At 37.8% G+C, this 288,358-nt stretch overlaps 3 protein-coding genes across 9 annotated transcripts; 1 reads left to right on the plus strand and 2 right to left on the minus strand.

Annotated features, from left to right (window-relative positions):
- Positions 1–936: 936 nt before the first annotated feature.
- dpydb (dihydropyrimidine dehydrogenase b) lies at positions 937–133,726 on the minus strand. Its single transcript, XM_058764469.1, has 23 exons — positions 133,414–133,726; positions 123,210–123,320; positions 118,413–118,495; positions 108,495–108,582; positions 108,126–108,287; positions 106,012–106,208; positions 104,768–104,849; positions 103,079–103,166; positions 92,439–92,546; positions 91,930–92,099; positions 83,003–83,213; positions 77,965–78,149; positions 72,015–72,230; positions 59,024–59,188; positions 55,483–55,551; positions 46,101–46,184; positions 38,979–39,099; positions 34,318–34,437; positions 22,121–22,263; positions 12,881–13,060; positions 2,913–3,071; positions 1,872–2,012; positions 937–1,467 (listed from the first exon to the last, which is right to left on the minus strand). Exons 1-23 carry the CDS (start codon positions 133,450–133,452, stop codon positions 1,303–1,305), a joined length of 3,087 nt encoding a protein of 1,028 aa, XP_058620452.1. The 5' UTR covers positions 133,453–133,726; the 3' UTR covers positions 937–1,302.
- A 61,394-nt stretch (positions 133,727–195,120) lies between these two features.
- plppr5a (phospholipid phosphatase related 5a) lies at positions 195,121–241,359 on the minus strand. Of its 4 annotated transcripts, none has more exons than XM_058761741.1 (6): positions 240,909–241,359; positions 234,122–234,254; positions 232,135–232,385; positions 229,166–229,342; positions 204,161–204,295; positions 195,121–197,273 (listed from the first exon to the last, which is right to left on the minus strand). In XM_058761741.1, the coding sequence occupies exons 1-6, from the start codon at positions 241,110–241,112 to the stop codon at positions 197,244–197,246; spliced, it is 930 nt and encodes a 309-aa protein (XP_058617724.1). In that variant the 5' UTR covers positions 241,113–241,359; the 3' UTR covers positions 195,121–197,243. The 4 variants fall into 4 exon arrangements, 3 of the variants coding, with proteins under 3 accessions (XP_058617724.1, XP_058617729.1, XP_058617740.1); XR_009268591.1 differs by lacking the exon at positions 195,121–197,273 and adding an exon at positions 219,822–219,978 and having other exon boundaries at positions 204,198–204,295; XM_058761746.1 differs by lacking the exon at positions 204,161–204,295.
- A 5,512-nt stretch (positions 241,360–246,871) lies between these two features.
- plppr4a (phospholipid phosphatase related 4a) lies at positions 246,872–262,863 on the plus strand. 4 transcript variants are annotated; one of them, XM_058761709.1, is made up of 7 exons: positions 246,872–247,289; positions 252,810–252,995; positions 255,833–255,962; positions 256,223–256,418; positions 258,370–258,427; positions 258,561–258,734; positions 259,841–262,863. In XM_058761709.1, the coding sequence occupies exons 1-7, from the start codon at positions 247,212–247,214 to the stop codon at positions 261,347–261,349; spliced, it is 2,331 nt and encodes a 776-aa protein (XP_058617692.1). In that variant the 5' UTR covers positions 246,872–247,211; the 3' UTR covers positions 261,350–262,863. The 4 variants fall into 4 exon arrangements, with proteins under 4 accessions (XP_058617692.1, XP_058617715.1, XP_058617701.1 ...); XM_058761732.1 differs by lacking the exons at positions 246,872–247,289; positions 252,810–252,995 and having other exon boundaries at positions 255,858–255,954; positions 258,536–258,734; XM_058761718.1 differs by lacking the exons at positions 246,872–247,289; positions 252,810–252,995 and having other exon boundaries at positions 255,859–255,962; positions 258,536–258,734.
- The last annotated feature ends 25,495 nt before the right edge of the window (positions 262,864–288,358 follow it).

The following is a 288,358-nucleotide window of genomic DNA, read 5'->3' on the forward strand; positions in this document are numbered from 1 at the left end:
ATATAAGAATAATAATATTAAAAAAAGAATAATTAAAATTTAAGAGTAGTGCAAACAATTTTAAACTTTACAATCTTTGAAAAGTATCTGTAAATGCAGTTCTGGCAGCTAATAATGAGCGTGCTTAAGGGACTTCAGTAAATTTGCTGAACCTTCTCATCGTGCCTGGCATGGTTGCTAATTTTTCAAAGGCAAACATTTTTACAAAGCAAGTTAAGTCGTGGCCAAATTAATGGAGCTCCAGTACAAACATTAGATTTATGGCGGCCTGGTTTTCTTTCTAATCCCTTGTTATTGTGCGGTTATAATAAATGATGAAATAACTCTGACATGTCTGGCTGCTGTTTTTCAAAAGCAGTGTTTTCCTGCATTTCAAACGCGGAACCACTCAGAGAACGAGCGGTCTGCATCTCGGAGATGAAAACGCTAGCATTTTAATTAACTCCGGCTACTGTCTTGTCCACCGCTCCCAATCGGATGTTTGTTCGCAGATGTAACAATTATAGGAAGATCACATTAACACAACAGAGACTCAGCATAGACCTCTCAGACTCATGTTTGTATCAGATCCAATGAATGCTTTGTTTTGCAAAACAAATCAATTGGGACATTAGAGGAAGCGTTCTAAACATCATTAGAACGATTTGTTCTGTCTGTGTCTAAACATAAAGCTGCTCTTCAAGAAGCCTAAACAGTCTGCGAGTGAAACTGTTCGAACTCACAACAAGTCTAGTGATATTTTTTTCAAATTAATTATGACTCGTACTTTTTAAAAACCATGTTTTTGGAACTAATTTGCTTATCATTAGAAATCTTATGGTTTAATTACTAACAAACAATAAACAATTCAAATCTGCCTTATAAATAATTATGCTTATTATTAATCACACTTACCAGTCACATAATTCATTTTCCAGAGTTTCAAAATAATACTGTGAAAATGAGACTTCAATACCGTCAGTTGCTTTATTATTGTATTTATTGCTATTCATTTTTACCAGAGAAAAAACAGCACTTCACCATCTTTCTCAATCAATCCTTCCTCTCACTTTTGATAGTGAAAGGGACAAAAAAATAACATTGCACTGTGTTGTTTTGAAATAATGCAACTCTTTTGTGCCAGCACAATTATTCTAGCATAACTGGCTTGGGAATATAAGGCAATTATTTCTGCTGGCTAATTATTCATTTTCATAATAAAGGTAATTTTTCACACAGCAATTAGAAGTGGAATCGATGCTTTGAATGAGACGTGGCTCCTTGGTTTTCTTTCTCTCCGGTCAGGTGGAGCGACGGTGCGCTTTAGCAAACGGGATTAACAGGCAGGCCCCTCTTGGGCACGTACGGCGTTGTCCTGGTAACCATTTTGATGCAGTCGATGATGGGGCACACGCTCAGGCAGAGAGTGCAGCCGGTGCAGCTGTCCGTGATTACAGGAAGATGGGTCTCAGGGTCAAACTTAATAGCCTGCAAAAGAAGAGGAAGGGGAGGGAAAAAAAGCCATTACATTAGAGCAATTATCGACTCTCCATAGGAGGATTTCCCCACTCCTGGGAGAGCTTTTCATAGACGCAAAAAAGCAACAACAATGACAGCAGCTAGCACAACAGTGTCCTTCTCTAAGGTAAATGGCTGGCCTCCTTCGTCGCCCACCAGCCTTATTCATTTCAGACTCTGCGTTTGTCTCTTTATGTTTTCAATATGCAAGGCCAATGGTGGTGAATGAACTCTACAATCGGGTGACCCCCAAAGACAACATGTAATCTGAAAACATTCACTACCTTCCGCATTTTAGCAAACGAAATCCACTAGTAATTGCTTTTCCGTAAGTAACACCGTGTCGTGTAATAATCTAACGTGTGCATCTGTACCTGGTAGCCCGAGTCGTTGCAGGTCATGAAGCATTTGCCACAGTTGATACACATCTCTGGATCGACGAGGGCCTGCACTTGTTCCGTGTTGTCCAGCTCCTGGTAGGCGCCAATATGCTTCAGCGCTCTGGCAATCACATCCTTTGCAGAGAGGAGAGGCAGGGATTAAACGGCAAGAAAAACAGCCGTGGCGTCTCAAAGAAACAGTTTGAAAGGCAGCGTTCCGTTCTTAAGTTAGCTTAATTAAATCAGCACTGGAAGGAGCGGATCGGTTTTGATGTCTGACTGGTAGTTTGTGATCTCCATTTCCTCCTAGAGATCCCTCACAGCATAATCACCTCGAGGAATAAAGCCTTTTAATGTTATGAGCAGGAAAACTACAAGACAGCCTCACAGATTACACGAGGACAAGCTGTTGAGGACGTGTTGGTGAATTTCTAGTATGTTTGTGTAATGTATGTATTACACACTGTCAAACTAACGAGATGATTTATTACTAAAAAAGGAATGTGATTTTAAAAAAGAACAATCAATTATATGCCACCAGTCCTGTACGTACATGAATTTTGTTGAATATGACATTTCTCACAAAAACGTGGTGTAAGATTCTGAAAAACAGTGGGATACCATCCAGCAGCTATCTGTGTGTACCTAAAATAACGTGTACTTATAATAATAACAACTTAATAAATAAGCTAATATTAATAGTTAATATATGTACACTACCATTCAAAACTTTTGGTCCGGTAAGATGTTTTTGAAGGAAACTATCTTTTGCTCACTACAGGTTTTTTTTTTTTTACAGTACAAATAGTAATATTATATTATTTCAACTTGTTAGAGTTTACTGTTTTATTATATATATATATATATATATATATATATAGAGAGAGAGAGAGAGAGAGAGAGAGATTAATCAGCATATTGTGTAATTAATTTGAATAAAATCTCTAACTGACTGACAGCCCTAATAACACTTGAAAACAAAATGTAATGCCTTCAATAATAAAAGGTGATATAACACTTCAAGATATTACTTACTTTCACATTAGGGATGGGTTCTTTGGGGATGTTTTTTTGGGGAACTCTAGAATCACTGGTGTCTGTGATCACATTGGCGCTAGCATCTTTAAGGATCTTCTTGTACCTCGCCAGGGCTTCAGACTTCGTCTTTAAGTACGGTCCAAAGCCAGGCAGACTCTTTTGGAGAGAAGGATTGCAGATATAACAAGTTAAATTTATTCAAACAAAGTCTTAAAATATTTGCCAGATCAGTGGTTAATGTACTTTCAGGTAGTTTGAAACATCATTAAACTTTGATTTATTCATTTCTAAATTTGTCTAAGAATGTACACAAATCTGTTCTGTTTGACATTGTATAATATGTGTTAATGACTTTTTAATGAAAGCTATTTAAAAACTATACCAAGACACGATTGAGAAAGCATGTCAGGTATGGACGTCATGTGAATTCATATCCATATTAAATCAATCTTTTTACACCATTCTAATGGAAAGTGTGCTAAAACATCCTTGCTATCACTTCCCACATCCATTTAGAACAAAAGTGGTTGTAGTGCTGTCTTCGCCTCAGAGTCTCGCACACATGCCTGACCCTCCAGAGCAGCAGGGCTAAAGAGGCGATTCGTATTCACAGTCACACTCTCATACCGACGCACCGAGCCTGAGAGGTGGCCATAAAAGAGCCTTGAGGCTTCGCTCTCCAAAGGCCATTCGACAGGAAACGTCGGCTCCACTGACGAGAAATCAAGTTTGCCACAAAATTAGCCATCCTTTTAATGGAGCCATAAAGAGAATCTGCAATGAATTGTTAGGAAATCGTATAATACTACCGGTAATTGCAAGGATTAGCTGGTCAAACTAATGGTTTGACACTAAAATGGTAATGAATGGTAATTTGAGGGAAATGGACTTGATGGGCACCACTTCCAATAACTGATATTTTCAGTTTTCTAAATGCTCTTTCATGAAGAAGACTTTTTTGGAGTTTTTTTTTTTTTTTGCAGGATAATTATCATATTTATAATTTGAAACGATCGAGCAAACACTGAATTTTCGTAATGACGGTTTCGTACTGCATCTCTCTTTGTGACCTGTCTCCAAAAGAACGCTTCGGTTATTCAAGCATTTTAACAACACCCTATTCCACCTTTCCCGCAACAAGTATTCCTTACAACGCCCGCCGCAAATCCATTCGTCCCAACGATAGGACATTTAAATTGGTCTAGCGTTTTCCCAGTCACACAATCTCCTCAAAGCTGTCATCCACAACCGCCTGTAACCCTTCATTTCCACCATGGCCAGATGGAAGTGTCTCCGTTGCAAAGCAAAAAGAATGAAAACACGACAGGAAAGGACTCAGTTATTAGCCGCCCGTGTCAAACTTCTCACAAGTCTTTTTTTGAAAAGTAACAGCCCAACAGAGATCGGAGGCCTTTGGTAAAGCAGGATGTATCAGAGGAATCAGAGAAACAAATCTACGGTGGCGGTGTTGACTGCAGGACTAATGGCTAGCTTAGGGGGGGCGCATCCTCCATGTATTTATTTCCCTGTAGAGCTAACACTGGTGGCCCTGTTCTAATCCTGCATAAAAGCATTACTTTCTCAGGCACAGGCTGACAGTCTAATGAATCAAGCGCTCCAGCCCTGCAGCAGACAGTCTGAGGAACCCATCGGAGGCTGGGGAGATAAACGCACACACACTGCGGACTACACACACGGACCCGTTCTTGTGCACACAAAAACACACAGGCTAGACAGAGATATGTCATTAACAGTGCATCAGTCAAAATAAACACAGAGACGACTGGCTTGCTTGTGAAACCTTGATTACATGGCAACTTTGAACACTACTTTATTTCTAATGTGCTGACAGCTTACTATTGAAATCAACAGCCTAAGGGTGTGCTGTAAAATATAAATTATATATATTATTTTAGTTTTTTGTTTCATCTTCTGACAGTGACAGTCAGGAGCAGACAGGAAATTATGGGTGGGGAGTGGGTCACAAACACAAGCTGAATATGAACTTGAATGAACGTCACAGCTTAACACCTAACACTAACCACTAGGTCACATCTGAAAAATGTGCATCAAAAGCACAATATATCAGTACCAAATCGGTTATCGACAGATATAACTGATCAGCCGATATTGGATATTTAATTGGGTGTGCATAGCTGCTATTTTACTTTAGATTCATTCTTTAAATCTTTTTTTTTTAATTCATCTTAAAAAAAACTAATAGTTTAAAGGGGTCATGACATGAGAAATAACATTTTCTTTGAGCTTTTGACACGACTTTTGTTAAAAGATGAAACCACTGACTGTATTGGATCTGATAGCAGCTGCATCACAAACCATAACTAAACAATTTCATAATGCTTTGTCTGCAAATAGGGGTGTGCGATATGACGATTTTTGATCGCGGACGATAAAAATGTCTCCACGATCTGCTTTTGAAGAAATATTGTAGTATCGTGTTACAGCGCACATTCTGTCAGTTGCAGTTCTGGCGCCGCCGTCTCTATATGCTGTACAACGCCACATACATTCACATCAGTGTTAACTCAGCGGTAGACGGGACACTGCACTTATTCACAATCACAAAAGTAGATTATTTGCGTGTGTTTTAAAGCCTTGATGGTGTTCTGTCGTGCTACCCTGTCAGATTTTGCTACGTCCCATTAAAACAGTAGGTAGTACAATTGACAATGAAAAATGCTACCTGTCAAATTATGATTTATTAATGTCTACACCTACCACAACCCTAAACCTACCCTTACAGTAATGCAAATACAGTAATTATATGTGTTATATTCGTGGTTGTGGCTAGAAGGGATACACAGCTACCGGAAACCAACAATAAATAATTTTTTCTACCTATTAGATTGTGTTTTATTAATACACCCTACCCCAACTCTAAACCTACCCATACAGTAATGCAGATACATTAAATATTGTTGTTCAGCATGAGAAAAAAGACGCAATATTGATGTGCGCCCAGTAAGCCCTTGTAGGAAAATCTGACGGGTAGGATAAAATGTCAGGACACCGGTTTAACGTTTCATTCACACTCTCGTCTGATCTGCGCTTTTTCTGAGCCCGTACATCCGAAGCGCACGTGCTAAAAAGCCTGTTATACAGTGCCTGTTTACTGAAGTTATCTTTTGCGCTAATATTGTCAAAACACACAAGGTTTACATATAGACTCAGTTGGTTATGTCTAAAATGAAAGTAAACAGTTGAGAGAAAAACGGATGTGTGTCTGTATATTAGATGTGTGCAGGTCTTAAAGGGACAGTACTAAACATGCTGCCGACTGTAATTAAAGATAGTTCACCCTAAAATTACATTTCTGTCATTATTTACTCACTCACATGTTGTCCCAAACCTGTATTAATTTCTTTCTTGTGCTGAACACAAAATAAGATATTTTGAAGAATGTGGGTAACCAAACAGTTGTAGGTCCACACTGAATTTGATAGAAGGAAAAAAATACCATGGAAGTCACTGTGGACCAGCAACTGTTTGATTTTCCAAATTTTTTTGAGTGAGTAAATGATGGTATAAAAATAAAACACTATGCCAGAATTGACAGACAGATGACAGAATTGTTATTATTTAATGTTAAAACAACAAAACGCAAAGAGAAAAAATAATAATACAGTTGCTTTAATGGGAATCAATCTATAAAGTGTTTTATTTTTGTATTTGTTCATTCAATTTCTTGAATGCTCCTGCTAAATACACCTATTGTACCTGAAAATAAAACACTGTTTGTTTTATTTGTATATTAGGTGTATTTGTAATGTGTGTCTTTGTTCTTATTTTAATAACAAAGATAAAATAATGACAAAGATTTTTATCTTTGCCCACTTTGGCCTAAATATCCACCATTCTTTTTATTTTTTATTTTGTTAGCTTGAAAGGCTTTGTCTTTATAATAGGGAAATTATTTAGGCAGCCTTTTTCTTGTCACCTGACCTGAATACAGTGCGCTGATTCGCTAAAATGGACTTATCGGCTTCTGTTCAAAAACAACAAGGGCGCTTATCGGCTTTTGCAGTAAAACAGGTCAGGTTTTGCAGGTCAGACAAAATAGTAAAACCAACATGACAAAGAATCGTGATAAAATCGTGAAATTGTGAAATTGTGATATTTCTAAGAAAACCATGATATGATATTTTTGCCATTTCGCCCACCCCTATCTGCAAATTATGTTTTATACATGCAATAGCAAGGAGGTGTTGACGTTCTCCTGAAATGATGTTAGCAAATCATAACAGTGGCCGTTTACTGACAAGCCTTAAAGGAGCCGCCCTTTAAAGACTTCAGACAGAACCCTTTAGTAACACTCTTAAATGTAAAATTTAATCTTCTAAAAATGAAAATCCATTTTTAATTATAATGCTGTAAATTTGAATTTAAAATGATTGATTTTAGTTAGTATTTTTTTACTTTTAATTGCAAATAAAATATTGAAGAATTTCATATCAGATATTTATAGGTCATTTACAGGCCATAACATTAAAATTATTGGTGACACTCATGTAGTTCAATTTAGGTATGGGTAGGATTAAGGGCTTAAAATATGGTCATGCAGAACATTAATATGTGCTTTATAAGTGCTAATAAATAGCCAATATGTAATATGCATGCTAATAAGCAACTAGTTAATAGTGAGTATTGGTTCTTAAAATAAAGTGCTACCAAATTATTAATTAATATTCAATAACCATCAAATAACAATTTGCTGGGTTTCAACATATATTTGTTTAAACAACTAACGAGAGCTAAACAGATGATTTTATCATGAACACCAAATTCCCACTGTCTTCCACTCAGTCTGTTCAGAAAGATTGGAAAATATGAAGAGTTTATTTGCAAAAACCGATAAACGGCACTTAAAAAAAAAAAAAAGAGCGGATTGCCGTGCATTATTCTCTACATACAGCTCGATCTGAACCCTAAACCAATTTTGTCAAAAAAGCCGGTATTGTCCACTTTCAAGGCATCGCAAGTTCGCGTTTTACTGCAGAAGCCGATAAGCGCCCTTGTTGTTTTTGAACAGAAGCCGATAAGTCCATTTTAGCGAATCAGCGCACTGTATCCAGGTCAGGTGACAAGGCTGCCTTCATTTTGAAAAGACATGCTAGCTGAGAGGAGTTTCGTCAAAGCTGACTAAAATTGATCGAGGATGGATAATTTTGATGAACTTGATGAACCTGTGATATCTTCTTCAGGGCGTAAAGGAAAATAAAAGCTGAAACGTTTTCATGGAACCTTGCAAAAGCAGCGCGTTACAATGGTGAGGGAAAAGCTCCATGTATTGCGTGTAATCACATCCATACAGTTTATGATCACAACAACAACAACGTTTGTCAGGCATCTAGATTGTCATCTGAGGAGATTACAAACATTAATCGAGTGTTTTTTTAAAACTCTAAAACATGAAATGTGGAGTTATTTGCTTTCGCCAAAAAACGACTGTTGGAGTTATCTGCTTTTGCTATAAAACAAACTTTTAATATGTAAAAAAACAAATGTAAACATTTGTAAATGACCTGTATTTGTTTAAGTTATTATTACTTAATCAAAAAAACCCAACTGCAGTTTGATTGATATTACCCGGAATGCGCAATAAAAAAACAACAACAACAACAAAAAAAAACGTGATTTCTGAAAATAAATGGAAATGCAGTTATCGATTTTTGCAAATGAACTCGTCATATGTAGCCTGGCGGTTAATGTAGCCAATTAATAATGGTTGGTTATTGGCAAAATTTTTGTTTACATTGTAAATCCATGAGTTTAACGTGAATTGCCACACATACTTCCAAAGAGTATTTCTGTGAGTGATTTTCATTTGGTTTTACAAGCTGAATTGAAATAATTTTTTGTGCTAATCAACATGCAACAGATGTTGTCCATTCAGCTTTGAACACAAATACTCAGTTTCCGTTTTCTTGTTTGCCTAAAAACATGAGCTAATCTGCTGTTCCAAAACTGCACAGTAACTTCCAGCAGGACAAACATCTATTTTAATACTCATCCCACACAGACACAAGTGCCATGAAACAGAACCAGAACCACTCGATCACGCCTCACTGGCTTACACATCCTTCTCAAATCTCACCAAAACCCCACACAAAGCAACTGACCACCATTTTGCCTCCGGCAGTCTAGTGAGTAAGTGCCGGGTACTTAAATGGCAACTGGCGGAAATCCCTGAAGCCTATTATAACTTCATGTCTTCCAGATACACAAACTGCAGTCTGCACGACTCGCAGCAACCCCATTCAGCCCTATTAGATGAGCTCTTCCTTTCTCTTTCTCTGTTTTCTGTTTAGCGACGAGCCACGGCGTATCTGCTTTATGCTAATTCGCTCTAAGATCATTCAAAGGATTCAAAGAAGAGTCTACAAAGCAATACACTTAACAATGGAAAAGAAAAATATAATGATGGGAGTTTTCACAAAGAATGTTTTTTTTTTTACAAAGAAACACTGAAAGAAAAAGAAAATGCCATTTGCTTTGGACGTCTGCTAAACAGACAGGTTGAATACTTGCGTATAAAAGCGAGCACGCTAAATAACAGTTATACAAATGTGTTGGTGGAAAAGGAATCTTTTCCTTTTTCTTTCTTTCTATTGAAAAGGCTTTTTTTTTGCGCGTCCACTCCACGAGGAGTGCTGTTTTAATGAGAGAAGCTACACGCACTGCCAAATCTCATGTCCCGGGCAACCAGAAAGCCTCTGCTAATTAGATGCAGAGCTTTCCAAAACACAGGGCTTGTCAGTTCTCCCATCTCCCCTCTGGATTGTAAATCAAGAGTGCAGTGGAGGAAGGAGCGCACATTATGTCAGTGTGGGCTGAGTGATTTAAATTATACGAGAATTAGAATGGAAGCCCGGCCTCCTATGTTCTGTAGCATTGCGCCGATCGCCGAGGGACTCGACAAGAGAAGCGTTAATCTTTATCTTTACCTTGTAATGGCCACTAATCGCAATTTAAGAGCTGAACAGACCTCACTTGACAAACGTTGCATTCTATGGAAAGCAGTTGCAGAGGGACATCAGTTGAAACATTATTGTTGTCTTGATGTGACTGAAAGTGAGGAACTGGTTGGGTCCGAATGGTGGCGTCATCAGATGATTTCATTACCTGAAGGAGCTGCCCTCAGTGTCTCCTTGTCATGCTTAACCATACAAAGCCTACTGTCTCATATTTTATACGGCCTCTAAATTATCAACATGATCAAAACTTTGCTGAAAAACCTGTTGTACACAATTGTCGTCTGATTTATAGTTTGTAGTTGTTTAGAAAGTAAAATATATTTTAGTATAAATATAAAAATGTCCTTTTATATCAGATATAAAAACTTATGAAAACCTTTTTTTTTTTTTTTTACTTTTTTATATATATATATTTTGCCCGAAGTTTCAGTTAAAAAGTTCTATTTCAAAAACAGATTTTTCTGAACATGATTTCGTATGTTACAACAACATAATGGGTAAAAAGCTCTTATAAATTCCCCAACTATTTTTTAAACACCAAATACAGTAGCTTATAAACAGTGAAAGTTAATTAGTTAAAGTTTGGCTTATTTTTTCCAGTAGCATATTTTCAATTTACAGGATCCTCTTATGTAATGGCACTAAATAATACAGAATAAAATAACAAAACATTAATCCCCCAAGCTCATGTTAATGTAAGGAGCTCAGTGCTGGTATCATGGTGGGCATTGATCTCTGCACTTTAATTGGCTCCAGGCAATGAATTTGCTCTTGTTTGCCAGAGAAAGAAATACTGTATTAGCCAAGACCACACATCTCTTTTTGTGTCTCCTCTCATCAGGGTGCAAAGATAATGGAAACCTTTTGCCAGTGTCCTCACTCCATTTCTGAACAGCAGCAAACATTCAGATAACAGTGCGAGTGCATGTGTGTGTGTGCGCGTGCTGGGACCTGCTTTGCATGCTGCTTTTTTTTTTTGTGAGCTGCTTAAGGACTACAGAGTTCCTTGAAATTCAACATGCAGTAACTCTCTAAAGCTCCTCCTTGAAAACTTGGACTTGTGTGACCAGCCTGATTTGGACCATAAAAGGCACAGAAGGCATTACAATGACTGTATATCACAACACACACACACACACACACACACACACACAAACACACCCCAACTGATTAATCTGAAATAAGTAGACTATTCCTATTAGGGTCCTTCGACTTTTACGAAGTCTTGATTTGTTCTATGGGGTGTACTAGAATAGGTCTCCATGCTTGATTGTTAAAAAAACTATATTTACATTATTGTTGCACCTCTCTTTCCCAGTCTGTCTCAAATGCCCTGTTTACCTCCTGTTTCAATGAAACCCCTCCTTTTGAAACAAGAAATGTGCTCTGATTGGTTAGCTGGACCACTGTGTTGTGATAGGCGAATCACTTTCAGCATGTTCCGGAAATGTTACGCCCTCACCGTAACTGTAAGTTTCATCTGCTCAGCTGTAAATATTTTGCCATGTACCAATTCAAGCACAAATTCAGACTGAGAATGTTTATGAACATGAGGATCATGCTGAACCTTTGCAAGCACAAACAAAGGGGTTTTGGAACCGGGGTGGAAGAAACAGCATCTCTTGGTGACATAGTGGCAACATGCTACTAAAGGAGCTCTTCTTCATCTTCTCTAGCACAGCTCAACCAGGCCTCTCCCCCTTTTTTTCTGTATTCTGTGGGCCAGAATTATTTAAATAAACGACATTTAGACTTCCCAATATCCAGAAGAAGCGAGCTGTAGTAACATCTACTTTGAGCTTTGTAACCTTGCAGATCATTTTATGCTAAAGTTACAAAAAGTGAAAAGCATAAAAGGACCCCTTACAGTCTATCTTGTGAAATTACAAAATTTATCATCCTCATCTTCAAGGACGTTTAGAAACTTTTACTAGACAAGAAAAAAATAATGATTTAGAAAATGTGTTTTGCAGTGTATTTGCATATATTGACAAAAATATGATCTTCCAATGTTTTGTAATAAAAGCAAATGAAAGTGTCTAAACACCCTCCTCCCACTCCTAGTTTTGCTTGTTTCTGGACAGGGCTCTACAGACACCCTGTTGGCATGAAAGAAAGAGAGAGAGAGAGAGAGAGAGAGAGATTTCACCCTCATGTTTTTCAAAATCATGTTGTAGTCGAGGAATAGCACTTATCAGTTCACAGTGTTTTTCCCCCTCCATCACTTTTAACGGAAGCACAAAGCTGTTTATGGAGAGAGAAACATTTGCATATGTTTGTGTGCTTTCGTTTTTATGCTGCGTGAATATGGTGTAGTGATGGGGAAAATATCTCTTTGTGCAACTGTGAAATTTCAATAGAGGGTTGAGTTTGGCTGCGACCAAGAGAGAGACAAACATAATCACAATTCGAATAATTTAGTGATATTAAAAATAAATATATGGTAATTCCAGTCGAAAAACACGCCAGCTTTGATTATCTAACATTTCAGCACCCTCACATTTTGTGCTTTCTGCGTGTAATGCAATTCACAACTAAAACCCAAAATGGAAAAGAAGAAGAAGAATAATAATAAGAAAAAACTCTCTTCGTTGATATCGATCACAGAAGAATTTGTGCAAAACAAGATGTGTTTCACATCACATTTTTACAGCACAGCGTAGCTGAGAGCCACCATTGGTCAAATGGTCACGGGGTCACTAACCGGTCTGAAGAAGCCTGGGGCTTCTTTCACGCCAAGCAGAGGAAAGTAAATTACTCTTACACCTTTTAGCATCAACCTCGCGGCTATGTTACTAACACCCACAACCTTAAACATCCCTCATGACTCAATAAAGCATTATCTCCACACCAGGTGGATTTTGCCTCTTTAATTGCAACACAAATCACCAAAGGTTAACCAGAAAAAACACCACAGAGAGTTTCATTTTTTAAAACGAGCCTGAAGCGACTAGCCACAGAGATGCTCACCTTTCCGACGAGCTCCTCCACGCGGGGGACAGGTTTGCCCTTCTGGTGGCGTATGGTGGGAGGAGACTGGCCGTCCCAATCGTGCAGCTCCTCTATGCTTTTCAGATACAGCAGCGCCTTCAGGCCTAAACAGTAGTCCTCAATCACTGTGAAGTCCTGGTTCTGCACAGCACTGCACACCTGTTAAATATGCACAGACAGACAGACCTCAGGGCCCAGACTTTGTGAAAGACCAGTGATTACACTATCCACATCATCTTTTTAGTGCGTGTGGGTCTTCTTAAAAGCAGAGTGTATTCAGTAGCTCAATGCAGCATAATAGAAAGAAAGCTGATTGTGTGCTTGCAGAGCAATAGAACTGAGTTTCATTTCATTGAAGTTGTTGATTACTGATACTCTTCCTCTCTGCTGAAGCTCTGAAATCTCATTTGCCTTCAGATTCAAAAAATGGCCAAAACTTTGAGCTACACACTGCCAGAAACAGCTTAAACTCTTTAGTTCATTCTACTGTTTAAGAATAATAGCATCTATTCAGTTGTCTCTCCTTATTAGTTCACTGTTTCCGAACATTGAATTAATAATATTGACGTTCACTACTGTTCAAAAGTTTGGGTCAGTATGATTATTTTGAAAGAACTTTTATTTAGCAAGATTGCGCAAACAATTTCTATTTCAAATACATTCTGGTCAATCCTGAACAAAAATGTACCACAGTTTGGATAAAAATATTCAGCAGCACAACTGTTGTCAACAATGATAATAAGAAATGTTTCTTGAACACCAAATCTGCATATTAGGATGCTTTCTGAAGGATCATGTGACACTGAATACTGGAGTAATGGCTGCTGAAAATTCAGCTTTGGCATCATAAATTATATGTTATTATACAATAACAATGTCAATGTTGTTACTTGTATTCTAAACAAGTAAATGTAACCTTGGTGAGCATAAGAGACTTTCAAAAACATTACATTTCACCAACACCAATTTTTAAAACTGTAGTATATATCTCCCTGACATCAGTTTAGAATGAGTCAATTTTGCAACTTATAGATTCAACAAACGGTCTTTTTTGGACTTGGGAGGAAGTTTTGAAAGTCACAGTGTTTTCATCGTACATTTTTTCTCTCAAAAGATCAAGCAAGATTTATTCCTCATGGTATGACCCCTTCAATAATGAGATGAAGTCTGCCAGACAATCTCAAGTTTAACAGACACAGAGACTATCCTAGATTCATCTTCTCCACCATAGAGAGGCCATTTAACCCCTCACCTCAAATATCATCTAACCGTTTCCCAATGGAAAAGTGCAGTTTGCAGTATTCTTCACTGATAAAATCCTCCACCATCAGACAAACCATAGCTGGCACTTCTCCTTTTGGAGTGGTTTCTAGCTATAGAAAGTAATATGTCCATTTTCCTAGTCATCAGCCTTAATAAACTCACCCAGGTCATATCACTTATGAATTCTTTAAAATACTTTTTTTGACCCATTACATGCTAACTTGCTCAAAACAGTTTTAAACTCCTAATTACTGGACATCCTGAACATTGTTAATCAGTTCCTCTAGCAAGTAATTTACCACATAGTTTAAAGACAGCAATTGTTAGGCCTCTGGTGAAGCAAAGTGATCCTGATTCTACTCCAATCTTCCATTTCAAAATAATTGAAAACATAATATTCTTACAGCTCAATAACTGTCTCAACATTAATAATCCTAATGAGATATTCCAGTCTGGCCTTACCATAGCCCTAAAATTGCTCTTTTAACAGATCTGCAAGTTAATTAGGTAATCTGTCAATCCCAGATCTGTCTGATCTCAGTGCTGTCTTTAAAACTGTTGATCGTAAGATTGTACTTGACTGACCGACCTATTAGTCTCAGTTCTAGATTAGTTTAGATCTTGCTTAAGTGACAATAAATACTATGCTGCATTGGGTGCACACAACACCAGACAACTTGTGGTATTTCCCATGGCTCAGTTACAATTCCTTTATTATTTAAACATTATGTGCATCTATTAGCTGGTGTAATGAATCAATATCCATCATCAGTATGTAAATGAACTTTTTTTTTTTTTTAATTTGCACCAGATGCCCACAAACCAATTAGCAGACTTCTGGACTACATCTAAAGATTGCAACTAGAGACTCTTTAAAAGTAAATACTGTTTTTAGTGTGCCTTATATAAATTCATTGTCTCTGAATGTTCAAAAAAAGTAGGAATCGTGATTGACAAATATGTAATTTTTCAAAAACTATACTTACAATATTTTTAAAACAGCATATTATCACTTTCACAACATCTCTAAGCCATGTGAATTATTTTCCCTACTGACAGTTAGAATCTCATTCACGCCTTTGTCACATCAAGACTTCACTATTGCAGTAGTGATTTGGCTGCCCTGCTAAGAGCTGTCTAACAAATCTTGTGCATGGATTAATTTTATTGAATTAATTTCATAATAAACAGTGGAATATTCCATGAAGAATATTGTCCATCACTCCACATCACTCCAGCATGTAAATCTATCTGTAGTTAATTTCAAGATATTTTAATTTTGACTTTACCGGTAAGCTCCAAAACTGGAATATAAAACCTGACATGCAGTTACATGCAGTTTCAAGTTGACATTACTCTTGGTGTTTGCAATTTATTTCCTTATATTTCTATCTACACATTCTATTTTCTTCTAGTTTCTTTCATTAGTACATGAATGTGTTTTCTCTTTTTAAATGTCTCTTATGCATTTATTTGTATCAAAAATACAGTAAAAACATATATTGCGAAATGTTATTACAATTCAGATGAAGTGTTTTCTTTTTTCATATATTTTAAAATGTAATTTCTTTGTGTGTTGGCAAAGTTGAATTTTTGTCAGGCATTACTTTACGTCTTCAGTGTCACATGATCCTTCAAAAATCACTAAAGTCAGCATGAAGGGGAAGTTGCGGTAGTCTTTTCTTCCCTATTGTGGTGTATATCCGAGTGAAACGGCTTCTGGAATAAGAAAAAAAAATGTAGGGAGAGATTTCAACCTTCGCCGAGAGTTTGATTGACAAGCTTTCTGACCAATCATAATGCTGAATCCGCCATTTTGTCTGACAAACAAACCAAACAGCATTAACATCAGTGGACTATGGTATATTGACATATTTTTGCGGTTGAGGCATCGTAACTCTGATTTTCATTTTGTGCTATATAGAGTAGTAAAGAGGAACAGATGATAGATTTACATGCTTCTTTAACTGAGGCAATTGAGTTCTTTCGCCACACATCATCACGCAGTGAAAAATACATCACGGAGCAAATAAGACACTGACGAAATGCCGTCAGGCAAAACAGAGCAGGTTACTTTTGGCATAAAACAGTCTTAGCTTTCAAATTTCGTAATTTTTAAAAAATAAATTCAACCAATAATACCATTTTGTGGCTCTTTAATGTGACAGATCACTGTAGCGCCTCAATTCTAGCGGTTTAAATGTGAATGGATCACTTTCTGCTAGTTATAGAATAAAATAAACATGAATGAACATCAAATTGTATGTTGTCTCAGTTACGGAAAGATGTCAATACACCATTTTCAAGTTCGACTGTACTGATGTTAACTCTACTATATGGTGTTGGACAAAATGGTGGATTTGGCATTATGATTGGTCAGATCGCCTGTCAATCAAACTCCCAGTAAAAGGTGCTAAAATGCCTGGCCATTGGACAGTCAGTATATCCAACCCATTTTCCGAGTCTTATGTCATGAAGAGAAGAGATGTTGTTGAGAGGGGAAGGGAATGTTAATGTTCTTGATTTAAAGATTACCCGTGCAAATGAATACAAAAAAAAAAAAAAAAAATGTGCATGGATACATAATTTATAATAAATACTGCAACACTGTAAAAAAAAAAATAGAATTGTCATTTTTTATTTCATGATGACTTTAGAATATGTTGATTTGGTGCTCAGTAAATATTTGCTATTAATATCAATGTTATAAACAGTTGTGCTCCTTAATATTTTTGTGGAAATCTTATGCAGTTTTTTTAGGATTCTTTGATGAATAGAGAACAGCATTCATGTGAAATAGAAATCTTTTTGACAGTGTCTTTAATGTCACTTTACTGTTCATCAATTTAATGCCTTCTTGCTCAATAAAGGTAATCATTTCTTTAAAAAAAAATCAATCTTACTGACCTACGACTGTAGGTGAACCAAAAACAACTGATAACAGCTCTCAGTGATATGTGTCGGGTCCCCGCTATATTAGCAGCAACATTCACAAATGTTCACAGAACATGCGAGAACCCTGTGTGCCTGTAGCCTTCTATATTTCTGTTTTATCACGTGATAGAAAGTCTAAGGCCTTCTCAAGCCATACGGCTGACCCATCTAATCTGCGGCCTATAATGCGTCAATCTAAGTTTACTGTAGAGACAAAATGTAATTCCATCAAGTTAGCATTTTTAAACATTCGCTCACTAAAAAATTAATCATTTCTGATCAATGGTTTAATAACCACAAACAACCTGGATTGTATGTTTCTAAACGAAACATGGCTTGAAGACAGCTGCAGTGCAACAGTCCTAAATGAAACAGCCCCTCCTAACTTTAATTTTATAAGTGTCTGCAGGACTGTTAGGAGAGGTGGAGGTGTAGCTGCTCTATTTAAAGATGTGTATCAATGCAAGCAAGTGTCATTTGGTCAGTATTTGTCTTTTGAATACCTAGGTATTGTGCTGAAAGGTGCTCCACGCATTCTGTTTATCATTATTTACAGGCCTCCAAAACACTCTCCAGCCTTTGTTGAAGAGTTCACAGAACTGTTATCAATGATTTCCTCAGAGTTTGATTGTTTTACTATTGCAGGGGATTTTAATATTCACATAGATAATGCAGAAATTAAAACTGGAAAAGAAATTATAACTGTTTTAAACACTTTTAACCTGATCCAGCATGTGCATGGACCCACATGGACACACTCTAGATTTACTCATCAGTAGAGGTCTAAACATTTCATCCACTGTTATTAAGGATGTAGCACTATCTGATCACTTCTGTATTTTCTTTGATATATTGATCTTTGTTACCACAGAATCTAGATCTGTCTCTGTCAGAAAGAGATGCATTAACGAGAACACTAGTGCGCTATTTATGAACGCTATATCTTTAACACCAAGCATTTCTGCAGACTCTGATCTTCTCCTGGATTCATTTAACTCAAAAGTTAAGAATGTTATTGATGATATTGCTCCGGCAAGGGTCTGCAAGAAGAATGGCAGACAAAAATCACCATGGAGAAAATCAACAGCAGTTCAGAGTAAAAGACAATGCAGAAAAGCTGAACGGATGTGGCGGAAGACAAAACTTGAAATTCACTATAGCATCTATAAAGACAGCCTTCACGCTTTCAATGTAGAACTAGCCACAGCTAGACAGACATTCTTCTCAAACCTTATAAACAGTAACTTAAAGAACTCTCGCATTCTTTTTGCTACTGTGGAGAGACTGACAAACCCCCCAAGTCAAATTCCCAGTGAAATGCTCTCCGACAGCAAATGCAATGAGATTGCTTCCTTCTTTTCTGAGAAGATCAATAATATCAGAAAGGAGATTGGCATATCTAGTTTTGCAGAGGTCACACAGATTCGACCGCAATTTCAAAAAGAAGTGACTATGTCTGTTTTTGAAGCAATTGATAGCAAAATTTTGAAAGAAATAGTACAGCACCTTACATCGTCAACATGCCATCTTGACACACTTCCCACATCTTTTTTCAAAAGTGTGCTTAACTGTTTAGAAGCAGATGTCTTAGAAGTGGTGAACGCCTCACTTCTTTCTGGGACTTTTCCAAACTCCCTGAAAACTGCAGTTGTTAAGCCCCTAAAGCGCAATCTTGATAACACAATGTTGAACAACTATAGACCAATATCAAATCTTCCTTTCAAGGTAAGATTATTTAAAAGGTAGCTTTTAATCAGCTGAACAACTACTTAAACTCAAATGGATACCTGGACAATTTTCAATCTGGTTTCCGAGCACATCATAGCACAGAGACCGCGCTTATTAAGATAATAAATGATATTCGCTTCAACTCTGATTCTGGCAAAATATCAGTGCTGGTACTACTAGATCTTAGTGCTGCGTTTGACACTGTTGATCATAACATACTTCTAGAGAGACTGGAAAACTGGGTCGGGCTTTCTGGGATGGTACTCAAATGGTCCAGGTCATACTTAGAAGGGAGAGGTTATTATGTGAGTATAGGAGAGCATAAGTCTAAGTGGACGTCCATGACATGCAGAGTCCCACAAGGCTCAATTCTTGCACCACTCTTGTTTAGCCTGTATATGCTCCCACTAAGTCAAATAATGAGAAATAACCAAATTGCCTATCACAGCTATGCTGATGATACCCAGATTTACCTAGCCTTATCTCCAAATGACTATAGCCCCATTGACTCCCTCTGCCAATGCACTGATGAAATAAACTGTTGGATGTGACAGAACGTTCTTCAGTTAAACAAGGAGAAAACTGAAGTCATTGCATTTGGAAACAAAGATGAAGTTCTCAAGGTGAATGCATACCTTGACTCTAGGGTTCAATCAACTAAAAACCAAGTCAAAAATCTTGGGGTGTTTCTGGAGACAGACCTTAGTTTTAGTAGTCATGTCAAAGCAGTAACTAAATCAGCATACTATCATCTCAAAAACATTGCAAGAATTAGATGTTTTGTTTCCAGTCAAGACTTGGAGAAGCTTGTTCATGCCTTTATCACCAGCAGGGTGGATTATTGTAATGTCTCCTCACCGGCATTCCAAAGAAGACCATTAGACAGCTGCAGCTCATCCAGAACGCTGCTGCCAGGATTCTGACTAGAACCAGAAAATCTGAGCATATCACACCAGTCCTCAGGTCCTTACACTGGCTTCCAGTGACATTTGACATTTAGGATTTATTTTAAAGTACTTTTACTCGTTTATAAATCTCTCAATGGTCTAGGACCTAAATACATTGGAGATATGCTCACTGAATATAAACCTAACAGACCACTAAGATCATTAGGATTGAGTCAGTTAGAAATACCAAGGGTCTACACAAAACAAGGGGAGTCCACTTTTAGCTATCATGCCGCCCGCAGTTGGAACCAGATTCCAGAAGAGATCAGATGTGCTGAAACATTAGCCACATTTAAATCCAGACTCAAAACTGTGCATTTGTTGAATGAGCACTGTGCTACGTCCGAACTGATTGCACCATGTATAATCATTTTCTATTCTTAAATGTTTTAAATTTTTTAAATCAATTTTTAAATTCACTTTGTTTTTATTGTCGTGATTATTATTATTTTTAATGACTATTTCACTTCCTTTTATGTAAAGCACTTTGAATTACCACTGTGTATGAAATGTGCTATATAAATAAACTTGCCTTGCCTTGCCTTGGCTAAACTTTGAACAGCAGTGTACATATCCAATTGCGTTTAAAGGGGCGTTTAAAAGGGCCTTGAATATGCTGTTTTTAGGCAACTGTCACATGTTTGACCTAGTTTCTTTAGTTCCCCTATTGGTTAATTAGATCCTCACCTGTTTCTGTTTCCCCCTTGATTACGTTTATTACTTAAAGCCTGTGTTCTCTCATCATTCTTCGTTTGCTATTGAGTTAACCATATGTGTTTTACTGCTCTTTCTTCTGGATTTCTGCTGTGGATTATTAATAAGACTTTCGTTTATTATATTCATTGTCGTGCGCCTCTTTAGGTGACACGTAACGTAACAGCAACATGCCTTTTGATATTTTCATCTTTTATTCATTTGCTTTTTTTATTGTATATGATAAAAAACAGAAAAGTGGCGTATAGAGCATCTCTGTTTTCAGTTGTCATTAGGCAGGTAAACCTTAGAATTACCCTGGAAAACACATGCTGAAGTGCACCTCAAATTACTATATTAAACACATGTCTGTACATTACTTCCTAATCTGGATTTTGGTGAATTTTTGATAGGTTTAACAGTTTTAGAGTACCGATTAAGTAAGAACAATGCCATAACAATTCTCTATAAATGGAATTGCTGCAATGCTTAGCAGGTCTTTATAGACAATTTTCTCAATTATTTTATTGTAGGTGTTTTATTTAAGTATTTTTTGAAAGTGTATTGTAATATATTAACACAGTGATGGTGATAATCAAAACCACAGCATTAACCTGACAACACAAGTGCAAATGAAGTGGCAACCTGCATGAATTATTCATGACTTGGTCCCTACTGTGAACATGCCATCTATGTGACATATTTATCTGGGGGGGTTATTAATTTGAATTATTATTAAAAGTTACAAATGCCATTTTATGTTAAAAAGGATAAAAATAAGACTTTTAAAATCGGAAACTTAAAATGCAGTATGTTCAGCAAGTGAGATGATAAAATTCCATTTGATCGTCATGAGTACCGTAGAGGAATATATGTGAACCAAGCTTCATATTAAACACTGTTTGCAGAAGTGTTCGATAAATAACACTCTTATTTACTTTCTATCACATGTGTTGTTTGTCTTGAGTCTGTGAGAAGTTAACATTGTTCGACAGAGCAACTCATTGTTCTAATCTAATTCAAGCAGGAGATGGAGCTACGATGTGTTCCTGTAACCCACTGGTAACACTGATTCAACTGTAGTGTAGTGAGGAGTTGGCTAGTTTACAATTTCTCCTATTACTACAAGCCAGCACTCTGCTATTACATGTGGGTGTGATTAAAATGTTTTAATTCCAGTCTTTCCCCCCCAGAACTCCCAGGCACTTGTGAAACGTTATTTCTGCACATAATGAGAGTGTTTTGATTTATTTATTTAAAAAGAGATTTCGGAGGCTGTGGCATCATGTTGAGATAATGGGTTTATTTGCACTAACAACTTGTTCAGAGCCATGTTGTAAATTGCAATTTGCTCTGAGATTGTTGTTGCTCCTCGGCTGTAGCAGTTCTGTGTGAGTGTAGCCGTTAGTAGACTCCTTATTAAGGATTAATTAGAACAGAATACTTAATATATATGTTTAAACCCAGACTTTAAGCTTGCTTATTGTATAAAAACAAAACTAATATATTTTTTCCCCAAGCTGTGGTCCTACAAATGGGGACGTTATTAGGCTGAGGGGCGATACAAATGTGATTAAAGGTCTAGACTGGTAAACAAAAGGTTGTCTGTTCAAATCCAACACTGGTGAAGTTGGTCATGAATGTAAGTGGTTACCTGCAGAACAGATGCTCCAGCATGGAGGAACTGTAATCCAGACTCTGCCGAGTCAATACCACCGGTAGCCAAGATCGGGAAGCCAGGAAGAGCTTTCGCTATAGCTGACACCGCACGCAGAGCTATGGGGCGGATTGCATTACCTATCCAAATACAGGAGGAAAAACATTATTAAATGTAAAGCAATAATTATATAAAATCAGTGATCCAACTTGTTATCAGAGAGCATACTTTATATATAGACTACTATTCAAATATTTGGGGTCATTAAGAAATTAATACTTTTATTCGGCAGGGATACATTAAATTGTTTAAAAGGGACAGTGAAGACATTTCTATCATGACAACTCTCAGAGGGTTTAGCATGACAATATACATGACAATATTAATGTGCTTGGTCTTGGTCTTGGCGGAATAGACCTGCTACGCTGCTGCTGCTGCATCAGAACAAGTACCGAGACTTGCCAATACATCCATAACCTGCTGCTGTGAGCATGTAAGAAACACTGCTGCAGCAGATATAACATCTATGAAATAACCCCCATTTATAGCATACATGAATCACCCTGTAGCAGTTCTATACAGGTGGAGCTGGGGAAGGTGGAGGGTTTCTGAAGCGCGCTGCAACTGCTACAGCAAGCACTAGCCATGTATTTGAATGTTGAGCAACAACGCTTATTGGTTACTGATACAGAAGAATCAAATATCAATGGTCATTATGTCAGACTGAGTTAGACCTATTGGACTGCACCATCGAGAGTTTCATGACTGAACTTGGCATGTATAACTTCTCGAAAGATTTTATTTCAAATGCTGTTTTTTTTTCTCTATTCTTCAATTAATCCTAAAAATATTTCCACATAACTATTAGAGCTGGTCAATACTGATCATGATAAAAGATGCTTCTTAAGCACCAAAATGAAAGCATTTTATGACATCATAAGCATACTAGTAATGCAAAAGCTGTTCAGAAGATAAACTCATAAGACACCTGTTTTTTTTGTTGTCAAATTCTAATTGTCTTTGTGACCCAAGAAGGGAGCTCTTTGAAAAAATAAATCAAAATTGCAAACTATTATTTTATTACTGAAAAGTATCAATAAATTATAATAGAGTACTGTACTGTTTGGTTGGCAAAATGCTAATGTCAGCATCTTCTGAGACCAATAGAGCGCTACAGTGATGTATTTTTGTATTTCAACCTAAAAGTTAGCATCACCCTGCTTCCCTCTGCAAAAAGACAAGATTTTTCCATTCTTGCACGTTTTGTTTATTAAGATAATATTCACAAATTACCACAAATTTCATGAATTGTAAATCCTAAATACAATCGTCAAAAAAAAAAAAAAAAAAAAAACTATGACTATGAACAAACTACACCACAACTTTAACATCACCACTTCTGACAACTGTTTTGATCTTTATTTAATATGTAAAAGTTGGTAAGTTTTAGTTAAAATAGTTTGCATAAGCGCAAAGTGTAAAGGCAACAAGGCTGTAAAAGTAGATTAGTAAGTATACCTAAAGAGATATGTGTCAGTCCTCTGTCGTGTGTGTCATGTGTTCCCGCCTCTTGTTTCCTTATTTGGTCATGTTCCTGTCCTTGTTAAGTGTGATTATTAGTTAAGTCTTGTCCAGCCGTGTTTTAGTAATTATCTGTGATTGTCATGTGTATTTAGTTCCTGCCTGTTTAGTTAGTTTTTGTTTGGTCTACTCGTTATTCCCCAGTGTTCCTGTCTGTCAACCTTGCCTTGTCTTGCCCTGTCCTTTTGTCATCATTAAAGACTATTATTTTGAAGTATCTCCTCGTCTGCATGTTCCTCGTTCCTCCCTGCTGTGTGCACCGTGACAGAAGACCAGACCTAATACAGTAAGCGGCACCCCCTCACCACGTTTTGTTTTGTTCGTTTTTTGGAAAGTTTTTATTTTTTTGGTTTGTCTGTCTGTCCCACGGCATGGAACTCGCCGCTCGTCATCCCGCCGTAGCCAACAGCAAGTGGGCGTGGGAGTTTGACGGGATCGCCGAGAGTCCGTTGGCCGCGAGCCCCTCCGGTCTGCCGCCGTCCGCGGCTCTCTTCAGCCCGCCATTTGCGGGAGCATCGTCACCGCTGTCACCGCTGTCCGCTCTCTTCAGCCCGCTGTTCGCGGGGAAAGTCTGCCGCCGTCCACGGCTCTCTCTAGCCCGCTGTTCGCGGGGATTTCAGCGCCGTCGTCCGCCGGCTGTGGCTCTCTCTAGCCCGCCAGCCGCCACTCACCCTAGCCCGCCTGGAGTGCAAGCCCGCCGGCCACCACTGACTCCAGTCCAGTAAGGGTCCCAGTGGATCAAGCCCACACGTCGCGGCCAGGAGTGCCGTTTTTTCAGCAGTTTTAATCAACCTGTCTTGTCTTGTCCGCGGAGACTCGTCTGGGGCAGAAGTGGAGGTGGTTGCTGAGGGACCTTGTGAGGGCCCCTGACTCCTTGTCATGCCCAGAAGAAGCCTCAGCTTCCAAGCCTAGCCCAGGAGGGCTTCCTGTTCCTGTAGGCTGTCCTGTCTGTGTGTTTGTGCTGTCCTGTCCTGTGTTTAGCCCCAGTGGGCCGTCCAGTCCTGTCTGTTAAGCTCCGGAGGGCTCCTGATACCCCCTAGATTCCCCAAGGAAATTTTGTAGTAGAGCTCTGGGCGGGCCGAAGAATGTGGCCATGGCCACGAAGACCATCTGGCATGGCCGCCTGAGCTCCCAGCTCCGCCATGGCCGCCACAATATGGTGATGGTGAAAAAATATGAGATGGAAGTAAAAATTATATTTCAATGCTTTTGCTATCACTCACAAAACCTTGCACAAGTCTTGCAAAAGTATCATGTTGCCCTGAGGAATTTTGCGTTCGTTCGCAAAATATTTGTGTTCTCTTGCAAAACCGTTGCGAAAGTTTCTATGGGCAACAAAAAAAGTTTTTCTGTGGGGCTCTGTAGATTATTTAATAGTTTACCCGTTTGATGTCCCAGACAATCAGTCTCATTTAGCCAAACACACTTTTCAAAACACCTGAAAGCTTAAAAAATCTTGTGTGAGGAATTACGGATTCATTTTTGTTGTAAAATTAAAACGCAACAATATCATGAGCTTGTGTTAACCCCAGAACTTATTTCAGGCATTTAACCAAAAACACTATTGACTTCGGAATGATGAAATTGGTACTGCAAAAAAGTGCAGTGCAGTGCTCTGTTTGAGTCTCCAGAGTGGAGTGCTGGTTGTGGGGCAGAGCTATGTAGAGTGTTTCATAACAGTCACTTACAATGTTCCATATCGGTTAGGATGCAGCCTTATAAGCAATCAACGGACAATGAGGCAGCTCACAGGGTTTGGGATCAGAGCGACTGTGTCTACAGGTGTTTGGGTTCACCTATGAAGCAGTACAACCCTCCCAATGCCTTTCTCTCTTCATCTCTCAGGAAGGCAAGATTCCCTAATGAAAGCCGAGTGGCTTTCTGATCAGCCAGACAGATGGAAGTGTTTATCACATTACATTTAACCTCATTTTCCCAGCAGGTTCCCATTCATTGATCACAGCCGTACGTTTGTCCACATTCATTTCGCCGGCGTGGCTCAGAACTCCACTTCCACCGTTTGATGGCTCGAAACAGCTTCTTTTTTAGCCCCACTCTGGCGTGCTAAACGATCTTCATCACCCACACTATTCTCAAATTGGGGAGATAAATTCAATCACGGCACATATTTTTTTGCATCCCCATGCTGCATGGTTAATTATGTACATATGGGCGCTTCCCTAAGCCTCTGGCATTTCCTACCGCCATCACTTTTTTCTGCTCTTCCACCTGTTGGCTGAATGGATGGCACGTCAGGTAGAATTTGTCATCTCTGCTCTGTTCTGACAACCTAATATCATAAGACATCACTCGGCTCGCAATGAAAGCCATTTGGGTGTGATTTAGAGATGGGGGTTCAGCTCAGTACAGTTTAAGTCGAGAGGCTAGAGCTCTGAACACATCATTCTTAAATGTCTGAGCGAGTCAAATACGTACCGAGGTAATAATGTTCCAGTAAGACATCTGCTACAACTCATCCGGCAATGGGCTATTGTACTGTGAGTGATGTCACAATTGCATTAATATGGACACGACTTGTGCAACAAAGGTTGAGAGCCATCAAAGCACTTGTCAGCCAATGGCAGCCGACACAGATAATGTTGTCAGGCAGCACACTTCCACTCAAGAAAGGCTTCAGTCCTGTGATATTGTTGTGATGTTATTGTGGCACTGGTTCTGTCCTTCTCTGCGCTTTGTTCTTGTTTTTCACGCCGGCCGCGCTGACAGCTCCTGTTGCTCTGACAACCCCAACATGTCCTTGTCAAACAGGGTCGCTCACGCCTGTTTGTCACCAGTACCTGTGGTGAAGTCGTCGGCACAAGTTCACTGCATGTCAACAGCAGCACAGCCAGGCAAATGCTAAACTTAGCTCGGACGATCTAATATCGTCTCTTGAGCAGGGATTTTAAGTACTTGAGTAACTGTACTACATTGGTACTTCACTCAAACAACACTGAAACAGAATACCTGTAGTTTTATTTAATTAGATTCTTAATGAAAAATGTAATTTAGTGCACTGTGTACCAGAGGTCTTCACGGTCCACCTGGATCCGAAAACCCGTGACCCGAGCGGGTTAGGGTCCAAAACTTCTACGAGTGCCTCGGACATGGGTCGGGTTCGGTATTAGCAGCCTTGGGTCTCGTGTGATTAAAATAAATGTGCTTTTACCAAATGGACCCGAATTCTTTTAAACTTTCCCGGAATGCGTAGCGTTCATTTTTGAGAAACACACGTAGAAATGGAACATACTTTTGTAACCTCAGAAATCCATCTTATAGATATGAGATCTATCAGGAAATCCACTTACTTCATTACGCTGCGTGTCAATGCAACGCTTTTCTTTTTTGTGTGCAGAAGCCCTTCACCGGAGATGAGGTAAATAACATTGCAGATAAAACTAGCAAATCCATGATTTATAAACCTATCGATTTAATTTTTATAAAACGATCACATTTATATTTAAAATCCACTGGTTACAATTGAAAGCCAAATTCAGAAATAGCATGCATCCATCAGGCAGGCAAAAATATAAAGTAATAGGCTAATAAGTAAATAAACTGAATGAAAGTAATGGAGCAGCAGCCAAATCAGTCAGCAGGACCCCGGATTTTTTCCGGACTGATGCGGGGCTGCAGGCTGTACACACGTCAATGACGTTTACGTTCGGGTTCGAAAATAAATGCGGTCGGGTCGGGTCAGGTCGGACTCAGGTCTAATTTCATCGGGTTTGTCTCGGGTCGGGTTTATCTTTAAAAAGAATAAATAAATAAAAAATTATGCTGCAAATTAAAAACGCAAATTAAATAACTAGTAACATCCTGATGAAGAGATGTCTCTTCTTTAACAGCAACACTTGACAGTCACTGGTAATTTTATAAACTATATTAATGTGTTACACTATACAATATAATATCAAGTGACTTATAGATAAAATGTAGATTTTACTCTATTTTCTAAATACATGTTGTTTATGTGCTTTTTTTGTGTAATTTTGTAACAATTATTTTTGGTTATTGTTTATTACAACTTGTGTCATATCTTAATCTTCCAGTGAAACAAAAGACTTGGTGGGTATGCCAGACTTCTAAGATCATTGTCCAGTCTTTCTACAAACAGGGTTTATGAAAATGGTTAGAAATGTTTTGTTTATTTTATTTTTTATCTCCACCCCACCCCAACAAACGGTTAGCAAAAACATAGACTGTTATCCTGAGAATGTCAAACTAGTTGTGATTTCCAATGAAAAACAATATATACTGTATGTATGTATATATATATATATATATATATATATATATATATATATATATAAGATTATTTTAATTTAGACTAAATTAAGCTACCACTCCATTGTGGCTAGTTTGGAATTTGAAACTAAATGACATTTACAGACAAAATTAGCTACTTTTTATTCTAGGTTAGCTTTTTTCCATAATATTTATTTAAATAAAAAAAAATAAAAATAAAAAAACATAAGAAGAGAACATGCTTAAATGTTTCACATTAAATGGGAAAAATCCACTTACAATTTTAATAAAGTACCCATACATACTAACTTCATATAATTTTTCAGCACTTTTTACGCACTTGCTATAATGAGTGCCACTGTGAAAGCACAAAAACCTACAGTTACTGAGTTACTTTTCCTAGTCCTTTTCATTTTCCCTTTTTTTCTGTAGGCTGCTTGTGTTCAGCGGTATTACACTTGTGCTTTACAGACAGCACAGTCTGTGCTTCGAACAGAGACGGTCCTGGACTCACTAGCACTCTGTATCTTTCATCAATACCTCATTACTCTAAGCAGGTCCTATCACAGCATCCAACATGAGCAAGCACAGCTCCGGACGAGCGCCATCCTCAGTCTGGTCCCGTGCTGAGGTGATTGACAGCTCAGTGAGGCCATCGGTGGCATCTGTTAGCGCGAGGCGTCCGCTCCCGATGCCAGACTCTCTGATTAATAATTCCAAACACAGCGCGAGACGGAGCGTGGGGTCTCTGCATCCTCTACGATTTCTATCTTCACCCGAATATGTTGTGCCTCAAAAAGACCCAGCCAGATAACAAAAGCAAATAAGAGACGGGAATGACGGTGCAGCTCTCTGTTAATTACGCCTGCCGATGCTGCCAGGGTGTCTAGGGAACATGGTTTTCCATGCACAATGAAAGAGATGCAATAATATATCTGTGACAGCAGACTAGCCGGTCGGCATGACCAATCATTAAAACACACATCAAATGAGGAGCACGCTGCCAGCTAAATGAAATCACAGTGGGAGGCCCAACCAGGGGAAAAATAAAGTGACCATATGATCTAGACTAGAGGTCAGCAATTACCGGACCGCGGCCTGGATCCGTACCCCGTATTGGCTCCATCCGGACTGCAAATCATTTCTCATAAATTAATATAATCGTAAACATAGCAATGTTTTTCTCTACACACAATGATTTTCAGTCATCATTACATGGCAAAGATGACACAGAAGCTGCACCTGAAGCAATATACTCAGATGATATAATAGCAAATGTATATATGCAAAAATTAAAATGGCAGAAAAAAATCGTAATAATAAATCAAAAACTGCACTCTGTGAAACTATACAAATATATTACTGTTTTTTTTCACATAGTGTGTCAAACCATCAAGAAAGGGATAGTGTGCCCAAAAATGTCATCCATTACTGACCCTCATGTTGTTCTAAATCATAAGACTTTCGTTCATCTTCAGAACACAAATTAAGATTTTAATTAAACCTGAGAGATTTCTGTCACTCTATTGAAAACCTATTGCAGAAAAACTTTGATATGTCAAAAAGTTTATAAAAGTGGTCATAAATAGAGTGGTCTTCTGAAGAGACACACTTGCTTTGTGATGAACATATTTAATTTTGGTTTTTACTCACATATATACTTTGATCAGCACACACACATAGAGCTCATCAAATATGGTAAACAGAAGCTCAAATGTGCTTGCTTGACACACAAGAACCAATGAGGCTTGTTCTTACATGTCAGCTTTGTATGGTTGATCTGCTTGAAAGTTGCTTGAAAGTGTAATGGAATTTTAATGGAGGGCCAGAAATCTCTCAGGTTTAATTAAAAATATCTTCATTTGTGTCTCGTAGATGAACAAAAGTCTCGGGTTTGGAACAACAAGATATATAAATATTTCTAGCTGAATGATCTCTTTAATATGCAATATATATATATTATATTTATATTTTAATATGCTATGTATATTTTAGATTAATATTTTATATACCTTATAAAACCATCATATCCTCCTCGTCTTGACCCAGTGTCACATTATTATGTTTGTATACTAACAAAAATGCTTTGTGGTCACGCCACATTATAATCAAACCACACCATAAATTTGAAGCAGACAAAACTCTAAACACCACTAGAGATGGAGTTTGTGTTAAGAGTACATATACAGACGACACAACAGAGCACTGAAGCACCCAACACATACAGACTATATTTACCCAGTTATTTAATTAAATTTCAGCCTTCTGCATTGCTGTAACATCACAAGAGAGACTATCATAATACTGACTAATTGTAAAGTGTTAACTTTCTTATTCAACCTGCAGAACACTAGAACTTTCGTGGACCACAGCTTGAGAAGCTCTGCTATACTGTACAGCTTGTAATGCAGCAGTCTTGAGAGACTATCGAGGGTTTATGACCTCTAAATTTTACAAGGTATTGTTAATGCCAACCAGAGAATTTACAATGAATTCTAGGCGATACTATAGACCATTTTTGGTCTTTCATCCCAATCCCCTAAAAATCAGTGATTAGCTTTCAAATATGTTCAGCTCACTCACACTCCACTGCCCTATTGCTCATCCACACCCCTCTGTTACAGTGGAATCACAAAATATAATGCTTTTTTGTAAATGCAATCCTACATAACCTGATATTCAGCTGAAGTTAGTGCCCCTATTATGGATTTAAAGAAAAAATACCTTTCATACAGTGTATAACACAGCTCTAAATGAATGAAAACATCCTGCAAAGTTTTAAATCTGAAAGTGCACCGTTTCATGTTGATGTCATATTGCCCACCCACTTGTTGGTCTTTTCGCGTTGGTCTGAATGAAAATGCAAATTCATTCTTTGCCACTAGGTGACGCCTTTGGAGCGGTAAAAATAGCATTTTCTCTGGTAACGCTGTACACAAAGCAGCACTGTGCTCACAAATGCTGCTTTATCAGGCATTACAGGCATGATGAAATGAAAATGAGACCAATCGGACCAATCACCGCAGATTAGCGTCACGCAAAAAGTGAATTGTTGAGCAAATCGTTTGGGTGTTATTGAGCAAGTAAGGTAAAAATAAATGCATATTATAAGACAATGAAAGTGTTTTTTGACCTTGCATGCATGTCAACCTGTTGTTGGGGACTCCCAAAACCAAAATATGAACCTTTCATTACCCATAATAGGGGCACTTTAATATGATTTGATTTCCCAGCTATCCAAACTAGTGATATTGGTAAGAGTGATATTACATTTCTGAAACCGATAGCCGATTATTAAGAATGACATGTAAACTATACATGGAACCCTCTCATTTTATTCATGACTATAAATTTAAAGGTTAAAATTAGCAACTGAGACCAAACTATTATATTTAACTGCTATTTATTTTCAGATTTAATAATCACACTGGAATAAAAACTGAAATGTTCATATACAACTTGGACAAAAGAGCTTTCCTTAAAGTTTGTCTTCATGACAGACTTATTCAAACATGCATATATAATTAACAGTAAATAAGCTCCTCTCTAGTGTTTTTATAACTAACTAACCAACCAAGCAACCAACCGTGAACACTTGATAAATTTCCTGAGGTAAAAAAAAAAAAACTAAAAAACTCTGTTATTGAAACAATTGAGTGGTTATATGATACATTTCAGTAAGTTCTGTATACTGTATATACAGAACTTGCCTTCGGATGTTTAGTCATATTTATTTTATTTTGCACTATAGCTTGTATTAAAAAGGAAGGGATGACTTGTGTTGCTGCTTGAACTGAGGTGGCTAAAGCAATCTGTGTGGCCTCATTTAAAAGTATCAATTTTGTGAGGAAGTGGACATTATTTGTGAGCGGAGACTTTGTTTTTTATCAGAAGTAACAAAGCACAAAGCAATTATTGGATAGGAGGTACACTACAAAAATGTTTGGTAAAGGGAAAAATTGTGGACTTGGAAACCTTTGCTTGAACTACGGGTGACTCACAGGGTCAAACAGAACCAGCGCTAACTGCTCTATTTTTGTGCAGTGAGATTGAGATTAATGCATTATTGCATTAATTCAACAGCCCTGAATTCTACACAAGGGACGTTTTCTTCACACACAAGTTGCAGTTTCTTCACACATGTTTTTCTGCCTCCTTTTGATTGACAGAATATAATCGGCCCTAGTCACTGACTGTTTTTAAACAACTGGCCGATGGCTGATTTCATTTATTGGATGATACATCAGTGCATCCCTAACTTGACCTAGGGTGGGTTTCCCAAAAGCATCGTTAGCTTGGTTGTTAGTTCCATTGAACTCTATTGGTAACGACAGAAATTGCGACCATAGTTGCTTTTGGGAAATGCGCCCCTGTTTAATTTATTATTTGGACCTTTGAATGGACGGAAACCTCTTCAATCTTACATCAATTGAAAATCCCTGATCTAGACTATTGAATAAATCTGATCACAGAAATGGGGACAGGTAATAAAACAGCACTAAACAACTTTTTATTAATCAACTAATGAGTTGAATTATTCATATTAATGAATTAGTCTAAAAGTTTAAAATACCCTCTCTATCCCTATACTAAACATTAGTGGCTAATGCAAGAATGTAGTACAAAAACTGTGATTAAAAAGTTTTGAGGAAAAGAAAAAAACATCACAGAAAAGATTGATTTCCTCCACACTCAGAGTTTATGCCACTTGCCACATAAATCAAAGCACCTTAAACCTGGCCACTGCTGCTGAGTTAAACATTAAATTACTGAATACATTAGAGAATCAAGCCAGCTCCACCGAGAGCTCAGGGCGGCACACATTTATGTGCCCCTGGATGCTCTGCACATGGTTTTATGCTCTGGATATGGGCTTCTGAAACAAAAAGTCTGAAGAGAGCTACTGTACTGGGAGCAGATAAAATATGTGGGGCCGCACGGGCCCTTTAGGGCCCCGCTGATCAATAGGTTGGTCTCGGGCAGAGTCTTAGACCATTGCTGCAAGGCTGGGTCCCATGGGAGAGCTGCACGGTGAGGCCCATAAGACTTTAAAAGTGAAAAATATGACAGCCAGTCAGTTTTGCTTGCATAAAATAGAGCCTCAATAGTATGAGTATTAATTTTTAATGCAGGCCGTGTTTCTGACCCTGTCCTTGCCTCTGCAGACATTGTGGCAGCTCAGCTGAAGGTAGAAGGGAGAGGTGTGCTGAGGTGAAGCTTTAACACACTCAACTGTACACAGCTGAAACTATAAAGCACATACATAAACCGTTTGCTGTTTAAAAGCTGTTTAATATGTGTGACCACAAAGATTATTTTTATTAGTGGTAAGCACACAGACACATATTGACATTTTCTTTCCGAACACTAATGAAAGCAATTTGTAAAATGCGTACATTGTAATTGTATAACCTGGGAGTTTCAAATGTGTGTGACAATACACACATTTTCAGTAATATATATTACACTATTACAAACGCTTTTTCTTAATTAGTATATATCTTGTTTACAATGAAAATAATTTGATAAATTTACTTGATTTGAAGATATTAAAACATGTTTTGAGAGAATATATCTTCAATTAAGTTTGTTTTTCTTACTACTTTAGCATTTTTTTTCTTGTTTTTATGCTTAAAGCAAGGGGAAAAAATACCATTAATATATGAAAAATAATTGTAGTAATTATGATGTGATGAATCTAAGTGAATTTATGGATGGATTTTGGATGGATTTATGGATTTTTATGGATATAAAAAATAAATAAAATAAATAATAAACACACACACACACACACACACACATACATTTTATGTTTTGAAGTAAGACAATAATTTGAATCTTGAATTTAAGTTCATTTAAATAATAAAACAATGCTATAAATTTTATTTACATTTTGTATTTTATTTATTTTTTGCTTGAAGCATATTTATTTCTTGCATTAAGTCTCATTTATTAAAAAAATCTAAATTTTGTTGGATTTATGCTTAAAACAAGAAAAAAAATTACCAGTAATATATGAAAAACAATCTTATTAATTAAAATAATAATTAATGTCTTAATATATAATTATTTTTCTTAAGTATCTTGTTTTAAGGATACCTGATTTTTATTGGATAAAAATCTAAAAATACTGATTGGCAAAGTGATTTTTGCAGTGTTCTTCAAGCTGGATTTATGTATTTTCACTATAAGCCTCCCAAACTGAAGCTCCATTTCTAGAGAGCAGAGAGCATGCCCAGTACTTTCACACCTGATCTAGTCCATCTGTCTGTGCAGGCAGGACCTGACCAGAGCAAGCCCAGACATCTCAGCAGCCAGTGCACCAGCCAACACCACACACACTCCACACACACTCCCTCTCTTACCAGAAATGCCGCCGTATGTAGTTCTGGCGCCTCTGCCAATCCCAGGCCAGGGTGTAGCGTCGGCTTTGAGAGCCATCAGTCCAGATACAGTGTTGGTGGCTGTGACTCCATCTGCCCCGCCTACAAACAACCACAGAGGTTCTTAAAAGCCTGAACCAGCCACACACTGTTCATGAAAGTACACTTCCATAATGTACTTAAAGTGCTCTATTTTGTGCTCTAATTTTGTACTTAATATACTAAAAATGATATTTTAGTACTTCTTAAGATAAACTTAAGATCATCTAAGTGTACTCAACTGTGCTATTTTGAGACACCATGCATATGAACTAAAATGCACTTTTAACATACTATCTTTGTATTTAGTACACTTGAGTGTACTAGTGAATGAAAAATGGGTTCAAGTGTACTACAAGTGGTAACTAAATACATTTTTTAAATACAAAGATAGTATGTTAAAAGCGCATTTTAGTTCATATTCATGGTGTCTCAAAATAGCACAGTTGAGTACACTTAGATGACCTTAAGTTTATCTTAAGAAGTACTAAAATATAATTTTTAGTATATTAAGTACAAAATTAGTGCGCGAAAATAGAGCACTTTAAGTACATTATGGAAGTGCACTTGTTTCTCACCTCCGAACATATACAGTAAATACAGTGCTACTGTTAATCCTGCCAAAAAGATCATACCTTTACCAGGTCCTTATTTATAAAATGCATGAAAAATTACATTTTGATTCTAATTTGTATAGAAGTGATCCTATGTTAAGCAGGAACAAGTCAAGATTTATAAAAGTACAAAGTGACTTGAAAATGTTCTTACGCCAAGTGACAAGCACTGGTATCTATCATGCTAATTTCATTTTTAAATCATGTTTATTTATGCATGTGTGAAGGAAATGACTAAATGAATAACTGTTCACCTGCACGAGAATACTTCAGATGTGCTATTTAAAATGTAGTTTTGATCAATGTATGTGCATGTAAAGTATGTGTCAGAATATATACTTTTTATTTACATATTTTTTTTTTTATATCTGTCTCTGTCAATGAGGGTACAGATATAAAATATGTATTTGTAATGTAATGTAATGTAAGACATCAAACGCAAATTTGGATCCAGGAGGAGGCTTGTAACAAAATAACATAAATCAATACTCAGCAAATCTTGTATTTAAAAAAGGTTACTGGCTTATATTGTGCAATTTATCCTTCACCTTCTTGACTTCTATTGTGAAGAACATGAATGAGAATGAATGATGGGGTTAAATGACTTAAAGTGCAGTGTAATAAATGGCATGAATGAGCAGAAGAGAAAGTCAGGAAAAATTTGCATGAAGAATATGCTGATTACCACGTAGGTGCATATACAATAGTTGTACATTGAAATGGCTTAAAAAAACATCTCTTCCATCTATTCCTACACTTGACCCTCTTACACAAGCACTCTCTGTTCTATTTCTATTTTATCTACTTGTTTTCTTTTTATTTATTAAAAAAACTTGACCATCTAACACTTGCACTCTCTATTCTATTTCCATTCTATGCATTCTCTATTCTTTTCTATTCTTTCAACTTGTTTTCTTTTTATTTATTAAAACGGGAAAAAACTATGTGTACTGTGTTACACTAACCAAGACCTGTAATAGCACTTATATATCATTGCTCTTTTGTTGGTTTTGATTGCTTCTATTGTCCTCATTTGTAAGTTGCTTACATCTGCTAAATGACTAAATGTAATTTAAATGTACATCAAAAATATAAACAATAGAATCTTACTGAAAATGAAGTTATCCAGCAAGGATGCATTAAATTGATCAAAAGTAACAGTAAAAAAAAAGGTTTAAAAGATTTCTATTTCAAATAAATGCTGTTATTTTCTAGCACTGGAATAAATTACATTGAAAAAAACAACAACATATTTATATCTCTCTCTATATATCTCTACAAGTATTTTTCATATAGAGATATATAGAAGGACTTTTCAAGCATTACTTTTTTGGTTTTCAAGGACTGAAATCAGAGATCTCCCTTATCAAACAATATTATTATTATCTTTCAAATTCTAATAAACTAATAAAACACATTGGTACAAATAAAGTGCAGCACAAAAGCATACAATGACTGTGAAAACTTTTACATTTTAAAGGATACTATGGCAAAGTTATCGCTTCCTTATTCAAACAGTTTTTATTTTTTTGAAAATATGATTGACCTGAAGAATGAAAGCTACGTGTATCATACACTTGGAAAATTATGAGCTATATCACCGCTTACAGACACTAGGGGTGTGACAATACGCTTAGCTCACAAGATGAGACAAAATACAGATACTTGGTTCACTAGAACGAGACAATATTTTAAAGGGGTGGTTTACTGCTTTTTTTCTTTGCTTGATTGTGTTTATGGGGTGCAATATAACATGTCTTCGTGTTTCGTTTGTTAAAAAACGCCTTATTTTTCATATATTTCACCTTTATTGTAAGCCGCTTTCTCCTCTGTCATTTGAACGACCGGTTGACTTCCTGATTCTATGAAACCACTCCCTCAGAAACAGGCGATGGGCTCAGATTGGTCAGTTGGGCCGGTGTGTTGTGATTGTCTAAACTGCGTGCTGCACATTGTCCGGAAACTTCACGCCCATTCCCTTCACGGGCGACCGCTGCATGTGCTCCGGTCAAATGTAAATAATGCTGTCAATATTGCCGTATCAGTTTGAGCCAGAATCAGACCCAGAAAGCGGTAATTAAGAGAGTCAAGCAGAACTTCCGCAAGCACGGCTCTTACAAAACGTTTCTGAATGGAAGTTTGCTGTTGTGATTACATATCAATTTTTGAAGTTTGTACACGTTTGTCTTATACACACAAAATAGCATTGAACTAACTGGCAACTATAACCAAACAGCGTTGGCTTGTGTTTACGTTCTTGATCAAATCGAAAAATTACGTCATAAAGTATACATGGAAAATACATTTACAAAATTAGTACATAATTACAAATTCGGGTCCAAAATGTTTGTACGTGTTTGTCATAGACACACGAAATAGCATTTAACTAACTGGCTACTAAAGCCAGCGTTGGCATTTGTTTACGTCCTTGATAAAACTAAAACATTACATCTAAAATTATACATGCAAATACATTTAAAATTATGAAATCTTACTTACAGGTTGTGGCCCAACAACTGTTGCCTCTGGTTTTAAAGTTGTAACTGCTCCATGTTTTAGTAATAGTTTCTGTGTGAATCCGGCATTGAACTCGTGTAGATTCTGGAAGCTGTCTTCCGTAAAATGCGCAGCACAGAGAGCTAAATTAGGATTGTAATTGTCAGGAACATGATCAAACATAAATTTTAACCATTGTTGACGAACTACAGCATCTGTAGGAAGCCCAAACACAGAAGACCTGACAGCTGGGTGAAAATATCACCGTTTCGACGGCATGGCTACAACTCTCCACTATAACTCTTCCTCTTCGACAAAGCCGCAGAACATGGCCTTGCCCCCTCTTTTGCATGTTCCGGAGGGAGGGGTTGATGCAAATTTATGGGTTTTTTACGTATGCAACCCGGGAAGTATCTCGTTGTAGTCCCATATGAGTCGTTTTTGTAGGCATTAAACTTCCTGATTTTTAAAAGACGATATCTCCGCTTACGTTGAACTTTCAGCGCAGCAACTTTGCAGATACTGTTCATGCGCCAACAGCAACATTACACACTATTTAAAATGAAAAAAGTGAAATCGCAGTAAACCACCCCTTTACATCTATTTTTAAAATATTTTTATATATGGTATGTCTTTTAATCACACTGTCACGCGTGTTCCCGTTGTGTTCCTGTCATGTCCTTATTTGGTAGTTCCTGTTCTTATTAGTTAATTTGTGTCAGCTGTGTTTAGTTATCTTGTTTAGTTTGATTATTATTATTTAAGCCCTATCTGACCCTTATTCTGAGTTCCGGTATTGAATGTCTTCCCTGTCTGTGTACTGTTACCCTGTTGGATATAAAGACTCTCGTTTTGTGAATTCCTGCCTTATCCTTGCGCTACCGTGACACACACAAAGCAAAACAATGCAGTAGTATTTTGTAACTAATCTAGGGCTGTAACTGATTGTTATTTTGGCAATCTACTGATTATTTTGACAATTGAGTAATCTGATATTTTTTTAGTAATACAAATAGACCTAAGTCTAAAAGTCAAGAGATTGTTTTATCGAAAAAAATTACTAAACACTAATTTCATATATACTGCCTTTTAAAAATTAAAGTACTTGTCAAGTACCTTCTCAGAAATATGGCTTTTCCAGGACTTAAATTTCAAAAAGTCAAATTCAAGCACTTTAAGCACCTTGTATGAACCCTGATAGATAAATATATAGTATGTATACAGAAAAAATATGTATTCTTTTGGATTGTAAAATATTTCACAATATTACTTTTTTCCTGTATTTTTGATTAAATAAATGCAGCCTTGGTGAACATATGAGATTTTTTCAAATATATAAATAAAACAATCTTAAAGACCCCAAACTTTTATACATGCACTCCTGTTTTAGAAGACCTCCACATCATTTTTAAAATCCACATATCACCTACAAATGCACTAAAAACCACTAAAAACTACTGTCATATGTTTGTTTGTAGGTGAGGCTGCTCATACCCTCATATGAGGCTTTGGCGATGTCAACGATGTTGGTGACGTTGGGTGTGAGCTTGGCAAAGAAGGGGATGGTGGTGGCCTTTCTGACCCAGCGGCAAATGTTCCTCACGAGCTCGGGGTCCTAGAATGATGGGGGATGTAAGTCAAGACTTATTACATGCTTCTGTGGATCACAAAAAGAAACTACTATTTAAGACTTGTTCTGACATTCGTTTTGGACATCCAGGAACTTCTAGCTGTTAATTCAGGTTCTCAGAGGCCAAGCCGAAAATGACAAAGCGAGAAAACTGGGACATTTGAGGTGCATTTCTCATTCATTCACATTCATCTGCTGGTCCATTTTAAAACAGCAAGGCTGCCCTAAATATTCACCAAACACTGGCCACAGAGGCAATGTTCAAAATGTGTTTTCTCTCAATCTCTCTTCTTTTTTCCTCACTCACATAGAGTCTCTCTCTTTCTACCGCCCACACACACACACACACACACACCAAGGACTCCAAATGGTTTAGCGATCCCCTCATGAACTCTCTCAGATGTGGCCAGGGAGGAAAACGCTGTTGTGTCTGAACATGTCGTCTGAAACACATCGCTGCCTTCATGTTGCTTTTTCACTTCTGCGGCTGCCTTTTCCTGCTCCCTTTCCCCAGCCTTCTCTTACTGCTGCTCTGCATTCTGCCTCTCATCTCCCTCTCATTCAGTAAGCAACAACAACAAAAAATCTATATTGCGTGTGCAGATTTCTGATAGGAATGCAGTCATTTTATATATGTGTTCTTCAATGTTTAAATTATAACAAGGCTTCAAGGGACTCAATGCTCAAAGATCTGCTTTCCAGACTGGGGCTAGTTGTCTCACGAGGAGAAGTACTATATCTCAGTAACGAGAAGGTTTTGATCCAATTGATTCAAATATTACCCTTTACTATTTTTTACTATATTTTTTTCATAACAGAAGAGAAAATTGCATTGCTAAGAACTTCATTTGGACAACTTTAAAGGTGATTTTTCTCAATATTTAGATTTTTTTGCACCCTCAGATTCCAGATTTTCAAATAGTTGTATCTCAGTCAAATATTGTCCGATCCTAACAAACCATACATCAATTGAAAGCTTATTTATTCATGATGTATAAATCTCAATTTTGAAAAATTGACACTTCAGACTGGTTTTGTTGTCCAGGGTCACATATACACTACCATTCAAAAGTTTGGTGTCAGTAAGATTTTTGTATGTTTTTATTTCGTACTTTCGTAAACTTGACTGTATTTATTTGGTAAAAATACAGTAGAAAAACAGTTGTGAAATATTTTTACAATGTAAAATAACTGTTTTCTATTTGAATATATATTAAAATGTCATTTATTCCTATAATGGCAAAGCTGAATTTTCAGCAGCCTCTACAATGTCAGAAATAATTATAATATGATTTGATCTGATCAATTGATATGATCAATTTAACTTATCCTTGCTGAATACAACTTAAATAAATAAATAAAATTACAGACACCAAAGTTTTGGTTGATAATTAATATATTTAATGTTTCTTCAATATCACAATTTAAATAAAAGGATAACTATGGTAAACAGGATCTGTTTTTACTCCACGCTATACTACACATATCTGTCACAGATATACAGCACTGCAACTGGCTATTGTCATTGTAGTTATTTTTACTGTTTGAAATATTTCTTTTAGATCAATATCAATCTGACATTATGGAGGTGATGACCTGTTGTAAAAAACATTTATATGACACTTCGAGGGATGGTTGGGTTGCCACCAACTCAGCCTGATTGTAGCGATAACTAGAGGGGTTATGGCTGAAAAAAAGGAGTCTTGACCTCCTCTAAACTCCTTGTAATTCGAACAATGTGAGAGCAACAAGTCAGATCTGCCTAAAACATCCTGCATTTTAATCACAAGATAGACAAAAATAAAACATTGAATCGGATACAGCTCGAGTCCCTCAGAACATTTAAACGAAGGAAAAGAACCCATCTCGTGCAACATCTGGAGCAGAATAAAGTGTTTTATAGTGAAGCCGTATCTCCTCCTCTGTTGGTACTGTGGTTCTGGAGAGCAACGTGATGGCAGCCCTCCAAATCACTGGCATTCATAATGAATGAGATTTGAATGGCGCGCATCTTGAGAGTAGCGCAAACTGTCATAACTCAGAGATACGGCTGAGATGTGCCAAATGGAAATGTGATGCGCCTCTGTCGTACCAGGCTCCAGGCTCCTCAGACATCTGTTGGAAATGCGATGCTTCGGGGCATTTCTGTTTTCCTCTGAATATGAGCGTGTTTGTTCATAGCATGTGTGGGCCCATAAAACATCTCTTTTTTTATGTTTTTTCTTTCCTTTTTTCGACGGAAAAGTGTCAGAGTGAGTGAAAGGAAAGGGATGAGCACAAAGCAGCAAACAAAGAGATAGAAATGAGGCGCTTTTGAGGAAAAGCCCTATTGTCTAACTTGTTGTAGCCCATCACGTTTGATTGAAACGCAGCCTCTGTGCCACGCTCCGTAATCGCTGCGCGAGAAACTTTATTGTGGATCTTACCCTCAAGCTATTGTTTCTGTCTTGAGATTTTGCCGCCTGAACACAGGAAACCGGTGGACGCTGACACGACACGAGAAACACCAATGCGTTTCAAGGTGGAGATCTTCAGTCTGAAAGAGTTTCTTTTGTGCTGAGGAACATGAGGGGATGATATGTGGTGCATTGGAGGAAAATAGCCACCAGTATGGGCCGTGGGAGGGATGTGGGCAGCGAACATTTATAACAAGGCTGGCAAACCACACACACATGCATGCACACACACACTAAATCTTGTCAGAGGGGTAGCAACCAGAATGTTCTACGGTCTACAGAGAGAAGCTAGAAAAACCCAAAAGACAGAGGGAAAACTATGCAAGCTGTCGGTGGAGATGGGACCCGGGCGCCCCGAGGAATGAAATGCTTAAGCGAGGAGAAAAAAACGCCAACTTTAGGCTCGCAGAAGAGATTGAGAGCACATTAAGATTTCCAGGAGCATAATGGAGGCTGTCCAGCAGATGTCTGCGAGCGAAAGTGTGTGTGTGCGTGTCCATCTGTGCGTAGGTCACTGGTGGCAAGGCTAAAACATAGTGGCTAACAGCAGGGAGCGTGGTCAAGGGAAGGTAGAAAAGCATTAGCAGAGCGCTAGGGCCAGAGGCAGGTGCCTGGCCCTGAAACAGATGCTGCTTGTAAGAACTTAATGTCCTCACAGAGGGGAGCTCAGCAGCGCTGGGAAGGCCTATGACAGCTTATTAAAGGCCTCTGGCTGACAAGTGTTTGTAAGCTTGGCTTTCAAGGCTCTGAGCTCAGGGCTCGTGCTTCGCCGGTGCTTTGAATGCAGGAAGAGAGGCACCTCTGGCAAGACGTGTCTGAAACCCTTTCCCTCGAAATCCGGGAAGAACAGGTCCCGGCGAGGCTTGGGACACTTATGAGACGCATCAATCTCATGTAGAGGGCATTGAGTCCGAGTATGAGATCGCTCACTGAGCACACATACTCTGGTCAGACTCTGAAACAAGGGCCGATACACATGAAGGCGCAGTGGAAGATCAATGAATATGTTACACTTCTAAGGTGGTAATATATGAAGCTGAGGACTCGAACACATCTGAAACACAACACAGGCGGTGTAAAGTAAGGCACGGGTTCAGTATCTCATCCACCGCAGACAATATCACACATAAGGAGGATCTATAAATATAAATCAAGCTGGGAGGGAAAGTACTTTGTCCTGCAGATTGTGGGATGTCTGTTTTCAGGACCACGGACAGCAGCTGCTTCAGCTCCGGATGCTGTGGTGATTTTCATATCACTGATTCAAAACGGGCTGCAGAACTGAAAAAGTAGATGTATGTGTATCAAAGAATTATTTCGGATTAATAAAAAATGTCCTGGCCCTTTCTTTCCTTTTCCTTTTTGTTCTTTCCAGCTCCAACTATTATATCACTGCAATGAGTGAGAAAAGTTATGTCGCTGACAAAATAATTATATTTTGCAGTATTGATTTTGTTTTTCTTGTGTTGCTAGTAGTAATGCAAAATTATCAAAAATCCAAAAAAGCAAATTTGTAAAAATTATTTGTCATCATCAAATATAAGCTACTTACATCTTATGAAGTCAACACAGTTATGCTGGAAATATGGAGAGAGAGAGAGAGAGAGAGAGAGATAGAGAGAGAGAGAGAGAGATAGAGAGATAGAGAGATAGATAGATAGATAGATAGATAGATAGATAGATAGATAGATAGATAGATAGATAGATAGATAGATAGATAGATAGATAGATAGATAGATAGATAGATAGAGTGAGAGAGAGTCTTGACTTCATAGCAGGTAAATTATTGAAAAGGACCTTCATGTTGCCAGGTTTAATTTTTCTTAAAAATTTGAAGGTGTTGACAAAAAGCAGGTATAATATACAATATATGTTATTACAGTTTTTAGAATTAAACTTTTCCTTGTGCCAGGATATAGTATTTATATTATGAGGTAGAATAATGTAATGTAATGTAATATCTATATGAAGTATTAAGTTATATATTATATTATATTATATTATATTATATTATATTATATTATATTATATTATATTATATTATATTATATTATATTATATTATATTATTATAAAAATATGTCTGTCAACAGTTGTTTTAGAGGGTGTGCTTTTTAATGTAATATCATAATTTTAAAAATAAAATAAAAAGGTCAAATATGGTACATCTGTATTAAAAATGTTCTAGTGATCATCTCTGATTAATTAGAGTGCAAACGTTACTATTTTAAAACTAATAGCAGGAAAATTTGAGCATGTTTTGCCCTGTGTATGAAAAATCTGTGATAAACACATCACAGCCACAGTAACTCAAAGCTGTAGCATAAACATCTGCCATTAATCATAAACAGACTCTAGTACAGAACAAAATGTAGTTCAGATAAAAAGAGAAATCCAGCTACGCTTGAACCGAAACAATGCCTCGCTTAAGATTCCTGAAGTTCTCTCGCATTGGTGCTCAGAGAAAGAAACTGTTTAACATTAGCATATTTACATCTCTGCGAGTTGATTTCTGTCTTTGTAAAATGTAAATGAGTTTCCCCTCCGACAGCGCTGTGTCCAGATAGAGCTGCATTAGCCCAGTGTGCCGTACGCTCCAGGGTTCAAAGAGAGGGCCACGCTCCCTGATTAAATACCCAACAGTATGGGGCTGCAATCATACATTTTTGTACCGGTGCACAATTTCCTTCTTATTCTCATACAATCAACGAGACCTCCCCCTGTTCCCTACAGTATAAGGGGAGAGACAGAAACATACAGATGGGGAGAGCGGAGGGGGTGATCCAGACTGAAAGACGGGGAAAAATAAATAGGAAGCAACGACAGACAGAGACAGACAGACGGAGAAAGCCAGCCATAGAGAGAGCACAAGAGAGCGTGTAGCAAACAGTGTGATTAAATGATATTGCCTTGCGTTAGTTCACACAGAGGTTAGCTGCCAGGAGGCAGCAGGCTGTGATTAGCTTCATATGTGTGTGTGTGTGTGTGTGAGAGAGAGAGAGAGAGAGGTAGCACAGGGCTCGTTTAGAGCCTCTGCAGGAGCACAATGGCTTTGTGTCCTGTTTGAGGGGGGAAACAGCTCCCGCTTCCCTCACAACCATAACAGAGCTGAAGGGAGATGGAAAGGAATAGGGTACCATTAGATGCCTCCTGACCTGCTCTGTCCATTTAGTCTGCATTTGAATGTCTTGTGAGGCTTATAGGATCTCCCGGCAGAAAAAAAAAACACAGCTTGGGAGCGGAGATGTGGTGGGGCAGGTGATGTGCAGGTGACCCGAGTCTGAGTCTAACTGTAAGGGATAGTTCACCCAAAAATGAAAATTCTGTCATAATTTACTCACCCTCAAGTAGTTCCAAACCTGTGTGAATTTCTTTGTTCTGCCAAACACAAAGGAAGATATTTTGAAGAAAGTTTGTAACCAGGCTGTTTTGGGGCACCATTGACTTCCATAGTATAAAAAAAATACTATGGAAGTCAATGGTGCCCCAGAACTGCTATGTTTCAGAATATCTTCCTTCGTGTTCAACAGAACAAAGAAATTCATACAGGTTTGGAACTACTTGAGGGTGAGTAAATGATGACAGAATTTTCATTTTTGGGTAAACTATCCCTTTAATGTCATTTCCAGATTCACCTTCTGTCCCATATTCTGGAATATGACTTTCTTGCTTACTTGGAATACAAAAAGTGAAATTCTGGGGACTATGCTGCTCTTTGTTGTCTATATAGTTATGATGAAGTGTAAACTAAACTCATGTAATCTGGCCATGTGTTTCCTTTGTTTCATTTGTTTTCATTGGTTTGTCTTGTCAGGTGTTTCTCAGTTCTGTCTTGCCATTGGTTCATTATCTTGAGCATGTTCAGAAATATCTATATATAGGCCTCATGTTTCTATAGGCTTAGCTTTGTTATTGTAACCTTCTGTTGGTGAATATTGTTAAGCCTCTTTATAGTCAAAATCTAGCGCTCCACTTTGTCATGTTTTAGTTTTGTTTGTTTTGTATTTTGTTCAATAAACTGCACATGGGTTCTCAACTCGACTCTCTATCAGTGGACTTAACGTTACAGAAATATCACAATGGTAATATTTCTTATTTTATTTCTTTATTTAATAATAACAATGACAACATCAGCAACAACAATTAAAATTGTCCCATATTGTGCAAGCCCTAATATCAACTTTCAGCCCTGAGTTTTTTAAAAGGTAAAAAGAGGGGTTCATTCACAAACAGGACATTACTACATTTCTCATGAACGCTCCAAGGAGATCTAGGACAGGCGTCAAGTTAGAGAATAATGACTTGAATTTCTGTCTGTTTCACACTTTTATGGTCTTTACTGAAGCTTAAAAGCTTTGGTCCCTGTTCAGGATAATTGCATGGAAGAAGCATGGAAAACAGCATTTTCTCATTTTGTGTTTTGCAGAGGAAAGAAAATCACATGGGTTTGAAACAACACAAGGGTCTGCAAGTTATGACTTTTGAAATCAGGAGTGAGTTTTTCAGCAGTGCTTTTTAAATGTTGTCTCACCTGTCCACAGGCCAATCCCATACCTCTCTCTCCCATGCCATGAGGACAGGACAGGTTCAGCTCCAGAGCATCAGCTTTAGAGTCCTGTTAAGCAAAATAATGAGGTAAAACACCATCAGCATATTGTCACTTGTGTAATTAAATATGTGCAAGAATAGTTGCAGTGCAAAATTACATTTACAGACAAACAAATCCAAAGCAGAAATATCGGTAACACAATACAGAGTAATTACCTAATTAAGTACTTAGTAGTAGCTATTGTACTTACATGAAACTATGCTATGGAACAGCATGTAATTACAGTTTGTAATTATGTAGATGTAATAGGCAGCTACTGTTACACATATGTAACAAGCCGAGTCTGTTACACAGCTACTTGTACACTTAGGTACAATCTTGATACACTTTATTTTAAGTAGCGTATGCCTGTGTAATATTCTGTAATTTTAATGTAATTAGAAAGGTATTACATGTATTTAAGCCGTGTACTGGTGGGTTAAATCAAACTAAGGTGCAGCTGGATAAGGTGTACAGTATAGATACACATGAAGTACATGTTACATGACTATGTAACATGGAGTCTGTTACATATGTGTAACAGTAGCTGCCTATTACATGTACATAATTACAAACTGTAAGTACAGGTTGCTCCATAACTTAGTTACATGGTAAGTATTTTTTTTCCATGTAAGTACAACGGATACTACTAAGTACTTAACTAGGTAATTACTCTGTATTATGGACACCTCAAAATAAAGTGTTACCGAAATATCTCATACAAAAGACACATGGTCACTTCATGCATTTTTGTCATGACCATGACAAGACCAGGTGTAAACGCCCTACAAGATGCATTTGAGACTGATAATGCTCCGATCACTCAAACAAGCTCAGGAGGTGGTTTGAGATGCATGCAAGACGAGATTCAGCCAAATATGTAAGCATCATGCAATCGTGCAATCACAAAACTCAAACAATAATTGCCATATTAGGTGAAGAAAGCTCTTATTATAGTTATATATTTCCAAGTTTAAACGTAATATGCACATCCAATCAAATAGCAATTCAGTTGTGTGTCATAAATGATTTTTCATTTAACATTTATAAAATATATCTCTATAAAAAAACAACAACAACAAAAAAAAACATTTGTCATTAAAATCAAGACGTAAAAAAGTATTTGTTTACAAATTCCACTTGGTTTGATATTTTGCGCTGCAATAAATAGATCTTTAATATATTAAGATGTTCAAATAGTTTTTGGGGCCAGTGTATGTAAAACAGCCTCCCAGAAACTGCACAAAGAAAAAAAGTCAAATCTGTAACAAAGAAAAAAACACCCTGAGCACTTCCCAGCATTCAAAAAGCATAAAATGGTGTTCTTAAAATAGACCCAGAAGAACTCTTTGACATGTCAAAGCTGCCACAGAGTCGTCTTATAAAAAAGGGAAGCAGAAAAAAGGCAGCCCAGGTGGATGGGGAGCGGGTGAGTGAGCGAGGGTGCTGGAAGTGGGAAAGCATTCAACAGGCAATTATGCTCTGGCGGCCGTTCTGAACCGCACTGAAATGGGGAGAGCCAGAACGATTTCTCTGCTACACACCCTACAAACCTGCTGCTTCAGACACACAGCCATGGCTTTCCTAAAGCCTGACAGCCATTAGAGAGGAGAGAAAAAAAGAAAGAGAGGGAGAGAGAGATAGTAAGTAAGAGAGCGAGAGAGAGAGAGAGTGATTTGGCTGGGTGTGAGAGACACAAAATGACAGACAAGGCAGGCAGGAGACAGAACTGTGCAAATCTACTCCAAGGTGTGCTGGTATAAGGTGCACAATACTTTATATGGCCAAAAATATGAGGACATCTGCTTTGTGAACATTTCATTCCACAAATGATGGAGAATAATATGAGGTTGGTCCGTACTGCAATAACACACTCTTCTGGGAAGCGTTTCCAGTAAATGATGGAATTTGTCAGTGGCTGTTTCCTTCCTGCATCCACATGACCATTACTGGGGTCAGAACTGATGTTGGGCGATAAGAATTTTGAATGAAGAAAAAAAAAAAAGTGTTTTATACATTTAATCTGCAGCCATTCAATTTAACACTTTATTTTACAGTCTGTTACACGTTACATGTACTTACTATAATAATAACAGTACATTATGCATAATTGCATGCAATAACCTTTAACCAAACCTTAATTAAATAATATTACTCATTACTTAATTATATAATTACACTGCATCAAGTACACAAAATCATTTTTATTGTAAAATTACATAATTTTACATTTTATATGTAAGGAATAATTATGATCCTGGACCACAAAACCAGTCATAAGGGTCAGTTTTTTTTAAAATTGAGATTTATACAAAATCTGAAAGCTGATAAATAAGCTTTCCATTGATGTATAGTTTGTTATAGGACAAACCATACATCAATATTTGATCGGACAATATTTGGTTGAGATACAACAACAACAAAAAAAAAAATCACAATATTGAGTAAAATCGCCTTTAAAGTTGTCCAAATGTAGTTCTTAGCAATGCATATTACTGATCAAAAATGAAGTTTTGATATATTTACAGTACGAAATTTACAAAATATCAATGGGACATGATCTTTACTTAATATCCTAATGATATTTGACATAAAAGAAAAATCTATAATTTTGACCCATACAATGTATTGTTGGCTGTTTCTGCAAATATACCCCAGCGACTTAAGACACTTAAAACAATTGATGACGGGCCATTGAATTATTGGAAAATAATGCACACCGGAGGTGGTGTTGCGGCCACAATGCGAACCAGAGTGTGTGTTGTTTTCTAATAATTCAATGGAGTGGAATCAATTATTCCGCTTCTACTACGGTTACCACACCTCAATATATTGTTATTGTTTGTTTGTATTTCAAGAAACTCGTTTCTTAAGTTTTTGCCCTTAAAACACTTCTGTGAGTAGGATTAATTTATTGATTATTTATCTCATCCCAAGCCTCCGTTGCTAATTCTAAAACATAATTTTAGACTAAGTAACGGAGACTTGAGTTATTGATAGTATGATAGTCATGTAGTTATTAATGCAGTTAATGAGAGAGATAGAGAAAGAGAAAATAAGCATGTATGAATTTCGTTATTACCTTGTTAGTGAGAAATGAAACATGGAAATAATTTGTTGTTTTTAACCTATTGTTTACTAGATATTTTGCTTGATCAATGTATTTGTGGGTTTTGGTTCCTCTACTGTTTTAGGCTGTAAGGGCCTTTGAAACAACTGAAATCATTTGGACAGTGTAATACAGTCAAGACCTGCCTGGAATTACTTAAGCCATGCGTTTTCCTGAAAATAATTGCACACCTTAGAACATTCGTCAACCAATCAGATCAAACGTATTTTTCTGTCTTTCTTTTTTGTTAATGTTTATGAAAGTTGGCACACCAAGGCTACATTTATTTTTTTCAAAAATATAGTAAAAACAATAATGTTATGAATTAATATTTTTTACAATTTTAAGTGTCATTTATTCCTGTAATGGCAAAGCTAATTTCTAATTTCTTCTTCTTATTTTTTTTTTTCAGTATTTTTTGATGAACAGAATTTATTTGAAATTCTTTCAAAATTAATTGGAATTTTTTAAAACAACAACAAAAAATAAAACTGCTTTGTGACCCCAAACTTTTAAATGTGTGCGTGTATATATATACAGTATACAAACCACACTCACACACACACACACACACACACACATATATATATATATATATATATATATATATATATATATATATATATATATATATATATATATATATGTATTAGTGCTGTCAATCGATTAAAAAATTAATCGCGTTAATCACAGTCATGGACTGTGATTAATCATGATTAATCACAAATTTAAAATACAAGGATTTACCTGTAAATGTGTTGAAAAAGAAATGTATGACAAACTAGTTTAAGGAAACAGAACCTTTCACACTTTCGCCAAGTATGAGACATAATCCTTATTATTCTTTTATCATTATTCTTTTGTTTTTATTCAGCCATTATCAGCCTTTATACTGGCAATAAAACGTTTACCAAGCCACATCGCTTCAATCCCAGTATACATTTACCCAACTATTATCAAAAGTATTTCTAAATAAATACAACAAAACATTTATTGCAACCGTACGTGAAGTATTATGACAAAATGCATTATAAAGAAGAATTGGACCTGTTCTGCAGCTGCATTAGAGCTAACTAACATTAGATGCTAACATTAGCATCATGCTACATAAGACAATTTATGAGATTAATAGTACACTTTTACTCAGAACTCACTTCAAACCACCACTGAGTGTTTGTAATAACTTCCTTTTACGATCACATGTGGAATTTGGTCGTTTACTGTTGTTAAAATATGCTATTTATAGCCTTTTATATCACTGCACAAATTAGCATTTCAGATGCACACATTCATTTAAAGAAAATCACATACAGACCATATCTATCGTAATTGTGTGTTTATTATCTTATATAATCTATAGTGGCTGTTGTCATGTTTATTTCTGCTGTGTAAAAGCCTTAACGTATGCTCTGGCTGAAACTCATTCCAAGTATAATACACATTAGTAAAAGGATCTATTTTTATTTTTATTTGTCTATATACACTTTGGGCGGCCGCGGTACATTAAAAAAGTAGCCCAAAAAACCGCAACCCACGGCTCAGTAATTTTTTCCCGCGACTGTATTTTCAAAATAGCCCACTTGCCGCTACCCTGGCAACACTGATTCGCTGTACCAAAGTCTCTTTAAGACAGGTTTAATACCTTTAAGGGGATTCTATAGTCTTTGGCTGTACCCTCATCACACAATGATAGATGACCTTCCGGCTGCGATGTCTGGAAGAAGTTGCGTTAATCCGCGTTAAAAAAATTTACGCATTAAAAGTTTTTGATTAATCGCATGCGTTAACGCATTAACGTTGACCCTAATATATATACAATGTGTGTGTGTGTGTGTATGTCAATGTGTTATAACTTCCCTAAAGGGAAAAACTAACATGACTGTGAAAATAACAGCCCTACACTATTCTTATTCCACCTCCATCAAACTTTACAGCTGGCAATATGCATGCGTGGAAGGTTGGGAATGTGGGTAGCCCTCTCTGTCAGATTCAGATTCTCACGTCAGTCCGAGATCCGTTTGTCAGACTGCCAGATGGTGAAGAGTGAGTGATTAATCAGAGAATGTATTTCCACCGCTCCTGAGCCTGATAGTGACGAGCTCTTCGCCACTCCAGCTGATGCTTGTCGTTGCTCAGTGGTGATCTTAGATTTGTATGCAGCTGCATGGCCACTGAAACCAAATTTATAAAGCCCCTGATGAACCGTTCTTGTGTTTCCAGAGGCTGGTGGACTCAACAAGGAGAGTCGCAACCAAGGACAGATGATATTTACACACAATGCACCTTAACATTCAGCCCCTTTCTGCGTTTTCCACGGAAATATTTTGACAGAACTGAAGTAATTTTATTTGTGAATCCTAACAATGGCAAAACGAAAACAAGAGCATCACCTGTGTGTCATAAGAAAGAGCTTTCATGTACCTCATACATCAGAAAACTTCAAAGCTGATGACCTCTTATCCAGAAATAGTAAAAAGTGCATCACATCAAAGCTCCCCACTTGAACAGGAAACAAAAGCCAACTGTTGCGCTTGTCGAGACGAAGATAAGTACTTGCATGTATAGTAGATTTCCATTTGTAAGCCTAGATGATTTCGGTCTTCACATATGGCCCAGGCTTTGAGCTGTGACTTACCTGCAGGACTCCGAAAAATGATGTTTGTGTGTTTGAGTGAGACAGAGTGAGTGGAGGATGTCTGGATACGCTCCATTAGACAGCCAGAGGCCTCAACACAAACACTGATCAGACCTGACACTAACTTTGACAAGAACTAACCACTCCAGTGTGATCAAAGCCACGCTGCCCGGCACAATCCAGCTCATAGCTACATCAAGGCAACTTTGATAGACAATTCTGTTGGGCCCTTTAACACTCTGCACTTCTTTAATGAATGAATTAATGATCGGCATTAAGAAATTTCTCGGACCCTTCTCTCAGCTAAAGCAAGAATATGCGAGGCTTCCTCGCCACAGAAAGGCTGCTCTCATATCTTCTGTGTCTTTGTAAGATTCATAAAAGCAAAGCATGTTTTGAAAAGTGAGCATGACGCATCAAAATTCTGATTCAAATGCCTAAAAGCTTGAGTCCAGTGAAAATCAGAGTAAAATGCCCTGGTATTAAGATCAGTTTCAAGTGGTTACAAGCGGTCAGTGCTGATGGTCAAATTATTTAAAACTCAGAGTAATACACTGATGTAGAAAGTGACATACAATATAAAAAAAAAAAAAAAAAAAATATGGGGTTGGTAAGATTTTTAATGTTTTTGTAAAAAAGACTCCCACCAAGACTGCATTTTTTTTTTTTGTAAAAGTAGTAATATTATGAAAATTATATTAAATCTCAAAATAACCATTTCATATTTTAATCTTTTTTTTTTTTTTTTACATTTTAAATGTCATCTATTCCTATGATCCAAAACTGAGTTTTCAGCAGTGTCACATGATCTTAAGAAATCATTCAAATATCCTGATTTTCTGCTCAAAACATGTTTTGTTATTAATCATGTTGAAAACCGTTATGCTGCTTAATATTTTTGTATATATATATTTTTTCCCCCAAGATTCTTTGATGAATAGAAAGTTCAAAGAACAGCATTTATTTGAAATTGAATATTTTTAACAGTGTAAATCTTTACTGCTACTTTTGATCACTGTAATGCATCCTCGATAAATAAAATGTTTAATTTCTTTCCAAAAAAATAAATAAAAAAATCTGAATGACTCATCATTTTGAATGGTAATGTATATGGTCATAAAATCAGAAACGCTACATTCATACAGAGCAGTGTTTCAGACTGATTCAAGCCATAGACTATTCATTCAAAGATCTGATTCACAGGTTTATTCATTTGTTTCACTATACTGTTTGCACTGAACAGTATGTTTCTGACTCACTAAAAAGAATCAGTTCATAAGAGACATTCATTTTGGGAATCAAATTCAAATACTGATCACACTGAATGCTCTTGATTCGTTAAAAAGAATCGATTCATAAGTACTTTAAAAAGAAAGACGTTTTGTATCATTATTTTATGGAACACTGTATTATTATTACATCATTATACATTATTCAATAGACAGCCCTTAATATCAGATGTAAACAGGGCCGTAGTGTGGGTTGTTTTGTAATGTGTATTATATCACAGGCATGTTGAGGAGGAAGAACGATTTTAGAGTAGAATGACTTGACATGATTGTACATGAAACTTCCCACTAAACTCCCTCACAAACATGTCTTCCTCATTGGTCTTGAAGCTTACTGTCACTCCAGCCTCCTCGCTGCACGAGCCAAATCTTCTCCTGGGTTTTCTCAATGTAAACGCACATGTGTGTGGGTTCGCTGTGCGCATTTGTGTGTGTGAGTGTGAGGGCGTCGAGGAGATAAACTGGAAGGTACGAGAGCGTACGACACCTCAATTAGAGCACCAGCAGCAGTAAGTGTTAGTGATGGCAGGGTCCTGTCCACATTTACATACTGTACGTCCTGTCTAAATCAGCAACGGTTGTTTACATACAGAACTAAACAGCTCCAGCGGGAATTATAACACCTCAGAGAACACACACACACACACATACACACTTACGTCGAATGCAATAACGTCAGTCTGCAGAAACCCTCAAGTATACATTAAATAAGCAGCTCGCCTGCATTTGTGAATTTTAGGAAGAGGTGCTTCAGTCTCGTTAGAACAGAATTTGTCAAAAACTGATTGGGGGTTTAGAGGCATGGTTGACTCAAAAATAAAAACTGTAATTTACTCATCCTATTTGAAACCTGTATGCTTTCTCTTCATCCGTCTTCTATTTATTTAGGACAAAAAGTATTATAAAGTATAATAAAAGTAGTTCATACTAGTGGTTTTAAACTGGGGGTGCAGACTGCAGGTCTAATCAGTTAAAGGTGAAGAAAAACATACATATTACATATGTTCTATTCTGTTCTATTTTATTCTCATTCCAAATTTTTATTAAATTTTTGGAAGAAATTAATGATTTTATTGAGCAAGGATGCATTAAGTTGATCAAAAATGGGCAATAAAACAGTGTATCACAGTTTCCACAAAAATAGTAAGCAACTGTTTTTAACATAATGATTTCTAAAGAATTAAGTGACAATGAAGAGTGAAAATTCAACATTAAAAATTGTACTGTCCCAATTTTTAACTGGTATATTATATACAAATTTCTGTCATGAAACTCTAGATGGCACAGATTGATAGGTTCTAACTCAATCTGATATAATCACATCATTATTCACATCTTCAGAAACCCTCCTCCTTCCCCAGCTCCACCTGTAGAGAGCTGCTACAGGGTAATTTCATATATGATATACACAATGGTTATTTCATGTTATATCTGCAGCAGCAGTATTTCCTGCATGTTTACAGCAGCATGTCTCTGGATGTATTGGCAATAGAAAGTAGCTGTACTTGCTCTGCCGCAGCAGTGTAGCAGATCTATTCCGCCAAGACCAAACACATTAACATTGCCATGTTTACTACCACAAACTCTCCCAAGAGATGACATGACAGAAATTATATTATGGTCAATTTGCACAGCCACAGTGGCAAGTACATTCTTCAACATTTTTCCTTTTGTGTTCCACAGAAGCAAGAAACACCAATATGAAGTGGGTAATTGATGATAATTTGGCTGAATTATCAAGCCTTTGTTTGGCCATTTGACAAAGAAAAGCACACTTAGCTTGTCAGGGTCAGTGTGATTATGATAGAGGAAGAGGGTTTGTTCCGGCTATGGCAAACATACATTTTATAAAGTTTTACAACTTCTCATTCACAGTTTGTGAGCACAGTTGGCTTCTGTCACCCGAAAGGCTGAAATCCAATGATACAGTATCTAATGCAAATTTAATGTAAAAGCCTCTTTCCACAGAACCAATGAGGCTTTACACTATGAATATGGATGTGACTGTGTTTGTCACTGTGTTGAGAATGCATGTGATAAACAAATGCTTTCGTTGTGTGATATGCCAAGGGGAAAAAAAATCCTTCACATTAAAAGACTTTCAAACATGTAAATGAAATGGATATCTTGAAGAACAAGATCTTCAGAACATTAACTAATTTCATGGATTCATGTTTCATTTACTTTTCATGTTTCCAATAAGCCTGATTAATCTCTGAAGTTGGGAGATGTGTAAGGAACAAACAGAGCAAACTTGCCAAACACAAACACACACAAGGAATGGCAGCTTACCTCAGCCATCTTTGCCAGCACAGTCCAGTCAGCTTGGATGTACCCGCACATAATACTGGCAATGATAATCTAGACAAAGAAGAAAAGAGTCTGAGGAACAGAAACAAACCTTAGGGGGAATGAAAATGACTGATGAAGTGCGATTTCACCTGATGCGCTTGCACTAAACCCGCCACTTTTTCCAATCCACATTTATTTATTTCATTTTTTAACAGCCCGGCTTCCAGCAAAAGCTATTACCCCACCTTAAACTGTGCTGCTTTATAATTCAGTGCATTTGTAGACGCCCAGTGGCATGTACGTATTATTAAAACAATAAAAACATCACGCTGACGGCATTATTCAGCTCCTCTGTGGCAAGGCAGGATTTAGCTGTATTACTCTCACTGTATGCGGAGACAATGTAATCGCACCATAAAGCGGAGAGATATACGCCACGTGTCTTCTCCTCGCTGGGTGCTTTTAAGGGAAACAAATCGGCACGGAGGGCGCTGGGAGAAACGCTTGGCGGCCAAAGCGTGTGTTGAAGTTTATGAGTCCATCCATCCTGGATCTCGCCGGGACCTGGGGGACCTGTAGCGCCTCTAACCCCACCTGCTCTCACCCGCTCACCCCTGGGAGCTCCACTCAACCACATACTGAAAGCGGCATTCAATGTTTTATTGGTGTCAGGAGAATAACTGAGAACTGGGTCTCTGTTTATACATGTATATCTGTAATATACTGTAAGAGCAAGTCAACTCTTTTTGCTGATAAAACGTGAAGCATGAATGGATTTTTCCTTTGAAACCTTTACAAACGCATTATCATACCGTCAGATTACACAAATGCCTGGCTAGAAAAGTGCTGATGTTAAATTGGTGTCAGGTGGACAACTGAGGGCCGGATCTCGGTCTATACATGCCTATCTGTTATATACTGTAACATAAAGTCAGTTCTTTTTGCTATCCAGCATTTACAAACTCGAGTTTGAGATGAATGTGAATGTGCATGCATGGCATTGCTCTACCCTTTTTTAATCAGACAGAAAAAAGGGAGTGAGAGAGCCAGGCTGCGTCTCTAAGAAGCAGGAATCACCCTGTTATCGCTTTAATAATGCTGTGCTGAGGTAACTGAGCCCATCCGCCAACACTAGCAACACTGGCCCTCTAGGGACCCCCATTGCTGTGGAAACTGTCAATCATGTGGTGATATGAGGAAATTAAAAAAAGAATTGGGGGCGGGGTCGCAGCTTCTTCTTCTATGCGCCACGTTTATTCTTCAGTCGCAGACTTGTTCCTAACCTCTAGTGAGCCTCGCAGAGAGTGTGTTTGTGGGGCTGAAATGTGTGAGCCGGTATAATTTGACATTATTGCGGTGGTTTTGTTATTCATTACGCTTCTCTGAGTATTCATTTCATCCAGCGGCGTGTGCCCATCACCCCTGACCACGAACCAGTCACACGCTGTGATGAGCTCTGACGAACACACACTTCAACGCTCCCTAGAGTGTGGCCCGTGCGGGTCACGACATGCTGACGAGGAGCATTGGGGGAAAATGGAAATTGTAGATAGTAAATGGATATAATGGGCGTGTTGAATAGCTGAAACCTGCACAAATTCGATGAGCATTATCAATGAGAGTCTTACTGAACTATTCTGTGTGTAGATTATGTTTATCTCACTGGATATATGACAGATGCTCTGTTACAAAACTGAGTGTGCTGCCTACAGAGGAAAGTTTTTAAGGGAGCATAGTTAAATGTAGGCATTTTAATTATGATTCCTCATGAGATGCCTTTTTTTGCCTCTAATATATTCTCTTTGGAGAAGGCAATTCTGGGATGCACTGCAGAGAGAAGGGAAAAACACAAATCCAAGATGATGGACGAGGTGAAATGAGAGAAGTGTTGACCATAAATAAACTTATTTCATTCACAAAGTAGTTCAGTATAAATAAAAACTGATTCATTTACTCACACCGTAAAAAGAATGCTTCATGCAGCTATTTCTAAATTAACTGGTTTGACAAAAGTCACACAGATTTAATATGACTGAATCAAATTCACTGGCTTACACCAACAAAAATCATTTTTGGGGTTAGATGAAGTAGAATTAACTCCTTAAAGGGATAGTTCACCCAAAAATGAAAATTCTGTCATTAATTACTCACCCTCAAGTAGTTCCAAACCCATAAGACCTTCGTTCATCTTCAAAACACAAATCTGAGAGCTTTCTGACCCTTTATAGACAGCAATGTAGTAGCTTCATAACATTACGGTTGAACCATTGATGTCACATGGACTATTTTAACGATGTCCTTACTACCTTTCTGGGCCTTGAACGTGTCAGTTGCATTGCTGTCTATGCAGGGTCAGTAATATCTCGGATTTAAAACAAATAAATCTTAATTTGTGTTCCAAAGATGAACAAAGGTCTTACGGTTCGGAGCGACATGAGGGTAATTACTGATAGAATTTTCATTTTTGGGTGAACTATCCCTTTAAGGTAAAAGCTATGTTGTGCAATATTTGTGAGTGTTAGGTACTGTAATTTTTACCAGAGTAAACATGTTGTTAGCTTAGCAACATGCTAATGTCAAATAGTGCGTTCATACCTTGTCATAATTTTCAGATTAATCTTGCATTAACATTACCAAAAGCCAACTATAGGAATTATTAAACAGAAACATTTTACTGCTGAAGCTGCCAACATTTTGATTGTTACTGCATGATTGTAACGTTACCGACCTATTGAATTCTACTGAAATAAATCAGTCACATAGATATTGTTTTGTTTTTGTTTTTTACTTTATTCAAATGTTATCTTAACAGCATGCTAACTTCAAACTCTAACTTAAAAAAAAAGCCAATTTGTGTGGCATGCAGAGTTACTACCTAGGGCATTATGACATTCAATTTAGGTTTGGATGTAGCCTAAGAATATAGCTGCCTATGTGGACATCAAGGTAAATGCCAGTCTGAAAAAAATAAACCCAGAGACACATCTGTGTGAAGGAGGGATTCAAGGGGTTAGTGTGAAAAGTGACGTTGTGCTTCATAATTACACCCTGTAATTCAAAATTAATCTCACCCTTGAGTGAAGCAGGCAGACAACAAAAGTTGAGGAAGTTATTTTGTGCTCAAACGGGCTGTCTCATTGCAAATGATTAGAGAGAAAAGAGATGGCTGATTGCGATGAAAAGAACACTACAAAAAGCTATTGTCATCTGCCTGCAGAGCGACTGAGAGGAGGGAGGAGAAGAGAATGAAGGCCTTGGAAAATCTTCTATTAGTGAGATTCTATTACACAATTACTCGTGAAGCAGTTAACATGCACAGAGCAAAAGCGACTCAAATTACTGAGGGACAGAAAACGAGGGAAAAAGATGGCACCTCTATTATGGAGAATTATGGCTGTTGATAAAACACTGACAGGCTCCCCAGCCACAAAAAGTGAGAAACAAAGTAATGAATCACATTATGAGAAAACTTCTGTAGGAATAAGAGTAAAAGAGAGGGAGAGATAGAGATGAGATAAAGACTAGCTGAAAGTGAACTCACATTTTTGGGGAAGTCGGCTTTGAGTTCGGCCACGCTCTTGCACCAGTAGGCGGCTGTTTTTTCACTAATGAGCTCGATGTTGAGGAACGAGCCCTGGCCAGGGCCGAAAATGTGACCTGAGGTAGTCCCACGCACGATTCGCGGTGACACATTGGTCACCAAATCCTGCAGGAGAGAGAAACTTTGTCACTGTTCGCTAAACTGCAATTAGCACTGAGAGAGCACACAAACCACATTCACTAGGCTGAAAGTGATCAAACTTGGAGCCTGAATGCATTTTTCCTTTGGAACCTTTACACACACATCTGTACTTTCTTTATCAAAATGTCAGATTCCACAAATGCTTGCTATATATTCATGATATAAGCATCAATCAAGCACATTTCAGCCTTTTTTCACAATTAAGAGAAAACTATGATAAATGAATTGATAAGAGCATGGCCCATTAGTAAGAGCAATTAGGATTCATTTGCATGTGTTAATTTGGAGCCACACAATTTTAAACAATTAAGATAACCAGAGCTGACACGTGCACCATTTTATATGGGGGCACCAGAGGCAAGATAACACATGACCAAACAAAACTTAATTTTTTTTTACATTAGGGTCAGATGTGATAGACAAGTACAGGCATTTTCAAACATTTCAGTCCTCGGGACCCTCAAATATGTATTTTATATATATATATATATTTATTTTTTTTATATACTGTAGCATCTTTAAGGTTGCTTTTCAAGGTACTTTACAAAAACAGAAAAATATAAGGCAAGTGTAAATAGTGATAGATGCTATTTACACTAAGTGCAAATAGCGATGGATTCTATTTACACCAAGTGAAAATAGCAGTATTTTTTAACAATACGCTATTTGCACTAAGAGCAAGTATATAAAAATAAATGCCTTTCTGATGCGATATGAGATTTGAAAAGGGAGAAAAAAAAGTTAGGTAAAAAGGAAGGCTCGAACTCGGGTCGATCGCATCAAAAAGCATCTACGCCACTGAAACAGATGCTGAATGAATGTCTTTTTTTTAGTGTTGACTATCCCAATTACACGTTGGTGGGCGGAGTTAGTGTAAATAGCCTTTGCCAACAATGCGGGCTATTTGCACTTAGTGTAAATAGACACTCTGAAAATATAAAGGCAGCTATATAATGTCATGTATAAAGACCCACTGTGTTAGAAATATTAAACATGATATAAACATCTCCTAAATTAAAGAATTGACTTCAATCTTGTACTAGATAATTATTTTATATACAGTATATATATATATATATATATATATATATATATATATATATATATATAAAATTACAAAAAATCGTAATGTTATAAACTAAAGATGTCGTTACAATTTGTAATTTCATGACTTCTAATAGCAGAATGTATAAGTATTAATATGAAATTTGGTAAATGTTTTTAAATTATTCTGTTAATCATATTTAATTAATATCTCAAGTTAACTTTGACAGCCCTAGACAATATATTATGTAATTTATTTTTCTCTGTAAATATTCTGTGGACCCCTGTGACTGATTGATTGTAAATTGATTTCTGTTACGATTTATACAAACATATTTTTCTGCCTCCAAAACAGTAAAACATCTGTAGCCATGTGAGCTTCTGAAAATAACTACAGCACAATCTGTTACCATACCTACTGCAAGTTTCCTTTTGAAACATAGGAAGAGAAAATCATCTTTATTACAATGAAACACATGTGATTTCTAGTGAAACTGGAGCATCTTCCGATCACAAACGCCTACGTGAAACGCCTCCAAACGTGACAAATTTTGTTGCCTGTGGTTTGTAGCTTCTGTTTCAACACAACATCTGCCTTCAAAACTAATACCTCAAGTGTCTCCACAGGAATGATATACATTGCTTAAGTTAGAAACTAAGCGTAGCTGCATTGCTGATAAAAGAGACGTGTGGACAAATTGTTTGGAGGACGTTTGAAATGTATAGAGGTAATAAGAGAGTAGAAAACGCTGCGATTACCAAGTACATATACTCGCATTACCCACATCACCACCTACATTTACACTTTCAGTGTGAGTACCCTCTTTAAGGTAATGCGTGTGAAGGATATCCAGTGGTAAGTAAATAATCTCTGGTTCTCTGAGCCCATTAGCATGCGTTAACCTGTCAAACATTAGCCTGGGTTGAATTCACACACTTCTTTTGTCAGAGATGAGGTCAGTGGTTAGCTGTGGCCGCGTGTGTGGCGTTCGACAAACTGAGGGGGTTATCAGACCGGCACAGCCCAGTAATCCCCCCTTTTAAGCCAGCACCTCTCCCAAAAGGAACACACATGATAAGAGAGTGATCAAATGTCGAGCCATGCGCCACACTCAAGCCTCCGAGGAAGCCCTCGGATAGGCCAGCCTGGAGGCATATTCAGGGTAATTACAGACGCCGCGGTTACGTCGTCCCGATGAGCTGCCAACCCCCGCTTCCTCTTTCTCGTTCTCCTCAGAGAAAATCTCTAGTTAAATATTAGTCTGCCTGCCATTTAAACAGTCCAGCTATTTTTTAAACTGACACAGGAAAGCATTCGGCCACAATTATCTCTACGGCTATAGCCATCATTATGTTGACACTCCTGTGAGGGAGGGTGCAGAATCCATTCCCGCTGCTTTTATTTTTGCTGTGTCCTTGCGTTTGAGCTCAGGTCCGCCGCAGATCAAGGGACGAGTGACCGTGACTGGAGATTGCAAAACAATTACACCTTACACAACCGCTGGCTGCTGGTTTATGTAAGCAAATTCTTGGAAGTACAAGTTGGAGACTGCGGTTGTTGACTGCAGATTAGATGTATAGCTAAAGCAACCTGATTTACCTCAGGATGTGGCGTGGTAAACAGCTAAATGGCCTTGATGGTAATGACGTGCGTAACTGCTTTTCCATCTGCTTGTACAGCTTATGTTTTCAAACCTTAATAGCAATGAATGGACAAAATAAAGCTTTAAATTGAATGTTTATCTATGTTATTTACTTTTTTGTGGTTATTCGGAGCAGGCTTTTATAAATCGATCTGTTCATGTTGCATGGATGTTCCGGAAAGTCTAAAAAATGACCTTTACTTTCAAGTCCTTTTTTTTAATTGAAAAAGTCAATACGTCTAGTATACTGGCTGTGGCCTTAAATCACCATCTTTCAAAACTTTCCGCAGTCATGGCCACTTTACTAATTGATATATTCACATTTTACAGAGTGGTTCCTCTCTGCTTTTCACTGAGTTCAGCTGTCTGGGCTTTCGGTTCTGTAAAGTGAAGGGGATTTGAGTTTGTTTAGTAAGGATAAATGTACCTTTGTAACGTCACATCAACAAATACTATATAGATCGAGCTTTCTGAGGAGCTTTTTCAATAGCTGAAAAACGTACATGGCCACACTCATACTGATATATACTGATATATAATCAGATACTCATCTTAAGTGCAGTCATGTTGTGCATATAGGTTTCTTACAACAACCGTTACATTGTTTTTGATTCATGTACTACCAGAAAAATTGCACACAAATGTGAATTGCTTTGTGAAAGTAGTACAGTATCTGAATATCACAGATGGTGTGTCACAAATCGCTAATGAAAAGATATACACTCAATACACGTTTCAGAGCAGATTTCAATGGTATAACTGAGTGTCATTAATGCAGGAAGTCATTGAACAGCACTAAGGACACAATGATGAGAACGTACAACAACAAGGAAAGATCTCAGTCATTAAAAGGCTTTAAGAAAAAGATGAATGAAAGATGTAAAAAAAAACATTTAGCAGAGAAAAACAGTGTAAAGATGTTTTGTATACTCTTATTAAAGTAGCTATTGACTTCAGGACATCTAAATATTTGTGCTATTACCCATATTAGAGGAATACTTCACCGAAAAATGAGATTCACTGTTTTTGGAAACTCAGAAATGTCTCTTTCTTTCAGGAAAAACACATTTGGAGTTATTTAGCTGAATGTCCAAGCTGCTTTGTTCCATACAACAACAGTAAGGAATTTATTTATATTAATTATGTATTTTAATATTATTCAAAATATTATGCATTATTACCGTATTGACCCGAATATAAGACGACCCTGATTATAAGACGACCCCACTTTTACCAGATGTACCTTTTGGAAAAAGGCTTTTTGAAAACCAAATCTTGTTTGTTTTTTTTTTTCTCTCTGTAAAACACATTTTTTCTTAAATTATTTTTCCTATTTTTAAATTTTTGTTTTGAAAGTATGGTAAATACTGGTAAAATGTACCAACAATGACACACGAATAAAATGATGAAAAATATTTGATATACTATAAAAATAACAGGTAGCCCATCTGAATTATATAACATTTAGGCTATCCATCTCATAGTACCCTACCAAAATTTTATTAACAGTAGAAGTGAAATCTTATTGCAGTCTTCAAATCTGGGTACTGTCTTATGTTTTAAAATCACTTACAGAGGAAGTTGGGCCCATCGGGCTAACATGTCAGTCACGACTCGTGCCGCTGTAAGCTTTTCTTTTTCTCCTTGTTTTCACTCGCGATCTTTACAGCACACATTACATTACATATTTCATGGCACACTCGTTTTACGTGTATTTAGCACCACCTATTGTTGTGGGTGTATTATTGACATGTCAAGTCTAGACCCTGAATATAAGACGACCGCGTTTTTTCAGATGCATTTCCAAGAAAAAAACATTGTCTTATATTCGGGTCAATACGGTATACTTTTTCACTCAAATACATTTACTTGTACGGAGCCCCGCACATGACATGCAGGAAAAAAATTGTAGGCTATATCATGTGCACGATTTACTATTTCGTTCCCTCAATTTATAAATTGTGCACACGATTTACAAATTCGTTCCCTCGATTTACTAAATCGTGCACACGATTTATAAATCGAGGGAACGAATTCGTAAATCGTGCACACGATTTAGCAAATCAAGGGAACGAATTAGCAAATCGAGCACATGATTTAACAAATCGAGAGAACAAAATAGTAATCATGTGCACCTTTTAGTAAATCGTGCACACAATTTTTTATTATTTTTTTCTTGCATGTCATGTGCAGGGCTCCGTATACTTGTCATAAAAATGTCAAGTTAATCAATAATTAAAATGGGCAAGCTCACTGTCAGCCTCATTGTTTAGCTCTGAATGGAGACTACAGCTGTCAAGGAAGGGTTTAAGGTAAAATTCTCATCTTTTTCCTCATATAAAATTATCATTCAAAACTTTTGTGTTACACAGAAGAAAGAAACGCACACAAGTTAGAAATGACATTAGTGTGAGTAAGCGGTGACAGAACTTTCACTTCATTCCTTTAAGCAATAAAGTAAAAAACCTTTTTGTATATTTTACAATTAAACATGGATTTAAAACTTTCTTTTTTATGTCTCTTTGGAAAAAAAATGCGGTGCTTATTTTCATCTGTTAATAAGTCAGGGCTTCGAGCGCTGTAGAGAAAAATGAACTCTCTTAACTCCGAGGCCTTATAAAGGTGAGTGAACGTGATTTACATCTCATAAAAATATCTTTGCAACAAAGTAAGGAATGAAAAGTTAGGCTTAAAACTCCCACTCTTCACGTAGACTGATTAAAAAGTCACTACAAAGCTTTCTCTTCTGTCATGAAACTCAAGCTTCCCACACACGACACCTGCATTTAACAAACATAAAATTAACTGCTACATGCTATCATGTCCACGCAGGTTTCACTCTTGCACCAAACTGTTTCTCGCACGCACCTCTGCCATCTCAGTGTGAATCTTTTACTTTCCATGCTATATATTCTTTAATGAGGACCTTGACACTGTTACACCCATTCAGCGCCGCCGAACGCTGTTCCAGCATCTGATAGACATGATATAGGCTGAAGGATTGGCTATCATACAGCATGCCTGGGGCGATAGTGAATTAAGAAGCACACTCAAGGACACTACAGCAGTATGTACAGGAGGATAGTGCTTATTGATATACATGTACTGCATTAACGAATGAAAAAAAGCCCTCTAGATACCTTCTCCCTTTTGTTTTATATCATGTCATTTTTTTTCTTCATGTACAAATATCACAGTCTAGTGTGAAGGATTTTTGCCTTTTGCCTCTAGATAGTGACAATCAAAGAAAAGACAGGAAAACAGGGAAAAAAATGAAACAAGCTCAGTTTGTGAGCTTAAAACATGTAGGAGCATTTGCACATCTCCAAATGGAGTTGTTTTGTTGATGTTTAATTTGCTAATTTGGTCCCACTTTATATTAGGTGGCCTTAACTACTATGTATTTACATTTGAATTAATCATTTGGTACAATGGCACTTTGGCACTTATTGTGTACATACATGTTTTTACATTGTACTTATATTTTTAAAAATACCTATATGTAATTAATTTCTGTAATTACATTTATAATTACACTGTTGACCCATCCCTTACACCTTAACCCACCCTTAAACCTACCCATACCACCAAACCTGTCCCTAACATTACCCGTATCCCACCTTAATAGCAGCAATAGTGTTTTGCAATACAGTATGAACACAATAAGTACATTGTACTTATTTTTGATGTAAGTGCATAGTAGTTAAGGCCACCTAATATAAAATGTGACCGCTAATTTAATATACACTAGCAGTGAAAAGGTTGGAATAATTAACATTTTTGTTATGTTTTTGAAAGAAGTCTCTTATGCTCACCAAAGCTGCATTTTCATGAAAAATACAATAAAAACTTCAGTGTCACTTGATCCATCAGAAGTCATTAAAAAATGCTGATTTGCTTATCAGTTATTATTGGTGCTCAATTATCAGTAATGGTGTTATGCTGCTGTATATATATATTTGCAATATATATATATATTTTTTTCAGGAATCTTTGATGAATAGAAGGTTCAAAATGTTGAATAAAGTATTAATATCCTATTTTTTTTTTTTATCTTACTTAAAACACACTTTTGAATGGCAGTGTATCATGGCCTAGAAACAGCAACATCATGTGTTCAGTTCCCATGTACTGTATGAAATTAAATAATAAAACCTTTAAATTTTAAACATTTCCATCATCCAGTTATGAAAATGCCACTTAGTTAAATGTAGAGCGTCACCAATATTTATAATCCCTATACAAAGAAACCCTTATAGCTCAGTGGCAGCGACTTACAATCCATTGAATACAGTGTATGTTAATAACAGTACAGAGTCACAAAACATGCCAAGACATTTGAATAATTCATTGCAATCATTCATATTCATGCAAACATCTACGAATGTAAAGCCATCTAAATTCACCTCTGGGAACAGACTCTTTATCTAGCTCTCTCTCTAGAGTTGTGTACTCAAGGTGCCTGAATCAGTGCGGGAAAGTTCCGCCCACACCATGTCTCCCTGCAGAGATACGTGCACATAACAAATTGGCATTAATTGCGGGACGGCAGCCGTCTGTCCCCAGCCACCATTGATTTCCTGCCTGCTCCGGCTGGCCCATATGGGCATGAGGGACTGAGTAGGCTGCCTGTTTTTTAAGGGCCTTAGCAGAGAAGAAGTGGAAGAGAGAGCACAGATGTCCTACCTAACTGTGTAACAATACCTGGTGCTCCTGTTGGGGTTATAGCCTGTCAAGAATGTTTTCTATGGATTGGCGATACAGACATACTGTAGCTCTAACTATACTACTAACTAAATCAAAACAGGTTTGTATGTTCCAGGGAAAACTAGTCTTAATCCTGCAGCATACAATTCTAGAGAAATGTATGCTTTCAGTTTGGTTGCAGCAGTGCCATAAAGAAATGTTTCATTGACTCTGGTGTGGAAAAGAAAAAACTTGACAAATTTGATCTAAGCACACAGCTGAACCCTACTAAACACCTTTGAGATAAATTGGAACAGCGTTCCAGGCACCGTCACCCCATCATGCAATGTCAGTACCTGACCTCAATAATGGCCATATGTCAGACAAGTGTATGTCATAATGGCTATGTTCACACAGCAACAGACCATGGTTGTCAGTCCTCGTTGGAGTGCTAAATATGGTTATGCTCGCACGACGTTTGGCTATGAAAGAGACTGATAACGGCATTCTATAACCAAACTGACGGTCTTTAAAATATTGCCTGAATTTTGAGATTAAGTTATATATTTATTGTATAAATGGAACTGCAGTGGACAACTAGGTGCTGGTGATGTTATTGACATATAAGTACGGCATGAGTTGTGGGTTGTTCTTTGCTGTCAGTCACTAATGTTAGGGCTGTCAAATACTCTCAGGTTATGAAAATGCCAGAAAATAGACATATTGTGTGGTTGCCCTGCTGAAAAAAAAAGTTTAAAATAATCTTAAAATGCAGGTCCTCAATGGTCTCCTGGCCTGACTAGACTGGTATGCTTTGTTGGGTTTAGTGTTCCATGATTCAGGAGAAATTATGGAAACTATAAAGTATTAAACAAAGTGTGAATTGTGATTAGTCCTTCTGATTTTATCAGTCGGCATCTTTAATATTTACTCACTGTGGTTACAGTTGAGTTACTTGAGATTGAAACCTGTTATTAAATGCAGTTTTCAATCCTAAATACTGACTACGAACATAGCATTTGAGAGTGGAACTTGTTAATAAATAAGATTGTCAATTCAGAACACTGTGTGAACACAGCTCTTGAAAGTGAAACCTGTTAGTTAGTAAATATGGTTTTCAAACCCAAACACCGACTGTGTGAATGCAGCTTTTGAGAGTGAAACCTGTTATTAAATAATATTTTCAATTCTAAACACTGTGTGAATGCAGCTTTTGAGAGTGAAACCTGTTATTAAATAATATTTTCAATTCTAAACACTGTGTGAATGCAGCTTTTGAAAGCGAAACCTTTAATCCCAAATACTGACTCTGGATACAGCATTTTAGAGTGAAGCCTGTTAATAAATATGGTTTTCAATCCCAAATACTGACTGGGAACACAGCATTTTAGATTGAAACCTGTTAATAAAAAAATTTGTCAATCCAAAAACTGTGAACACAGTTTTTGGGAGTAAAGGCCATTGCACACTGAGTCCAAAATTTTCCCGTGCGTTTTTCTGTTTTTTCGTATTCCTCATCCTTTCCTATCAAAATGCATGCTACAGATGCAAAAACACAGAAAATCGAACCTGATCCAAATTCTTTTATGATGGACGAACGTTTTGGAGGCAGTGTGTAAACGTGATTGACACAATATGAGGTCGTATTTATTTTTTAACGTGCGAAAATTTCAGACTCAGTGTGCAATGACCTTAAAGCCTATTAATAAATACGGTTGTCAATCCCAAACACTGACTGTGTGAACGCAGTTTTTGAGAGTTGTCCATCAATGAATGAACACATTCAATTTTTTGAGTCAAGCATGTTGATAAATGCGGTTGTCAGTCTCAAATACTGCTTGTTTGAATATACTGTAGTCACTGAATTACATGTTTTATGAAACCTTACGTGTCAATATCTGCCAAGTAGATTAGATCAATGATTCAAATAGCTTTGAGAGTGGACTAGAAAGAACACAATGTGCTCACACCCACCATTATAAACGCTAACTTAATTGGACAAAGCACTGTACAATTACAGGCTAATTAGGAGATGTGGATCTCATCTGCTCTTCCATTGCAGTCTTATACTGCAGATATTAAGTCTCGTAGCCTGAAGTGGTGTGTTTTAAAGCTTAGGTGTGATAAGCTCCTGTCTGAGCTATGACAATGATTGAATGTGTTTTAAACAGCAGGGGATGGGCTTATTTCTCATGCAGGAAGCGAGCAAGTTCTGTCTCTGCACTGCACTCCGATCCATAACCAACCGGCTAAATCAGTAGAGGGGAAAGTGGGTATAGCTGCGGAGCTTTGTCAGGAGCGGCCCAGACAATGTTATGATGAATGTGTCAGCGAGAGGGAGATGTATTTTTCCGCACCCGAAAATCTGGCTCACCTCCTTTCTCGCTAACTTTAAAATTCATCATGACTCTGCAGGGGCATAATGAACTCCATCAAAAATCAGCCGGCATTAACATCATCTCCAACCAGCTGATCCGTCGGCTCAGGATACCGCTCGTGTGAGCTCAAGAACACGAGTAATAGGCAATCAACCTCGCATAAAAGAACAATAGCAGCCATCATTCATTCTCATGTACAATTAGCGCAGCGCTGACTGAGTGATGGCCCCTTAGCCCTCTGGCGCTCTGACATGCCACTTCCTGGCTGCCTGCCTGCGACGGCACCACGGAGGAAAAGCTCACACAGAGATGACTTAAAAGGCTAATTGGGCCTGGAGGTTCTGATTCATCTGAAATCTCAGCACCCATCAGCTCTACAAGTTGCCGTTTGATGGCTAAGATCTGACCACATGACCTTTTCATGTGGATCTGAGGACCAATGGACTCTTAGATCATCAGAGACGAGGAATAACAGAGAAGTGCCACTAACTGTCATGCAAAACCGTTCCCGGGGCCCGTTCCAAGCCATTGTGGTGCCAATTCCCGAGGGACTCGCATCTTGAGACAGAAGGGAAAAATAAAACATTTACATATGCAGTGCATCTCATTAATTATAATTAATGAAAGTGCCGCCTGCTTGCTGGGTGCCCCTGTTAGCACTAGGTAAATTAGTTATTCGGCGCACATATACATAGGCGGTTATTTTCATATCCAGCGTGACAATCGCAGGGCTTTCCGAACGCTATTGATGCAGTGCGGCCTCGACAGACGACGCATCTTAGCAGAGCTCAGGAGAACAGGATATTAAAAAGAAGTCCCCTATGTTCTAATGACAGCACTGTGCGGAGACACAGAGAACATGTTGGCACTGAGGGGTTTTCTTTATCCTGTCTGCGAGAGAGAATGAAAGGGACAGAGTGTTTCAGTGCAGTCTTTCTAGCACGTGGAGAGCAATATGAGTTCTTTGTACCGAAATATGGCTTCATCTCGCCGCTGCAGCATAAGATTCGAAGAATTATTAGCTGGGGTTGTTGTTGACTTTGGTCATGAACTGTCTTTGTTTTTTATTTTCTCCGAGGTCCACTTATAATGTTATCAAGATTTTTAACATCAAAAGAAATCCAAATTTAGAAGTAACAGACTATGTTATGTTCTGTTTTTAACCTTCCTCATCTGAACGCTCTGTTTGAATAGGCGTGGCGGATTGTAGACTCAGAAGTAAACGCCCACTTCTATGATTGGCTAATAGTTGTGTATGTTTGACAGCCTACATCCTTCCTAGATGGACACTGCTATGTTTTAGGTTAAAAACGCATAAATACTCAGTAAATATCAAACGATTTATAATAACAGACAAAGCAATAGTGACCACGTAATGGAAACAGTTACTCACACTTGTGTGGTGCGACATTGGATCCAATATAGTCGGCACAGCATCATCTTTTCATTTCAATCTTTCTGAAAATCCTGCGTTGAATTGTACCTTGTTTGTAAACAATTCCACAGTAAAAATTAAGTGAATAAAGTGGTCTGGCATTCATTAAAAATAAAGTTAATCAAATAAAGTTCTGCATAGACCTGCATTTGCCTCTCTTGTTATTTACATTACATGCACGAATCGGTAGGCGGGACTAAACAGGCAACGATGTAGAAGCAGGCGTTGATCTTCTTCTGCGGAGGTGGTGTTTAGCCACACTATTACGTCATAAAGTGGCACATTCCACATCCTGTCGTTTTGGCAGATTTACTTCAATATGATTAGTTTTTAGACTAACAAGAAACTTATATAAAGTTTTTCATAGCACAATGACCTATTATATGTCAAAAGATCAAGGGAATTATGATTTCTCAGTTCATGACCGCTTTAAAACAGACTAGAAAGAGTTTCAGTTTTAGAGTGGAGGGGCAAAAATGGGGGTTTAGGTGGTTGGTACATTTGATATACCAGCCAATAGTGGGTGAATTTTGAACCATATCAAATTATTTAGTACTCTGCCTATGCTTTTATTTCTATTTGATTGTTTAGTCTTGAGGAAAAAGTAAACAGATTGTCAATACAACAGCAAAGACACAGAATGCAAATGGTGGACACAACAGGATGAGATATTAATTGAGTAATATCTTTACTGCATTCAACCCAGACTAATAATTTTTTTTAAATCATTCAGTTTTTTCTCCTTTTTTCAGACTTGATAAAACTATTTAGGCTCCTCCTATGAAACTGCAATCTTTGAAAATGTTCGCTCTTTTATTCTTCCACTACTTTTTTTCTTTGAAGTCCCTTAAACACTGTTATTTACTTTCTTAAATTCTTTGTGAAATTGACGCTCTGATCGAAGAGCTGCGCAGACGCCTCTTGCCGTTGTCATGTCGACGTCTGATACGACTCAAACCCTGCGCTCTGCCTCTCTTCTCCTTTCTTTTTTTAATTCTATTTCCATTTCTAGCTCCACTAATCAAGGACTGCCAGTAAGCCCAGAACAAACAGATGTTACCGATTAATTTTCCCATCACTTGAATTAGAAAGTAAATTAAAACAAAAAAGATTTTCTGCTGGAGTTCAATAAACAACTCATGCCTGTTTTTTTTTTTTTTGTTTTTTTGTTTTTTTACCTCCTGTCAAGAACAAATGTTACAGTGCTAACAAGGCAGATGCATGGCTGCCTAATAGGAGGGTTGTTGGTTTTGATTTTTTTTTTTTTTAAGAAAGCCACCAGAATGTGGCTCATTATGGCTGGTGTTAGTGTGTGCATATGTGTGTATGAGTGTGTGTCTGTGAGCTGTTTCACAAGCTGGAAAGGCTTGCATTATTGTTAGCAGAGCCCAGTGCTGGTGCTTTCATATGCTTATGACCTTTCGGGGATTTTTGCCAAGGTTTCAGTTTCTGTGATGTTGTACGAAAGACTTTGCTCTTCTGATACTTTGCAATGCAGTGTGTTCTTCCCACACAAACACACCACCAAATCCAAGCACGAGTGCATGTAGAGCCTATGGCGTACTGCATGTTGATTTTTTTTTTTCTGTGTTCTGTAAATATACCTTGTCAAGGCCAAAGGTCTTGGTGAGGGCAAAGCCCCAGCCCTGCTCGAAGGCTCTGCGGATCATAGCTGCGCTGGTTGTGGGTGGAGCGCTGGCCAGCCCAAACGGGTTAGGAAACTTAATCCCGCACATCTCCACGCTGATGTCCACTGTATCGATGGTGCAGTGGAACAAGGGCAGTTTGGGAGTGGTGCTTACTGTGTTACCATGAAGGGACTGCAGAGAAAACACACACGTATAAACCATTACTTCTTGTGCCTGCATTGCCACCACAAATAAAAAAAAATAAATACACCCAAACAAAAAAATACATCTCAAAGGAAATAATAATGCTGAATTGTTTTCCTATTGAAATGTTGTTGTTTTTTTAGCAGATAAGTGTTTAAAGGAATGGTCTAGGTTGAACCTAAATTACAACTATATTTGATTGTAAATATTTATATTACATACTACTGTACATATACTGCAATGAATGAAAAACAGACAGTTACTTTAGCTCAAAAATGTTCATTAAAGAATGATTATTATTATTATTATTATATATGTTTATGATGTGTTATTTATTTTATATAATTATAAATAATAATAATTTATATACACATTATATACACTCACAGGCCACATTGATGGATACACCTGTTCAACTGCTCATTAACGCAAATATCTAATCAGCCAATCACAAGGCATCAACTCAGTGCATGTAGACATGGTCAAGACGATCTGCTGAAGTTCAAACTCAGCATCAGAATGGTTTAAGAAAGAAGTTAAGTGACTTTGAACATGGCATGGTTGTTGGTGCCAGACAGGCTGGTTTGAGTATTTCAGAAACTGATGATCTACTGGGATTTTCATGCACAACCATCTCTAGGGTTTACAGATAATAGGCCAGAAAAGAGAAAATATACAGTGAGTGGCAGTTCTGTGGACAAAATGCCTTGTTGATGCCAGAAGTCAGAGGAGAATGGGCAGACTGGTTTGAGCTGATAGAAAGGCAACAGCAACTCAAATAACCTCTTGTTAAAAATGAGGTATGCAAAGGAGAACTCCTGTCAGCTAACAACAGCGAAACCATGCCTACAATCGCACAGGCTCACCAAACTGAACAACAGAAGATTGGAAAACGGTAGCCTGGTCTGATGACTCTTGATTTCTGTTGCAACATTCAGATGATGTAGTCAGAATATAACGTAAACAACATGAAGGCATGGATCCAGCCTGCCTTGTATCAATAGTTCAAGCTGGTGGTGTAACCAGTGGCGGTTTTAGGCATGGGCGAACCGGGCAGCCGCCCGGGGTGGCATTTTTCCATGACACATGGCGGGCGGCACAAGCCCTTGAAAAAAATAAAAATAAAAAATCATCTGCGCCGCTAAGCCGTTTTCTATTCATATAACTGTGTGGGGATTTGCAAATTGGCGCCCCTGCTTGCTGAGAAGGTGCCGTGCACAGAAGCTGTGTGACATTTTGAGTTTACTCTCTTCATTTGCGCCTGAAATTCGCTTCACAACAGACGCAAATTCGCATCAAGGAGGGGCTTCTGCCAGGCGGCTCCTCTCATTACACTACACTGGTCCAATTTTTACTATACTATTGTGAGTGTATTTGCAATAGGATACAATTAGAATGAATGTACAAATGTTTGCCATAAGTAGCCTATTCTAGTCTTAACATAGAAATATTATTTTTATGTAACAAATAGGCTATAAATTATGATTTACTATGTTGTGCACAAAGTAACACACCAAGCAAGATCCTTTTTATTCCTGTTTCTATAAAAGTACGAAGATGTATCATACAGCTCTGGGTATCCACATACAGCGACGATGATTTTGATCCACTTAGTGGGCTAAAGTCACACCTTTACTTTCTTCCAAATAACGCACATTTCATTCATAATATTAAAACACAGGCCTATAATTTGCATGTTTTTGTTTTTTCTGAATTGTGTGAAATGGCTAATAAAAATAGGTAGTACAAAACTATTATGTGGAGGTGAATTGGTTTAGTCTTGACTTCTGGTCGTGAGTGACAGTGTTGGGGAATGGGAAATCTGTTGATTGTCGAGTGCCAAATAAACAGCGATGGAGAGAAAAAGGTCAAAGCCTGATTGTGAAACATTCTGATTGTACATATTTTTGCCACTTTTATGTATATAGAGTATATTTATTTAAGTTCTGATAACTTATACTGTTTTGTGCAGAATTGTGTTTTTCAAATGTTCTGTTGAATGATTTGTGCAATTGAGAAATATAAGCTTGTCTTACACTTATATTGTTATAGTAAAACATGGCTGTTTGTGCAAAATTTTGTGTTTTTTTTTTTTTTTCTTGGATGGGTGGGCGGCGCTCAGAGGGGGTCTTGCCCGGAGAGTAATTCAATGTAGAACCGCCACTGGGTGTAACGGTGTGGGGAATATTTTCTTGGCACACTTTGGGCCCCTTAGTACCAACTGAGCATCGTTTAAACACCACAGCCTGAGTATTGTTGCCGACCATGTCCATTCCTTTATGGCCGTAGTGGCTACTTCCAGCAGGATAACATGCCATGTCACAAATCATGGCTCAAATCACCTCAAGCTGGTTTCTTGAACATGACAATGAGTTCACTATACTCAAATAGACTCCACACTCACCAGATCCCAATCCAATAGGGCAAATTTGGAATATGAGAGATTTGCATCGTGGAAGTACAGCTGACAAATCTGCAACAACTGTATGATGCTATCATGTCAATATGGACCAAAATCTCTGAGGAATGTTTCCAGCACCTTGTTGAATCTATGATATGAAATATTAAGGCAGGTCTAAAGGCAAAAGAGAGCCAAACCCAATACTAGCAATGTGCACCTAATAAAGTGGCGGTGAGTGTGTAATATTTTATATAATAAAGCTCTTTAATGAACATACATGTATACATGCACATACAATTATAAAAAAATATGATTTATTGATTTCACTTTATTTTGATGATCCCTTTGACACATTCTATTGACTATAAGTAATGTTGCACCTACATTTCTACTAACTCTCATTAGAGTGTTAGCTTTAGAATTGGAGGGAATTTTCTTTTGGATGACAATATGTTTTGAGGTATATGGTCCAGATGACAGCACACAAATGAGAGCCATATATGGCTTGGCTATGGCACACCATGGAATGTGTTAACTTATGGTTAACATTTGGCTTTTATTTGGAAAAAACACATATAAACTGCTATAGTCATGCGTGGCAGGTTAGTGGCAGTCCACATCTCAGCCCATTCAACAATGCTATTGGTTGCTTTTTCTCTTCCCTTATTCCTATTGGTGGATTACTGAAATTTTGAAAATGTTATTCCCCACTCTGCATCCTCTTTCAACCGCCGTTAAAAAAGAAGATGATGAAAAAGCTCCCTATTTACAACAACAGCCTTTGCCCAGACACATATTATTCAGGTAAGTGCAGTTTTGGTGTTTAAAATGTTTTCTAGGGGTGTAATGGTACACTTATTCGTACAGAAAAATTGTACCGAAAAAACACAGTGTAATTTTAACCACTGCACGTGCGGAACTTAATTTGTTTCATTTCATATCCGTGAATTAATCCTCACTATACATTATTACTAGGCTATACATTACATCCTGTACTCGCAAGGTTTGTGTTTTGTTCTTTTCGATAAGAAACAAAGTCTCATCTTTAAAATTATGTCTATTTTATCAGGAAATTAAATCCATAAATGCCGTTTTGACGTTTTAACAGACCGCTGCCAGCAGAAGCACAGAGAGCGCGATCATCCTTTCCCTTTAATTCTCTTTTCTACTAGTTACAACCGGTTATAACGCGAAATAAACACGCTCATGTCACTTAATCTCAATCAGTTTTGCAACCGCGGAAAAATGGCAATAAAACAGCAATACCTCAGGCAAGTCATTCAGTGTCCACAGCTTGTTGCTACAAAATTGCAATATGCAAACGTGCAAATTATCCGTTTGCATACTTTTTTAAAATGTATTTATTTTTTGTAGTGTTGGTCATTGTATCTAAAATATTTGAATTTAATAGATTGGGATCTGTTGTTAATTGCAGCCTTTAACATTTTAGTAATGTGCTCTAATAGGGCTCCCTATTGTATATTACCTGAGATAGATTTTTTATTCTTAAGAAAATTGTAATTATAATTGAATTTATTTAAAGGCAGTGACACAAATTGTTCAGTAAACCACCTTTTATTAAAAATTTTTTTTTAAATAATAAAATAACAATTGTATGTTTTCTCCCCTGCTGTACCAAAAATGTTTGAAACTGTGACTTCTAAATTGAGGTACCATTACACCCCTAATGTTTTCATTAAAATTATGTATATTATTATTATGTCTAAAAATAGCCTGTTATTAAAGTAGCAAAAAGAAAAAAAAAAAAAAATTAAATTTAAATTTAAAAAGGGACTTCACAGCAGCACTCATGTCTTGGGTGGTAGAAAAGAATGTGTGCAGTGCTGATTTACAGTCATTTATGTGCTTGTCTTCAAATAATATCTAATGTATGATACTAATTATGAATTACTAATGTTCTTTTTTCTCTTCTTTTTCCTGACAGACTGTGAGTGAGAAAGACTGGCGAGACTTACTAAAGGTATAAATTTTTGCACATTTATTTACTCATTTGACGTTTACAAAATAGCACACTTCCATTATGTTATGTTCTGTATCGTAATTCTGTTATTAAAATACTATAAACATTTTTAAAAATGAGTGTGAATCCATTTTTGTGTTTAAGATTTACTGTGTAATGGGTATTTAAAAACATAGGTGTGGTGTAAATATGGTTGAATAATGGCTTTTGGTGTATCAGCTACATGTGGGCCACATAAGGATATAAGAATACCATATAAGGTCCATATATCAGCCAAGTCTGATTTTACTATTTGGCACACTCTGGGTTGGGTTATGGCACTGTTTTGTTTCAGTTCTGGCTAAAAAGATGTGGACCAGTTTTGGGCCGGCGAACACAAACTAATCTGGGCCACACTTTAGCTGTTGATATGGGCCAGATCCGGGCCAAAGGAAATTAGCTGATTGCTTGCTGCACGTTTCGCTGCAGTTTCAAAGAGAACGTTGGAGTTTTACTGTCTCTAGTGTTCATTTCTTTTGGAAACTGCAGTGGTATGTACTTATTGGTATGTATTTCGTGTCTCGCTAAAAAGTGCACCCATATACGTTTATGCCATGAGACCAGGTAGACCAGGTGTTACACATGACCCTGAAAGAAAATCCTACTCAAGCTACACTGAGTCAAAGTGTTAAAATTTGCAATTCATTTTAATTTTTACACACTAGACATAAAATAAACTTAGCAAAATAATAATTTTGTACATCCAAAAAAAAAAAACATTCACACCAGAAAAACCCAATAACAAAAATTTAAACAGAACACTCTTAACAAAATGTGATCTTATCTTCCAATCATTTACGTGATCTTGAACCGCTGAACCCATTAGCAAATATTTGTACAGCTCTTTCTCTGTAGTCCAAAATTACAGAATGGTTTTGGGGGGAAATGGATTTGCCGAACAAACACTTCAGCGTGACTTCCTCTGGCCACAGTTACATTAGCGATTAACCTCTGCATGAACCTTCTCTTTATGCTGCCGCTTAGGTCTGTGTGCGAAATCACAGAAAATAGTCTTCTGCTAGGAAAACCAAGGAAGAAACTTCTACTGTTTGAGTCTCGAAGCCAAAAAGCACTCAAGATGTCACCCTGAGAAAAAAAAGTCCCGGTGGAATAATGCCCTCGCTATAAAAACTGCGAGCGTAAAACTTTGAGTGCTACACTAATGCTGAAAATTGCTGGCACTGACACATAATGTGAAGCAGGCTCTCAGAGCTACACAACTGTGGCCAAACACTAAGTATGTTGTGTAAGACGTCCAAATGCAGAATGAGATGGATTGGCTTATTGAGTGGAGAGCCCACCTGGATGTACTTGTGGATGTGCCAGGAAGCTTGTTTGCCATCGTTGACAGACTCCACGGTGGTGTTGGCCAAGCCGGCAATGTCTCCGCCGGCAAACACCCAGGGTTCACTGGTCTGCATGGTTTCGCTGTTCACCTCAGGTGTCCCCCATCCGTTCAGCTTTACTGGTTCCAGGGCCTTCTTCACTGTTCCAGCACATAATATTAAAGAGATTGGACTGGTTAGAGTGTATCAAAGCTAGACTATAACAAAAAACAACTTTTTGTACAACTATGTCAGGGCACCCTAGGCATCAAAAAAAGATGCAAGTGTACCTGAATTATACTTGCAATATTTTCACTTTAGCACAATCAAATATACTTCAGTATATCTTTAGTTGGACTTCAGCACTACTTCCGCACAATTAAAGTGCATTAAAGGGTTGTTTGGGTCACCCCAAAATGAACATTTTGTCATTAATCACTTACCCCCATGTCGTTCCAAACCCGTAAAAGCTTCGTTCGTCTTCGGAACACAATTTAAGATGTTTTGGATGAAAACCAGGAGGTTTGTGAGTGTCCCATTGACTGCCAAACAATTAACACTGTCAAGGCACAGAAAAGTATAAAAAACATCGTCAGAATAGTCCATCTGCCATCAGTTGTTCAATCTGAATCGCAAAGAAAACAAAACAACGATTTTATTCAACTATTCGTCTCCTCTGGTTCAGCGTAGCACCATTGAAGACACAGAAGAGCGTACGCTGCTTGCATCCAGTGGATATTCTCCAAAATGGTGCTACGCTGAACCAGAGGAGACGAATTGTTGAATAAAACACGTTGTTTTGTTTTCTTTGCACAGAAAAAGTGTTCTCGTCGCTTCATTAAATTCAGATTGAACCACTGATGGCAGATGGACTATTCTGATGATGCTTTTTATACTTTTCTGGGCCTCGACAGTGTTATTTACTTGGCAGTCAATGGGACAGTCACAAACCTACCGGTTTTCATCCAAAATATCTGAAATAGTGTTCCGAAGACGAACAAAGCTTTTAGGGGTTTGGAACGACATGGGGGTAATTGATTAATGACAATTTTAATTTTGGGGTGAAGTATCCCTTTAAGTACAAAATTAGTTGTTCCAATTTAGCACCATTTTAGTAAACTAAAAGTACAATTGCAGGGTATTTTTATCAAGTGCATAAATATAATATACATAAAATGTATTTGTAATATACTTAGCTTGAAATAAATGTATTTCAAATACATTTATTTTTCACTAGGGTGATTTCAAGATAACATATCAAGATAATTCAAAATAATATAATAAATAATTGTTTTTTTTTTTTTTTATCATCAAATCTGAAGGCTACCGACTCCACAGCCAGCGTTTTTGTATAAAGGTAGTTTTAAAGAAACTGAATGATTTCAAGTGACCTTTAGACAAGCAAATATTTAATCTTTACAATCTTATTTCCTAGAACTGGAGAGAGGGAAAAAATACATTTATAGACATCTATAAATACATTCGCTCCATGTATTCATTCACAAACTACCAAACCACTTGCACAGTATTGTGGGATATCATAGGCAGCTCTGTGCTGCCTTCAAAAGTCAAGCAGATGACGGCACTTTAGTAGACAGGATGTTGCACAAACATTGAAATCAGACTTGTCTTGATGCTTTCCAGCCTACACAGACTGAATTTTTTCAGCTTTCAGACACATCCAAGGACTTGATGTATGTAGTTATTTCCCTTAACGGTCACACAGGTGTCCTAGCAGAGTAACCATTCACTGTGAACATGTTCCACTAAGTTATGGTCGACAATCCAACAAACATTTTTTATTTATTGTTAAATGCCTTGCAAGGAAAATATGGCTGTTGTCTTTCAAATAAATACCACTTGTTTTTGTTATCAAATGCAATGGCATTCGTACAGCTTCTTTTGTTCATTGACGTAAATTCTCATTCTATTGAGACTTTGATTGGACAAAAATCTGTAAATAAGAAATCAACATTTTGTTCCATTTTCCCACATAATAATTCTATAATAGCACTTACATGTCCTCAAATCTGAATTTGTTTACACTGCAAGGCTTAATGCACAGATCTGATCTTTTGGCCATATGACATTTTTTGTATCACCTTTTACATTACACTTAAGACATGACTCGAATCCGATATCTGACTTTACTGTTATACTGAGTTTATAAATCCATACTAGAATAATTCCACTGTGACAAAACTTAGATTTTGATTTTATAGGATCTTTAAGTCCAAATACTTTTTGGTGCCACTGAGGACACATAACCGTTCACTTAGTGACTGCTGGATATTGTTTAAGCTGAAAAATGAAGACATGTCTTTGATGGTGGAAGAAATGACAGTCCCTCTGGATTCCTGCCTGAGACAAGCAGAGGAATTTGTAACCCTGACGGCCCTGTTGATGCTTTTGCTGTGGCTGTTATTGTTGAGTATATTTTCCCTTTCCTTTTTTTTGAGACCAATCCCCTGGTCCCTCCGTCAGCTCTCCTCGCCTGACGCTCCAGTGATCATGAAGACTGCCGGCCTCATCACTTTCAGCAAAAAAAAAAAAACACATCCTCACACCCTCCTGTTTGTTTCCCTCCTTCCTCCACCTCTCTCTCTGTCTGTCTCATGCACACACGCGCGAGCTGTGGAGTGTGACAAATCTAAGGGACTCCTGAGATCTTCCCCTTAAATGAAATGGCCTCCTCTCAGAATCCAGTAGCAGTCTCCAGAGTAACTTCTCATACAACTGCTCATTGCCAAGCTCCATTAGAAGATGGAATGCACACTGCTGTGTGAAATACAAGCAGGAAGACACTGGCATGAAGAAAAGGAACAGCTTACAGGAGACAATGCCACTTTGGATAGATGAAAGTGAGAATGTAGAATGCATCACTGAAAATGTAAATATATGAATTCATTTATTGTTATGATGCTGAAAGAGTGATGTGAAAACATCACACTGCTTCAGAAAATGACAGTTTTGTTATTATTATTTACTTACTTCATATCAAATCTAAATCTGTATACTATTTTTCATCATTTTAATACTTCGACCTTTTATATTAGTTTATATTATATTAGTTAGGCAACAGTTAAATTGATTTAAACTTACATTCTCCATCAATTTTTTTATTTATTTATTTTTTTTTTTTAATATATATTTCAGTTCACTTAAAAATATTTTTTAATAGTTTTAGTTTTGGTTAAAGACAAAAACACTGGTCTTGATTCTTTAAAATTGCACCTTTTTTTTTTTTGGTGGACTACTTATTTAACTGTCTCAAAACTTCATTGCTTTGAGGCCTAGGGGCCTGAATACAGACAACTTCATGCTTCATGGGGTTCAGCAAAGGGTCCCCACAGTGGTAAAAGTAGCCAGTCAGCTGCTCATCCCGCTGGCCAGTGGTGATATAATCACGGACCAGCCTGCCCACCCAAGATTGCAGGGGGAGAATTTCTCACTATCTCAGCTTTTCTCTTCTCTAACGCTGCAACAAAACCCTCTTCTGTCGGCTCTGCCGGCCATTGGAGTGGATAAGTAATTCATATCTTGGGCAAGGTGCGGGGAGTGAGTGGCATTTATAAGCTTGCTATCTCTGAGCTTCAAGCCGATGATGAAACGACTCTCTGCTCAGAGACATTACAGTATTTAGGATGGATGACAGGTCCACTAGAGAGCAACAACACTGGGACAACAAAACGCTAAGTAAAGAAAAAAAACATCACGAGGAGGTGAAAAATAGCTGGGTGAATGTGTGTCGACAAAAAAACACAAAGAAATGCAGCAAGGTACAAAAGTCTGAGGCCACATCTGGGATTTAAAATCTAATTTAAACCTGGAAATAAAAATATAAAACAATTTAGGATCTAAAAATATAAAACAAATGAACATTAAATATTTAATACTGTAACTCTCTGGTCATTGAAGCAAATCGTACGAACCAAATACTAAGACATAAAAACCAAATACTGAGACATTTTCAAACTGTTAGAGTTAAATTTAGTTTACATTCAAGTTACATTCTTCATAAAATATTTTAATTTAATTTAATTTTAATATTTATTTCAATTCACTTAAAAAAGCTGTTTTTAATAGTTTTAGGTTTGGTTAACTACAAAAACACTGGTCTTGAGTCTTTAAAATTTCACTTTTTTTTTTTTTTTTTTTTTTTTACCGGATCAGAACGTTTAAATAAATTTAACTGACGAAAAACATTTAAAATGACGAAAAACAGTATAGAGATTTAGATTTTATATGAAGTGAGTAAATAATAACAAAACTGTCATTTTGGTATTTGGTTTGTATGATTTGAGGATATGGTTCAGGTTTTAAGTGTTTAATAGCCTTTTTTTATATAAATTATATAATAAATATATAAATACGAAAATATCTAAAATGCAATAAAAATTTACTATGATAAAGATTAAACAAAAAAGACCTTGGTTAATATATATAGTGAAGGAGCACAGAATATGTGATCCAGACATAATATGTGAATGTGTGGTTGATGTTTTAGGCTAGTCTGTTGAAATAAGGTTTTATTTGTGATGGTGGATTGATAAAGGATTCCCATAATGAAACAAGGCTCTCGTTTTGAGAGTCTTATCATCTCCTGCCTCTCCCTCAGAGTGATGGTTATCACGCCGTGGCTACTAAAATCTGCTAAGGAAAGATAAGTGGGGTGGTGCTGAATGCTTATTGACGAGAGAACAGTCTGGATTCTGTAATGGCTCGCTGGGGAAATCTTTCACATGGACCACAGGTATGCCAACATGCGCTCCTTTAAACTACATTAGAACCAGTTTTTAACTGGCCCAGTGTGCAACACAAAACAGTACGTACTGGAATCATTCATTTGGGTACCTTCAGGAAACACATACAGTTAGAGCATGATGAGAAATGTAATTCTCACTACATACAACATATGCAGCTTCAAAAAGGAGTAAAAAATTTATAAAAATAAACCCATATAAGCTCATTAATATAGCTACAGCTAGTGTCCTTTCTGAGTCACCAGGCTCACCTTCTGGATCGTTCAACATGGAGCCAAAGGCACTGATGATGAAGTCTGCTTTCAGGTGGACAATTTGCTCCTCATCAACAATCCAGGTCCCATCATTCTGCTGCTCTGTGCGGCAAAAACGCAGGCCTACGACACGTCCATCTTTCTTGATTACTTCACGAGGGGACAGGAAGGGCAGGAACTCACACTTTTCCTCTTTGGCCACCTCCATCTTAAAAACAGAAATCAAAGGAGAAGCATGTGATCCTAATTGGTAACATTGGAATGACTGAAAACAAAGTTAACCTATTGCATTCATCTTTAGAAGGTGGTCATGACACTAAAATTGAAGTATTGGCTATACTTCAAAAACTTCACAGACACCTGAACATCTTCCTGAGCCTGCTCACAGACAGCATCAGCCATACCATTTATTTGCAGACCCAAATCTTCCCAGTGAAAATCTCCTAAAAGTTTCTACAAAGCCAAGTTTCAAATCCCAGAAAGCATTTTTGTATATTCTACTCTTTACTTAACCCTCCAGCTTATCCTACTCATTCCACTGTATCTCCTGATAACTTTTCCAGTGCATTGCTTCTTCCCCCTTAAGAATCTCCAATAAAATACTCCTGTATAAACAATTGACCAGGTTCACAAGCACAAGAGTCCAAAAACCCTTCCACATGCACTTCTGACCTCCTCTTCAACCCTTTTTTAGAATCTTAGATTCTTTTTCATCACCTCCACCATCACCTGACCTTCCTAACTTCATGTCCTCTTCACATCGGTTTGTAGTCATGAACATCTGACAGGTTATAGGAATCTTTACTGCCCTCTCTCAACAGTGAAGAGCAGTAGTTCTCAACTGGAAGATAGTGACCCCAAATGACAAGTCTGTTCTGATACGGGACGGGTTAAAATAAAATTTTATGTCCATTGTGAAGCAAGACAATTGTAGAACCACACAGAATTTGGTGTGTTCAACTGTATCCCAGACTACACCTGCAAGAACAATTTTATTAATGAAAATTGGTTTTGAAATGGCACACTCCTCAAAAACAGCCCTAATAACAGCGATTGAATTGACCTATCGGTAAGCCCCTCCCCTCAGACGCAGACTAGCCAATGGCAGTCGAGTATCAGTTGCACGGGGAGCGGAACTCAGACATCTTTAGGTTTCAGCGCCATAGAGAAGCATTGTAAGATCCGAAGCTCGCATCAGTTTTATGGGGTTTATGCTTAAAAAATGGAAAACGATGTGCCTGGTGTACTTGTAACACTGATTCCAGGTATCCTGAGAGGATGATCAATAGAATTTATTTTATTACATTTGTAGTATCAGAACGAGTCAGACAAATTTAAGATTCGATCAGAACATCTAAACATGAGGAGCCGAAATTCCAGAGAGGCCCCAAGAAAACAAGACAACATCATAAATCAGATTCCGAGCTCCAACCTCTAAAGGAAGCCTAACCAACAAGCCTCTTCCAGAACAGCTTGCAACATTAAGACAAAAGAACACTTATTGATAAGTCCAACACAGGAAGGAGATCGTCAAATTTGGGGCAAATAATCAAGATTAATGGTCAAAGAGATGGCCATCACATGTGTTCCACAAGAGAAATCACAAGCTTCTTTAGATTGACTTTTCCCCCACACATAGAAGACAAAGAACCAGACTGAAATAAGAACATGTCTTTTGGTCTCCACAGAACTACACAGAGACTTTATTTTTCATATGCACATAAAATCATCCTAAAAGGACATTTCTATGCATATTATTATCTATGTAACCCACACATTAGACTATAATGTTTTAAGCACATATTATGCATATATTTTTTAATAACTATTGAATGACTTTAAGGTTTATTCGTGTTTGGTATGTATGAGTTTGACAATTCTAGCTTGAAACGTTTCTTCCAATTGATTCTTTGTCAAATGTATCATATTCTTGTTATAGAAATCACATCCAAAAGTATACTTTGCAAGAGTGTGTAAAATTCGGACCATGTGACTGATAACATGCTGATTTATGATGGAAGGAACAACCCTAGCTAAGATAATAGCCTATCTAATTGGTCAAGACACCAGATGGGATGTGTCCAGAAGCCGAGTTTAAAAACTCAGGACACCATCAAATCCTCCCTTCTCGTCTCTCTTCTCTTCTTTTTGCCACCGTGTTTTGATGCTGCTTTTAGCGCTCCTAGAGCATGCTCTGGCCTACAGGCCAGTTGCTACTTAACACCACGATGAAAAGGAAAACCACCTAGTCTCGTTATATCCTTTCTTTCTTTTCTTTTAGTTTCTTTTCCGATGCGAGTTTCGTGTTCTCAGTTTAAGTTTTGCCGCCACGCCTTGTCTGCGAGTTCAACTCGGGCCTGTGACCGCCTCAAAACTTCAACCAGACCAACTCCGCATCCTCAGCCAACGCCCAAGACATCACTTCAACGACTACTGAACTTCCAGCCAATCGGCCACTTGGGAAACCCCTTTTCCTGCAACGACGATGACGACAAAAGGGAATCCCTTAACATAGGGGCAACGCAACGCAAGTAACCTCCAGATTCTAACTGAGCTGGTGCATTTAATATATATTTTAGCCTCATTGAGAAACTCAATGCGAGGGTTAAATAAGTGATTGATGGTTGTTCAGGTCTATGCAATAACCCATATTGCTGTAAACTTGGGATACCACATTTTCATTCTCTTAAACTCATCCTGTCCTCACTTTCTCTCTTTCTGCAACGTGTGAATGTGTGAATGTGTGTGTTCATGTGTTAGATTAGTTTATGTCTTAGGCAGGGGCGGTTTTAACGAATAAGCGAGGTAAGCGGCCGCTTAGGGCCCCGTGGAATCAGGGGGCCCCATCTGATATTGGCAAAACATATCTGCAGCGTTGAGCAGTGTAGCTGTTCTTTAGAACAGCATCAGGTTGATAAATTACTTGTTGTGACGGTACAAATAAACTATAAACTAGAGCGAGCAAGCAAAATAAGGGTTATAAACACTTGGAATATGGAATGAGTTGAAAGGGATAGTTTTATGTTTGTAAAAAGATTGAAAATTTATTAAATAGACAAGTGCACGCATTTTTCTTTTCTTTTTTTATTTATTTATTTTTTGATAATGTCTTCCTTTTGTGATCCGAAAAAAACAAAAAAATAAGGTAGCCTAATTTGGCTTTAGAACAACAGCAAGTTGACTAATTACTGGTTGTGAAGGGATAAATAAACTAAAAACAAGAGCGAGCGAGCAAAATAGGGGTTAAGCATAAAAGGACACATAGTTATTGTATGGGGGCCCCATACCTGGAATTTGCTTAGGGCCTCCAAATCGCTAAGTCCGCCCCTGGTCTTGGGTTTATATAAATAAAGTCTTATTTATATTGAAAAGAGAAGTATCTTGTGTTTTGTGCTTACAAGTTAATGTCTTAATCTGCCGATCTTGTTACTGTGCTTATTAATAGTGTTTTCACTATATTTTGGAATTTAATATCCAGTGCAGAGTTGATGTTATAAGACTCGTTCAGTGAATCGCCGGCCGACTCAGTGATCAGCCGCAAAACAGTGATTCTGTTCAAATTCCCTATAAAATCATAAATTATTCCCTTTGAGCTAAATTAAACTATTTACATATTAAACCCTACACATTTCCTGAATCCAAACAAAACAGAGCAAAATGTCCCTAAGTATTCACCCCAATACAAATGAAGACTGTTAATGAACGTTAATGTTATCTTGTGCTTTAGCAAGGTATCTCCGGCTAAAACTATCTAACGTTAAAGTTAGTGAGTCCATGCTAATGTACAAACCTAAATAGCGGACTGTTCTCGCGTCTTGTACAGTGTAGGTCAAAAATACATAAACGAAGGTCTACATTTCAGTGCCTCTCCATATTAAACTGGTTAAATGTACATTAATTTAATCGTACCCTGCAATACATGAACAGTGTTGATCCTGCATGTTGTCATCCGCGATCGTGATGACCGACCGTAATATGGGACTTCTCCCGCTTGCATTGTGATCTGTAAACCCTCGCTTCAAGTTACCCACCGTATTTATTTTTAAATATTTTATAAATCCCTCCATGGAATATTTAATTCCCAGTTGGTTGCCTTCTGTCTCCAAAATTGTGCAAAAACATCGTGGGACAAGGTTTTCACACTGCAGCTGTCATTGTAAGACAGTGAGCAACTCCGTTTGTTTGTCCGAGGGAGAAACAGTAACTAAGGGGGGTGGGGCTTACCGATAGGTCAGTTACAGGGTCTGCACTTTTTTTATCGTACCTTCAGAAACGAACCCACTAGATATTAGGGGTGTGCAATACTGCAAATTTTAGCATCGATCCGATATTGAGTAAATACAGGGCCAGTATCGCTGATACTGATACTGATACCGATACCGATACCGATACTTGTCGTTTAAAAAAAACATTTAAATGACCAACTACACTTTCAAAAATTAACAATAACTAAAGTTGATATGACTAATATTACATTCACCTTAAAGCTACGTGGATATTCTTTGCCTTTCTAAAAGGACTTTGCAGGCAGAGGAGCCCAGAACATGAAAGCAATGCACAGTTTCATGTTATTTTCCTCCCATAAAAAATAACGTGGTTTAATAAATTAAGAATGTAATATTAAAAGACAAAACTCAGTATACACCTTATTGATGTTGCAAGCAGATGTTCCCAGAATATGAAAGTAACACTCAAAGTTTTCACATTATGCATTTTCCTCCCATAGAAAACCATTATAAAGAAAAGTTTAATGTAAGTGGCTTATTGAATGAAGACAGTGATATGAAAAAGAACTATTAAACCATAACTCGTTTATTATTGAAATTATTTTTGTAGGTTTTGTACGTACTGTATTTTCAGTTTGTTTTGTACATACTGTAATATTTGTTTGTTATTATTGCAATAAAAACAGTGATATGAAAAGGCCAAATTCAGCATAGTTTATAAAAAATATACTGTATACTATGTATGTACAGGTAGGCTAAGCAGATGAACCCAGAACATGAATGCAACATGCTGAATTTAATTTCCTCTCATTGATAATCAAAATAAAAACATTTCATATGGTGTAATGGAGGAAGACAGTGATAAAGACCACATAAATAAAGTATATAAAGACTAAATTCGGTATATTAAGACATGTTAAGCATTTTACTCCCATAGAAAACCATTATAATTAAAACATTTAAAGTGACTTAATGCATTGAGAAAGTAATATTAAAAGGCCAAACTCAGTATACACCTTACAGTGATACTGCATACAAAGGACAAATTCGGTATACAGTTATATACAATATGCACTATGTGAAGGATTTCCTTCCTCCCCTTTTCATTTCTTTTGTAGCTCGGAGTTCTACCGTTCCATCTCTCACTGTAGCCAAAAGTATCCGCTGAGTCACGTGATGGCATGACAATAAAATACAGCATAGCAGGGGAGGAGCAGCAATGTTTGCATATGAGATGTGAAAAGATATACACCCACAGACACGTCTACACTTTGTTAAAAGTATTACACAATGTATTAAGTGTATAGGAGAGAAACTTTTAAGGGATACTCCAACCCAAAATGAAAAGTTTGTCATTAATCACTTACCCCCATGTCGTTAAAGCTTTGTTCATCTTCGGAACACAAATTAAGTATGACTGTCCCATTGACTGCCATGTAAATTACACCGTCAAGGTCCAGAATAGTATGAAAAACATCGTCAGAATACTTCATCTGCCATCAGTGGTTCAACCGTAACGTTATGAAGCGACGAGAATACTTTTTGTACGGAAATAAAACAAAAATAACGACTTTATTCAACAATTCGGCACCGTAGTGTCATTTCGGAGAGTATCGCTGCATGCAAAATGGAGTTGATTCAAGATGGAGTATTCTGAAGATGTTGTTCATACTTTTCTGGACCTTGACAGTGTAATTTACTTGGCAGTCAATGGGACAGTCACAAGCCTCCTGGTTTTCATCTAAAATATCTTAAATTGTGTTCCGAAGACGAACAAGGCTTTTACTGGTTTGGAACGACATGGGGGTAAGTGATTAATGACAAAATTTTCATTTTGGGGTGGAGTATCCCTTTAACCTAAAGTATCGATCTTATCAGGCTAGTATCGATCCGATACCAATACCAACGTTGGTATCGATACTATCGATATTAGGATCGATCCACCCACCCCTACTAGATCTAATGGGAAGGACCCACTTCATCTCCAAACCCACCGGAGTTCCACAGGGTTCAGTACCCATACCAGTTCTGTTCTTCCTTTATACCTCTTATGGCTTCGTCTATCCTCATTGAGCTGGTAATCAGTTAATTCTCACTTTCCCACCCTCTGACAACCATGTTTCTCACAAATCACCTCATGTCTGGCTAGCATTTCTACCTAGATGAACAGCTGTCTTCTGAAGCTAAATTTATCAAAAAAACAAGCTTCTGTGCATCCCATCTAAAATCCACCCTTGCCAAGACCTTGTCATTTCAATAAACAACTCCACCATCTCACCCACACAGAAAGCCAAGAACCCTGATGCCGCACTGGACAACAACCTGTCATTTGCACCACATAAACTAACCACAGTCAAGACACACAGATTGCAACTGCTGAATATCCAGCGTCAGCCCTTTCCTTACCAGGGAACAGTGCTGTAGGTTTTATTCGTACATTGGCTGCACATCAACCCCTATCATCTAAACCTCCACCCCCATTCTGCAATTTACTCCATTGCACACTGACATTTGAAATTGCAAATAAAGTTTCAAATATATTATATTATTTAAAAAAGAAACCAAACAGTGTCTTGTTTATTTGCACTAGGTTTTATTGTATGCATATATCAGCTTTATTTGTACTAGCAAGCACTTGTTTGTATTTGTACACAAATAATTTCTTTTCCCAGCTAATGTGCTAAACTGTATGTTTACCATCTGTTGATCACAATGGTTTCATGCGACAAGCTAAAGAGCTTTTTGTAAGTCGTTCTGGATAAAAGAGTCTGCTGAATTCCTTAAACGTACATGAACTGAGAGTAGAAATAAAACTAACACCTTTCATAAAAAATCTCTCCATTATGAAGAGGCTTAATTTACGGCCATGGTACTTTAGTACACCCCTGTCTGAATGTTCACAGAGCAAAGGCAGAGCTAATAGTTGCTGTAGTTACACATTTCTAAGTTTAACTTTCTTGTCACTGTTGCCATGGCAGCATTGCAACAGTTGTCATTGAGAAAAGAATATGTCTTAATTACTTTGTTAAAAGCTCCACAGAAAAATAAATCTTATTATATAAAGCTCAACATGGTCACCTTTACAGAAACTTCTCTCACTTTTTTCCCTGCAAAACTCTTTTTCAACTGCTTTTACTCCAAGGTTTTTTTTCTTTTTTCAAGTCTTTTTATGTTTAATAGCTATTGTGTTGGACAACAGCTAAATTAGGCACTAGGTAAAGTATAGACATATAAATTGTATACAGTATAAACTAGAGAGGAAAAGTACACATACAGTACTGTGAAGGTTACTAAACATTCCCCTCAAAAAACTGTATTTTTCTATCACCATTTAACTACATTACTAGTTTTTCTAAATTTACATAATACTTTATATGTGTAATACATAAAATTGTCTCATATGTCTCAAAATACGTCTCATAAACAATACTGTATGTTCAGTTCTATGTATTAAAGTATAACCATTGTATATAATGTTTATTTGTGTGTAACTGAAAAAAATATTAAATATTGTATAGGAAATAGAAGCATTATTAATCGTTTAAAAAAACCCATGAGCCTTCTTTTTTTTAACCTTAGTGTTTCACATGTTTTTTTTTTTTTGTTTGTTTTTTTTTTTTTTTATCTCAGATGTCCAATTGACAGAGAAAGGTCCACTTTTAACTCCAGCTCACTCATCTCTAGATCTTACACTAGATTTCAGATCAGTTATCATAGATATTTTACTCAGAATCTTTTTACTGTCAGCTTACTCCATTAAGTAAGGCCATTCAGTTTTTCTCAGCTGACTTTTATTGCTTTTATTCCGACTGTCTGTTATGTAATCTACGGCTAGCTGTGTTAACTTTGATAAGGTTCCATTTGAAACGATTAATATTTCATGTAACTATTCCACATTACAGACAGAATTTTGCAAAATATCAGTAATAACTGAGACAATGGCTTTCGAAACTAGGCTATGCTCTCAATTGAGCAGGTTCTAGAGGAAAGGTGGATAATTAATATAACTTTTTTTTTGTACATTCTCTTGAATACATTATGTTCATTTGAGAATAATTTTCATTATTTTAGGGTTTTATGCAACAGTCTGCCAGGTGCCAGACAAGATCATTTTAAAGGTGAACTGTTTTATTTCTGTGCAACTGAGCAAATAATAATAATAGTAATAATAATAATAACAACAATAATACACTTTCAAAGACTGCAAACAAACAGGAAGCTCGGCCACAACACTGTGGTTAAGTCAATTTTGTTACTGCTGACCCACTCTGACCAAAAAAAATAAAAAAAATAAAAACACATACAAAACAAATATTACATACTGTATTTCACCTATAAAGAGATTTTAAAAAAGAAGAAAAAAAAGATTGGAATTGTCTTCATTTATGCAAAATAAATTAAGAGATACTCAAGACAGCATATTTCTTTGAGTAAAAGAGCTTGTAGAGGTAAATCATAATCTGTCTATCTACTTGTAATTTGAGTGAGCAGTAGAGATGGAGTGAGAGAGTTTGCCAGAATTCTAACAAACAAACAAATAAATAAATAAAAAATTATAATAACATGTCAAAATTAACACAAAATGTAATTTAATAAGACAAAAAGAGAAAATGTCTTAAGGACATGGGGTAAACAGCTGTTCTTTCAATAGGAATTTATCACTGGCTGCAGGTGCTGCTGAACTGATTTTTTTTTTACCTCTTCTGGAACAGCGCGAATATTGGTGAAGCCCTTTCTAAAGACCACAAAGACTCGTCGGGCTCCACAGCGGAGAGCAGAGGTGGCGCAGTCAAAGGCTGTGTCTCCTGCGCCTAGGACGATCACATTCCCATGCAGCTTTGGCAGCTGCGAACGGCAATTACACATGCCTGCAAAAGACATGTGCCACAGAAAAAAAACACAACAAATAACACAAATTGTAAGTAATATTCAGTGCATTGAGATTTAACCAGAATCAAATATCATTAACAGAAACTATTAACAGTTTGACCACTGAATGCCTGAGAACTATTGAGGAGAGTTTTTTTTTTTTTTCCCAGTCAGTGTAATATTGTTACAAGAGAACACAACAGGAAATAAGTAAAGTAAAATGACTGTGAAATGATAGCAGCTGGTATCCAAAGGTATACTGTAAAATTCACCCAATTCTTTTTTTTTTTACATCGCACCATGTTGAAAGGAATATAAACTGGAATCTCTTTCAGTACCTATTTTACTGGCCTTTGCAACCAAGGGTAGGAAATCCTTTGATGTGTAGAGTCCCTGTTCTGTGGTCAAGCCCTCAAAGATCTTGTCCCTGTTGGCTTGTGGAAGACCTGTTTAGCATGAAAAAATAATAATTAAGAATGTATATTGTGTGTGTTAGGATGAATACAAATGGAGAAAATGTGTGACCAGGTGCATTAAACAACATTGGAAACACTGCGTCCTTTCATATTGTAATGCAAGTGGATTCAGAATGCAACTTCAGAAAACAAACAAAAAGACGATATGAAGACATTTATTTCAATGAAAAAATATAAAATGTTAAGTGTCACACAGAAAATTATGAGAATGTCAATTTACTTTTTTTTTTCATTGTAAATTATATGCCTGGTTCTTTTTACTTCCAACACTGTATATTCAACATTATTTTAATATAAAATTACATGAAATGTCCTGTTATATCAATAAAAGTTTTTCTCTGTATATAGTAAGGGAACATAGTGTTGACCAATTAACAAGTTTTTAAGGTAGCAATATTTTTTTTTACAGTGATTAAGCATAGATAATGGTCTAAATTGCCTATTCTAAACATGTCTCAATTTCATTTCTGTTCATCATTTGCTTCAAATTTAATTTATTATCAGCCCACCTTCATGCCACTTTTAACTTGAAAATTAGTTCAAGTATAATGAGTTAACAGAACAACAACAACAAAAAATGCATGGTGATCACTTGCTGTCAAGCTCAGTGGCAAGTTAGCACACCAAATAATAAATAAACTATAATTTAATTAATTATATGAATTCATCCATCTATTCATGTATAGTATCCAACTATATTATAATGTATTATACTAGATTACACATTATTTTCTTGTTACAGTGTAATTATACCTTTAAGTACTGAGTAATATTAATTAACTACATGTACTTACTATATGGTTAGGGTTAAGATTAGGGTTTGGCTTAGGGTTACTTGCTTGTAATTATGCATAATTTATTGTTATTGTAAGTACATGTAACGTGTAATGACAACACCTTAAAATTAAGTGTTATATTATATTATATTATACATGCTAAACAAAAACAGAACCACAAATTCACCAAGTGAATTGCAACTGTTACTTGTGCACCCTCAAAATAAAATGAGGTGCATGACGCCCCTGAACACTTATATTCACAGAGCATCTGGCATATTGGGCAAACGAGCCATGTTACAACCTCAGCAAAGTCATGATTTGTGAAGCTGATATCAACATTATGAGTACAAACATTAACTGTAACTACAGAGCATAAACACACTTCAGCAATTGAATATAAATCAATGATCTAGTAGAGTTTGTTTGGAATTATGTCCTCCGCAGACATGTTACGTATAATAATGAACTAGAGCAATGGCAGGCGGCTTCCTTAAGAAGTATGTCGATAAGACAAAGGGCAAACAGAAATGGATCTAAGGGATACTTAACCCCCTGTCACTTCAAATCTGTCTATTACGGCTGGCACGCACCCCAAGGATGTACTGCATGATGGAGGCTATCAATCTCTATCTCATTATGCCCATCATCACTGTTTGAGCGATGAACATGAAGGCCTCGTGTGTGATGGGAGGGAAAAGCCATTGTGTGCCTCGAAGCAACAGACGAAAACTTTGTATGCCGAAGTAACAAAGAACAGATTAACAAGTACGACATGCAGAAGGTAACTGGAAGTTCACAGATGCTCCAGGTACAAACAAAATATTTCCTGTACTTCTTTCCCATCATTATAGGCTATTTAAAGTCTGTTCTGAACAGTGTAGGCGCTCCATACAAGGCAACATAAGGATAACGGTTAAATTCACAAAGTTGTGCAGCTGAGAGATGTCTAAAAATGTAATTTTGCCTTGAACCGGCTAAGAGCAGTTGCTTCGTAGCACCATTTGACAATTCTCAGATCAAATCCATGCACAAATTAAATACTACTCTTTTCCCGTATGCCTATAATGCATTAAGCAACTGCAAGAGCTGAAGAAAAATACTGTGATTCACAGACTGGTAATGGTTTTATAGGAAAGGTAAGTAGAGAAATAGATGTGGTTTTAGAAATGAAATCTTACGAGGAACCCTGAAGGTGTTTTGAAGGAGTTCCTCTTCTATCTATTTAAAAACAGTTTTTAAAAAGCCCATATTTGGGACTTAAAAATAGCAACTACTATAATGTTCTCCAGCATGATTTGAGATGATCAAATAACAAGAACATATGACAGTCTATACAATCTATACACACTGTATGTGGTCATTTGATTACCCAAGTAAAAAAGTATATTTAAAATACATTTATTTCATACGAAGTGTCGCTATATTGCTCAAGACTTAATGATATAAAAATTTGAATTTAATAACTTTATTTGGAGTACTACTTGTGCACAATGAATATTTTTTATTATTAAGCCTAAAATGTGTTTTAATGTCACTATTGATGAGGATTGTTTGATTTTTGAATAATATTGGTCTTTAAATCGAGATATTTAAAGTGTACCTTGTCACATCTCACAGGGGGCACGGGAACCAGGAACGAGGAGACGAGGAATAGCAACACAGGAGTTTTAATATACAGACAGGAACACAGATCACAGGCAGGGTTGACGACAGGATGACTTTCAAAGACCGACAAACACTAACTGAAAGGACTGGGGTTTATAAAGACAAGACAATCAATGAACTAAGGAGACACACCTGGAATCAAATTAACCAATCAAGGGGAGACAGAAACTAGGTCACAGGGCACACATGGGGAGCAAAACACACACAAGACAGTCCAGGGACGTGACATTACTCCCTCCCGGAAGGTGCGCCCTCGCACCGTGGAACAACAGAGGGGGGAAACGGTGGGAACCATGGCGGAGGCTCAGGAGGAGGACGGACCACCGGGAGGAGGTCGGCAGACAGAGACCAGGGAGGCAACGAAGGAGGGAGGAGCCAGGAAGAGACAGGAGGGACCCGAGCAGGAGGAGCCTGGCCGGACCCAGGCCACAGCCATGATGATGGCCCACGGTGGAGCCGACGGAGGGAGGAGCCATGGAGGAGGAATGGCCTCCGACTCCAGGGGGCCGACCATCGGCGGCGGAGCAGGTGGTGGAGGAGCCCGAGGCGGAGACGGAGAGCCGACGAGCCAGGGGAATGCCGAGGATCCGGGGGGCCAAGGTGGAGCAGAGTGCTCTGGCGACCGAGGCGGGCGGAGCTCGGAGATCCGCGGGCGGAGCCGGAGCGACTGAGGACCAAGGTGGAGCTGGCGGGAGGAAGGAGCCCAACTGAGCCGGTGGGACGGAGCGAGGAGGTGCAGCCGGAGGAGCGGAGTCCTGAGGCGATGGCGGGTCGACGCCCGACCAAGGCGGAGCCGGAGGGACGAGGGAGCCTGGTGGAGCTGGAGGATCGACGGGTGACGGTGGAGGCGAGGGAGCTAGGAGCCGAGGTGGAGCCGCTGGGTCAACGGGCCGAGGCAGAGTCCGGGCCGAGGAGGTTGGAGGTGGAGGTGAGGGATACTCCAGCCCCGGCGACGCTGGAGGATGGCAGTCCTGTGGTGCTCGCACCACATTGATGGTGGGCTGAGGGCGAGCAGAGGGGCTGCCAGACGACAGCGGTGGAGGAGGCAGGAGCGGGTGGGAGGGTGGGCATTTGCGAGGGGCCGGCACTGGCGGGCACTGCGAGGGGCCGGCACTGGGGGCGCTCTTGAAGAGCGGACACTTGGGGCGCCTGGCAGCGCTGGAGACAGGAGGCGCCTTGCAGCTGGAGACAGGGAGGCGCTTGCAGCGCTGGAGACAGGGAGGCGCCTTGCAGCTGGAGACAGGGAGGCGCCTTCCTGGCGCAGGCACTGGTGGGCACTGCGAGGGGCCGGCGCTGGGGGCGCTCTTGAAGCGCTGGACACTTGGGGCGCTCTGGCAGCGGAGACAGGGAGTCGCTTTGCAGCGCTGGAGACAGGGAGGCGCTTGCAGCTGGAGACAGGGAGGCGCTCTTGCAGCTGGAGACAGGGAGGCGCCTTGCAGCTGGAGACAGGGAGGCGCTTGCAGCGCTGGAGACAGGGAGGCGCTGCAGCGCTGGAGACAGGGAGGCGCTCTTGCAGCGCTGGAGACAGGGAGGCGCTTGCAGCGCTGGAGACAGGGAGGCGCTGCAGCTGGAGACAGGGAGGCGCTTGCAGCTGGAGACAGGGAGGCGCTGCAGCTGGAGACAGGGAGGCGCTTGCAGCGCTGGAGACAGGGAGGCGCCTTCTTGGTGTAGGCACTGGGGGCGCTGGAAGCGCTGTGCTGGACGGGACCAGCGGAGATTCTTGGGAGCGCCTTCTTGGCGCAGGCACTGGGGGCGCTGGAAGCGCTGTGCTGGACGGAACCAGCGGAGACTCTTGGGAGCGCCGTGGCGCAGGCACTGGGAGCGCTGAAGCGCTGTGCTGGACGGAACCAGCGGAGACTTCTTGGGAGCGCCTTCTGGCGCAGGCACTGGGGGCGCTTGAAGCGCTGTGCTGGACGGAACCAGCGGAGACTCTTGGGAGCGCCTTCTTGGCGCAGGCACTGGGGGCGCCGGAGCGCTGTGCTGGACGGAACCAGCGGAGACTTTGGGAGCGCCTTCTGGCGCAGGCACTGGGGGCGCTGAAGCGCTGTGCTGGACGGAACCAGCGGAGACTTCTTGGGAGCGCCGTGGCGCAGGCACTGGGGGCGCTGAAGCGCTGTGCTGGACGGAACCAGCGGAGACTCTTGGGAGCGCCTTCTGGCGCAGGCACTGGGGGCGCTCTGAAGCGCTGTGCTGGACGGAACCAGCGGAGACTTTGGGAGCGCCTTCTGGCGCAGGCACTGGGGGCGCTCTGAAGCGCTGTGCTGGACGGAACCAGCGGAGACTCTTGGGAGCGCCTTCTTGGCGCAGGCACTGGGGGCGCCGAGCGCTGTGCTGGACGGAACCAGCGGAGACTCTTGGGAGCGCCTTCTTAGCGCAGGCACTGGGGGCGCCGAGCGCTGTGCTGGACGGAACCAGCGGAGACTCTTGGGAGCGCCTTCTTGGCGCAGGCACTGGGGGCGCTCGAGCGCTGTGCTGGACGGAACCAGCGGAGACTCTAGAGGGCTCTTGCGAGGGCAGGCACTGGCGGGCTCTTGCGAGGGCAGGCACTGGCGGGCTCTTGCGAGGGCAGGCACTGGCGGGCTCTTGCGAGGGCAGGCACTGGCGGGCTCTTCGCGAGGGGCAGGCACTGGCGGCTCTTGCGAGGGCAGGCACTGGCGGGCTCTTGCGAGGGGCAGGCACTGGCGGGCTCTTGCGAGGGCCGGCTCTGGTGGGCTTGCCATACTCTCTGCCGGCGGGCTTGCCATACTCTCTGCCGGCGGGCTTGCCATACTCTCTGCCGGCGGGCTTGCCATACTCTCTGCCGGCGGGCTTGCCATACTCTCTGCCGGCGGGCTTGCCATACTCTCTGCCGGCGGGCTTGCCATACTCTCTGCCGGCGGGTTTTCCTGGACCGCGAACGGCGGCTGGTGAAGGGAAACGTTGACCTCCAGATCCGTTTCCCAGTCCAGTAAATCCTCCTCCATGTCCAGCAGCCCCAGATAGATGATCAGCTCATCCTCAGCCGTGATGCAGGGGCGGAGCTCCACTCCGCCACACCGCCCACGGTTGGCTCCTCGCGATGGGCACCGTCGCCGCTCGCACCTGATCTGACGTGTTGGGCTCAACTTCCGGGGCGATCTTCCGCTCAGTCGCTCGGCTTCGCGCTGGCTCGCAGATCGCAGCGGGCAATGGCTCTCCGTCATCGGTGGGCTCGGGCTGATGCTCCGTACCGCTGGGAGTTGGTGGGCTGGGCTCTGGGTCTGGAGTGGATCTGGCGAGATCATCCTCGGGAGAGACGGTGAGGGGTGATCCGTTTCTCACCAGAATCCACTCCACGGCGGCGAAATCCTCTCGAGGACCATCCTCGGACGACAGCGCTCTGCACGCGGTGTTCAGACTTGCGTTGTAGAATGAGCAGAGCGTGCCGTCCGGGTAGCTGGTGTCATTAGCTATCATCAGGAATAGTCTGGTGTGGTCCTCGAGAGATCGTTCCCCCTGCTCCAGCAGGAGGAGGAGGAATTCGGGCCGAACATAGGGATCCATAGATGCACAACGGAAAGAAAAAACACTGGGTAAAACGAGAAAACAAAACGGAGGGAAAAATACGGAGGTTACTTTGTTACGGTCGGTCTTTCTGTCACATCTCACAGGGGGCACGGGAACCAGGAACGAGGAGACGAGGAATAGCAACACAGGAGTTTTAATATACAGACAGGAACACAGATCACAGGCAGGGTTGACGTACAGGATGACTTTCAAAGACCGACAAACACTAACTGAAAGGACTGGGGTTTATAAAGACAAGACAATCAATGAACTAAGGAGACACACCTGGAATCAAATTAACCAATCAAGGGGAGACAGAAACTAGGTCACAGGGCACACATGGGGAGCAAAACACACACAAGACAGTCCAGGGACGTGACATACCTGAAGTATACTTGCAATAGTTCTACATTAGCACAATCAAATATACTTCAGTATATCTTTAGTTGGACTTCTGCACAATTAAAGTGCATTAAGTAAAAAATTACTTGTTGCAATTTAGCAGACTTTAAGTATACCAGTTTAGTATACTAAAAGTAAAACTGCAGGGTATTTTTATTAAATACATAAATATGTAAATATGTAAAAGTACACTGTAAAAAGTGATAAGTTGACTTAACTTGAAAAAAATGAGGAAACCCGTTGCCTTAAAGTTAGTAATTAAATTATAATTTAAAAAAAAAAGTTAAATGAACTTGACAATTCACTTAACTTATATATTTTTTTTAATTATTATTTACTTAATAACTTTAAGGCAACAGGTTTCCTCAATTTTTTTAAGTTAAGTCAACTTATCACTTTTTACATTGTATACTTTGCTTGAAATAAATGTATTTCAAATACATTTTAGTATATTTGTTTTTCACTATGGTAGTAACCATGAAATAGTGCAGAATCTAAAATATTGCATTTTTTTATTTACATAGCTTTCCTTTTTTAAATATTTAAATTAAACATTTCTGGTATTCTAAATTTAATTTAAACCTGAAAACTAAACAAAGTGTTAGGATTCTGACAATTCTAAAACAAAAGTAGGGTCTCAGAACCCTGTATATATGGTAGACATTTTACAGGAGCTGTTTTTGTCCTGTTTTACCCTGAGGCGAGTGTTACAAACATTAGGATTTTGTATTAGGGTCAAGACATTTGTTTCCAGATTTTATACTTGAGTAATAAGGAAACACTTTGTTTTCTGTTCTGTGTCCTATTGTGATCTTCTAGGCTAACTATTTACAGCATGACCAATGGGGAAAAATAAAAGAAGATGAGTTTTTAAGTAATGATTTAGATTAATTTTGGTTTGTACTGTTCCTGGATCAGCACCACAGTGAGGACATAAATTGAAGGTTCAGTGACTAACAGCAACACCAAGAAGTAATATACTACAATAAAAAGTAACCAGCTCAATTTTTTGGAGTTCTGCTATAAATGTAAAGCTCAACATATTGATATCCAATATACCATCTGCTGTTCAACTTTAGTTGAAAAGTAGTTTTTGGACTGCTTTCTTTAACAGCTTAAATGCCATATGCAGTAAAACGACGCAACAGTTAAAAAAAAAAATACTGTTTTATCCTTCCCTGACAGTGATTGCCTTCAATCCCGAGTTTTCCCGCAGGAGTCCCCTAAGGCACTCCGGGAAGTCCATGGAGAATATACCTAAAAAAAATATAGCATTTAAAATGTAAATGACATTTCTAACTATGAATTTATTTCTAGCTGTCAAACTAATGATTTGTAAGCATTACATAATGCAGTAAAATGTTAAAGTTTTTAATTAAAGTTAATATAAAGTGACGCTGAGAAAAATATTATATTTATTAGGCAACTCCTGGCATTTCATAAGCTTTTGTAGGAAACTCAACTAATGCGACATTATGATATACACGCTGACCTCAGTAAGACCTCCTCAGAGTCATATTCATTAGAACTGAACATCTAGACCAATCTGCCTACCCATATGGTGTAGTTTAGAAGCTGCATTCATCTTTTTCAATGCTTCAGATAAACCCACATGACTGCTGCTAACCTTAAAGCATTCTGGGCTTAATTGCCTCCATTGTGAACGATTTTGTGGTGGGTGTACACAAAAAACAATATTTTCAAGGCAATGGTCCAAAAATGTATATTTTGATGATAGCCATTACTGAGCCAGGGAACGTACGACATGGCAATCACATGATAAAATGACAAAAAAGGGTGTGCGTGGAACACGCCGGTTATTTTTACAGGCCGAAAAGAAACATCCTTATCGGTGTTTTTCAACCATTTCTCTCTCTCAAAGGCAAAGGTACACATTTGCATGTCAATCACTGTAGAGGCTGACATTGGAGACAACATGAGAGAAGTGGTGAAAAAATATCACAGAGGCGCAAATGTAATCATTTCCTTTATGATTCCCAGCTTATTGCCGTTGCTTTATGAGAAAAAGAAATCCCAGAGCACTTCTGAGACTCGCCCGTCTCAATAACAATGAAGCTTAGCTACCAAAAAGTAGTGCTATTCAAACATAATAAATGATATGTATTCCTTTTAATTATAAGGAGAAGAAAGAAGCACAAAGTACACAGTCACCCTCGAGGAATGTTTGAACTTCTCAAATCAAATCAATACACCAATGCACTCAATATTTCCTTACTTTAATAAAAATAGAAGGCAAAATGACTCAACGGACACATTTCTTTCTGCGCAAAGAAACCACGAATGCCAAGCATTAAAGGATTAGTTGAAAAAGTTGAAAGTCTGTCATCATTTACTCGACCTCATGTCCATATAAACCTATATGACTTTTTTTGGTCACACTTTATTTTAAAGTCCAATTCTCACCATTAACAAATGATTAAGTATGACTTTTTGCATCAATATACTCCTAATCTGCTGCTTATTAATAGTTAGTAAGGTAGTTGTTAAGTTTAGGTATTGGGTAGGATTAGGGATGTAGAATATGGTCATGCAGAATTTGTGCTTTGTAAGTACTAATAAACAATTCATGGTAACACTTTACAATAAGGTTCATTAGTTAAACATTAGTTAATGTATTAACTAACATGAACTAACCATGAGCAATACATTTGTTACTGTATTTACCAATCTTCACTAACGTTAGTTAATAAAAATACAGATGTTCATTGTTAGTTCATGTTAGCTCACAGTGCATTAACTAATGTTAACAAGATTTTAATAATGTATTAGTAAATGTTGAAATTAACATTAACAAAGATTAATAAACGCTGTATAAGTGCAGTTTATTATTAGTTAATGTTAACTAATGTAGTTAACTAATGAACCTTATTGTAAAGTGTTACCATTCATATTCATTCATATGTTAATAATAGGCATGTTAATAAGCAACTAGTTAATAGTGAGAACTGGTCTCTATACTGTGGAACACAAAAAGAGATATTTTGAATAATCTACTGGTCGATCTTTTTCGAATTAGAATGAATAAAGATTGGAGTTTTCATGCTTAAAAAATGCCCATAAAAAGCACCATGAAAATGGTGCACACAACTCAAGCACCAAAAATTAAGTCATTATTTATTGATGACCTTCCTCTCCGGTGAGCTGTTAACAGCTGCGACTTTGTGGTTTGTGAACTGAATCAATTGATTAATTGAAAAGATCTGACTCAAAAGAACAATTCCTTACGAATCAGACTTCGCTGCTTCTCGCAAGAATTTTAAAGAGAGATAAAGATGATTTCAAAAAATTCAACTTTGTTCTGTTCCTCACACAAATACAGCTTCAAATGGAGATGTATTATGAAGACCTTTTATGATATTGTGGGGGTAGCAGTAGATTGTAAGAAAGGGATGTGGATTAAATGATTAAACGAAATGAGATCTGTCGTTTAAATGGAATATCGAGTTATGACATAAATAAATTAATTAATTAAATTAAAGACACTTGGATGAATCGTTCACAGTAGTAGCATGCATTAAGAAAATAGATGGGGTGAATTTCAATTTAATTTCAAACATTTTACTTATGTGTTCAATTGATGCAAAAAAATTTTGTGACAAAACATAACAGAACTCTCATTTATTGGTAACTCTGAACCACTTTTCTCATTTATTGGTGATCTCTTAAAAGGTTAAACATGGACATCATGTCTGGATGGAATAATGAATGTGCCATTTAACAAAAAGCGCAGATATGTGTGTGAGTGTGTGTGTTCAAAAAGGAATGACAGATTGAAGGACACAGAATAGATGGGGTGATGGAGAGCGAGGCAGAATACAAGACATGCAGGAAGACAGAAAAAAATAGACAATGAAACAGGGAGCATTACACAGACAGGCCAGTTAGATATCAAGGGAAACGAGGACAGGGGTTATGTGTTTCCCTTGAGAGTAAAAAAAGAGTTTTAACTTCACAGAGTGACCTCCAATGGAGGAGAACACTGATTCTTTTAATGCAGGGACTAATTAGTTTATAGGCACAGGATGTCAGCAAGCACGTGACAGTTTTATTCAAATAAAGAAAAAAAGTCATGCACAAAATAGGTAAAAGAACCTCTAGAGAGGGACTAACCAATGCCAACAAAGACCACTTGGAAGCCCTCTTCCTTCAGTGAGGTCAGAGTCATCCCATTCTGCCCCAGTCCCTTCTCAAGAACGACCTGTCGAGAAAAAAAACAAAAAAACATCCACACTGCATCTGTCTCAGCTACCTCCATCTGTCTGTATTATTCCCATAAAGAGGATGTTAGCGTCAATTATTTTATGCTGCTGTGAATTCCAGGACATAATTACATCAATCATCCCGCAACCTTTGTGACGGCAGTATACAGACGAGTATAGTTATGATACATTTGTGCAAACAGAGTGATTCTATGGTCACATGTGCCGCTATGTGTTGGGGTACAAATGACAAATAGACCTGTGGTTCACAAGCGGTGGGTCACAGGTCTATTCTTAAAGGGTCGCAGGCCACAGGGGAAAATAACGCCAAATGCAAATAATAAAGCGCAGCTAACAATATAAATCAGTTTGTACAATATTGTGCAGCAATTGATCTTTCACCTGGTAGAAGCCAGTTATATTAAGCAGATGCCAGATAGCTTACATGACATTAATCAAAAAACTAACCTATGCAAGGTAAAGGAAAAGGAACGGACTGATACTGAAATTTTGAAATTATGATACTCATACGTTGATCATTTCATGTGCCAATATTCAAAAATAAAAATTAAAAATACTAAAGAAATAAAAATAAAATTTGTTGTTTTGAATGCTACATTTCTGCATCACAACATTATAATGTACAGTATGAAATATTTATATTTATTTTGAGAGTTTTTTTATGATTTTGAAAGAAGTTTGCTATGCTCACCAAGGCTACATTTATTTGATCAATAATGCAGCATAAACAGTATCAGTAATAGCAAAATTTTAAATTAATGCTTTCTATTGAAATATATTTTAAAACGTAATTTATTTCTGTGATGGCAAAGCTGAATTTTCAGCAAGTCCACAGTGTCACGTGATTATTCAGAAATCATTCTGATTTGGTGCTTTAAATAAATATTTCTAATTATTATCAATGTTTAAAACAGTTATCCTACTTAATACTTTCGTGGAAATAACTGTGTAACATTTGTATCATGATTCAAGATCAACAGAACAATATATCTGAAATAGAAATATTTTTTTAACATTATTCATTACTTTTAATCAATACCTTGTATGTAGTTCTGTTTAAGTCTGTTTAGGACCAAGAAAAAAAATATTTTTGGAGGGGGAAAAAAAGAGAGAAAAAAATAATAATTATTTAAGCAAGTGTGTTTGTTCACAGAATATGGTGGAATCCTCATCAGCACACATTTTCTCAATTAAAATAATTGCTGAAAATGAATGAAGTGTTGATGTAAAGGTCAGATCATGGGAGACGGTGTACCCCTTACTTAACCTTAACCAACCTCCATCGAGTTTGAGAAACCCTTTCCCTCACCCCTTCTGTCTCTCTCCAGCTCTCTCAAGACTAAAATCAAATTAATCATGGTCAGGTGATCTGGATGAGGACTATCGATTGCCATTTCTCACCATCACAGCTCTCAGGCAATGGACAGATGGATGTCTTTGCCACTTGCCTCACTAATGTGGCTTTTAATTGTGTTTTGTTAGCTTGCTTTTTTCCCTGCATGGTTATTAATGTCAGTGACATTTGGCTGTTGATGATTTGGAAGGATCTGACATCCCCCCATCTCTCTTTCAGTGGTACCTTTACGCCAAGATCCTTCATCAGATCAATCTCAAACTGTACCACCTCATAGGGCAAACGGAACTGAGGAATTTCAGCAGTGCTGCAAACAAAGACAGGGAGACACACAAACACAACTTTTAATATTTGCAATTGTTTCTTTGTGCCATTATATTGATTAGTCATGATAAGGATGCCCTGATTTATCAGTCTGCTGAGCTCTGTTCAACTTTGTCTCTCTAGCTCATGCTTGTGCCACTTCTCATTGAAAATGAATGACGTCCAGTTGCTTTGACGCTGTACAAATTGATGTCCGCATGAACAACCCCATGAAGCACGTGAAAGATATAGTGCATTTGACAAGATCGGCGACATCTCATTCTCCATCGGGCGTGAGTAAAATAATAATAATGGGAATTACAAGATGGTGTATAATTCAGACTTCTTCAGTAAATAACTTTCTGGGCAAACGGCACCTGTTCAAATCGCACATGTGATTTCTCTGCACTCAAGCACAGGTTCTGCTCATTAATGGTCCAGGAGGAACATATAACAGAGAAACTAATATTACCAACACAAAACCAAATAAATAAATAAATACATAAGCAAGCAAGCAGTTTTCTGACATACACTTCTGTTTCAAAATTTTGGATTCGGTATGTTTTTAAATACATTTGCATTTATTTGATCAAGAATACAGTAAAACAGTAATATTGTGAACTATTATTACAATGCGTCATGTTTGCATGCATCATTGTAACTATTATTACAATGTTTTAATGCATCATTGCTGAATAAATGTATGAAATTCTGACCCCAAACTTTCAACAGTATTATAAATATCTAATATTCAGAAACAAAATTAATAAAATGTCATTGAACGATAATAACAAATAAATAAATGAGTAATATACTAAACTGTCACATTTAACTAACTTTGTGTTATATTTAAAATCAGTTTGGCTATTCTTAATATACTATTAATTATATAAATAATATTCTAATAACATACTAGTTATCCTAACAAAATGTTTGATAATATTGATAATAAAATAAGTCTACTTATTTTAGTGCTTATTTATTTGATTGACAATTAACCAACCTACAGTATTTTTGTCAATAAAAACTAGACAGCGAAGTCTTCTGACAAGATGATAATGTTTTTCTGGATAACAACATGACTACAGTCTTCCACCAGCATGGTCTTTTCAGGCTTACGTTAAGAGGACCACTGCAGAAAGAGATTCAAAAATCATTTACTTTACCTGAGGCCACCGATGTATTTCTGTTTCTCAAAGATGGTGATGTTATCGTAGCCTAGCCGAGCCAGGAAGGAGGCGCAGCTGATGCTTGCAGGGCCGCAGCCAATGAGAGCGATCCTTGTGTGGAAGCTCTCCGGCATTTGGTGTTCTGGGGGAAGCTCTGGATTCCTGATCTGAGGGATGCCCATCTTACTGAACACCTGAGGAGAGCAAACTTCCCCTTTATGCTGGCTGCATAATTCACATTTGCACATAAATCCTATTTCCCTGGCACTGTAACCTCTGGAATATTTATAAGGAATCAGTGTGCAAATTACAGTTCAAAGTTGACCTCCCTTGAGCTTTTTACAGTAAAGGCACAGATCCGCCGAGGCCTAATGAAACAACATTATGCTGTGATTGCCCTATTCTCTTTCCTCTCTTATTTAACTCCAGAAAGCCTTTCAGGCCCCGTTTGCATCATCTCAACTGACTGTTTACCAGAAGCCGCCCTAGGCATATAATGTGATTTACTGTATGTGATGTACTGTACAGTTCCTGCTTTACACTAATGCAGGCACTGGTCTGTGTATGTCGGCGAGCTCATACTGAGGAGAGGAGGGGAGGCGAGCGGACTGCTGATGGCCCTGTCTAGGGCTTATCTAATCAACAGGATGATAAACAACCCTGGCCTTTCACATTTGAGAAGAGAGGAGCTGTCATCTCTGTGGTGAGAGGTGACGGGGGGAAGCAGCTGACGGGATGGTATGGCTGGCCTTCTCTTGCAGGACTCTCTGGACCTCTCAGGATGCTTTTTTTTTTCAAAGAGGGGGGATGTGAAAATGGAGAGATTCGCTTAGGTCAGGTGAAGAGAAGATAAGACAGGGGTGAAGACGGGACAGCTAGACATTTGACAGATGGACACACTAGTTTCAGAAATAAGGCAGAGCAGGCTATTGTAAAGCTGGGTCATCCTACAGAAAGGCTGCCATATGTGAAAAAAAAAACGCCAGCGATAACCATGTTGTAATATAGACATTTTTAGTACACATAGTTAGACATAATGTATTTTTTAACAAGAAAAGTGTCACTAGGTTATGCATTAATCCTCTCAGTCATATTTCTAAAATAATAAATTATTCCATAACTTATAAATAAAATATACACCAGTAACAATTCAGTTAAGTTTGGGGTCAGTAAGGTTTTAGCACATTAATATCAGCTCAGAAAGATTTCTGAAGGGTCATGTGATACCATACACTCGAGAAATGTCTGCTGAAAATACTGGCCAGAAATAACTTGCATTTTAAAATATAATAACAGAGAAAACAGGGTTTTTTTTTTTAATTATTGTAATAGTATTTCAAAATATTACTGTTTTTACAGTATTTTTAATCAAATAAATGCAGTTTTGGTGAGCACAGGGGACTTCTTTCAAAAACATTAACAAATCTTATGGACCCCAAACTTTTGAATGGTAGTGTATAAATATTTATACAGTATTTGTCTGATTTAATGTTAAAAATAAGAATTTGAAATCTCAATCACAGCCAGACAACAATAAGCAATAAGTATTTACCAACAAATAAGCCAATAAGCTAAATAAATAGGACAGTGCGAAGTAGTAGGCTACTAGGTAGGCAACATGAAAAATTTTAAAAAATGAAAAAATAACACAATTCTAAGGTCCTTTTCTTTTACTTTTTCTCAAAAAGATTAAAAACTAAAGAAAAAATCAAGAGTGCAAAGGCTAACTTTTTCTCTCCCTCCCTGAGCTTGTTCTTGATTTACAGCTCATTCCATCAGAGAAAAAGACTTTCCCACTGAGTTTTCTCAGAGGAACTAAAAAGAGCCTGGTGATTGTTATAGGGATGTGAGTGAGGAACTGAACGTACAAGACCTGGTACAAGACAGCAAAAAGTACAAGAGAGCAGAAAGAACAGAGGAGAGCACCATCAGTAGACAACTGATGGAATAATTACATTAAAGTACAAAAATAAGACTTGGAATTCAAATATACAATACTTTTTTTACATAAATGTTCAGCTTCAAGTTTATTTGAATCGTCACCACACCAGACCTTTGACTTAAGGCTGAAAAATCTGCAATTTTAGCCACTGCATTGAAGAGCACCATACCTCAGTAGCAAACTGCTGCAGCCCACCAATATTGATGGGGCCTTCCTCAGAGGCATAGAGGTTACAACCCCCCACACACAGATCAGAGGTGGGACACACCATGCCACAGGTCAAACCCAGAGGGTTATCAGACAGGATTGCCTTGGCAGCACCATAGTAGTTCTAGAAAACACAATATAAACTTGGACTCAAGCAGAGATTTGGAGATTTTACCTGACCGAATAAAGCCACGTATAAGTGCTTGTGCTTAACTAACTGAGAAATATAATACACAAAGGATTATGAGATTATCACTTAAGCCAACATCAATAAACTGTGTTCGGTGTAGCTGCTGAGCGAGCGAGTTTCAAGCATTGTAGTAGGTGTTACCTTGTTGGAAATACTGGTGATGAAAGACTTGATATCCAAATTGGTGGGGCAGCTTTTCTGGCAAGGAGCATCTGCACATTTCAGGCATCTATGAAAAATTATTTTAATTTTGAAACCTCACAATTATATGTAAAACCAGTATACATGAAAGAAAATTTTATTCCATTGCTTTAAAGGAATAGTCCACCCAAAAATTTACATTTACTGAAAATTTACTCACCCTCAAACCATATAAACGAGTTTGTTTCTTTATCGAAACAGATTTGGGGAAATTTAGCATTACATCACTTGCTCACTAATGGATGCAGTGAATGGGTGCCGTCAGAATAAGAGTTCAAACTGCTGATAAACATCACAATAACCCACACAAATCCAGTCCATCAGTTAATGTCTTGTGAAGTGAAAAGCTATGTGTTTTTAAGAAATAAATCCATTATTAAAGACTTTTAACTTTAAAACCTCACTTCTGTCCAAAATACCAATCCATAATACGTAATAACACTTCCTCCAGTGAAAAAGTCCAACCCCTGTTGTCCTCTCACATCAAAATCCCCCATTTTGGATGGTTTTCACTTATAAATGGTGCTTGATCTGTGCATATGTCCCACCTGATTCAGATGAGACAACTTTTTTTACTGAAGAGAGCAATAGAGGAATAGTTTAAATTTAAAAACATCTTAATGATTAATTGTTTATTACAAACATGCAGCTTTTTGCTTCACAAGACATTAATAGATCCACTGGAGTCATGTGGATTATTGTGATGTTTTTATCAGCTGTTTGGACTCTCATTCTGATGGCACCCATTCACTGCAGAGGATTCATTGGTGAGCAAGTGATGTAATGCTAAATTTCTCCAAATCTGTTCAGATGAAGAAACAAACTGATCTACATCTGGAATGTCCTAAGGGTGTCAGATTTAAATTTTTGGATGAACTATTCCTTTAAAGCAAAACCCACACATTTATATACCAAAGAAAAGTAAAGCATACAATATCTTAAGTCAAATATAGTACTGGCACTGCTGATGGTGTGCAGCAGTAGATAATGGTTTGCCCTTTGTACGGTTGGAAAAAGGAGAGCTGAGAACAAATGGCTGAGCGATGCTTGTTTTATCCTAGACATGTCTCTGAGCACTGACTGTGGTGAAGACTGATACCTCTTATAAATACTGCTGACTTCATAATGACCAGGGAACTCCATATTGGTAGACAACAACATGCCTGCTTTAAATTATACATGGGATAATTTGGCTCCAGCCAATTAAATATTCATGGAGGAACAAAATGCATGCGGCACATTCCATCGAAGAGAGCGAACAGAACAGCTTTGGATATAGGTAAGAACCCTGTGACCGTGACATTCCAGGTGAAATCTAAAGCGAAAATATCATGCGTTTGACACATGCAATAGTGCTGCAATAATCATAGGTCACTTTTCTGATTCTTGGACAGTGTCACATACAGTACATCTTCAAAAATGGTTTGGCTCATGATGACCTGCCACTTTTTCTGAGCGTTCAATATCTGACTGACCAGGAGCAAATGCATTTAAGTAAATGTCAACGGAAATGACTGCATTCATTTAAGAGTTTGGGGAGGCTGAATGAGTCTACAAAAAAAAGCTCACAACAAAATCCTGGCTTAAAACTGCAACTAATAAAACAAGCAGAGGTGGGAATCAGTATGGTTCCAGTACCTTAATGATTTCATTAACGATTCTTTTAGAACTTGTAAGGAATAAATATTTGCAAAAAGAAATTCACATTTCATCACCAAATGATGGGTTATGTTTTTAAATGTGGTAACATTTATTAAATTTTAATATATGATTTGATTTTTCTTTTTTTTTTTAAATACTGTACTACATATTGTCATATGAACAACCAGTCAGTAACTACACTGATTCAAGTATCACTTTTCTGTATGTATTAGATTCACTAAAAAAAATCAGCTCAGAGTAATTTGTTCAAATCGGATTCACTAAAAAGAACTGGCTCATAAGAGTCATTTGTTTTGTTAGTCAGACAAAACTGGCTGCACTGTAGGTTTTTTATTTATTAAAAAATGTGGTTCAAAAGAATAAATTTTTCAGGAAGCAGACTACACTGGTTGCACTGTTTGTTTTTTATTCATTAAAAATAATTGGTTCTTAAGAGTATTTTGTTCAGGAATCAGACTACACTGTCTGTGCTGTATGTTTTTGGATTCATTAAAATATGTTTCATAAGAGTCGTTTGTTCAGGAATCAGACTTTACTGGTTGCACTGTATTTCTGATTCTCTAAAAAGAATCGATTCATAAGTATCATTTATTTGTGAGTCAGACTATACAGGGCTGCGCTGTAGGTTTTTATTTATTAAAAATAACTGGTTCATAAGAATCAAACAACACTGTCTGTGATGTGTGTTTTTGATTAATTGATAATAATTTTTTCATAAGATTATTTTGGAATGAGACTGCACTGGTTGTGCTTTGTGTTGTTGATTCTCTAAAAAGAGCCACCTCATAAGAGCCATTTGTTCTGTAATCTGACTACAATGTTGCATCTGTTTCACGCTGTTCAGTAGTGGTGTTGCAACACCGCAATTCTATCTTGTAAATATGTGGCAAGCGTATTTAGAAGATAGAAAAGCACATTTCCAAAGTCTCCCGTCTCACAAAACGTCCAGTGACAATTTTATTTGTAGCATGGGACACTGAAGACAAACATATAATGCTCAAAAAGTCAATGCTACACTGCTTGAGAAATGATAAGTTCAAGCCTTAAATGTAATTCAGTCAAATTAATATGCATTTGAAGTTTCAAGGGCAGAATAATTGCAGTGTGGTCATTAAGGGAGTCAGCTTGCGCTGTGGGCTGCGGCTGAGAGCTCTGATAGATGCTGCACGTTGTTGCTACTGGGATTTTTACATTATTTAAGAATGGAGGCCGTGGGGATTCTCAATGATATCACTTATGACATTATCTCACAACATTTATGCCTTAAAATATTTGCTTATGCCTAACAATGGCACAATTCAGTTTGTTTTCGGCGGATGTAAAGTGACTCATTTACGCATGTACAGTATGTACCTCCTTAGCATTGCACAGTGCAGCGCTGGAGGCAGCGTTCACATTTTGAATTGGAAATTGGGCATTTTTCTCTTGTATGAACGCAGAAGAAGCGCTAAGCTCTGACCCCTGCACTCTTAGATTCAGCACCTTGTTTCATTATTTATTTGCGTGTTACCTGGTCTTTGCACCTGCTGGTAAATGAGCCACAATGGGAGGTCAGACTAAACATGACCTCTGCGATAAGCATTCTGCTCCAGCACTGTGTCAGTGGTAATACTTCATGTCGCTATAGTGTCAAAGCGTTGTACGCTCATTTCATCTGACAGAGGTCGTATCTGACTGATGTTGAGGAAGTATATGTTCTAGTCATCCGCGCATGTGGAGTGCAGTGTGGTCGGGAATCTTTCGCTGTTAATGATCCTCAACTGAGAATCCCATCAATAATCCTAATGAACCTGATTAAGTAGCGTTGTCTGCACTTAGCACAGCTGGAAGGAATATACAAGATACATATAGTGAAAAGGGACTGTATTTATTTCATTTATCTCTGACTGAGCTATCCTATATTACAGTCTTCAGAAATGTCCAGTTTCATCCTTTTTAGGGTTAAAAAATAAACCCACTGAACAGAGGGTAATTAGACAGAGCACACTATATATAGTTTTTACTTCACAGTTTCTACTTATGGCATTAGATTTATGCACTTAATAAGATGATTAACATTATTATCGACTGTATTCAGTTAAATTTTTATACCAATTTAGTGTTTGAGGGGAACAAGAGTGCCTGTGGTTTATGTGTTTATGTGAATGACTAAATGTACATTTGAGTAGTATGACCATAGTTCATTACAGTACTTCATTTATCAGGGTCAAAATATATAAAGCTGTACTCTCCTTTTTAATTCATAGAAAAATTCAATGCTTTATTGATCACTGAAGTACAAACGGCCTGGTTTTCATTTCAGAAATCCAGTCACTGCCTTGGTCTGTATAGCTGCATACAGACATAGGCTTTCTTTCAACCCCATAAGCCTCACATAAGCCTGACCTACACCACTCGTCCCTCTTATTACAGAAACAGAGGTTAAAACAGATCCTGTGAAACTGTCTTCCTGTGACACTTCAGTTTACATTCTCTTTTACTTGCACAGTCATCCTTCACAAGGATGCCTGCAGGATTTGCCTGGGGGATGCTAAGAACCTGACCAACTGAGGAGCATATGCATGCATAAAATTCATGGGGGGAAAACAATAATTGTAAAACATTTTATTTGGATGGATAGGGCTTGGGAACAGGGTTACTCTTGTTAAATAAAACTAAAACTATTCAATATTTAAATATTATATAGTTATTCAATATTTAAATATTAAGATGAAAATATTATATATAAATACAAAATAATGTTATAAAAATAAATTGCATTTAAATAGTAATATTAAAAAACTAATAAAAAGAGACAAAAACACATACAATTACTAAAATTAAACCAAAAAATTAAAACTGAAAAGTATAAAAATAAAAGCAATGTGTGTGTGTGTGTGTGTGTGTGTGCAATGTTTTTTTTTAGCAGTAATATTATTAATATATATTGTATTATATACAGTCATGGCCAAAAATATCGGCATCCTTGGTAAATATGAACAAAGAAGGCTATGAAAATTAATCTGCATTGTTAATCCTTTTTATCTTTTATTTAAAAAATTTACAAAAATCTAACCTTTCATTGGATAATAAGAATTTAAAATGGGGGGAAATATCATTTGAATGTGGTAGTTGCGTTGCTGTCTATGCAGGGTCAGAAAGCTCTCAGATTTCACCAAAATTATCTTAATTTGTGTTCTGAAGATGAACGAAGCTCTAACAGGTTTGGAACGACATTAGGGTGAGTAATTAATGACACAATTTTAATTTTTGGGTGAACTATCCCTTTAAAAATTTCTATCTCTAGTCACAAAAGTTTCACTGCACTTGTACTGAGAGTCTGAAAGGTGAGTTTGGCTTTATATGATACATTCCCGCATAAAAGCGAGGGTCTCAAAGCTGACAGCTGCCTTTAGTGCCTATTGTCAAACCAATTTCACAGATGTCAGATGATGGAAGTCAAGTAACATGTTGCGTTGTTAAAATGATGAGCTCTAATGAGGAGTAACTCCTCTTATTATTCTCTGCTCCACCACACCCCTGACAGAAGCCCTCTTTTTCTTTCCCTGCATTTTCTTTGACACAGGAGCCACAGTACATAAAGGTGGATTGATCATTAAAACCGTCCTCTCATCCCAGCTGTCCCGGCACCTAGTCTGAAAGGAGGCGCCTTTGATTCGGAGCCAGGCTTAATTGGTCGTATCTAAAATGCTTTAAGTAATTAAGATGATAGAGCCGGTCTGTGAGAGGACACTTTTCTCCTGTCCTCACGCAGAGGTCTGGCACCTCTCTAGGGTCCTCATTATGACTCGGTCCCCACAAGTTACATGTCCTCACAAGTGAGGATTTTGACGGGTATCTCTCCAAGTTGACCTCCCACACATACATGATAAATTCATCATCTCTACAGAAGAGCATTTGGGATTAAGTTGGTAGTTGTGGGAGGCAGGAGGTGATTTGACAGTGTTCGCTAATGCCCACGTTGGTTTTGAAATGAGCTAACATTGCATCGTGTTTTGTTGCACTGAGTAATGCGCGTACTGCGTGTTATTGCACCAGAACAAGCGTGCTAGAGGGATCCAAAAGAGAATACGATGAAAATCTGGGTTGTAAAATCTCATTTAAACCATAGAATTTACAAAGGATTAAAAAAATTTACAAACATTCCATTTAATTTAGATCAATTAGAAATATTTCAGATTCTAAACTATTTCCAGGTCACTATTCGAGTAAATTTGTGACACTGATCATGTACAGATGGTCGGATGTTCTTCCAGGATGCTCTTTGGATCATTCTCAAATCATGCTGGAGAACATGATCATCAGGTTTTAAACAAATTTGGGGACTCGTTCTGGCAAAAAGGGGGTGCAACAACTTGCTGAAAATGGGACATTTTTAATCATTTTTAATTTTCCAATTCAACTTTTCAGAAATTGTTATGCTAATTATGTCATTTTACACAATTTTCACTCGTGTTCTCAGACCACACTGTATTTCATTTGTAAACTTTGATAGGATCAGTGGTGCGTGCAACTCTGCCATTAGCATGCACTTATTGGTGTTACTGTTGCTATTGTTGTTGTTATTATTATCATTATTATGCAATTTGAGGTGATCTATTGATTCACAATTAATTTTACAAATAAAATGAGAAAGACAGATGTCTGAGAGAGAGAGAATCTGGTTGTCAGTGTATTTTGCTGAAAAGCTACACAAGCAATGTTATTTTAGCAGTAATATTAATATATATTGTATTATATATATATATATATATATATATATATCAGAAAAGATGCATTAAATTGATAAACAGTGACATTAAAGATTACTAATGTTTCTTGATCAGCAAATCAGCATTTCTGAGCGACTTCTGAATGATCATGTGACACATGTCCTGGAGTAATTAATGGCTGTTGAAAATTCAGCTTTGTGTTCAAATGAATAACTGACATTTTAAGATATTAAAATAGACTACAGTTATTTTAGATTGTAATAATATTTCACAATATTACGGTGTTTTTGATCAAATAAATGCAGTCTTGGTGAGCATAAGAGACTTCATTCCAAAAAAAAAAAAACTTAACTTTACTTTTGAATGCTCAATTTCAGTAAATTTTATAAATATCACTGACAAAATGTATAATGTGTATCTTCAACTACATGTAGTCATACTGTATGAACAAAAGTGCATGTATTGACTGGTTACGTCTCACAGTTGTACACTATGTGAACTTGATTCTCTAAAAAAGAACTTACTCATTAGAGTGGTTCATTCAGTAGGTGGACTACACTAGCTCTGCTGGACGTTTCTGATTCATGCGAGGCATATTTAAAAAAAGATCTCAGTTCCCAACCCTACTGATGGGACCCCTAAAATGGGATTTGGATGGGCCAGTGTAGGATGTACCACAAGCAGTTCAAACTGATGATTATTTTATAAGTGAGAACAAAATAAATATAACAAAGTTCCACCTCCCTCTATTAACTGAAGATGTCAGAAGCATGTCAGGAACTAGCTTTTTGAACTAGAATTTTAATAGAAATGTCAAAGTAGGTCTTACATAAACAATTCAATATGACGACTAAACTGCCTTACCTCATAATCATCAAGAAAATACTTCCAGATGAAACATCACAATTTTCCTTAGTCATTATCTGATTTATTCTGAAATCAAAGTGGATTCATGCTGTGAGTGCTAGAAGTGCTTGTGATTTTACTGACATGAAGATAAGCTATCAAAATACAGTTATTTGAGCTATAAGGCAGCATCTTTGATAAGAGTTTTGAGGTATGAAAGTAGTATTTTAGTAACTTTGTGAACCAATCTGTGGTCTTTAATGAGGAGTCAACTTTCTGGCTGTTTCGTGACACTGGGAATCCAGACCTGGGGCTTCCTCTGCGCCCAACAAACAGGCCAAATAAGCCAGCTGCCTCCTGTGATGAGCACCAGAACAGCGCGCCGCTCGGACTTTCATGTTCAGCATTATTAGCAGTTATAAAACCTAAATCTTTCATCAAATCTGCCGACCGGCACTGCAGGGGAGTCTCGTTTAGAGAAGGATTAAAATCAAACCTCTGCAGGACAAAAGTGTGCATTAATGTCTCCAATATCTCTCTAGCGCTCTTTCTTCTCTCAACTCTTGGTTTTCACTGCTGTTTTGTTTTTTATTCATGATCAGCAGATGCAATGCTGTGCTCATGCATATTCGATGCCGTGCAGAATTAAGACATATTATTCAAATGAACTCAATATGTGGTGCTATTTCAGTATACATTTGAATAGATCATTATGTTTAGGAGACAGATGTCCAAAAAGCAGATCAGATGTGATCAGAACAGATACAGGGTATACGATCTGACTGTTGTGTCGTCAATGATAGTATCCTTTGGCTGACTGACAATACGCTACCATACAAATAATCAACGTATAAGTGTTGCTTCAACAGGCTTGCGTTTTACAACTAACCAAACTGTGGCATTGTTAGTGCTGGGAAATATTGTTCAAAAGATTTTTTTGTAACACTTTACAATAAGGTCACATTAGATAACATTAGTTATTGCATTAACATTACCTATCAATGAGCAATACATTTGTTACAGTATTTATTAATCTTTGTTAGCATTCATTAACTGTTCATTGTTAGTTATTGTTAACTCACTTCCATTAAATAATCTTAGCATTTACAACAATTTTAACTAACGTGACCTTATTGTAAAGTGTTACCGAATTATTATTTTTTTCTTCAACAAGGATGAATTTAACTGAAGAAGTGACGTAAAGACTTTTAAATTGTTACAAAAGATTTATATTTCAATTCAATTATATTTCAATTAAAACCTTGAAAATCAATGTATCATGGTTTCCTCAAAAGTATTAAGCAGCACAAACTGATAATAATAAGAAATGTTTCTTGAGCAGCAAATCAGAATATTAGAAGAATTTCTGAAGTATCATGTGACTGAAGTAATGGCTGCTACAAATTCAGCTTTTCAAAACAGTTATTTTAATAGTAATATTATTTACAAAATTATAGTTTATATTGCATTTTTGATCAAATATGGTGAGCATAAGTGACTTATGATATTGATGATATTTAATCATTTTCATCGATATGCACCAACATAACAATAAACAGCAATGTTTAATAAAACGTTTTTTGATTGATGGCATAAATAGTTAAATAAATTTTGAATTGATGCAAGACAAGAAATGATTACGAAAGTAATCTAATGGGACTGCCAAATAAACAGCAAACTAAAATCATTTTCATGCTGAATTTTATATGGTTAGCATAACCATCACAATTACATTGTGAATATTCATCATATCACTCAGACCTAGGCTGTATGCAGAAAATAAAATTATATCTATCCCTTTATATATTACCTTTAATATCAGCCATAATTTATAAAATATGTACTTAAAGTGAGCCACTGAGAATTATCGCAAACTATACCATCATGAAATCTAATTTACAAGAGGAGGAGATCACATTACACAGTAATTAACTGGCACAGAATGAAACCCAAAGGCCAAAATGCAGACTATATACAACTTAATCATCGCATTTTAGTCAGAAAAAGCCCCTAAGATGTCTATTATAAAACAATGGATGAATAGTTCACTCTAGATAAACAGATCTCTATAGTGCAAAAATGTTGCTACACAACACCAATATATATATATATATATAAAGCTATTCGTGGGAAACAGGCCTAATAGCAAACAGTGTCATTTATATGAAAATCAACAAATTTTAGTTAGGAGCCTGTTCAGCTTATTTGCAAAGCGCAAATCTTTATTTATCACTAACATTGTTTTTTAAGACTGCACACTGAAATCTACACCAGAACACCAGCGGTCCTCATGATCAAGTATTCTGATGTTGTCTTGGGATCCCCAAAAGCATTTTCAACTAACAAATTAAACATTTACATTTTTCACTGTGCACTCAGCCTTAGCATCTCCTGCAGGGTTGAAGAGTCAAGGCAAAGCCCAGAGGGAGGCTTCCTTCCAACAAATTAATCCCTGAGAAAAGCAGAGCCAAGTGCTGCCTGTACACCCCTCTATTCCCTCAATAATGAAGAATGACTTACGCCGCTACTCGTCCTCACCTCGCTAAACGGCACACACATGCACACGCGTTCCTTCGGCTGCCCACCCGAAACTCCTCTTTGCGTTGACTGTGACTGTTGCCATGGAGACAGTGCTTACCTCAGCGCTTCCCGAAGTGCCCCACGCTCGCTCAAAGTCGTGTGCTTGATGTCATCGAAGTTGTTCTCCAAATTCACACAAGACTGTGGGAGGGAGACACACAGAGACAATGGTGGGACAAAACGGCACATTTACTCAATTTTTCAGGGTGGACTTTAACAAAAATAACTGCATTTAAATTAGTGTGTTTGTTGAAGAATGCATTTTATGAATGATCTGTGAATAAATAGGCTGCTTTATTTCTGAATATATATCAAAATTATGTATGATTGTTTTACTCTTTCTTTATGTTACTATAAATTTAAACATGTAATATATATATATATATATATATATATATATATATATATATATATATATATATATATATTAGGAATTTTCATTATTACAACACCTGTATGTCTTTGCTTTATTCTGTGGAAGACAAAAGAAGATATTTTGAAGAATGTTGGTAACTAAACAGTTTTGGTGACCATTGGGGAAAAAAAATCTCAAAATATATTCTACTGTATGTTCCACATAGAATAAAAAAATAAATAAATAATAAAAAAAAAACATTGTCATACAGTTTTGGAACTTGGAATGATATGAGGACGAGTAAATTATTAAAGAATTTTAATCTATGGTTTCAAGTTTTATTGTTGCTGTTGTTGTTGTTGTTATATATATGTATATGTATATATATATATATATATATATATATTAGTGTTGTCAATTGTTTAAAAAAATGACTAATTAATCACATGTTTTTCTGCAATTAATCAATTCCATATTAATATTATATATCTATATTGGTATAATTTCATATTGAATCGCCAAATTAATTTCGAAACAACATAAAGAAGGTATATTTTATATATGTGCACTGTAAAAAAAAAAAAAAAAGTTGAGCCAACTTAAAATTTTAAGGCAACCAGCTTCAGCAGATTTTTAAGTTTTCTCAACTTTATGCAACAAAAATTTGAGAATCTCCCACAAAGTTGCTGAAGCTGGGTAAGTTGGCTCAACTTTTTCTTTTTCTTTTTTACAAATTGTTTTTATTAATTTTTTTTTTACAGTGTGTTTAATGGCATCTTTTTTACTAAGTTGCCTGTTATTAATGAAGGCCAGTATCATTGATACAAATACTGTTACTGCTGTCTCTATTAAATGCATTTCCCCCTCAGTTTCAGACATTAATTATAGCCATTTAACATTACAGTATAATTAAAAGCCATTATTTTTAACAATTAATAGGCTTTGAAAAATATAGTAATATATATACAATATAACAACTTTGTAGAAACATGTTTTGTGAAACATGTGTCTTTCTATTTTGTGCCAGATGAAATATGCATTATGACCCTGAAAATTCTCCCATGTAATATGCTGAATTAAAACTGCTTATATTGTTTTACGATCACTCCAACCTTTTGTCTTTTTTTGTTGGGTTTAATCTGTAAACCATGAATTTATGGTATATTTATAGAACCTATTTAGTCTGTAAATAAAACCGCTGTTGAGAAAAACAGCAATCCTTAACCTACAAATAAAACCAAACATCCTCTAAATGGTTCTAAATTGTGAGGAACACAAGGAATATTCTGTAGGCTGTAGATTTGAATATGACCACACTGAAGGATTATGCCGTGGAGTAGACTGTTCAGAGATTATCCTGCTTTTAAAGATTTACGAGTTTCTACTTTAAAATGGAAGGATTAATTGGTGCCATTTAACACTGTAACATGACACGGCTGACATTATCAGAGAGGCATTAAAGAGGATTCCCCAGCCCCTCCCTTTATAGCAGGCAAAGTTCAAGCCGCTTAAGCTGTTTTCTTTATTCCATAAACTAATATAGTTTCAGAAGCCACTGTGACAACTGACTTAAGCTATTTAATGAAATTCAAAGGGATGAGCAGCCAGGAAATTCCCCCGCACATACAGTATATACGGCTTAGGTGCCAAGAAAATAAAATCACAACATGATTGAGATTGAGGCTAACTCGATTTCACACACTGAGTTAATTTATGGCATGAGACAGAGTTACTACATTTTATTATAACACAGATGGGTGGTGAATAAGAAACCAATCCAGCGAGCCATCTGATATTTTATGAACCTCCACTGGATTCTGTACTTCAGCTGGCAACATTGTGTTTCAGAAACCTCTGCCAAGATACAGATTCAGAAGAGACAAATCCAGAATAGAGTCTGTTTTACAATGCACATCTTCCATTTTTTTTTTTTTTTTTTTTAAGTAGTGCCTCGGTATTATTATGGTATTATTGATATACCACACAAAAGATTTCAAAGAATATCATATGATAATCTCACCAAGTTCAAACGTCTGACTATAATCTTGTTTTGATAGTAGAATCTGTGAGCGGGATGGACTTGAATGATTTTGCCTGGAGTGAGAAGCGTTTTTTTTTTTGGAAAGTTGGAGCATGTTTTTGCTCTCTCCGCGATCAATCTGACACCGCTCTATCGTGAGCAGAACACATGTTAACAGCCCATAATACAACTGCATGTCAGCAATACAGATGGGTGGATCAATCTTGAAGTACTTTTGATACTGATGCTGTATTGAGATGAACGATCCTCACATAAATCTATCAATCTTAAGAGTTTAAGTAGTGATTTAATCATTAAAGTTTATGTGCATCACAAGTTTTGAAAAGGAAAAAGTAATTGCTTTAGCAGATAGAAGTCATTTCTCTTTCTTCTTATCTGAACACAAGTATAAACGCTGAAAGTTTAATGCAGTACAAATAAATTAGAAATATAATAAATGATGACTAATAAAAATACATTACCATTCAAAAGTTTGGGATAAGATTTATTTATTTATTTTATATTATTTTTTAATACTTTTGTTAAAGAAGGGCACATTAAATTGATCAAAAATGATAGTAAAGACATTTATAATGTGACAAAACATCTATATTTGAAATACATGCTGTTCAAAACATACAAAAAATATTAGAATAGCAAGTTATATTTTTGGGCCTTTTTATGCCTTTATTTTGACAGGGCAGTTGAGTGCAGACAGGAAAGCATTGGGTGAAGAGAGGGGAGTGGGACCAGCAAAGGACCTTGGGCGAACTTGGGTGAATGGTAGTATAAAAACATAAAAGATAAGTCCGATTTAAGGGAAGGCCTATTAAATTTTAAAAATGCTGGCTTTCAAATATAATGCTCAATGGCTATAATTACTTACAATTAATTATCTATATTTATTTAGAAACTGCAAACATTTGTTTATTTTTTTATTTAGTAGAGGTATGAGTAGTTACCGGTAACAATTGATGATATTTAACTTTATAGAGCTTGGTATTGAATTAAAAAATAATATGTTCTGTTTGGTTTGGTTAGTGTTCCTTGATCCTGTGTTCAGTTTGATCACATTTCCTAATGCGTGATCATATGTTCCAGTAGCAACCAATTGTGTCCACTTGTTCCAGATTTATAGTGTTCTTAATATATCTAAATAATAATAATAATACACTGAGTGTTTGTAATGGAGTCAAATCGCAGTGTGTTTCTCCAGTCAAGAAGTGGGCAATGGAAAACCCAGAGTGGGGTTGGAGCAGAGCCATTACAGAATGCTTAATTGCTTCAATCACACATTTTTATGTAGATAATTTTATATGTAACTTTTCTTATATCATATAAAGCTCCATGTGTTATTTTGTGTTGTGATTTGAAATGCAAAAATACTTGACCTTGCTCAACCCTGTGTCACAGTAGACTAATCTCACAGCTTCTGTGTGGTATTTAAACTCATCTGTGGTAAAATGAAACATAATTACATTTCCAATTACACTGAGGCATTGTTGGGACTGGGATAACCATTGACATTTTCTCTTGAAATTATGTGTAGCATTTTCCCCTGCAAAGGATTAGTCTAATCCAACATCTTGGGGGCTTTATTATTATTAATTAGACAAAATGCTTAGTGCTGGGAATTGGTAGTATAATTTAACAGCTAATTAATATGCAAGCTCTGGAAACAAGATTTGGTATTTCATCAACACAGTCGCCACATGGTGAAAAAGCATTTAAAATGAACATTTGAATATGCTTATGAGCCTTGACTCATAGGGCTCACAGGATATGATAATAATTGAGAGGAAATTTGGAATATTTAATCCACTTGGGGGATTGGGGGCATCTGCTTATGATGCATTTTCATAATGTCTCCTTTAGGCTTTTGCTGCAGTTTTCTGATGAGTGCTAAAGAATTACTCACTGACAAATTGTAAGCAAAAGGGCAGAAGGAGTCAAAATTTGAATCTCTACAATAATTGGACAAACTAGGCGGCTGGAACTAATTATAGAATTATAATCTTCGGCCCTATTACTGCTCATCAGAGTAATATGATCACAGCCATCGCCGACATAATCATTGAATCACCACACCATAAACTACATCACAGAGTACTCATTATCATCGGTAAACTGGGACGAAGTTTGCTCTCAGAAGAGGATACGAGGGATACAGCTTCCAGGAGATTCAGAGAACCAGCTCTAACATCTTTACGGCTCGCTGTTGTTCTTCTTCAACCTCTAATTTTCGTCATGCTGAGAAGTATGTTGTGACCATAAAACATTGTAACAAACGGCAGCATGTAAACATTCCACAAACAAGGAAAGACATGTAAGTTCGGAATGTCGTGACAAGGGCTTTTCTTCCCATTGGCTGTTTCTTTAATATTTAATGTAAAACTCAAAGGCAGCAGTATATGCGAGAGCTTTGGAAAAGTGAGTTATTTCAAGCAGCCTGTGAGAAGAACTCGTCTTTGTTTACTCACATCACAGCTCCTCTCTGGGTTTCTCTTCCAGTGCTTCTTCTCATTCTTCTTAGAGGCTGTGGAATGGAGATTTGCGTGGGTCTTCACCCTTGGGTTCAAGGCAAGGATACTCTGAAGAACAATTACACATAATCAAGATTGTTAAAAGTTCAAAGGTTCAATCAATGCAAGATCATTACTGAATGAATAATGTGTGTTTTTTAATCAATGCAGAACAAATAAAGTAAACAACAACAACAAAAAAGATGTATTGTATAACTGTTGTAATGGATCTACACAATTTACATAAGCTATTATGATACATTGTTAAATGCTGTTCAAATTTATGCATGTAACAAAATTAGATCCTTATGTTCAAGTAATAGTAATGATTTAAGTAACCCAGTAGGCCTACTTGATAAATTTACACCATAATAACCAAGTTACTATGTTCTATTGTTTATTCACATAGGGGAATATTGCCCTCTTCGGGAATATGTGCATTTACTTTTAAATTGAAAGATATTTAGATATAAGTTTTGCATGTAAGGAAAATAAATAGAAACATTTGCTCATTTAGTTATATTATTCTAAGACAGAATGTTAAATTATTCAATGAAGTCCCCTGACTAAACTTCAACAGAATGTATGAAATGATCATTTTTATTCCTTATTTTATATATATATATATATTCTGAAAGCGTAATGTTCATCATATAATACAGCGGTGGCTAAAATTATTAGAACACTAGGATTTTCAGCAGCTAAAACAAAATGGTTTTAAGTCAGTTATCTGTAGTGTGTCAGTAGGAAATATCAGTTTACATTTCCAAACATTTATTTGGCCATTAATTGTTATAATCCAGTGAGATTTTTGTTTGCAGGTAGGTCTCTTGAAGCATCTTGGAGACGTTGCCACAGTTCTTCTGGATTTAGTCTCGGTTTGTTCTGTTTCTTCATGTCATTCTGGATGATGATAAGATCAGATCTCTGTATGGAGCACTGGCTGTTGTCAGACTCCTTGTGCAAACAAAAATCTCAATGGATTATTTTAATGGTAAAATGAATGTTTCGAAATGTAAACTGATATTTTCCAGAGACACAAAATTAGATCAATTAACTTCAAAACTGTTTCAACTGATTAATCTCACATATGTTGATATTCAGATTTTAAAAAAGGACAAATTAAAATAATGTAAAATAATAATGTAAATAATAATGTCAAAAGTTTTGAGATGTGATTTTGTGCCATCTAAGACCAAAAGAAAAATCTAAGGTGGGGGCTTAGTTACCCCTTCTTACTCTGTGTTACCCTAAATAATGTAGTATTTTTTTATATTGTACTGACAAATAGAGTGCATGGAATGATATATAGGGCATACCATGAAAAAAAAAAAAAAAACATTTTAATGTGGCATACCTATATTTAATATCTATCTATCTATACATTCATACAAACATATAGCCAACATTGGGGCATTACACATTGTATCTTGTGAGTTCTGTATAAAAATAGTCATATTAAAATATGTTTCCCTAGTATCACTTCTGAAAAAAAAACAAAAAATGCCTGCAAGCAATGCCCTTCTACTCTCAGTCAACTGACAGTAATACAAAAGTGACTAAATGCATTACTTTTCTATAAAATGTAAAATCACAATATTGCAATACATTACATGAAGTACCCAATACTGAATAACATGACTAGTTCTACAACACAAATGAAGAAAAAGCAAAGATAATCATGCATTTGTGTTCCACAAACATGAAAGCATTTTAAAACATTGATATGAACTACAAAGCACACTCAAGACAAGGTCCTTCAAAGCCGTCTGTGACAACACTGATTAGAACGCCAGTGCAGTGGGGCCAATAAAGAGGGGTCCGACTGAAACAGTAAAGTGTGAAATGAGAGTCATGATGGGGACCATCATCATTTGATTCAGGAGCAACCTTCATTTCAAATACGCATGGCACCTTCACGCCTGCCAGTCAAATCACCCCACCACAGTCGAGGAGCTGAAGGCAGGCACTAGTGTGGGACCTTTTAATGGCAAACACAATTAACAGGCAGTTTACTGAGGGAGAAGAGAACAAGTGAGGGAGAAGCAACCATTACGATCACACTAATACCAATTTCATGCTCTTCGTAGTGTAAAAGAATACCATGTCCACAGTCATTTCACTGTGCTGAAACACTATCTGACAAAGGCCAGAACAGGAGGCCAGGAGAAAATTGAAATAAGCCACTTTGGCATTCTAGCCCATAAGCCAGGTGTCAGTAAAACCTTCGCCTAAAAAGGACATTGACGGAAATTCCTGACATGATATTTGAATGCTGTGGTGACTCTTGTGTGTTATCTGTGTGAATATTTGTCCAATTAATACGGTTTACAATCAGTCATGCACTGTTTCCTAAACAAATTTCAGTGTTGTGTTTTGCCATTTTATGCTACAAAACTTCCAGAAGAAATATGTTTGACAACAAATATAGTGAGATGGAGGAAACAGTCCTTACAGGCTTTCAATTTACTCTTAGAAGCATGGTGGGATAAATTATTGATAGCACTATTAATGTGTTGCACGTGTAAATCATTCTTAGTTTTGTTGGGGGTATAGTGCACTGAGCTGGAAAGGTAGGTCTTGCATGAAACTGTCATATTTTTATCTTTTATTATAATTTTATTCTACTAGGGATGAGCGAATGCATGCAAGTACTCAGAAGTGACAGCACTGACCGCTCATTAAAGAATTCTCGACATAATTGTTGTTAAATCTCATAACATTTAATAAAGAGTAACAACTGCAGTAACGAAACCGTCAGCTGGCCATTATCCAAAAAAAACCCCACTACAACAGGACGCCAATGCTGGATGCTGATAGACTGACAGCATTGCTTATTACATGGATACTCGCTGAATAAATATGGACATGAAACACTGACTTAAGTTGACATTCTTTTGTAACCTTAACAGAAGGTGACAAATGCAAAAAGTCCAGTCTATTATCAATAATGCAGAAATTTGGAGCTCACATTTCCGTTACAGATTTGAGCAAAACTTTTGCGATATTTTATAAATGTCGATAAAAAACTATTGCAAAATGACGGCATTTCCATTAACCGATGTTATGCGACTAAAACGTAAATTTTTTTCTCTCGCAATTAGTCATGGCGACGGATGTTTGTAGGTTTACGTATATCACAGCCACCGCACTAGCCATTATTTTTAATTCAAAGGAGACAAGGAGATGTGTATCTTTAGAGAAGCAACGTGGAAAACCACTTCTGGGATGCTTTTGAAATGATATGTGCAGATGTGTGCAGTGTAAAAAAGGAGTTATCCAAGCATTAAAGTTCTGAAAGTCGTGGCCTAATGGTTAGAAAGTTGGAAGGTTGCCGGTTTGAGTCTCGGTACTGGCAGGAATTGTAGGTGGGGGGGAGTGAATGTACAGTGCTCTCTCCGCCCTCAATACCATGACTGAGTTGCCCTTGAGCAAGGCACCGAACCCCCAACTGCCACAGCAAAAATGGCTGCCCACTGCTCCAGGTGTGTGTGCACTTAGGGTGGGATAAATGCAGAGCACTAATTCTGAGAATGGGTTACCATACTTGGCCACATGTCACATCACTTTCACACTTAATGGCACTTGTACTTGAGAGCGGCCCTGTATGAGGTGTTTCTTGGAGGTTTAAGCAGCTGTCTGTTGGCAAATTCTGAAGTCCTCTGATAACTAAAAAAAGTGAGACGTCACCAGTTGCTTTTCTATGTGATTTTGTGCATACTATCAAGCGTCAGAGCTGAGGCATGAAAGTAGCATTTCAGTTTTAGCCAGATTTTGTTGTTTATTTGCATGACGGCAAATATTTAGGGAATATCTGACTGTTGAATAATGCGAATCAGTTTCACTTTAAAAAGAATAACACAAAATTTCCATCATATAGCCTTTCAGCAAATAGTCTGTGGCATTTACTTTGGCTATTTTAGCACAACTTAAACTAGATGGAATTTACTATTCTGAATAGTGTTGTTTAAAGGAAATCTCAAAGAAATGAAAAAAAAACATTAGGTTTGCAGAGTATTTTTTCCTTGCTGGGACTGCTGATAACCGAGTCAGTCAAGCTACTGTTTATTTGCTATAATAGGCTCAGTCTGAGATGCAGAAGTAATAATGAGCAACGTAAGCCATGTTTGACCAGTTGCAGATGAACAGATTTGGAAATCTATGAACGGCAACCTCAAAGTGGCGCACAGTCCACATAGAGCCGAAAAAGGAAAAACAAACAAGCATTAACAATAAAAAAGAACACTTAATCAAGGCCAGTACAAAAACATGCCCAGTATGTTTAGAGTGACTTAATGATTTTAGAGTGAAGGCTGTTTCTTGTAAGCAATGAAAAACATTGTGCACCTTTGCCAATTAGATCAATATTGTGTAAGGGGAACCACATCCATAAGAAGAAAAGATCTATAAGAAGAGATCAATATCTCTTCTAAAGTCCCTCTGTGATGGTTAAACAAGCTCTAGATGGAAATCATAGTCTATTTCATGTCAAATAGGCTTTTAGTGGAACAAAGATGGAAATGAAAGTGTGGGCCCATTTTTATGACCAAACAGAGGGTCGCTCTTCGTAGTTATTGCTTTTTGTGTATTCACTTCTAAAGGTTGTAAGGTAATTGGTGAGGTATTATGGGTTTCTTTTACTAGATATTTACAGTAAGCCTTCATGAGATTGAACTCTGTTCACAAGAGGGTACATCGCTTTGTTGCTTGAAATAAAACCTGTTTTAAAATGTCAGCAAGGTTCGAGTTTCTTCCGGGAGGAAGGTTTCTCCTCTCAAAACACCACAGCCTCGAGATGAAAATAAAGCTGTGGAATTCAACAGAATGAAATCAAAACAGAATCGCACACTGAAGAGCAAGTGTATATATTACATTAAAACATGCCAGGCTTTGGCAAGAAAGAGAAGGCATTTTAAGCAGCATGTGATGTGCTGTGTTTCATTTCCGCAGGGAGAGCTCTGGAGACTGGCTTTATCACTCTCTGCTGGTCATAGTGATCCACTGAGACAACAAATCAATACTGGCTTTTCTCCTGCCAAAGTAAGCAAAATCTGCTCCCTATCCAGAACAGTGAATATGATCAAATGATAGCAAATGATGTTGTCTGATGTCAGTCATATGGATTCTGCAAGCCTTTCATATGGTGTAATATATATACAGTCCCACTGAAATTCGCTTGAAATAAGTCCATTTTTGAATTTGCTTCCATTTTTAGCTTCCATATAGATTTTTTCAATGTTTTCAAAAGAAGCATCGTATGCTCACCAAGGTAGCATTTATTTGATAAAAAAAAAAAACACAGTAAAAACAATAATATTATGAAATTTTATTACAATTTAAAATACCTAATTTCTATTTGAATATATTTTAAAATGTTTTTTTAAATGTAAAAATGTATTTATTTTCCTCTAGAATAAATAGAAAGTTTAAAAGCATTTATATGTGATACAAGTCTTCTGTAACATTATGAATGTTTTTACCGTCACGTTCAACATTGTTACTGAATAAAATATTTGTTTTTATTGAAGTATAATTTATATTTCATGATCCAAAGCGCATCTTGATCTTCAGTGGAAGAACATCTGCCCGACTGTACAAAGATTCACATGATAAATGACACAAGTAGAATTCAATATATCTTATTTATTTTATTCTTTCTTATTTTATTATCTTCTTTTATTTATTTCTTGTTTTACATTTTTGTCTAAAACCTTATGTTTAAGCAAAGTTTTAAAATAGATTTTGAACCCCAATGTGAACTTTTAAACGGGTAATTTATAAAAGACAGCACCAGAACGTAAAGTCCACACTAAAAGCAAGCTTTTGTCTCTGTCTGAATGAGTTCAGGTGTGTTCTCTGCTATAATTAATACTAATGAAACATCATCCAGATGCAGAAAAAGGGCAACTTCATAACTAAAAGCATTTATGCAATGATCTCAATGTAGGCAACTTGACCCCTTTCCAAAGCACACTTCATCTTTCATAACTCAGCCCCCTCCCTCCCTAAGGCGGAATAGTTAAACACAATCTACAGAGATTCTTGCCTAGTCTTTTTGCCTGAAATCAATACAGGAATTGATCTTCCATAGCTGAAATGAAGCCACAGCGCTCCAGCAGCCCAGCAATGTTCAGCACAAGCCCAGAATATCATTTAGTCCTGTAACATAATTATAGAGAGAAATAGAGATCATTTGGCATCAACATCATCTTGCTCAGCTAAAGGTCTCCTGAAGCTTCTCTTCAGGTTTCAGAGTGAAATGGAGCTGATTCACACAGAAAAGCACTTCCGATCTTCCGATTACTGGGCATCTGTAAGAGGTCTACTATGCTTTTGACTTTATGTGAAAATGTATTAAACATTCCTGAAAAGAAATATTGAAATATAGAAATATTTTTTCATTAAAGCTATACTGAAGAATGTTTTTGTGTGGTCCAAGACAGCACTAGACCCCAACTGACTAGTGTATTGACAAAAAAAAAAATGTAAATATAAAAAAATCAAAATATCTTCTTTAATGTTCCACAAAAGAAAGAAAGACATAACGATTCGATCGTTAGATTGGTCTAATTTGAATCCAAAAAGTAAGAAAACCACTTTGTCATGTGCTAGTTTGTCAGACTATTTCTCAAGACATGCGGTCTTAACATGTTGGATGTTTAAACAACTAAACCCTGTGTTCTGTCCAGATTTATATATATTAATGTTTATTATTTCAAACTAAGGAAGGGATAACAGGGCAGACCAAGTTCAAAATCCTGTGTTCCAGATGAGAGGCCTGTCATGTCGTTCAAAGGTTCTGAATGGGGTGTTTGTGAACAGATTTCGTAATACCCCTCACTTGTGCCTGGGTTAATCATTGACTTAGGGTCATGAACTGGTTGAGTGGATGACAGTATGATAACCCAAGCTGAAGGGTTGCTGGCTCATCAATGTCCATTCAAATACATTTTGTTACACAACAAGATTTTTTTAAAAGTTCAATTTAATGCTAAAAAATGTTTTGTTTTGTTAAATTCTGGCATTTTTAGATCTAAAAATTTTTTTGCAAGATTTCATAGGGTAGTAATATATATAGTGCCACCTATGCTTCTATCTATCTATCTATCTATCTATCTATCTATCTATCTATCTATCTATCTATCTATCTATCTATCTATCTATCTATCTATCTATGTATCATCTATCCATCTTTTAGTTCTAATCTCATTTAATTCATTCATTTAAATTTGATATTATTTTAATATCAAAGATATTATAATTATTAATTTATGGGAAATATTAATTTAATGAATAATACAAGCCTATACACATTTAATATACAGTTCTTAGACCACAATTCAATTCAACAATTCAACAATTGCCATTTTCCAGATCAAATCTGAATACAGAATATCTATATATCTATCTATATTACTGGTGAAAATTTTGGAATGATTACAATTTTTTATGTTTTTGTTTTTGAAAGAAGTATCTTATGCTCACCAAGCATGTTATTCCCAATTATCTGATCCAAAATACAGTAAAAATATCAATATTTCACTATATTTCAATATTTCAATAACTTTCATTTTGAAAGAACTGTACATTTTTATATATATTAAAATGTAATTTATTCCTGTGATGGCAAATTAATTTTCAGCAGTCATTACTCCAGTCTTCAGTGTCACATGATCCTTCAGAAATCATTCTAATCTGAAAAATATCTGTCTTAGTTCATTTACATCATAAAATGATTAAAATTGTTAGTCACTTTATTTTAAGATCCAATTCTCGCTATTAACAAACCATTAACTTTTTGCCTCAATAAACTCTTAATTTGCTGCTTATTAATAGATAGTAAGGTAGTTGTTAAGTTTAGGATTGGAGGTGTAGAATATGGTCATGCAGAATATGTGCTTTATAAGCACTAATAAACAGTCAATATGTTAATAACAGGTATGTTAATAGTTAATAGTGAGAATTGGTCTCTATGCTAAAGTCTTACCAAATTGTATTGTTTTGTTAGTTTCTGGTATCTTTAGATCTAAAAAAATGGATATTAGCCAAGTATTTATCTGTTTACTAATCAGCCTTAGTAAACACACTAAATGCAGTTGTTCAAAAAGAAAAAAGCTCCTCCTTCCCAACCAATCTGTTTTAAACAAGTACACACTTTTGCTCACTGACGGAGAGCGGTGTATCTACCTTGTGCAATCACTATGTAACCATTTATGTAAGCACTTACATCAGTAGCATATGTCATAAGGCCAATGTCTTGGTAAGCACCGCATGTATTTGCAGACCATTACTGGATTATAAATATTCCCAAGTTTCCTCCTGAACGAAAAAAGCACTTCTTTTTTACGGCATGGATAAAAGCTCCAGCAGGTACAGCATCTGACTTTGACATCCATGATATGGATGTCTGTCAGCTAATGGGGCTTTCATAACATTCATATTGCAATTTTGGCTTTTAAGTTGACAATTTTCTATCACGGTACTTGACTCGCTATCAGGAAGTGGTCATTGTTGGGGTTCGGGGCCTTCCATAAAAAGCCGTAGCCCTTTGTGTAAGCGGCCACATTAATCTGGTTTTTAACGAACACTGATGGCCATCCCGGAGGATTTTTTAATGAATCCGTGAGCACACACAAAGGCACACGTTTAGCGCTCTCGGAAAAGCAGGATATTAAAATGAGACGTCTGACAGCACTGCCAAAATGAATGGCCAATTTAATTGCCCCACGGACAGCCATTATTATGACATTTAGTGAGGTATTTTCAGTGGCAGACAGGAGTCGTTTAGAGCACGTTTTAAGTGCACTCTGCACGCCAAGGTCACGTTGCCATAGTCATAACACTCATGAATAGAAATGCTAATGAGAGTTGTCAGTAACAGTTATATTTTCTCTATGAAAGTCAATGCCCATATCTGCTCAACTTAAAAGAGAAAGCTTTATCTCACCTGAGCAGAGATGTCATCCAGCGTGTGCTGTGCATACCAAGACGTCATAAAGAAGACTGTTTTTTCTTAGGCTCGCCGTTAACAGATAGGATTCATGTAAATCTGATGTGCCAATGCTAGATCAAACATGGCAAATGCTACGGACAGCAGGAACTAATACTGGAAATATAGAGACACTGAAGTTGAGAACGGGCCTGAATTGAAGCACCGTTTCAAAAGGAACAAAATTACAACATTTGATTATGCCTTCTTATGTTTTGATTAGGTTAATTGATTTTAATTCAGGGACATGAAGTCTTTAAAGAAAACATTTAATGCCTCTGTTTTTCTAGACTAATTTAACCACTAAATTAGCAACCTGCTTGCTTAAGTGCACTTGATAGAAACAAAACACGATTTAAAAGTAATGTTTACTGCTTTGAAATCTAAAAAGGAAAAAAAAAGTAGGCCATCAATCATGCACTGCTCACAAATCAATGGGCCTGTTGTCCCCAAAGTGCATTGCACATCAGAAGAAATTGTGGAACATATGTGACTGTACACTTGTTTATCTGGAGGAAATGATCCTTAAATTGGTACTGTACATTTTCATTAAGCTGCTAATTATGGCTTCATCAGTGTTGAACAGCTACTGAGAGCTCAACTACTGAAGGAGTCCCTGTCCAAGGTCCTGAAATCTCTTCCTAGCAGCACACAAGGCCATGTTAAAAACGTACTCATTTTACCTTTTATTCATCTCCACCCTTTAAAACATTTAGAGGGATTTAACTGTCATTTGAGTGTAAATATTAAAGACTGGAGAAAAAAATGGACCAACACTTAATTCATAATTAATATTATTATATTATTAATATAATCATAATTCATAATAATATCATCATAAATATCTTAATGTTGTGCAATAAACAAATAAAATTAGGTTGAAATCAAATACAGCCTACTGAACAAACATAATATTAAAGTTTAGATTTTTGTTTTATTAAAACCAAGCATTATTTTCATTTATCAGACTATTTTTCTTCTTTCTATGTGTCTGTGTTATGCACAACAGAGCAACTTTCGAAGTTTAGTCTCGCTGTCTCCCACACAAATCACCTTACCTGACTTTAAAACATGGACACGTGCCCAAAAATAGTCTAGCAACAGATGAGTGTGTAAAAACGTCTTACCGAACGAAATATACAAAGCTCAGACACACTATGCATGTCGCTTTACCTCGATATCCGGCAATTCTTTGCTCAGCATTGTAGCCATTATGTCCGATCTGCAGTATTGTGATCCGATCTCTCCTCCGTTATAGAGACGCGAGAGCGCTAGACTCCAGCAGATCTAAGCACGCGCTCTAAAAACACGCGACTAGTCCATTATGTCACTGATCACAACTCACCTCAGCAGCAGCTGTAAACTTTGTATTGACACAGACATGAAAAAGTGCTATTCTTAAACCACCTGTGCTCACATATCTATTGTCTCTTTTCACCCCATTCATTTTTTAAATTGGCACGAATGGGCAAAATGTTAGTAGTTCTGGGTGAAATGGTAGATTCCGACAACAGACAAAGTTTAGAGGTTCAAAGTTTACATGGAGGGTAAGGCTATGCTGCACGTGCACGTGTTGATTGTATAACCCCCGTTTTCAATATTTAATTAAATATATACATTATCTAATTGTATAAATCCTATATCTATCTATATATCTATCTATACAGTTTATGTATAATAATTAATCAATTTACATGATTAATTTACATATTTTAATATTTCCATTTATACATATGTGAACCTGGACCACCAAACCAGTCATAGGGGTCAATATTTTGAAACTGAAAGCTGAATAAAAAAAGCTTTCCATTGATGTATGGTTTGTAAGGATAGGACAATATTTGTCTGAGATACAACTGTTTGAAAAATCTGGAATCTGAGGGTGCAAAAATTTTGAAATATTGAGAAAATCGCCTTTAATGTTGTCCAAATAAAGTTCTTAGCAATGCATAATCAAAAATTAAGTTATGATATATTTACGGTAGGAAATTTACAAAATATCATGGAACATGATCTTAACTTAATATCCTAAAGATATTTGACATAAAAGAAAAATAGATCATTTTGGCCCATACAACGTCTTGTTGGCTATTGCTACAAATATACCTGTGCTACTTATGACTGGTTTAGTGGTCCAGGGTCACATATATATGTCATTAATCTCATGAATTCATATGATTTTTATATTACAGTTTGAAATTAATTGTTTATGTAATCATAAAGCTTATATATAAATATACAGTTCAGTGTCGATATAATTTTTTAAAAAACTGTACATGATACACACTCATCTATTTAATACATACTATTAAATAGATGAGTGTGTATCATGTACAGTTTTTTTTTTTAAATTACCAATACTGACATTTTTCAGATCTAATCTGAATATTGTTGTCATAATTGGTAAATTCATATAATTTCATATAATTGACTTGGGTCAAATCACGTATTTCAAAATACCTTATGGTGCCATAACTCTCAAAAGATGAAAAACTCTTGGCTTCAGATTGGAATGTAGGGTTAAATGTTTTGAGCCAGTCTGGCAGTGAGGGGAATGGCTTATCAAAACTATGTCTCTGGCTCCTCCCCCTCTTTCTTTCCTCTGTAAACCTGAGGTTCAAAGTCTGATGACTCCAAGTTAACATGTCTCTGAGCTGTGGTATTATGCAATATTCAGCACACTGAAAAATAAAGGTTCCAGAAGGGGGATTTTCACAGCAATGCCATAAAAGAAACATTTTGGGTTCTCCAAATAATACCTTGGAACATGTTAATAATCTAAAGAACATTTTCCCACTATAAAGAATTTTTTGCCCAAAGTTCCGTAAATATTAAAAGCTATTCATGGGACGATAGATGTCAATAAAGAACCTTTGTTTTTATGAGTGAGGTTTAATGTTATATATTGTTATAAACTAATTACGTTATTATTGTTATAGAGTTTAGCTTTAACAGCCATAGAAATTCAAATATGGAGATGCTGGTAATCAAAAATTAAATTAAAACGTTGGTGGGATTTATCTAAGATCCACCTCATGTTAAAATAATTATCTCACACATTTTCTTTTTTTCATTTAAATCAGTGCAAACTTGAGCTGAAGATGTGTCTAAACAATGTCAGAGTACATAAATCATCACACAAAGCCATTTACATAGTTCTACTTTATTATAAAAACAAATATTTCCAACAGATATGTTTTTCATCGTAATATTGTGCTGTAGTACATGAGACGGAATGAAAGAATGAGCATACAGCGCATCTTATCAGACTTGTAATTCCATATAGCCTTAAGACAAGAAGCTTTGTTTTGCTGCTTTTATGTAGACACCTCTGCCATCGCATGCAGAAATAGGTCACTTCACCTACCATTCACAAGTGTTTATTCCTCCTGCCTGCTTGCATCTCTCGTCTTTGCAGTCAGAGCGGGTTTCTCTCCAACCCAACACAGCAGGCCAAACGTGAGCAGGGCTTGATGTTCAAACACCTGCCGACTGCTGAGGAGCTTTATTTTTCAAATCTGCAACTCTGGAGCTGAGCTGAGCTTCTCAGTGGTGTGTGTGTGTGTGTGTGTGTGTGTGTGCGTGCGTGCCTCTGGGTCTATGTATGTGTGTGCATGTGCGTTGCGTGTTTGCACCTCAAGTGTTTTTTTGCAGTCTACTTAGCCTTCAATGCAATGTTGTGCTTTATGGCAAGATAATTATTTTTGTCACTCATTATAGTCATTCAACACAGTGTTAGTTGTTTCCACAAGACAATTATTTTTGCCACTTATTATAATCACAGTAATGCAGAGTTTAGTGCACTTTGAATGCGGTACACATCTTTCATTTAAATATTTAGATGTTATAATACAAATAACAACACAGAGATAATCACAAAAACAACGTCCCAAACAGTATATTCTATTTGCTCTCCCTTAGATTCATATTCGCCCTATATTTTTCAAATCTAATATTTATGTTCGGGACAGCAGCCTCCTCATGCTGAGAGCTGATAAGCCCGAGGCAACTTACTGATCAGAGGGATTGTGGATCCTCTAGAATCAGCAGGGGTCAGAATATCATTATAATCAAGCAGCTGTAGTAGTACAGACCCCAGTGTTCTGGACCAGAATCCAGCACAGCATTGTCATCACGCATACAGACTCTGGCAACAGATGACACACTTGGCTCCCGTGAATTTTTCCTCTCCTCCGTGTTGGCCAATTCGGTGAATCAGCGTTTGATTGATTCTCGTCACCAAGCGTTTGTGTGCTGAAAGAGAAATGATCTCAGTCCTCGGGCAGTAACAAACCTGACATCAGATAAGTGTCCTTTCATTTTCAAAGCGAAGGAAGGCGGCTTGATTAGTCGTTTGTGAACGGAGCTGCTGTCTGTACACTGGGATATTTGACTGCCCTGTTGTAAAACAAAACAGCCATCTATATATTGAAAGGCCTTTAAACAGTTTTGAAGAGGTTGCATGTAGGCATGTAGATCATCAGAAATTCAATACTGAACAAAAAGTACTTTGATATGGGTTGTTTAAAAACTGATACAGATACTGATGTTTAGTCAGTAACGTGACAAATGATAAAACCAAACAAAAGCAAAACAAAAATAAACAAACAAAAACATGAAATCACACATTTTGTGTCAAATAATTGCGTTTAAAATATGTAATATATATTATATATTTAAAATAAGTATTCTAATTATTTTGCTAACATTAAATTGCATTGCATCTATTTTATTATATCATGTATATAATATATTCAATAAATTGCACAATTATTTTTAATTATATAGGCTACACTACCATTCAAAAGCTTGGGGTCAAAAGGCAAAAGGCTTGTTTTTTTTTTTTTTTCTTTAATTCAGCAAAGATGCATTAAACTGATCAAAAAAGACGGTAAAGACATTTATACTGTTGATTGCTATTTTAAATCTATTTTAAATGTTCTTATTCATCCAAGAATTATTAAAAATGTGTCACAGTTTCCACAAAAATCGTAAGCAGCACAACTGTTTCCAACATTAATAATCATATAAATATAGCAAATCAGCATATGAGAATAATTTCTGAAGGATCATGTGACACGGAAGACTGGAATAATGGCTGCTGAAACTTGCAACTTGCACTCACTATTAAAAACATTTAACAATATTTTTTTATATTTTTTTTACTGTATTTTTGATCAAATAAATGCAAGAGGCTTATGCTTAAAAAAATAAAAATAAAAAATGACCCAACCCCAAACTTCTGAATGTTAGTGTATATAAAATTTAAATGATTTACTTCATTTATTTTACAAAATTCACTAAAACACAAAATGTAAATTCGTTGTCTATTGCATGGATTTAGGAAGTGTTACATGACAAAAATAACAGCCAAGCAGACATAATTTTACAGATGCTCTCAAAATGGCCAAATAGCAACCAATTAATCTGGCAGTTATTACAACATTTAAGCCTTTTTTTTTTTCTTTTTTTTTTACTTTTTGTGGGTTCAAAAATACCTGTGATTTCTTCGGCATCAATAGGTCTCTTTCATTTGCAGTCTCACATACCTTTTACACAAGCACATTGCTTTATCATCAGAGTGGAGCTATCCTTAGTGACTGAGCTCTGTGCGTGTGTGTGTGTGAATATGGAACGTGGTTCAACACATCTCTGGTTTTAACTAACCTGCACACTTTCATGCATGCTTTGATCCAGTAGGCAACGGTTCAAAAGGGAATGACAAACAGCGTTGTGTGGCAGTCAGAGAGAGAGAAACACACCAAACGGTTTCCTGCGTTTAACAGGCTACCTCCTGTGACAGTGTCAGTGACAGGGAAGAGAGAAAACAGACCTTGGTTCACTTTCCCTTTTTTCCCTTTTCCTTTCGTTTTTTTCTTGTTGGGCTTCTCAGAAAACCTCTGTAAATAATGTTTGTGACACAAAACATTTGATGTCTCTGAAAAGAGTAACACAAGGAAATGTCCTATTTGCAGCATGCATGGAAAATTACAGCTCTTTCATCAGTTTTCAGCCTGGACTTTTTTGCCATGACTTTCAGTGTAAGTGCTTTTCTTTCGTTCGTTCTCTTCAACTGCAGACTCAACAGTTTCCGCATTCTTTACGGAGAAATTAGAGAATTCCTATTCATTTTTATTCACGTTCTTTGTTCTACATTTATGTCTTCCATGGATTAGGACAAAGCATTAACAAATGTCAAGCTTTGAATGTTTTTCTTCTCTGCCAACCACAGTAGGTCTTAGCATTCTGGATTGAAAATGCCTGCCGTCTGGCAACACTGCCTGTGTAGAACTTGGCAGACATCCAGAACAAAAAGAATATTGGAAACCATAACTATTTCTGATATGATGAAACAACAGAGAAATATACTGCAATATTGTTCCAGGAGGAACCACACAGCTTCCCAGTCATTCCAATTAATTGATACAGTAATTCATATAAATGACAGGTCTGTGAAAATTCAGATCGAATGAAACGTCGAGGTTCAAAATGCATGACATTTTATATTAACTTCCTATTCTCTGTTGTTGGTGGAGCATTAAACATTAACACTCTTTCATTTTCCCTTCAGTGATCCACAGAGGTCTGAATCTAGCAGTACATCTTTGGTGAAGACATGAAAAAGAACGTTGTTCGAAAACACAGAGGCCTAAGAAGAGAGCCAGTCGGTCACCTCACACTTCACCACACAGAAATCACCGAAACTGAGCACAGAAATCCCAACAAAGATACCGTAATATACAAAATGACAACTCAACATCTAATGAAATGTAGGGATTTTATGAAACAACTTTTTAAATAAGGATTTCTCTCTTGTTTTCCATTAAAAATTCATTACTGTTCAAAAGTTTGGCGTCGTAAAGATTTTTGAATGTTTTTGAAAGAAATCCGATATGCTCGTCGAGTTACATTTATTTGATCATAAATACATTAACAACATTAAGACTGTGAAATATTTTTATAACTTAAAATATTTTCTATTTTAACATTTAAACATGTCATTTATTCCAGTGATGGTAAAGCTGAATTTTCAGCAGCCTGTCACATAATCTTTCAGAAATCATTCTATCAATATCTATATTTTTTTGTGGAAACCATAACACTTTTTTTTTTTTTCAGGATTCTTTGATGAATGGAAAGTTAAGTTGAATAAAGAAAAACATTTATATGAAATATAAACCATTTGTAACATTATGAATGCCATTACTTTCACTTTTGATTAATTTGATGCATCCTTGCTGAACAAAAGTATTAATTAAATAAAATTTTTAGGTAGTAGTGTAAATAAGCATCCTTAAAACAAGATCTTACATAATTTTGCTTCTCAAGTAAATTGAAGTTTTCAGAGAATATATATTAAATGAATTATTTTTCATTCCCCATTGGCAATCTTTCTTTAAGAATAAATCTAACAAAATATAAACCTAAATATGTTTAAAAAAAGAAAGCAAATCAAGATATATATTCTCTGAAAACAAGTCTTACACAGTTTCCACTTATCTTGTTTTAATAATGTTTAGATATTTTTATTGGAAAACTACAGAGAGAGAGTGAGAGAAAACATGATTCTTTGCAGCATATGAAATTGGCACCCAAAAAGGAGACCTGCTGAAAGCAAATAACAACCTTTTTCTTAACTTGAGAGTTTTCAAACACACTATTTTTAACCAGTCGTATCTCTTTAAACATCAGAGGTTAGAAGCTACTATTTGTTGTCATCTCTGCTTTGCTCCATCTGACACTGATGGAAGACTGCAGAGAAAAGCGTGTTGAATGATAACAGAGCAGGTTCAGGCTCACTAACCATCAGCCATAAGGCAGATCCAGGCCGTGTCTGTTTGTCATCGGATGCGTCCAGACTCAGCTCTGTTTGGCTGAGCTCTGAAACGCTTCTCACCATCACCTTATTTCTCCCAAACAAGCAGAGCCTAAACTTCAGGCCTGGGCTCAGTTCTGTCAGAAAGCATCGGGATTAAAGGCGCCGCAGCCAGCCGGGCTAGCAGAGGATTAGAGGCGACTTGAAGGGATGGTTTGCAAAGCGCAGACGAGAGGCGGTCAACTACACCTCTGATTCTGCTCAGGGCTGTTTTGACTGCCAGTCAAGGATTTGGGGGCACTGAGAAAAAGCGAGGTGTTGGACAGCTTTGCCGGCAGCTCTACCTGGATTGGAAGGATCGGGTTGTGGCTGACCTTTGGGTTACTTTAACAAGAAAAGCGTCAGCCCTTGCAGTCCTCTCCACTTCATCCCTGTACTCACTGGAGGTCTCGCAGGTTTCCATCAGCAAGTGCTGGAGGAACAGCTTAAGTACATGTGACAAGAAGCAGCACGGTTTGTTCCATTATAAAGGATATAACGGAAAAATTAATTAACTGCTGTGACGCACCTTTGTGTAACATACGGTGCTGCTTAATGGTTAAAGGTTATGTGCTAGTAATTGAAAAGTTGTGAGCTTAAATTTCAGTGCTGGGCAAGCTAGCTATGTAAACAATTAATTTACAGAAAAAAAGCCACTGATATTGTTTGCAACAGGGATGCCAAAACTTTTTTTGTGAACCCATTTTGACCTAAAATGTTTACTTGATGTGTCCCTGAGTTTTAAGGTTATATTTCAATCATTTGCATTTCCACTTGTTCTCTATATTTGGTTCCCAGCTAACAGGGAACGTCCTCAGAACTTCTGGCAAGGTTCTCTCAAAGTTATGAATAAACATTCTTCCAGTAACATTAATAGAATGTTCATTCAGAGTTGTCTGGTCTTTAATAATTTCCTCAAAATGTTAGCACAAAAATATAATTTTTACATCGTTTATGGAACTTTTTTTTTCTGACACGTTTTAGTTGGACATTCATATATTCAAACCATTTTTAAATGTTTCTACTTGTTTTAGAAACATTTAAAAAACTTTCAGAGAACATTCATAAATAACGTTTTCATAACTTGGGCATGTTAGCCAACATTAGAACTTATTTTTGTTAGCTGCGTTAACGGTCACAGGGCCGTGCAGGTAAACAAATGTTATTTATTCTAACAGATTTTATTTTTAAAATCATATTTTAAACATGCATTTTTATGATTTAATTATTAGATTTTCATCAACTCACAAACTCCTAGGGGTTCGCCAGAGAACCAAAAAACCCTAGTTTTGAGAAAGGTAGTTACACTACATTTTCCTTTCTACATTTAAGCTATTCTAAATTTTTTATAAAGATGAATATTAAAAATGCTCAGCTGTAATTGGACTAACTCCACTGAACATCAACACCGAATGATTACTACTGAATGACTGTTTACAAAGTATGCCAAGAAACATCAGAAACATCAACAATAAAACAACAAACAACACAACACACATGGAAATGCTGTGGTACTTTTGTAACGTTTTTGGGTGCTGTTGATAATTTTGATAATATTTTGTTTTTAAAAGCTTATTATTTGACTAAGTAACAAACCGTTGCAACGTAACTAATTACTAAACTAAACCGCTGATTCAGTGTGTTTAGATTGAATTCAGATTGAATCGTGAACTGATTTAGATGATTCTGCTAACACGCTTGGCTAATTCATTTAAATGAATTGACTCAAAAGACTGATTCATTCACAGATGTTGAATGGTCACAGTTGAATGGTCACCTTTTTTTTTTTAGAACGTTTGTACTACTACTCAAGTCAAATTTAAAACAAGTACTTTTACAAGACTTATTTAATAGGGTATCTGTACTTGAACTCAAGTATACATTTATGTACTTTGTACCAATAAGGAAAGAAAATACACAATACAGCCAGACAAGCTAAATGGTTTAAAAACTAGCGATGCTACCACCTTACTACTGAGAAATGTAATTCAACTCAAAGCTTTGCTATTTGTACTTTTCCATTTGTTCATTTAGCAGACACTTTCATCCAACCGTGACTGTCCATATCCTGCAACACTTAGACACCATGAAAAATCACCATTGCACCTTTGAGGAAAGCACTTAACCCCTGCATGCTCCAGTGGGATTGTCATAGCACTAAGCATACTGTACATCGCAGTGGATAGAAACATCAGCTAAATGACTAATTAGCTAAATTGGCTAACTAATTCAAACCACGCAGCCTCCAAGCACAACCAGCAGCCCTAACCTGTTATATAGCACAGAGAAAAAAAAAATGATGAAGATGAGCAATTGGCAAGCAGACAGTAAATATCTGTTAAACAACTCTGGGCAGAATTGAGATAGAGGCCAAAACAGAGGGCAGGAGGCATTGCTGACCCAACGCATGCCAGATGGCTGTAGCAGCACAGACTCTCTCGGCAGGGTTCTGGCCAATCCTGTGAGAGTTAGATGTATCATGAAAACTGATCTACGCACAAGCCAAGCCGTAGCGTTCTGTTCGACAGCAATCTGCAAAACTTTCTTCATTGGCAGTCAGAGTGATAAAGCACAAGTGAGAAAAGAGCAAGGCGTGCGCATCTGGACCCACAACAGCTGGCTGGGGCCCATCCCGAAACGTTGTGATAGCAACACGCATGCTCTTGTGAGTTTAAGGGCGATGGATCGACTGCACGCTTAGCTCTTGAAGCGAGCTTGAAGTGTGAAAGTTGATTAGCAGCGAATACAACAGTCGCTCATCTTGCTGACAGAAACAGAGTTTGTCCTCCTTGAGAGGATTTAGGCAAGCTTTTATTTGATCTCGGAGTCAGCCGCAGCTCAACGAGCCATTTGTTTAACAGAGAGACGCACTGCTATGTGTGTCAATGTGTCAGCTCTAAGCACACAAAACTGGCAACTGTTGATCTGGAATTCCCGTTGGTGTCAATCTTACCGAGGATGAAACAAAGCTGGCTGAGTGAACTGCCTCTCTGAGTCGGTTTTATTTCGCACTTTGACTTATCAGGCACCGAATGCTTAAAATCTACCTCTGAAAGAGCTGTTGATTCTTTCCGATGCCTCGATTGCGATACGCCCTGACAAGACATGGTTAAACCTGCTGCGACGACAGGACACGTGGCTATTTAATTAGCAAATAAGTGCATGAACAACCAAAGAGCAAATGTTAAGTTGTATTAAAAAAACAACAACATTTGAGTCGATCTTGCGTCAGTTAAGCGAGGACCTGACAGATTGCTTCTCATGGAGAGCCCACGCTACATGCGAAATGCGTAGTGCTCGGTAAAAGAGCTGCAGCGGCGCAGATAATTGATTTGCTTATTTTGTTTTGTGCCGATAGGCCTCCATTTATTCCGCAGTGAAATTGTCGAAGGCAATTGGAGGGCAGATGGCATGCATACCGATCACCTCCGCGTGCTCTTAAACTCACAAAGCAAGCGTCCTACCCTGAACTGCACATATATCAATGCAGATGAAAATGCCCTGCTGGACTAATTATCACAGAATAATTAAAGATATGACCTGCATGGAGAGGGAAGAGAAGGGCTGTGGGAGGAGGGGGGTCTTGTCTGAAGGTGGTCCTGATGATGGAGTAAACAAAGGCTCTGTGTGCAGCCCCCAGGAGATGATTATGTATCAAAAGGTCAGAGCTTATACGAGAGAGAAGAGGGAGGGGGAAGGGAGAGCGAGCGAGGCCGAGACTGAGAGATAGAGATGGGCCAAACACAATTTTGTGGCCCTTTCAGAGTATTCAAATGTTTTAAGTGCAGCCACTTGACCATGAGGCCTGCGACGGCCTCGCTGAGAGCTTTCAGTCGCCACAAAGCATTCGTTGCGCTAATAGCCTTGAGCAAACAATCACAAGACCCCAGCTTCTCCATCTTCAACTTCAGATACTTTTGCCTCTTTTTGCCCTTTAACTAGAACTACGACTGGCCTCTGATACGTAGCTAAAAGCCGAGGGTCTCTTGAAAAGAGCTTTGGGGGCGGCACCGCCCAAGTTTTAAGATATCCAATGTCTCTGCCTCCGTAAGGGATAAAAACACAGAGCGCCCGCTCACACGCACACATGAACAGCATTCTCATATCATATGGGTGAGCTGATAGCGCAGCTTCGAGCTCAGCCAAGTATGCAGAGTCTTTGGAGTGTGTGCTAATGTCTGTTTAGTCTAGATCACGTTTGCCTACACAGAATTCTGGGTAGCAGTTGGCATACAAGAATCTGTCAGCTTATTTCTGACAACTGCTTTAAAGCAAACCAGCACTTGCCAGCACAAGTATCAAGTGGGCAATGCTTCTTGTAAAAATACAGAACAGTTGTAAGACGCATTTTGATCAAAGAGTTGCATTTTAACAGGTTTTTTTTCTTCCCCCATAGCACAATCTCTTCTCCCTAAAATGCTGGTGAAATGGAGCGCTTGATCCAGGTTTTGCACTAAGGGTGTGTGTCACAAACACCCAAAAATAGATTAGTTTTAAAATGTCATTATAGTGAGACATAGGGTACCTGCCTGTTGTTGATAGCAGCCCAAGAGGGGAATGCATCATGATAAACGTCTTAAAGCTGAATAAAGTTCAAATGGATTTGAAATGCTTCCCTGCTACACAATAGTTAAACACCTCCACTAATGTGGCTGTCTGCACAAGAGAGAGAGAAAGAGCGTGCCAAATGAAGTCGTTATTTAGTAAACTAGTGAAATTTCCATGGGTTATTTAGTGTTTTTCTTTTCTTTTTTTTTTTTTGTTCCAAAGCTGAAATTAGCTCCGTGGGTGGGAGAGGTAATCATAAAGAGGAAAACACCTGCACAGATACAGGTGTATGAAAGCTATTAACACAGAGAGAGGAAACAGGGGGAAGGCAGAGTAAACTCACTCAAGTCATGACAAATTCATAACAATGTTCCGGACTTTTTTATAGAGAGTTTATTTAGGGCTTCAAATTGTCATTGGATACAACATTTGCCATGACTTAATGATAAAGGCACATTCAGTGTCGAGTAAAATCATTCAATAAATGCTAATTTTGAGTGAAATACAATTACAGTGAAAAAAAACATTGAATGTGCATCAGTAACAAAGAATGACATTACAATAAATTAATGACAGTAATAAATGAAAGAATAATATAATATAATATGCATTGATATAACCTTGTGATATGTATAATATCAGCATTATATCACTAGATTGCATAATAATATAAGTAATACGCTTTGTGTCTGGTGATGGGGATTTTCATGAGCATTTTTAATAAGCCTCTAGTTATTTTCACAAGCTCTGTGGCTAATGTGACTAAAACAGAGTAGCAGCCAATTTGCATTTTGCCTCTATGTCTTCCAGGCCTTTTTTTTAAAAAGCAGAGAATGAAAGAAGTAAGCTAAGCATTTACAATTTCTTAACAGTTCTGTATAACAATTAAATTGTAACCCACACAAACATCATTTATAAATAATAAAAAAATAAGTGTTTTGTTTCGTTTCGTTTTTTCATCTAAAATTGCCAGTCCTTCAGTTTTATCTTAAGTTTATAAAAACAAGGCATTAAAAATTGACTTCAGGTTAATCTTAAATGCATTCATTTATATGAAAATTGTTTGGTTAAATATTATACAAGCAACATACTCTTAAGATAAGAGCTGAGAGAAAGATATGACTGCTTTAAAAACACTGACCATCTTTATACGCCACAGGCCTCATTGGCTTTCACCAGCACAAGCTAACTCAGACATTTGAGCGCATCATTAAAAAGTAATTAGTGGTTTGGAAAAGAACATTATGTGAACGTGTGTCTTTATCTAGGAGAAAGATAGTATTCTATCAGTTTTTGTCCTGAGAAACTGTGCTACAATCAGAAGGAAACAGCTGATGCTGTGAGCCCAGTAGATACGTTCATGTAATCTATTATGCTGCTTCTGCTTAGTTGCGTTTCGTAATTAGACTTGAAGCCCCTCCCCTTTCATAGCAAAGCCTCTTAGATTCCGTGGACATTTTGCCTCCCATCGCTGTCAGCTGAATGGTGAAAACTGTACGCCTAATGCCATCTCAAAATCAATCTGTGTGAACACCCCATGCAGTCCGGGCTCCCGCTGGTACTCAGGACTAACAATAAAGAGCAGTAAATGCATTCCTATCAGCCAGGCAAGCAGGCATGTGTACACTAAAACACTCCCCGAAGAGAGCAAAAATAACGCCGTTCCCCATGAACCGCCCCTCGCACGCACACTCAGATGAAAAAAAAAAAAAAAAGTTGTGTGAAATGCAAAATGCCGCTCGTTGGATAGCGGTACATAAAGCGGCGCTTTGCCAATGTAGGCGGAGACAATCCAATGAGAGCAAGAGCTGTCTGTCTCCTGTTGCAGAAATCAAACAAACCACAGTGAAAATCTAGTTGCTACATAAATGGCCACAGTGCAAAGCCAGAGGGTTTTTGGGACCAGTGGAGGTTATCTCCCCGAAGACAGTCGACAATGACTCTCCTCAACTACGCGTATTCTTAAGCAATAACAACGAGAGCCGTATTATCCACCCAAGAATACCCGTCACCGAAGAGAGCCTTAGAAAAAGGGGGCTTCGCCTGACTTTCAGCCATCCACAGTGGCATAGGCCAAAGCAGAGTTTTCTCTCTAGGGGAATTGATTGAAGATGCCCTTTACCACAAGGCAAGGCCCCCGTCAAAGGTTGCATCTGCAGACAGAAATGAACACACTTTGCATTTGTAGCAGGAGAGCGAGGATATTGCATGTAAAACGCTTCCCTTCCTGGGTTTAACTAGTTATGTGGAGAGACAGATGGTGAGGGGGATCATCTTACCTGGTGCTCACGGACTTCACGTCCTGTCCTCGGTCCAGCCCGGCCTCTGGGGGCGGAAGCACTCGCAAACATCCAGGCCAGATCTGGGAATAATGTAAAGGAGGAAGGAATTAAACAAAAGCGTGGCTTGACATTCTCTTCGCCATAGGTTTAACGTCGCTATTGCACAGCACATTAACAGTAAAACACTGTCACCTTCAAAGACTCACATGCTCATCACACACATTCAGGGAGGGAGAAAGAGAGAACACGAGAGAGAGAGAGAGAGAGAGAGAGAGAGAGAGAGATGAGGAGTCATACAGAAAATCCATTAGCAGCGGGAAGCAAATTACAGATCGTTTGGGGGAAAAAAGGGAATGCAATGATGGCTGTCAGAAACGGGGAACAATGACTGTTATTATGGCTCTCATTTTCTGAGGGGTGCAGCAGCTCCCAAATGGAAGTGGAAAAAGATGGACATCAGAACATGTATTTTTCCAGCCTTGTGGAATTCATTCATACACACTTTCTGACTCACATGGAACCACAAATTAGCATGAACATATATATACAAAAAAAAAAAAGAAAAAAAAAAGAAAATCTAAAGATTCTCTGTGCTGGGAGGATGTAAATGTGTGAAATGTGTTTACAACAGCTTTCTTGAAACATTTCTCACATGCCATTGGAAAAAAAAAAAAAAGCATTTAAATGCAAATATTAAGAGACTGGGTACTGAACAGTGGTGATTCACCATTACAGTGGAAAGCCAACACAACACACTCAAAAACATGGCGTAAACATGGACCGTGGCTATCTAACACACTCGAAACACTCAGACACACCCATCCACTGATGCTTTCAACATTTTAGTCAGAATTCACACACCAAACAAGACATGTAGTAGAGAAACATCACACTGGAGACACTGTAACAGCAGCACAACCCCTGGTTCAGCACAACGGGCTTGTCAAAAAACAAACTCCCTTCTTATCTTGTTTGGACAGCCCTTTCGAAGCTAAAAGACCACCCTCCCGTGCCCCCCAAAGCATGCATACAGCCAGGTTCCCATGGTACAACATCTTCCTCTGGCCAATAGCAAAAATACATGATCTTCTGCTTCATCTCCAGAAGCTTTTCCTGCAGCAGGTGCACAAGTGTGACTGTCCCAATCCTTTTGTGACTTTTCCCTCCATTTTGGGGCTTTTGAGAACAACAAAACAACGAGACATGACGAGAGGTGGACAAAGAGAGGACAAACGAAAGAAAAGAGAAGACAAAACGTGGACAGAAGGGACAAAAAAGCTTTTTTTTTTCTCGTGACGCTCCTCTTCATTCCACTCACACATCATTACAGAGGCTCACTGACACAGGGCTCCTGCTGCCTGCCAGTGATTGCCATTTAATTGAAGGAGCAGGAATCCCATGAATATGTTAATACGGCAAACACAGTTGACAAATCCAGCAGAAAAATATCCACCGCCCCGATAGTAGCGCGATTACACAAATCTGCAGCACAGTGACAATCAGCTCACACAATACCCAAGGCAACAAATCTTTCTTTCCCCCACGATATTGTGACGAGTCACAAAAGGAACAAAAGGCAAAGTAGTGGCAGAAAAAAACAGGCACAAATCCTTACTCCACTGAAGCAGGCTTACCCTAGAGATCTCTACAGAGCGGCACCCGCTGAGCACAAAGCCGCCCATTCGTCCGCTGCCTTGAGCCGGCAGTGACGGGGAAGGCTGAGGATGCCGTGCCTCCGTTCCTTCAGGTTGTTGTGCCGCCGATCCGTCTCTGCTGTAAGACCATGTGCCCAAACGTGCAGGATCTCCTCCCGAACAAGCTCGTCACCTCGCCGGAGAACAGGAGAGACATCTGCCAGTTGTTGCGCACGGCAAACTAAGTCACAGGAGGATGAGAGGAGCGAGGGAGTTACAGAGAGAGAGAGTGGGAGGGAGAGAAAGCAGGAGTGCGAGAGAGAGACAGACTGAGAGTGAGTATGTGGCTGTAAGGATAAGATACTGAGAAAGAGAGAGGAGAGAGAGGGAGGGAGGAACACCTAAAATACCCAACCACAGGGCTCAGTGAGGAAAGATCCGTCTATCTTTCGATCTAAGGAGGGATGGACATGGAGAAAGAGAAGCCGAGAGAGAGAGAAAGAGAGAGAGTCTAATTAGATTTGAGCTCCAACACAGTAAGCAAATGCAGTGAGCCATGAATCTCAGGCATCTAATGGTGGATTAATTGAGGGAGATCTGATGTGCGCTCCTCTCGGTCTAGTCTTCATGACATCTTATTGGACTGTGGCTCAGTCCTCTGGGACCGCCGCTACAACAGTTCAGGAAGCATCATTTCCACCAATACCGGCACTGCCATCTGTATGCATGACTTCACCGCTTCTCACAAGCCCTTCAGTTCACTGTGAGAATCATTCGCTGTTGAGACATGAAGCAAAAATGAAAAAGATGTCATATTAAACATACTTATAGATATTTGTGTGTATATCCTGCTGCTGTGTCAATCTGTTACTTGTATATGAGCATTTTAAGAAACTAGAACACCTTGCAAATACTTAAAAAATTGCAATGTCTGTTTTTTATAAACTAAAATTGTGGAATGAACATAAGAGGATATTAAATCCAAAAAGGTACCATATGAATCAGAGTCGAATCAGAGTAGTGTCTAAAACCACTTTAATAAAGGGCCCATCAGCATATATGCCAGTAAATGTTATTAAATATTGTTTGCTTCAATATTTGCCTCAAGTAAAACACATTCACAGAATGAACAAATTTCCACTGTAATATTTGGAAAAGGCTTCATGACATTATCTATTGTGTATTACTGGAAAATTAAATCATAGCATCAGAGAAAAATGCTAGCAGATTTCTTAAATACAGATATATCACTTCATTGAAAGAACACATTTCAGATATGACAATTTATTTGATAAATAATGAAGCACATCCTGCTTTTATCTTAGACAAAGGCACCGAAGTGATTGACCACACTTTGCAACTACATACTGCCCTCTGTTGGTTTGTCCAGCTGTAGTTCACATATTTTAGAGCCACTCCTTTAGATTGATAATACCAGTCTTCATTACTGTTATGCTCAGAGAATATGTGGTTTCTTTGGCTACCTGACAGACAAGCCATGATGAAATCTGTTGATTTAGACAATAATATACTGACTTTCGGCTATGCTTAATATAATGGGAAAGCATAGCCTTTTTTCAAATTCATTTTTAAATGTATTATATTTATTAATTATATATTATTACTTAAGTATTTTATATTTGAATTCTCTAACTTTAATTAAATTTTCTGTATAAATACATTTACTAAAGTATGCATTTGAACCAGAGTTATTTTCACAAAGATTCAGCTTTCAGACTCTAACATACATCAACATACGTCAGATTCATGGTTCCCCACCAACCATGCATTACAACATACTGCTGGTGTGTTTTACACTTCTGTATTGTACCTCTGAGTAAAGACATCAGCTAGTACAGTGAACAATACACCTCGACTTTCAATAATCATTCTTTTTCAAGTAGGCTAATCGGTGGCAAGCTGAATTAAGGGATAAGTATCTGTCAAGGAAGCATAAAGCTGCTCACTCACAACCTTTACTATCTTACAACATTATGCATCCAGCCATGAATCTCCACTGAATGTGTTGCAAGTCAGGTGTTTTGCAAACAGGCCTCTCCAGAGTGGTTTTGGTCATGGTGAGTGTTTCTGCATTTATCCTGTTATTCACTCGCTATGTTTAAGGAAACATAAATCTTTTGAATCAATAGTGCAATTCAATGCTGAATGTTTATTCTTCGCCAGGCTCCAGCTCCTTTCAGAGGTTTGATTTGGTGTGTTATCTTTAAGTGTGAATATACATCAATTTCTATTTTTAAAAACAAGTTTTTCCAACTTCAGCGTTTATTGTGCTACAAGAGAAATGGATTGCCTGGAAATCGTACCTGTATTCACAGTTACAGCACTCTCCTCCAATAGTGCAGTTTAGCACATCCTAGACTAAAAGTAGACAACTGATAAAATTTAAATGGTGTCAGCAGTTTAATAATATGCAGTACAGTATAAAGGGTCCCCAAGACGGTTGAACCTGCCAGTGGCCCGAGATGCAAACACACACCCACGCAGCAGCGGATCATGGGATTGGCCCATCCTGTCAAGATTACAAGCAATCAGAGGGGAGCGGCTCGCTTTCACTCTGCCCCTCCCCCTCGCCAATATGCTAATTGGCTACTCTCTCATGCAAATTATTTGCAAGTTATGAGTGCTGCGAGTGGCATCTGCTGAGACCGGTCTGCTTCAAGCATGTGCTTAAGTTTTTCTGGATTGATATAGGCTACTGTAGTTAACTAGTACTGAATACTTATTTTTGAAGCAAAAAGATACCCATTATCAGCATCAAAATGCACGCAAAAACACATTCTAAACATTTGTATTATATCTGATCCAGTAATGCTGAACTGAGTGGCTTTTCGCCAAATAGGACCCAATAATCTTGCAAATCTCTCATCTCCATATTGCGTCTAGCAGGCCCCTGCCAGAGTCTGACAGTGGCATTCAGCATGCATGATAGCACAACAGTACATCTCCACATCATTCAGAAGTCAACAGTCTTACAGGCCATTTGAATTGCAGCAGACAAGGCCAACTCCAGCCGAATCCCTGCCTGACAGGGGGACTGTGCATGAAATCATGCAAAACATATGAGCTCTTGATTGGACGTCCACTCCAGCGTGAGATACACACACGATGGGGTGTGTATTTTTTTACGTGTGTGTATGAGCGTGCGTGTCTGCGTGTGTGTTGGACCGTGGCTGACGGGTTGTTGACACATTCTCATTACACTGGGATCATGTTGCTTTTGGCCCCGAGTGGCTGGCTGCGGTTCCTCTATCTCACACATACTCACTATATTCTATTATCAACAACTCATGGAGTGTTTGATTACGACAATGTCATTTAAAAAAGCCTTTCTTTTACCAATCTCGAAAATGATTATCCTTTAAACCAGTCCAGTGTATTGTTTACATTTATAAATTGGACAGTGCCAATAGGATAATGGATTAGCCTATATTACTTGGAAGAATAATTTTCATTTATTTACAAGAATTTGTATTATTATTATTAGTAGTAGTAGTAATAAATGTAACACTTCATTGAACATCTAAGTTTAACATATTGCTATTGCAGCCTTTTTATAGGTACTAGCATTACAACGTATTACTTATACAGTGAATACAAGCATTGCAGCATTTTTGCCTGAACGAGACCATTGCAATAAAACAACCTAAGAAAAAGGAATCTATTCCATGTTAATCATATTTTTCATAACCTGTCATGGCATTGCGTGAAAATCATGTTCAGAGGATTTTATTTATGAGTTGAACACATATGAATGGCATCACAAGTCGTAATTATGAATTGGGAAACTGGATTTTCTTTGAGTCAAGAATGTGCAAGTTGGGGGCGTGTCAGTGAGAAAACATAGCGGACGCAATGGATGCATCATCTGTATTTGCAGTAAATTTGTTTTAAGTTAAACAATTATTATTTTTAATTTACAACAAAACTAGCTTGCATGTATAAAATGTTATGATAGAAATGATTACGATTATAAATATGAACTTCCAAGCATGAATATTTAACAACAAACATGGATGAGGAGACTGATTGTGAAGTTTGTGAAGAAACAGATATTACTACAAATCTCTCAAGTTTCACCAAGAAAAACAACATTGCGTCGGTTACTTTGTGTGTCTGTGTGTGTAGTCGCGCAATTAATGCAGCTCCTGCTCACACTGAACCAAACATGGATGAACAGAAGCTGATGCAGACGATTGAGTGCATTTTATCTAACAAATACCTTAATAAGAAATCCGTGAAAAGCATAGGCCTACCATCTGAAGCAACGCGGAAGTCATGAAAATATAAGGTAAGTAGTTTTTTGTGCTCAGATGCGCTGCGCGTGCGAGTTTAAGAGAGCACATTTTCGAAAAAATAATATAAATCATATTCAAATAATAAATATATAAATGTTTTTTATTCTTTGTTCATCATCATTTTAAACGTAATACTTCACATTTTTGACAGATTTCTATAGGTAATTGAAGTTTGAAGACTAAACAATAAAAACTGGATACATTACGTAGGCTATTCAACAACAACAACAACAAAAAGGCCTTCCGAAGCGTCTTAATATGACTTCATAAAGATCGATTTGAAAAGAAGAAGCGTTCTAGATGACTCTTGGTGAGTTCTAATTTGAGGTTCAGCGGATAATGTAACTGTTCTCCTCGCGGGAATACTGACACGTTTCTCTGTTGTAACTCTGTGGTACTTTACCTGCTGACCGGCACGAGTTTGCACCCAGCTTCACGTGCAGACCCCCTGTGGTATAAAAGCATGTGAATCCGGTTGCCCCCCTGCCGGGCTGTGGTGAGCTGTGGGTGTGCAGGGAGGTCGTGTAGAGTCGTAAATGACCGGTGTGGTGGGGGGTGTGACACAGTGATTGACAAAAGAAGAGCGGGGTGGTTATTCTCTCTAATCAAATGAATTTGAATGGTTTATAGCAACCCCACCCGACCCTGCCCTTCATTAGTAATGGTTGTTAATCACTGTTAACACCTGCTATAAACCATATTTATGAGTATTGAAATCAAATACATATTCAAAGTAATGAAGAAAATAAATTACCAAAGAGTTCAAACTACATTACATGATATTCAATGAACTGAATGATTCTTGTGTTGTTGTCTTGATTTAAACACTTTAAACTCATGATGCAAATCCAGCAAGATGTGATGCAGCATCCAAAGACTTAAGTGCATGTTTGCATAAACCAGCACTTGAAAATATAGTAGACCGAATACAAAAACAAATAAATCTTCCATGGACTGGACTACTGTTGTGGACTAGGCCAGTGATAGGCCTAATGAAATAAACAATATATTGACCTCTAAAGGCACTTATAATGTTAGTGATCTTTTATTTATTTATTTTATTTTATTTTTTTAACAAATATCGATAGATGTGCAAGCACTATTTAAACTCCACTTCTGACCCTGTGGAGGACTGTGCATTTGTGCATTGGGCACCCAACAGCTGAACAAAGCTTTATAAACCGTGTTACAGGGATTTCAACAAAATACATTTATAAAGCTTTACAGAACAAAATGAACAAGACCATGTGAATATTTAACATTGATCATTTGCACCCACTGGAATATTAGGCTACTGGGAAATTCAGCAGAAACCACTAAGAATAGATACACAAAATAATTTGCATTTACAACTGAACCTTATTGTAAAATATGTTACCAATTAAATTTGTAATGGTAGTTATGTGTTATTGAAAATTATTTAGGCAAAGGTATATGAAAAGTGCCTTGCTTATCACTACAATCTCATTTTATAGGAATAGCTCACACAAAAATGAAATTTGCTGAAAACTGGCCCTCAGGCCATTCAAGATGTAGATGAGTTTGTTTGTTTATCAGAACAGATTTGCAGAAATTTAGCTAATGGATTCTCTGCAGTGAATGGGTGCCATCAGAATGAGAGTTCAAACAGCTGATAAAAGCATTACAATAATCCACAACTAATCCACATGACTCCAGTCCATCAGTTAATGTAATGCAAAGCTGCATGTTTGTAATAAACAATTCCATCAAGACGTGAGGCTGAGTCAATTTTCAGCAAATTTTCATTTTCAACTATTGCTTTATAAGACCACTCTTTACCCATCGAAAAATCACTGTAATTTGTGATCTCTTGGGACTGATTACTTTATTTATCAGTGTAATTGCAATGTAAATTCAGTTTACAATGTAATATTTTACCACATAGATGCATATAATAATACTGTCAATATGTCAGAGCTGTATATCGCTTGACTTTGATGAAAGAGCTGAACCCAAACACTTCTGCCCCTGTCTCCAGCTCCCTGCCATCATACGTCTGCCCCTGCCACCCACTGGCATTTAGAGAAAGCTCCAAAAGACCCGAATCAAATAATGCTTTATGGACATGGTGTCCTGCAAATGTTACATAACCCTCCATTACGTGCAGATTTCCCATGAGATTGACTGGCCAATCGACCCCAGTAGGATGTGGGGAGGGGTTGGGTGGACAGGAATACCGATAAGTTAAGAAAAAGCTCATTTAGACCTGAATAGAAATTATTGACCTGGAAGCAGCTGCTGGTTGCTTGCTGATTTGTTGCCGGTTCTGGCAAGAGCAATTACTGCTGTGGTCTGGTCACTTGGAGCCAGTGATAAAAGTTTATGACTGAGTTCACTGGCAATGTGAAGATGCTGAAGATCCTTTACGTTCCTCTGCATGGAATGATTCCACACAAAGCAGATACAATAGGATCCAAAAGTCAAAGACCTTCTCTTTTAGTTTTTTTACGTTTTTAATATAATCAGCATAATAATTTGAGTGAAAAGTTTTAGTGTTTTGCCATTCTGAAACCCTGAGAAATTACAGGATTTCAATTTTTGGAAAATACATATCTTACATATCTTATTTAGTTTCCATTTTAATTTAAATAAAGTATGCTTTTCTACATACAATACCTGGTGCATTGTGTAATTACTTTGACTTCTGCTTTCAATCAAATATTAAATCAATAATTCCTTTCTGCTTTACTTGTTGACAAACAATATTTTTAAAACACACAATAGAAACAGCAGGGGCTTTGCGAAAAATGCCAAACTAGGCTTTTAATGCATACGATCTTGTTTGTGTGTTTTCTATTGCAAAGCTACAGGCTAAGAGTATAGCTGTCTATAAGCATGAGTCAAGCTAATGAAGTATTGTAACTTGATGTGACAATCATTTGGTATCAGTCATTGGTTTAGTTTGCAATTTAGTTCTTCAAAATTTACAGATTTACAGAGGTATTTCTCTCTCTCTGTATTCTCAAGCAGAGGGATAATATCTGAAATAAAGCTGTTTTTATCATTTAATACCTCTCACCAATGGTTATCTCAAGAATGACAGTAGCATTCCTGGATGTTTCAGTTCTTTACACAGTAATGAATGCCACTTTGAGACACTTCCCCTCACACCTCCCTACAGGTTCGCCAGCTAAGCTTCATGCTGATTATCTTGTCGGATCCTGTTCCCGTGCTAGCCGGCTTGATGACAGCGCAGTCAGACTAACCTGCAAAGCTGCCCGACGACAGTACACACATGACGAATGGCGTGCAGGGGAGCTGCTCGCTATTAATTAAGTCAAATGGTCGAATGTCAAAGCAGCAAAGGTCAGCGCTAATCTCTGCGACCTGTCTCTGCTGCTCCGTGCCAAAGACTGTCTCACGGCTGAACGTATCGACAGATACCTATTGCTTTATCTTTTGATTATGAGTCACCCTTTATTCTAACCCCACCGAATTGATTGTTTACAAGGCGGAATCTCCAGGGGAAGAGGAAAGAGCAGAGAATAAAAATGAGCTTTGTTAAGTATAGCTGTTCAGAACACCGTCTACTTGTGATGTAATCCAGGGTAATGTCTACCTCAAAGTGCCCCAAAGTTTCCCTTTTTGTGACACGGTTTTGTCACATTTTCATCATCATCTTTCTCCCTTTTAATTATTCATTTTTTTGTGCTTCAGAACTCATTCTTAAAGTGTTAGTTCACCTAAAAATCACAAATCTGCTATCATTTACTCACCCTCATGTCCTTTCAAATGCGTTTGATTCTTCATTCTTCCGAGGATCACAAAATGTGCCTTTTCGAGGAATATCATGGCCACTTTTTTCGATATAATGAAAGTGAACCTCTACTGGGGCTGTCAAACTTTAAACTTAAAAAAAAAGAGATAAAAGTATCATAAAACTCATACTCTATATTCCAGGCTCTTTGAAGCAACATGTAGTACAATAAAAACAGTATACGGTTAGGATTTGGTTTAGGGTAAGTTGCTTGTAATTATTCATAATTTACTGTTATGTAACAAGGACACTGTAGAAATAAAGTCATACAATAGCGTTAATTTAAAGGGGTCATCTGTTGCAAAATTCACTTTACAAGTTGTTTGAACATAAATGTGTGTTGGAAGTGTGTGTACACATCCATCCTATTATGATAAAAATTTTAAATCCCTATTTTAAAATCATCTTTCTCAAATCAGGCTGTTCTGAGATTCCTGTCAGAATGACGTAGTTCTGTACAGGGCGCTCCTATGATAGTTGATTGACAAGACCGTCTTACCTTAGACCCGCCCTGAGTGAGCTGAGAGAGCTGTCCACCATTGTGTCGACTCCGGTGCAGGGGAATAATAATAATAATTTGTTACATTTATATAGCGCTTTTCTGGGTACTCAAAGTGCTTTGGGGGAATCTCCTCAACCACCACCAATATGCAGCATCCACCTGGATGATGCGACGGCAGCCATATTGTGCCAGAACGCCCACCACACACCAGCTTATTGGTGGAGAGGAGACAGTGATGCAGCCAATCAGTGTATGGGGATGATTAGGAGACCATGATGGTCAGAGGCCAATGGGCAAATTTGGCCACGGTAACACCCTACTCTTTTTCGAAGGACATCCTGGGATTTTTAATGACCACAGAGAGTCAGGACCTCGGTTTAACGTCTCATCCGAAGGACGGTGCTTTTTACAGTATAGTGTCCCCATCATTATACTGGGTTGTTAGGACCCACACAGACCACAGTGTGAGTACCCCCTGCTGGCCTCACTAACACCTCTTCCAGCAGCAACCTAGTTTTCCCAAGAGGTCTCCCATCCAGGTACTGACCAGGCTCAACCCTGCTTAGCTTATCGTTATCCTCCTTAGCTTTCCTTGGCACGTCCATTAAAGAAGTAGCATTGTCCGCTTCATGAATGAATCATTGGACTGGTGCTCAATTGACTCAATGATTCGTTAGCAGCAGTTAACAGCTCAATGGAGGGGAAGATTATCAGGGAACAACTTGAATTCAAGACTGTTAGTCAAACAAAAGCTAAAGTAATGCTTCAGAACATGTGGAATTTAGAACATGAGTTGTAAGGACAGTATATGAACATTGAGAGAATATTCATTATGGGTGAACGATCCCTTTAAATTAGGAAACTATAATAAGATAACATTTTAATCAGACCTGTATTTGTACATAATGTGAGTGGTCAGTGAGCATGGCATTATGGTAAAGATATGGAGAATGTTGCCTTCAGGTGGGAGCAGTTAGACAGCATATAGCTTATAATGAGGAATTTTCCCCTGCTGCTCATAGATCTGCTGGGTCGATCATTAGCCGTCTCCATGCTCACTGATTTGTGTTTTAATGGCTCTGTCTGACTGTCCCAGGGAAGTCCAATAGCTATTTATAGAGCGAGAAACAAAGTGGTAGCCAACGAAGGCTTTTCGGGGTAAATTTTAACCAGTAAACTTTCATACTTTCATGGCATCCAAACGTTTTGAAAGGCACTGAAAATATGTGATTTAAAATCCCATTTAAACCTGTAAATAAACAGAAAATCTAGTATTTTGAAAAACATTATGATGTCTAATGTTGTTTTTATTATATGTTATAGTATTATATTAATAATAACAAGTGAATTGATATATAATGTATTTTACAATAATAATAATAATTCAGATTCTGCACTATTTATAGGTCACCAAGAGGTATGTTTCTAGCCTTTCATCAGTACTGGGGCATCAAAAAAATGTGATGTTCCCATATTTTGATACTATTTTTGATAATCTTATGAATGTAGATATAAATAATTTTACCTGTAGTACAGAGTCATTGACAAACTGTGCTGTGCACGCAATAAAGAGCTGCTTCATTGCTGAAATGATACAAGGAAAGTCAAGTTTTTTTTCCAACAATGGATGCCATTACAATTTTGGTGTGAGAAACTGCTGCAAATGATTCAGTGTGCTTGAGTGAACTGTCCGAATTAATCAAGTTGAATCTAAACCTTTTGACCGATTGAATCAACAGAGTGCTTCTTTGACAAATATGGCATCACTTATTCTAAAACAGCAAACAGAAAACACATGATTTCTGAAATATTAGAGAAAATGATATTCGTGTTGGTACAGTATATGGTAATCCAATCAGACGATGAATTATCAGTAATATGATTTATCAGCAGTATTTCACTAGGTCTCATCTAGCAGATCATGCTGGCAAAAGAGGGAGAAACCAAATAATAAGATTTTATTTTATTTTTTAAAATCAATTAAACTTTACCTTGATATTATGATTTGTAATAAAATGTGCTAAATTAGAGGCACATTCACCAATGATCAATGATCAGGTCCAATCTCAGACTTTTTTTGGTCCCCACTGTACAGTATGAGCAATATTTTCTCAATGCATTTAGTCTCTCCAGAAAACGATCACAGGCTAACAAGCAAACTATGACAAGCGTGAGTAATCAGGCAAGAGCAGAAAACAAACATACTGCATATTGTTTACCGAGTCCAATCTAGCCTGCAAATCTCACCGCATGAATCAGTTTTCATTTCGGGAAAAGTTTTCAGTGACTAATTTGTTTCTTGTGAGAGTTGTGTGTGGGTAGTCTGAAGCCTGGTAATATATTCCATGACAAGACTTTGCAGCGATCTGCATGCCCTTCAGCATCTCCCTTACAAAAATGCTTTACATGCGAGACACATGCTGCTCATTGCATTCTTTCCCTATATGCTCATGAAATATATATAATACCAAAAAATAGTTGTAACCTCGCCCAGTCATGGCATCCTGCGTGAATAATTAATGCTTGTATTCCGACACATTTGAATCATTAAACACATGCAACACTGAACGTAGCACTCTCATTAATATCCAGTCAGCCCCGCTGTCCACAGGGTTTCGGCAAACTGCGCCTTTCTTTCGCAAGCTAAGCCCTGTGATTCGTTTTAAAGACGCGTCCATCCAAGTAAAACCATTTTGATCAGAGCAAATGGAGTCAGTTAAGCGAGTGGGCCTGTTTTTAAAGCCCATGGCTCTCGTCTTGCTCCACGCAGCAGGTCACCCTGCTCTGTGGCCGGGCGGCAGATGACTTGTCAAGACGGTTTTATGTATTTTTATACACACACATATATATTGGTTTCTACCCATAGACTGCGAAGCATCGGACTCTCCTGGCAGCTCCTCTAGCTGTTTAGAATCATTAATGTTCTCCAAATACCCCAGCGCTCCAGCAGCCCCTGCCGAGCATGGTGGACTGGAACGCATCGCCTGCAGGGAGCAAGATAAAACCGGCAGAGGGAGAGAAAGAGAGAGAGTTTGAAAGAGAATCAAAGTCCAGCATCAAAAAGTCAGCTTTCCCTTATGAAGCTGTAAAAAAAAGAGAGGGTGAGGGAGAGAGAAAGAGACCAAGATGGGAAAAAGAGTGTTGGGAGAAAAAACGTGGAGCTTGCTAGATATGGCTCCAGCTGTCAAGGAAGTCATATAGCTCTCTGTAATGGAAATTTCTGATAGGTCCAATGACGAGCAGAGAGTACATACCGTTTTTCTTCTTCTTTTTTTTTTTTTTTTAAAACTCTCCTCACAGATGGACCTCCAAATGTTTCGGGGGAGGCTCTCTCTCTTTCTCTCTGCACTCTCTCTCTCTCTTGCATGGCAGCATGGGTATATTTGGAAACTCAACAAACACAAGGATGAGAAACAGTCGCCACCGCTCCCTGTTGTGAGGTGCTGGAAAGGCAAATGAATAAAAGGATCGTTAGCCTAATGATTGACACGAGGGGCCAGAAAAGACAAGCTTCCTGACCAGGTGCACCCTGCATTTGACTTTAGAACCAATCGATGGTGTCAGATTAATCTACAGTTCTTAAAACCACAGTGGTGCAGCGGATTCTGTGTTTTAAGAGAAGAGGTCTCGTGGGGTCTTTCAAATAGGCGTGATGAAGATCGGAGAATGATTGCGGAGATAACTTCTTTGTGCAAATGAGGAGCAGTTATTGGAAAATCTTTCCACTGATAGTTTTCTGCCAGGGAGCCAGTGATGAGTGGGCAGTTTCATGTGTGCGGGTGTGAGAATATAAAGTCTGCTCTGTTGCATCGCTCTGAAATATCTCGGCAGTATAAGCAAGCGTGCAGCTTAAGTCCAACAATCACTGACCTATGACCTTTTTATGACCTTTGTTACATTTATGTTTGTAGAAAGAAAGAAAGAAAGAAAATATAATGAAAAAGTATATAAGCATAGACAAAAATATGTTGGCCATGGGTTTTAAAGGGATAGTGGATTCCAAATCTTCTATACTTATCTTGCTGGATCTGTCCGCTGATTTTGAAGCAGTTAACCACCAGATCCTCCTGTCAACCCTATTGGCAAAGGGCATCTCAGGAACTGCACTCCAGTGGTTTGAGTCTTACCTCTCAGATAGGTCCTTCAAGGTATCTTAGAGAGGTGAGGTGTCTAAGTCACAACATTTAACTACTGGGGTGCCTCAGGGCTCAGTTATTGAACCACTTCTCTTCTCTGTCTACATGGCATCACTAGGTTCTGTCATTCAGAAATATGGCTTTTGATATCACTGCTATGCCGATTACCCTCAACTCTACCTCTCATTCCATCCTGATGATCCAATGATAGCTGCTTGCATCTCAGCTTGTCTAACAGACATTTCTTGCTGGATGAAGGACCATCACCTTCAACTCAACCTTGCCAAGACAGAACTGTTTGTGGTTCCATCAAACCCATTGTTTCAACACAATTTCACCATCCAGTTAGACACATCAACCATAACTTCTTCAAAACCTGCCAGAAACCTTGGAGTTGTGATTGATGATCAGCTGACTTTCTCAGACCACATTGCTAAAACTACCCGATCGTGCAGATTTGCTTTATTCAACATCAAGAAGATCAGGCCCTTTCTTTCGGAACATGCTTCACAACTCCTTGTTCAAGCTCTTGTTCTGTCCGGACTATTGCAATGCTCTCTTGCCAGGTTTTCCAGCCTTTTCTATCAAATCCTTACAATTAATTCAGAATGTGGCTGCAAGATTAATATTTTAATGAGCCGAAAAGAACGCACATCACACCTCTTGTTTATCAATTTGCACTGGCTACCTATAGCTTCTCGCATAAAATTCAAGGCAATGTTTGCCAACAAAACCACAACTGGCTCTGCACCCCTTTACCTAAATTCATTACTTCAGACTTATGTGCCCTCTAGAAGTTTGCGTTCTGCAAGTGAATGGCGCATTATTGTGCCATCCCAAAGAGGCACAAAATCACTTTCACTGACTTTTACATTAAATGTTCCCTCCTGGTGGAATGACCTGCCCAACTCAATCCAGTCAGCTGAGTCCTTAGCCATCTTCAATAATCGGTTAAAAACACATCTCTTCCATCATTATTTTACACTCTGACTTTAGCACTCTCTATTCTAATTCTAAAAATAAAAAAATAAAAACTTGACCCTTTCAACACTCTATTCATTTACTGTTTGTTTTCTTTAAAAAACAAAACAAAAAAAACAATAGCTTCTCTATTCTTTTTGTATTCTATCTATTTGTTTTCTTTTAATTTATTATACAATTAACACAAAAATAAGGCCTCTAACACTAGCTTGCTCTATTCTTTTTCTATTCTATCTGTTTTCTTTTTATTTATTATATAATTAAAAAACAAAAACTTGCTACGTGTACTTCGTTAGGCTAACTGGGCCTTTTCATAGCACTTGCATATCATTGCTCTTTTGTTGATTTTGATTTCTTCCATTGTTCTCATTTGTAAGTCGCTTTGGACAAAAGCGTCTGCTAAATGACAATGTAAATGTAAATGTAAGTATTTCCCGTAGCTTCATAACATTACGGTTGAACCACTGATGTCACATGGACTATTTTAATGATGTTCTTACCAGTTATGTATTCCCACAAATCTATTATTTGAGAAATTCAGACATAAATTTAAATGTAGATGAGTAGTAGTAAATAAATCCAGTTTTTAAAAAAGTGATTCTTAATCTTAAACTGCCCAGTTTGATGAATGAATTATGAATGTATTAGGCATTTATATGATTTTTTCATTTATATGAGTGATTTTTCACTTTGGATTGATTTTCAGTTAAAACTTCCATTTACAAAATTAAATATACAATTTATTTATTAAAGTTATTTATTAATATATAATACATAATATTTATGCATAACTAATAACACTGCACTGCAATGTCCTAAATATAAATGTAAATAAAAATTTCAACGGCAGCTTGCATTTTTACACTGCCTGATGAGCCTTTTACACTGCCCTTTGGGGCCGACACAACTAGATGAGGGCCCAAAATCCAATTTCACGTACCTGCTTACATGTCCTCTGATCACATGACATTCATCTAGGCAATCTCTGATCTGCAGGAGATAAGAGAAAGTGACATTGAGAGGGGCACTATATTCAGATTAGTGGTTAATCAATATGGGTTTTTCAGATGCTGATTCTTAAGTGTCTACTGTACATTAAATCTGAATATTTGGTTACATACTTGATTTTAAAGATCACAGTTTTATTGTTTAGCGTGCCCCTGCAGTATGGAGTAATACATTAAACATGAGAGGGGTTTGGAAAGATTGGAACCGTCTTCCATAAAGTGGAATTGCTAAAGAGGTTCAAATTCCAGCAGAGGCAATGGGGTGGAAGAGCTGAACTGCTGAGAGGGCCAAGAGGAGCGAGCGAGCCAAAGGCCCGTTTGAGGCACTTTCCCCACTCGTGCCTCATAAATAATGCAGTGGCGCTCATCTCATTTCCATGCTCGCAGTCACGAGCGGAGTGCTAATAGCTTAACTAATTGCTCTAAACAGGGGCGGTGGTTAATTGGGATGGGGGACTGCATTAGAGGAGCGGCTTTAATGAGTGACGCCACGCACCCAGCAGCCTCTGATCCACACCGACCTAAGCACTGCTAGACGGCCCTCGCACTTTTTAATCTGCTGACCCGAGACCCCATCGAAACTTCACAACCCTTCCACCAAACCCTTTCTGGGCACCAAATCAATTCACAAAGACAAATCAGTAACACCTCCTTCCTTGGCGTCAACATGAAGAGTTCTTGTCGGGTAAGAGATCACAGAGTCCCAACGCCGCAGATCGGGTGTAAAAACCAGGTCGTGATCAGTGTCGGAGCAGCTGGAGATAACAGGCCTTGATTGAGAAAGAGATGGAGCCTTGTGAAGTGTGTAATTCAAGGAAGCACATCAGCCATGCTGTTCCCCACCCATGGAAAGAGTCTTTGTCAAACACCCGGTGAAACCTGTTCCCTTCCGACTCCGACTGCATGCATTTCATACACAGATGCAGGACAAATAAAAAGCACAGGTTGTTTCGTTTCAACTGGGGATTAAATATTTATCCGGCGTATTTTATTAACAGGCCGAGGCGCTCAGGCGAAGCAGGCGCCACAGCTGTTCTGTCACATTTCTAAATAGCTGTGGGTTGTTTGTTGTATTGTGTGCGTTTTATTTATTTATTAATATTTGTTTGTTCTCATGTACCCATGAGAAGACAATGGAATTCCACATCAAAATAAAGAGAGAGCGAGTAAGAACTCCTGACTACATTCAGGTGACTCATCCATGCCGCTGCTGACTGACTAAAGTGTGTTTCCCTGCACATTTCTGAACATTGTCACATCTCCAGCTGACATATTAGCTGTTCGTATTCCCTTTGCACTGTTTTGCTGTCCCAGACTTTGTTTTCTTAAAGACTTTTGATGCTTTTTATCTCTTTTTTTTTGGTTTTGCAACAGCAAACGAAGTATAAAACAAGTGCTCTTCGAAGAAATGTGTGTGCTGTAGGATTAATGTGGGTTTTTGTAGCAGCGAGCAGTTTTTTGTGGTTGTTTTGTTTTTGTGCCCAAACATAGGCCTGTTATACCAGACCAAACTAGTACAAGTTTGAAAAGTAAGCAAAAAAAAAGGAATCTTCCAAGCTGCACTCATTAATTTGTGTATTCCTGTAGTAATCAAATTAATGCTACAATAGCCTCACAAAGTCTGATTAATGACTAAATAATTTACTGAAATAGGAAACTGACATGAAGCTAATATTCAACGAGTTACACTGATAATGCTAAATCACTTGACATTTAAGGTAAAACATAAGGTATATCAGGCCACAAATGGTTTATGCAAAATATTATCGGCAAAAGTTTGGATATCACCATAAATTCTTATCATTTAGGGCTGGGCAATATGTTCATTTATATCATGGAAATAGCACCCAATATGAATCTATCACTTTTCTTTTGCAGCGTATTGTGATACAAATACGCACAAAATGCAAAATGAAAAGTCTTTTAACATAATTTTCTCGAAAGCAGTCACTTATGGCTGAAATAAGCTGTAAAATAATCAGTAATTGCTTACCTTTAATCATGAAATAAAATTACTCATATCGTAAAACACGATTTTGGTCATATTTCCCATCTCTACTTTGCAATGATAAGGGACGACACAAAATAAGAAAATATTTTATTGAATATATATATATATATATATATATACTGTATATATATATATATACATACAGTCATGGCCAAAAATATCTGCACCCTTGGCAAATATGATCAAAGGCGGCTGTGAAAATTAGTCTGCATTGTTAATCCTTTTGATCTTTTATTTAAACAACAAAATTAAGGTTTTGGAGTGGCCAAATCAAAGTCTGGACTTAAATCCAATTGAAATGCTGTGGCATGACCTTAAACAGTCGACTCATGCTCGAAAACCCTCCAATGTGGCTGAATTAAAACAATTCTGCAAAGAAGAGTGGGCCAAAATTCCTCCACAGCGATGTGAAAGACTCATTGCCAGTTATCGCAAACGCTTGATTGCAGTTGTTGCTGCAAAGGGTGGCACAACCAGTTATTAGGTTTAGGGGTCAAGCACTTTTTCACACAGGGCCATGTGGGTTTGGATTTCGTTTTCCCTTCATAATAAAAAACTTCATTTAAAAACTGCATGTTGTGTTTACTTGTGTTATCTTTGATTAATATTTAAATTTGTTTGACGATCTGAAACATTAAAGTGTGACAAACATGTAAAAAAAATTAAAAATCAGGAAGGGGGCCAACACTTTTTCACACCACTGTACATCACCACATGATGTTTGGGAGGGTTTCAAGAAAAATTCTCCTTGCTCATCCAAAAACAAACTCCAGCATATTCAGTTATCAGACACGACTGGAACTTCAAATGGGACTGGCTTCTATGGTCAGATGAAACTAAAAAATTAGCTTTTTAGCAGCAAACACTCAAGATGGGTTTGGTGAACACATGGATAAAAAGTACCCCATGTGTACAATGAAATATACTGCTGTATTTTTTATGTTGTGGGCCTATATTTCTGCTGGAGGTCCTGGACATCTTGTTTAGACACATGGCATCATGGATTCTATCAAATACCAACAGATAAAAAAATCAATAAGTGACTGACTCTGTTAGAAATCTTATAATGGGCCATGTTTGGATCTTCCAACCGCACAATAATCTAAACACAAACCTCAAAAACAACACAAAAATGGGTCACTGAGTACAAAACCAAGCTTCTGCTTGCCATTCCAGTCCTCTGACCTGAACCCTATAGAAAATGAGTGGGGTGAACTGAAGAGAAGAAGCACCAACATGGAGCTGGGAATCTAAAGGGACTGGAGTGATTCTGGATGAAGGAATGGTCTCTGATCTCTTGTCAGGTGTTCTCTAACCTCATCATCGTTTATCGTTCTACAAGAGGTGCATTGAGAGGAGACTGTATTATACCACTTAGACGGAGTAAGTTTAGTCAATCCGCATTTTCTGTTAATGCTGCACAAGAATGGAACACTATTCCGACAACCATAAGAAATCTAGATACATATAAGGTATTCAGGCTTCAATTAAAGAAATGGTTAATTAGTACTCAGTTATGTAAACATTAGAATTATATATTGGTGGCTGTCCTTTTTATTTTGGATTGTGTTATGTATTTGTTTTAATTATTAAATTCCATTGATTGTTCTTATTAATATATTGTTTTATGGATTGTGCTATGTAATTGTTAAATGTTAAATTGTCAACTATTATGTATTCTAATCACATCTTTTTTGGGTGACTTGTAACATCTGTCCAGGGACTACAGATGAAAAATAGCCTTTGGCTCATTCTGGTACATTTACAGAAATGTTTTATTAATGTACAATGTCCCTGTTAACTAAACTAAATAAATAAAAATCAGGCATTATAGGAGAAAATTTAGAGCTGTTAAACTGGCAAATGGAGGTTTCAAAAAGTATTGAATAAAAGGGTGCCGTTAATTGTGGCCAATGTGTATTAGAGAAAAACATTTATTTCATAATGATATTTCCCCCCATTTTAAATTCTTATTATCCAGTGAAAGGTTAGATTTTTGTGATTTTTTTAAAATAAAAGATGGATTAACAATGCAGATTAATTTTCACAGCCTTCTTTGATCATATTTACCAAGAGTGCCTATATTTTTGGCCATCCCTGTATGTGTATATATATATACACACACACACACACACACACACACACAACAGCTCTTCCTGGTTCTTGAATCTGATTGGCTGAGAGGAGTGCGATATTATAGTGATAACAGAGCTCCCACCATTTCACCGTTTGTATCACTCCGCTTCCAGTATTTCCCACAGCGAGTGTCATGGCAGAAACCCAAATCCACTAAAATTTTATAAATTATACTGTTTTTGTGTCACAAAATGTAGTTTTAAGAGATTTTTAGATGAGAATGTAGTTGTTTAGACTTCAAATATGCAGTTTGTTAATAAAGATAACGTCAGTGCTGTATATCAGAGCACTGCCTTTGTACTTTTGACTGAATTTTTATGATGCAACTTTTATGATGGCTGTTGTTGTTTATTAAATATTTGGTCCCACTTTACATTGTGGCCCTAATACCTGTGTACTTACATAGTATCTAGATGTGTACGTAGTATGTAACCACAGTGTAAGTACACATTGATACATAGTATCTACAGCTGTAATATTTCTGTAACTACACACATGTAACAACCCTCAGAATGGTATGTGCAAGTACAAATGTGTAACAGGACGTTGGTAACAACACTTTTTATTCACTTCACTAAGTACTCGTGTAACAGGAATTATATAACTACATTTTGTAACAACAGTATGTTTAAGAGTAATTGGAACAATTTGATCCAGTGGGTGGAGGTGGGTAGGTTTAGGGGTGGAAATGGGATTCAGGGAGTGGAAACGGGTAGGTTTAGGAATATGTAAAGTGGGAGGAGTTGGATCTCGAGTTGGTAGAGTTGGTGCACCACTGTAATACCAGTGTACTTACATGGTAACTCCTCAGCAACTGTCCACTTAATATAAAGTGTAACATTCTGGACACCAACCACAATTTATACGTAAAGCCTAACTTACTGGTCGCTGCTGTGTAACATCAGAGTAATTACATGGTAAATCCATAGGAATTGTTTACTTAATATAAAGTGTAACACTTTCTTTACCAAAAAGTGCTGTTAGTCCTGTTACACATTTGTACTTTCATTACCAAAAAGTGTTGTTACCAATGTCCTGTTACACATGGACAATGTCCATGTACTTACACATACCATTCACTGGGTTGTTACATATGTGTAGTTACACAAACATTAGAGCTGTAGATACTATGTACTAATGTGTACTTACACTGTGGTTACATACCACGTACACATCTAGTTACTATGTAAGTACACAAGTATTAGGGCCACTTAATATAATGTGGGACCAAATATTTTACTCTTTTAAATATTTACGTAATACAGTGAACTTTTAATATAGTAATACAATAAGCTTTCAATGAAGCAACTCAACGTTCCTTCATTACTAGTTCTAAAGTGACGTTTTTTAATTTGTAACGGAGGCTTGGGCTCAGCTGTTAAACTGTCAAACCGAGATTTGAATCCATGGCTGAAAGAAGTAGTTCTGCACAAAAAAAAAGAGTTTTTAAAGACACTTCATTGTTGTTTCTTACTGTAAGTATTTACACACTCGTACCGTCAAACTGTTGTATAAATGCAATATCACACTCGTAGCCGTGAGATATGGCTGTATATCGGCACGCTGTGATTACCAACACTTTTTTGCCATTGAGATGATTGGAAAAAAAATGTCTCAGTTCATCCCTACATTATTACTGTATGTTTAAAAAATAAGAAAGAAAAAGAAAATTATTATTATTGTACCTTAATGCATTAATGTAAAAAATGAGGATTAAAGCTGATATTGTCCAAAACCCAACTTTGAAACTTACATCATTTCCAAACTTTTCATCTTTTGTTGACCAGTTTTTATAATTAACTGGTTTTGAGTAATGAGTATTTTGTTGTACATGTAAACACACACAGTGACTTTCAGGAATCTATTTACAAAAAAAAAAAAAATTCAGCATCCAATTAACAAAAAAACAAAAATGTTAAAATATCAGAACATGCACCAAAAACAATTTATTTTACCCATCTTGTTATCGCTCGTGGTATAACATTTACCATCGCAAGTGTGATAAACCACTGTGGGCTGAACTTACATAATTATGTGTAACTATCATCAAATTACATCACGACATGATGTAGCATAAACTGTAAGGTGGTTCTAGAAAGAGACATAGCAGCTTTTTAGCATTACAAACAAGCTGATCTAAGCAGAGGAACATAGACTGTAAAAAATTATGACTGGTGTGCTTGTAGCCAACCATTATTTTGGCTTTCACATCCTGCCCGTCTTTGTTAGCATCGTTCCCTTGTGTATGCTAATTGCAGGCCGAGTTTAAATCAATACCTTTGAGGGAAGGAGGCGATGAAATCCATCCAAACTGCCGTGTGCTCACAAAGGCCTCATTAAAGAGTGGAGCTACCATGATGCCTCCCACTCAACACCCCCGCCAGCCTCCCATCCCTTCTCACTCACCGATATTTGTGTTCGGGTCCCATGCGGTGCGTGCTTTTAGAGCGCTGTAGTTCCTGTCATCCATACATTTGGACTTGAGCTGGGATTCCGTATGTTTCACAGGCAGAAAACATTTCTCTTGCCTGCCAATAATAAAAGCAACCTGGAAACAAAGTGCATGAGAGCAGATGAGAGAAGAGATGGATGAAAAGGGAGGAGTGGGTGTTGGATCTGGTGAGGGGTCAGAAAATAATGGGAGAGTTTGTAAGGGTGAACTGCAGACTTGCCACAGACCAATTATTGAAATACTCTCTCCTTTCCTCCTTTGCAGATCTGCTACACACACACAGACACACACACACACACACAATCATGCATGGTTCCTTGCATTAACTGTAAAAGAAAGAGGGTGTGCTAATTAACTTTCTTTTAGGACAGAGAGGGAAAAGGTGGAAAAGAACACGACAGAATTGGTTAAAAAGTGAAAATCAAAAGTGATTTAAACTTTAGGGGCAACTTTATTAAAATCACACTATTTTTGCACTTGGTATTTCAGTCCGTCTTGTTCACTAACCGCCATTCAGTTCAACCAGGTGCTAAATGGACAATGGCTGAGTAATGCTTATAAGCTGAAGTAAGAATAACAAAGTGCAGTAAACGGTAAAACTATTTGCACAACAAACTGTTCATGATTCCGATAATAAATGAAACTATAATAAATATCAGTTTGCAAAATCATGCAGCATAACGGATTGATTTTGTACAGCTAAAATAACTAGAAGAATTGCACAAGTTGAAAAAAAGACACATCCAATCCTACATTAAAAATAAGTTTGAATCATAACATGCAGGCTGTATTCAGCACTGCATTTGTGCTCTTGTATAATTTGTATATATGACAATTAACGTCATTTTAAAATAAATGCCTCATAATGGTTATCTGCAAATACAACTGAACATTTCTAGACTTGTTTTGTTTTTTTCCAGTTAGCTTGCAAGCTAACCTGTTAGCTTACTAGCTTTCATACCACTAGCTGATTCACCTGCTTACCCTGTGCTAACTGATTAACCTGCTAGCTTAGTATAAATGCTACGAAAAGTTTAATTTGCATATATTATATGCAAAGTTACATTACTAAATGTATTGTTACATTACTATTTAATGGTTTATTGTTCATTTTTTGTATTTTTTTTTTTTTTTTTGTGGGTACTTCCAAGTTGTTTCTGACCTGAATGTGTGACTTGAATTACAACAACGAATGCACTATTTAAAAGCACAAGTTTCCCAGGTGCACTTGAAGGCTGCAAAGGTGCAAAATCTTTTTTTTTATTTATCTTTTTATAAATAGAGGAGAGGCTTCCAGCATGCTATCATTTAATAAATCAACAGCCTGTTGGATAATCTTCAACATCTTTGCCATTACATATTTATTTTAGATAGATTTTTTTTTACAGTTTATAGTGAAATCTGTTTTATAAGAGAAGCCACAGACAATTTACTGACAGGATTCAGTTTACAACACTTCTCATTCATTTCCATGGTATCCGCAAACAGTGATTGATTGTCGTACAACTCTTGACAGCAGTTTGATGACGCCAAGGCTGTGATGTGATTGGTTATCAAGGCACACATGATCCAAGTTGATATTATAATTTTTCTCCAATGGTCTCACAGAGGGTGGTATCTCCCCATATTAAGACTGCCATCTCTTCAACCCGCTTCAACCACACGCCCTAAAAACCGCCCTACAAAGTGTCAGCCAACCTGATGGCAGGAACCACAAACCTATACAATGACTGACAGGCAGACAATGTTTCTGACAAACTAAAAAAATAACATGTGCAACTTTTTTTTTTCTCTTTACAGAGCCTAGGGCTGCCACAGAGACAGGTGTGATTTCTCAGGACACCTATTTCAGTGATATCTGTCAGGTAGTTGGGACTTTATGCATTGTGTTTCCAAAAAAAAATAAGCCGCTCGCAGCAACTTTAAGAGTGTTGGATTGTATGGTGACACTGTGTGCAACATATAAGCTTGATAGATTTCTTACTTCACTTTTGTTTGTGCTGGTGTTTTATCGGAATAACACATTAACCTAAACTTTCTTAGTAAAACTTCCATTACAGATGTGTTTATTCTGGTTCCTTTCAAAACAAATCACCTAACAGCACTAACCCAATCAAGACATTTTTAGGATCTGGAGGATTTGAAAGCATCACACCACATATTCAACACCAATTAATTAATCCTACACACCTTTCAAAAGAGGCCACACTGTTTTCATTGTTCTGCCAGGAGAAAATCAGAACTTTTTTGATTCTGCTGTCAGAGCTAATTTGATGCAAGTATTATCGGTATGTAAAACACCCACTCTCTTCAACTGGAGCTAATTTATTTGTAAGGTAAATCTATACCAGGATAATAACTCATTATTGCGATGACACCTCTATATGAGAATAGAATTGACCACCATTCAATATATCCCTTAATTAAACGGCAAACTAAAAGAGCTTAATTAGCGCCGAAAAGAATTTCCAACGACTCAGGGAAAAACACATACAGTAATTACTTGAGGCATTAGTTGTTTTAGCGAAATCTCTGTGTGTGCTATTAATGGAAGACTGCTTTAGATACTATGGGCCCAGATCCTGAGGGACTTGTAAATGAATATTAGAAACTCGAAATCTGCTTTTCTCCCACTTAATATGCCCTTGATAGATGTAAGCGCTCACCGCATAGCCTATCTTTCGATCTAGATTGGATCAGCTAGCATGAACGCACATGGCCGGCATAAATGGCAAGTAGCCGTGCGCAATCGAAGGCCTGGGCTCTTTAACCCGTGAGGTGCTACCGCCAAAGACGGCCTGTAATTTAGACCTGGCAAATCAAAGTGCCAGGGAACTCGATCAATTTCAAATTGTACATTGGAGTCATTTAGTGCGCTGGCAGCGGCACTGCAGCCACTGTAACGCGGCTCTGGCCAGGTTGCTATAGTAACGGCAGGCAGAGGAGAGGCGGCCTGGCCGGTGTGTGTTGGAGCGAATGTGACTCCCGTGAACTGTCTGATAGCATGCAGGAGACACGCGCGCACAGAGGATTAGGAGAATGTGTTCACAGGAAATGAACTGAGAGATCTGGGCGAGAGAGAAAAGAGACAGAGATGGCTGGTGGAGGGAGGTGGGAGGACGGAGACAAGGAGAAGAGGATTCTGGGAGAGAACACCCCCTCCCCGATTCATTGTGACAATCATCTTTTCATCTTTTGTGCCTTATGTTTAGTATTGATCTCTGGAGCACACGACATGTGTAGGCTCTGTCGATTTCATCAGCAGCTACGTTAAGTATGTTGAATAACTTAAAAAAGCAGTTTGTATATATACAATGACTTATTTGTGCCTCTTATTTTAATTACTTTTTACATTTTTTAATGAAGTCCAAAATGTCAGAGTGATACAATTGTTTTGATATCATGATAAAAAAGCCCAATTGATATGATAAAAATCTTTAAAGGAAAACTTGTGCTATATTAGAATTCTGGATATGATTATGTTCTGGGTCCAATTGACCTATCGGTAAGCCCCTCCCCTCGAACGCAGACTAGCCAATGGCAGTCAAGTATCAGTTGCAAGGGGAGCAGAACTCGGGACATTTTTAGGTTTCAGCGCCATAGAGAAACATTGGAAGATCAGAAGCTTGCATCGGTTTTATGGGGTTTATGCTTCAAAAATGGAAAAACGATGTGCCTGGGGTACTTGTAACACTGATTCCAGGTATCCTGAGAGGATGGGCAATATAATTTATTGTATTACATTTCCTGAATACAATCAAAACAGAGCAAAATGTCCCTAAGTATTCACCCCAATACAAATGAAGACAAAAACGTTCAATTTCTGGTTGTCATACACTCATTAAGTTACAATTTTCATCTGCTCAAGCAGAACGTTAATGTTATCTTGTGCTTTATCAAGGTATCTCTGGCTAAAACTATCTAACGTTAAAATTAGTGAGTCCATACTAATGTACAAACCTAAATAGTACTGTTCTCGCGTCTTATACAGTGTAGGCCAAACGACGGTCTACATTTCAGTGCCTCTCCATATTAAACTGGTTAAATGTACATTAATTTAATCATTCCCTGCGATACATGAACAGTGTTGATCCTGCAGGTCGGTCATCCGTGATGACCGACTGTAATATGGGACTTCTCCCGCTTGCATTGTGATCTGTAAACCCTGGCTTCGAGTTACCCATTGTATTTATTTTTAAATATTTTATAAATCCCTCCATGGAATATTTAATTCCCATTTGGTGGCCTTCTGTGTCCAAAATTGTGCAAAAACATTGTGGGACAAGAGTTTCACACTGTAGCTGTCATTGTAAGACAGTGAGCAACTCCATTTGTTTGTCTGAGGGAGCAACAGTAACTAAGGGGGGCGGGGCTGGATCTTAATTGGTTTCAATACAAAAAAAATAAAGTAAACATGAGAACATGATTCTTAAAACTGTATTAAAATGTGAATATTATAAACAGTATTTAAATTTTTTTTTTTTAAATGTATATTTTATATTATTTTAATTTTTGCGTGTGTTCTCAACAAGTAAAGCATGGTGCTAACAATACAAAAATCATGCACTGTAGAAAAAAAAGAAAGAAAAAGGATTTTTCAAAGTTTTAAATAAAACAAAGATTATCGGATTGGTTATTGGTTTGATTCCCAGCAAAAAAACATATGCATGAACTTGTATGCCTTCAAACCTCAGAAAAAGCATCTGCCAATTTCATGATAGTTGAGAAACTAACATAACATACACATAACATAAAATGTGTTTTATACTTGATTTTTTATTAGATTTTTCTGTTTCTTTATCGTGAACACGCATTATTCAGAGGATACTCACTACTGCAGCACATTTAGTGGCTAGTTAAACCAGATTGAGGCGGCCAGTGAATAAAAGCAGTTTTTTATTTGGTCTGAAACACTGTTTAGTTAAATCGCCTCAAAGTGTTTGCTCATTGCATCTATGTACAGCCAAGGCCTACACATTAGCACTAGCACTCCATCAAAAACCCAGTCAGCAAAAGCCTGTTGGTGATTTCTAGACCACAGGACCTAATAGGGCATAATGCACCCATTCACCTCAGTGTGGTTCGGCCAGAAATGCTCCGAACAGAGACTGTCTGCACTGGCCACGCTAATGAAGCAAATGGACGGAAATGCCATGTGAAAGGAACTGATGTATGGAGGCTGTTGTTGAGGGGGAGGTTAGTGTTGATCTGATTAGAGACTGGCAGTGATGAAGCAGGGCCGAGTACGGAGCCCTGACTCACTCCAGGGACGGGACAGTGCCACCAGGCTCAATTGGGATCAGGATGCATGGTTCTTCTTCTCGCTATTGGCATCTGCTAGGTGGTGTCCCAGGAAACATTCATCTTAATATTTTCTCTCCTGAGCATTTGTAACATCTTGTCCCTGAATCGTCCAGCAAGACGACTTCCATCCATTGTAAACGCATTAAGCCCCCTCAGGGTTTGACTTCTTTCCTCCGCACCAACAATTTATGTCGAGATAACGTTTTGGATCAATGTGATGAGAGGTCATGACAGAAACGTGAATTTATTTATGTCACAGCCTTCGTTCGTGCTCGCGTCCGTGCATTCATCAGGGTTAATGCATATTTATGCATACAAGCCGTCGGTCGCAAACAGATAATGGTTAAATTAATCAAAGCAAAAATCTATTGAAAGTGCGTTAAGAGTTATGGCTGGCTTCTGATGACCTTTCTAGTGCTCTTTTTCATACAGAACTGTAATCTACTCAGTTTAAGATGTGACCTTTGAAGACGTTCACTAGGATTACCCTTTATAAATGCATATGAACAGAAGGTTACACGCTGGATCGCTGTGTAACAGTAGAATAGAGGAATCTCAGGGCATCAAAAAAAAGAAAATCAGGAGCAGGCGGTCTGCACGGTCTAAACAAAAGAATGACCTTCTGAGTGGATCTTTCCCTTTGGCCAATTACAGATTAACAAAAGGTTATTCAAAATACAGGAATGAGTTATGAGATTCAAGTGATATAGAAAAATACAAATCAGGGTGATGTTCCTCTCACTCACGCACAGCCAGACATTTTTGTTTGTCAAGAAACTGTTATCAGTTACAAATGTGGTTATTAATATTATCATTATTTGTGAGCAGCACATCTTATTACTGAGATTACATGGCTGCCCACTTCATGTAGAATAAAAATGTTTTAAAACTGCTATTTTGTTCCTTTTTTATTGTCTATCTATCTGTCTATCTATGGAGATACACACTGTTAATACTCAACAGATATTCAGGCATATGTTCTAAATATGTTGTAAGGTTACATGACTCTATTTCAGCTTCCCCACATGATTACTGTACAATGCAGCAGGCAACAGTGACATCTGCTGGTGTCACACTCATATTCCATACAATCATAACAATAAGAATGCAGGCCTACTGTACACAAAAACATATACATAAATATTATTTACATGTATGTAAATAACATTGTATATACAATGTATAACAATGTTGTGATCAGAAAAGTTTCAGTAGATTTCACTTTTGGAGTTCAGGTTGTCATTTTGAACTTCCTCAGTTATAATTATATTGATGATATTGATGGGATATTGATGAATGCCATTCAAATAATTTCTTTACACTGTGAATTTTGGGAAACACATCATTGAGTCCACATAATTGAGCTCATTTTTCTCTGTGTTACTACCTAATTAGCAGCGCAGTCATAAAAACGGGCACATTTCAGTCTATTTAAAAGAGCTGCTTTCGGATCAAAGAGAGTTACAGACTGCTAGGACATTTAAAAAGCAGCCATCTGACGAATGCCTTTCCAATTTCAGCCTCATTACAGTCAGTCATTGGTAAAATGGGTTTCTTAAAAACCGTTGCTCCCTTTCTAAGAAATTTGGGAACTCGTGCCCCCTCTCTAGCTATTAATGTGTGCTGCCTCATTTTCAATTTGAGATTCAAATAATTATCAAGTCAACTAAACTTTATTCAGCTTGAACTTGCAGCATGAAGCAAGTCTTTACAAAATGGGCATTCATTTTCTGGTATAATAGTATAATGGATGAGAATTGTAATATTCGCACTGTTCACAGTTCATATAGTAGTTCGTATTCAGTAGCAATTTGACATTTTTTCACATCACTGATGAGTCTATAGTCTCTAGCTAACATTGACTCATGGGTGATGGTGTCACATCTATAATGCATTAGACTGTGTTTGAGATTGTAAAGGCCGGATAAGGACATTTCCTTGACTAGAGACATTAACCCTAGACTTGACTCTGTGTCTTGGTGGTAGCTAATAGTTTATTTATTAAGAGGACTAATAACTGAAAGACTACAGGTTCGAGTTCACCCGCTCTGCATTGTGGGCTAGAATGAGACACTTAATATCAGCTTACTCCTGGACGGTTTTTCTAAGTGTAAAGTCATTTAAAAAAAGAGGACATCCATTAGCTGACTACTACTGACATCAACTAATACATTAAGGGTATCGAGTTGATAAATGATATATGATAAGATTACTGTGGTGGTATCACATGGGTTTTAAGAATTAAATGAAGGGTTACCTTTAACCCTCTGATGCATTAATTAATTATTCAAACACAAAGGGGTATATTTTAAATATATATTTTAATAATACATTAAATTTGCTTCAAAACAAGAAAATAATCATTCCCGACCTGTTGTACCCCCAAAATAATGTATTTTAGGTGAAATATACATCTGTAGACATACTGGGCATCCGGTATTTAAAAATAATAAATAAATAAAAAACTTTTGCTTTAAAAACTGTATAATTTTATTTTGAATAGTCTTATAAATCACAGTGAATGGAAATTTTGAAATGCCCTATGAACAAATACTGTATGTCTAACATATATTTAGAGAGAGAGAGAGAGAGACTATATAATATATTTTAATACAATATAGGTGCTTCATCAGTCATGTTGAATTTGTGTTCTGCTATTGTTTTCATTTATACTATCATTGTTACTATGATTTTACATTAATTTTTTTACATGCCAATGTAGATTTGAAACATTCAGTTTCATCTGTGTTATAATAAATAACTGAAGATGGTGCTAGTGTTTGAAAAAGCATAAAATATCAAAAGATGCTTATTAGGGAGCAAAAACAAACTTTCCTGTAAAACAGAGACAGAGAGAGAGAGAGAGAGAGAGAGAGAGAGAGAGAGGGAGGGAGCTGACTTGTTGTGTTCTCACATCATCTGATTTAATAACAGGAAGTAACTGTAACTCAAACTGTTTTCCTCTGTTCTTTATGCTAATTTGAAGCCTGTTTAATTCTCTCTTTTTTTTTTCTCCAGCAAAATGCTGTTTTATATCTTCATAAATATACATTAAGGGCAAACCGTTATAACTGCAAAGAGATAAATGTATTAGATTAATAATAAACATCTTGTGCATGCCCTTATTTTCCCTCAGTGTTTTGATTTTGCAGATATGCACATAGACATTTTAATTAGATGGGAAGTTCTTGGAATAGACTCTTTTTTTTTTCTCTACATTTAATATTGTAATACGATTTTTATCCAACAGATGGAGGCATATGCACAGATTAAGTAAAAAATAAAGCGATTCTATAGATGACTTCTATAGATGTCTCCTCTAAAGTGTTAGATCATATAGAATTAATCCTGATTATATCACAAAGAAAATGTACGGTCTTATCAATAAAATTAAAAATTCTAAATGGTAACTTTAAAGCATAATATTTCCCTTATCTCGATTTCCTTCTATTTATGCTGAAGATTAATTTCAGAGCAGCCATAATGATTTGCACAAAAGTTCCAAATATTTATTTATTTTATTTATTTATTTATTTATTTTTTTTATGAGCACAGCAGGGCAATTAAGCCTTCCTAATTGCTTGAATTTACTCACATTCTTATCAAAATTCAGCTTCTCTAAATGCATGTAATTAGGCATTTAGGGAGGTGTCACTGTTAAACTGTGCTTCTGACAGCAGACTCACTGACTGTGGATGATGAGTTGACCAGAGTCTCAATTGGAAAGAAAAGCATAACAGTGTCTAATCAATCAGTATGCCCAGCCAGTCAACCATAAGGTCCCGCCCACTCGTCCTCAGCGCTAGCCAATGGGTGACAAAAACTCACTTTACAGACCTGAAATCCAGCAAATCAGCTGCAAGGTCCCGCATTTCCCTCCTGGGGCCAGGTTGACGTCATCATCTCAGCTGTGTTCAGTGGAGTGATGAACTTCAGCCTGAGGAATCAACAGAGCACAGCAGACATACTCATACTTACAGTTTAGTATTCTTACACATACGTCCAGACATAACCATAATCAAATACATGACTAAGGTAGATTTTAACCAGAAATGATGGATATTTTTCATTTAAATAATATATTAATTATTTTAATTATTTTAATCAAATGTGGCCTAGACTTTAAGATACACAAATTGACTTTCAAATATACACTGTATGTTCCTGAGAAATATTCATTAGAGTAATGTGTGACAAGTTGCCCCAGTCTCTCCGTAATCACATATCTTGTGCCATGAGTAAATCCAATTAACACAGCACTATATTATCTATGGATATCAATGGATGAAATGGCTTGTAATTGATCATCTCCACATCCTGAATGGTCTCATAGCCGTTTTATGCTTATGGCAAAGAGCCCTGTGAGCTGAAGCAAATCAAATGGCTAAATCAAGTTGTAAAAAAGCCCTTTGAGTCATCGATCATATACCAGCACAAGATGTATTTTTAGCTGTGCTTCAGTCAGATTTGGTATTTAAAGGCAGGGATGTGCTTCTTTCAAGAGTTCTCTCCACCTTTGTTTCCAGAGTTGACGTACAAGTGGCTGCATCAACAGATGAGTCCCAAAGCACTGGAGAGAATCTGATGTGAAGATTTGGAAAAACAACACAAGAGCACTTCATTACACATAGCCTGACAACAAAGATGGTGCTTCCTGGAGCCGCATCTCAAAGCACTTTAGATATCTCCTCAACAAAGGTCTTTGCAAAGCTCTTTAATCAACAGATAATTGATTTGTGGAGAGATGGGCTGAGATCCAAAACACTTGGTTTACTGAAATTATTTAGTAAAATCATTTTTATTTTTTTTCTCAACAGCACAAAAATGTAGCTATTTTGATAAATGACAGGGGTCACAAAAATCTACAATCAGAAATATGGAAATGTAACAAATGCACAGATACTTGAATTGATTAATGAGGTATGTATAATATGCAAATAATACATAACCTGTGTGGCCACAAGAGAAATCTCACCAACTCATCCAAAAGCATTTATTGCTGGGTTAAGTTTCCTTTAATAAGCTGACATTTAGTCCTATAATTCCATCATATATTTTCTTCGCTTTACATTCTGTGGTGCTCTGACCTTGCATTTCAGATAAAACCAACAATGTTGCCAAATTTAGCATAACTGTCCTTGTCTGGATTCAGGAGTATTAACACAGTTCAATATGTGTGTCCCAGCAGCCTCACCGACAGCTGTGTGAATTACTGCTAATGTTAGGTAATTAGCACTGATCTGGGGTCTTGCACAGAGTAACTGCACAGTGCATGAGAGAGAGAGAGAGAGAGAGACTTAAATTCTGTGCTCTATCTTTTAGAGTATGTTCAGTGCTAATTGAGCCACACTCAAGTGGTTGACTGCACTTGGTTGGTCCTGAATTTCTCTTAGGATTGATCTATTGATCTATCAATCATTCAATCTATTTATCTATATATTTGGATATAATGGCTCAAACTCTTTTGGTGGGGTTTAAGAACTTTAGAACTGACCTTGTGACTCTAATATTGCTACGTTTCTAAATAACTGTTTTGCGTTTGAATATACAACCCGAATTCCGGGAAATGTTGGGACTTTTTTTTTTTTTTTTTTTGAATAAAATAAAAAACTAAGAGACTTTCAAATCACATGAGCCAATATTTTATTCACAATAGAACATAGACAACATAACAAATGTTTAAACAGAGACATTTTACACTTTCATCCACTGAATGAGCTCATTTCAAATTTGAAATTTGAAAGTCATAGCAGCACAACACCAATCATTTAATGTAACTACAATAAAATCATTTATTTAAGACACTGAAATATTTAAATATTTAAATGTGTTTTTTTAAATGCTTTGCATTGTGCAAAATTATCACAAATTATTACAGATGCTTTGTTTTCTATTGGTATGTCTCCTCGTTTACAGTTGGAGCAATGATGTGAGCATGAGTTCCATCAGTGACTCCAACAACTCCAGGAAAGCCCACAATCCGTCAGTTCAATCAAACAGTCAGTTGTTTTATTTGTGGTAATAATGCAATGAAACATGCCAAATTGCGTGGTCATAATCTTTGGCCATGCTGTCATACAAAGAAATGATGAACACATGCAAAACCAAGAGGTCCAATGAAATGTAAATAACTTATGTTGTAGTCAGTGTGCCAATGTTGCCAATTTAGTGATTTGTCACTAGATTTAGTGACTTCCTCATCCCTTTAGATACTTTTTTCAAAAGCCTAGCAACAAAATCAATTTGTTGGACAAACCTTACATTCCAAGACTCTCCCATGATGTCATAAAGGCGAGTTCACTGATCTATATGAATATAAATATAGATTAGTGAACTCACCTTTATGAAGTCATCTAGCAACATTAAGTGACCAGTTTTAGCTACTTTAAAAGCAGTTGGCAACGCTGGTAAGTGTTTTTTTTGTAATTTTTTTTTTTGTATTTTAATGGTTTAAGTGAAATGTGGGGTCATAAAAAATTAAAAAACATCGACACATCACTTTTGACCACTGTTGTGTTTGGTGGGATTAGTGCCACAATATGTAAGACCCTGCTTACAGTGTTATCACTGGTGCACTGCTGCATTTTTCCAGTTTTCCAGCCAAAAATATTTAATTACTACTTTCATTTCTGCAGTTAGAGCATTGACTTGTTGAGTGGAAGAGGTTATTAAATTTCTTACTTTGTCAGTTACAAAAAAAAAGAAAAAAAAAGACTTTTTGATCTTGACTATCAAGTTTGTATCATTTCATCAACTCCATATTATCATATAAGTCCAATATGTCATATTTTCGCTGGAAAGTGTTTGTCTCCTCCTCTTTGCTGCCATCTTGTTATTCTTAACTAGGTTAGGAGACCTCTTCAGCTCTCTTAAATTATTTTGGAACTGAGAGCTAGTCTTAACACTTAGGAACCTTTATGAATCACTCTTATTCTTAAATCTATGAATCAGAGTAAAATTACGTAATTCTTAGAATTTTGACAAAATTTTACTCTGAGTGGCTTTATATATATGGCCCCAGGCCTGTAACATAAAAGGGATGTCTTAGAGAGGCAGAGTCTCTCAGAAGTAAAGATGGGCAGAGGCTCTCCAATCTGTGAAAGAGTGTGTAAAAAGATTGTGTTAAAAACAACGTTCCTCAATGTCAAATTGCAAATCTCATCATCTACAGTGCATAACATCATCAAAAGTTTCAGAGAAACTGGAGAAATCTCTGTGCGTAAGGGACAAGGCCGAAGACCTTTGTTGGATGCCCGTGGACAACACTGCATCACTTAGCGGCATGATTCTGTCATTGACATTACTAAATGGGCCCAGGAATACTTCCAGAAACCACTGTCGGTAAACACAATCCACCGTGCCATCTGCAGATGCCAACTAAAGCTCTATCATGCAAAAAGGAAGCCATATGTGAACATGGTCCAGAAGCTCCATCGTGTCCTGTGGTCCAAGGCTCATTTAAAATTAACTGTTTCAAAGTGGAAAAGTGTTCTATGGTCAGACGAGTCCAAATTTGGCATTCTTGTTGGAAATCACGAACGCCGTGTCCTCCGGGCTAAAGAGGAGGGAGAGCTTCCAGCATGTTGTCAGCATTCAGTTCAAAAGCCAGTATCTCTGATGGTATGGGGGTGCATAAGTGCATACGGTATGGGCAGCTTGCATGTTTTGGAAGACACTATGAATGCTGAAAGGTATATAAAGGTTTTAGAGCAACATATCCTCCCCTCCAGACGACAGCAGGACAATGCAAAACCACATACTGCAACTATTATAACAACATGGCTTCATAGTAGAAGAGTCCGGGTGCTCAATTGGCCTGCCTGCAGTCCAGATCTTTCACATATAGAGAACATTTGGCGCATCATTAAACGAAAAATACGTCAAAGACGACGACAAAACTCTTTAGCAGCTGGAAACCTATAACAAGCAAGAATGGGACCAAATTCAAACACCAAAACTTCAGAAACTCCTAACCTCGATGCCCGTCTTCAAACTGTTTTGAAAAGAAGAGGAGATGCTACACCATGGTAAACATGCCCCCGTCCCAACTATTTTGAGACCTGTAGCAGGCATCAAATTTGAAATGAGCTCATTTTGTGCATAAAATTGTAAAATTTCTCAGTTTAAACATTTGTTATGTTATCTATGTTCTATTGTGAATAAAATATTGGCTCATGTGATTTGAAAGTCTTAGTTTTCATTTTATTCAAATTTAAAAAATTTCCCAACATTTCCTGAATTCGAGTTGTACTTTGCAATGTAATTTATTCCTCTTCATGACGTACAGTATGTCTTTGAAAGTTATACATAGTGAATATAATAAGAGAGATGAGTGAAAGGTGTGATAGATCAGACTTTAAGCCATGTTTTACACTTTGGTAAAGAGTGTAGAAAAAGAGTCCGTTAAAGCAACATCAGGAGCCATATGTTGTTTTTACACAAATACACTGCCTGGCCAAAAAAAAAAAAAAGCTGCCATCTGAATTAATATAGCAAATACTTAAGATTTTGTGACTGAATCTTCATTATTGCAGTGATTAATAAGGCATATTGATGCAGTATGTAGCTTATTATCTCTAAAACAACCATGATGATGTCCAGATTCATCAAGCTCAAATTGTAAAAGATTGTCCACTACTGAGTCCAGACCTTAACGCCAGTGAAAGTCTTTGGGACGTGCTGAAATTGATTTTATACTGCCGGTCCAAAAAAAAAAAAAGGTGTACACTCTAATATTTTGTTGGAGCGTCCTTTAGATTTGATAACATTGTGCTTTCGTTGCTACATTGTTTCAACAGTGTCTTACAACATCACAGCATTTATTTCCATCAAGAGTCGCATTAAGTTTGGGCTGAGATCTTGGATTGATAATGGGAGCGTTGAACCACTTGCTACTGCCAGTGCATCACAACATGCTGTTGTAAGCATGTAAGAAATACTGCTGCTGCACATATAACATATATGAAATAATAACCCCCATATATAACACATGAAATCACCCTGCAACAGATCTATACAGGTGGAGCTGGGGAAGGTGAAGGGTTTTTGAAGAACACTGCAACTGTTACAGCAAGCACTAGCCAAGTATTTGAATGTTGAGCAGCAAGCTCATTGGCTGCTGATACAAATAGAACCAATCAGTTGCACCATGTGATAATGATGTCATTAGGTCAGATTGAGTTAGACATATCGGACTGGACCATCTAGAGTTTCATGCCAGAACTTTGGATTAATTACTGCAATAACAATCCAGTCCTAGACTTAAGTATTTGCTTAATTCAAAGTCTTTTTTATTTATTTTTTTGGCAAGGCGGGGGATCATAGGTGTGTGTGAATATGTTCAAACTAACACAGAAAGCCAAGGTCCCATGCGTATGATTCTTATCAGGACTTTAATTAAGAAATATTAATATTATGTTTTCATTATTGCTTTTCACCTTCTGCTCTTCTCACATTTTAATATTTGCTTATTTGTTACATTGGCCTGAAAGGCTTCAAGATCTAAGATAATGATTAATTTTATTCTCTGCGATAGATATATATTGACATATTTTCATCAGTTTACTTCATACTTTGCTGTCATCTAATGTTATTGCCATGGTGATACCATGGTGATGTGGCAAAAATAAAGAACTTCCTTTGCAATTAACGGTAATGAAGTATTAGAAGTCTTTACAGCCCTGAGAGAACTTATAAACCTTTGTTAAACGTTAATAACTTAATAACATTGTTTCTATCGCAGCCTTCTCTATCGGATTGTTCACTAGTGTTACAACAGTCATGGGTACAAAAAAATCCTACCACTTCAACACAGCAGACCATCTCAGATGTAGATCATTAAAGGTTAGATAAAGACAGAATCCATTGCGCTGTGGCTGCCATCTGGATGAGACCCCTCTGATGGAGCTAGCAGTTCTTTTTGTGTCCTCTTTTACAGAGGCTGCCCAGACCACAGACGAGTGCCACCATATAATGCCACAACCAAATGCAGGCCCTGGGTGCTGGCACTCAGCAAACAGATGCTCAGATGGATCATAGTGCTCATACAAAAATACTTCAGTTTGATAACTATGGATAAAATCTCTGGAGTGACCTTATAATTAACAAAACATTATCATACATTAATTTGGATGCTAATATAGTCATTTTTATAGTTAGTAGTCTAGGTTTTTTTTTTTTTCCTGGAATTTTCAGTGTGAACACATTACACAATTTATTTATACAACAAAATGGCACAGAATAGTGCATAATATGCGAAGGGACACACCTACTAGTTCCATTACTGAATGAATCTATTTTTTTTTTAACAAATCGATTGAGTAAATGATTCAATGACTCAATCATAAAGAGTCACTGTGTCCGAAATCACCCCCTGGCCTATACCCTTATGTAGTGGACTTTTTAAGGAGACAGCCATTTATAGTGGTGTCCGAAACCACAAACATTATCAAGTGAACTCATTCAATCCCATAATGCACCTCAACAATGAGTGTATAACGATGTACATTGAATGGCTAGCAGCTACAAAAGACACATCATGCCACATGAATTCCTGCCTCTCACCAGTAGATGCCACTTCTGGCGCACTCAGTGCCCGTATTTGCTCACTCATTATCATTCACTCATTCAGTGGATTAAATCAATGGAATAACAGGGAATAGTGAACAAGGTGCGATTTTGGATACAGCCAGTCTGTCTGGAGCATGCCAACATGAAGTACTGCAACAGTCACTGTGCTGTTGGGCTTTATATCACTATTGGAACGTAGCTTGATCAATCAAATTCAAGAACTGAAACGATAATATTTTAGTAAATATGTGACCCTGGACCACAAAACCAGTCATAAGGGTCATTTTTAGAAAATGTTATGATTGGACAATATTTGGCCGAGATACATCTATTTGATAATCTGGAATCTGAGGGTGAGAAAATCGCCTTTAAAGTTGTCCAAATTAAGTTCCTAGCAATGCATATTACATATTAAAATTACGTTTTGATATATTTACAGTAGGAAATTTACAAAATATCTTCATGGAACATGATCTTTACTTAATGTCCTAATGATTTTTGGCATAAAAGAAAAATCAATAATTTTGACCCATACAGTTTATTTTTGGCTATTGCTACAAATATACCCCAGCGACTTAAGACTGGTTTTGTGGTCCAGGGTCACATATATAAATAGATACAGACTATAAATTGAACATTATCTTGTCATACAAGAGTGTGTGTGTAGGTCTGACCTGATGATAATGAAGAGAACTCTCCTCTCAGCTGGATTGAGAATGCTGTTAAGTATCTAAAAATGGAGAGGGCTCAGCGTCAGGTTGGTTATAATCGCATGTGATAGGTGTCGTGTCCTGAGGGCTACACTTCATTGTTCATGTGAGCTCAGACAGAGGCGGTTCACATCAGATAAATATGTTTTTCTTCCCAGCACTGAAGATGCTAAAACACTGTGGCATCGAACATCATCCTTAAACCCAGAAGAATTCCTTTTGCCGCTGATGAAATTCAATCTAAAAAGCTTTTATAGGCAGACCAGAGGTCTGTTGACATTGAAATGTCAATATTTCACGGTCATGTCAAGATTAATAAGGGGGAACTACTGTTATCACACACAGAATGATTAGTCCATCTGTTGAATTACTCAAATATGTATTTTATAGTACATAGATAATGTCATAAACGTGACATGCAGTTATGATTAAAATCCCTCATTCTTAAAGTCTCGCCATAAAACTACAGCATAAAGGGCACATCATGGAAATTCAATAAAGCAGAACAATTACAACATTAAATAGTTGTTCACCTATTTCTGACAAGACTTTGCAAAGAATTGTTTCTTTAGTTCTACAAAGAAAGTCTAATACTTTGTCTTAAACGGCTAGAAGTATTGGACAAAATCTAAAATACACTAAATGTCTGGATTCAAGCCCTCGTTCATCAAATAATCCTCCATGTGCAGCACCACATTCTAGATATTTACCTGAAATTTCATCTTCTTGTAGCTCTTTTCACGAGTGTCACTGGCTTGTATGGCTCTACTCCCTATGCATCCAAATGGTTCACATCAGCACAAACTTACAAACATTTACTATTATCACTTTCAGTTCTTTCGCCTATTGTATCACTTTATTATTGTTTTTGCCACTTTGGTGAACACAAGGACAAACTTCCTTTAACTTTTTATTATTATAATACGCTATATAACAGTTATATAAAAGTCTCATATGTGCAAAAATGAAATCTAATGATGAAACAACTCACTCTGGAGCTGCAGGAAATGACATCATGACAACTGACTCACTGATGATGTGCTGCACGATCCCAAACCCTTCACTAGCAAAAAAAAATTTAAAAAATGACTGACTGAGGAAGCATTTACACAATACCATTTTCAACTGAGAACTGAATTTTTTTTTATGTGTGTTGACCATTCGTTTTCATTTGGGGGGCTTGAAAATGCAAACTTTAAAAATGTGAATTTGTGGAAAAAGCTGGCATCATGCACATGTGTATTATGTGTGCAGTCTAAGTGACATCGCCAACTACTGGCTTGGCATGCATAATACAGTAATTTTTTACTTTTTTTTTTTTGGATCTGACATACCCTGACTAGTTGGACTGGCAGACCTTAACCCTTTGAATTCATCGTTATCCTGTTATTTGTCACTAATCATGTATTAATTCACTAATCCACTCTTAAACCCATGACTCATTAACTTCACAAATACTAAGCACAGCTGATTAAAGAGACGCATTACAGACTGTAAATGTGTTGTTAACCAGAGGTGTGTGCTGGACAGTCCCATTCAGATCCTCAGAACGATAGCTGGACGTCGATCCACACAGCTGACCCTCAGTTCCCTCGCTGATAAGAGAGCAGAGGCAGGTGTGATATCAGCCTGTTGCTCAGCCTGTCAGAGTAAATCAGCAGCTGCTGTGATGCAGACAGAGAGACACAGGACTGAGTGGCACCTCCAACAGCGGCTCAGCACCTTGCAATGACAAAGAGAAATGAGTCAAGGAGAGCCACTTGTGCTTTCCACACAAGGCATTCCCTTAAGAAAAGACCTGGATGCTGGTGACGCCACTAGATAAACCAAGACCTGCATGACTAATCACCTTGACCAGAGGAACTGTGAATCAGTATGATTCAATAGCAAGGTTACGCAAACGAACTGAATAAATAAGCTTTCCATTGATATATAGATATGATTGGACAATATTTGGCCGAGATACAACTATTTGAAAATCTGGAATTTGAGGGTGCAAAGAAATCAAAATACTGAGAAAATCGCCTTTAAAGTTGTCCAAATTAAGTTCTTAGTAATGCATATTACCAATCAAAAAATGAGTTTTGATATATTTACAGTAGGACATTTACAAAATATCTTCATGGAACATGATCTTTACTTAATGTTCTAATGATTTTTGTCATAAAAGAAAAATCAATAATTTTGGCCCATACAATGTATTTTTGGCTATTGCTACAAATATACCCCAGCAGCACAAATGCAACTTTTAAACATCTGTCTGTCAAAAGCTTAAACAAGATAGACGTTAAGGCTGGGATGAGAGTGCAGTGCAACTCTTTATGCATGTACTTCCTTGGTTATATATGGATGACATAAAGAGTTTCTCAAAGTCTGATTATCAGCTGAATTCACTTAAAATATGAACTTTTTTTAGTGCATATACCCTACTGGATAGTGGTAATTGTTTTTGTTGTTGTTTTCTTTTTTCCTATTTAATCATTTTAAGATGTTGAGAGTACAAAAATTAAAGGAAAAATTATTCAGCTGTATTGTTTTGCACTAGTGTTGTTTATATACTACTATAGTATTATTATTATAAATTATTTTATATTTTTAGTTTTTATATAAATTTACGTTTCATTATTTAGCTTTATTTTTTATTCAGTTTCACTTCTAGTCATCACTTGAACTTACACTTTCTAATTTTTTTTTAGGTTTCCTAATATTTATATTTTATTTCAGCTTAATTTCAATTAATAGAAATGATTTGTTATAGTTTTAATTAACAATAACAACAATTTTACACTAACCCGAAAACATATTTTGAGAAATACAAAGCCTACTACAGTAACTGTGCATTTCAAAGTAACAGCATATATTGAATTTGCTTACTTGAATTTAATGCATAATTTACTAATATTATTAACAAACAAGTCTGAAAACTGATTTGGAAAAGTAAAAATTAATATCAGAATTTCTTAATATTTGGTTTGCCTCTCTTTTACTTTAATGACCACAGCAATCAATCTGCATAAATTGCACAAATGTATATAAAACCTGATTCTTAAGTTCTCAGCCTGATTTAAGAATGATCCAATGAGCATCATGTGCTTCGGTGGAAAAATAATATCTGATCATCTGTACAAAAAGTCACATGGTCAGTGTCAGAAATGTACTTGATTCGAGATCCATTACATAACATTTCTTCATCTTACATTTAAATGCTAAAACTTACATTTAGATGAATAGATTTTTATAAATTAGATTTTTGATGCATTTATTTAAGTCTGTGATTCACTTTTTTAATAACCCAGGGGACAAATTATATCCTCTGTACTAAACTTGCCCCAAACTATCTAGATGAGCAGAGGTGAATAAAAACAACATTACACTCTTTTATGTCTCTGTGCAAGTGGCCAGTGTATATGGAGAGAGTAATGCATGTTAGTGTAAGCCCTGGGAGCTCTCTGCTCTCTCAGCTCTCTGTTTTATCTCTGCAGTGGAAACTCTCATTGTAAGAGAGGATGCATTTGGGGCACTGAGATGCTCGCCTGATTCAATGAGACAGAGAGGGAGGCAGCCCATCTTCTGACCATTCTTCTCTCTCTCTCTCTCTCTCTCTCTCTCTCTCTTTACTTCAACACTCTGAAAGCCCCCAGCTCTGTGGCATACAGTCTAAGAAACACACTCAGCCTGCTTACTGAGGGAGAAAATTCACATTAAATATTTTTCCTTTTACATATCAGACCCTTTACTTGTGTAAAACACTACTATTTTAAAACTGCCAAGATCTCCCAAAATCCAGTGAATTTAAGAGGACTGGCACCATGATCATTCCCAACAGAACATACCAGAATCATAGTACAGTTTAAACTGAAGCCGAAAACTCTGCTACAGAACAACATTAAAAGCATTTTAAATTCAAACTCGAGACATTAGAGACTCATAAGATATAAGGATGACCTCACTATCCCAAAGCAGGTAAAATGAGCTCTCATTACAAGATAAGCAAACATACGCATTTAGCGAACATAATGTCAATTGCACCCTGTTTGCATCATATTTCATTCAAAGAATTACAGTAGAAGCTCCTCGGGATTTGACTAAATACTTGTTAGAGATAAATGTTAGAAATATTATTCAATGTTTTGGATATTACATGTTGTGTAGAAATATATTATGTACTTGGTTAGCTGATGCTGATATTAGACAAATCATATGTTTATTTCAGTTCTTCAGACACAGCCTCTAATATTTGGATTTAATTATTAATGATAATAAATAATAAAATGCTTGCAGCACATCAACTTCGGTATATTCAAGCATTGCCTGTTGCAATCTCTCTCTGGTCTAAAAATGTCTTCAATAAATGAATGTACATTATTTGTTGGCTAGTAGTTTAGTTTAATACAATACCTCCCTTGTTCATAGTTTGTTTGTTTTTTTCTTCGTTCTGATTTTTACTTGTATAGGTGATAAGTTCACTGTATGATATCCTAAGGAATTTGGCCAGGAGAAAAAGAAAAAACAACTTTTAACTTGGTTTGTTTTTGTTTGTTTGTTTGTTTCTATTTTATTCTACCCTAACCTATGCACTGGCACTGCTTTTAAAATGAGATACAATACAAGAGGAGCCAGCTCTAAATTTATACCAAATGCGATAACACTGGTCATTTGTAAAACCAAACGTTGTGCTGTTTTCAGGTCCTCAGCCTTATTAAAAAAATAAAATAAAATAAATAAATAAATGTAATGGGTCTTGATTTATGTCAAATCAAGTGCAGCCTCCGGCAACACAGAGTTTGTGTCTCAGCAAAGGAAAACATCCAATTATTGCACTTCAATGAAAGTGTACATACTGTACACATGGCTGCTGAAGCATCAGTGGTGTGAGACCTTAGTGCACAGCTGTCACTGGCAGATGTGTGTTTGTTCTTCACCCCACTCTGCAGTGTGTTTGTGCCATACATATTTCTGGATCAATATTCCTCCCTAATCCTGACCTTCACCCCTAAAATAAATCATGTTGCTGAAACCTCAAACCCCAGATCTATGACTTCCATATTGGTCAGAGTAGCAAAAAGTAACAGGAAAAGTGCACATTTAAGCCCATTTAAACTCAACATAAAAACCCTTTTCCTTTAAGATCCCATAATAAAAAAAAAAATAATAATAATGGTAGTGTTCTAGTTTGTCAGTAGCAGTGAAGATGGGTGTAAGTGTTTATCACGCAGCACATGCTCCTAACTCATTACTCACAGATGAGAACTTCACACACAGAATATGAGATACATACACCTGTGTAGTTCTCTGCTATGTGGTCTGCAAATTAATGGAGAACAGTCGAGCATGAAAGAGACGCTGCGGCTGACTGACACATCAACAACCTTTCTCAAGGTCAGAATGCGAGCTACTTATGAAGAGATCAGAACAAACACGTTGTTTTTCTGCAAAACTGATCTGAGATCAGCTCCACACCTCATCGCAAGGTCATTAACTGACCTAGCAGGTGATTCAGTGCAATGAGTCCTGGTAATAAAATCATGTGAAATGTGAAAGTGACACTGCTGAATATTCCTCATATATTCTACCCTCAGATGCAGAACAGTCAAGGCCACATTAATTTATTAAATATGTAAAAATGAACTGTCGATTAGTTTTGGCCTGAGTTTAAAATAATTATTTTTATTAATGCCAGGGGAGTACAAAGTAAGTTGAAGTTTGAGTACAGTGTCAAACTTTTACTCAATTAAAAGTCTAATATGTAAAGTAGCTTCCACATTTAATTGTACCAAACTTTAAAAAAAAGCACAACTAGAGCATGGCACTAGCAACGCCAAGGTCATGGGAAGAAAGGTTTTTTAGTTGATTTCTACAAAAGGTTTGCCAAACATCTGGCACCTCTACTGTTAGATATGTACAGTATAATGGTTCTTTAGTAAATGGTTCTCTTCCCTTAACTCTGAATCAGGTCTCGATTTCACTCATATCTCAAGCGTGATAAGAAGCCAGATGAATGTGGCAGTTGAAGGCCCATAAGTCACAATTCAAATGTAAAATTATTAGCTAAGGTGTTGGCTTGCCATCTGGATCCCTGTCTTCTTACAATAATCTCTGAAGATCACACCGATTTCATTAGAGGGCAATAATTATCATCAAATATTCGACGACTTTTAAACATTATCTTTTCCCTATCCACCTCTTTAACCAATGAAATAGTCATTTCATTAGATGCAGAAATGTCTGGAATCATTTATTCACTATATTAAAATTGGGTTTGACCCCCTTTTTTATGTTATGGATACGCCTTCTATACACTGCTCCAGTTGCAGTGTGAGAACAAACTTTTTGTGTTCTTAATATTTCCCCTTTACAAGAGGCACTCGTCGAGGTTGTTCTATTTCTCCACTCTTGTTTGCTTTAGCAATAGAACCTCTTTATAGCTTTGAAAAATGTCCTGCTCTTTTCAGGTATTGTTAGGGAAGGGATAGAAAATTGTATCTCTCTTTATGCCAATGACCTTTTGCTCTATATTTGGAACCCTGCCGTCTCAGATCTTTTGCATGTGCGTAACACCTTTGGATCCTTTTCTGGATATAAGCTTAATATTATAAAAGCGTATGCTTAAATTCCAGCTGAGATGCTGCCATCATTTATCCTCCGAAAAAATGTCATTTCTTGGGAGTAAGTGTTTCACATTCCTTTGATCTATTATATCAGTATAATCTTTTTTAATTGCTCACTCATGTTAAATTAGATTTGCAATGTTGGGATAAGTTACCTCTTACTCTATTTGGTAGAATTCAGGAAATTAAAATAATTTTTTTTTTTTGTTCCTTTTTCAGACCCTCCCAGTGTTTTCACCTAAGTGCTTTTTTAAACTGTTGGATGGGGCTATTTCTGCTTATATATGGCAGGGCAGACCTGCTAGGTTAAGCAAGGCATTTATTCAAAGATAGGGGTCTTGGTCTGCCCAACTTTTTGATTTATTACAGGACAGCAAATATTAGCAAAATTCACAGCTGGTATAACTCTCCCATATAGACTGGTGTAAGTCAGAAGCACAGACCAGCTCTTCATCTTCACTTTCTGCCTTTGTGTGTGCTCCTTTGTCCACTCACCCCTCAAAGTACAATACAAACCCAGTTTCTTCTCACAGAATTTGGAGGCAATTTAGACACAATTCTGAACTTGCTGCTGCTTCTCTTTTTGGCCCTATTTGCAATAATCGTTTATTTCTGTCTTCAACCCTATGTTCTATGGAAAAACAGGGGCCTCTTATATTTTTCAGATTTATTAATTGACAGAGTTTTTCAAAAATGTTCTTATCTTGTGGAGAAATTCAGTATTGCACAGTCTAACTAAACATGAAAACTATCCTATGTAAAGATACTGCAATAAGTTTCTTCAAATATATCTCAATATCTCATACACTGTGTTCTGCATTCCTTTATCTGGACAATGACTCATGCCCTTGCCATGCCCTTCCTTTGAATTAAATTCATTTTATGAGAAGCCTGAATGAAATCTTCAGAAATGAAATCAAGATAGATTCCCCATGGGTACAGAGTTCTTGAAATGTCATTCGAAACATCTAATGCATTTTTAATTTACATTTTGTCCATGGGAGACTTGCACTGTAAATGGGGCAGAGGGGAGGTGGTGGGCATATGCACTTGGGCTCACCCACCACATTAATGGAGGAGATGAAAGCAAGAAGTCCAGGAGGACCCCTGAACTCCAGCATCCTTATGTTTGGACCAGCCGCTCTGTGTCTGATACATGACCAGAGAACTGATAAAGCCCGAACAAACACAGCATACAACTCAGAGAACAACATGTTCCTGCATTTCTTATCACACGTGATGCGAATGTTTGTTATTGTCAGGAAGACAGATACAGACTGAGAGCTGTTAGCATTAACATTTTGAGTGATGTAAAGAACAACACATTCCTATAATTGTTACATAAGGCCAGCCTGACTGAAATGGATGATAAAGACACTAAAACATTGGAAGATATCAAAAAACTTAAGAAGCTACTCTTGAAACAGCATCTAATTATCAAGATCTGGAAACATCCCAATATTTGATCTCACAGTTCTTTTGCTGCATGCTAATATATAGGCCTATATTATAAGACTGCCATCACGGAAAACATTTCATTTCAATGAAAAACTACTTTTTCACTCTAAATGCGGTTGCAAATGACTTCTGAAGAAGTCTACTAATTTGCTCAGCCAAGCATACCTGTCTTCCGGCGATCATGGTTTCCGGTGTGCCTTTCCGCTCATTTCCGCCTAAACTGGTGAACTGTGTTGCAGTAAATCCAGTTGTTTCTATGTTTCTAAGGAATAATCACTCAAAAGTGTTGATGCAGCCTCTGCATGCCATTATGTTCTTTAAAGTGTTGCAGGTAATTTAGGTAATTATTTTTATTCATTAGGCATTGCCATATAAAAAATTATATATATATATATATATATATATATGTCAAAAGTAAAAAAAAAAAATTAACAAATGCATATATAAGATATATACTGAAAATTGTTTTTTACACAATATAAATCTGAGAAAATGTATCTTCAAACTAAATATTAAGGAATTATTATTTTTAAATCACAGAATTTTATACAGTCATCATACATAAAAGATACAGAGCGACAGCGACTCTGAGGGTAAATATTTTATTACTGTTTGACATCTTGGACTCAGGGAAGATCTGCTTTCCTTTCCAGTTCAGTCACTGAGGTCATTGCCAGATCATCAACACAAGCCGTCTCTCATACAATATGGTTTTACAAACATTTCAGGCTTTTTCACAATCAAAATTTCTTTCACAACTTTTGGGTTTTGGGCATCAAATCCATTTGTAAACCAAATATGATGGATATAGCCTATATACCAACTTTTTTAAAGCCTTTTGAAAAAAATCTCTTGGAAAAAAAAAAAAAAATTCTTACAGTTGAGTTTGGTTACCTCTTTGCTTTTATGACTGGAACATAATCCCAAATGTATATGCTTATCACATTCAAATGTGCATTTGTTTCCAATTCTTTTGGGAGGAAATCACACAACTGTCACTAGAAATAACCCTGAATTAAAGTCAATGTGCAGGTAATGCAGTAGCTCTTTTTGAATAATTGTACCTTCACAATCACAAAGCAGCTTTACAAAGAGTTCTTTACTCAGTGTAAAACCCTCAGTGAGCCAGCCAAAAACTCTCTAAAAAGGTATATTCACAAGCTTTCCTTGATGAAAGAATCAACTAATGGGACAAACAGTGGACATAAAAGGGTTCAAGATGTCCAGTAGTACTACATGAGTGAGATGAATTGGATAAATGATTTACATCATTAGGAGACACTTAATGTATTCAAGCATGAATTTGAAAATCAAATCTCATCACTAGTCAGTGAGAGATCAAACATATACTCAAGTATGGTGTAAAAAATCACTCTGCAGAATGTAAATTCAACCAAACACTGCAGACCTTTGATACTATGAGGTCTATGATACAATAAAAACACATATGATTGTGAAATCGCAAATGTATCCAAATGCAAATATTGTATTGCCATATATCTGTGTGAACTCACTGAGATGCATTGTTTTCCATTCAATGAAGGTCCATGCGCTCTTTCTTTCCATCTCCATATCTCTCGGTTTTTTACAGGTACGGGTATTATTCCAGCTCTGCCAAGAAAACAAACGGCCTTCTCTAAGCCACTAGAGACTGCGTTCTCACAGAGGTGACATCAAAGGCAGACTCACAAATAAGCACAAACATACACACACACACTGACCACATTAAAGCACACAAAGTGATCCTTCATAAACACCCTACAGCCTCTTTGGGCAAAAGCTTGAGCATCTAATCTTTTGTGAGTCCTGTAATCAATTGCCAGTCACAATTAAATTCATCAACTCTGCCCAAGGTGCTCTCTGCCATAATGACATCAAAATCAATCATTATTTCTGCTTATCACCTCATGTTCACATCAGCCCACTTTAAAGACCCTGTGAAATCAAAATTAAAGTTTTTTAATTAAAGTCCATCGTTCCTATATGTTCCTAGAAAACTGAGCAAAAATATTTTGCTCCCCAATTGTAAGTCGCTTTGGATAAAAGTGTCTGCAAAATGACTAAATGTAAATATTGATGACTCATCCTGTACTACACTGAGTATTGACCAATCAGATGCTCTCTAGAATGAGAATGTCCCTCCCCCAATATCGTCTCTACTAGAAAGTAGCAAATCATAATTCATGACTGTACAATAACTAAACCCTATTGGCCATTTAAACATGCTTAGAAATACACAGCATAACATCTGATGCAACACTGGAACAGTTTGCTGTTCTGAAAAGAAAAACAGGCAGAAAGATAAAAGAAGAACCTGATTTCTATGAGGATCAACAACAATAATTCTTGTCAGTCAGAAACCTCTTCAAAATTCAACAATGGACTCACAGTTGTAAATAGTACATCAGGATATGTACATTTCAATGGACATCATGTTGCAATTGTACATTCACACAATACCCTGTATATTCAACCACAAAAAAAAATTATAACAGTAATATGTTTGTATAAAAATAGGGATGCGACCCTAACTTTTTTCCAAAAAAAAAAAAAAAAAAACTTAAAAGGGGGACAACAAGGTATAGAGGATTTTTTTCCACACACTTGAAAATAGAAGTGTAAAAATAGCACATATCGACGTTGCACTCAAAGTAAGAAGTCGCACTGGAGAGCAGCAACATTATCCACAGCATTCTGGCTAGTAGGCTTTTCACTGTCATGTGATCTCAGCATAGGTGATGGGATTCTGAAAATCAAACAAAAAATAGAGTTTAACATCTAGGTCAATTACATAACACTCATTTGTTGTCTGAATCTGTTCAAAACATTAAAATGCAATTCATATATATATACGATCATTTGAATATGAGGTGTAGAATATGACATGCTGACCATGTTTTTGATGTCTGAATTAAAATATTTCTCACTAGTCCAGGTGATATGTGCAAAATTTGAGGTGATATGTTCACTTTTTCATAAAAGCATGAAACTTGGTACAATTGTACAGGTTAGGGCCCTGAACATTTTCAGAAATGGAGCCATTGCAAAAACACCTCGTGGTTGCCATGGAGACCATTTTACTTTCCGCCATAACCAAATTATATATTTTGTGTCATATCTCCTGAACCAAACATGATAACACAAATAAGGTAATGTCTACCCCTATGTTTTGATGGTCAAGGATGATTACAATGATACCATATACATGTTCAGGTGAAGAGTTAATGGTGAAATCAACGATGTGAGAAGGAAATAACAGTATCTCAGCATCACAGTATCACAGCATTTACAAAAGTCCATATTATGGCTATCAATTTTTTCTTTCTTTGATAATTAACTAATATTTTATTCAATAGTACAATAAAAGATTGTTTTAATTAATTAATTATTAATTTTTTACATTTATATAGCGCTTTACATGGAAGTGGGAATCTCCTCAACCACCACCAATGTGCAGCATCCACCTGGATGATGTGACAGCAGCCATATTGTGCCAGAACGCCCACCACACACCAGCTTAACTAATATTTTATTTAATAGTGCAATAAAATATTGTTTTAAAGAATACAATCATATAAAAAATAAAAAAAATCATCATCTCATATAAGTGTATTTTTCCTTACCTCTCAGACAGAGTAGGGTAGGCGGTGGTATGTTTCCAATACATTCTTGTTGTCTCTCAACAAAACTCTAACATCACACACAGATGGCAACACAATCTTGCTAAACTGCGTCCTATCTGCACCTCTTCGGCTGCAACTCTGTCATTTTTTGTGGGTCTCTGGAATTGTCAGTCAGCTTTCAACAAACTTCATTCTGGCCATTGCTTCTCAGTCTACTCTTAGTATCTTGGGCTTGACTGAGACCTGGATTCATCCAGAAGACTCTGCAACCCCTGCTGTTCTCTCTAACAACTTCCCTTTCTTTCACACCCCCCATCAGGTTGGAAGGGTACTGGTCTTCTCATTTCTAATAATTGGAAATACTCAACCCACTCTTCCCTATGCAAAAAAAAGTAATAACATTTTGAGTTTCCATAATGCTATTATGGTAACAGCTCCTGTTAAACTCCATATTGTAATGATTTATCGCCTTCCTGGTCAACTGGGCACCTTTATATAGGAGCTGGATGGGCTGCTGTCCTCATTCTCTGTGGATGGCAGTCCACTTGTAGTCTTCGGTGACTTCGAAATCCGTCTGGAAAAACCTTACACTGCATCTCTGGATGTAAATACAGCAACTGACACTTTATGATCCACTTTTACTTCTTGTTAAGACAATATCTTTCTAGACTGGCCAGTGCATACTACTCCTTTTAACCTAAAAAGTTGTCCCATGCCCCATCTTTACTGTATTTTTGCTGAGCAGTCTTTTGGGTGGCTCACCAATGTACTAGATTTCTCTAATACTAAAAGTTAAGTAGGTTTGACCAACAATAGGTTTGACTTGAAACTTTTTGTGGGGAGAAGAATTTATTGAAAATGGTAGTATAGCAGTTCTTCAATAGCGATGTTAGCATGTCTTCTTTCAAATAATCTTAACCCTTGTATGAATCCTAGCTTTTCCCATAACAAACATACAGAGTTGCTCACTGTCTTTCAATGACAGCTGCAGTGCAAAAACCTTGTCAACCTGAGGACAAAAGGGCTAGAAACAATAATGTTAGGACCTTCCCACTGGAGATCCTGCAATGTTCTTGAGGAATGCTGTTCCATTGTTATTCTAATGGCATGGACCATTTGGTTCACACCTTTATAGACACAGTTACATTATTTATTTCACAGAATGACCAACTGAACTTTAACCAATCAGGTTTCAGTAAAGGCCATTCAAATAAGACTGCTTTTCTGTTGGTCACTGTAGCCCTGCAGATAGCGAAAGCTGATTCCAAATCATCATCAGTTCTTATTCTGCTGGATCTATCTGCCACTTTTGAAACTGTGAATCATCAGATTATCCTGTCTACCTTCACAGGATCTGCACTCCACTGGTTTGAATCTTATCTCACAGGTAGGTGTTTCAGGGTTTCCTAGGGAGGAGAGGTATCCAAAGGACATCAACTGGCCACAGGGTTTCCTCAGGGATCAGTTCTTGGACCCCTCATCTTCTCCATTTACACTACATCACTGGGACCCATCATACAGGCACATGGTTTCTTCTACCATTGCTATGCTGATGGAACACAGCTCTATCATTCATTTCAACCAGACAACCCAATAGTAGCTGCACAGACCTCAGGCTGCCTAACAAACATCTCGGCATGGATGAAAGAACATCACCTGCAGCTCAACCCGGCATAGACTGAGTTTCTCATTTTCCCTGCCACTCCCAGGTTCAATCAAAAATTATTCTTTGGGGGCCAGCTGACCTTCAAGGACCATATTGTAAAGACAGCTCGATCATGCAAGTTTGCATTGCACTACATAAGGAGGATCAAGCCCTTCCAAATAGAGCATGCTGCACAACTTCTTGCCCAGGCCCTTGTAATTTTTAGGCTGGACTATTGCAGTGCTATTCTAGCTGGACTTCCATCATGCGCAATCAAACCTCGACAAATGTTTCAGAATGCAGCAGCACGACCGGTCTTCCATGAGCCCAAAAGGGCCTACTTCACACCTCTCTTTATCTCCCTGCACTGGCTACCGGTTGCGGATTGCATCAAGTTCAAGACATTGATGTTTGGGTAGAGAACAGCCACAGGCTCAGCATCCTCCTACTTCCTCCTCACTCTTACAAATCTACATCCCCTCCAGAAGTCTGAGATCTATAAGTAAGAGATGCCTTGTGGTAACATCATAGAGAGGCATTTTCGTTCACCTTTCCTGGCTGGTGAAATTATCTTACCACAATCGCAGTAATTAACAGAACACCCAACACGTTATCTGACAGCAACACTAATTTAATCTCATACCGACCCATTTGACAAAAACTGGGATCCGAACCACATCTGCATTAAATCTCCTACATGTGGAAGACAAAACTAGTTTATTAAAATTTTTATTCAAATTGTGAATAGATTAAATACAGAAAGCAAGCAAAGAGTGCTCCCTTAAATATAATCACTACAGCTGTCAATCAGTGGCAGAGCAATTGGCTACACTGCTCAGCGTATACTGGACCGAGACAAAATAGTCTTGGTTACTGGACCCGCAACCCGCCCGTGCTTGTCACCATCTGGCCCGCACTCGCACCGCACCCTACACATAAATTTTATTCCACTCGTTACATCATATATTAGCGGTTCACCCGCGTGTACCTGCCAGCGTTCAGGACTCTGGCTTCCCCCTTGTGGACAATATAATAGACAACTCTGGCCCCAGAGAGTGATTGTAAATTAAGTTTACATGAAATATGTTTGAAATTTCATTCTGCATCTTCTGAAATTTAATTGTAATCCTTATGATACAGTCACTGAATTAACCATTAACTGTTCACCTGATTGTGTTGATGTCTGCGTGTGATGTTAGAGCATTGTATTGTATATTATATTGGAAACACACTACCGCCTACCTGACTCTGAGGTAAGGAAAAATACACTTACCTGAGATGATTTTTTTAATATCTCTGAAATATATGATAGTATTCTTGAAAACAATCTTTATTGAATAAAATATTAGTTAATTATCAAAGAAAGAAAAAAATAATAGCCATAATATGGACTTTTGTAAATGCTGTGATGCTCAGATACTGTGATTTTCTTCTCACATTGCTAATTTCACCATTAACTCTTCACCTGAACAGTTTATGTTGTTTTATATCAGGTATCATTGTATTCCTTGACCATCATAACATATGGGTAGACATCACCTTTTCGGTGTTATCGTGTTTGGTTCAGGAGATATGACACAAAATACATAATTTGGTTATGGCGGAAAGTAAAATGGTCGCCATGGCAACCACAAGGTGTTTTTGCGATGGCTCCATTTCTGAAAATGTTTAGGGCCACGAACTATAAAAGTGTACCAAGTTTCATGCTTTTATGAAAAAGTGAACATTATTTTAACATGTCACCTGGACTACACTCTTAGGTCAGAAATGTCAGGGTGATACAACAGTCCTAATATCATAATTAAGAAAAAAGAAGTTAATTGTTAAACTTGAGTCCTGCGGATTACTTGTGGATTATTTTATTATTACTTGTGTTTTTATCAGCTGTTTGGACTCTTGTTCTGACGGCACCCATTCACTGCAGAGAATCCATTGGTGAGCAAGTGATGTAATGCTAAATGTCTCCAAATCTGTTCTGATGAGGAAACAAACTCATCTGCACCTTGGATGACCTAAGGGTGAGTAAATTTCAATTTTGGAGTGAACTATTCCTTAAGAAATGCATGTATACTTAATTTTATTTTAAACAATTCTTGAAAATGGTATAAAAATCAAAACCATATGAAACCTGACTAAAAAAGACAATTTGATACTTGCTCTAAAAATTTATTTTTAAAGATTTTTGGTGTTTGAGACTCGAGGAGTGTTAAAGTCACTTGAACGCGAGTTGCTTTTCTACCTTCATTTCATTGCAATGTTAAAGACCTGGCGCACACTTAAAGCTGTGGGAATAAGTAATATCTACCTTAAAGATTAATGACATAGCCTTGAAATAACCAAGGTGTTATGTGTGAGTGCTAGCCATGCATTGCAGGTGCATATGTCTTGGGCTTACACGTAATCTTGATGAACTGCCTCACAGAGCCCCTGGGCTCACCCTTATATGAATCCAAAATGAATCTTGGGAAGTCATATTGAACTATTAATCAAAGATAGGCGGGACTCCTACTGATTGTGGTGCATAATGGAGTTCAAAGGCGACAATATCTGCTACCAAACTGTGGGTTCATGACCTCAAGGGGACCAACTACCTGTTGAATATTGTATGGCAGCCCTGCTGAACAATGCTGTTGAATACTGAAACAATCAGCAGTGTACATCTGATCTGTGGACAGCGAGGTACAAACATTAGTCAGTGGATGATATTGAGGATGGATGGTGACATGGAAAACATGGGATTTAAAATCATATTCATGTAAATTTGAAAATAAACAACAACAATAAAAGGTGTGCATGTATAATCCAATGTTTTATCTCAAAAGCAGCATGTACTGTAGAAGTGATATATTCAGCTGGATGTGCCTATTTTTTCCGAGACCGGAGATAAACCCACTGACTAACTCTGATCTCTTGTGACACAGATACAAGAAATTCTGGCCCGAGGCAAAGCAACCGAATGAACATACTGAAAAGAAATAATGGGATTTACTAGAGAAGAACATTTAACATTCAGAACATAATATTCAGTGTCCAAAGGCTGTTCAATGTGATGGCTGTCATCAAAAGTATTTTATTATTCTATAAAAGAAACTGAACTGAGGTTGAGTTTAGTACTTAAAAAAGAAGCTAAAAGGAAAGGACTGTTTATCAAACATTAAAGATTTCATATAAGCCCCATTACCAAATCGTGTAATACCGTTTAAGGTTTTAAATTCATAGCCATACAGTAAGAGTTAAAATTTTAATGCTGCACACTAAAAACTGCCACAGGCAAAGTCATAAGATGACCCACATAAAGATGACATGTTGTTCTGCAAATTTTTAAAGTGCGGATGAATGATCTTGTACAAGACATATGTAAGAAGCTCATCTATACTACAGTTAAGGCCCTTCACACCAAGGATGTAACTATGATAAAGTTCTAATAATCATTTTAATTTTATGAAAATAGCAAAGTCCACACCACAACTAAAATGATAATGACACAGAGGAACAATATTGCTAGAATCACTTTCAGAAAGACTTTCAGAATTATTTTTCCAGCTGATGAACAAAAAAAAATGGCAGAATCCATCACCTTTAAAGAACTTGCAAACTGCAGCACATGCTTAAATAATAAACTGAATTTTATTATCCATTGTTGTGGATGTTAGCCTATTATAGTTATCATTACGGTATTTTTTTACAGTTATTGTTGTTGGTGTGAACAGATCTTAATATTTAAATGTATGTTCACACCAAGACAAATATTCAGTACAAAAATCCAGTGTGTTAAAGATTTTAATTCTAATCTCTATTCCATTGTGCTGTGGAGAAAACTGGCCAACCAATCAGATTAATGCTTTTGGTCACATGCCCAGAGTCTCTGCTGTTACATAAAACTATGACTTGGTGGCATTCACGGATGGACTATTTTGCTAAGTGACAGGGGATATCAGAGAAAGAATCCAGAAGCGGCTGTCTTGTGTCGTTATACTCTTGTATTTGGTGTTGTTTGATAAACACCTTAGCGAATACAAATCTGAACTGCTGATTGAAAACATCACTTGCTAAAAGTGGACCGAATTTATGCACCAAACATTCATTATTGGTGTAAACAGGCCTTAATACATTGCAAAAAAAATTAAAAATAAAAAAACTTTGAAAGTTGTCTAGATAAATAAGTAACATTTAATTAAACAAGAACAAGAATTAGGAAGTAGAACGACTGAAAAAGTATTTTTCTTGTAAAACTCTAATAACCTTTATTTACATCTTTTAAAAATCTTTTACGGTGTACAGTTAATAATGTAATTTTTGATAGAAACTGGTCGCAAGGTGTTTTAGTGAACATTCTAGTGTACATGAATGCTTGTGGTTGAATACCTGGGACACTATGTATTTCTCCATAGTGTGCTCCATCCTGGGCTGAGTGATCATGGGACCACTGGACACACTCTCCTCCGGCGGTATCTCACTCAGTAAGGGCTTCCCTTTGAAATTTTTCACCACACACACCACCTAACCCAAGAGCGCCCGTAGGGAAAACAAAAGGAAAGAGGGAAGTTTTACACCTCTGAAAGGCTTTTTGTATCATACACACATGTATGGCTTCTCAGGCTGTAAATGATGATTTATGTAAGTCTTGAAAGGGCAAAGATGCTCGCATGACTTGTTGCCCAAAGTAAAAAGGCTCTGTGCTCTTTTGGGAAGAGGAAACATGCGAGTTTATGTCCTGGAGGAGATTCATCCATTATTGGACCAAAATGAATACTTTCAATGAGACACTACAGGCAACGCTCTGCCTCTGCAAGACTGCAGCATAACGCAAGGGAGGGTTTCAGCAGAGGACATCTCAGGGCGTTCTCCACTCATGGAGCCCTAAGTTGAACTAAACAGATGGAGAAATTAATTTTCTGCACTATGTGTGCTGCCCTTACTATTTTATAACCGTATGCAGCAGAGCTCAACAATAAAGATGATGCTGGGCCAGTCTGAGAGGTTCTGTCGCTCGTGTCAGAGTGCTGCATTGTCATTGTGTTTTGTTTGTTGATTATCTGTGTTTTTTGTGTCAGTTGTAGTATCAGTTGAAAATTATATAAAATAGCTTTGTACCACATGCACTGTTTTCCAGAAAAAGTGATTAGGAATTTATAGCTGTCATGCAGCTAAATTGTAGCTTTTGTCAAGAAAGCGTATACTGTTTAATGAAATAATCAATTACGCAACAACTCTTACGGCAGAACATCGAAACGTGGTAGAGAGAAGTTTTATAAGCGAGTCATTGAATCATTCACTAAAGCAATTTATTCAAAACACTGATTAATTCAGGAACAAAGTAACCGGGTTGCATCCAAAATCCCATACTGCCCTACTTTATGTGATACAAAAAACAGTATGTGAGCCAAGTAGTATGTCCGAATTGACAGCATTCACAAAACAGTAGGCAGTAGTAAGTACTCAGATGACTTACTACTTCCAGCAAGACTCTTAAGTGCACATCCGATGTACACTTTACCATCCCATGAGGCCACTGAAGAGGATTTGTGAATGACGGTAAAGTGACGGAGCTGACTCTCGTAGGTCACATGACAATGACAACATGGTGAATGTAATATTATACTATACTACTTTCTTTTTAACGGTCACCAAGTAATTGCTTACTCAAATAAATGACCTACTCATAGACTATGTGATTTCTGACATAGCCACTATCTTTCAGAGTCATTGAATCATTTATTTGAATTTGAACACTGATTCATTAAAGGGTTAGTTCACCCAAAAATTTAAATTACCCCTTGATTTACTTACCCTCAAGCCATCCTAGGAGTATATGACTTTCTGCCTCACATGCCTCCGGAGGGTGAATAAAGGCCTCTTGTAGCGAATCAATACATTTTTGTAAGAAAAATATCCATATTTAAAACCTTATAAACAGAAAACTCTTGCGTTAACTGTCATATGCACGTTCACAATAGAACACTGTTCGGGCAGATGACGTAGGACGTCGGTGTAGTGTTAGCTCCAGTGAGAATATATGTCTCGGTTACATACGTAACCCTCATTCCTTGATGGAGGGAACGGAGATGTTATGTCGTGACGACATTAGGGGATTCACTTGGGAGCCCCAATCACCTCTGACTTTAAGAGAAAACGCAATGAATATTGGCTAGTGAATTTTGCATACCTGAGCCACTCCCGTGCATACGGGTATAAATAGGCGACAGGTGCAGCCACTCATCAGGTTCTCCACTGAGGAGCTGAGAACATGTCCCTGGCAACCAGCGATGGTCCAAGATTGTGGCATGGGGACATAACTAAGTGGTGCCCGCAAAATAACATAGGCTTTATAGACAATTGGAATAATTTTTGGGGCAGACCTGTACTTGACTAACTGGGGCCCAGGTCAGGAAGCAGACAGACTGGCTAAACCGACCGTCTGCTAGTCTCCTCACGTCACAGAAGTCAGTTAATTCTCAGCACATAGAGACTCCTTCACCTAGATATCACACTATAGAGACTGTGTCTGTTCCCCGTACTAGAAAATACAGAAAATAGCCAAACCAAAGTAATAGTAACAATTTAATTGATGTTCAACAAATAAAAAACAGATACAGTATAATACAGATAAACATATGATAAAGCTTGGCTTTTTGAATATTAGATCCCTTTCTACAAAAGCACTTTTTGTAAACGATATGTTCACTGACCATAAACTAGATGTGCTTTGTTTGACAGAAACCTGGCTAAAACCAGATGATTACATTACTTTAAACGAGTCTACACCCCAAGATTACTGTTACAAATATGAACCGCGTCCAAAGGGTAAAGGGGGAGGTGTTGCTACAATTTATAGCAATATTTTCAGTATTTCTCAGAGTTTGATGTTTGTACTGGCTACTGTATACAGGCCACCAGGGCACCATACAGACTTTATTAAAGAATTTGCAGATTTTTTATCGGAGTTAGTACTGGCTGCAGATAAAGTCCTAATTGTTGGTGATTTTAATATCCATGTTGATAATGAAAAAGATTTGTTGGGATCAGCATTTACAGACATTCTAAACTCTATTGGTGTTAAACAACACGTGTCAGGTCCTACTCATTGTCGAAATCATACTCTAGATTTAATACTGTCACATGGAATTGATGTCAGTGGCATTGAAATTTTGCAGTAGAGCGATGATATCTCAGATCATTATCTAGTCTCCTGTATATTCCATATAGCTAAAGCTGTAAAGTCAACTCCTTGTTACAAATATGGTAGAACCATCACTTCTACCACATAAATAAATAAATATTCTTCCTGACTTATCTCAGTTCCTCAGCATATCCAATAGCTCAGAACAACTTGATGTAACAGAAACCATGGACTCTCTCTTCTCTAGCACTTTAGATACGGTTGCTCCTTTACGCTTAAGGAAGATTAAGGATAAGAGTCCAACACTGTGAGAACACTCGCGCCCTAAAGAGATCAGCCCGGAAAATGGAGCGCAGCTGGAGGAAAACAAAACTAGAGGTATTTCGTACAGCTTGGCGGGAAAGTACCCTATCCTACAGAAAAGCATTAAAAACTGCTAGATCTGATTACTTTTCGTCTCTTCTAAAAGAAAACAAACATAACCCCCGATATTTATTCAATACAGTGACTAAATTAACGAAAAATAAAGCATCAACAGGTGTTGGCATTTCCCAACAGCACAGCAGTAATGACTTTATGAACTGCTTTACTTCCAAGATCAATACTATCAGAGATAAAATTGTAACCATGCAGCCGTCAGCTACAGTATCACATCAGATAGTGCACTATATATCCTCTGAAGAACTATTCCACTCATTCTCTACTGTAGGAGAGGAAGAATTGTATAAACTTGTTAAATCATCTAAACCAACAACATGTATGTTAGACCCTATTCCATCTAAACTACTAAAAGAGCTGCTTCCAGAAGTCATAGATCCTCTTTTGGCTATTATTAATTCATCATTGTCATTAGGATATGTCCCCAAAACCTTAAAATTGGCTGTTGTTAAGCCTCTCATTAAAAAACCACAACTTGACCTCAAAGATCTAGTTAATTACAGACCGATCTCAAATCTCCCTTTTCTGTCAAAGATACTAGAAAAGGTAATATCCTCACAATTATATTCCTTCTTAGAGAAAAATGATATCTGTGAGGAATTCCAGTCAGGATTTAGACCGTATTATAGTACTGAGACTGCTCTCATTAGAGTTACAAATGACCTGCTTCTATCATCTGTTCGTGGTTGTATCTCTTTATTAGTTCAACTGGATCTTAGCACTGCGTTCAACCCTATCGACCACAACATTCTTTTGAATAGACTAGACAACTTTGTTGGCATTAGTGGAAGTGCCTTAGCATGGTTCAAATCGTACTTATCTGACAGCCATCAGTTCGTAGCAGTGAATGAAGAGGTATCATATCGATCACAAGTGCAGTATGGAGTACCTCAAGGCTCAGTACTGGGGCCGTTACTTTTCACACTTTACATGTTACCCTTGGGAGATATTATCAGGAGACATGGTGTTAGCTTTCACTGTTATGCTGATGATATTCAGCTCTATATTTCTTCGCGGCCCGGTGAAACACACCAAATTGAGAAACTAACGGAATGCATAGTCGATATAAACAACTGGATGACGAGTAATTTCTTACTGCTAAATTCTGAAAAAACAGAGGTGTTAATTATCGGACCTAAAAACCCCACATGTAATAACCTAGAACACTATCTAACACTTGACGGCTGCTCTGTCAATTCTTCTTCATCAGTTAGGAACCTAGGTGTGCTGTTTGATAGCAATCTTTCATTTGAAAGCCATGTTTTTAGCATCTGTAAAACTGTGTTTTTCCATCTCAAAAACATATCTAAATTGCTCTCTAAATCTATGCTCTCAACGTCAAATGCAGAAATACTAATTCATGCGTTTATGACCTCTAGGTTAGACTATTTTGTAATGCTTTATTGGGTGGTTGTTCTGCACACTTGATCAACAAACTACAGTTGGTCCAAAATGCAGCAGCTAGAGTCCTTACTAGAACTAGGAAGTATGACCATATTAGCCCGGTTCTGTCAACACTGCACTGGCTCCCTATCAAACATCAGATAGATTTTAAAATCTTGTTAATTACTTATAAAGCCCTGAATGGCTTAGCTCCTCAGTACTTGAGCGAGATCTTATTACATTATAGTCCTCCACGTCCTCTGCGTTCTCAAAACTCTGGCCGTTTGATAATACCTAGAATATCAAAATCGACTGCAGGCGGCAGATCGTTTTTCTATTTAGCACCCAAACTCTGGAACAATCTACCTAACACTGTTCGGGAGGCAGACACACTCTGTCAGTTTAAATCTCGATTAAAGACACATCTCTTTAACCTGGCTTACACATAACACACTAATACGCTTCTATTATTCAAATCCGTTAAAGGATTGTTAGGCTGCATTAATTAGATCAACCGGAACCGGGAACACTCCCCATAACATACGATGTACTCATTACATCGTAAGAAGAATGGCATCTACGCTAATATTTGTCTGTTTCTTTCTTATTCTGTTTCTCAGTCCGTATCCGATCAGATGGTGGATCAGCACCAAGAGATGATGTCTGCAGCCCTGATCGTCAGCGGAGACCAGGACACCTAGATGAGCCCCAGAGACATAAATTTTAATTATAATAAACAAACAAATATAAATTATAAAAATAGACCGAGAAACAATAAATGCATTAAACTATACATTATAATTATAGCAAATGAATAAATCATATAAATGAAAAACTTCAAATAATGAGTAAAACACAAATATAACAAATACATTAAATTATAAATTAAAATGCTCCATCGGGACAAGACCATGGGAATCAGATAAGCCCTTTACACAATCTGACATGGCTGTGGTTGGAATTGAACTGCGGGTTTCGCCTGGCAAGAGGAGAACTGACCCCCCGTCTGAGCCTGGTTTCTCCTAAGGTTTTTTCTCCATTCTGTCACAGAGGGAGTTTTGGTTCCATGCTGCTGTCGCCTCTGGCTTGTTCAGTTGGAGACACTTAATTTCTAGCGATTATCGTCGATTTGATTGCACAGATACTATTTAAACTAAACTGAGCCAGACAATGACATCTCTGAATTCAATAATGAAATGCCTTTAACTGAAAATTGAGAAAATTTAGTGTTTAATCTTATCATTATACATTACTGACACTCTATCCTCCAATTTGATACTGTTAAGTGCTTTGACACAATCTGTATTGTTAAAAGCGCTATATAAATAAAGGTGACTTGACTTGACTTGACATAACGTCTCCGTTCCCTCCATCAGAGAATGAGGGTTACGTACGTAATTGAGACGTTCCCTATCTGTTGGTCATTACGAGTTATGTTGTGACGACATTAGGGGTCCATGGAAAGTGCCACAACCTGAACCCCATCACAAACAAATGCCATGCAAAGGTCGCAACCTTCCCATCGCCCCAGCGCAAATTCGCTGACCTTGGTACCCGCAGGGACCAGAGGTGAGTACATCACTGCTGGAGATAGCCAAGCTGCTGTTCCTTTCCCCACATAATTTCTTAACAGAAGGGATCCCGACCTTTAGAAAGATAGCTTCAAGTCCTATTTGTTGTTACAGCTTGGCAGTAATGACAGGGAAGCGAGCCTTCCGGAGAAGGGCACTACGGAGGCCACATGTGGAGACACTGATATGGACTGACCCAGGCCTGGGGCAGTACTACATATAGAATGGGACTCTGAGGCAGGTCCTACCTAGGAGTAGGGAGGAGACCTGCCAGCAGAGCCTGACAGAGTACTCTGTCAAAGGGAAGACACGGGTTTACAGAGAGGGAAACCTACCGTGGAAGAATAAACATATGGGATTACCCGCAGGGAATCAAGCCATATGGACACCTAGCCCAGTACAGGGGCTGACCGGAGACCTGGGCAAGAGGAACTCCACCAGGGTTCGCCATCTGGAGAACTTTACTGGAGGAGGAAAAAGGCATTCGTGTCCCCGGGTGAGGGGGAATGGCACAGCAAGCGTGACACCGGCCAGCTCTTCCCGCCACTTACCTGTTACCAAACACACGGGAAGAAACTGGCTCAACACAGAGACTGTAAAACCTCGCGAAGGTGTTCGGTGTCGCCCAGCCTGCAGCTCTACAGACGTCTGCCAGAGAGGCGCCGTGCGCCAACACATAAGGGTAGGCAACACTCCGTGTGGAGTGAGCCCTCACCCCGAGGGGGCACGGCTCACCTTGGGATTGGTACGTCAAGGCGATGACATCCACTATCCAGTGGGTCAACCTCTGCTTGGAGACAGCCTTCCCTTTCTGCTGACCTCCGTGGTAGACAAAGAGCTGATCAGAGCTCCTAAAGCTCCGGGTGTGGTCCACGTAATATGTGCAGCGCTCTTACGGGACACAGCAACGCCAAGGCTGTATCTGCCTCCTCCAAGGGCAGTGCTTGCAGGTTCACCACCTGATCGCGGAAGGGCATGGTGGGAACCTTGGGCACGTATCCAAGCCGGGGTCTCAGAACAACGAAAACAACGAAAAAACAAGAAATCGCCTTGATTTTTCGTTTTTACATTCAGGGGTAGAAAATGGATAAACAGTCTGAATGTTCGATTTCCATGTGTGGGAGGGAATTAAACGCCTTTCCACTGATTGGTCAAGCAAGGATCAAATGGTGCTGTCATCATGTCGTCTTTGGTTTTGTGCAACAGAATAAGAGTCCTCCGCTGTTAAAGCGATTATTACAACTCCTGCGTTCATCTCTCTCTCATCAAACAACCAGACTAACAAATGGCTTGACACAAACCATACTGTGGCAGGCGCCTAGACAGGGCTTACTTCTGTGTAGGCATAGATTCTATATGGCAAATATTAGGCGCTTACTGCAGAAATATGTATGTACCTCGGATCTGCAGCCACATTACCCCTTTAGTCTATTTCTTTGGCGCACAGCACATTTTATTTAACTGTCCAGTTACCAAAATCTGTGTGGCAAAGCTGCGTGACATTTACATTATAGTGAAGAGCAGACCAGTATCTTACCGTTTTGATTATTATTTCGAATTTTTTTCATAGAGAAGTTTATATGATACTGTCATTATCTGACAGCATGTTACACATGTATACATGCTATTTTTTATTTTTTTTTAGAAAAGGGCTTTTTTCTTTATAAAATAAAACTTTAAAATACGCCTGTCACCTTTAATATTAAATTCCTGAATTTAGTAAATATTTGAAAAATATGACATTATTAAATCAGTACCAACCAAAGCCATCTTTGCACTGTGGCACAGAAGCTGCATCTTAAGTTGAATTTAGATGTATTTACACAATTAATGCTGCTTAGACAGCAGTAAATGCATTAACACAGCAATTGCATTATGGAATGAGATTAATGTTTTAAACAAATAGCCTACAGAAATATGAAATGAGTGACAAAATGAAACAACAGGATACTTGAATTATGAAGGTTAGATCGCCAGTAGGTGGCGGCAAGTCACTGTGTTGATGAATGAGTCATAGAGTCATCAATTCAACGGATTCATTCAAAATGCTGATTTTTTTCAGGAGCAAAGCAAATGGGTCATTGAACCACTGACTCAAACAATTCATTCAAAGACTCGGATTCATTCAAGAATGAAATGCCTGTGTTTAAGTCAAATAAAACACACTGTTTTGTGTCTACAATTAAATCAATTTATTCTCATTATTAATGAAACTGTACTGTCTAAAATAATGTTATGACTGCTGCGTATTCACAATAAAATCAATACTGGTCTGCGCTTCTGTTGTATTTGATAAGGAACACATGGACACAGCAAGTAGCATGAACTTATCGTATCTCTTTTCTTTATCTCTCATTCTCAGACCCCTGTAAACGAACACCTACATTGGTCTGACATGACAGAATGCTTTCAGCACAATCAAACTCGATTAGGGCTGCAACAAACGATTATTTTATTTATTTATTTTGATAATCGATTAATCTAACGATTATTAGACAGGTTAGTCGACTAATCGTTGATTATTTCACTGATTAATCAGTAGACTTTGATTATTCAGCTTTTGCAACTAGTTAAAATATTAAGTTACACATATTCTAACATAAATAAAGGTCACTTCAGCTTTAGAAAAGAATATTATGTAATTACAATTATTATACAATTAATTGGTAACACTTTACAATAAGGTTCATTAGTTAACATTAGTAAACATGAACTAAGAATGAACAATACTTCTACAGCATTTGTTAATCTTAGTTAATGTTAATTTCAGCATTTACTAATGCATTATTAAAATCACAAGTTGTGTTTTTTAACATTGGTAAATGCACTGTGAACTAACATGAACAAACAATGAACAACTGTATTTTTGTTAACCAACATTAACAAAGATTAATAGTTAAATGTAATAAATGCATTGTTCATTGATGTTAATTAATACATTAATGTTAACAAATTATACCTTATTGTAAAGTGTTACCAATTCATTATACAAATAGATATATTTGGCACACGAAATGAGATGACAGACAGAGACACTCTCTCACCATTTAATTAGCTATGTGAAAAAGTAACTGAATGACACATCTTGCACATTCTGCCTAACATCTCCTTTTGTAAGTCATATAGATAAGAAACAAAATAAAGGTAAGTGATAAGACGCTTTGGATAAACTATTTTATTCACAACATAATGTCTTAAAATACCTTATAGGGTTATGATAACCAAAACAGTCCTGAGCTAGACCAAGTTTTGATCTCTGTAAACCAAACTATCACTTTAATGAAATAATTTTTTTCCCACTAATAAAAATATTTTATCATTAGCTAGCTCCACACTGGAGAGCTGCTTTATTTCAGAAAATCAAATTGTAATTCTAACTGAAAGCGACACTGACTTTGGTTTTTCATGTTTATTACCATAAAGTTGCTTGAATTAAGGCTATCTATTGCATAAAGTACTATATAAATAAACATGATGTGACCGGACTTTACTGGAGTAACGTTACGTTACTGAAAAGCAGAGCTCATGCAAACATCCACATCGTTGTAATCAGATGCATTTTTAACTGCTGCTTTCACACTGCTGCCAGTTTTTGTTGTTTTTATTTCGTTACTGAGAGGAAAGCGCGCAATATATATTTACATATTCATCCAAACTCCGCTCAAGTTCAGACGCATTTTCTCTGAAGCGCTGTGTGTCTTCTTCTCTTGAATTGCATCCAGGAGGGTTGAATTACAGTCTTGCGCTACAGTGCCACACTGGTCAAACAGCAGTATTGCAGGCTCTTACATTAGGTCATATGAGATCAAACGATTACTCGACAACAAAAATATTTGTCGACAATTTTTTATTGTCGACGTTGTCGATAATGTCGACTAATCGTTGCAGCCCTAAACTCGATGCATCACTGAACACTAACTCAATGCATTATCAAACAACTCATTTGAGAGAACATAACATCCCCCTCCTACGGGGTTTCAAACATGAAATGTTGACACAAAGTCCTGTAAGTGCCCTGAGCGAGAACAAATGCGGACAGGCCGTGGAGAAACAAGGGGATGAGGCTGGGCAGCCTGTGATGGGCAGGCACAAATCTCAGCTGGCAGGTTGATAGGCATGTCTGGAGCCTGTGTAGGAGCTATCTGAGGTGTCAGCTGAAGTGCTGGGGTGTCCTGCCAAGCTGGGGGTGTGGCTTGAGGTGTGACGCCTGTTGTATGTGCCAGGGGCGGCACTTTGCGGAGGCGGCTTGCATGCCACCGTGTGCCGTTGCTGAGCAAGAAGGTGGCTGGGCCCAGCTGATGAGTAACTTGGAGAGGGGCAGACCAATATGAAGCAAGTTTGTTATCTCTGTGGGGCCTGCGAACCCTGACCCAATCTGTGGCCGTTATTTCAGGGACCTTAACGCGTGCTGAGAGATCGAATTTCTGCTTCATCCTTCTCTGCTGGTGGGTGACAGAGGCCCTGACTCTCGGTTGTAGGCCCTTAGGCAGTGCGGGGCTGAGCCTGTCAAGGGGAAGGTGGAGCTCGCGGCCAAGCATGAGGAAAGCTGGTGATGAGGAACTCCCTGTATCTCACCACAAATGTCCAGCTGCAGGTGGTTCCAGGGCTGCGATGGCCAAGCAAGAGGTTTTAAGGGTGGGGGGGCCTGGTGACCAGTCTTACCGCTTAAGAGACAGGCAGCACAATCTTTCACCGGGGCCTCAATGTCTTTATCTATCCCTGGCCACCAAACCCAGTCTCTGCAGCACTGCTTCAACTTCACAATACCAAGGTGGCCCTCGTGAGCCACCACCAAGACACATGCACGTAGGGTGCTGGGGATGACTGTGCAGAGGCCGCGTGCCATACAGGTGTCATTCCAGCAGGACAGCTCTTGCTTTATTCTGGAAAATGCTGCCAGCCCCTCTGGTACCTCCTGAGACCAGCCATTCAGAATATAGACTCGGACCTGAGAAAGGACCGGGTCCTGTTCCGATGCCTCCTTCAGTTCTTGTAACGATACAACAGCCTGGAGGGGTGTGTGTAACATCTGGACAATGTCCCGTTCCACCTGATTCGTGTCGGTGTGTGTGTGTGTGTGGTGGGTGTGGCGGAGCGGAGCGGGAAAGTAGATCGGCCACAACATTGTCTCTGCCCGGGGTGAACTTCAGGTAAATGTTATACTGGAGAAGATGGTCGGACCAGCGGTGTAGCCTCAGTGGCCTGTGGCCTGTCCCAGATGTGGAAAGTAGTGCTGTCAGGGCCTGGTGATCTGTCCTTAGGGTGAAGGCATGGCCATAGAGATACAAGTGCCACCTCTCGCAGGCCCAGATGCAGGCTAATGCATCACATTCCCCCACTGAGTAGCGCTGCTCCGTCTGATTGAGGGCCAGTGATGCAAAGGCGATGGGCTTCTCAATGCCCCGCTGGGTTTGTGACAGCACTGCTCCTATGGCTGTAGCTGACGCATCGCAGGTCACCCAGGTGGGGATGGAGATATCGAAGTTAGCCAACACTGGGGCTGTGGTGAGCTGCACCTTGAGCGCACAGACAGCATCAGAGCATGCCTCTGACCACACCCATTGCTCATCCTTACGCAGAAGTCGCCGTAGTGGGGCAGTGGTAGCAGAATAATGTGGGAGGAACTTCAGATAGTAGCCCGTCATGCCCAAAAAGGAGGCGACCTGCACAGCTGAGCTGGGTTCGGGAATTGCCAGTATGGCATCTACATTTGATTGAAGTGGTGTGACGCCATCTGCCAACAGCCGGAAACCCACATATTTAATGGTCGGTGCAGAGAAAACACATTTTTCCGTGTTGAGGGTTAGTTTGTTTTTAGCTAGGGCTGCGAAGACTCTGCTGAGGCGTTCATCGTGACTCTCGGGGGTGGGCCCATGGATAACCACATCATCCAGGTAAATGGCCACCTCCGGTATACCAGCCAACACCGACACCATGATTTTTTGGAAACAGCTGGGGGCAGAGCTGAGTCCAAACGGCATACGCGTGTAGCGAAACACCTGCATGGGTCACGAAGGCTGGAAGGTTTCTGCTGTTGGGATGGAGAGGCACTTGTAGGTAGCCCTGTCTAAGATCCAGTTTAGAGAACACGGCTGAGCCATGGAACTGAGCAGTGAGCTCTTCTGAGGTAGGCAGAGGGAACCTGTCCGGGATCACTGCCTTATTCACCACTCGCAGGTCGACACACATCCGTAGGGCCCCTGATTTCTTCTGAGCTACAACCAGGTTCAAGACCCAGGGCGACACATCCACTGGTTCAATAATGCCAACGTCCAGCAGCTGCTTGAGCTCAGCCGAGACACCATCACGGAGAGCCAAGGGAATGCATCGGAGTTGGATGACTGGTTTAATGGCGGGTAAGGAACACACGGACACAGCGAGTAGCATGAACTTATCGTATATCTTTTCTTTATCTCTCATTCTCAGACCCCTGTAAATGAACACCTACATTGGTCAGGCATGACAGAATGCTTTCAGCACAATCTAACTCAATGCATTATCAAACAACTCATTTGAGAGAACATAACAGCTTCACTATAATGCATTCGCCCCGTGTTGTCCAGTGTGTCACGCTTCTTTGATAACTTGACAGCTAAATAAAATGTGAGGTGCGCCAAAGAAATAGACTAATAGGGTAATGTGGCTGCAGATCCGAGGTACATACATATTTCTGCAATAAGCACCTAATATTTGCCATAGAGAATCCCCAACAGAGAACTCAAGCTGTTTATCCATTTTCTACCCCTGAATGTAAAAACGAAAAATTTTCATGTTTTTGAAAAAACGAAAAATTAAAATGGTGCCGTTTTCTCATGTTTCTGTTTTCAATGTTAAATCAAAAAACAAATGAACGCAACATACACGGTTCGTGTACGTTGCGTTCATTCGCTTTTTGATTTAAAATTGAAAAAGAAACACCATTCACCATTTTCGTTTTCGTTTTTCAAAAAGAAAAACAAGAAATTGCCTTGATTTGCCGTTCTTACATTCAGGGTAGAAAATGGATAAACAGCTTGAATGTTCGATTTCACGTGTGGGGCGAAATGAAAAGCCCCTTTCCACTGATTGGTCAAGCAAGGATCAAATGGTGCCGTCATCATGTCGTCTTCAGTTTTGTGCAACAGAATAAAAGTGTTTATTGCAACTCTCGTTCATCTCCTCTCATCAAACAACCAGACTAACAAATGGCTTGACACAAACCATACTGGGGTAGCGCCTAGACAGGGCTTACTCCTGTGTAGGCATAGATTCTATACGGCAAATATTAGGTGCTTATTGCAGAAATATGTATCTATCTCAGATCTACAGCCACGTTACCCTTTTAGTCTATTTCTTTGGCGTTTTTAAATTTTATTTAGCCGTCCAGTTTTCAAAATCTGTGTGGCAAAGCTGCGTGACATTTACATTATAGTGAAGTGCAGACCAGTATCGATTTTAGTGTGAATCGATTTTAGTGTATCTTATCGTTTTGATTATTATTTTGATTTATTTATTTATTTTTCATAGAGAAGTTTATACGATACTGTCATATAAATGCATTAACACAGCAATTTCATTATGGAATTAGGTTAATGTTTTAAACAAAAACATTTTGAATAGCCTACAGAAATATGGAATGAGTGACAAAATGAAACAATTGGATACTTGAATTATGAAGGTTACATCGCCAGTAGGTGGCGGCAAGTCATTGTGTTGATGAATGAGTCATAGAGTCATCAATTCAACCGATTAGTTCAAAAAGCAAATGGGTCATTGAACCACTCGCTCAAACGATTCATTCAAAGACTCGGATTCATTCAAGAATGAAACGCCTGTGTTTTGTGACTGTTTTGTGTCTAAAATGAAATCAATTTATACTCATTATTAATGAAACTGTACTGTCTAAATTAAAAGTTATGACTGCTGGATATACTAAAATCAATACTGCTCTGCGCTTCACTATAATGTAAATGCATTCGCCCCGTGTTGTCCAGTGCGTCACGCAGCATTGCTACACAGATTTTGATAACTGGACAGCTAAATAAAATGTGCGGTGCGCCAAAGAAATAGACTAAAAGGGTAATGTGGCTGCAGATCCAAGGTACATACATATTTCTGCAATAAGCACCTAATAATTGCCATAGAGAATCTATGACTACACAGAAGTAAACCCCGTTCATTTGTTAGTCTGGTTGTTTGATGAGAGAGAGATGCAGGAGTTGCAATAAACGCTTTAACAGCGGAGGACTCTTATCTGTTACACAGTAGGCTACTGAAGACGACATCATGACGGCACCGTTTCATTTTTGGCATGACCAATCAGTGAAAAGGGGCGTTTAATTCCCTCCCACATGTGGAAATCGAACATTCAAGCTGTTTATCCATTTTCTAACCCTGAATGTAAAAACGGAAAAACAAGCCGATTTCTTGTTTTTTCATTTTTTTGAAAAAACGAAAAATGAAAATGGTGCCGTTTTCTCATGTTTTGGTTTTCAATATTTAATCAAAAAATGAATGAACCATGGTACACGGACCATACATGGACCGGGAGTGGACTTTGAGATTTGTAACTTTGTAGATCTTTTTATGCCCAAACATATACACTACAAACTGACTAAAATTCAAAAAGTGAAAAAGCATAATAGGACCCCTTTAAAACCACAAAAAGTTACTATATTTATGTTTGAATCATTAAATAATTTACTCTAATTTGAACACTGATTCATTCAGGAATGAAAGACCACTACTGTGTATTAATCAAAGTCATTCTGCTTTGGCCTAATTTGGAACAATTTCCTCAACCGATGAACTTCTGATGCTAATATTCTGTACAACAGCCTTCTTGCTTATATGATATTGCTTAAATGTTTTGTTGACACATATAAAATCTAAAGTAAAATCCGAAGTACTCTCCCAACAACATTAACAGGAAAAAAAGACTACTTATTGTTGAGCCCTGAACTAAACTCCTTTGCAAACCAAACTTCTAAGGAATCAGGAGACAGCCATTTGCGAGATTATTGCAATACATTTATTTAAGCACAAACTGTTGTTCCCCTTTACTGCCTCCTGATGATGTGATGCTTTATAAGATTTGATCTGACCATGAGTTCAATGCCTATATTCACCTTCCTCCCTCCACCCCCTCCCCCAATCCATCCTAACAGCAGAAATAGGTCAGTGCATATATTGTACAGTGTGACTACAGCACCACAGAAAATAAAACATCCACGCTTCCACAAACTCACTCACAATGCTGTTATGCCTAATGTGAGGCAATCAGGCATGAGCTGATGTGTGACCTTTCTCTAGGCTCACATTGGGGTTCTCATCTTCACTGTTATAAACAACAGTGTGCCCAGCACAGCACAAACGGTAGTGTTTTGTTGAAGAGGAAGCTACACATGTGCCCAATCCTGTGCCCTGACCTAATTACCTAGCCATATGTCACATTTCTTCTTCAGTATAAAACATTACTTCATGATTCATATTTTTTCCCATATAAATAACACGCATAGAGTATTTACTGACATACACATCTGAAACCTTTTCTCTTAGTATGCAGGCATATGCAGGGTGGTGTGATGGGCAAAAGTCAAACCAGCATGAGATCAGCAGTTTGTTGCTCTATGGCTTCTTTAAATTTAAGATGTCTTGAAGGCAACTCAGTGCTGCAGATCCCTCCAAACTCCCTGTAAAGATGCAGTGTGTACTATAAAAATATGTACAGTAAAGCACTTTCAAGTCTATGAGGTATTTAAACAGAAATTTTAAGCTTGTATTTTTGCTAAAGCACTGCTAAATTATTCAGTACTATGATGTTTGTTGTTTAGAATTTGTCTAAATCAGGTGTTTTCAAACTTTTGATGTTCCCCACTTCCCCAACAATGCTTAGAAATGTCTGCCTGATAGGTAAAGTTACATAAGACCAGATTGAACAGGAGTTGCAACACATTATTTTAGTTTTTATTTTAGTATGTCTCATCATTGGTGACTTCATAGGCACTTAGATTTGTGCATATCATGTTATATAACCTTTATATAACTTTGTTTGCATGTTTTATGATTCAAAAAATGAGAAAATGCAAAAGGAACAATGTTGCATAATACTATATATTATCCAACATACACTACTGTTCAAAAGTTTGGGGTCAGTACTTAAAAAAAAAATAATAATACTCTTATTTAGCAAGGATGTTGTATTAAAGGCTCCTGCAAGAGGGACTTTTAATTTGAAACTGTAGTCGTAGTAGTATTACGGGAGAGGGCAACGTAGTTCATTGAGTTGCCGTTGTTTGCTGTGTTCGTGTGATCTGTTCGAGCCACCGGCTGAAAGGATGATTACTCTAGTTGGTTCGTGGTGATTGCTGCAGATTTAACATCAAGGTGTTAGTCACTGACCGCAAAGTAAGCCGATTTTATTTATATTTGCGTTAACAGTGATCGGAACAGTGTTATATGCGTCTGTATCAGACGAACCTGCCCAGACATGTCCTGTAACGATCGTTCTGTATTATTCAGCCTGGTAATGATACTTAACTAGTGATTATTCATTCATTATCTGGATGTAAATCAGTGTTATGTATTACAGTGTTTCTTAAAGCTGTTTGAATGACGCGATGTAGTTCTATTGGGCTGTTAAATTACCGAATGAGTGATGAGTGTTATGTTTATGCAGATGCTGCTCAAATGCACCACAACTACCCATATATGATAGCTGTATGTTCATAGTGACAAATTCTCACTCATGGCTTGTAGTTCTCTGTGAAAGACCTTCTTTCCCTTCATTTAACCGTATGTTTGTAGAGAAATATCACTGATGTGAATTGGGAATACTTTGGCTTCATTGTGTAACAGTGAATGTTTACTGTTGTTTATATAATTTAGTTTATTCATTTTCTTCATTGTACTTATTTTTGCAGACTATCTTCACCTTTTATTGTACATCTGTGGCCCTACCTTTCTCTGCCAATACACCGTCTAAAACTGATCACCTGTCTCCTCATTATTGGTGCTCTGACCGGCACCCAGGGGGGTTTACTCATCAACTACCCAATCAGAACCTCATAGTCCAAAGTCTCTCTAACAAAGTGGTCCTTCGAGCCGGATGAGTATTCCCTGCTGATATAATGGATCCTGATGAGGAGATATTTGGAGGTGCTCGCCCTAAACGCCACACACGTCCTCCTTCTTACCTACAGCAGTATGAAGTACAGTATACTCGAGGCAGACCTGTTGCTGAGTGTGATGTCCCTCACCCCTGGGAGGCACCTGTCCATCGGACTCCTCCCCCATCCTTCCAGCCATACACCACTCCCCCTGGTGGAGACCTGGTCTGTTCTAATGGCTCACAGATCATGTCCTCAGTTTATAAGCCTTCACAGCATGCTGAATGCCATCAGCCATCATTCTCCTTACCTCAAGCGGCTGGTTTCATTACCTCTGCACACGACAGCGAGCTACAGCACCTGCATCATGAACATGCGCAACTAATGCAGACTCATCAGGCCTTCCAGGCAGACCTGAAGGAGCTGAGAGAGGTCCGTGCTGAAGTCAGAGAATTAGTTCAAGTGGCTCAGTCCCTTCGAGCTGACCTTAGTCAAGCTAGAGGCCAGAATCTCTCACCAGCACAGCCACCGGCGTTGCAGTTATCCAGTACTCCTGTGAGGCGGTATGAATCCACACCTTTAGCGGAGGATGGAAACTTTGCTGAACTTCCTCCCCTGCCTTGGCCTGAGCCTTATGTTGACTTGAGGAACCGGGTGGGTGACCTTGCACTATCGGACATGGGTGCCACTACCTACCAACCTGTGGTGCCAGAGACTAGAAAGTATTCCTTTGTGTTCCCAGCTACTGAAACACTCCCTTCTCAGCCTTATGCTCCTGACACTTGTGGGCTTCCCCCACCTCCTACCCCTAAAGAGCTTCGAGAGTTACTCACATCTGCGGCCATGCCCTTACCTGCTAACCGCACAACCGTGCCTGTTTCTCCGCAATTCAGTTCAGTACCGCTCATTCGAATCCTACAGTCTTTGCATCAAAGGCAGAGCCCGGCCTACATCCTGTAGCACCTTATTCTGGGTCTGAATATGTATACAGGGGACCTTCTCCTTCGATTCCTAAGTTCAGCCGGCCTGATCCTGGTGAGTTTGCTCGTCTCCGGATAGCTCTGAAGAACCTGCTTCCTCCCAACGGGACTGAACTTTTCAAATATCAGATCTTGGTGGATCACCTTAGGTTTGAGGAGGCTAGAATGATAGCGGATGCTTACCTGAACTCACCTACCCCATTCACTGATACGATGGCAGCTCTTCATGATAAATTTGGCCAACCGCATCAGCTAGCCTTAAGGAAGATTGCTAGTGTCCTTGAGAGCCCTGACATAAAACGAGGTGATATCTCAGCCTTCCAGAGGTTTGCTCTCCAGGTGCAGTCACTAGTGGGCCTCTTGAAAACCCTGGGACGTGACGGTGAGCTGGAGCTGAGTTGTGGGTCCCACGTTGCGCGCCTCCTGAGTAAGCTCCCCCCTGAGCAGCGAGCTGAGTTTCGCCGCCATATGTTCCGCCAACCTGGCACAACCCCTAATCTGGCTGACCTTTCAAACTGGCTCCGTTACGAAACTTGGTGTCACAGTTACGATACCGAGCCAATGTCTAAGGGCTCACATGCCAAGTCAGATTCTGGGAAGAGGACTGTGACCATCCTGCATGGGGTTGGAGAATTCCCGGTTGAGACTTCTGCTCCTCGGGAAGGTCCTGTTTCACAAATCAAACCTGCCAAAGTGAAACGTTATTGTCCTTTCTGTGATAAGACTGAGCATTACCTGGGCCAGTGTGCATCCTTTGCTAAGCTTACTAACGACCAGGTCAGGACATGGATTCGTAGTAACAACCGTTGTTGGCGTTGTGCTAGGGCACACCATGCTGCTCAATGTGACCTTAAAAAGCCCTGCAACATCTGCCAAGGCATCCATCTCCGCCCTCTTCATGAAGTGAATGTCAGTCCATCCCAGAAGGAGGATTCAACTAACATGGAGAAGAGCTGCCTGACGAATTCCTCCCCAGATAGGTTCCTCCTGGATAAACCCTCTGTCAAAGGGCGGGTTATGCTCAAAGTGGTTCCAGTGCATCTGCATTATGAAGATCGAACCTTGGACACCTTCGCTCTTCTCGATGATGGGTCAGAGGACCATTCTGCTCTCCACTGCAGTTAAGGCCTTGGGCATTCAGGGTGTCCCAGAAGACCTTCCGTTGCGGACAGTGAGAGATGATATCCAGGTCATTCAGGGTTGCTCTATTTCCTTTCACATCTCTCCACATTGTAAACCTCAGACCAGTTATAAGATCAATCATGCCTTCACTGCCGATCGTCTTAACCTGTCTCGCCAATCTTACCCTGTAGAACAGCTACAACAGAAGTACAGGCATCTGCGTGGTCTCCCGATCCGTACACTTACGGATGTCCAACCTTTACTTCTCATCGGCTCTGATCAGCCCCATCTCATAACCCCAACCGAGCCTGTTCGATGGGGCGGCCGGGGCGCACCAGCTGCAGTTCACACACACCTAGGATGGACGCTCCAGGGTCCTATACCTTCTATGGGGTGTCCTCCTACCCCACGGCAATGCCTGCTAACCTCCATGGTTCCAATTCATGACGAGCTACTTCAGAACGTTCAACGACTGTGGCAGTTGGATACAGTTCCACAGTGGGAGGGCAAAGAGGTAACCCGGTCCAAGCAGGATCAGGAGGCACTTCAGCTGCTTGACCGTAAGACTCTTATCCTGGAAATGAAGGAAATACATCGGTTAGCTACACCCCTGCTGCGGCGAAAGGACATGCCTTTGTTGAATGCACCTAAAGAATCAGTCCTACCTACCCTTCGTAGTGTCGAGAGGCGTCTACTGAAGGATCCTGTAAAAGCTGAGGTCTATGAAGAGGAGATGAGGAAACTCATGGAGACAGGAGCTGTTCGGGAGGTGACAGATCTTATACCGGACTCACCTGAATGTTGGTACATCCCCCACCACATCGTTAGTCATAATGGGAAGTTCCGCCTTGTCTTTAACTGCTCCTATCAGTACCAAGGACAAAGCCTTAATCAGTACCTGTTGCCAGGACCCACCCTCGGAGCCTCACTGTTGGGCGTCCTTATCCGTTTCAGAGAACATCCTGTGGCTGTGAGTGGGGATATTAAGGCGATGTTTCATCAGGTTTGCCTTATACCTGAGGACCGTCCCTTACTCCGTTTCCTTTGGCGGAACCTGAAAATGGATGAGGCACCCAAGATTTTTGAATGGCAGGTCCTGCCCTTCGGCACAACCTCCAGTCCGTGCTGTGCCACCTATGCACTGCAACGGCATGTCCGGCAACACCCTCTGACTGATGAGGCAATTCGGTTTTCAGTGGAGAGGTGTTTCTATGTCGATAATTGTCTGCAGAGCCTGCCTACTGCAGATGAGGCTCGGAACTTGATTGATCGACTACGGAATATCCTTTCTGGAGCTGGATTCGAAATTCGCCAGTGGGCCTGCAATGATCCTATTGTGCTAAGTCATCTACCATCCGATGCCCGAGCTGCGAGTGTGGAGCTGTGGTTGACACAGGAGAAATCAGACATCCCTGAATCGACGCTAGGTCTGAGCTGGAACTGGCAGACAGACACTTTGTCCTACAAACACCGACCTGTAATTTACAAGACTCCAACTTTGAGGAACATCTATAAGGTCCTAGCTACCCAGTACGACCCCCTGGGATGGCTTTTACCTTATACAACTCGGGCAAAAGTCATCATTAAACAATTATGGAACAAGGAGAGAGGTTGGGATGACCCCAACCTTCCACCTGAGCTCCTCCAGTCCTGGAGTGTATGGGAGGAGGAACTCCGATACCTTCCTTGTATCTCCTTTCCTCGGCCTTATGTCCCTCCTGAGGTTGGGATGGATGGTGTTACCCATGAGGTACATATCTTCTCGGATGCCTCTGAGCAGGCATATGGAGCGGTGGCTTACCTCCGGACTACAGATCAGGGCGGTCAGACTTACCTGTCCTTCATCATAGCACGGTCCCGTGTCACTCCTAAACGAGCTCACTCGATTCCAAGACTGGAACTCTGTGGGAGTCTTGTCGCGGCACAATTGGCTAAGTTACTTGAAACCGAGTTAACACTACCGGTCCAGTCTATTTCCCTGTGGACAGACTCTACCACGGTCCTCCAGTGGTTGAATTCTGAGTCCTGTCGCTTCCGAGTCTTCGTGGGGAACAGAATCGCTGAGATCCAGGAGCTGACAGACAAGTGCTCTTGGCATTATGTAGGCTCTGCGGACAACCCCGCTGATGACCTCACAAAAGGAAGACCTCTCCAATACCTGGCTGCACCGAACCGATGGTCCCAAGGACCCTCTTTCCTCCTCCAAGATCCCAAAGAATGGCCAGTAATCCCTAAGGCTGAAACCAAGGAAGACCAGGTTGAACTACGGAAATCTACCTTCTGTGGGATCAGTACCTTTCCCCCCTCATTTGATAAGATTGATAGATGGAATTACAACACCTGGAAAGAACTGTTGGATGTAACCGCCCAAGAACTTCGGAACAACTTGGTTCCAAGAACTTCTCCGGAGGCTGAGAATTACCGCCAGGCTGAGCTCCATATCCTCAAACAGGTACAGCAGGAATCCTTCCCTGAGGATTATAAACTGTTAGGGACTGGAAAGCCAGTTAGGTCCGGGAGTCGGCTAGTTACCCTAGCTCCTGAAATGGATCCGTCCAGTGGTCTGATAAGAGTGGGAGGTCGTTTACGGAGAACTGAAGGCATCGAGGACTCCATTTTACATCCTCTGGTGCTGGATCCTAGCCACCCTGTCACTCGTTTGCTTATTCACCATTATGATGACCAGTTACATCATCCTGGATCGGAACGGTTGTTCGGGGAAATACGGAGATACTATTGGATTCTCCGAGGCCGCGAAGCTGTCCGCCGGTTTCAACGCGACTGCCCAGAATGTCAGCGTTGGAGGGCCCAACCGACAATCCCGAAGATGTCGGATTTACCCGCTGCACGCCTTCAGCTCAATAAACCTGCCTTCCATTCTTGTGGAGTGGACTGCTTTGGACCCCTGCTAGTTAAAATTGGGAGACGCACCGAGAAGCGTTGGGGTATTCTCTTCAAATGTCTGACCACAAGAGCCGTCCATTTAGACCTACTCCCTAGCATGAGTACCGACTCATTTCTCATGGCCCTAAGAAGGTTTATCGCGAGAAGAGGAACACCAGCGGAATTATGGTCGGATCAAGGTACAAACTTTCGTGGGGGTCAAAGGGAGTTACAGGAAGCGTATGCCGCATTGGTTCCTGATATACAGCGTCAGCTTGCCCGCCAAAAGATCCACTTCCACTTTAATCCTCCATCAGCCCCTCATTTTGGTGGAGTTTGGGAGAGGGAAGTAAGGTCAGTTAAATCGGCCTTGTACACAGTTTTGGGTTCACAGTCAGTTCCAGAGGAAGTCTTAATGACAGTCTTGCTGGAAGTAGAGGCCATCTTGAACTCAAAACCCTTGGGGTATGTATCGTCAGATGTGGCAGATGCTGACCGGTGACGCCAAACAGTCTCCTCATGGGCGGCCCGATGGATCTCTGCCTCAAGTCGTTTACCCTGAATCAGAGATGTTGAGTCGCCGGCACTGGAGACATTCCCAGATTCTAGCAGACCAATTCTGGTCCAGGTTCATACGAGACTACCTCCCTAGCCTCCAAACCCGGCAGAAATGGCAAGCCTCTCCTCCCAACCTAAAGGAGCAGACAGTTGTTATGATTGTCGACCCCCAACTACCTCGAAGTTTATGGCCTGTAGGGCGAGTGATCAAGACCTACCCAAGTCCAGATGGTCATATCAGGTCGGCTGATGTACAGATGAAGGGTCACGTTTATACCAGACCAGTAGCCCGCCTGGTAATCCTGCCAGCCTTACCAAAGGATAGACTGAAGGCCCCCAACACTGACTAGTTAAGTCGCCTTTCTGAAAGCAAAGATGCTCGGCATCTTTGGGGGCGGCTGTATTAAAGGCTCCTGCAAGAGGGACTTTTAATTTGAAACTGTAGTCGTAGTAGTATTACGGGAGAGGGCAACGTAGTTCATTGAGTTGCCGTTGTTTGCTGTGTTCGTGTGATCTGTTCGAGCCACCGGCTGAAAGGATGATTACTCTAGTTGGTTCGTGGTGATTGCTGCAGATTTAACATCAAGGTGTTAGTCACTGACCGCAAAGTAAGCGATTTTATTTATATTTGCGTTAACAGTGATCGGAACAGTGTTATATGCGTCTGTATCAGACGAACCTGCCCAGACATGTCCTGTAACGATCGTTCTGTATTATTCAGCCTGGTAATGATACTTAACTAGTGATTATTCATTCATTATCTGGATGTAAATCAGTGTTATGTATTACAGTGTTTCTTAAAGCTGTTTGAATGACGCGATGTAGTTCTATTGGGCTGTTAAATTACCGAATGAGTGATGAGTGTTATGTTTATGCAGATGCTGCTCAAATGCACCACAACTACCCATATATGATAGCTGTATGTTCATAGTGACAAATTCTCACTCATGGCTTGTAGTTCTCTGTGAAAGACCTTCTTTCCCTTCATTTAACCGTATGTTTGTAGAGAAATATCACTGATGTGAATTGGGAATACTTTGGCTTCATTGTGTAACAGTGAATGTTTACTGTTGTTTATATAATTTAGTTTATTCATTTTCTTCATTGTACTTATTTTTGCAGACTATCTTCACCTTTTATTGTACATCTGTGGCCCTACCTTTCTTTGCCAATACACCGTCTAAAACTGATCACCTGTCTCCTCATTATTGGTGCTCTGACCGGCACCCAGGGGGGTTTACTCATCAACTACCCAATCAGAACCTCATAGTCCAAAGTCTCTCTAACAGATGTGATAAATTGATCAAAAGTGACAGTAAAGAGTTTCATTGTTACAAAAACATTGTATTTCAAATAAATGCTGTACTTTTGAACTTTTAATTCATCAAAAAATCCCATCAAACGGTTCTTACAAGAATATTAAGCAGCACAACTTTCACCATTGATAATAATAATAATAAATTTTTCTTGGCCACAAAATCAGCATATGAGACCCTGGACCACAAAAACAGTCGTAAGTAGCACGGGTATATTTGTAGCAATAGCCAACAATATATTGTATGGATCAAAATGATCAGTTTTTCTTTTATGCCAAAAATCATTAGGATATTAAGTAAAGATCATGTTCCATGAAAATATTTTGTAAATTTCCTACCGTAAATATATCAAAACTTAAGTTTTAATTAGTAATATGCATTGCTAAGAACTTCATTTGGACAACTTCAAAGGCTATTTTCTCAATATTTAGATTTTTTTGCAATCTCAGATTCCAGATTTTCAAATAGTTGTATCTCGGCCAAATATTGTCCGATCCTAACAAACCATACATCAATAGAAAGCTTATTTATTAATAAGCTTTATAAATCATTATTATATTGTAATAATACTTCACAATATTACTGTTTTTTACTAGATTTTTGATCAAATAAATCCAGCCATAAGAGACTTCTTTCAAAAACATTGAAAAACAATTGTACCCACACTAAACATTTGAACGGTAATGTATAGTCTAATCTAATGTATAGTCTGTATTGCTATAACTAAACATAATATAATTTTAAAAATCCTCACAAAATTTTTACAAACAGTTCATTAAAATCACTCAGTACTTACATATGAAAATATTCAATAACATCAGCAACTGAATTTCCGAGTGTGCATATTCATGTACGCATATGAACTGCATATATATCTTTACTATTAGTGTGTGTTCTCAAAAGTGACCTCACCATAAAGACAGCAATGGCTCCTCCGATGATGAAGCCAGCAATGACATCAGACCAGTGGTTGCGGTACTCCACCACTCGATTAATCCCAGTTAGGAAGGCCAGACACATGAGCCCCAGAGAGAGCACCGGCTTGGCCAGCCGTGTCCCTTTGGCCTTCACCGAGCATGTGATGTACATCTGAGGAAAAACAGAGCACTGAGTAATACATCTTCATCCTAACCACTGTGTAAATGCTTTTCATAGCTCATTCATTCCCTGCTCCCGTGTGGGCATGTTTGTCTGAAAACACAGGTTTCAATTTAATCGTTTATACAGTGGCTTTCACTATAATGAACTGGATGCTAACATGCACCAATTACTCTGATCAGTGTATGTAAACATTTGAATGTGTCTGCTGCTAATACATTTCCATGGTTCAGCTACATTGTTTCATTTATCTAAGGCATTGGCACTGACTGGAAGGGTGGCATTTGAAGGCTAGTCTGGTGGTATTTGAAGACAACCTGCTTTGCTTTTGTCCTGAATCAAGCCTTAGAGGAGAGATAAGATGGGGGTGGTTGGGCATTCATCTCACTGTGAGGATTTGATCAAGTACAACTATTAATGTCTTGAGCAAGAAGCACCAGGAGCATTCAGATAGATGTCTTCTTCAATCTACCAAGCTTCCTTATAATCCTGAGGAAGCTCGCATTTTAAAGGTCTAGTAATGCATTGATTATGGCCAATGCAATAAGCTTTCCATGTTATGGCCAATTAACGATAAATTATCGATGTTATAATTTTATACTAAACAGGTTAAAAACAAAACACTAAAAACTCACAATTATTTTAATGCTGCAAGTGATTTATGTCTTCACAACTTTATAATGTACAGTATGGAAAATAGATATTTAGATTAGCTAAAGATCACATTTAACAGTTTTACTAAATTATTAGAGGTGTTTTTAGAGATTGACTTTACGTGAGTGTTAGATGATGACAAAGATAATCTAAATTGAAAATGAAGTGTACATAAGCATGTGCAATTAAATATCTGATATTGTCTGATAACAATAATTAAAAATTCAAATATGTGCGTAAACATTAGCAGGGTTTCTGCAGATTTTATGAGGGTAAAATGCAAACTTTTAGTAAAGAAAATATTCTCATCTTCAAACAAACTTCTTCAAACATCATCTCATATTCAAACAAAAATATTCAGACCTTTTTAAGACCTGCAGAAACCCTGACATTACTCTTTCTTATCTTATTCAAAACTCACATTTTTGAGGACAAAAGCAGATATGAAGATTCGTTTCATTGAATTTGACTGATTTTTTATTTATTTATATATTTATTTATTTATTTATTTTTATCTGGATGTGAGCTAGATGTAAACGTTGTCAGTGTTCTGACATATTTTAGAGGTTTTGAATACTTTTGTGCTACACTTGACAATGATAACAGGAAATAGGATTGGAACGAGGGTGAATGAGTAAATAGTGACAGAATTTAGAATTTAGAAGTGCTATTTTGATTTTCCATCACAGGCCAAATGAGGTAATTAATTAACAGAGCAGCCCTTGGGCATGCTAGATCTATTGATTCTCTTCCTCTCCTCTAACTATATGACACAATGCCATTTGGATATGACAAATGAACGTTTTTTCTGTCTACAGGGAAGTTATTCATTTTATTATTGTCATAGGACCCATTCAATTAATCTCCTAGAAGAGCAATTTGGACTTTTTACTATCTGCCTTGAGGCTGTTAGCATTAAAACATGCCTACTCGGAATGTAAACCATTTCTGATTTATTCAATGACTGGAGTAGTTAATTTCATTGGCATGTTTAAGCTTTCAATGTTGCTAGGAGAAATATGTTCTTATATGATTCTTATTTACTTATTTCCACTTTTAGATGCATTTCTACAAAGCTTTGGATTGCATTAAATTAGGGGTGCTAAATCCTGCTCCTGGAGGGCCAATGTACCTGCCTGGAAGTTACTTAGTTATCCTTGATTAGCTGATTCAGGCATGTTTAATTGGGGTTGGAACTGAACTCTGCAGGACACTGGCCCTCTAGGAGCAGAATTGGACACCCCTGTATTAAATCTTACAGATCACCCCAGATGTTAACATGATGGAGAATCAGAGAGCGAGGCAAAGCAACTTAAAGACCTCGGGAGAACTGATGGAAAAAGAAAATCTATTTTCTGTGTCCAAAATGAGTGCTGTGTAGCTGGGATGGGCCTAGAAGACTTTGGACTTCAAGAATAAATGGAAAATAGCTTTTTATGCTTATAAAAAGTGGTACAATTTTTGAAAAAAACCTGTTATGAAACCTAATTCATGCCTGGATCAATACCATAGCATGGGATAAAAGGCTTCTCTCATTCGAATTTGAAGGCGTGTTGGAGCAAAATCCTTTTATGCTCTTTCTAAAATCTTAAATCGGACAGCAATTTTATAAGATAAGCATAATCACAAGTCAGTCTGAATAGTTAGTAATGTACAGACTAAATATTAAGAAGGACACAGTGCCCTCAGGCATTAAAGATACTGTGCTTTTATAAACTCTACACTACTTGCAAAAGCTATGCATATGCTTTAGAAAGGGGTCATTGTATATTATTTATTTACTTCATACATCATATTACATTACATTAAGCAATTTAATTATTGTTTTATTGTTCTCTGAGCTCTTCTTATAATGTTAGATTAGTTATAATTTAGTTTCAAATAATCAGTTTCCACCTTCTGTCTGACCTACAGTACAGGCTGTTTCCCCCCCCTGATTTAACTTGCTCATAAACAGCCTTCATAAATTGCAAGATTTCAAAGCACAATGCATAGCTTTGGATCAGGTTTGCATTTCATGTTTTTTTGTTGTTGCTGTTGTTGTTTTTAATGAATTACAATGAACCAGAAACCACTGAGTTTGACCCGACTCTTTCTTTTGTGTATGTGTATATGTCAAGTTCACTCACAGCAACATAAAGAGCCGCATAAACACTGATGGCCGCCTCTTTGGATGGGAATGATTTGCGAGCATGTAAGATATCATCCTCATTGCCTGTGCAGGCTTCCCGTTGACTGATGAAACGCACCACCTGTTGGCACCCCAGCGCTGTGTAGTTGGGTTTGCACACCGACAGGAAGTATGGAGACAGATTTCCCGTTACCACCTGTCCGGCATTTACAAAGATGTCTGTGGCAAAGAGGCCAAATGCGTACACACCTGGAGGAACACAAAGACACAAATCTAGGATTTCACACTACTGTTTAAAAGTTTGAGGTTGGTAAGATTTTGTATTTTTGAAAGAAGTCTCTTATGGTCAACAAGACTGCATTTATTTGATAAAAAATACAGTAAAACCAGCATTATTGTGAAATATTGTAACAATTTAAAAGAACTGCTCTCCTATCTTAAAATATTTTAAAAAGTCATTTATTCCTGTGATGGCAAAGCTGAATTTTCACTTTTTGTGTGTCACATGCTCCTTCAAAAATTATTCTAGTATGCTGAATTGGCTCAAGAAACATTTATTTCTTCCAAAAAAAAAAAAAAATCTTACTGACCTCAAACTTCTGAACATTAGTGTGAATATTGGTCAAGTGGGATTATATGTACCACTTAAAAAAAGGAAACCAATCCTGAAAAGCTCAGTGATGCCAAACTGTAATCACATCATGGAAAATGACAGTCCATTCAATGCTGGGTGAGTATCCATATTTTTTACAACCAGAATATTAGGCACGAAAGCAGAGGAATGGTACTCAAATCTTAATGTAAGCGTGGGCAGCTTTGTCACATTGAATGTTGTTTATGAGCAGAGCTTGGAGAAGCAGTACACTGAAACTAGTTTACAATGAGCGCTACCGCTGTCAGTTTACTCTCACAGCTCCTCTGTCGGCCCCCACATTAACAAGCTTATTCATTATGCTCCAGAGGACTCCATCTTTTAACCAGAAATCTAATGTGGCGTAGCACTGAACTTCAGCTGAGATGTTCTCACAACAAAATTCAAGTGTAATCATATGGTTCGTAAAACTACATGATTGCACACTTAAATGGGAAGCGAGAAGAGCAGCATAACAGACAAGCCAGTGAATTTACTGTGCAGGAATAAAGCAGAAACTATGCAACATCTCTCTAACACTTACTGCATTAGTACAATTATAGTGTTTGTTTCAGGATGAACTCGTCAAAGGTTCATGCTCAGGACACAGTTTTTTTTGTTTTGTTTTTTATTCATATTTTTGTAGTTTGCCTTTTAAAATTGTGAAAGATGGAGCAGACTACCACAATCTCGCACACTTTACTAAATACAATATTGCTTTGCCACTGCAATTCAGACACTTAAATCAGTTCTTTAACATGATTCTTGTCGATCCTGATAAACAGCTGCTGTCATGTTCAATAGAAGATGCTAAGAAAAATAAATAATATTAAATACACTGTTTACCTTCAACACAAGTTTTGTGTGATTGTCTTGAAAAGAATTGGCTATTTCTTTACTAGAAAAAATTCACCGACTGGTTTCTGGGTGGTCAGTGATTGTGATTCAAGTGTTAAATAAAAGTACATTTAAAACCTATTTTCTTGATTTTGTAAGAATATATGAATAATAAAAAGATGCTAATTGAAATGTAATGTGGCTACACTTCCTTTTAGCGTCTACTGGATTTATGAGTTAATATCTGTTCTGGTCTGATTTCAGGGGAAAGGAACATCCCATACTTTTCCCCCTCAATTCCTCTCTGCAGAAGAAATATAATAAATAATTTAAGAGAATGCTTTGACATGAACCATGAGTGTATCTTCTGCCCCACACAAGAAACTTGCAAGTACTGTATGTGCGTCTGACATCTCGATTTGCCTTTCTTCTGCTGCAGGCACAGATGCACAAGGAAAGGAAAAAGTCTAAATCTACATTTGCCCTAATTAGTGCGCTTCTGTCTGTGAAGACATACCAAGAAAGCGAAATGTCCTTCGGACCAGAGGGTTTAGGTAACAACAGTCGCCCATCACAATGATCTTCTCTCGGTTGTCTAGATCCTCAGAGACATACTGCAGCAAGAAGAGTACGGACTCTGTCACTGTAATCTGCAGACAAAAAAGCAACAAAAATCAAATAAGAGGCTTTTAATGGTACATTTTGTTACTTACTCCCTCTTCTCTGCTTTTTCTTTGATCTTTACTTAGAACTAAGATCTAAATAAAGCTAAAATCTAATTATCTAGGCTTGAAGACAAAATCAGGCTGTATTTCAGCTATCTGTAACACTGGAACACGCATAAAGACCAATTCATGAACACAATGGACATGATTAGAGGTTGATTTTGTGCCGGCCAGATGCCAGTTCCCAGCAAGGTCTTGAACTTGATTTTGCCAAACTGGCAGGGTGCACCAGGGTCAAAGGAAGCATAAAAAAACCACTCGCAATTAGTACTGGAAGGGTTTGAAAGAATAAAGTTGTAGAAGGCTATGGGGGTTTTGTGATAACTTGCTATAAATTGGTTCAGCCAATTTTATAAGCAACCCAGGACATTTCAAATGGCTTGCATCAATGACAAATGCACTTAATGCTTTAGGGTCAACTTTACGGTGAACAAGACGCTATGGCAGGGTTCCTCAAATCTTTCCCTGGAGGGCCAATCTGCTGTAGAGTTTAGCTCCAACCCTGATCAAACTCACCTACCTGTGATTTTCTAATGATTTTGAAGACTCTGATGAGCATGCTCAGGTGTGTTTGATTAGGGTTAGAGCTAAACTCTGCAGGAGTGGGCCAGATTTGAGGATGCCTGCGCTATGGCATAACCCAAAGAATGCTGCACTATCAAAACAACCCAGACATATTGATAAACTGAAACATCTGTGGAGAGGGACGGTCCAAAATTGGTCAAAAGTCTTTTAAAGCAGCTACACAATACATTTGGTGAAGATATTACTACTAAAGGAGGAGCTACAAGTTACTAAATTTAGGGTTTGACTTACTTTCTCCATTCGGCTGTGAATGTTTTCAAGAAAATACAAATTACTAAAAGGTTTCACTTACTCTAAAGATTTTAGCATGGTAACGGTTATGACAATGTTAACGTATTTAGTCTGGGTGGCGGTCTGTTATGCTGCTTCTGATGTTCGTTACTGCTGCTGCTGAAAAGCAAGTACAGGTACTTGCTACTGCTAATACATACGCTGATATGATGCTGTGAGTAGAAGACTGCTACTGAACAAGTAGCATATGTAATAACCCATAGCAGACCTATACAGGTGGAGCTGGGGAAGGTGAAGGGTTTCAGAGGAACTCTGAAAGTGCGCTGTGAACTGCTCTAGTGAATGCTAACCAGCCAGTGTAAAGCAGCAAGCTCACTGGCTGTGTATGCAACATGAACCAATCAGCTTGTGCCAAGTAGTTTAACACTGTGAATTTGCGTTAACCACCCATCAGCCTGCGCCACCTAGAGTTTAATGACAGAACTTGGCATTTTCAAAGATATTTTGAAACTTATTCTTGCCACTGCTGTGTGTGTAAATAAATAAATTTTTGAAATTTTTTCTGAGATGTGGACAAGAGAAGATGAAACTAACTGAAACTTGTCATCGTGGAGCTTCATTTCCTAGTAATTCAGCAGCTAAAAGAAAAAAATTGTTTTGTTAACCCATGATTGTTCACTATGTGCACTTTCTGTTTTCTTGCTACATATAACAACCTCATAAAATGCAAAACCGGTTGCTCGTTTGCAACTTTGTATTACGTCACTTAGGATAAAAGTGTCTGCAACTAACCGGTTCACAGCATGTGAAAACTTCAACTGCAGAAGAGCCCGGTGCCCTTATTCCAATACTTTTACCAATGTGAAAAAACACAGGAAGTGACAGTTGAACTTGTGAACTCTTGAGCCAACTCAACGGTGCAGCAAACTCCAGGTTTACAACATCAGTGATATCTCAATATTAGCACGGCTGAGCGAGCTTTTGAAGTGGGAACCCTACATCAAGAGTCTGAGGATATATCACTTTGACATCACTTGTTAGTACTGCAGCATGAATCTCTGTTCTTTATTGATTACATATGAGGTATGTACAATAAGCTCAAAAAGACAAATTGCATTGATTAAATGTAGAAACATTGAATTGGAAAGTTAGAGGCATTATATAAATCATCCAAGACCCATATTACAGAATAGAATATTTGTTATTTTTGTTTACTTCACTTTCAAGACACATTCCTTTAGATCGTCATAGAAATAATACATAAATTGGCAAACTCTGAGATTTATGAACCCACTGTTTCAAAATTAACGATAAATATGGTCTGATCTGTCAATGAACAGGAGACAACAAATCCTTTCACGACTTGTACAAAAAGAATTCTTATGCATTTTGGGACTGTTACTGTGGATTGGCATGACTAACTATTCAATTCTAATAGACATCATGCCATCCTGTCCCATAAATGTCAAAAAGCCAAACCTGATGAGTGATACGGTTTCTCTTACTGGCACATGGGCTCTCCAAAAGTTCTTTAATTAATTTTTTATTTGTTTTCGTATTCATATTTAATATGAACAACGTGAGATGCAGCCCCAAGGAAGAATTCTATTAATCTGCTTTCTGCCTCCATCTCCACATGGCCTAGAGTCAAGTCAATCTCATCCTTTATCAGGCATTCCACAAGTAAAAAAAAGAAGTTTTAACTACAACACACATGTGTTAAGCAGATTTACCGTTTACTGTAATACATACTATTGCTTTATATTTTTACAGGATCTTTATATTTGAAGGTCTGTGGCATTAAAAGTTGATGTGTTCAATTTATTCAAGAGCTCTGGCACAGTTAGCAATTAGATGAAAGCAATTCATCCCAATTTACAATCCATCCTAACATATAATTTCCGTCTTTGCATACTTTATGTCACAATTATAGTATAATACATTTTTCATAGTTGTTTGTTTCCAAATGAATAGCAGAAGCAGTGGGAGGGTGGTGGATCATACTCAGGTTCAGATCAAGCATTTAAAAAGCCTCCAGGGCAGTTCAAGCTTTGGAAAGCGTTCAAATTATATTTCTTGTTATTTGTGGTTGGCCACATTGAAATTGGGGAGAGTAGTGTGAGTCGAATCCTATTATAACAGTTAAAACTCTCTGTCTGGCAGGTTTCACATCTGTCTGGAACAATTGCCAAAGGTCAGTCAGTGCACAGTGATGAATCCATTCGGTTTGCTCAAGAATCCTCTGACAGTTAAAAATGGTGTGTCATTTAAAACTGGGTAGGTACATAGGTAAAAGCACACTGAAAAATGCTTGTGGCTTTGCAGGTCAGCAGCATACATACGTGCTCTGAATGCAAATATAACCACTACATCATACAAGAGATAGGACAGGGACTGTTTGGTTTCAATATTTTAATGAAAGCTGAATGCTTGATGCTAGCGATACCACTGGTTAGTAGACACACGCTGTATCAGAAATGCCATGGAAATAGACAGCTGTCTTAGGGGCCATTCACACAGAACGTGTTTTTCCATTCTACTTCACTACTTTTCCATAGTTTTGTAAACATGCACTAGACAGGATGGACATCTTTAATGTTGTGCTCGCATCTTGAGTTAGAATTATGAGGTGAAAAGTCAGTTATTACAAAAATGGAAAATTCTGAAACAAAATGTATAAGCATAAAAGCTTAAATTTGACATTTTGTCATAATCATAACTTAAAATGTCAGAATTGTATTTTATTTTTTAAAATATAACAGCTGACTGGAGGAGAAAGGTTATAAGCAACTTCAATTTCAGTTTTTTCCTCACACAAAGCTATCGTATAAATTCAGAAAAGTAGTAATGCAGGACACAAGTCATAGACTACTTTTATGGCGATATTGTATTTGAAACTTAAAAACTCCAGTCAACATTAATTGTAATTGCATGGGGGGGGAAATGACTAAAACTTTCTTCATTTGTATTCCACAGAAGAAAGTCAGTCACACAGTTTAAAAAAACATGAGGGTAAGAAATACACTTGCATTAAAGTCTCAGATTTTGTAATCTTATCAGTTGCCTTGTCAGAAATGCCCAAGTTCAGCATGCCAGCAATATTTGGGACTAACACTGTAAGCCTTGCACTTCCAGATGATATCTAACCTTTACTGTCCACCGCAGAGCACGCTGGAGGCCAGATCGAAGTTTTCACTCCACACTTGGCTCAAAAGTGATGCTTTCAGCAAATGGGTGATAATAATAGTCATTTGGGGGGGGGGGTGAATTTGTGTGGCCTTAATATAAGGCCAGGAAGAGTGTTTTCAGATCGATTGAGCAAATCCATTGGAATTCTTATGAGAGATGAGAGCAGGGATTTCTCTGTGGTGATCCTGGTGCTCTTTAATTGATCCTCGGAGCTGCCAATATCTTGCTCATCATAAATTCTCTTTTAATATACTGTAGGCACAGAAAGCTAGAGTCTAGAGCCAAAAAGTGACTTCTCAAAGACAGATCTCGACATTCACTGTGGCCAACCTAGCAAACACTAACCAATGGCGCCCTGCAGATGCAGGCTTTTCAAATCTGTCATATCTCATTTCTTCATTTCTTCTGCACAGCAATTATATTAAATAAGATGAAAATTGAGACTTTTTCATGTTTCATGTTCATACAAGCTAATCTTGTGTCACCTTCAGAGTTTTAAAAGAGATTTCAACAATATAACAAACTCTCCTTAAATTAAAGTTAAAGATTTCATCATGAAAATTTTTCATAAAAACCAACACCTCTTGAACTATGCTGTTATTTTTATACCTATACTCTTACTAAGTGTCAACAACTGTTTCGTTTGTTTTCTATTTTTGCATCTGAGGTACTCATCATTCAAAAGTCTGGGGTTTGTAATTTTATTTTTTTTTATGTTTTTGAGAGACATTTCTTATGTTCACCAAGGCTGCTTTTTTTTAACCAAAAATACAGTAAAACATTAATATTGTGAAATATTTCTACCATTTTAAACAACTCTATTTTAATATGCCAAAATTATTAGAACACTGTCTTGGCATATTTAAGAGGTTTCAGTTATTTTTGTTGAATTGGCCATTACAATACCCATAAAATGAACTATTGCCTGAACTGTCTGTGATAGAAGGAATCTGCTGGAACACTGAAAATGATGGACTAGCCCCCTCAAAGTCTGGACCTCAACCCCATCGAGCAAATTTGGGGCGAGTTGGAAAATAAACTGGAAAGATCTATTGTACATTCAAACGAAAGCCTTTGGCTTGAGTTGCAGAAGGCATGGGATAACATTAGTGTTGAAGTTCTCAGGAAATATATTGACACTATGCCAGAGAGATGTGCTGTTGTAATTGCTGCAAAAGGTGGAAATATCAAATGTTAAAGTTAAAAGTGGATAAAAACAGTACGACTCACTTCTAGTGCTGTCAAAATAATTAATCGATTAATCATTTTGACAGCACTAGAAGTGAGTCGTACTGTTTTTATCCACTTTTAACTTTAACAGCACTACTCACTTCATCTGATAGTTGTGCTCAGAGCAACCAGCTACATGTTTCATGAACATTATGGAATGAAATCATGTTTTGGAGGCAAAAATTGGGTCCCACTTCATATTAGGTGGCCTTAACTGCTATGTACTTACATTTGAATTAATCATTTGGTACAATGCACTTATTGTGTTTTTACATTGTACTTATATTTTTCAAAACACCTATATGTAATTAATTTCTGTAATTACATTTATAATTACACTGTTGACCCATCCCTTACACCTTAACCCACCCTTAAACCTACCCATACCACCAAACCTGTCCCTAACCTCACCTGTATCCCACCTCAATAGCAGCAATAGTGTTTTACAATACAATATGAACACAATAAGTATGTTATTAAGTAGTAACTTATTTTTTTATGTAAGTACATAGCAGTTAAGGCCACCTAATATAAAGTGTGACCAAAAATTGTCAATATTTTGAGATCTATCAGGTGTTCTAATTATTTTGGCCACAACTGTCAACACATAATTTATTCCTGTGATGGCAAAGCTGAATTTTCAGCATCATTACTTCAGTCTTCAGTCGCATAATCCTTCATAAATCATTCTAATATGCTGTTTAAGAAACATTTTTTTAATTATTATTTTCAATTCTGAGATATGGTTGTGCTGCTTATAATATTTTTGTAGAAATCATGGGTTCATTTTCTGGATTCTTAATGATTGGAAAATTCCAAAGAACAGTATCTATTTAAAATCAACTTTTTTGTAACATTATAAATGTGTTTACTGACAACTTTGATCAAATGAATGCATCCTTGCTGAATAAAAATAGTCATTCCTTTAAGATAGATAGATAGATAGATAGATAGATAGATAGATAGATAGATAGATAGATAGATAGATAGATAGATAGATAGATAGACACTAGTTAGAAAACACACTGGGTAATTAATTTGCAAAATAATATGCATAATCAAATATACATAATAGATGTGTTAAGCATTTTCCCTTCTGTAAACTGAACGTTTTATAAATATCTAAATCCAGATGCCACATTCTTCTGTGTATTATTTCTTTCAATTTTTGTTATCCTAACTTTGCAGGCAGGCTGACTATGAGACTCTATCCACCAGGACAACCTACAATTCACAAGCTGATTAACATTATGCTATTATATAAATAAAGATCTTCCCAAAAACCACGACCAGCATGCACTGCTTATTCTAAACTCCTTTAACCTTCAATACACACTAACTCACCACGAGTGCAGGGACCCCTGCGACCACCGCGTACAGGATGGCTGGCGGGATCGCACTGAACTCTTCTGGTCCGAGATAGGGCTTCGTATAGGCATTATCATGACAGAAAAATCCCTGGATGTGCACGTTGAAAGTATCGGTGTACTCAAAGTAGTATGCCAGCATGACAGTCCCTGCCATGATCACCAGCTGAAAGTAAAGCATTGTGGATAAGGGTTAAACAGAAAAGAACAATCCCGGGAAAGAAGTGAATGGTCTTCGGTCTCCTACGATAGCATTGGCATGATTTCCTCTTATTCCACTGTTACTCCTCGTAAAAAACAAAAATCCGCCAGAAATAGTAGCGCATTGTGTCAGTGACAGTCTGAGCACTGTAAAGTGCGCTGTGGTCTGTGAGAATGAACTGGGCAGCCGCACGCGCTGTAGGCGTGCCTCACTTTAATAAGTGATGGGATGCCTGCAAACATGCACTTGAACCGTTTTATCTTGCAATATTACCGATTATCGAGTACTTCCATTCGTGCTCCTTTAAGACTCCAAATATTTCATGTACTTTTTACTCTAAGTCTCACTTTGCTGCTGCTTATTATACCGAGGACTTGTCAAACAAATTCCTCTTCATTATTAACAATATGGTAAAAGTACGAAGACCCAACGTACAGCTGCTCCGTTGAAGCGTTTTTATTCAGTCTCGAATCACTGAAATGATAGGCCTATCTGAAAATTAGATAAACCGTTTTGCAGTCACACTCAAAATTAGGCTATCTGAGTTTCTTTTTTAGGATATGTCATTGGCATACTGTTCAGGCTAAAATGTAGGAAAGAGGCTTCAGTGTATTTCTTGAGTCCGATGAGGTAGGAATTGTGCGCTGCTGCCCTCTTGTGAATGGACAAACGTCAGGCTTTGAAAAGAATTTTGCAATTTCACTTTTAAAAAGGGGGGGGGGGGGGGAACAAATATTAAATCTACATGTTAAAAATTTAAATTGGAAATTCCAGGAGAACAGTTGTAGTCATGTAGTCAGGGATTCTTACTAGTGAAATATTGTGTAATGTGTGTAAATGCAAACAACAGCAACTTCATGATACCCAAAACAGTTATGAAGGGTTAAAGGAACTGATCAGATGACTTCGAAAATCATGTAGTAATACCTAGCAATGGTTTGATGCAGCCTGCGTGGTGCCTCATTAAATATACTGATTCTTTTTTAATGTTTTGAGATAGCACCAAAGTGTTCAGGAAGAGATAAAAAAGTCTTTGGCCTATAGTGTTATTTTAACAAAATCCTCAATATTAAATACAACCCTTAGTATTGTATGCGTATGCCATTCTGTGTCAGCCGCACCACATGGATACGTTTTCTACGTTTATTTACGCTTTGTTTTGAGCGAAAACAGCGTATCTGTGTGGTGCGGCTGACACAGAACAGCACACGCAGTTTGCGTTCAGTGGATATTCTCCAAAATGCAGCTACGGTGACTTGGAGGAGACGAATTGTTGAATAAAGTCGTTATTTTTATTTTCTTTGCGTACAAAAAGTATTCTCATCGCTCAACATTCAGATTGAACCACTGATTGCAGATGGACTATTTTGACGATGTCTTTACTTTTCTGTGCCTTGACAGTGTAATTTACTTGGCAGTCAACGGGAAAAACACAAGCCTCCTGGTTTTCATCCAAAATATCTTAAATTGTGTTCAGAAGACGAATGAAGCTTTTACGGGTTTGGAACGGCATGGGGGTAAGTGATTAATGAAAAAATAATAATTTTGGGGTGGAGTAACCCTTTAAACAAACAAACAAACATAAATAAATAAATGTAATACATAAAATGTAATTTAATTTCTGAAAAATTATTATAATTGAATGCCTTTATTTTTATATAATAATTTTTAAATAGTTTATATCGAATTATTTTATTTATAATAAATTATATTTTCTGATTTTTAATAATATAGTATTTTAAATTTGTTTCCTATATTTGTTTTCCTGGTAAAGTTTTTCATGTATGCTTATTATATTGCATTTTTAAGAGGCTTGTTTTGAAAATACTGTCTCCTACACACACACACACACACACATATACAAAAAAAACAAAAAAATATGGTAGGCCTATTTAACAAGAAGGTTCACGCATGACACGTTCAGTGAAGAATAAGAGATTACAGATTATCTCAATTTAAACCCACCCAGAACCCTCCCACACACACAATATATAAAATATATATATATATACTGTATATAGTCATGGCCAAAAATATCGGTACCCTTGGTAAATATGATCAAAGAAGGCTGTGAAAATTAATCTGCATTGTTAATCCTTTTGATCTTTTATTAAAAAAATTCACAAAAATCTAACCTTTCATTGAATAATAAGAATTTAAAATATAATTTTAATATCAGTTTAACAGAATAAATAAAAGTTTTTTTTACATACTATATGTATGTGTACTGTGTTTATTTATTATGTATATATAAATACACACACGTACAGTATATATTTTGAAAATATTTACATGTATATGCATTTATATATTTATATTATTATATTTTATATTATATATAAATATATTTAATACATGTGACCCTTGACCACAAAACAGTCATAAGTGTCAATTTGTAAATTTTTTGTAAATTTTTTTAAATACTTATTTTTTTAAATATCAACATAAATACATCATCTGAAAGCAGAGTAAATAAGCTTTCCATTGATATATGGTTTGTTAGGATAAGACAATATTTGGCCAAGATAAAACTATTTGAAATTCTGGAATCTGAGGGTGCAAAAAAATCAAAATACTGAGAAAATCATCTTTAAATTTGTCAAAATTAAGTTCTTAGCAATGCATATTACTAATCAAAAATTAAGTTTTGATATATTTACAGTATGAAATTTACAAAATATCTTCATGGAACATGATCTTTACTTAATATCCTAATGATTTTTGTCATAAAAGAAAAATGGTTAATTTTGACCTATACAATGTATTTTTGGCTATTGCTACAAATATACCCCAGCGACTTCAGACTGGTTTTGTGGTCCAGGGTCACAAAAGCATAGCATATTAGCATATTTAAAAATATATATATATATATACATGCATGTGTTTGTATTTATATATACATAATAAATATACACAGTACACACTCATATATTATTTAAACAAAAACTTTTATTTTGGATGCGATTAATCACGATTAATCATTTGACAGCAATAATATATTTAACCATGAGAAAAAAAGAAAATAAAAAGGGACTAAATAATAATAATAATAATAAATAAGCAAATAATTAGAGATGAATAAATAGATTTTTTTTTAAAAAAGAACATTCCTCTCTTTAGAATCTATCTTCCCTCTTTCCAATAGAAGTTAACTATTGTGTATTAGCGCTAGTATCAGGAGAAGAGTAAGTCTTTGATGGGGTCTAAAAAAAGGTTTCCAGGTCTTATGAAAGCGAGAATCTTAACTTTTCGAGTTTTATACAAAAGATTTCTCAGATCCACATATCATGTGATGGAGGGATGATGTGTTTCTCATCTAGCTAAAACAGTGGTATAGGCAATAACCGGGCAAGATCAGACAGTCAAGTCAGGTCTCGAGTTAATGCCAAAAAGAGCAGTCAAGGGGTTGGGGCCCAAGTCTATGTTAAGAGCATTATTATGTGTATCAAAGACATTGGACCAAAAGTCTGTCAGTCGAGGTCAACCATTTTGCATTTTTGACCATAAAGCATATTATTCCTGTGCCCTGCATGTGCAAGGGGCTGTGTGGACCACATATATTGGAAACCACTGCTTTACATACTGAGAATTAACATAAAACTTTTGAGCTACTCTGTCTACACTGTAAAAAGTGATAAGTTGACTTAACTTAAAAAAACTAACATTTTTAAGTAAATGATAATTTAAAAAATAAGTTAATTGAATTGTCAAGTTCACTTAACTTTTTTTTTTTTTTAATTATTATATACTTAATAATTTTAAGGCAACTGCTTTCCTCAATTTTTTTAAGTTAAGTCAACTTTCACTTTTTACAGTGTATAGATGTTCTGCATATTGTAATAATTTTTCATAATTAGTTGTGCAGCTATATTTTAGCTGTAGTAGTAATAGTGATAGTAGTACACTGTAAAAAGTGATAAGTTGACTTAACTTTAAAAAATTGAGGAAACCCGTTGCCTTAAAATTTTTAAGTAAATTATAATTTTTAAAAAAATAAGTGAAGTGAATTGTCAAGTTCACTTAACTTTTTATTATTATTATTTACTTAATAATTTTAAGGCAACAGGTTTCCTCAATTTTTTAAGTTAAGTCAACTTATCACTTTTTACAGTGTGACACATCAAGCTGAACATATGAATAAACAATCTGAATCACGTACTGGATTTGGTGCAGAGAAAATCATGATGGGATTGAGCACGTAAAGGACCCTATGTGTGTCACGCCCCTGGACTGTCTTGTGTGTGTTTTGCTCCCCATGTGTGCCATGTGACCCAGTTTCTGTCTCCCCTTGATTGTTTAATTTGATTCCAGGTGTGTCTCCTTAGTTCATTGATTGTCTTGTCTTTATAAACCCCAGTCCTTTCAGTTAGTGGTTGTCGGTCTTTAAGTGTCTACCCTGCCTGTGATTCTGTGTTCCTATTTTGAATAATAAACCCCCGTGTTGTGAATTCCTCGTCTCCTCGTTCCTGGTTCCCGTGCTCCCCGTGAGCTGTGACAATGTGGAGTTTGTGAAACATCATCCAGACAATACACTACCATATTCGTTTCTGCTTTAAAACTTACTAGGTGTTGTAGCAGTTTTTGTGTTTCAATGTATTCAAGGTATTCAAAGTCAGCTGCAGAGTATGACAACCGGAAAATACTTCTATCTCATCCGATCATACTGCATATTCAACAAATGTGTCCATAACTATGTCCCCAAAGATGCATTTCTAAGTATTTAATGCAAATCATTTTCTCAGAAACTAGGATGTAAGGTCTCTAAAATAGCATTTCTTGTCACACTTATCTTGCACCTTTGACCTATGGACTGCTTTTAGTACATCAAAACAAATAGGCTACTGATGAGGAAAAGAACACTCTTTGGTGAGTAAAGCAAATAAAGATAATAGCATAATAATAATAATAATAATAATTCAGATAAAAAATAAAACTTCCTCCACAGTAGGATAAAATTGGTGGTAGAAGTGAGCTAGACCTTTATTATAAATTGAATTCAATCGTCACTCATCCTATATAAAATTGTAATTAAATATCCAGTAGATGGCGCGTGTGTACACTAAAACAAAATTCAAAGCAGATTTATGTCGGCTTTATACTATTTCTAAATTTACTCTGAACGAGTTTAGGAAATTGAGTTTAGAAGAACATTTAAGGGGGAAAAATAACCCCGAGTCATGCTAAATAAAAAAAGTTCTACCGAGTCATTTGTTATCTATACAGACTCCAGACAGACATTCTCATTTGGACTTTTTGTTATTCGCGTATCACTTTATGCAAAGGCCTATTTAATAGAAGGAAGAAAATATTTGCATAATACTTGCAAGTGATACGATAAAATATGAATAGCCTACTTTATGCAGTTTTACTCTTCAACTTAACAGCATTCTTTGACGCTCTGCAATAATTTTAGGGACTTTCATATGGAATGCAATATTTAGGCAAAACTTGAGGCCCCAATTTTTTTCATAACTACGCTACGCTATAAAGTAAAGGTGGATATGAGGTATTTTGCAATGCTTTGACTAAGGGATTTATGACTTGCAAATCATTACAGCGTCTTGTCTCAAAACCATTTCTCCAGTATGTATTTATAAAAGACAACGCCTTATCTACAACCCATCTGAGCCTTAGTTTGAGCCATTTGACAATTTATGATAGTGTGAAGAAGAAGCGTGAACGCCCCCACCTCTCTCACACTCACGTGCGCGCGCGCTCGCTTCTGGTGAAAATGGGTTTTTAGCACACCTCTGACGTCATCTGGTCAGCATATTGCCTCTAATCAGAAGGTTGAAGGTTGGCTTGAAACATTAATCGGCGTTGGACATTGCTAACATCTCCATCGGCGCGTCCTCAGGGGATGGTGATTGTGTTGTCATGGTTTCAGTCATGATGTCGCCAGGTTTGATTCGGCATCTTTCCGTGCGTCTCTATCCGCAGTAAAAGCGCACTTGGGGATGGAGAAAGCGACAGCCTAAAGGAGCGCAATTACTGCACACGGGGAGAAATTACACCAGCTGGGCTTCAGTGTTCCTCTCTTCGCGCACCGGGTTTTTTTAAAGGGACGCACCGTTCATCATGTCTGCGAAGGAAAGACTCAAAGGCAAGATGACCAAAGACAGCGTTACCTTGCTGCCCTGCTTTTATTTCGTGGAGGTAAGTGAGTGTAGCACAAACTGAGAGAGCTATCCTTTTTGTATCTTGTCTAATTAATAGAAGAGAGTTGAGTTGATGGTGGTCTTCATTCACGCGATGGTCACGTTCAAAAATCAAAGCAATCAAGCGGATTGGAACCATAGTCAGCGTTCATTCTGCATGACCGCTTGTTAACTTTACATATAGCCTACTGTATGCAGTTCTGGTCGTGAGAAGGGCAAATGCATTACACTTGTTGTGTGTCGTGTTAATGTTAAGGGGGTAGGCTATGCGTGATGTGTGAAGAGAAATACATAAAAAATTGTGTTGTGGCTTTTGCGCATAAAATTTTGGCTTGCTTTTTGATGTCTACCATTCAAAAACACTCTTTTCCTGATTGCATTGGCACAGACAACATGGCCTTAGTAGAGTAGCCTATTAGTTCAAAGTCTAAGTGAAGAAAATCATCCACGTTGATAATAAAACAGGACTGGAAACATTCTGAAAATGAGTATTAAAATAAGATATAAACAATGCTGTCTGTCACAGAATTCAGAGGGCAATATTAAATATAGTGGGGTTGGAATATGGACAGTTAATGTATGAAGGCTAATCTGACATGGCCTAGATATCACAGACAAATGAGTGCTGATCACTGGTGTCATTGACATAATGGTGGCAGTCTTTGATCTGTCTTGTTTATTTGTCAAGCTGCAGTGCTGAATTTAATGTTTCTTGAATATTAAAAAATATTAAACCATTCTGTTGTATGTATTAAAAACCATGGTCATTAACTATAGACTATTGGCTTCCTATTCAGTTTAAACAATTCATTTTAGAGAATGAGGGCATAATGAATTACTACAAGATATTTTTCTAATAAGACTTGTGAGTGCCTCATTGTAAAAATGCAATGACTTCACATATTATTTTATGTAATTAGTGAGAAAAATTTCATGATACATGTGTTTCTCATCCAGATATCAAATGTAGGATCCTGTAAACAACGTACCTGGAATAGACTCTGAATTTTCAAATCAGACAGAATCAAAGCTCACTGGCTGCACTGAAATTAATATCTTGTTCCCAGGTGTGACCTGGTTGCCTTCTATAGAGTAGCCTCGCTGCAGAGACCTTGTTTCTGTCCTAAGCTGAGAATGAATTAAAAGCGGAGTAATTTAATATGCTTCGCCTCTCTAATTTTGCCTAATTAACTTCCCTGTTTCACTAATGTTTCAGTTTACTAAATGAACTACAAGATGGCCGAGAAGTTTAATTTGTCCTCTCATGAAAAAAAAAAAAAATATATATATATATATATATATATATATATATATATATATTCTTTTGACGGTTCCTTATAACCTTTATTTTTAACATACACAATATGCTGGCAAGGCAAGTTTATTTATATAGCTCATTTCATACACAGTGGTAATTCAAAGTGCTTTACATAAAAGGAAGTGAGAAAGTCAAAACAAGGAATTAAAAAATAATAATAATAAAAACAAGATATAAAAATTAATTTAAAAAGAATTTAAAACAGTTAAGAATAGAAAATGATTATACATAGTGCAATCAGTTCGGACGTACTGTAGCACAGTGCTCATTTGACAAATGCACAGCTAAACAGATGAGTTTTGAGTCTGGATTTAAATGTGGCTAATATTTTAGCACATCTGATCTCTTCTGGAAGCTGGTTCCAACTGCGGGCGGCATGATAGCTAAAAGCAGACTCCCCTTGTTTTGTGTGAACCCTTGGTATTTCTAACTGACTCAATCCTAATGATCTTAGTGGTCTGTTAGGTTTATATTCAGTGAGCATATCTGCAATGTATTTAGGTCCTAGACCATTGAGTGATTTGTAAATGAGTAAAAGTACTTTAAAATCAATCCTAAATGTAACTGGAAGCCAGTGTAAGATCTAGATCTAGTTTAGATCTAAGTTATTATTCCACACTGGTGTATGGCCAATACATTCCTATTTATCTAATGATGTAAATATCAAATTTCGTCTTGTTCAGTTGTTCAGCCATGTTTAGCTAGCAAGGTAAATTAAATTTCATAGTATATTTTTAATTTCAGCTTTAGCTACAGATGCACTGATATAAAAATACAGATAAACTTTATTTTTAGCTGACAACTAATAAATAGCAAATATTAAAATCGTATACTATTTTATATAAATACGTGGTAACACTTTATTTTAAGGTGTCCTTGTTACATGTACTTACTATTATAGTGAAAATAAATTATGAATATAATTACATGCAAGTAACCCTAAAACAAACCCTAACCATATAGTAAGTACATGTAGTTAATAAATATTAGTCAGTACTTAAAACAAGAACACCTTAAAATAAAGTGTAACCAAATACATTAAAATAAAGCTCTAAACTAAAGTAAACTGTTTTAAGTGCTATAAGTCAGTTTAGCCATCAGAATGTTCAGAGTTTTAAAGTGAGTGTTAGAAGACAGCTAAGATAATTAGCAAAGATAGGCAAAATGAGCATGAACAATTAAATATCCAATATCAGACAATATATTATTGACCGATGATAAAAAAAAAAAAAGTTTATATTTTTGTTTAAAGAAGAGGTAAATTGTTGCATTATTGTCAGAAAGCATTATGCTTTGATGGCTTACATCAAAGGGTAGCCTATAAAGTATATATTGCAATGTAAGCTGTGTGTTTGTGTTGTAATAACTTAAACAAAATATAGGCCTAAATGAGAAATGTTTAAAGTTAAAGACACAGTCAAAATATACAAATATACAGTCAAACTACAGAATTAATTTGTTTACTTGAGAATTATGGGTGGACCGTAGACAATAACTGATATTCATAGTTTGGAACTACAGCTGGTCCAGTGCAAATATCATAGAGGTTATTGGTATTGGTGCTGTAAGACGCAGCATCACTAGAAGTTTAAACCACAGGGGTTTTTCTGCAGATGTTCTCCCCTTTTTAGAAGGGTCTTGATTACAGTAATTAAACCCCCTACCCCCACCTTTGATCTTCATGCTGTCCGCTCAATTTTGTAATTATTCAGTACCATGGCATATTTCCACTTTGCATAGCACAGCGCAATATATTTCCTCCTGGGAGCTGCAGCAGCGAAGACATCTCCAGCTGATCCTTGTTCATTGAGATACTATGGGGTGAACCGTGTCAATGACAACAGTAATTCTAGGATATCTAAAGAAGTTCCATGCATATTCACCTGAGAATAACCTTTATTCTCCCATAATCACACATCTTCTGTCTAACCTTAGCATGAACCTAGTACCGAAGACGAGTGTGAAAAGCCTCAGGGGATGTAACTCCAGCATAGTTTCATCCAAACCCTCATTATATGTATCGGTGCTCACTTACCAACATAACGCTGATTGTAGCAGTTAGCTTGACAAGCACCAATACACAGCCATTGCCATTGTGCATTCCTCAAAAGGTACTTTATGGTGTAAAAAAGTTCTTCAGATTATTGAAATGTTCTTCACACTAAAGTTCACACCACCAGTGCTACGCAGCAACAAAATGATCCCATACATTTTCAATGGAGAGCTGGTGATTTCCTGCGACTTGAGCGTCAGTGACCAATGCAGAATGTACCATTGAGCGAGTCATGTGACAAAGTTAAGAAAAGTTTAACTTAATGCAAATGAGCAGTGAATTTCCTGAGCAACAACCATAGGAGTGAAGACTATGTTTCTAGTGCAGGAAAGACAAGACAGAGTTCTGCAGCATATTATATGATTTTACTGCAACCACATACAAGAAAATGTATAAGAAATGTGTGGAAAAGAAACTGTCATCAGTCTTAGTGAGTTTGATTGATACATTGATAGTTTGTGTTGTTAGCTATATGATGCAGTGAGCAGTTTAGCACTTTTGTAGTTCATATTTACAGTTTCCCCTGCATAATGTTGATTATCAGGGACTAGAAAATGTATTATTTGTCAAATTCGAATGACGTTTTAGTAATGTTTAGCAGTATGAGTTTAATTAGTTGATTGATCGAAAATGTCAATCTCAACGACTCCCAAGCGACTCGCTCAACGATTCATTTTTCCATACCTCTCTTTTGCGTGACGCTAATCTGCAGTGATTGGTCCAATTGGACGATTTAATTTCCATTTCATAAATCAGCATTTGTGAGTGCAGTACTGCTTTGTGTACAGCCGTTACCGGGGAAAAAGCTATTTTTACGCTCCAAAAGTGGCATCTAGTGGCAAAGAATGAATTAGCATTTTCATTCAGACCAACGCAAAAATCGAATCATGGTTTTATGCAGGAAACACACAGAGCTGTAAATGTGAACCGGTATATATTTCCCACGGCAGAAGCCCTGCCACACATAGAGTGTAAGTCTGTGGGAAACACTGTAGCGCTCTTCAGTAAAATGATGGGCACACAACACAAGGTTTGGGCTATGTTGCTGTGGTACTGCTGTAAAAATGAACTTTAACCATTGATTCTTCACAGCCTCATCCTTTGGCAGTAAAAACAATACAAAAACTAAAAAAACGGATTTACAGTGCAGAGCACAGCGTCAGTGTTTGAGGGAGGGGGGTTCAAGCTTTCTCGGGTCTGCATGCACAACAAGTGGGTGGGCAATATGCTAGTTTCATGTTGACACCAACATGAAACAGCTGGGGTTTCATTTTAAAAATGTCTCGTTTCAATGATTCAGATTCAACTGTTTCTTTTGAGAGACAATAACTTTGTACACGGTGCACTTTCAGATTTAAAACTTTGCAGGATGTTTTCATTCACTTAGAGCTGTGTTACAACACTGCTGGTAATTTTCAAAAATCCATAATAGGGGCACTTTAAGATATGGCCAGATGTGCAGTCTACCAATAATATTAGAGCGACAGTATAGGAACGCCCACAAGCGTCTTCACAGTACAGAGACTAGTAACATGCAAAGACGCTGGCGGTGTGAATTTGAAGAAAAAAAAGGTTGTATTAGGAACTGTTCACTGAAAGGTTCTTTGGGGAACCGAAAATGGTTCTTCTATGGCATATCTTAAAAGAGCTAGAACTGATTAATTAGCATGAGTTATTTCTCCATCAACTGCGTGCAATGTCATTAATGTCTGTCCTATATTGCTGAACCAACATAGTTCAAAAGACGGAGGTCTGACCATGTTATTATGGATTCAGGAAACAGTTGTGACTAGTTGGTTAGTTTTTCCAAATGATGCATCGTACTATGGTAGTTAATCAGTGAGTTACATCATTGTACAGGAAATACATCCCAGGTGAGCTCAATCCTAAATGTGAAACAGTGGCAAAATACAGATGAGAAGTCACATGATCAGATACAGTACTTCCATTGCCTTGTCAATGGAATAATTACCACCTATCATGTTAGCAACAGTTTGCAAATTAGCCTGGATGAGGCAAACTATGGGACAGTGCACCATTTGCCTAATACAATTTGCATAATTTCATTGTTGTTCTCTACTCATTTTGCATATTTAGTAAACAAGACCCATCTAATAAATCATATTCCTTCTGTTTTATCTCTACAGCTCCCAATTCTGGTGTCCTCTGTGGTCAGCTTATACTTCTTGGAGCTGACAGATATTTTTAAGCCGGTGCGTTCAGGCTACAGCTGCAATGACCGCAGTCTCAGCATGCCTTACATTGAGCCCACAAAGGAGGTCATCCCCTTCCTGATGCTCTTCAGTCTGGCTTTCGCCGGGCCAGCGGTAACGGTAAATGCCAGATTGACACTCTCACTCTTGTTTAGTCTAGATGGCACTCTTACTTATTCATGCAGTCCTAGTGTTTGATCTCAGTTTAGAGGGGCAAGAATGAATATTACAGTGAATATTAATTCATCTATTTTTGATGGTGTGCCTCCAGTTTCTTTGTAGTCACCTGAAGTTGCAAATTGTTGCTAGCTTTGCACACACATAGTTCATGTTAAAGACAAGAAATCGCTTGATGGCTTTAGCTTTGTCTCAGCCATGAACCATGATTTGCTGCTTGCTGGTGGTCAATTACAGGCAGCATTGAGGGACATTCTCATTCTCGTATCTGAAAATCTGTACAGGATGAGTCAGTTATATTTTTGCTTACATTTACAGTACTTACTTGCAATACTTGCTTACAATATACTTACATTTATATTTATGCATTTTGCAATTGATTTAATTAAAGCAACTTAAAAAATGGAATGAAAGCAAATTTGTCTAACTAATTCACCTTAAGTATGGGTTTCTCTGCTTTCACCTCGGCTAAATTGTTGTTAGCATTTCTATTTGTGTTCTCTCAAGCCATTTTTCTTTCTTTCTTTCTTTCTTTCTTTTTTGCTTGTCTCTTGCATGTTTTCTTCTTCCCAAACTGTCAGTGAAATTTTGTCTGCCACCCACCCAGCATGCATTTTGAACATCAGTTGGGCGACAAGGCACTAAGCCTCTCCAGGCATGTTGTGAGTCTATTATCACGACCCTAGGTGATGAACTCATGAGTCTAATAGATTGCCCTCAATTGCATTTTACCATCTGTATACATGTTGAGGTTTACAAGATTATCACTGCAAAGACAGCTCAAAAAGAGCAAATATCTTCAAGCCCTGATTGTCACATTTCCTTGGGTTTTCAAAAGCTGGAAGTTTGACAGTGTTTGGATATTGTAGCTTTTGAGAGTTGTATTTGAACTCCATTACTGTTCAAAGCTTTTGGCTCAGTAAGATTAAAATTAATTTAATTAATAAATTAATTATTTTACTCTGCAAGAATGCATTAAATTGATCGAAAGTGATATTCAGTACAGATATTCACTTGCTTTTCTTTTGAACTTTCGATTCATCAAAGAATCCTGAAAACAAATGTATAACGGTTTCTGCAAAAATATTAAGCCAAACAACTGTTTTTAGCATTGATAATAATAAGAACTGTTTCTTTTGTACCAAATCAGTATATTGGAATGATTTTCAAAGGATCTTGTGAGACTGAAGACTGAAAGTTGCTAAAAATTCAGCTTTACCATCACATTAAAAAAAAATTTTTTTAAATATATTAAAATAGATATGAGTTATTTTAAATTGTAATAATATTTCACAATATTGATGTTTTTACTGTTGTTTTTATAATAAATGCAGCCTTGGTGAGCATGAGAGACTAATTTGAAAAACGTTAAACAATATTACCAACCCCAAACTTTTGAACGGTAGTGTAGCTTTTGAAGAAATAGGCCACTGGGTCACAGCTGGGTCAATGAATATTAAGACTGGCCAAAAAAGAAAAGGAAAAACATTTAAAATTTCAGTTTAAAACACGTGTCACATTCTCAGAAATATTGAATACTCTTTGTATTCATGTTAAATAAAAATGTATCCATTTCAAGAAGAGTTTAAATTTATTAAAAATGTCATGTGGTGTATCTATTAAGTAAAAAGTAAAAAAAAATATTTCAAAATATTTTACAAGACGTGAAGAGTATTTTACAAATATCATCAATTATTAATTCATTAATATGATTACATTTTATTTTAATTTTTATGAATTTCGATACATGAGTTTAATTTTTAATTAGTTTTTTTAAATAAATCAATAAATTTGAACCAAAAATACAAGCTTTCTATCATTGCCCCAGTTGTTTATTATATTCACAATGGCTTTTAAAGTTTGTTATTCCAGTGTTGGTCTCATCAACATCATCTTAAAATTGCTTTGCTCCACCTATATTCATCAGAGAGCAGATTCGTTAAATGTTTAATGACATATTTGTTTCATCAACTCCCCAGCACGTCGCTTGGGTATTTTCATCACATTAGGTGCTCCACCATACTGGCCTAATTAATTTTGCAAGGCGGCTATGCTTTTGAGTGCTATCACTGTTATCCTTTGCATTTTGCATTTGTCAGCCACTGTAAATAAGTCTGTGGTTGGTCTGCAGTGAAGCATGGGTGCAAATGGCCACCTCAGCCCAAACATTTGCGTCATAATTTTGACTTTTGCTCCATGTTTAATCACTCAACAACATTCTCTCGATGCTAAATCACCCAAATGAGTTTTGGGCCTCAGTACTGTATGGGTATTATGGCTGAGCCTTTGCTAGCAGGCGGCGTGTGAATGTGTATCCTGCTGGTAGCTCCAGCTGTTATGGTAGCGCCTGCTGCACTCGAGTGCTGCACTTGACTGTAGGTGTGCGGCAAGTGTGATCTCAGGAGGGTCTCTCTCACTCTCTATCTCGTCCTCCACAGCAGATGCCCCCTTCAGAAGCATTTACATATAAATCTATGGGTTTCTGCTTTTCATTTACATGGAATTAACAGTTTAGTCATTGCGATAGTGGAGGCCTGGATGACTTTCAAGACACCCCCTTCCCTCATCAATTTTTTTTTAGTTTTGGATGAAATCCCTCTCATATGGCTATGAATGAATGGATGGATGGATTGGAGCGATTACTTTAATTACAGTAATGGAGTTGATGTGTCAGTGATTGTATTAGAAATGACCCCTGGAAGCCACTAGAGAGGGGACGGATGGCAGTAAAAAGGGGGTGCTGTATGTTTGTGTAAACACAGATGACCATATTCCCACAGATTATGATTGGGGAAGGGATCCTGTACTGCTGCTTGGCCAGAAGAAATATCACCATCAAAACAGAGGCTAACATAAACGCCGCCGGCTGCAATTTCAACTCTTACATCCGACGAGCTGTGAGGTTTGTGGGTGGGTGTATACATTTCTGCTCTTTGTGACTCTATAAAAAGCAATATGGCTTGTATAAATATTATTCGGAATACTCTTTTGATCTTGACTCATTCTGTCTGTTTTATAGTCTTGTACTATATTGAGTTTGATATTAATAATGAAAGCTCCATCTATTTTATCGCAAGCTTATGAAGTCTTCTTGCTGCTTATGAAATGTAGTATTTGCTTTATATGACTGAGAAAAAAGGTCTGTGCATATACTTTTGTCTCATTTTCAGGGGTCCATGTGTTTGGCCTGTGCATCACCGCACTCATCACAGATGTTATCCAGCTGGCCACAGGATACCACGCCCCCTACTTCCTCACCGTGTGCAAGCCCAACTACACCAGCCTCAACACTTCCTGTGATGAAAACTCTTTCATTGTGGATGACATCTGCTCTGGGCATGATCCAGCAGCAATCAACGCTGGCAGGTCAGAGAGCGGTATCTGTGTCAGATTGTAGTTCGTCAACATGCATGATCATGCCCAAAAATAATCTAAATTTGGAACAAGCATTACATACCATTTTATCATTGTGACTGTTAAGTCAATGTGAAATGGTGTTGTGATGTTGTGAACAAGAAAAATTGTAGGGCAGGATATAATTTTACCCATTGGGAATTGTTTGGATGGGCATTTTTTTCTGCGGAGCAAAGAGATAGCTGACAACACGACGACAGACAAGACAGAGCAAGTTACTTTTGGTATGAAACAAAGTATCAGCTTTCAAATTTTGTCTTTTTTTTTAAGAAATTCACAAAATAAATACCGTTTGTGGCTCTTTAATGTGTCGTGACTGACCGCAGCACCTCAGTTCAAGTGGCACATGAAGCGATCATCTCATCTCTGTACTAGTTATATCATGAAATAAACATGAATGAACATCAGAAGGTATCTTGTTTCAACTGTGGAAAGAAAGGTTTGTTTGATTCAGCATTATGATTGGTTTAGATCGCATGTCAGTCAAAGTCCCTATAAAGGGTCAGTTGAGCCATGCTGAATGTGAGTTTGCTAAAACAGTGTTTAAATAGCTGTTTGGCTACTGGTTAACATTATCCAATAGCCTGTGTGGTAAAAGTGATGTCAGCAGAAAAGGAAAGTTGTTTTAGAGGCAGATCAAGTTACTGTTACTAAATATTTGGTAGCACTTTATTTTAAGGACCAATACTCACTATTAACTAGTTGTTTATTAGTATGCATATTACTAGCATATTGGCTGTTTATTAGTACTTATAAAGCACATATACATTTTTTACATCCCTTAATCCTACCCCATACCTAAACGTAACAACTAACTTAACTTACTAACTATTAATAAGAAGCAAAGTAGGAGTTTATTGAGGGGAAACTCTTAATTAATAGTGAATAAAGTGTTACCAAATATGTCAATGAAAGATTTTGAAAATAATTTTTTTTTGTAGTAACATTCAACGAGTCAATCACAATAAGATGATGAACGTGCATTAAGAAAGTAAATAGAGTCCATTTTGATTTAATCTGGTCTTTTATAGTTTAAAAAAAAATTCTCATTGGACTGAGATTTGCCTCCATCTGTGATAATCTGATTGAAAGTCTTTTTGTTTTTTTTTAGTTCACTTCCACTTGAGTTCAAATTGGCAAGATTTTTTTTTTAACATTTCAGGATTTCTAATCAAGCATCTGCAATTAAAATACCTGTGTCATGCAATGATTCAAGACTGACTTTATGAAAAGCTCACTCTAATACTGATGGATTGTGGGTGATTAACAATATACCCAAACAAAGATGATTTTACATATTATTGCTGACAAAATTTGAATGGACCTGCTGCACAGCAACTCTACTTACAGTAAAGGTCTGTTTGGATCAATAGATTTGTATACAATCCCTGCTATAAACAGTGTAGGTAAATGTGAAGGCAGCAGAATGAATGTGGCGCTGTCCTCTGGCACATGGCGTTCCTGTAAAACCCACACAGAGTTCAGTCTTGTTGCTTCACTCACAACCCGGCTGCCCATTCCAGCACACCCACACACATCCATTTGCGCAGCTCTGGTTTTCAATCTTCCACTCATTTCATGCACTCTCAATAGCCGTGATTATCTGTTGTGCAGACATTTTGTATAACGTAAAAATTAGACGTAAAGAGGGTCGGTGTGGTGTGTGTGTCCCCAAAGGCTTACGCTTCTGTTACGTAAATTGAAATGTGTCTCCAGAATATCTAGTTCTTGGAAATAAAAAGCTCTGATCCTGTTTGGCACAATATATGAATTAGGGAACTATAGACATGATTATCTATGGCTTTCCATTCCCATCTGTCCTTTAGCATGGAACACTACCTCAAATGTGTTCAGTGTGAAAACGATCTGAAAATCTAGCAAGGCTGTCTGTCTCTCATTACAGGAAGTCCTTCCCATCTCAGCACGCCACTCTGGCAGCTTTTGCGGCTGTGTACATCTCCGTAAGTAATCCACTTGACTCATGGCACAGTTGAATCAAGTGATATCTAACTGCATGCCAAATAATCCAACTGTCCTTTCCACTATAAAGCATTTTCATTAAACTTCAGTCAAAAGGCTGGTCTCCTTCCACAGATGTACTTTAATGCCACTCTGACTGACTCATCTAAACTCCTGAAGCCACTCCTGGTGTTTTCCTTCATCATCTGTGGCATTATCTGTGGCCTGACTCGCATCATTCAGTTCAAGAACCATGCCGTGGATGTGTACTGTGGCTTTCTCATCGGAGGGGGCATAGCCGTCTACCTGGTGAGTCTTGTTGTTGAGGCTTTCAAAGGCGCTGTGTGGATAATAATTCATTTTACATGTTCCCATGACAAATCTATATTACTCTATGAAACCTGGCACTGGAAAAGAATCATAGAGAATTAGCAAGGTGCTATAAGACAATGCTGTTTTAATGGAGATAAAAATAGCTCACACATGCAAATCCCTTGTGGCTTCTTTTCTGCTCTCCACCCACACACACCCCTCACATTCCTCCCACCATTTCTTTTTTGCTCTCTCACTAATTCGACTTCTTCCCTGCTCAATCTGATCTTGAGGGCTATGTACACCCTGTGATTTCTAACATCAGCAACAATGCCAAAACTCCTTTAGGAGGAATTAACACAGCTGAGGTAAATCAGTACATCAGGCCCTGATTTTATTGTTTGCTCAGCATAGTGTATGCTAATCAGGTCAAGCAAATTACTATGTAATGCTGTTTGATACTCTGGCTGTGGAATCCCACATTGGGTGTATAGACCAGAGACAAAATGAGGAAAGCTCTCAAAAGTTAATGTAGGCTCATGATGGACTTTAGTCAATGTAGGCACCATATGTATTATTTTTTGGAGAATGAAAACAAGGCTGTAGTTCATTCAGCTAATGTTAATGTTGAAAAACATATCTTGGCAAAGAAATTACTGCCACTGGTGAAAAAAAAAACTTAATCATTACAGGACCTTGGGACAACACTGCTGAAAGAAATTCAATCTTCTGGTCAGACTGGTCTGTTGACTGGTTCGAGGGGGGTTTGGGTACTTCACAGATGATCAGACTGAGAGACTTGCTGGCTACCCAGCTAAAGCTAAGACTAGACTCAACTCTTAAAGACTGTTTCCATTGACTGGAGAAGATTCTAGTCTTTGACAGTCAGGAAAGAGCATAAACCTATTGACTGAGTCAGTAAACCAGCTAAAGACTAGCTTAGCCAGGCTGGGAGACCATATAACCTTTTGAATAGACTATACAAGGGTCTCTCAAATCATTTTCATTTGCAAAACAATAAATATCACTATTATGACTAAGATCTATATGGCATCTATTGATTGATATTGCTGTATATATTCTGCATTTTTGCACTACCCTAGGGTCTGTATGCAGTTGGAAACTTTAAACCTAGTGAAGACACATCTCTAAAGACACATGTACATCCTCCTCTCCGGCAACCACAGCCACCACAACCACAACCTCTACCACAACCCCAGCCAGTGGTGCCTCAACCTGCCATGCGGGAGCCTCTGAGACCTCTACCAAACCTGAACACAGATCCACCACGCTTACTGCCACCTAAGAGCCTGAGCATGCGGGAGCGTCCCACCTCAGCTCGTTCTGAGAGTATCCTGCTACGTGGCCCGTCCCACAGAGAGAACATGTCCAGTTTGAAAAGGGCAAGCACAGAGGTAGAGTGCATTACACCTCCCAGTCCCCTCTGCAAGGAGAGCTTTGTGACATTCAGTAACACTCTGCCCCGCGTGCACTCAACTGGAGTTGAAGAACCAGTGCCTCGCCGCCATGCTGCTATCCATGCCTCCATGGACTCCACACGTTCCAAGCAGCTGCTCTCACAATGGAAGACCAAGAATGAGAACCGCAAGCTGTCTCTGCAGGTGATGGAGGCTGAGGCTGGACAACTGTCTCCCCAGCGAAACATGGAGCTCCGCTGCAGCTCTGAACCCTCAGCCATGGGCTTAGATGGTGAGCTCCGTGGTGGACCTCATGGGCAGTACATGAAGCTAGCCGCTAGTGCTGTGCCATTAGCCAATCATAATAGCTCTGGTGGCCTAACTGGTGGAGCCAGGGTATCGATCCAGTCACGACCAGGATCGTCCCAACTGGTGCACATCCCTGAGGAGACCCAAGAGAATGTGAGCTGCTCACCTCAGGAGTATGGTGGGGAGGTGAATGATGGTGGGGGAGGGGGTGGGAATGCACGGTCGAAATGGCTGAAGGTAGCAGAGAAGAGCACCGCCTGTCGGACTAACAGCCAACCACGTATCATGCAGGTCATTGCAATGTCTAAGCAGCAGGGCATGTTGCACGGCAGTCCTAAAAGTGAGGGAAGCACCGTGAGTTGTACCGGATCCATCCGTTACAAAGCCCTCATGGATCAGGAACCCAACACGGGCATTGTTCGAGTGGAGGCCCACCCTGAGAACAAGCCTGTGGTTAAACCACCATCTACAGACGGCAGCGGGTCCTGGAGATGGAAACCGCAGGAGCGGGGCAGCATCCGTCAGTCCCTTGAGCTCAACGATCTGAACCGGGACTCCGAAAGCTGCGAGTCATTGAAAGACGGCTACGGCTCCATCGATGGGAACCGGAGCCTACCAGACATGAGCAACCCCCATCATCCCCATTTCCACCATCACCACCACCAACAGAGTATCACCACCATCCGAGTCACTCCGGTGGAAGCCAGCAGTGAAGCCACCTCAGAAACTCTCTCCACCACCTCCAGTCGAGACTCCACACTACGCAGGAAAGGCAACATCATCCTGCTGCCCGACAGAGGACCTAGTCCTGATAATGCCAGGAACCTGCCTCACTTTTTCAAATCCTCCCCTACACCTCCCCCCATTTTGACTTACAAGGAGTGAAAGAAACCTCTTTCCTTTACAATCCTAAGAGTTGCCTTGCTCTCTGGACTCTGAAGACTGGAGCCAGTCATTCTGGACACATGTACATTCCCTGACCGTTAGACACAACTGCACTCTCCAGAACACGTAAGGCAACATTGTGCATTTTCAGTCTACATTCTGTAGGCTTTGTTACTATAACATAAGCACAAAATGTGAAATTTGGGGCTGTTTGGTAAAGGTGATTGTTTGATTTGCCTATCTCATTCGTATTAGCTTTGTTATCAAATCCATTGTCTTATCGGAATTGTCTGTTGTCTCATGGCAACGTGGGTGCTTTTAAAAACTTTGTAAATTTATATGTATTTTCTCAATATGAATATTTGTATGTATACTGGACCATTCAATCACATCTTTTCATGCTTAAGGAGAAAAATGTTGCTATTAAATATTTTAGCTGGGCTTTCAATCAGACCCATAGCTTTTAGACAAATAGGAGAATGTTAGTGTGAAGTTTACAGAGGATTTTAGCAACAATGTATTAACCAAATGGATGTTTTGTTTAGGGGGCTTGTTTAACCATATGCACTGTGTGTTTTAGTGACCATGAATGAGCTATTTTCATTCAAACAGTTGAAAGCGCTCTTTGCTGGCATAGAGACAATAAATTTATAGAGACTCAGCCTTTGGCATTGTAATGCAGAGAACAATACATTCTTCAGACATTAATGTCATATTGCCTTTGTGTAATATAGAACGTTTATTTGGTTCCATAGGCCAATGAGCACTATTTCACTCATATATATTGATTTGCAAGCCCCCATATTTTGTAGTGTGCTTTGAGCACAGGTATAATTGTGTTTTATGGCCCATTGCTGTATGTTTACAGTGATGAATTGTGCATCATTTTTTTAGTTGTCCCCCTATTTTGCCTGGCAGGATGGGGTTATATAGCTACTGAGGTGCGTTGTCCTCTTTATTTTTAAGAGTGTGAGCATAAACAAATGACTCATACTTCACTGCACATTGCAGAGAAGCATACACAATATGAGAGCAATAGGAGGCCCCCAAAGGTACTAGTGGGAATTCATTGCTTATTTTTGTAAACGTCTAAAAAATGCTAATAATCATGTTCATAGAGTGCCTCAAAAAGTATTATATGCCTATTAGCTAGTGATAACTTAGCTCCATCTTGCAGTAACTGTACAAAAATGTTGCTGCTGTAATGATTACGGTGCAGAATTGACAGATGTTCACTGACTTTGCTTTAAATATCCACTGTCTGTGCCATCAAATGGCACTTAAGAATGGGCACAGTCACTGCATAATGACAAGTGCTGCATAAACTAAGAAGTTTTAATAAAATACACAAATAGACAATGTTAGGATTCGTCCTGTGTGGCGTGTATATTTCTAAACAGTTCTAAACTGTGTATTTGTATTTCTAGCTCATTGTTTACATCCTTGTTAGGACCATATTTTAATATATACATAAATATTGCCAAATAAGAATTTATGTTGAACAAGGTGTAAGATTACATGTAGTTAATTCATGTATATATATGTATATGTGTATATATATACATACAGTATACATATACATATATATATATATATATATATATATATATATATATATACATATTTTGATGTGTCTGTTTTAAAAGAGTGACTCGAACCAACACATTTTAAAGTTTTATATATGCTTGTACAGTATAATTGTACCCCACATTATGGCTTTTACCTGTCCTTACATATGCATGGTGACTTAATACTGTATGTACTGTAACTAAAGGATTTGTTTTGTTTTGCTTTTCTTTTGTAAATGATGCCTTTAATAGTGATGGCTGGTCCCTTGATTTATACTCTATTTCATTCTGCGGAATCAACCGAATAATCATTCAATCTTTTTAGCCCTGTAAATAGGTATTTGTAACTTTGCCAGCAAACTGTTGAAATGTAAGAGAGATCAGTGGGTTATTATTTGAGTGTCATAGAGACACTTGCTTTATTAGTGCTCTAAACCAGATATGGTGCATCAGAGAAATGGCTTTTCGGTTGAACCTGTTGACAGATATTTGGAAGTTTCGCCTTGTGGGGTTTTGTTTAGCGATGTATTTTGACTGAGGATGATATGTCTTAATATATATTGAAATAAATGTTTGGTATCACAGCCAAAATAAGCATTTTTATTTTCACAGTCTCCTGCATGGTGTCATAAATTATCAAAAAGTATATAATCACATTTTTATGTGCCTGTTTGTGAAGTGTTCTGTTTCTTTCCCTATTTATAGCAAAAAGTTCTTCTATATATGTGACAGTGCATATGCCCACAGACCACCCACAGTCTGTTCACTAACCATCTGATGCATATTGCACACAAAAATAGTAAGCATTTTCTCTATCTAGTTCAAATATGATTTGCTTGGCAAGTTATGTAAGGACCAGATGATTTTTTATCAGTCCTGAAAAGAAAGTTGGGTCCCACTTTATATTAGGTGGCCTTAACTACTATGTGCTTACATTTGAATTAATCATTTGATACAATGCACTTATTGTGTACATACATGTTTTTACTTTGTACTTATATTTTGAAAAATACATATATGTAATTACATCTGTAATTAATTTCTGCAATTAAATTTATAATTACACTGTTGACCCATCCCTTACAGCTTAACCCACCCTTAAACCTACCCATACCACCAAACCTGTCCCTAACCTCACCTGTATTCCACCTCAATAGCAGCAAAAGTGTTTTGCAATACAATATGAACACAATAAGTACATTGTACTTATTTTTTGATTTAAGTGCATAGTAGTTAAGGCCACCTAATATAAAGTGTGACCGAAAGTTGGGTCCCACTGTATATTAGGTGGCCTTAATTACCGTACTATGTACTTACATCAAAAAATAAGTACAATGTACTTATTGTGTTGCAAAACACTTTTGCTGCTATTGAAGTTGGATACAGGTGAGGTTAGGGACAGGTTTGGTGCTATGGGTAGGTTTAAGAGTGGGTTTATGTGTAAGGGATGGGTCAACAGTGTAATTATAAATGTAATTACAGAAATTAGTTACAGATGCATTTACATACAGGTATTTTTAAAAATATAAGTACAAGGTAAAAACATGTATGTACGCAATAAGTGCATTGTATTAAATGGATAATTTAAATTTAAGTACATAGTAGTTAAGGCCACCTAATATAAAGTGGGACCGAAAGTTGTGTTACGGTTTGCAAGGTTAGCAACATAAAATCTTTTTCATTTAATTTCATTTTAATCATTTTCAGCTTATTTTTCTGTACACTCATAGAGCCATGTCATTATTTAATTTTTTGTACTAGTATATATTGTTTTGGTATATTATAGCTCAGTGTATAATATAAACTATCCCCAAATGGCACATAACTGTGAGTGATTGCTTTAACATGTCAGTTTCTTCCTGTCTAAGTGAGTGGTTCTTGGCCAGAATAATCTAAAAAAAAAAAAAAAAATGTAAGTTGTGTTGGCACCTACTAAACTCTTCTTCCATGATGCCAGGCTGTTCGGTATGGTTGCCAAATCTTTCTTGCTATGCGGTTTCAAATGTGTTCTGAGCGGTTGTTAGCATGTTGCTAGGTTGATGCCATGGTGTTTTGGTAGTTGCTAAGTATTTACTCGCTGACTCACGTTGAAATTAGTATCAGGTTAGTTATAGTTAATTTTACCTTATATGAGAAATTGTAATAGTGTTGCTCGTCAAAAGGTTCTGCCCTAGTTGAGATCTCTAAGCCACAGCTGTGCCAGACCCCTATTTAACCAATGAATTTCTTACTTGCAGTTGTCTCTGCACACTGCAAAAGTAAAAACTTGGATTACAGCTAAACAAAGACATTGCTTTCAGCAGCCGTTTTCAGAAACTGCACAACAGCAGAAAGTATTTCACTTTGTTGAGTATGTGTCCTTTATGGAAGCCTGTTTTCAGCAATAAATTAAAAAGGTAAGTGCAATTTCTTACCTCATAATTTAGACTTTTTTCATGCAATTTTCTCAGAATTTGCAATTTCAATTGAGAAAATTGTGTGAGAATAGTCTGGATTGTGACATAAAAAACTGCAATTACCTTTTTTAATTGCTGTATTCAGTGGTATGATTTTATATAATCATACTTTTTTCTTGCAATTCTGAGAAAAAAAGCTATAAGAAATTGCAAGATATAAACTCAGAATATTTTCCTAATTCTGTTTATATCTCGCAATTGACTTTTTTCTCAGAATTCTCCATTTATTTCTTGCAATTATGACCTTTTTTCTAAATTGACATAATCTATGTTAAGTCTAAATTTACATTTCGCAAATCTGTTTTTTGTTTCCATCATGGTATAAAAAAGTAATTGCTACTTTATATGTCACAATTCAGACTTCTCTTCTCCGAATTGCGAGATATGAACTCAGAATTGATAGATCTAAAATTTCAAGAAAACAAAGGCAGAATTGTGAGATAAAAGTCACAATTTTCTTTTTTATTTGTTAATTCTGTGGAGCAAACAGCCTTCCATAAAGACTACATCAGTCTGTCTGTGCTAAAAACCAGCGATCTGTAGTATCCATGTCTTTGCGCAAGTGTATGTATCCAAGCCTTGTCGGTCCTTAGGGCGCATCTTAAGTAAACGTACTGACCAGCTCTAGCAAATGACCTCACATTATGCTCATAGCTAGAATCAAAGGTCTCCTTTTACTTCACAACCGCTTCATCTTTATTTATATGCTCTGCCAAGCTCAGTGTTTGACTCTGTACTGTACATGTGGCATTTTGGATTAAACACATTCCTCTAGGAAGTGTTGAAAGCCAGGAAAGTGGGTCTGGTTAGCATTGCTGAATCCAATCAGTGGGTCCTAAGTAGGTCAGAAAGCTGACCTAAATTGAGGAAGAGATTCTTACTCCCCTTCATTTTACACAGTATCCCCTGAAGACCAAATGCATTGTGTTGAGAGGGGAGTAGAGCGTGAACAGCTCTGTAATGTATCAGAGACCAAGACAACAAGGAGGCATCTAAAAAGAATAAGTGATCAACAGTGCTGCAGATAGATGCCTGATCCATTATTGTCAGGTTTATCACTGGGCTGATGCACATCGTGTTATTGCCCTGAAGCGAAGAGCCATTCCTCACTAAAAATACTGTTACATGAAAACATTTTATGTCACCTGGCTAATGCAAACAACAGTACAGCATCTGTTAAAATGAAGGTGAGCAATGGTTGAGTCCCTTATCGTTCCAACACTGGGAAGTACATAGGGTGTTTTTGAAAATCTTGATTTGTTTTTTAATGTGTCTGTCATTTGTTCCATGAAACTGTCATTTCAAACCTGAAATCTGACAATGTAAAGCACACATTGTGTTTATTCTGTGTTATGTGGTATCAGCATGTCATTTGGCAGAAAGAAAACATTTCATGTAGTATACATCCAAACCATCTGTCCCCTAGATTACTTGACAAAATGAGCAAGGAATATGGGTTCATTCCCTTTACCAGTAACAACAGACTGCCTGTAATAATACTGATCTCAGTATTACACAGTATTAATGTGCTCCTTTTTATGACATTATGACTTTTTTACTAAAAGACTTTAAAGAGGCAAATGTGGCTTTCTAAAAAGCAGCCATTTATTTGAATAATTGCCAGTGGTGTAAGTGCTGATTTTGTAACTGATTGTTTGAAAGCTGTTATAAAAGGGATTCCGGTCCTTGATTATGATTGGCTGAACCACGTTCCTCACATTAAAATGAATCAAAGTGACAGTAAATACTTCTACATTGTTACAAAAAAAAAAAAAAAACTATTTCTCGTAAATTCTTTTGAACCTTCTATTCATGTATCAGTAATAAGAAATGTTTCTTCAGCACCAAATCAGCATATTTGAATGACTTCTGAAGGATTATGTGACACTGAAGACTGGAGTAATGGCTGCTGAAAATTGAAAAACAACAAAAAAGCTTGATACCTTGGAAAACAAATATTGTATAGTGGGAACCACAGTTGCTTTCGAAACTTACTGTGCAACTGTTAAAAAAAGAATTATGTTTTAGTAGTCATTTACACTTAAGTATCTCGCCAGAAGTAGTAAATCATCCAGGTAAGTTTTGCCTACTGTTTCATGAATGTGAATTCTAATATACTAATTGACTCACAAGCTGTTTTCCACCTGCTATATACAATAGAAGTAGGCATATTTGGACACAGGGCCTGTATTATAAGTAAAAAAGCAGGTGATTGGCTCTTATATCTGTAAGACTGGACTACAGTGGCCACAGTTTGTATTACAGTTTCTCCCATTCGCATATGTACAAATGGCCCGTTAACTCTCATTGTAATGCTTCTGCAAGTACTTAATAGAAGTAACTTTTGCGATTATACATGCAGGAATGTGTTAACTTGCTTTGCATTAACAATGTTTTTATTTGAGGACAGGCTGAATACAGTCTACTGAGGGAGACAGATGGAGGGGTCATCTGGCAAAGATAATGCATCCACAAATCAGCTGCGAGGGGGAGAGATAATGTCAAGTTCATTTTATGGCTGTCAGGCATGACCTGTCAAGGTGATGTCAAGGTGGTTCCTCCAACAACGAGGGACAGACATGACTGTCGCTGCACAGCAGACCTCTACATATACTTTGCATTTGGACTATATTTGGTGTTGCATTCTTTTAGACTGTATTCACAGGCAACAATAGCAGCCTGAAAATATTCTTTGCTCTTTTGATGTCTTATAACACAGAATGTGACTTGTTGCTGGTTTACAAGACACCATTATGTCACATCTAATGAGCTGGAAACAAATTCAAGTGAGCTGGAGACATAACCAAGCAAATATTTATTGACTACAATGCTAATTTACCAGCAATCCTAAAAGAATAGTTCAAAGTGGAAATTCCTTTTCATTTACTCACCCTCATGTTGTTCCAAACCCATAAGACTTCAGGTTATCTTTGAACACACAAATTAATATTTTTAATAAAACCTGACAGGTTTCTGTTTCCTTCGTTAAAAGTCCAGTTAAGCAAAACCTGCAAATGAATTAATTAATGAATGTAAAATTATTCCATATGAATGAAGTGGTTTAATCCAAATCATGTGAAGATATAATAGCTTTATATCAAGAATAGATTTATTTTAGGCTTTTATTTACATCCAGTATGATCAATACACATCAGAGCATATCAAATATGGTAAACACAATCTCAAACGTGTGTGCTGCACGAAGAGCCAGTGTGATTTGTTCTTCCATGTTTACCATATTTTTTTTTACCATTTACCATATGTTTTGTGTATTTATATGTAAATTTTAGTCTAAATTAAATCATACAAATCTATCTTTTTTCTCAAGATTTGGATTAAACTGCTCAATTCATATGGATACATTTTATGACACCTTTAGTTTTGGTAACCTGGACATTCAATGGGGGTACAGAATCCTCTCAGGTTTCATAAAAAATATCTTAACACTAGAACCTCCAGGGGTCATTGTATACTTTAAACCATCAGCAGGTAAATTTTACCCATGCACATGACTACTGTTTTGATAAGGCTAAAGAACATATTATTTCACTGTCTGTATTATGCCACTGTCTTCACAAAGAAGTGTCTAGAGTCATGAAATGATTATGTCTAGTCATAAACTATATTTTTGTCCTGTTGTTTTATGTCCAAGGCTTTTTTATGCATGCTACACTAATCACTTTTCATAAAGGTAAGCTAAGTGCAACCTTTCATAAGCTGAACATGCCTGCAATGACAACGAGAATTAAAAGGAAGTAAATACATATTTGGGTGGTGTAATATTATAATACAATATCATTAATCAATATATTAAGATAACCCATGTTATTTAAATAACTAAAATAGCCTATAGACAACAATGAGCAATAATAATCCACCACACTGCCTAGGATGTATGATGCAATGACAAATTCAAGAGCACAGCTTCACCTTATTATTTATTAACTCTTTGCATTTTTTTTAATGGGAGTAATTTGACCATTACTCCATTGGTAGACCTTGGTATCTCCCAATAATGAAACCTTCTCTGGCTGTACATGTGCATTTGTTGTTACCATAAAACAATCTGCCTGAATTTCGTACCAAACTTACATATAACAGAAGTTTAGAGGGGAGTGTGAGAAAGAAAAAGAAGCCATTCACTTTATTATAAGTCAATGTACCATCAGAATAATTTTGAAACTGACAAAATCTTACATGAAGTTGCTTTAATTTGTGTTTCAAAGAATAGCCTAAGTCTTGTGGGTTTGGAACAACATGACAGTGAGTAAATTTTCTGTTAAAGGGCACCTATTATGCAAAATTCACTTTTACATTTTGTTCGAAAAACACAACCACCTTATAATGATAAAAATCCGCCCGCTCCTTTTGTTTTTAATCCCTATAAATCAGAAGCAGTGTCTAATGGCAAGCCAATCACAGAATCTGAAAAATGTGATGTCAGATGTTATAAGCCCCACCCACGACTGCTGACAAACACTGCCGTATTAGCAAAGACCCTGCCCTGAGTGAGCTGAGTCCGCCATGTTTATCTTTACGCTAGAGCATTTAAAAGCAGCATTCAAGTATGAAATGTCTGTTTTTATTTTATTGTTTGGGTCATATTAACAGCCTAGACAGCAGTATAGGTACTGTATATCACTGCTGTCAATTAATACACAGATCTAGTATAAACATGCGATTTCTTTCCAAGTTGTTTCCCTTCACAGTCATAACCGACTGTGTTTTTGTAACTTGTGTGTTTTTTTAACATAAACTTGTGTGTATTTGACAGTTTAAGTGCAATAAGACATGAAAGAGAACTTAGTTTAGTACTCACGTGCAGTGTGACAGCCGCCTTCTGTGCGCGTGCTTAGGATGTGTGCACTCTGAAAACCGTATATATCAGAAGTTTAAACTGATATGGCTTTAAAATGCATTATTTCAGTGCTACATGATAATCAAAACCTAACAGATGTTTTTAGCAAAGTATCTGAGCAGGGTTGCCAGGTTTTCACAATACACAATACAAATACACGTTTTTTGGCAGGGTTCCCATAGTAAAATTCACATTTTAAGTGCTAAATATCACGTTATTGGGGTCACTTAAACCCACGGACATGAAAAACAACCCATGGTAACAGTGATAAAGTAGCCCAATTCCACGTGAAAACCCTGTATCTATGAGCTGTACAGGTAAATGGTTTCTGCTTCCACTCAAAATATGCATTTTCAAAATGATATAATAAATGATCTGTGGGGTATTTTGAGCTGAAACTTCACAGACACATTCTGGGGACAACTGAGACTTATATTACATCTTGTCAAATGGGGCATAATAGGTGCCCTTTAAGAAAAAAAAAAACATTTTTACCCTTTTTTTTCCACCATCCGCCAGACTTTGTGGGATATCAAAGGCAGCAATACATTTACACATGCTTCCTTAAAAATCCAACCATATGAAGGCATCTAAGTATACAGGATGATACATAAATACTGAATTCGGATGTGCTTTAATGCCCCCCTACCTCCACATACTGCCTCAAAAAGAGGTATTTTTCCACAATTGCATATGTACATTCATAAACAGATATATGCAGAGACATCAAGCGCATGTCCCTAACATCATCAGGTCCGTCCATCACACACAGTGCTTTCAACACAGGACAACACACTGTCCTATTTAACCAGCACCAGACGATGAATCTGTGAGGCAAAGAACTGCAAGTTTGCCATCTCTGCAAGGTTGTCATGGCAACTCCGCAGCAGACTCTGGATAGAACGAGAGTGTTTCCAATCAATGCTTTTTTTCCCCCTCTTAGAAGAGTGAGAGAGCACATTGTGTAGCCGATGGCCTTGGCAGTGCCGCTTCTGAATCTGAAAAATAACATGTATATTAGACACTATTCATACCCTCATGCTTGATGCAAGCAAGGTCCAAAAAGCTTGTGCAGACATCTTGAGGTTAGCAGAAGGACAGGACGCCTACACTTATCCTCAGATGAAGATTATTTTACACACTGTAGCTCAAGCCAGTGAATATTTGCATGTCTACAGTATATGCCTGCTCTTAAAACACCACATAGTGCGAGGCAATAGAGGAAGGCAAATAAAACTGAACTTTTAATGGAAGCCAGCCCATTATGGTAAGCCTGGGGTTTAACCGCGAAATGAAAACTCTCTCTCTCGAGCTGAATGAGGAAATTGTATTTCTGTTTCCTGCAGAGTTTTTCCTAATTTAATGGGATCGCCCTGAGAGGCACAAAGAGCTGCTTGGGAATAGTGATGCGTAAATAAGTTGTAAACCTGTATTCATGCACAACCTGGCATGTAAATGAAGTCGTTTGGCTATTATAATATTATTCTTTCCCATGTGAATCTAGGAGAGACTGTGGATGATGATGTAGCAGCGTTATCGGTCTAGATGTTTCCCCTGGGATGCTGCATTAATTTATCACTCCTATTTATTTGAATCTTTATGGTTCCTCACAGCATGAGCAGAAGAAACAGCAAGTTACTTTTCTAACGACAATATTCTTTGTGTGCAAAATATCTGATGCTTTGGAAATCCTGTTTCTGTCTCTAATCTCACAATGTGACTTCATATCTCACAATACTACCCTATATCTCACAATTGCAATTATATTTCTCATAATTTTGACTTTATGTCTCACATTTGCAACTTTATTTCTGATCATTTTGATTTTATATCTCACAATACAACTTTATTTCTCATAACTATGACTTTATATCTCACAACTGCAACTTTATTTCTCATAAATTAGATTTTATATCTCAAAATAGGATTTTATATCTCACAATTGCACTTTATTTCTCATAATTTTGACTTTATATCTTTAATTGCAACTTTATTTCTCATAACTGTGACTTTATATCTCACAATACAACTTTATATCTCACAACTGCAACTTTATTTCTCATAATTTAGATTTTATATCTCATAATGTGACCTTACATCTCATAATTGCAACTTTATTTGTCATAAGTATGACTTTAAATATCACAATACAACCTTGTATCTCAAAATTGCAACTTTATTTCTCCTAATTATGACTTTATATCTCATAATTGCAATTATGTTTCTCATACTTTTGACTTTATATCTCACAGCTGCAACTTTATTTCTCCTAATTTTGACTTTATATCTCACAGTTACAACTTTTTTCCCTAATTTTAATTTTATATCTAACATTATGACTTTATATCTCACAACTGCAACTTTATTTTTCATAATTTTGACTTTCTATCTCACAATGTAACCTAATATCTCACAACTGCAACTTTATTTCTCCTAATTTTGAATTTATATCTTATAGTATGACTTTATATCTCCCAGTTGCAGCTCATAATTTTGTCTTTATATCTCAGAATGTGACCTAATGTCTCGTAATTGCAATTTTATTTCTCATCATTTTGACTTCATATCTCACAATGTGGCCTTATATCTCAGTTGCAACTTTATTTCTCATCATTTTAACGTCATATCTCACAAATATGATCTTATATCTCACAACAGCAACTTTATATCTCATCATTTTGGCTTTATAGCTTGCAAAATGAGTTGACAGCTGGAGCCGCTTGAAGTGTTTTAGTAGACTCGCTCCCTCTGTCAAAATCAAGATGGCAAGGACTGAGGAATTCATCTGAGATTGCTTAGGGAAGTTCATGACTGTATATGTTAAGTGTAATGCAACCATAAAGTTCTTTAGAAAGAGAGAAATGAGACCTGATTTTTTCCGATAACATGTGACAGTGGTTGACCCATTACTGCTGAAAAAATCATTCAGATAATTTTATAGTAATTTACTGAATTAAATGTGTGAGAACAGCTAATGATGCCGGTTTACCAGCAGAAATACTGCAGGAGTGCTTCCAAACACCTCCCTCGACTCCAGTCTGGCTGCTGTATGCCTGTGAATTTGTTGAGCCCATCCAAAAGCAAATGTGCTGGTAATGAAGTAGTAGACATCATCATTCAGTCTCATTCATTCTGCTGCAGGCCTGTTTTCCTCTCCTTCCTCAGTGGATAGATCAATCCTGCTGCTTTATATGCTTCTCACCTCAGTGTGCCGCGTGTAGTGAGCACCATATGTTCTCAGAACAGACACAAGTTCATTCACGTCACCGAGTTTTGTCTGCTTTTCACCTGTTTTTGTCAGATCAACAGTCCATTTACGCTTTTCACCCTGGGCATCTGTTTTTGTTGATATGTCTGTTTCATATTTTTCTCAGGCTTTCAAACGTAACTTCATAGCTGAAAGGTCATAGCAGTGTGTCATTTCGGCTGAAACACCTGAAACTAGTGATTGTGGAAAATGTAGGTCATGCCTTGAGAGACCCCCAAATCCTGTTACAAGGATTCACAGCGGCTTTGGGAATGCATAAAAATATCTAGCTGTTTACTAGTGTTGGGTCGGAGTCCACCTTGTCGAGTCTATTCTTTAACCAGACGAGCTTGAGTTGGAGACATTTATGTCTGTTTATCTTAATTTTATATTGTTACTAATTTTTTAATCTTTTATGTAACGCATGATGTGGATTCTTCTGTACTCTAAAAAACTTTCTGCATCCAAAATGTCAGAGTCTGTGTCAGTCCAAGTCCAAATTCAATCATAATTGCATTCTGAATCCAAGGCCCGAGTCCAAGTACCCCAACGGTTTACTAAAGCATGCTGATCCACATTGTTAAAGGATTCGTTTTGTGAAAATTATTTATGAAATTTGCTGAAAACTTACTGACCCTCAGGCCATCCAAGATGTAAATAAGTTTGTTTCTTCGTCAGAACAGATTTGGAGAAATTTAGCATTGCATCACTTGCTCACTGTTGGATCCTCTGCAGTGAATGGGTGCCGTCAGAATGAAAGCTGAAAACAGCTGATAAAAATATCACAATAAACAAGTGAATAAATACAAGTGGAAAGTGAAGTGAAAAGCTGTGTTATTAATAAACAAATAAGTCATAACATTTTAAACTTAAAGCTGTTGCTTGGAGCTGAAATACGAGTCCTCTATCTGCTTTCTCCAGTGAAAAAAATAAAATAAAATCATCTCCTTGAATAAAGGTTAAAATATGCATAAATCAAGCACTATTTACACATATGATTGAGGATTTTTATGTGAGAGGACAACAGGGGATGGACTTTTTCACTGGAGGAAGCGTTATTGTGGATTATAGACTCATATTTGGCCAGAAGTGATGGTTTAAAGGTAAAATGTCTTAATGAAGGATTTGTTTATTACAAACACGTAGCTTTTCACTTCATAAGACGTTAATTGATTGACGTACTGGAGTCCTGTGGATTTTTTTGTGTATTACTGTAATGTTTTTTTTTCAGCTGTTTAGACTCACATTCTGACGGCACCCATTCACCGCAGAGGATCCATTGATGAACAAGTGATATAATGTTACATTTTTCTCTAAATCTGTTACAATTAACAAAAACACATCTACATCTTGGACGGCCTGAGGGTGAGTAAAATGTCCGCAAATATTCATATCAGGTGAACTATTTTATTAAAATTTGGTGCTACAATGGAATACTGTACACTGAAAAAAATGATTCATTGAATTTACTAAATTTTTTTAAGGTAAGTGGTTGCAATCAATTTATTTTAGCTACATTTAATTAAACTAATTTAGTTGACTAACTTTCAACATATTTTTTTTTATTAAATGTAGCTAAAATAAATTGTTTGCGACCACTTACCTTAATTATTTTTTTTCAGTGTATATGGTTTGTTTTCACATTTCCACACTGATTTTGAGAGGAATTCTGTGGATGTAAACTTTGTAAATATGTTCAAAAGCGCTATACTATAGACTTATTGTTAGCTAATGGTGGACAGTGTTTACTCCAGTACTCAATAGTACTGATAAATCTGTTTTCAACAAACAAAATCCACCCTTAGCAAGCATTTAAATTTGAAGGTGAATGACAAACACTCTAGTTATTGGTTTATGTGTCATGTTTTTTTTCTGTGCAGACCCTCTGTAATGTTGAAGAGAAATGTGGATAGTGTTTGCTTGGAATGATCCGCAGGCGGTTTCATTGCCTGCAGGGGAAGAAACTGTTCTCATGCATGTGAACGTGCAGAAGCCTTTTTGCAACAACAACAACAAAAAAAAAACATTTCTTAGCCTCCCCCCTGCTGGGCCGCACAGAACTGCACAGAACTGGCAGAAGCCTGTATGTAGGAAGTTACGCCTTGGCCTGGATAAGAGTCAGAAGAGTTTGAATTGAGTGGTAAAGTAAGTGTGTGTTACAGGCTGTGATGGAAGATCTCAAACCCACAAGGGCTGCAATACCCACGGCAAAACAGATATAAAGCATTCAATTATATAAAATGCTTTTTATTGTTTAGTCATTTCCATGTCATTTCAGTCTTTCCACTCTGAAGCACAAAAGGAGAGCTTACATGGACTTGCATTACCATTCAAAATGAATACTTTTATTCAATATTATTAGATGTTATATTGATCAAAAGTGACAGTAAAGGCATTTCTATTCATCAAAAAAAAATCTGAAACGACATGTATCACAATATTTCCACAAATATTTCCACAAGTATTAAGCAACTGTTTTAACACTAACAATCAAAAGAAATCAGCAAATCGGCATATTAAAATGATTTATGAAGGATCATTTGACACTGAAGACTGGAGTAATGAAAATTCAGCTTTGATATCACAGTAATAAATTACTTTTTAAAATATATTAAAATAGAACAACAGTGATTTTAAGTTATGTTTAAATAATATTTTTACATTACAGTTTTACCATATTTTTAATCAAATAAATGCATCCTTGGTGAGCATAAGAGACTTTATTAAAATGGTAACTTTTGAATGGTATGGTTTATTAGCCAGGCACCAAAATGACAAAGAAAATTGAAGTGGTCCATACTGTACAACTAGTCTACTATATTCAGTGTCGTCTGAAATCATAAAAGAGTTTTATGTGACTGAATTTTTTGCCATTTTTCACTGATTATACCATCTAAGTTATTACATCTAATTTTGGTTAAATGGCCTTCGTCATGTGATCTACTGTATCATGATGGGCAGGTATGAAAGTTACTTTCCACTTTTATTTTTTTTTAAGGAAAGGAGCAACTTGGACGTTTCGCATAAGATCTTATTTTTGTTTCTTTAAAAAATAATAATAATATGCAGTTGGAGTGACTTGAAGGTGAGTAAATGATGACAGAATTATCTTGTATGTGAGGTAGACTAGTGTGAGTGCTGGTGGAAATTTAGCAGACATAAGTCGTCCGATCAGAGACGAAGTACACTTTAATGGTTTGAAGCTTGTAGAGGGTTACAGTCTTTGAATTTGGTTGAGTGAATGATCGTAGTACAGATATCAGCGAGTATGACAGAGTAGTACAACCCAGTTTGGAGTGTAGCATGAGTGGTTCTAAACAAACAGAAATAACAATACCCAATTAGTAATGAAATATGAACTTACTCTATTACTTATACATAATATATATATATATATAATAGCCATATAGCATAGTAGCAAATTAGCGATATAACGATCGATTCAGATATGTACAGGTTAGTTTAGCACTTGTGAAAATGGCATCACGTTCTCGGACACGTGAGTTAAGAAGAACCGATAAATATGGCTTAAGTAGCACAAACAACCTCACTTATTCAGTAAACAATAATATACACCTACTCAAAGTTTACAACATTATACACCAATATCGCTATTTAACCGTCTCTTATGCATTTACTAGCGCATTTACACAGCGCGTGTGGCGCACAGACACGATTGCAACTATCGATAACACTAACTTATGCCTTCAAAATACAGCAACTTAAAGATAATGAATAACGTGAACACAATCACTCACTTGTATATGAACGCACTCAGCAGAAAACAACAACAGCTTGAACTATAGAGCTTGGGAACCTACGTCACGCCGCGTCGGATTCCGCCATGTTTTAGGTCACGCTCAGGAGCACACAGCGTAAACAAATGCAAATCACCACAGAAAAAGCCGATTGTTTTACATTTATATATATATATATACAGTGAGGAAAATAAGTATTTGAACACCCTGCTATTTTGCAAGTTCTCCCACTTAGAAATCATGGAGGGGTCTGAAATTGTCATCGTGGTGCATGTCCACTGTGAGAGACATAATCTAAAAAAAAATCCAGAAATCACAATGTATGATTTTTAACTATTTATTTGTATGATACAGCTGCAAATAAGTATTTGAACACCTGAGAAAATCAATGTTAATATTTGGTACAGTAGCCTTTGTTTGCAATTACAGAGGTCAAACGTTTCCTGTAGTTTTTCACCAGGTTTGCACACACTGCAGGAGGGATTTTGGCCCACCTCCACACAGATCTTCTCTAGATCAGTCAGGTTTCTGGCCTGTCGCTGAGAAACACGGAGTTTGAGCTCCTCCAAAGATTCTCTATTGGGTTTAGGTCTGGAGACTGGCTAGGCCACGCCAGAACCTTGATATGCTTCTTACAGAGCCACTCCTTGGTTATCCTGGCTGTGTGCTTGGTCATTGTCATGTTGGAAGACCCAGCCTCGACCCATCTTCAATGCTCTAACTGAGGGAAGGAGGTTGTTCCCCAAAATCTCGCAATACATGGCCCCGGCATCCTCTCCTTAATACAGTGCAGTCGCCCTGTCCCATGTGCAGAAAAACACCCCAAAGCATGATGCTACCACCCCATGCTTCACAGTAGGGATGGTGTTCTTGGGATGGTACTCATCATTCTTCTTCCTCCAAACACGTTTAGTGGAATTATGACCAAAAGTTCTATTTTGGTCTCATCTGACCACATGACTTTCTCCCATGACTCCTCTGGATCATCCAAATGGTCATTGGCAAACTTAAGTCGGGCCTGGACATGTGCTGGTTTAAGCAGGGGAACCTTCCGTGCCATGCATGATTTCAAACCATGACGTCTTAGTGTATTACCAACAGTAACCTTGGAAGCGGTGGTCCCAGCTCTTTTCAGGTCATTGACCAGCTCCTCCCGTGTAGTTCTGGGCTGATTTCTCACCTTTCTTAGGATCATTGAGACCCCACGAGGTGAGATCTTGCATGGAGCCCCAGTCCGAGGAGATTGACAGTCATGTTTAGCTTCTTCCATTTTCTAATGATTGCTCCAACAGTGGACCTTTTTCACCAAGCTGCTTGGCAATTTCCCGTAGCCCTTTCCAGCCTTGTGGAGGTGTACAATTTTGTCTCTAGTGTCTTTGGACAGCTCTTTGGTCTTGGCCATGTTAGTAGTTGGATTCTTACTGATTGTATGGGGTGGACAGGTGTCTTTATGCAGCTAACGACCTCAAACAGGTGCATCTAATTTAGGATAATAAATGTAGTGGAGGTGGACATTTTAAAGGCAGACTAACAGGTCTTTGAGGGTCAGAATTCTAGCTGATAGACAGGTGTTCAAATACTTATTTGAAGCTGTATCATACAAATAAATAGTTAAAAAATCATACATTGTGATTTCTGGATTTTTTTTAGATTATGTCTCTCACAGTGGACATGCACCTACGATGACAATTTCAGACCCTCCATGATTTCTAAGTGGGAGAACTTGCAAAATAGCAGGGTGTTCAAATACTTATTTTCCTCACTGTATATTGAAAAACATCTTACATACACTTAGAATAGAACGGACTAATATGTAAATCTCTTTTATAAAAAAAAAAAAAAAAAACGCTCTGTTGTTTGTCTGAGAGGCTGCAAATATTCATTACTAATCAGTCTCCTTCACTACAGTGGTACTGATTTCACGAGTTCGCACTAACGTATAATATGATTGAGCAATTAGTAAGCATATTTGGCGTGCTGTCCGGAGGGAGGGCTCCGAGCTCGGGATAGAGCCCGAACCCAGAGAACTCCCCAAAAGAAGCTAATGACATGGGACAGCAGCCGGAGAGAAAACTGTTAGTGGCCCCCCAAAATATGCTTGTCGTGAAGAAAAATTAGGTTGTGCGAGGAGGCGAAATGAGGAGCATGATGGAAGGCCGGGTGAGGGGCTCTGCTGCACCGGAAGGGAGAGTCCCTCTTGCGGCTAAAACGTGGCGTGGTTTGAAATGTCAGATGGAGGGCTCTCACTGCGACCGAAGGGAGCTGCGGCTCTGCTGCACCGGAAGGGAGAGTCCTGTCTGACGCTGAGTGAGCCATGAAGCTCGAAACGACGGATGGAGGACTCTCACTGCGACCGAAGGGAGCTGCGGCTCTGCTGCGCCAGAAGGGGGAGCCCTGTACGGTGTTGAATGAGCCTTGAAAACTCGGAACAACAGATGGAGGGCTCCCACTGCGACCGGAGGGAGCCGCGGCTCTGCTGCACCGGAAGGGAGAGCCCACAACAGCGGTAGTATCGGATGAGCGGGGCACTGCTGCGGCTGTATTACAATCTTTTAACTGATCAGGGTTAGATGGGCTTTCTCAATGTGAAGATGATTGGTCCTGATGTAGCTCTTGAAGGCATCCGATGACCATCGACCGAGATCTTGGATCTGCTGATGTGAGAGGCCTTTTTTAGCTGCTGTGGTTGCTGCCCCGATTCAGAAGGAATAGCTGGAAAATCTTTCTGCGGGTATGCCTGATTGGACGAGAGTGAGTTTTAGATGTTTTTGAAACCAAAAACGTGTGACGGGGTGGTTACGGTCATCGACGAAAAGAGGGTCGAGAGGAGAAGTGGACTGGGAGCTTCTATTGGTGGTAAGAAAAGAGGGCCTGGTACGGTTGGATTGGTGACGGGAGGTTGAAGATGTAAATGAAATGACCTCTTTTTTCCTGATCTGATTTACTTTGTATGATGAAATAGGAGATGGTTTCGCTGTCAAGCACAGAGAGGTCGGAGACGGTTGGGTGAAGTTTGGGGTTGAATTTGGAAGTTAATGTGAATTCCGAGCATCTCAGGAAACCGAAAAAAGCCAGAATGAACATGGCGTCAAGTGTACGAGCGGTATGAAGTGAGTGGTACCCTGTGCAGAGAATGTGGATGCATTTGGAAAGAATGTCTAAGGTTAATGGTTGTCTAGTGTCTGGGGTTGGAGGATGGGAGCGCTGAATGCCTTTGATCAAAAGAGATGTTTGAGAATTATTTATTTTGGGTGAGGGAGCGCCATGGATTAATTTGTGGAAAAATGTAATGCCGCTTAGATAACCTTTGATGGACCGGGCTTGAAGGTTCTTACAGTTGTTAAGGTAGGAGACGAAAGATGTGATCGAGAGGAGGGAGAAATCGGGAAATGGCAGGTTGTACGAGAGGTGAAAAGCTTTGAAGCATCTCCAAGCAGTTAGATAAGTTTGGATGGTTCTGGGAGAAACTGCTTGGAGGATCAAATCGAGTGACGCGTTGAGAAGGGGATTTAAAGGATGAGTTATGGGAAGATGAGTTGCGAATAGTGAGGAACTGGGGTGGGAGATGAGTCCGCCTCCGGAGCCAGCGATCTGAATCTCTGAAACAAAAAAATGAGAGAGAGTCAGCAATTTGATTTTTTGATCCAGGAATATGTTTGGCAGTTATGATAAACTGATCGCAAGCGGAAATCCAAATTAGACACCTTAGGAGTGGCATTAGGGCAAGGGAATGAGAACGGCCTTTATTTATGCAGTGGACAGCTGCTTCGTTATCGCAGTGAACTAAGATGCTGCGTGCGGACCAATCTTTCCCCCACAGGAAGGCAGCAACGACCAAAGGGTAGAGCTCGAACAGTGCTGAGGACTGAGGAGCGTCTAGCAGCTGAGGGGGCCAAGGAGACGCGAACCAACGACCTTGGTAGAATCCCCCGAAACCGACGGAGGGGGCCGCATCAGTGAACAGTTGAATGTCATTGGGGGAAGAAATGAGATCATTGTAAAAAAAAAAGATAGGCCGTTCCATTGTTTCAGGAATGTTAACCATAAATTAAGTTCGTGGCGACATGCGTAAGTTAAGGTAATTTGGTCTTCTAGAGCCTTCACGACGATGCGAGTGTTAGGAGATGTGAGATGAAGGGGCGGCCTTGGGGAATTATGCGCATTGCGAAATTGAGGTGACCGAGCAGAGAAAGAAGCTCGCGCTTGGAACAATTTCGGCTTTCTACTAGAGCGGATGCAACTAAAATTATTCTGTTTTTCTGTTATTTTTTCTTTTGGCAGAGAGGCCTGAAATTTGGCAGAATCTAAATTGATACCCAAAAATTTGATGAATTGTGTTGGCCCTGAAGTTTTCTCCTGAGCGATGGGAATCCCCAGCTCGGCGAAAACTTTTAGGACGGTCAAGATGTTTGCGGCTGGGATGGTATCGAAAGGTGAGATGATTAGGAAATCATCGAGCAGGTGAATGGAGTAATTGTTAGAGAGAATCCAACAAATGGCCTCTGATAACGTATCAAATTTTGGGGCTGCTTTTGCATCCAAAAGTTAGGCGTACGGAGAAATATATTTTTCCTTGCCAGCGAATTCCGAATAGATGCCAAAAGTCTGGGTGGATAGGCATCACTTTGAAAGCAGAAGTGATGTCTACTTTGGCCAGCCATGCACCACGACCTATGTTTTTTTATCATGGTGATCGCTTGATCTATGTCGTGGTAGTGCAATGAGTATTCCTCAAGGGGAATGAGGCTGTTTATGCTGGGAAATGGGGAAGTGTGTGGAGCTGATAGGTCAATGATCAAGCGTTTTTTCCCCGAAAATTTTCTAGTGGCAACGCCGATGGGGCTGATGCGAAAAAACTCAAAAGGGGGTGCATCGAAAGGGCCGATCATAAAACCGGATTCGATTTCTTTTTTGATCAAATTAGTCACAACATTTGGTTCTGCAAGTGCAGATTGGAGATTGTTGCAAATTATGTTCTTGGAGAGAGGGCATGTGACACCGGGGTTGAAACCTTCTTCGAGACCTGAAAGTAGAAATTTGGTGAAGTTAGTGTCTGGGTGGTGGGATAATTCTGTGGAAAGTCGATAAATATTGACTTGAGTCGATAAGTAGTTTTTAGATTTTTTATTGACAGCTTTGTAGACTGGACATATCAGACGGGCATGAGCTCCGCCGCAATAATTACAGACATTAAGAAACTTGCAACGTTGTCTACTGCATTTCCCCCCATTGAAATTATGACAGACCTGGCCAGCGACTGAAGAAGGGAGGCCTTGAACTTCCCTTATAGTCTGGATCTGCATGAGCAGTTGCAGAGCGTGGGATGTAGCTGGTGGATTTGTGTTGGGCCGTGTCTGGGCAGGCCAGGATGGCGGGATTAACTTGAGGGCAGGAAGTTGTGGTGTGAGCTAACGACCTGCAGAGTGTGCAAGTTATGTTGCGGCACCCTAGGAACACTCTGTTGTGGAGATCAGGGTCCAGCGCACCCCAATAAGGGCACTGATTCCACTGAGCCACGCGAACCGCACATTTGGCAGAGAATAATTTGTGGCATGTATAGAGATGATAATCATTGAGTTTGAGCCGTCTGTGGGGAAATATTGAGCAGATTACGTCCGTAGCGGCTGAAAGCGATGGTGAATTAGGCAAATGAGAGGATGCGAAAGGAGTTAGGGACGGGATTTTTAAGAGTGACGGAGAAATTCCCGCAATCTATTTGGCGATTAGTTTCGGCAACGGGGAGGAGAGAAAGCAGAGATGAGAGATCAATGTCTGCACCTGTGAGGATCTGAGACATGATGTTGTGGGTCACGGGAGGTGGTTCTGAAGCCATGGCATTTGATGGAGCGGGAAGCGATGTAGCAGATAGTAAAGTGTACTGAGTTTTAGAAAGGAGAGCAGAGCTGGAAGGGAGGGAAATGGGGGCTGTGACTGAAGGCGGAGGCAGCCTCACACTTGCACTAGCCCCTGGAGCTTGAGGTAGGGGGTAAGAAAAAGTTGAAGGAAGAGAGGGAGGGAGGAGGCCAGTTGGTTTGCGTCACTGGCTGGTATAGTCCTGAGCCGGCATCTACAGTGAGGGCTGCAGGCCACTGAGAGAAAAAGGGAGCAGAGGTTGAAGAGGAGAAGTAGAAGGGTACCTGGGCTTGAGCAGCTAGCGGAGGCATCCTCGCGCTAGTGTCTGCCGCCGGAGCTAGATTAGAAGCAGGAAAGGAAAAAAAGGGGTGATGGGGTATGTTAGTATGCGATGTAGTGGGCAGCGCGGTGCCTGAAGGAGCTGCGGCATCTGGTTGAGCCGAGTAGTGAGGCAGCACAGGATCTGGAAGGGCGGAGTCTGGGGCGCGGCCCCGGCTTGCTGATGGCCTGCGGTTTCTCTTCGACCATGGGGGGCTGGAACTGGACCTGGAAGAAGTGCCAGAAACATGTAAGGTTTTATTTTTACAGGTTCTACTTGTCTTTGAAGGAGTGTTGGTGTGTTCCAGGGAGACGTAAAGGCTGTAGAGCTCGGCTTTACTCATCCGCCACAAAAACCGGACATCTGAATTGGGCAGAGCTTGTCTCAAACTTGCTACGGTCCATTTTGCTGTGGGAGGAATAGACGGTGAAGCGGAGACGTAAGATGATGCTGAGGATGGTGTTGGTTGTCTTGATGGTGGAGGTGAACAAAGTCTTCGATGGCTCGGTGTGTGAGCTGTTGATCTTGCAGGCCGGCGTCCGCGTGCCGAGCTCAGTGGCTTCACTTGGCCGAGAAGGAGGCGCTTTTTCCCCCGTGGCTTGCGAGGCAAGTGCTTTAGAGCCGGTGGCTTGAGAAGACAGCGTCTTCGAGCCAGTGGCTCGAGTTGGAGTGGCTAGCTCGTGGTCAGAAGGAGAAGATACAACTTCGGTCATGGTAGCAGACAGTTGCATTAGTCATCAGTCACTGACCGTGACAGCATGTAGACTTTTAAAGCAATAATCAGTGGATTAAGAAGGCTCTTTCAGTCGGCAATAGAGAGGAACGAACAGCCAACATGGATGGAAATTTATTGACTAGGAGGATTGTATGCATCGCAGACAGGGAGAAGTCTACTAACAGTAAGGGAATTATTTTATTTTATTTTTTTCCCGCAACTTATTGACTTAATAGCAGTTTGCTGTGCAATATGTGCCGATCGGGTGCAGTCGGTCTGTGTCTTCCCAGCCGGGTTCGGGTCCAACTTTCGAATAATGGTCGGGTCCGGGTAGTACAGGCATTTCTCGGGTCTGCACGGGTTCGGGTCCCACTTTCAAATAAAACACGGGTCCGGGTCGGTTCGGTGCAGCACATTTACGGGTCCCGAATTTTTGGACCCGTGAAGACCTCTACTCTGAACTGCGTCCTGTTAATACTGTTAAAGGGAAATGCTGATTCATCAGTGCAATACCTCTTAAAGTCACAAGGTGGCATTAATGTATACATAGCTGGCCTTTTCTACATTGTATATACAGTCAGTCACAACCAGATGGGAATAACGGCGTTATAAATAAACGGCGTTAAAACGGCTTTATTTTTTCAGTAACGAGTAATCAAACGAATTACTGTTTCCCCTGTTTACTGACAATAAAATGTGGCGTTACTATATTATATTATTAGAATTTAATTTTTCAGTTCATCTGAATGGATGCGCAGTGTAGCTGTATTTGACGTACCATAAACTCTAGTGTGAAGGCGCACGACTCGCCGTCGCTTTCTCTCACAAACACGCACGCAAAGAAAGATACAGAGCACAAGAGTCTTTCATAACATGCAGAATTGACGCGCTACATGTAAACGATATTATTTGTTGTATTTTCCTGTCAAAATAACGGAGTTCCTTTGGAATTCTTCAGCTTTTAAGAACTGGTTGTTTCTCTGGTAGTGGGCGGAGCTAATGCGCAAACTACAATCTCATTGGCTGGCGCTCACCTATTATCGTCCCTGTTTTGATTTCAGCAAATCAATTCGAGGAACGCAGACAACGTGATTAATATTCATGAACCCAGCAGCTCATTAATCCTTAGTGCGTTTTATATTGATGACAAATATGCATTCATACTTGGTTATTCTAATTACTAAAGTTCTATCATCATATAATATTAAATTATCATAATATTATATTATAATGCTTGACTGACTGATACTAAGTGTCAGTAGATACATAGTGTAGATTAATGTACAATGTTTTATAATAATAATTTATTCTTTTTAGTGTCCATTTCATTAATTTAACATATTTAATATTGGGGGCATCCAAAGTTATTTGACATTTGAACATTTTTTTAAAAGTAACGCAATAATTAATTTCCCTGGTAATTAGTTACTTTTATAATGATGTAACTCAGTTACTAACTCAGTTACTATTTGTGAGAAGTAACTAGTAACTATAACTAATTACTTTTTTAAAGTAACGTGCCCAACACTGGTCACAACCTACAGCATATGATTTATCACAGGAAGCATTGTTATCAATAAATGTGGAGACACAAAAATTCTATTTGTGCAATATGAGTTCATTTAAGTACATTCAGATTTTCCCAACTTTGTAAACTTGATGACCTCTTGTATAATAGACAGAAAGTGGATGAAGTGGAAATGATACCCTGAGACTGCAGGAGACTGATGAGACAGGACACGGCCTGCTGAGACCCCCAATCATCTTCAGCTCATCCATGAATGACACTCATTAAGCACCGTCCTGACAGGGACAGAATCTTTGAAGAACTTACACTGTGTGCTTGTGTCTACTTGGATGAAACAGTCTGTGCAAGCATGCATGGTTGTGTGATTGAATAAACCAGCAGCCTTCACAGGGGGTCCATGGAGGTATTGCAGAGTCCCCCAATTATTGTTTGATCTCAAAGGGTTTTTTAGTTTTTGTTTGCATAAACAAAAATTAAGCATAAACAAAAATGTAACAACAGGTTTAAAAAAAAAAAAGAAAAAACAAGTTAACTGAAATGCAGCCACATTTTCACTGTCGTCAAAATGCATTGATGCAATGTGAAAATAAAAGTACCGTACAAGAAATGTACACTAAAGAAATCAATACTATTATTCAGCAAGGACATTGGCGGTAAAGTTATTTACAGTGTTATAAAATATTTATAATGTATACAAAACTATTTAAAATAAATGCTGTTCTCTTTGAACTTTCTATTTGTCAAAGAATCCTGAAAAAAACATTTCCACAAATAAATTAAGCAGCAAAAACAGTTTTCAACATTGATAATAATAATAATAATAAATGATTCTTGAGCAGCAAATCAGCATATTAGAATAATTTTTGAAGGATCCTGTGACACTGAAGACTGGAGTAATGATGCTGAAAATTCAGCTTTGTCATCCAAGGAATAAATATCAAAAAAAAAAATAATAATAAAAAAAAAAAAATATATATATATATATATATATATATATATATATATTAAAATAGAATGCCGTTATTTAAAATTTATTTAAAAACTTTTTTTATTATATTTTTTTATCATATAAATGCAGCCTTGGTGAGCATAAGAGATTTAAAAAATAATAATAAAATATTAATAAAAACTGTAGTGACTGTAATAAATAAGGACTATTTTAATGTAAACCATGTACAGTAAATGTATTAATATGACTCTCTGTGTATGTTATTATAGGCCAGGCTTGAAATGCAACACAGTTTATACAATATGTATGCAACATGACAACAGCACTTTCTATATCAATGTGTTTTTTGTGTGTGTGTGTTTTTTTTATATAAATGACTCTTAAATGGGTTTCTGGTTTGATAGTTTACTGATGTAAATTTGAACCAATACGACACAATTTTGACACACCGACTCAATAAATATGTGAGTAAGGATACCATAAATGAGACTTTACAGATGTGACATTTCTCAGGTCACTGCATGCTGGTTTTCAATCAATATATCCCATACTTACCAATTAGTGTGATACTATAACATCTATACAATATCCATAAAAAATAAATCAATTACATTTTTGTTTGCAATCTCTCTCTAATCTTGTGTGGTTATGAATAATGTTCATATAATCTGCCTTTATAATTGAGATTCAGGAGCAGAGAAACCAGTTTCTTTTTTTCCAAAGCATTTTCATAGTTAGCTGCATGACATACTGTGGAGGGCACTAGAGAACATGCAATCCACCGTTGCCCATGTGAAAATTCACCATAGCAACCATGCCACTGAAGCAACTAGAGCATCATTCACTGCAATAGACGACTCAGCTTGACACAGCACAGCCCAAATACAGTCACATCCCTGCATATTGCAGATTAATCTTTTAATATGTACAGTATACCTTTGAATTATTAAGAAATCGATTAATTATGCATTCATACATACTGTACAAAATTAGCATGCACATTTTGGCATGTATTGTTTGTGCTGATATCAGTAGGCATGTTTTTTGGTGTGTGTCTGAGTGTGTAAGTGTGCATATGTGAAGGTAGGCAGGCGTAGGTGTGTTATTATCACAACCCGTATCAAAGAACACTGAAGTGTTATTTGGCACTGCCCCAAAACCTTTGTTAAAGCAAACTGGAGTGTGTGATTAAGGCTACATCAGAGGCATTAGCATATTAAAACCGTCTGTTCCGGTGCTGAAGCAAATCCATTGTTATTTTTAAGCTCAAATGAGTCTGGACAGACTGAACGACAAGGTGAGGACCTTTTTGTTGAATGTGCCATCACATGATTGTATTGTAGTCGTGCCTGTTTTCCTATATCCACGCCATGAAAATGCTGCAAAGAATAGTTCTTGATACATCAGTGGAGTGAATTGCAGCTATTCAAAACTACAAGCTCTTTTATCAAATTTTGCAAGGTCAACACACTTTCAGTATGTGGGACGTTTTATTTCCATGATACTATTGCTGAATTGAGTCATCAGAGTGCTATGGAGAACAACACTGTTCAGTGTTGTAGATATGCTACTGTACTGTATAGTAGATATGCTGCTGATTTTTCTTTACCTTTTGAGCAATCCACCTGGTTTGAGCATCTGATGCAGAGCAGTGCCATCTACTGGAACGTTGAATAAAGCACAATGTATAAATCACATTCATGAAATATTTCCTGAGATTTACAAATTATTATTATTATCATAGGTCACACTTTATTT

This window comes from Onychostoma macrolepis, chromosome 02 (genome assembly GCF_012432095.1).
Source record: "Onychostoma macrolepis isolate SWU-2019 chromosome 02, ASM1243209v1, whole genome shotgun sequence".
Lineage (NCBI taxonomy): Eukaryota > Metazoa > Chordata > Actinopteri > Cypriniformes > Cyprinidae > Onychostoma > Onychostoma macrolepis.

Excerpts from the sequence above, each read along its gene's own strand:
- dpydb (XM_058764469.1), bottom strand. The coding sequence starts at position 133,452 with ATGGCTACAATGCTGAGCAAAGAATTGCCGGATATCGAG. Across the intron at positions 108,583-118,412 it reads GCACTTCGGGAAGCGCTGAG|ATGCCTGAAATGTGCAGATG; the intron begins GTAAGCACTGTC and ends AATTTTTCATAG. Across the intron at positions 39,100-46,100 it reads TGGGATTGGCCTGTGGACAG|GACCCCGAGCTCGTGAGGAA; the intron begins GTGAGACAACAT and ends CCATCATTCTAG.
- plppr5a (XM_058761741.1), bottom strand. The coding sequence starts at position 241,112 with ATGCTTTACTTTCAGCTGGTGATCATGGCAGGGACTGTCATGCTGGCA. Across the intron at positions 229,343-232,134 it reads ATGCGGCTCTTTATGTTGCT|ATGTACATCACATGCTCGGT; the intron begins GTGAGTGAACTT and ends GTTTTTCCTCAG. Across the intron at positions 204,296-229,165 it reads GAGCCATTGCTGTCTTTATG|GTGGTGTGTGTGGTGAAAAA; the intron begins GTGAGGTCACTT and ends CTCTTGGGTTAG.
- plppr4a (XM_058761709.1), top strand. The coding sequence starts at position 247,212 with ATGTCTGCGAAGGAAAGACTCAAAGGCAAGATGACCAAAGACAGCGTT. Across the intron at positions 247,290-252,809 it reads CCTGCTTTTATTTCGTGGAG|CTCCCAATTCTGGTGTCCTC; the intron begins GTAAGTGAGTGT and ends TTATCTCTACAG. Across the intron at positions 258,735-259,840 it reads GGGGCATAGCCGTCTACCTG|GGTCTGTATGCAGTTGGAAA; the intron begins GTGAGTCTTGTT and ends GCACTACCCTAG.